Source organism: Tenrec ecaudatus, chromosome 16 (genome assembly GCF_050624435.1).
Source record: "Tenrec ecaudatus isolate mTenEca1 chromosome 16, mTenEca1.hap1, whole genome shotgun sequence".
NCBI lineage: Eukaryota > Metazoa > Chordata > Mammalia > Afrosoricida > Tenrecidae > Tenrec > Tenrec ecaudatus.
The window spans coordinates 86,063,227-86,292,103 of NC_134545.1; the positions used below are offsets into that span (position 1 = coordinate 86,063,227).

Below are 228,877 nucleotides of genomic sequence, written 5' to 3' on the forward strand. Positions count from 1 at the left end.
ATATGGACTAAGAAGATACTCTTTTGGAAAGATTTGGTCCAGAAATGGGTTTCTCACACTAAGCACTATTGGCATTTTGGGCCAGATAGTTCTGTGTTATGGTGGGCTGTCCTGTGACTCACAGGATGTCTGGCAGCATCCTTGAACTTATTCACTAGATGCCAGCACACACACACACACACACACCATTGTTACAAACAAAACTGTCTCTAGAAATTGCCAATATCCCCTAGGGCACAACATTCCCCTTGGTTGAGAACCACTGTAGAACAATATGAATCTAACAAAAGCTACTTTGGGTTTATTTGTTGTAATGAAGGAACCGTGGTCCTGTAGTGCTTACATGTTGGGCTGAAACCACCAGCCCCTCCTAGGGAGAAAGATGGGGCTTTCTATTCCTGCAAAGAGTTAGTCTTGTAAACTCACAGGGGCAGTTCTATCCTGTCTTGGGTAGACAGGGTCGCTGTGAATAGGCTTGATGGCCGTCCAAAGCCATATGATTCCAACATCCTTTAAACAGCAACTGTAGCTCTACACTGGACCTGCATTTGCACCTAGATTATTCTTCCTTTCTGTCACAGCAGGATAATGCCTTCCCACAGCCATAATCCCATGATAAACTTTTAACATTTTATTCTGTTTGGTGATTTTCTTGAGTTCCTTCTCTCCCCTACACACACACACACACACACACACACACACACACACACACACACACACGCTCCCCCTAAACTAGTGGAGGATTCGTTGCAGGCATCATCATATTCACACTCCCCCTAAACTAGTGGAGGATTCGTTGCAGGCATCATCATATTTTGCCCTAACTACTTCAACATATATTTCCCATGATCGAGGGCATTCTCTCGTTCTCACAATAAAAGTATTACACTCAGGAAATTTAAGCTGGCTATAATATGAGTGTAATAATCTACAGTCCATATTCAGTTCTTCCTTGATTGCTCCAATAATGCCTTTTACACTATCTTGAGGAGTGGCATATATCATTAAGCTCTTTGCGGCTAACCGAAAGGCTGGCAGGTCAAATGCACCTAGTAGCTGTTTGGGTCAAAGGCCCGGTGATCTACTTCCGTAAGATTGCAGCTAAACAAACCCTATGGGACAGCTCTGCTCTGTCACACAGGTTACTAGATGTCAAAGTCAACTGGATGCACCTTTATCATGTTGTACTAGGCGCCTTGGAATTGGCTGCAGCTCATAGGGACTGCGTGTACAACAGAAGAAAATACTGCCCGTGGACTCTGCCTTGAGAAGGCAGATCTTCCTCGATAATCTCTTCAATGCCTTCCAAACTAAGAGGCTCATCTTGTGACACTGTATCTGACCATGTTCTGCTGCTATTCATGAGATTTTCAGTGATCCCTCAGAAGTGGACAACCTATACCTCCTTTGTAGTCTGTTCTCAGTCTGGAAGCTCTGCTGAAACCTGTTCCTCTTGGGTGACCCTGCTGGTCTTGGAAATACTGGTGACATCACAGAAGCCACCACAACACGAAAAACCGACACGTAGTGGCTTATAAGATTAATGCATTAATAACAACATAGCTGTCTTCTGTGTGTGCATGCATGTGTATGCATGCATGTGTGTTGTTCCAGGGTTCAATTAGGGTTCATACATTGCACTTAGTGCTCAGCTACCTCAGTTTCCTAAAGAACTAAAGCTTCAACACTCACAGTTTCCCTGGAGCTCCAACTTCTACCTCTAACCAACTTCCTCTCCTCAACAGCTGCATGTTTTATAAGAGGAGACTCAGTAGTCTCCAATTCCCTACCTTCCAGGCCTTCAACCCCCTGCAGTCTGGCCTGTTTCCCACTCTCGCTGGGTTTTCCTCCTGCCTCTCGGGCCACTTCATGGGCTTCTAAGCAGCCCGTGTGCAATTCTTAATGTTCTTTAGGACTCTGCTTGAGACCTGTGGTTATTCCTACTGCATGTACCTTCCTGAGTGATTCTATCCTTTCCATGACTCCAGTGACCACCTGTCTGCTTCAGGGACCACCCATCTGCACCTCAAGTCTCTCTCTAGCTTCTCTAGTCCGAATGGTCTCTTCAGGGTCCACATCCATGTAAAAATCTCGTAGATGCTTCTACAGCAATTATGTTCACAAAAGAACCGGTTATCCTCTCTTCTACCATGTCCCCTGTCTTTTTAAAAAAGGCACTTCTCCATCATTCTGTTTCTCAAGCAGATACCTAGAAGTCATCTTTGACACATGCCTTTGATACCATCCATGACATTTCCAAACAATCACCAATCACTGATTCTAACTCAGGATTTCTGGAATCTATCCACTTGTTTCCGTTCTCACCCTCACTTCTGCCAGGTCACCATCGTCTCCTCCAGGAAGATTTTGGCAACTCATACTTTTTTTCCCCAACCTCTAGGTGTGCACCTTTCCAATGTACTCTCTGCCCAGGACATGGAGTGATTTTCAAAACACCAATCTGACCATGCTGCGGAGCTCTGCAGTCCTTTCCCACGGCCTTCAGGATAAAGTCCAAATTCCTTCACTTGGACCATAAACCAGGGTAAAAGTCAAAGGATTTTATAAACTGTAAGGCACAGGCCCCAACCATAGTTGAGAAAAGATGTCCTCTCTGTTCAGCACCCTGTGCTCCCGTCCTGTGTAGTCTTACCTGTGGCTGTTGTGATGTACCCGGCTCACATCGACCCCATGTGAGAGAAGATTTGTCCTATAGGGCTTGCTTGGTTGTCATCTTTACATAGGAAGATTGCCAGGTCATCCTCAGAGGGAGGACGGTAGTTAGTTGTTGTCTCAGAGACGGGGCGGGGAGGGGGGAGGAGGGGGAGAGGGAGGAGACATGATTCTACCCTGTCTTACAGGGTCATTTGAGACAATCAACTTGATGACAGGGTGGGGGTCCAAAATACTAGACTTTCTGTCAGCTACCAAGTGCTTAGTGATGCTCCACCTGGGTTGTTTACCAAGGGAAACTCCAATAAAGACACCTTGGCCCCTGTTGACCCATTGAAAGCGCAGTTGTAGTTCCCTGCAGCACTCTTCCTGTAAAGCCACCATCTCCCAACTCCATTCCAGGTGGGCAGGGGGCTGTGCTTTCCAGATCAAGATGATGTGGGGCAAAGACAATGGGAATGTCTGCTGGGGGATACTGATCTGAATCACAGTTCACTGTCAGGATTTTTCCACTTGGGCTCAAGATCACAGAGCCCCAAGAAGGTCAGGAACCTTTCAGAAGTCCTGGTAGAGAACTGACCATTTTCCAGGGTCAGGAAAATGACATTCTTTAACCTCCAGCTTGAATAATATCATTCCTACCAATTGAAATGCAAAAATACGTCCACAGCCTCAGCTATTCAAATAGTTTAAATCGGGTTGTTATCAGAGAGTCACTTTGCTTTCAGGCAAGCTTGAACTGTGATTGGCTGCCCTGGGAACATGGAAAGTTTCATTTGGTTTTGTTTTTGAGGGAAAGGGATTAATTACAGATTTTAGAAGGCAAATAGGTTTAAGGGGGTGCGGGTAGGGGGGACTCTGGGTAGCCAGAGATGAGAAGTGAAATGCTGAAGCAGTGGTCTCAAACCTAGTCACACATTAGAACCACCTGGGGAGATATACATACATACATACATATATATATATATATTACATATATAATTTGTGTGTGATGATATCTTTTTTTAAATACTTTTATTGGGGGCTCTTACATCTCTTATCACAATCGATACATTCACCCAGTGTGTCAAGCACATTTTCACATATGCTGCCATTTTCTTTCTCTCTTTATTTTGCCATCATCATTTTTAAAGCATTCTCTTCCCACTTGATACCCTGATATCAGCTCCCCATTTCTTCCCCCTCCCTCTCCCACCCACCCTCCCTTATGAACCTTTAAAAAGTTATAGATTATTATTTTCATATCATATATCATCTTCTGTTGCCCCTTACCCACTTTTCCATTTTTCGTCCCTCTGGGAGGGGGGTAAAGGTTGATCCTTGTGATTGATTCCCTCTTTCTCCCCCCACTCTCCCCAAATCCTTCTGGTGTTTCTACTCTCATTGTTGGCCCTGAGGGGTTTATCTGTTCTAGATTCCCTGTGTTGTGGGTTCTTATGTATAGCAGTGTGCATGTTCTGGTCTAATCTGACTTGTAAGATAGAATTGTATATTTTAAAATACCCATTGCACAGTCTTTACCACAAATCTATCAAATCAGATTATATGGGGAGTAGCGTTTGGACATCAACATGCTTTATAAAGTTCCTCAGGTGACTCTAATATACTGTCAAGGTTGAGAATCTCAAGGGGCAATGGGGATGAGGGCAGATGTCATGGAATAAGAAAGAGTGTACCACGTGTGGAATATTCCTGGCTCTAATCTGCTCTGTGTGAAACGCCAAGCATACACTCCATGAGGGGGGGTTAGAAGAGCAGACTGAAACTTAAAGGAGGGCATGATCATTACGGGTTGTATTTTAGGGTTCGAAAGAGACCACAATCTCAAACACAATTTAAGGAGAACATTTATTAAGTCTTAAGAGAGACAGATGACACAAAGACAGATACAACAGGATGAGTATGGCCATTAGCATGAGGGCAACATGGTGTCCAGGGACTCAAAGGTGGGGTGCTAGTTAAATAAGGCATGGAACTAAAGAAATTGTCATAAACTCATGATTGGTGGCAGGTCAGTACATCCGTTACACTTGGGACTACAGGAACAGGAATAGGACCAGGATTGGAAGACATACATTAGGTGAGGTAGAAGGGCCTACAAGATTGGTCCAAGGCCCTCTGACCAAGGCAGTCAGGATGAGACTGATAGGTCAGGACTCATGACTTTGCAACCCCTTGTATCCTCCCCAGTACAGTGACCTTTTTTAAGGACACATCCAGGCAAGCCACTAAGAGAGACTGCTTTCTCCCTGAGCTGGCTGGAGAGGGGTGGAGATAATATACTTTCCTAGGCACTCTGCCTGAGGCCAACAATGTCTACATCCTTGATTAATGATCTGAAAGAATTCAATGGACCCTGAATCAAGTGGGAACCCTGCAAATGGATTTTGGGTTGTCACTGCCACCATAGCCTTTTCTAAACTGGGCTGCTCAGAATTTAAACTCTAATACAGTTGTGTTCTGGGGGGTGGGGGGGGGCTCACTACCATTAGGTTGATTCCAACTTATAGTAACCCTATAGGACAGGGTAGAACCGCCTTATGGGTTTCTGGGATGGTAACTCTTTGTGGGTGCAGAAAACCTCATCTTTCTGGAGCAGAGTGGCAGGTGGTTTTGAACTGCTGACCTTGTGGTTAGTGGCCCAATGTGTAACCAACTATGCCATCAGGGGTCCTTCTAGGGGAAAAAGAAACCCCACATTTAAATGTTTTATAGCAACCCCTTTTGAATTTTAAAACAGGAAAAAGAGGAGACAAAGACGAATGATCTAGATGAGGGAAAAGATCAGCAAGAATGCATAGTGGTGTCCAAAGGTTTCACAGCCGCTTCGCTACTTAACTAGGGCACGTTAACAAAGGAAATTGTCACACAGTCGTGATGAGTGGCAGTCCGATTCATCACAGTTGTAGGTGGACTATAGAATTGGGTGTGGGGTGGGGTGGGAAGAGTGGGGACCCAACCATGAATGAGTTAGACCCACCAATACGTATTAGAAAAGTTTACAGAATTGGCTCTGAAGCCCTCTGACCATCTTTATCTGGATGTGACTCATCACCATGTGACCCTCGCCCCTCAATTTCCTCCAAGGGTGTGGCCCAGGCAAGTTCCTGAGGGTGGGACTCTCCCTCCCCACTGGAGGTCAATGGTCAGAAAGAATTCAGTGGAGGTGGAGGCTGAGTCTATGTGTGAATGGATTTAGGATTCCCATAGCCTTCTCCCAGGAGCCCTTGGGGCGCTATCAGGTAAGTGCTGGACTGCTAAACACAAGGACAACAGTTCAACCCTACAACCTGCTCGGAGGAGAAAGATAGGGGGGGCTTTTCTCCTCAGAAGTCCTATAAAGGGCCATTCTGAGTCAAAATTGATTCGATGGCAGTGGGTTTATAGCTTTCTGCAACCTAGGGCTTCATATACAGGTGTGGGCTGCCCAGCAAGCACCACATTGCCCGCCCGACTGGCAAAAATCCCCACCAAACAACAAGGGAAAGTGATAAGGCTAAGTGTGGTGGCGTAATGAAACCCTTATGCATTTTGTTGAAATGTAGAGACTGCTATGGTCTGTCTGTATTGCAAGCTGGCATTATTAAGGTGACCAGACGTCCCGAATTTTAACAATTTGTCCCCCGTCCCGCAGTGTTTTAAAAAAGTCCTGATTTTTGGAAAGAATGCACGACAAGCTAGCGAACGGTGGGAGAACGGGAAGGGAATCTACATAATACATAACGCCATTCAAATAGCTGCTGATTTGTTGCCCGTAGATGTGGAAAATATTGTTATTAAAATATATTCTTATTTCTATATATACACTGTGTACGTTGAAATGCTTAAAGAATTTTGTGAAACTGAGGAAGTTGAATATCAGAAAATACTTGGATACAGTAAAACATGCTGGTTAGCTCTTTTGCCAGCTGTTGAAAGAATTTTGAAACTATACGATCCTTTGAAATCCTACTTTCTATCACAGGATAAATGTCCTAGAATTTTAGAAGAGTTTTTTGAAAAACAATCTTCAAAAATTTGGCTAGCGTTTGTACACAATCAAGTAGCTCTTTTTCAAAATGCTATAAAACTTATTGAAGGTGACAAAATTTTGGTAATCGAAGTAGCAAATGAAGTTAATAATTTAAAATTTCAGTGTCAAGAGTGGTTAGAAATAATTTTCTTCTGTTAACTATCTGTAATAGTATAAGCCAGCTAGAAGAACAAGGTGCAATAAATTGTGCAGATATCATGAATCACGTAAAAAAGTTCTATAGTAACTGCATAGATTATTTAGAAGAGTGGATGATACATTAAAATACTATTGAACATTTTCATTGGGTTACATTACAACAAGAACTTAATTGGAATGATGTGCAAAAATCATTCGATCATATTACTCAAAATTTCCCATATAGTAATATTTCTGAAAATGATCTTTTTAATGAGGTATCATTATTAAAAATATTGATAAGGAAAAGGTTAAATCTTGGGCATCAGCAAAAATCACAATAGAGAACAAATGGTTAGAAATATTTCACCATTTTGAAACAAACCATGTTCCATACACTAAAAATTGTGGAATACGCGCTCTCCTTACCAGGAACTAATGCTACGACTGAATGCATTTTTTCTAAGGTAAATAAAGTGTAGACATCAGAAAAATCAAAATTAAGTATTGAGACTTTGAAAGTCATTTTATGTGTGAAATATAATTGAACAAATTCCTTTTTTTTCCAACTTTTTATTTTTATTATTTTTTATTTTTTTTTAAAAAATATGGAACGCTTCACGAATTTGCGTGTCATCCTTGCGCAGGGGCCATGCTAATCTTCTCTGTATCGTTCCAATTTTAGTATATGTGCTGCCGAAGCGAGCACTTTTTCCAACTTTTAAAAATCGTTTTATTAGGGGCTCATACAACTCTTATCACGATCCATACAGACATCAATTGTGTAAAGCACATCTGTACATTCATTGCCCTCATCATTCTCAAAACATTTGCTCTCCACTTAAGCCCTTGGAATCGGGTCCTCATTTTTTCCCTTCCCTCCCCTCTCCCCACTCAGTTTAACAAATTCTTGTGAAAAATTTCATGACCTTTTAAACAATGACAGCAATCTACTAAAAAAATTCACTCAAATGAGAAATATGCCAAATAAAAAATAATAATATACATAATTTTAATGTATTATATTTGTAAATTATACTTATGTTGAAATTAAAAAATATTACAATACTATTTTTGCATTCTATAAAAATATTTGTTGCTCCATATAGACCAAATTTTTAATCAAGAACACCCTCACCCCCTAACCCCCCACCCCTGGTCAATGGTGTCCCGCTTTACCAATGTTAACATCTGGTCACCTTACATTATATAGCTCAATCAAGTTTTTTTGATTGTCTAGAGAGAAGGCACTTTGGTGACATAGTGATTAAAGTGCTTGGCTGCTAACCACAATGTTGGTGGTTCAAACCTAACAGCTGTGCCACAAAAGAAATGTTTTCAGGAATGGGATAGTTCATTCCTTTGTCTTCATGGCTGTAAATAATAGAGGGAAATTAGAGATTATATCTATTTTTTTAGTGACTATGAATATTAGGGGCTATTGTCAAATGCCGAGTATAGTGCCTGACATAAAGAGCTAATAAAATGATAGCTGTTATTGTTGCTATCTCACCCAATGAGTCTAATATGCTCCATTGAGCCATGTACAAGTACCTACAGTGATATCGGTTGTGGAACTCAATTCATTCCAAATTCACGTTCAAGCATCGAAAAGTTTGAGAGCTGAACACATTTCCATAAGAAATAGTGGAAAACCAAATAATCGGTTCACTATGGAGGCTTGTAGCCTTCTCACATCTGTTGTCTCGGATACACTATTGCTGTCCACTTGTTTCTGATTTATCCAAATTGACAGTAACTTTTCAACCTCTTCCATGGTCCAGGTTCTTTGCTTCCTGGTTAATAATTTTGCACCGTTGGCGACATTCACTGCTTGAATCACATTTTCTTTTCAAAAATGTCAATAATGTCGATCTCCAAGTCCTATTCATCCACCAAATCAGGCAAGCAATCGGTCACCTGATTCAAATTCCCTATGATTCTTTTCTTTAACGCTGTCATGGTTCTCGGTTTTCCTCTTAGTTTTACTATTGGTATCACTTTCTTTGGCACCACGGTGATGATATTTTATCAAATAAAGCACGCGCGCACACAAAAAAAGAAAGACAATAATGAGTGTTTTAATGCACCAACACAAGCACTCTCTGTCCTCTGAGTGAGGACTGTGCTCAGACTGGAGCATCACTCCTGTGTGTTGGAGACAAGCGAGTGACTCACTCTTGTCCAGTAAAGGTGTTTTCAAATCAGATTTTGTGTTCAATGCTAAAGCCTAGGAAGGAACATTGAACAGATTCTTTTTGAACCTTGCTGCTTGAGTAGTGGAAAGAAGTTTGAGCTTAGAGACATTACATAAACAAGATCTCACTGGATCGAGGCCAATTGTCTTATTCTTTAAAAAAAAATCATTTTATTGGGGGCCCTTATTACTTTTTGTTTCTTCTTAAAACCATTTTATTGGGGGATAGCACAACTCTTATCACAATCCATACATACATTTGTTGTGTCAAGTACCCTTGTACATTCATTGCCCTCATTATTTTCAAAGCATTTGTTCTTCGCTGAAACCCTTGGCATTGGGTCCTCTTTTTTCCCCTCCCTCCTCGCTCCCCCCTCCCTCATGTGCCCTTGATAATTTATAAATTATTGTTTTGTCATATCTTTCCCTGTCTGACGTCTCCCTTCACCCGCTTTTCTGTTGTCTGTCCCCCAGGGAGGAGGCCACATGTAGATCCCTGTAATCGGTTCCCTCTTTCCAACCCACTCTCCCTCTACCATCCCAGTATCGCCACTCACACCCCTGGTCCTGAAGGTATCATCCGCCCTGGATTCCCTGTGCCTCTAGCTCCCATCTGTACCAGTGTACATCCTCTGGTCTAGCCAGACTTGCAAGGTAGAATTCAGATCATGATAGGGTGTGGGGGGGAGAGGAAACATTTAGGAACTGGAGGAAAGCTGTATTCTTCATCGGTGCTACATCACACCCTGACTGACACATCTCCTCCCCTAGACCCCTCTGCAAGGGGATCTCCAGTGGCTGACAAATGGACTTTGGGTCTCCACTCCTTACTTCCCTCTTCATTCACTATGGTAAGATTTTTTTGTTTTGATGATGCCTTATACCTGATCCCTTCAACACCTTGTGATCACACAGGCTGGTGTGCTTCTTCCATGTGGGCTTTGTTGCGTCTGAGTTAGATGGCTGCTTGATAACCTTCAAGCCTTTAAGACCCCAGATGCTATACCTTTTGATAGCAGGGCATCATCAGCTTCCTTCGCCACATTTGCTTATTCACTTGCTTTGTCTTCAGCGGTTGTGTTGGGAGGGTGAGCATCATAGAATGCCAATTTAATAGAAGAAAGTATTATTGCATTGAGGGAGTACTTGAGTGGAGGCCAAATGTACTTCTGCCACCTTACTACTAAACCTATAAATATAGGCAAATAGATCTATTTCCCCATCCTCATATATGTTTGCATATGTACATGTCTTTGTTTAGACCTCTATAAATGCCCCTTGCCTCCCAGCTCTTTCCTCTATTTCTCTTGACTTTCCTCACGTCCCACTATCATGCTCCATCCCTGCCTGGGTTTCAGCAATACCTCTTCATTACATTACCCTTGATCATGCCCTACCTGGCCCCCCACACCCACCTCACCACCAATTTGGATTACTTGTTGTTCCCTTGTCCCTGGGTTTGTTAACACCACTTCCTTATCCCCCAGCTCCCCCCATCCCATTTCCCCCCGGAAATGTTGGTCCTGTGTTTTTCCTTCAGCTTGTTCATCCAGCCTATCTTATTTAGACAGACCTGCGGAGATAATAACATGCACAAAAACAAGACAGAGTAAAACCAAGCAACAATATACAACAAAATAACAACAAACCACCGACAAAGAATAAAACAAAACACAACAAGAAAGAAAAGCTTGTAGTTAGTCCAAGGATTATTTGTTGGCCTTTAGGAGTGTTTTCCAGTCCAGTCTTAGTCCAAGGATCGTTGGTTGGCCTTTAGGAGTGTTTTCCAGTCCAGTCTGTTGGGGCACCGCGCCCTGGCTCTTATAAAAAACCATACATCAATTGTATCAAGCACATTTGAACATAGGTTGTCATCATCCTTTTCAAAACATTTTCTTTCTACTTGAGCTCTTGATATCAGCTCATTTTTTTACCTCTTTCCCCCACCCTCCCACTCTCATGAACCCCTGATAAATTATTTTCATGTCTTGTTATGCTTATATGTTATTATTTTAGACTAAGCATTCATCAGTATTTTCTCTCTGCTAACAGCTGACACACATCTGATAAGCAGACTCTCAACCTCCTTCAGGATCTGCTTCTGCACGAGAGAAAAGGAATGTGAAGTCCACATCAGGACAGGTACTCTAGATGTAGTCAGGGCACCTCAAAAGCAGAGCAAGCCATAAAGCTCTTTGGCTCAGATACTACCACTTCAAGCTACCTAGGACTTGAGATTTTTTGGCAATCTTATCACATTGCTTTTGACCCATGAAAATGCGCGGGTCTTTTAAAAAATTTTATCACATGCATTTTAAGACTTCATCATTTTATACTTGTGTAGAACCTTTTCTCCCTGCTCTCTTTTTTTAATAAATCATTTTATTGGGGCTCATACAACTCTTATCACAATCCATACATCAATTGAGTAAAGCACCCTAATACATTCGTTGCCCTCGTCATTCTCAAAATTCGCCTTCCACTTGGGTTCCTCTCTTTTCTTTTAAACGCAAGTGCAAAACTTTCTAGGAACTGAAAGCCTAGTGTGTATCAGATCGTGTGCGGAGTTCTAGGGACATGTGGATGGCTAGGAACAAGGCACCAACACATTAGAAAGCTAAGCTCCACAGGGACAGGGCCTGGATCTGTCGTGCTCACTCCTGAAGCCTTATTTCTTGGCAGTTAAATGTCACCGATGGTTAAATGTCAATTATTTGTGGAACAAATAACAGAATGGCATTGTTCTCAACGGACATTTTTATTATAAAAGGCATTTTCCAAATTCACTTATTTTTTACCAGACTGTCATAAGTTTATGATTACTTCTAAAACTAGAATCTTTCTTTCCTAGGTAATTCAATTGCCAAAAGAAAATTTAGTTGCTTCTTTTAAGGCTGAAGAGAATACACATTATATTTGCTGGTGGCCATTACACTTCACCTTTGAAGGTCTTGTAAGCAAGCACCTGTTTGACTTAATTTTTTTTTAATTTAAGAATTATTTATTTTTATGTGACATGAATAATGTGTTATTTAAAAAATACAATAAGCAAAAAGCAGAAAAACAAGAGCTCACACCACACAGAAATAAACACAGTTAAGTTTTTGATATATGTATGTACACACACAATTTGGGGATTTTAGCCTACATATGTGAGCTGATACTAAATATGCTGCTTTGTAACCTGTAATGTTTTACTTTACAATATGCACACCTTCTCATGCGTATGTGAAACTTCCCACCTGAAAAGTATTCCTGGGAAACATGTTAAAATACAAAATCCAATGAGATGCTGGTACCAAGGTAAACTACCTAAAACAAAATACCACCAGATCATTAAAAGTAAAAATGAAGGTCAAAGAGAACAGGCTAACAAAAAGAAAGCGGGGGCCGGATCTTAATATCAGGCAAAGACATCAAGGTCTAAAGCACACCGGGGAAGGAAGGCTGCACCAACGTCTGCTTCCAATGCATCCTCACAAACGTTTCTTACTCTTCTCCTCCTCTTATCATTTCTTCAGGGTCCAAGTGCTTAACAGGAATGTTCTCTGTAAACCTCTGGCCAGGCTGGGCCAGCCCCCTCTAAGGTTTCCTCTTGTTTCCTGGTTAACACACCTTCTCCGGAAGGTTGGGGCTCTCCTCCTGCCTCCAGAGGCAGCTCTTCTGAAGGGTGACCTTCCCCTGCCTTTGGCACGTTCTGTGGGTTTCCTTCATTTTCGTCTCTAGATGTTTGCATGTTGAGTGTTTTTCTATTAACTCCTTTTGGAATAAATTGCTCCTTCAAACAACCTGACGGCGGGATCCGAGATACTTCACTTCTCTGGCAATATGCAGCCTCACCTGTTTGACTCTAAGCATCACTTACACTGTAGGGTTAGCACTAGTAAGCAAAACTATGTCTCCCGAGGGCTAAAACCTGGAGAATATCCCGAGCTGGTATCGCCCTATCGTCCTGTGAGGGTAGAATAAGTTTCTTGGCGGAAGTGTGGAGAAGCTAGTGAAGGAGAATCTTGAAATTCTGCATTGGTCTGTGAGGTGTTGCCTCTTTAGAACACGAACTCTCGGCAAAAATTTGGGGATGATTAATTCCTGAAAACTACAGTTAAGGAGGGTCAAGGATCCCTAAGATCTCTTACAGTTTTTCCCAGTATTTGGGCGACAGGTGAGGTACTGGTCGCCATCTTGATATCAAATGGTAGACAAACTTCCACCGGCGTCGCAAGGTAACCACGGAGACAGCCTCGTTCCTCCCATTCCCCCTCGCCCTCCCAACCTCCCGAGGCCGTAAACTACAATTCCCATCAGTCGGTTTTCCCTACCTGACGGAGAGTGGTATAGACTCGCCTTGTCGGCAACCGTAACCCTGCCGCAGGGAACTGCGGGAGTCGCAGTTCGCGGGGTGGTCTCACTTTTAGCCGCCGGAAGCTCCAGAACTACAAATCCCGTGAGGCAGCGGTTTTGCGCACGCGCACGGAATGCCCATGCTTCTGAGGCCCCCTAGCAGGAGCCGGAGAGTGAGGAGAGGGCGGGGGAAAGGAAGAGGAGGCGGGATCCAGGCGCTGCGTTGGCTGCGGCCTGGCACCAAGGGGGCGGCTCCGGCAGAGACCAGACCCAGCGGCCCCGGGCGATTATGGACCCAGCCGAAGCGGTGCTGCAGGAGAAAGCGCTCAAGTTTATGGTGAGGGGAAGGTGCAGGCCAGGGAGCGCGGGAGAGGCGGTGGCGTTGGCGGCGTCTCTGAGGCTCCGTCTGGGCTGCCCCGTCCGCTGGGGGAGGGGACAGCGGGACCCCGGCGAGGCCAGCGGCGGGGGCGGCCGGAGGGACAGCCCTCGAGCTCCGGGGAGGCGGGCGGGGGTTGCGGAGAGAACCCGGGGGTGGGGGCAGCAGCTCCGCCATCTTGTGGATGCGAGGCCAAGTGACAGCTGGAGCTTAATCCGGGAGGGGGCTCTGGGTGGCGCGCGGGGCCGTGGAGGGAGAGGGGCGTGGGGACAGTTACTGGAGAGCCGAGGAAGCCGGGAGGATAGACGGCGGGAGGCCGCTGGCTGGGCCCTCTTGGTGTCAGGGTTACTGGTAGGTAAGCCCCGTGGAGGAGATGCATTCTGGAGTCGGGAAGGGGAGCGCGGGATAGTGGGAGGACATTTGGGGACCAGGAAGGAAACGGGCAGGGCTGGATGCAGTCGGAACTATGAGTGGCAGGGGGAAAGCCCGGGCTGGTAGGGGACTTGTAGTTTTGTAGAACGAAGAGGGAGATAGGCTGGACCCAACTAATGTTGACAAACTCTCGTAAGGAAGAGGCCTTACTTTGGAAGCTTAAGGACTGGGGATGGGGAGACATGGTGACAGTCTCTGGGAAAGAAGAGTGATATTGACTGTCAGCCAGAATTACAAATGTTAGGAAAAAGGATACATGCTGTACTTTGAAAGGAGAGGTGATAAAGAAAAACAACAAAAAAACCCCAAACGGCAGCTTGATAGGTCTCGAAAACACAGAGATTAGGGGTAAAATTACCCTATTAGGTAATAGGGTAAAACAAAAGACAATTTAGAGCTGACTTGGGCAGATAGTGAAGTGTATGGGCCAGTGCTGCATCACTTTCTGGGAAAGGAACCACTGAAGGTTGTAATTGCAGAGGCTTGTAAGAAATGGTGAGGTCAGAGGAGAAATTCAGGAGATAGAATGGTGGTAGTGGGGATTGGGAAGGAAGTCAACAGTGGTGATTCCCCATTAGTTTCAGGTGTGAGCATTGGATTTTGTAGGCATGCTTAATCCCTTGAGCCCATTTCTTTAATTTTGTTTCATGTTCTTGTGCTATGCTATGTTTGGCACACTTGTAGTATGGTATTTAATGCTTTTTAATCTGATGTTTCTTGTATATCCTACGTGTAAAACCAGATTTTGTGGTTACAACTAAAAAATGAGAGGATGCATAGACTTTTCTAGTTTAACAGGTGGCTTTTGGGGACATTGCTTTTATTTGCTTACTTTTTCAAAAGTAATTCTAACCTGTCACTCCAGAACCTTATTCCTTTGTTAGGTAGTTGTTATGTTGTGTCTTTTGTTTGAAATACCATGACAACGTCCACATAAATAAACCTGGATATTAACCTAATTGAAGAGGCTTTCAATGGCTTCTTTTACAAGAATGCTTTCCAGGAGAGTTTTTCAAATTTACTAAAACTTTATTTTGCATTAGTGCTTTCAAAAACACCTAAGTTGGACTGTTAGCAAAAGCTCCTCAAGCCTGAAGAAAGTTCTTGAATGCCTGCTTGATTTTCAAATCCTAAAATACCAAGTAGAGACCTTGAGGTTTTTTTTTTTTTTTTAAGCATTTAGGAAATTGGAGGAATTTTTCTCCCGTTCTATAGCTCGCTTCTCAATTTAGTTTAAATCAGGAAAGGGGCAGCTGCTTATTTTATTCTCTTAGAGAGTTGACTCCGAATCGGAGTCCTAACACGTGTGTCAGATTTATGGAACAATGTGATTTACAGTTCATAAAGAGACATTATGAGATCATCTTTACTCCTATTAATCCTCAGCCTGGGAACATTCTCAACTACTTGATCTCAGCTATATTACCAGTAAGTTATGTTTTGATAAGGGCCTCGTGGTTTAGTTAAGTTAGGCATGGAGATGGCCACATAGAAGTTTGCAGCTTTTGAGGGATATTACACATTATTAAATGTTGAATCTGTCTCCAAAGAGAGAAGCCAATTTTTTTCCCTTTTAATTTTAGTTGCTTTCATTTTTACCTGGTCTGCTCTTTGAGAAAAGGTCAATTGGAAGAGGGTTACCAAGAATGAGTTGGTAATCTTAACTGAGTTGGTATTTCCTTTCTATTCAATATCAGGCTTAGTATGAATCGGAGTAAGTCACAGCTTCCTTCTGGTCCTGTTTACCTCATTGTAACATGTCTGTTTATTCAGCGTGAACTTTGAGTTCGGATGATGTTTGATTTGCTCTTGCACCAAATAATTAGTGTGTAGTATGCAAAGAAGGGCTATCCTTTAATCGTTTTGAAATTTCATATGCTATTTGGCTTTGGCCTCCTTTTATTCTTTCCTTCACTTATGAACTGCTAATAGAAACTTTTGTACAGATGCCTTGATTTCCATAGTTTAGAAATGTTAACTTGTTGAAAATGCTAACATGAAATGGATACTTTCTTTACTAGTTTTATTTGTGGTGCTTTGATGAGGAACTTTACAATACAGTCTATTAATAAGACTGCTAGTTCACCTGACCATAATTCACACATTGTCTTTACTTACCCTTAGTTATTTGTGAACAATAGTTAAACAGCTTGAAAAACATTTCACTTCTAAAATCTAATCTATTATACTAAGTGGGTTATAGTAAATAGTGTATATACTAATGTCTATTCAGCTGTAGCAGACCCTGAGGGAACAGATTCATCAGTCACTCCCAAGGGAGACCAAACCAAAAATCAAACTTGCTGCCCTCCAGTCAATACTGACTGATAGCGACTTCCTATGGGTTTCTGAGACTTTACTGGAGTAGAAAGCCCAGTCTTCTCCCGAAGGACTGCTGCTGGTTTTGAACTGCCGACTATGCAGATTGCAGTCCGCTACACCTCCAGGGCTCCTTCCCAAGGGAGACGGATGAGGCTAAAGATTTACAAACTTAGTAGTAACTCTGTGCAGTAGTTGTACTTTGTTGTAGGGTTGCTTTGAGTTAGAATTGACTGGTAGGCCTTAACTACCTTTACCAGTATTTCTTTGATCAAAACAATCATAATACCTCAGAAAAGATAAGTCAGAACTGAAAATAGACCCGAGGAAAGAAAAAATGATTGGAGGGATGGAGGTATTGTTTCATTTGCAAGGAACCTGGTGGCCCAGCAGCTAACTGGAGGGTCAGTGGTTTGCATCTACCGGTGGCCTCTCCGGAGGAAGGATCTGGGGACCTGCTCCCATACAGATTACAGCCCCCCGAAACCCTCGGGCTGTTCTGACCTGTCCCATGGGATTGCTGTGTTAGAATAGATTTGATGGCACACATGGTGACCGACAGGGACTGTTTTGTGAGGATAGCTCTATATAGCTATCGATAGATACATATGCATGGATACAAGGAAGCTTCAAAACTCAAGGAAAATTAATTAATAGGTAGTGGGATTCTTCTGTGAACTCTGGGAAGCAAATGAATATGTAATGGAAAGACACGCTGAGAGAGAGTGCTCCATATGTTCTTTTCCAACCAGTCTCAGAATCGAAGAAGTGAGGCAACACTGGAAGCTTAGATGCAGTAACTTTCACATAAAAGAAAAGTCTCTGTAGAGTTCCTATAGTTGACCATATAAAAGCTAACTATTGCTGCCTTAACAAAACAAAACAGTTTTATGGGGACATAAGACTTGTATCATACAACTGAATAGTTTAATCATATCCAAATTTAGTATCTTAAAAAAGGTTTAATATTTCCTTTAATTCTGTGGATAATAACTGATTTTTCCAGTTGATGTTGGCTGGGGTACTGGCATAGCTGGAATACTTAAAATGGCCACACTCATTGCTGATCACTGCCTGAGTTCATTTGGGGTTAAAGACCTTCAGTTCTGATTTTATGTGAACTCTCTTCATGTGGCTGCCTAGGTTTTTTTTAAAAGCATGGCAGCTTGGTTCTAAAAAAAAAAAAAAAGGAGCTTTTCAGGAGTCAGGGAGTAGAAGCTGCCAGTCCTCTTCAATCTTGGGTTGGTCAAAACCAATCAAGGCCAGCCCAGAGTCAGAGGGATGGGACATAATCTCTATCTATTGTGCAGAGTTGCAAGCACTGTTGGGAGGGAGGAATTGCTGGAGGCCACCTTTAGGTAGCCTTTATGCTCAGGCAAAATACAAATGTGATTAACCAAGTTTGTGGTGATAACATTAGGAGGGCTTTGAGAAACTGCTCCAAGAATTAACACAATCTGCATGAAGTACCCTGATGTCACCCTCCAAAGGTGTTAACAGTAGATGTAATACTGAAGTTAAATAAATAATAAGATGCAGCGACTCATCCTATTTAAGAAACATGCATTTTAAAACAATAAGTTGTACTTAAAGATCCACATTCAGATTTAAAATTTTAAAATACTGTAATAGACTTTTCTTGAGATCAGTGAGATTTGAGATTATCACCTGGCTGGCTGGACATTTGAAACTGGTCCTTTATGTTGTCAAAACACTATATATCTCTCTCTTGTCTCCAGTTTAAATTAGCCTTTAAACTGTCTCTTCCGAATACTGTTATATAGGCTTTGAGGAATGCAATGACAGAAAGTGACACTTTGTGCTATTTTTTTAATTTATGTTTGTAATTGATTTGTATTATTAGAAATGAATTGCTACACAGAATGAGATTTCTCCTTTGAATCATCAGATATTTTCAATGGCTAAATTGGAAAATGAACTTTCAAAAGAGATTCCTTATTCTAGATTATTAGTATATTTAAATCCTAAATAAAGGAAGCAGATAGATTTGTTTTTCTCTCTTGCTAAAGAGAGTATATTATGTAAACTTTTGAGTAGAAGTGGATACAAATTGTACGGTAAATGACATGAACACAAGAAAAATAATAAAAATAAGAATCTTTGTTTTAAAAATCTGATTTATAGCACTATTTAAGCATGTGTATATTGTTTAATGTGTATAGCATGCTAAAATGTAAAACATGTATATAATGAGGATCCATTGAAGATGAAACAGAATATTTACTAACATTTTTAACAACTTGGTAATAACATGAAAATTGCATCTTTATTAAATTACTTCCAGTATCCCAAAATTAGAAGGGTTGGGGGAGATCTCTGCATGGGAAGGATTAACTGAATATTACAACTTGAACTACCCCACCCATTGCCACGAAGTCCATTGTGGCTCACGCCACCCCTATCTCGGATTTCCGAATCTGTACATCTTTACAGGGACAGTCTCGTCTTTCTCCTGTAGAGAGACTGGAGGATTTTAACTTACCCGACAGAGCCACCCGGGCTCCTTTACAACTTCATCTGGTAGTCTACTTTATTCACTTTGTACTTGTGCAATCTATGGGTAAGTGAAACAGAGATAGAACATTTTACAGAAGATCCATAGATAGCAAAAGCGAAATAGATACAGATTTGCCTTCATGTTTGGCCAGAGCTAGGAGAAAATTCCTACTTGCCCAAGGTGGATGTCTGTATTTACTTTTCTTGTCCCAAGGCTTGTGACCTATCCAAATAGGTCAATCTCAGGATAACCACTGTTAATGGTTTCCACCAATATAATCAAACAGGAATGGCTAACAGTTATCATTTAGTTTACTATGTTCTCTTATGTGCCCAGGTGGCACAGTGGTTAAAGTGCTCAGCTGCTAACCAAATGGTTGGTAGTTCGAATCCACTAGCTGTTCTGCAGGTAAAAGATCTGCCAGTCCATTTCTATAAAGATTTATATACTTGGAAACCCTATGGGGCAGTTCTACTCTGAGTCAGAAATCTATTGGATGTATTGTTCTAAGTACTTTTCATATATTGTTTCTTTTAATTCTTTCAATTATCCTGTGAGATACATTGTTTTATTAACCGGTTCTTTTTTTTTTTTAAACATTTTATTAGGGGCTCATACAACTCATCACAGTCCATACATATACATATATCAATTGTATAAAGCACATCTGTACATTCTTTGCCCTAATCATTTTTCTTTTTTTTTCCTTTTCTTTTTTTTACATTTTATTAGGGACTCATACAACTCTTAACACAATCCATACATATACATACATCAGTTGTATAAAGCATACCCGCACATTCCCTGCCTCAATCATTCTCAAAGCATTTGCTCTCCACTTAAGCCCTTTGCATCAGGTCCTCTTTTTTTTCCCCCTTCCCTCCCCGCTCCCCCATCCCTCATGTGCCCTTGGTAATTTATACATTGTTATTTTGTCAATTAACCGGTTCTTTAGATGAAAAAACTGTTTTCAGAGAGATTAAGTAGTCTGCACAAAGTCTCTCAGCTATCACTCGGTCTTAGCTCAAAACCAGGCAGTCTGATTCCAGAGCTTTCTTTACTTACACTACATTTTGTTCTTGGCGAGGAGGCAAGCAGTGGAGTATAATAGTGCATTTCCACAGGGAGTCAGGTGGCGTCCAGTGTGGAGGCATTACTGCCCAGGCTTAAATACAGATTTCTTGATCACTTGAATCACGGAGGAAATGCAGCAAGACTTTATAGTTGTCACAGGGTCATTGTATCAGGTATTGCTGTGGTATAAAGACCCCTGCAATATCAGTGGTATACGATGATATTTATTCTCATGAATTAGCGGGTTTGTTAGATACTAGCCGTCCAGTCTGGGCTTAGTTGGGTGACTTTGGGACCTAATTAGCTCACTTGGGATTGTTCCACGGATCTTTGGTCTGGATACTCCTATCTTTAGACTGGGGAGGCACTGACTTCCAGGCAGAGCTCGTCTTCTGGCCATGGCAGAGGCACAGGGGAGCAAGCCCGAATGGTCAAGTGCTTTTCAATCATTGGTTATAGCGTGTCTATAAATATTCCCTTGGCCCAAACAAGTTGCATGGTGAAGCCCCAGGATGAGGCAAGGAAATCTATGCTTTCGATAGAGGGGGCAAGAGAGGAAGTGACTATTTCTCAACAATAATTACAGAAAAGTCTCCTGTTGTGAACGTCTTGATTTATGGACAACTCTGATTTGTCCTTTACTCTTATGTAAATTTGCTCATTCTTAAGAAAAAAAAAACAACCCCCAAAACAACCTCAACATTTGCAGCTTTTGAATCATGGAAAAGATTTTGAGCTTTTCCTTGTCCTAAGTAAGGTTAAATAAGAACTTTATGATCAGGTCTGACTTAAACCTACAAATTCTTTTTTATTTAAAAGAAATTATTAAATACTTCTATTGGGGGCTCTTACATCTCATATCACAATCCATGCATTCATCCAGTGTGTCAAGCACATCCTCAAATATGCTGCCATCATCATTTTAAAAGCATTCTCTTTCCACTTGAGCCCCTGATACCAGCTCTCCATTTCTTCCCCGTCCCTCCCCCGCCTGCCCTCACGGACTCTTGATAAATGATAGACTATTATTTTCATATCTTACATTGTCCTCCGTTGCCCCTCGCCCACTTTTCCATTGTTCATCCCCCTGAGAGGGGTTATAGGTTGATCCTTATGATCGATTCCCCCTTTCTCCCCTCACGCTTCCTTAATCCTCCTAGTATCTCTACTCTCATTGTTGGCCCTGGGGGGTTTATCTGTCCTGAATTCCATGTGTTGTGGGCTCTTGTCTGTAGCAATGTACATATTCTGGTCTAATCCGATTTGTAAGGTAGAATTGAGGTCATGATAGTAGGGGGAAGGAAGTACCAAAGAACTATAGAAAAGTTGTGTGTTTCATCAGTGCTATACTGAACCCTGACCAGCTTGTTTCTTCCCTACGACCTCTCTGTAGACCAATTTTTTTACAGATGGGTCTCCACTCCATACCTCCCCTCCCATTTACCTTGGGTATGATTTTTTTCCTGAGTCTTAGATGCTTGGTATCTGATCCCATCGACACCTCATGATGTGGGCTTTGTTGCTTCTCAGCTAGATGGCCACTTGGTTATTTTCAAGTCTTTAAGACCCCAGATGCTATATCTTTCGATAGCTGGGCACCATCAGCTTTCTTCACCACATTTACTTATGTATCCATTTTGTCTTCAGCAGTCATGTCGGGTAGTTGAGCATCACAGCATGTCAGATTGTTAGAACAAAGTGTTCTTGTGTTGAGGGAGTACTTGAGCTGAGGCCCAATGTCCCTCTGCAACCTTAATTCTTAACGTATAGATAAGAATATATAGTTCTATTTCCCTCTTGTTATATATATTTACATATGTATATGCCTGTATTTAAACTCTATAAATGTCCTTTGCCTCCTAGTTCTTTTCTCTATTTCCTTTTACTTTTCTTTTGTTTCACTGTCATGTTAGGCCTTTATTCAGGTTTAGTAATTCCTCGTTGCTACATTGCCCTTGATTAAACTCCATTAGGCATCTGATGCTTTTCTCTCCATTGATTTTAGGTCACTTGTTGTTCCCTTTCCCCTGGGTTGGTTTCCCACCCCACCCCTTCCTTTTTCCCACCTCCCTTTCTCCCCTATCCCCCTGGAACCATTGGTCCCGTTCTTTTCATCTCCGAATTACTTATCTCACCTATCTTATCTAGATAGACATGCAGATAGATTAATAAGCACAAAAACCCAGCAAAGCCAAATAAAACAATAAAGGAAGTCAAGACCAACAGAACAATAACAACAACAAAACAACAAAAAGAAAGCCACTGACAAAAATGGAAAGGCCTATAAATAATGCAAGGTCTGTTTGTTGGCCTTTACGAGTATTTTCCAGTCGAGTCTGATGGGGTGCCACACTCTGTCTCCAAAGTCTAATTTTGGTATTCCCCGGTGATTTCATCACTTTCTTCCCCTGGCTGCTCTGTTGCATGCCCTTAGTGTTTCACTCAGTGTGATGGGGTCAGATTGTGCACCATTCCTGCACTGTGTCCTCAGTATTGAACCCTGCAGTGCTATGGTTTAGTGAGGGACGTTGTGTTTCATGGTGGGGCTGGCCCTATGGTCTTCTCTGTGCATTGTCTGCTCCAAGTGGGAATATCGTCCTCTGGGCTTGGTGGGCTAGGATGTCCTCCCCTCCCTCTCCATCCCTTTTTGTTTCTCCCGTGTACTCTAATCAGATGCGCTCCTCTCCCGCTACAAATTGTTAAAGACTGAATTAGGAACGAACCTCATTTGTGACCCAGAGAAATGACTGGCACCACATTCAGTTTATAGAAGAATGAATGCTAAGAGGCTTTCACTGACAGCTATTGTGCTTCCATTCTAATATTACTGACACCAACTTAAGAAGCACTTCTTCATATTGGCTATAAACAGTACCTGTTGGTTGGATACTTCCAGAATCACAATGTACTATGGAATATGCAATCTCTGTATTGTGTTATGTAGAAATAAGCCCATAGAGAAATAATCAGAATCTTTACTTTATTTCAGTGATACCTTGACAATTTCATCATTACATTGCTGTTCCATTATCACTTCAGTGGTATTTGTAATAGAAACTGAACCTTATGTGACTAAGATGGTACATCATGTCCTGGCAGCTCTTGTTAGCCAATTTCGATCATTTCAGTGCTTTCGTTATGCCCGAGCTTAAGCTTGCAGAGATCTGGTGCTGATATTTTTAGATGCCTGGGTAACTTGTAGGATCTCACTGTTAATACCATAAGTCATAGACAGACATGTCCAGGAATTGTAGCATATGAATAAATGTTTTTGCAGCAAAGATGCAAAATATTCTACGCTTAGGAAGTACAAGGAATCCCTTATTTACAATGCATTTTGAATTTTGAGTTATGACAACTGCACTTACAAGACTGTTTTTTTGGTGGTACATTTTGTTATTATGTACTATATACATTGTTGCAGTACATAATTTGCTGTTACCATTCTCAGGTGTTCACTCGCAGATGTTCAAAGATCGGATTTATAAAGATACTGATAATAAAAGACCATAATAATGAAAACTAAAAAACAAAGAGGTATTCAGCTTGCGTCAGAACCAACTCAGGACCGAGTCTCTGGTGAACCCCGTCGTAAGTCGGGGACAGCCTGTATTGGCATTCTGAGGATGTCCTGTTGTTCTGGATGCTGTTGAGTTGGTGTGCGACTCACAGTGACTATGACAGAGTAGAAGTGCATACAGGACTTTCTGGTCTAATCTTTACAGCAGCAGATCAATGAGTCTTTCCTCCATACAGCCGCTGGATGGGTTTGAACTGCCAGCTTTTTAGTTAGCAGCTGAGAGCTCAGAGCTGAGAGCACTACCATGGCCCTTCGGGAAGTCCTAGTAAACAAAAAAGAAAGCCTTACTTAGGAGACTTTACTTTTTTTTATATCCTCTGGTGTTTTTCAGATGTTAAACCGTGAATATGTATAATTTTAAATCAGAAAAATTTAAATTTAGTGCATTGAGCATATATTTGTAATGTAATTCCTTAAAGGAAGACCTGCACTTGATTTTGGGCTACAATGTAACAAGTATATTGACCAGTGGACTGATAATGACTTCTTGAACAGACTCTGACTGAACTTCAATTACATGATCTCTTGTTTTTTTGTCAGTTCTTTGTAAATTATAAATTGACATGTTAGTTTAATTATTGTTTGATTCAAGCCATAAATCCCTCTATGAGGAAATTTAAGACTAGGCTCCTAAATTGGGTTGGTGCACCTCATTTTTTGTTAGTGGCCTGGCAAATTATAAGTGGTGCCATGGTAGGTGGCACACAACTTGATTTGATAAATTGTTTTTGAGCATAATCAGAGTGTAAAATGTTACATGTTGGGAGGACTTGAGGGGAAGGACATAGCAAAGATAAAAGGTTGAATAAAACTTTATTATCTTCTAGAACAGTGGTTCTCAACCTTCCTAATGCCGCGACCCTTTAATACAGTTCCTTATGTTGTGGTGACCCCCAACCATAAAATTATTTTCGTTGCTACATAACTATAATTTTGCTACTGTTATGAATCGGGCTACCCCTGTCAAAGGGTCCTTCGACCCCTGAAGGGTCGAACCGCTGTTCTAGAGCTTCACAACTGAACGAGGAAATATAGACATTTATAAATATCTCACAAGACACACTTTGATAAGTGCTAAAATATAGGCACAAAGTGCTGTAGAAGTTACAGAAGGGGAAATTATTTCTACCCGGAGAGACCTAAGGAAGCTTTGTAGAGGTGGAAAGCTTTGTGCTGTATCTTGAAGCAAAGATAGATTTTGATAGATTGTATCTGAGGTGTTGTTCCAGGAAGAGAGTGTAGCTTTGATAAAGACCAGGAGATGGTCAGGCACAGGATGAGTTAAGGTGAGTAGATAAGTATGACTTGAATGTAAGGTCTACTTCAGACAAGAAGGTAAAGAGAGTGTTGGAGAATTTAGATTGAATTCCGTTTACTTTAAATATATTTTAGGAAGAATATTCTAGTGTATTTTGTGTGTGTCAGTGTAAGCTCATTATTGAAAGACAATGTATTATAGAGAAGTATTAAGTCATAGGTGTGCAGCTCAGTAAATTTTACCCAGGGCATGAAATAGAACATTACCAGCACCAGGAAAAGTTCCCTTTCATTCCCCTCTCCAATTACTCACTCCCTGCTCCCAATGGAAATCATCATTTTGACTTCTAATATCCAGACATTAGTTTAACTTTATTGATATTGAACGTCATGAAAATGGAATTCTTCCAGTATGCATTCTTTAGTGCCTGGCATTGTTTGTGTGTCACTGTTTGAGATATCCATCTAGGTTGTGCAAGCTGTAGCATATTCATTCTTGATGTTTAAATGAGTGTTTCACTGTGTGGAAGGATATACTTTAAATTACTTTGCCACTAAGTATTGGTGATGGGCATTTGGATTATTTCCAGATTTTTGCTTCTGTGAACAGTGTTTTAAAACATTTTCTCCTTCTGAATATATGTACACATTTCTGTTGGGCTTACACTGAGAAGTGAAATTTTGGGTCATAGAATATTGAGATGTTTTGCTTTAATAGTTACTATGAAACTTCCAGTGTACTTCAGTCAGCAGTGTATGAGAGTTGCAGTTGCTTTGGGTCTTTGGGACATTCAACTTCAGTGGCTTTTTGATGTTAGCCATTTTAGTGGGCAAATGCAGTGCACTGTTTAAATGTTCATTTCCCTAGTGACTACTGTAACAGTACTTTTTTTGTTGTTTATTAGATATTTGGGCATTTTATGAAATACATGTTCAAAACTTGGCAATTTGTTCCCTATTAGATTGCTCTTTCTTATTTCTTCTGTATATGTATTGAAATCTGTGAATCCCTCATCATATGTTGTCTTTGTCACAGAATTTGTTTTGCTTACAGACTTTAAGGGAAGAGTAAAAAATTAAAAAGTTTTGTGTTACTTATACAGGGTTCATAAGGTTAGCAAGTCTCTCCATAACCTCAAATATTTGAACAAGAATCTCTATGATTAGTACCATTATTTTATGATAACTTTAATGGCAACAAAGTAGAAGGAATATAACTTAAAAAATTGTTGTAGGCACAATAATGCCCCCGACCCCCACCCAAGATATCCTTGTCCTATTCCCCGGCACTTTAGGATATGCTCAACTACTTGGCAAGGGGAAGTCAGGTAACAGATGATTTAAGTTGCTAATCAGCTGGCTCTAAGCTCCAGAGGGTATACTGGATGATCTGGATTGGGTCAATGTAATCACAAAGGTTCTTAAATGTTCAAGGGAGGTTGAAGGAGGATGTCAGTGATGCCATGTGAGAACTTGATCCATGTTGCTGGCTTTGAAGATGAGAGGGCCTTGAGCCAAGCAAGGAATGTGCGCAACCTCTAAAAATTGGAAGGGGCAAACTAGAATCTTAAGAACAGAGTACAAACAACCCCATCCACACCTTGAGTTTAATGCAGTGAGTCCCATTGAGACTTCTGAACTACACAGCTATGAGTAATAAATGTGTGTTGCTTCAAGCCTAGCCAGAGCTATGTTGGAAGAAAGGCCTGACATTCTGCGTTCAAAAGGGCCCAGCCTGGAGAACGCCATGAAGCAACAGTTCTGCCCCACAGAGGGTCGCCATGAATTGTAGTTGACGCAACGGTTTGGGTTTGGGCTTTGGGTTAATAAATTTGTATTTTATTTGATGAGTTATAATTAAATGTTTTAATGCCAAAAATGTCCCCAATTTGCCGGTGGGGAGCTCTTTTAAGATGCTTCCTGTGTCTTTTTGATGTGTCCTTATCATTCATTAACATTTATTTTCTCATATAAACTATATTCTAGTTTTCTCTTGTACTTGTTTCTTTTTTCATCATATATGCATTTAAATTTACTATTTTAAATATATAGTATTTTAAAACATCTTTCAGAGTTAGACCTAAAGTTCACCTGGAATTAATTTTAAAAATTAAAATAATTTATTTTTTGCTTTTCATATACACAACAGAATATACACTAATTCAAAAATTCCCACATGTACAATTTAGTGACATGGATTACACCCTTTAAGATGTATAACTGTTGTCACCTCTTTTTCTGAATTGTTTTCCCTCTATTAACAAACTCATTTCCCCTTTGTCTTCTAAATTTCCCATCAAGTCTTTTGTTGCTGTTGTCCATGTTATCCCATGTGTAGATACATTTCCAAAAAGCATTAAAGCTCAAGACAAGTATTCTTTACTGTTGAACCTCTTCCTGTCAAGTCTGTTCTGACTCAGTGACCTGTAGGACAGAATAGAACGGTTCCATTGGGTTTCCAAAGCTGTAAATCTTTACGGTTGGCGCCTTCAAAGAACCAGCACTTTGTTCAGCAGCTGAGTGCTTAATGCTCTGCCACCTATGAGTTCAGCTAAATTATTGGTTAGCTTCAAGAAGATCTCAGGGGATATGTTTGGCTTAAGGTTGAAAGATATCAAGGCAATACTTTGAGGAGTTCATATGTCTCCCATAATTCCAAAAAGTCTGGATTCCAGAATAGCAAGAAATTCAGTTGTACATTTTCCCTGCTTTGATCAAGATTCTTCAGTAATGAACACATTCAATTGTTGATCAAAATATTCAGTAATGGTAGCCAGGCTCTCTCGAGTTTAGCTACACATTCCTTTTTCTCTGCTCCTGACTTCTACCTGTGTTTCTTCAGGTGAATAGAGACCACTTGTTACCCTAGCTGATTTCCCTGCAAGTTTTTAAGATCCAAAGTATTATACAGCTAACTAGGGGGTAGAACAGAAATAGTAAGCACACTACTGGCTAATTAATTGGGACATCCCATGTAATTATGATCCTAAGCTTCCAGAGGAACCAAATCTCATGAATTGTTGGGTTGTCCTACAAGAAACTTCAGTAGCTATTGTGTATAGGTTTTGTGTGAACATAAAGTTTCATTTTTATAGGGTAACTACCGAAGAGACATAAAACTGGATCATATAGTAAATGTTTGTTTAATTTGATAAGAAATTGCCAAACTGTTTACTAGGGTGATTGTACCATGCTGCATTTCTGCCAGCATTGTTTGAAAGTTCAATTGCTCTACCCCCTTAGAATATTCAGTATATTTAATTTGATAGGTGTACAGGTTTCCCCTGTTTGATTATGAAACCTTTCATAAGCTGAAATGGCATAAAACAACGAAACAAATGCCATTGTTTTATATGGGAAATTCTTTGAGTGTTTCCAGGCCTCCTCAAACAATATACTAAATTGTACCAAATAACTCATACAAATTAAAAGCATCAGCACACAGTGTTTACAGACATAGCTCAGACAAAGGTGGCTTGATGCTGAGATGCCAAGTCCAGCTACTGGGGAATGAACTTGATGACGCCATTCTTGCTTATTGGGTTATATAAAACAAAGGATGGATGGAAAGGAGTTGGGCAAAAGAGTTGGGCTCTTTTCTTTTTTCATAAAAGCAAAGATCCTCTTCATATTTATATTGCTTAGCAAAAACAGTAACAGATAGGTCTTTTTAAAAATGAAGTGGCATTAAAGCAAACTTGTGAAAAGTAGGGAAACTGTATAGTAATAGCTTATTCGGTTTTAATTTGTATTTCCCTAGTGCATGCCTCATTACTTGATGCTTTTATCCTTTGATTTCAGACATAAAAGATAAAACATGGATATCAGAAGAATGTATTTGATATGGCTACAGAGTTTCAAGTAAGCCTCTGACAGTGAAGATTAGTGTGACTAAAGGATTTTTTTTGGTCTGGTGACCTTTGCCCTGTTGTGAAACACTTGTAGCTTTTAATAAACCAAGGACATAGGCAAAGGAAAAAGAAAAATATCCAGTCATCCTATACTTTTTTAATAGAGGAAAATAAGCGAGAAGCATCCTGAGTTGAGGATCCATGACCCTGGCCGATGCTTACTAATCTCATTCCTGGTAGCACAGGTCAGTGTTAGGGTTTTGAATGACTTGTGTATTCAGGGAAAGAGTTTATGTAGAAGAAAGGCTTTCCCTAGAGTAATGCATGTATGTGGCTCCTTTTTACTCTTCTCCCTTTTAAAATAATTCCCAGGAATAGTCTGTATAGCAGAAGCACACAGTTGTTAATGAAATGTTCAGTGGGTTATTAGCTTGAGGTCAAATTTGTTTAATGAACGACTATGGAAGAATTATGTTTCTGACATTTTAAATGCATATTTGGTGATCATTGGTATATAACCCCCATTTTATGAACCTGGTAGAACCCGACTTCCTTATTTTAATGATGGTAGAGATTGTGGTAACTTAATCATTGTTTTGCTGCAGTTGGTCATAGCAGTGCTTTTTTTGATACCATGTTCTGAATTCGGAAATAAGCCTCCCAACTAGAACTTGTTTACATGGAAAACATGAAACATGGGAAAAGCCAGTCCACTGTGGCACCGTTTCTAGTATTCCATTGCTTCAGAAGTGAGTCTGGTTCAGTGTTCAGTTTATAAAAAGTAATATAAATAGAACAACAGTGGTCTATCTGTTTTTCAAAATGTAGTTAAGTAGAATGACAGTTTATAAGTTTGATTTCATTCTCAGAATATTGCCTGACTTCACAAATTTTACCGAATTTGATAATTTTAAAGTTAGTCAGATGAATTAATCAAAACTATCAAATCTCCCTCTAAAAGGTTTTTCATACCCTCCAACCATACTCATGTATGGCATTTTGAAAAATCAAAATGAATTGTTTTAGCTTTTACTAGAAAGTTTGTGACTGGAAACTCGAGGCATATTTGTGTTACTTTTGATTAGGTGATAGTGTTCTGAGCATGGCCCCTGTATGCCTAACACATACTGCATCGACAAGCAGTATTCAGACAGACCTCAGAGAGACGGATTTCAGATCCAGACCTCTGATTTTTTTTTTACTTCCTAGTATATATTAAGTTGTGTTTACACGATATGGTGTGTAATTGAATGATGAAAAGTTTGAAATATTAGAATTGCAAAATGTGGTGTACAAAGACATGAAGTGAGCAGATGCTGTTGGAAAAGTGACACAGATAGACTTGCTGAATGCAGCATTGTCACAAATCTTCAGTGTGTTAAAAAATATATCTGTGCAGTGCAGCAAAGTCAAGTCCAATAAAATGAAATGAGCCTATAATCCTTGTTGTAGTCATATATAAGAAAGTATTCTTAAAGTTTAAAAAGTGTGTTTTAACAGTATTTGTGGAAAATAATAATAAAAAAGTATTCATGTTAAAAGTGATTAGACATGATGTTTTCTGTATCAGTATATTTTCTTTCAATGTATCTTTAAAATGTATATACAGTACATAAGAATTCACCCTACAGCATCAACAGATTTTGACTTAAGTATAAATTATATTATGCAAGCCTGCATAAGAAGCTACATTTTTTTTTCTTAACAAAGTGTCTTCAAATGGTTCTGTTAAGTATAGGAATGTTCTGATGATTATCTTTTTAATTAAAATGAGAAATCTTTGTTTAAAGTGGCATTTGGTTTTTACGGCCTGTTACAGTCTCTGTAACAATCATTTCTTAAGTCTGAACGTTTTATTTCCAGGAATCCACTTATATAAAACTATGTTTAGACTTAATTAAGGAATGATTCTTACAAAGCTTGTAAATAGCCAGGGAAAAAGGGACCAAAAATAAAACTGACATTCACATTTAACAAAATGATTGTTACAAGGTATGTAATAAGCTATAAAAATACAATAAAGCCCTTTTTATAAGAGTTCATATTTTTTTATCCTTGTTTTCAAAGGTATTTAAGAAAAATATCAAAGCTTTGCATTGTGGCATCTGTTTTGCTGAATAGATAAGGGAGAAGAGTGAGAACTTCTTTTGCTTATAACTGACAACACAGGAGTTCTACTTGTCTTTTAGTATGTTTACTTTGAAATACCTTGCAATTAGTTTCGATTGGGATGTAAATTTTACACTGTGCTGTAGTGAAAACGACCTGTTCTCCCAGTGAACACTACTTTCTAAAGACTGTAAGACCTTGGGCAATTTGCTTACCTTCTGAGCTACTTTGCTACATCTGGAAAGCAGTTATAACTACCAATCTTCATACTTCAAAGTGCTGTTGTAGTGAAAATACTTTGGAAATTATAAAGAACTATAAGCATTCAAGTTATTTTACTCTTAAAAAGATGAACTAGAAATAATTACTACTTTCAATTAGCAAGCTTCCTTCTTGCCTACTTTCTCTTACACGCTTTGTTTGGCAGTGGCATTTGTTACAGTTACTTTTCCTTTTGCTTGTATAACTGCAAGTTGATTGAAGCAGCTGGACATACTGGAAATCATACAGGATTTGGACCCAGAGACCTGGTTTCAAATTCTGTCTTAAATATTTGCTAATCTCTGACTTTGGGTGGTGGTAGTCATAACAGCAACAATGATAAATTATAGTATATACCACGGTGGATTCTAGGCACTTGATATTAAACTCACTTGGTCTTTGAACCTTCTGAAGTATGTATTGTTAACCTCTATTTGCAAATGTGTAAGCACAGAGAAGTTACTTCCCCCAAATCATATACTTGGTTAAACAGTGAAAGCAAAGATTCCAGTTCAGTTCTTCTTAGTGAATTCTCTTACCCACTATGTTGTATTGCCCTCCCTGAGTTACCTTGTTCACATCGTCAGATATACCATAAATATAAATTATTATATGAAAACTTTAGAATTAATCTGCCCTTAGAGTAGCTGTCTTGTATGTTTTTGTGTCATTTATGTGAATTAACATTAAAAAATTTTAATTAAAAGATCATTTTATTGGGGATTCCTACGACTCTTATTACAATCCATACATTGATTGCATCAGGCATGTTTGTACATACATATGTTGCCTTCTTCCATTTCTAGACATTTACTTACTATTGAGCCTTGGTCTCAGTTCCTCACTCCAACCAATACCCTTTTGATTGATTATAAATTATTAATTATTTTCATACCTTACACTGACAGCTGTCTCCCTTCCCCCGTGTTTTCTGTTGTTCCCCCTGGAAAGGGATGTATCAGTCATTGCAATTGGTTTCCTTTCTCCCTTCCTCTCTCCCCCTTACCCCTACCCTTCTGGTATCACTGTACCTACTTCTGTTCCTGGATTCCATGTGTTGTGAGCCCCTATCTCTTTTCTATACCTGTGTACATGCTCCAGTCTAGTCTGAATTGAGAAGCAGCTCTAGAGTCTTGATAGTGGGGGGTGAGGAAGCCTCAAGGAACCAGAGGAATGTTATGTGTTTCATTGATGCTTTACTGCACTCTGGTTGACTCATCCTTTCCTTATGGCCCCTCTGTGGGGAACATTTTTCTTTTTTAGTGTGTGGTTTGGATGAAAGTTTGCAGAGCAAATTAGTTTCCCGCTTGACAATTTATACATATTTTGTTTTGTAACATTAATTGCAATTCCCTTAATGTCATACCACTTTTCCTACTTGCTCCTTGGATTTTCTGCTTCCATTTGGCTTTCTCCCTTCCCCTTTCTACTTTCGGAGTCTTGGGGGGCAAATGCTGCCCTTGTGGTCTGATATGGTTGATCATTCTGAAGAGTATTTGTTAGGTAGCGAGAAGTAGAGATGGTTAAGGGGCATGCTCCAAATTCAGGCCCTTGAGCCAGGGAGGCAGTACACCTGGGTGGGCCAAAATGCAGCCGACGGGGTCAGCCAGTACCACCAACCACGCCTCCCAGACCAAGGCCCTAAAGGCCAGAACCTGGAGACCACCGACTCTATTTTTCTTCCCCTTTGGCTGCAGTCTCTCTCTTTTTGACCTTAGGCCACCATGTGTGGGTGTGCAGTCCCAGGAGGTTGCTCGTGTTCTGTGACTGTATAATCTGAAACTACTTCTGTCCTTTATAAAAACCCACTTGGATCACAAACCAAGCTTCGTTGTGAATTCTTTCTGGTGCGAAGCCAATAACCAAGGTATTTCCCACCCATGAAACCTAACACATTATCTCACAGAAAAGCGATTTATCCCTGGGGATGGGCTTATTTCCAGGTTTGAAAGATGTCTAGGGCCACACTCGAGCCAGGGTTCTACCAGTCTCTGTCAGGACTAGTATGTGGGCTTTTTTATGATTTTAAGTTTTGGTTTACATTTTTCTCTCTTCTCTGGGACTCTCTGTGGTCCCCATCAGAGTGGTGGGTAGTGGCAGTTGCGTACCATCTGGATTGTAGTGAAGCTTGTGATTTGTATTGTCCATTGGAGCCCTGGTGGTGTAATGATTATGCATTAGGTTGTGATCCACTTGGTCTGCAGTTAGAAATCACAAGCACCTTCTCAGGAGAAAGCCTGGGGATTCTACTCCAGTAAACAGTCTCAGCAACCCACAGGGGTCACTGTGAGTCACCATTGATTCAGTGGCAGTGAGTTTCTTAGTCCTTTGGTCTGATAGGTTTGATAGTCCTTGATTTTCTTGAGAATTTCTTAACAATTGGATTCTAGATGATTGAATACAAGCCTTTAAGACTCCAGTATGAACCAACATCTTTAGACTTATTTTGGAGAAAAATGTTTTTGATGAGCCACTTTCACTCCCCCCCCCCAATATGCAGAAACACAGAAAAGCACAGATTACTTTTTTCATTTGCATTTTACTTTATTTTTGCTTTAGTAATGCATATTCACCAAAAAAAGTACAGAGGACAGGAGGCAGGAGTAGAAGTCGGGATTACTGTTATACCCATCACATGGATTAGCCCGTTGTTGACATTTTGCCACATTTACTTTTTCTCTATATACAGCATATTTTCTAAATCACTTAGAGTTGTAGACATCATGATCTTTCACCTCTAAATAACTTCAGCATATTTTTCCTAAGAACTAGGACCTTCTCTTTGAAACTTACAAACAAGCAAACCAAAACTTTATTGTGATTTGGGTGAAAATTTGCAGAGCATATTAGTTTTCCACTCAATTCATACACATTTTGTTTTATAATATTGATCGCAATCCTTACAATGTAATAGTACTCTTTACCACCTGGTCTTTGTGTCCTTTTCTACTCATTCTTTCCTATTCCTTCATGCCTTCTGAGCTTTATCCCTGGCCAGATGCTACCCTTTGATATAATGTGGTTAATTGTGCTAAAGAGTGTGCACTTTCTTGCGATTATTGTTTATCTTTTAGACTTGCCTATTGTTTGGTGAAATTGAGCAAGGGGGGGGGGAGTTCAATTCTAGCTTTGAAGGAAGTTCTTAAGGGCTATCGTCTCTAGCAGTTTCTCTCAGACCAGTAAGTGGGATTTTTGTTTTTTAAGTGTGGTCTTTTTATGGTTTGTAGATTTGTTGTACATTTTCTCCCACTGTGTCCAGGACCTCCATTTCAGAGGTGTACCAGGCCACCATCTTATTCTTCAGTTGCATAATCATAGAGACTGAGCTTCATCAGCCCATTAGTCCTTGGACTAATTATTCCCTTCCATCTTTGATTTTTTTCACCCTTTGCTCCAGATGGGGAGAAACTAATAGCTCCTTAGGTGGTCATTCATAAGCTTTTAAGAATCTGATTGGTTTTCACCTAAATAGGATGTAGAACATTATCTTTGTTTACTATATTATGCCCGTTGATCTTGACTGGTCCTGAACCTCTAGGCTTTGCAACTCAGGCTCTCAAGGTGTTTAGGTATGGCTAAGAAGTTTTCATAACTTTGCCCCTTATGTGTTATGCTGTGTTTGTGGATTAATTTATATACATGTCTAGACATGTAGCTTATGTTACAACTATATATATATGTGGGAAGACCATTCTCTTTCATAATCACTGTAAAAGATCTCAGGGAACTTAGCATAATGTTTTATTTAATATAGTCTATATTCATAGCTCTCCAGTTACCCTTTATAGCTTTTTTTTTAGCTTTTATTTTTAAATGAAGATTTTTAATAACTTTAAACATTTTAGAAGAGTTTTCTTTTCCTTTGAAAATGAATGAAATTGGTACTTTTTGATGTCTAGACTAGTTGTTTTACAGAATGTCCTTCATTTGAGTTTGTCTGATGGTTGCTCCTGGATCAAATTCACAGTAGAAGATTTTACAACAATGCATTATATCAGAAACTGCATGATCATTCCATAATTGGTGATACTAAGTGTTATCATTTTATTAAGGTTGTAGTCACAGAAAGGAATGAGCCATGGTAGTTTAGTGGTTAAGCATCAGGTGCTGATTGATGGATCAGTAGTTCTCACTCACCAGTCACTCTTGTGGAGAAAAATGCGACAATCTGCATCCAAAAAGATTTACAGTGTTGGAAATGCTTTGGATTCTTCTACCCTGTTCTGCAGGTTTGCTATGAGTCTGAGTCGATTCAACAACGGTTGATTTTGTTGGGTTTATTAATTAAATTTCTCCATTATTAACATATGTTGTAATTAATAGTGTTTAGTGGACTGAAACTTGGAGCTTGTGTGAACATCTTTTCTTCAACATTGATAAACTGACTAGTTGTAGCGTCCATCCATGATTCATGGTGAATCAGTTATAGTAGTTGCAAAATCAACGCATTTGTTTTTAGGCTATTCTAAATAAATTTTCCCCCCTCTTTGACTTTAAAATGGCGACTGCTATTTTGGGAATACATTTAAGTATAGAGTTTATCATCTTAATTTTGTTTTTGGATTTAAGCCAATTAAATTTTACTTTAAATTTATAATTTGCAAGTTTTATGCTTTATAGATTTTATCTTTAATAGGAAACACTATACAAGCTGCTTCAAGAATTGGGTTAGAATTTTAGGGGCATGTAGTAAAAAGAGTCCATAAAAATTACCTGGAGGGCTTGGTATAACACATTCTTGGGTTTCCTCCCCAAAATTATACCGGGAGGAAAGGGCTGAGTCTTGCATTTTAACTAATTTCCAGGTCATGCTGCTGGCTCTGGGGTCTACACTTTGACTCTTGGGCCATTTTTACCCTTATGTACTTTTTCTGAGAGACATGAGAATATATAATAGAATAAGTTGAAATTTGTGTTAGTGGATTTCAACTTATAAATGTTAGTTAGATAGTGACAATTGTTAAATTATTAAATACTGTCATTGAGTTGATTTTGTCTCATGGTGACCCTGTAGGACAGAGTAGAACTACTCAATAGGGTTTCTGAGACTGAATTAAAAAAAATCATTTTATTGGGGGTTCGTACAACTCTTTATCACAATTCATCCATCCATCCATTATGTCAAGCACATTTGTACATTTGTTGCCATCATCATTTTTTTATTTTTGCCATCATCATTTTCAAGACATTTTCTTTCTTTCTTTTTTAACATTTTATTAGGGGCTCATACAACTCTTATCACAATCCACACATATACATACATCAGTTGTATAAAGCACATCTGTACATTCTTTGTCCTAATCATTTTCAAAGCATTTGCTCTCCACTGAAGCCCTTTGCATCAGGTCCTCTTTTTTTCCCCCCTCCCTCCCCGCTCCCACCTCCTTCATGAGCCCTTGATAATTTATAGATTATTATTGTGTCATATCTTGCCCTATCCGGCTTCTCCCTTCACCCCCTTCTCTGTTGTCTGTCCCACAACATTTTCTTTCTACTTGAGCCCTTGTTATCAGCTTCTCACTTTTTACCCCTCCCTCCCTCATGAACCCTTGATAAATTTTAAATTGTTATTTTTTCATGTCTCACACTGACCAATGTCTCCCTTCACCCACTTTCTGTTCTTCATCCCCCTGGGAGGTGGTTATATGTGGATCATTGTGATCAGTTCCCCATCCCTCCCCCCACTTTTCCCTTATCCTTCTGGTATTGCTACTCTCATTATTGGTCCTGAGGGGTTTATCTGTCCTGGATTCTCTGTGTTTCCAGCTCTTATCTGTACCCATGTACATCTTCTGGTCTAGCCAGATTTGTAAGGTAGAATTTGGATCATGATAGTGGGGGGAAGGAAGCATTAAAGAACTAGAGGAAAGTTGTCTGTTTCATTGGTGCTATACTGCACCCTGACTGGCCTGTCTTTTCTCCGAGACCCTTCTGTAAGGGGATGTCCAGTTGCCTACAGATGGACTTTGGGACTCCACTCTGCACTCCCTCCCCCACCCCTGACCCCCATTCACAGTGATACGCTTTTTTGTTTTTGGTCTTTGATGCCTGATACCTGATCCTATCAACACCTCATGATCACACAGACTGGTATGCTTTTTCCATATGGGCTTTGTTATTTCTGAGCTAGATGGCCACTTGTTTACCTTCAAGCCTTTAAGACCCCAGGTGCTTTATCTTTTGACAGCTGGACACCATCAGCTTTCTTCACATTTGCTTATGCCACCTACTTTGTCTTCAGCAATTGTGTTGGGAAGGTGAGCATCATGTAATGCCAGTTTAATAGAACAAAGTGTTCTTGCATTGAGGGGGAGTTCTTGAGTAGAGGCTCAATGCCCATCTGCTACCTTAATACTAAACCTACAAATATATGTACATAGATCTGTTTCCCCATCATCATATATAAATATATTTACATGTGTCGGTCCTGTTGTTTATCGGAGCAGACAGTCTCATCTTTTTCTTGTGGAACTACTGGTGGGTTCGAACCAATGATTTTTCAGTTAGTAGCCTCATACTTAACCCACTGTGCTACCAGATTAACATAAATTAGGATCTCATTAATCTGATTAATTCAAAGTTAACTGTTATAATAATTAAAGCTTATTGTAGCATCCATAGGAAGGGACTTCAAAAAGTTGGTGGAAAATTCCACTATCTTTTAATTCCATTTATCCAAGAACTTTTATCCAGCGAAATTTGTTGGATTCTCTTCGTTCATTGAGACACTGATCCTTCAGTTTTAATGGAATTAGTTATGTTCACTGGCCAGTTTGAACTCTTAAGTATTAAAGTATCTCTGCAAACACTTTAGGATATTGGCTCCCTTAAGTCTGTGCTATTAGTAAAGCAAATGGAAAATTGATTATCATTGAGATATTTTTATTTCTGCAGAATTTGGCTACTCTATTCGCCCTTCATTTCCCCATTAGAAATAACTGTAAACATCAGAGAATAGGATGACCTTGATATTTGCTTCTCAGACTAAATCATAGCCTCAAAGCAGTTATTTCCTACTGAATAAAAAGTTTAATTTCACGCCCTGATTAGTACTAGTACGTGCAGGTGGGTATTTATTTTGTGCAGCTAAACTGATCTGCCTTTGCAAATTACTTGCCAGTCAGCAGAGCTATAATATCTTATGAGTAGTTGATGGTAAATTATAGTTCTCATTTTTATGTTGTGTGTGTTTTTGTTTTTAAGTGCATGCATTTTGAGGTGGAGTCTGGAATTAGTAAATTTTGGCCAGACTAAGATTTGACTTAATAGCTTTGGAAGGGTTCAAGGACTGATTGAGTTTGGACTAACAGCCCCAAACTAAGGAATTCTATAAAGCTTAGTACTGCAAACAGTGGTATGTAGTGAAAAAGACTTATTTTAACAGGAGAGTGTCTTATTGAGAAACAAAATATTAGTATGTTTAGAGAAACTTAAAAAGGTAGATAACTGAGGGCAAGACAGAGAAGATTTGAAATTTTATATATCACTTACAAAATCTGAAAATTTATATGACACTACAAAGCTTAATTAAAAAATTAATACTAAATAACTAGACTTTAAGAGTAATTATGGTGGGTAAGAAGGGAACAAAACCCTACTCTCTTGATAACTGGGTCAGTTATTTACCCTCTTATCTAAAATGTCACCAAATTTGAATGGGGACAGATATTATCCAATTCAAGGCTTCACAGATTTATAGTTCCAGAACAGCAGCCAGATGAATTGTTATCAACTGAGAGCAGTGGGTTTGGTTGCTTGGTTGATTAAGCCTTTTTATGATCTTGGACTTCAATGAAAATCTGTTGTACATCACAGAATCTTTTCCCCAGATAAAATATGTGTGTACGTATTTGATACACAATTTTTTCAGTTAGCTGCCAAGCACTTAACCTCTGCACCACCAGGGCTCCAGATACACACTTTTTTAAGACTAACATCCTGAATTGTATTCTTATACCACTTATCTAATCTTACTTTTGGCCATGTATTTTAATTAAATAGCCTTTGTTGATCATTTTCATTTCAAAATAACTAGTGACTTTTAATAAAGCTGTAACAAGTCTGAATTTCATCTTAAAATGTCTCTGAGAGGTTAGTGAAATGTTGATTGTGTTGTTTGATAGGAAGAAATGGCACAGAAATGACTTGGCTGGTGGTTCTAAAAAATCCTACAAGAATATCCTGTTCTAAATTTGAAAAAAATCATTGGGGGCTAGTACAACTTTTATCACAATCCATCCATCCATCCATCCATCCATCCATCCATCCATCCATCCATCCATCCATCCATGTAAAGTCCATTCATACATCTGTTGCCATCCTCATTCTCAAAACATTTGCTTTCTACATGAGCCCTTGGTATCAGCTCTTCATTTTTTCCCCTTCCTCTCCGCCCCCCCCGTGAACCCTTGATAATTTATAAGTTATAATTATTTTGTCATGTCTTAGACACTGTCCTATGTCTCCCTTCACCCATTTTTCTGTTGTCTGTCCCCCCAGGAAGGGGTTTTATGTAGATCCTTGTAATCGGTTTCCTCTTTCCAACACACTCTCCCTCCACCCTCCCAGTATCGCCACTCTCACCACTGGACCTGAGGGGTTGACTGTCCTGGATTCCCTGTGTTTCCAGTTCCTATCTGTACCAGTGTACATCCTCTGGTCTAGCCAGATTTGTAAGGTAGAATTGGTATCATGATAGTTTGGAGGGGGTGGGGAAGAATTAGAAGATCATGATAGTTGGGGGGGAGGGGAGAACTAGAGGACAGTTGTATGTTTCATCATTGCTACACTGCACCCTGACTGACTTGTCTCTGTCCCGAGACCCTTCTGTAAGGGGATGTCCAGTAGCCTGCAGATGGGCTTTGGGTCTCCACTCTGCACTCCCTCCTAACAACGCCTCATGATCACACAGACTGGTGTGCTTTTTCCATGTGGGCTTTGTTACTTCTCAGCTAGATGGCCGCTTGTTTATCTTCAGTCCTTTAAGACCCCAGACGCTATATCTTTTGATAGCTGGGCACCATCAGCTTTCTTCACAACATTTGCTTTATGCACCTCCTTTGTCTTCAGCGATCGTGTCAGGAAGGTGAGCATCATGGAATACTAGTTTAATAGAAAAAAGTGTTCTTGCAATGATGGAGTGCTTGAGTAGAGGCCCAACGTCCATCTGCTACCTTAATACTAAAGTTATAAATATATGCACATTGATCTATTTCCCCATCATCATATATAACTATATTTACATATGGACATGCCTGTATTTAGACTGCTATAAATGCCCTTTGCCTCCAAGTTGTTTCCTCGATTTCCTTTTACTTTCCTCTTGTCCTAATCTTATGTTCAACTTTCATTTGGGTTTCAATAATTCTTCTCAGTTACATTGCCCTTGATCAAGTCCTACCAGGCCTCCTGTACCCTCCTCGCCATTGATTTTGGATCACTTGTTGTTCCCTTTCCCCTGCCTCCCCCTCTCCCATGTCCCCCAGGAGCCATTGGTCCTGTTGTTTTCTCCTCCAGATTGTTTATCTCACCTTATCTAGAGAGACCTGCAGAGATAATAATCTGCACAAAAACAAAACAGCAGAACAAAGCAACAAAAGAAAACAAAACAACAAAGAAACCGATACCAAAAAAAAGAAAAAGCTGTAAGTAGTTCAAGGTGTGTTTATTGACCTTTAGGAGTGTTTCCTGGTGGAGTCTGATGTGGTGCCACACCCTGAACCCAAAGTCTATTTTTGGTATTCCCTGGGGACTTCGTTGCTCTGTTCCCCTTGGCTGTTCTGTTGCCTTAGTGTTTTGCCTTGGTGTGGTGGGGTCAGATTGGGCACAATTCCCACACTGTCTCTAGTGTTGTCCCCATAGGGCTATGGGTCAGTGAGGGATGTCATGCCTCATAGTAGGGCCGACCATGTGGACCTCTCTGTGCATTGGCTGCTCTGAGCAGGGATACCATTCTCAAGGCTCGGTGGGCCAGGATGTGCTCCACTTTCTTCCTCCTACTTCATTTGCTCCTGTGTGCTCTGATCAGACATGTCCCTCTCCCTGAGCTTTAGTGCTGTCCTCTACAGTAAATTCTTCTGGAGGGCTGTTCTTAATTTTTTTCATTCTCCTTGCCACTTAGAAGCATCTACAAGTTATTCTTATTGATAATGATGGAATTTTTCTTGTCAGGCATTTATGGATAGATACACATTATCATTTGATTGCTATCCTGTGATATTTTCAGGTCTTTTTACTTTTATCAGTATTATTAAAGAAATAGTGTGGCCAAGCAAATACCCAGCAAGGTCCATTTACCCCAGTAAGTATATGTTATATCTAGAAGCATTTAGAATAAACTCCTTTCTATTAACCTTAAATACTGTCAGTATATTCAGTCATTTATATTCTACAGTACTTCCTGGGACATCTGGGGAAACTTTATCTTCTCTGTATCTTCATCCTCTACTGATAATAATATCCATCTAGTTAGCTCAGTGGTTCTTGATTATTTGATACAGTGGTTCTTGATTATTTGAGGTCAGCAGTTGGCAGAAGACCTACTTCAGTTTTTACCCTCTATAACTAGCATAAGACAATTTGCATGAGATATCAATAAAAGTACCATGGTTCTGACTCCTTACTTTTAAAAACGAGTAGACAGAGATCCAAGGAGGTTATGTGACTTGTCCAAGATCATAGTTGATGACACCCTAAAGTAGAACGCACATTTCTCAAGTCTAAGCTTAGTTGGTACCCTTTCCATTTTTCCCTTTTTGTTTTGTTTCTGGTTGAGTTTTTTCTTGTTCTGGATGTGATTTTTTAAAATTTTAATACTTTTATTGGGGACTCTTAACAGCTCTTATAACATTCCATGCATCAATTGTATCAAACATAATTCTACATGTGTTGCCATCATTTTCAAAACATTTTCTACTTGAGCCCTTGGTATAAACTCCTCTTTTTTCCCCTCCCACCTTTGTGAATCCTTAATCTGTTATATATTGTGATTATTCTTTCGTATCTCACATTGGCTGCTATGTCCCTTCACCAACATTTCTGTTATTTGTCCCCTTTTGGCGGGGTAGGGAGGAGGCTGTAGATCCAACCTTGTGATGAGTTCCCTTTTCTCAAACCCCCCTGGATGTGATTTAAAAATTTTTTTAACTTTTATTTGAAGCTTAATTTACTCTTGAGTTATACATTTTGCTTCTTCAGTGTCTGGGATATCTTTTTCCTTTGTGTAACCTCTTCTGGTTTATGGCTACTCTGCTCTTTCTTTTCATTCACCAAAGTCCAGGCTTGTTATATTGGCATTTTGCCAGCTTCTTGCCCACAGTAAGGCTTCATTATTCACTGACCCTAGCATTGTGCTAGACTCCTTTTATCCTTGATTATCATTAAAAATATCACCTTCTTTCAGAGGATTTCCCAGTAAATCTTCCTCCTCCCAGCCCCATGAGAAATAAACTGCGCGAGGGTAAGTTTTGCTTATTTTGCCCTCTTGAATGTCCCAGCTCATGGTCATATCACAGCCAACAAAAACAACAACAATAAGATTGCAAAGTCATTCTCATCTTGTAAAAATGGCTAATGATTAGACCTGTCCATCTTACTTCCTGGAGTCAATTGTCAGGAGCAAGTAAAATAATATTGTTAATGTTTCACATGATAATTTTTCAAAAATTATTGTGAATTAGGTAGAGGCATATATTTTGTACTCAACAACTGAAAAATACTTATCAAACCTCCCAATAGTTTACCACCTTTCTGAGTTCTCTTCTCCCTTTTGTAGAATCGTGTATTCTCCTTCACCCTCTAACCTTTTGTTTCACTTTCTCTCCTCTTACCTCATGTGATCATTTTTTCCCCCACATTTTATTAGGGACTCACACAACTCTTATCACAATCCATATATATACATACATCAATTGTATAAAGCACATCCATACATTCCCCGCCCCAATCATTCTCAAAGCATTCGCTTTCCACTTAAGCCCTTTTTTCCACTTAGGTCCTCTTTTTTTTCCCCCTCCCTCCCCGCTCCCTCCTCCCAATGTGCCCTTGGTAATTTATACATCGTTATTTTGTCATATCTTGCCCTACAAGTGATCATTTTTGAAGTAGAAACTTTCTTTGTTTATTTTTTTAAAACACAGCAAATTGGAAAGGAGAAAAGCTCTGCCATCCTTGGCAAACCACGTTTTACTCGGCTTATTTTGTCAAAGAAACTTTTAAGGATTAAAATACTGTCTGATATTCTCTTCTTTTTCTTTTTGTAGCCCTATATACTTTCCAAATACTTTTTTTTGGGGGGGATATTAATTTGGAAATGTGACTTATATATTTTTGATGCTTGTATTTATTTGGATGCTTGTATTAAAAGATAGAATTACTTTTCTAACATTTTGAAATTTTCCTTGATAATGACACTTTTTAAAATAGAACTTTGCCTAAAGAACATTTCTTGAAACCAGACTCTGTGTAATAATTGGGATTTCTTAATATGTCATACAGTCTGATTTGTCTTGGAAAACAATTTGTAGAGTGAAGAGTTTACTATTTATCCTTCATGGTAACTACAGCTCCTGCTGTGATTCAAATATTGCAATCCTTGAGGAGTTGTATTAGGCTTGGAAAATAGTGTAATTTGAAGCCTTCAAAACATTTTTGCATTGGAAAATAAATTCTCAAAATATATACATTAAGTAGGAGAAGACAAACTACCTTTTTTGAAATTTATTACTTTGGAATATATAACTTTTGGTCATCTTTAGAACTAGAGACCTAATTTACTAGCAAATTGAGTTTATAATACTAAATGGTTATACTGTCTGCATATAAATTTATTTTATTTTGTTGTCTCCAAGTCATTGTTAAAATACCAGATAGAAGTTTGTCTTTCTTTGTTCCTTAGCTTGGTTTCAGTTTTCTTAGTTTAGACTTCACAAAGTGGTCATAATTATTCATCAGATATAAGTTGGAACTGATTCAGAAACTCTACAAAATTGTCAATATTGGTATATGCCTTAGTTTGTAAATTTATATAGTTATGTATTTTTAAATCACCTTATTGGGGGCTCATACAACTCTTACCACAATCCGTACATCCATCCATTGTATTCAGCACATTTGTACATTTGTTCCTATCATCATTCTCAAAACATTTGCTTTCTACTCATCCTTTGGTATCAGCTCCTCATTTTTTCCCGTTAAATTTATTTTTAGCATACAACCAAATAACTTGGCATGTTTTAAAATAAAACATTGGCATAGAACAATGGCCTCTAAACTCCATGAAATATCTCATAAAAAAAAGTAGATTAGTGTCCTCAAGTATTTTTACTTGTTAAATTACACATTGCAGATGTGTATTATAATTATTGGCAATATATCAAAACACAGAATATGCTTAGGGCAAGAGATATATATGTGTGTGTATATAACACATGCTGTGTGTATATATATATATACACAAATAATATATATTAATTAATATTAAATAGTCAACTTGATAATGTTTTCTTGTCAGTGCCATCAGTGCAGCCTGAACTGAATTGTATACTACCTCATGATGAAATGATTTACTGCTGATCAATTCCTTTTGGTACAGTGACTTCCATCCTATTTTTTTTCTTTTACTGGGGGCTCTTACAGATATTATAACAATCCATATATCAATTATAGTAAGCAAACTTGTACAGATGTTGCTATCATCATTTTCAAAATATTTTCCCTCTACCTTTGCCCTTTGATATCAGCTCCTTTTTATTCCCTCCCACCTACCACCCTTATGAACCCTTAATAAATTGTGTATTATTACTATTTTTCATATCTTATACCACCTGATGTATCCCTTCACCCAAATTTCTGTTATTAATCTTCCTTGATTAGTGTTCTACATTATCATTGCTATCAGTTCCCCATTACCTGTCCCCTCTTCCCATACCTCATGGAATTGTTATTCTCACTACTGTTTCTGATTGGTTTATCTCTCCTCAAATGCTCTAATCTGTACCAGTGTACATTCCCTGGTCTAGCAGGGTTTGTGACGTAGACCTGGTGCCATGATAGTGAGAGGAGGAAGCATTAGAGCAGTGGTTCTCAACCTTCCTAATGCTGGGACCCTTTCATACAGTTTCTCATGATGTAGTGACCCTCAACCATAAAATTATTTTAATTGCTACTTCATAACTATAATTTTGCTGCTGTTAGGAATCGGGCAACCCCTGTGAAAGGGTCATTTGAACTCCAAAGGGGTCGTGACTCACAGGTTGAGAACTGCTGCATTAGAGGAATGTTGTGTTCCTTTGGTGCTGTACCTGGATGCATCATCCTTTCTGAGTGTCCCTTCTGTGAGGGAATGCCCACTTATCAACAGGCGGGCTTAGGGTCTCCACTGTGATCCCTTCCCTTCACTGTGTTTGTTTTTTTTGGTCATCTGATACCTGATCCTATTGACACCTCATGTTCATACAGGTGATTCTTCCATGTGGGCTTTGTTGCTTCCCTGCTAGACGGCCGCGTCTTTAACTTCAAGCCTTTATTGTTTAATAGTCGGGCACCATCAGCTTTATTCACCACATTTGCACACGTAGTCATTTTGTCTTCTGTGATCTTGTTGGGAAAGTGAGTATCATACAATACATTATTAGAATAAAGTGTTCTTGTGTTGAGGGAAGACTTAAGTTGAGGCCCATAGCCCATCTAACTTAATACTATAACATTTAAATATATGTACATAGACTAATACCCCATCTTTATTAATATATTTACATATATGCATGTCTATGTTTATACCTCTTTATATAGTTTGTTTGCCCTTCATTGGTTTGCTCTCTCAGTAATTCCTCTCAGCTACATTACAATTGATCAAACACTACCGGGTACTCTATACCTTCCTTGCCATTGATTTTAGATCCCTTGTTGTTCCCCTGTCCCTGAGTTTGTTGGCTCACAACTCCCTTCCACCCGCCCCCCCCCCCACGTCCTCCTCTCATGCTGATATGATTGGCTGTCAATAAATTCATTTTTGTACAGTGACGTCCAACCTTTTTTAAAAAAACAACAAACCAGTTTTAGTGGGCCACACTCCACATATATAGTTCAATAATATCAAGTAGAGTTGTGTAGTCATTATAACACAATCCATTTTAGAACATTTTCTTCTTTCTATAGGACCCATTTCCCTTCAAACCCCCCACCATGCCTCCAAGAAACCATTGATCCAGTTGCAGTCTCTATAGATTTACCCATTCTGGATTTCATATACTGAAAAACATTAAAAAACAAAGAAACAGACAGCAATAATAAAAATAAAATAGAGTAAAACCTCAATAGAAAAGAAAGCAGAAAATATTAAAAACAAAAAAAACTTTAAAATAGGTCAAAAGTAAGATCAAAAGATAGGTGTTAAATTGTAACCTAACTATATCTGCCATAATCCACTTTCCAATACACACTGCAAGATACCAAGTCTATTCACATCCCTAGTCTAGGTTCAGAGGGAATTCACCAGAGGCATAATCCACATATATTCCATCTTCACTTTTTAAAAAAATTAAAACATTTTTTTTATTTTAAAATTTTCTTCACCAGTTTCATTGGCATATAATTCACATACAATTTGATGGTTCATTCACATCAAGAGTTGTACAATTATCACCACACTCAGTTTTAGAACATTTTTCATTTTTGTACTCATTGTTATTAACTGCTCATTTCTCCCCAACCTTCCCTGCCATACCCCAAAGAAACCATTAATCTAGTTACCGGTGATTTACACTAACAAAAATAACAAAGTAAAAAACACAAAAACGTAACTTGAAAAGAAAGTAGAAAATATTAAAAACTAGAATACATTTAAGTGGGTTATAAAGGAGATCAAATGATAGGGTACAAAATTTAAACTAACAGCATCTGCAGTAATACACTTTCCAGTATATTTTGCATGTTAGCAAATCTATTCACATCCTGGGTCCATGATCAGAGGGGATTCACCAGAGGTTTAATTCATGTGTGAACCCTATAAATAGATTTCGGGTGTCCATTGTCATCCATAGGTTTCTGCAAACTGAGTATTCACAATTTAAGCTCTGATGCCATTCCCTCCTTTAGATTTGGATCATATTATTTACAATCATTGTGGACTTTGTTGAGGCCTCACTTAAATGATGGCTGCTTATTTGAAAACAAGCCTTTAAGACCACAGACACTATGTTTTCACCACACTTTGCTAATAGCATCTATATCTTCAGCTATCTCTTCTTGAGGTTGAACATTAAGCAGGGCCATGTTATAAGAACTGATTGTTCTTAGAGTAGGGCTAGAATTAAGTGCAAGCCCAAAATCCATTCACGCCTCTGGTTTATGTTTCTGGTTCACCTTAGAGACATTGTCATTTTAGAGAACATTATCAAGCACCTCCCTTCCCCCATGGGCATTACTTCTAATGCCATCAAGTCAGTGCTGACTTTTAGTGACCCAAAGGGCCATTAACATTTTTTAAAAACTGAGACATCTTTTTAAATGGGTCTAAAGAGAGATCAAACAAGATACTGCATTTTAAGCTATGTCTACTATAATCATTTCTACAATGCCCTCTTTTAACAAGGCTAGTCACATTATTGACCATGGTCAGAGAATATTTCAGACACTTTGTGTGTGAACTCTGCAAATGGATTTTGGGCTTCCACTGTTAGCCATTCATCCATAGCCTTTTCTGTAAACCAGCCATTCACAATTTATGCCTCATTTCCTCCTTTGGATTTGCATTGTTAGTTACAACCCTTGGCTCACAGGCTGGTGTGCTTCCTCCATGTGGATTTAGTTGATACCTCACTTCCATCTTCTTTTTTAAAAAAAATCATTTTATTGGGGGCTTTTACAGCTTTTGTGACATTCCATACATAATTGTATCAACCATATACGTACATATGTTGCCGTCATCCTTTCCAAAACATTTTCTGCTTGCGCTCTTGGTATAAGCTCCTCTTCTTTCCCCACCCTCCTACCCTCATGAATTCTTGATCAATTATATATTGTTATTATTTTGTATCTCACCCACATTTCTGTTATTTGTCCCCTTTTGGGGTAGAGGGGCATATATCCAACCTTGTGAAGGGTTCCCTTTCCTCCCCTTCCCTCTCCCCAACCATCCTCCTATCCTCATATCACTACTCCCACTACTGTTCCTGAGGAGTTTATCTGTCCTGAATTCCATGCGTCAAGAGCTCTTATCTGTACCAGTGTGTGCTCTCCGGTCTAGCCAGATCTGTAAGGTAGAACTGGGTCATGGTAGTTGGGGGGAGGAAGCATTCAGGACCTAGAGGAATGATGTGTTTTGTCGGTGCTACACTGCACCTTGGTTGAATCATCCCTTCCTTATAATCCTCCTTTGGGGCGATATCCAATTGTCTACAGATGGGCTTTGGGTATCCTCACTTCATCTACTTTTGATACTTCCTGCATGCATGTTCAGGAGCCTTGGTGGAGCAGTAGCTTCGAGTTGGGCTGCTCATCATAAGATCAACAGTTCAAAACCACCGACTGCTCTGGAGTTAAAAGACAGGGCTTTCTACTCCCGTAAAGAATTACGGGAGTCAGAAGCTCACGGGCAATTCTATCCTGTCCTGTAGGGTTGCTGTAAGTCAGTATCAAGTCAGTGGCAGTAAGTTTGGTTTTGTTTTTTACATAGACATTCACATTTTTGCTCATCGAATCCTTCAATATTGAAACTTGAGACTATTTTCTTTACCGCTTTCTTCTTGAGGTATGCTGAACGTGTAATTCCCCTTTTGGCCTTTAAGTCCAAGTTTTTGTATATTTCATTATACTTTGTTGCCATCTTGAGCTCTCTTTGGAAATCTTTTGTTCTGCTTTTTGAACTTCATTTCTTCAACTTGCTTTAGCTACTTTATGCTCAGGAGCAAGTTTTAGAGTGTCTTCCGATGCCCACTTTGGTCTTTAATCTTTCTTTCTGGTAGTATTTTGTTGCTGTGGAGGTGGAGTCCTTTATGCCAGGGGTGTCGCACTGGCCGCCCTCGGGCTGCATGTGGCCCCGAGGTAATTTTTTGTGGCTTGCGATGCTCTGAAATAAAATGAAAATAGAAAAAATTGTTCTGAAGAAAATAGCGCTTATGGGCTATCGAGGCAATACCATACACATAATTCCCTTGCTCCATTTTATTTCAGAGCATCGTGGCCACAAAAAATTACCTCGGGGGCCGTATACGGTCTGCGGGCCGCCAGTTTGACACCCCTGCTTTATGCCATCCCACAACTCATTGTCTTGAGTCATTAGTGTTCAATGTAATTTTAGATAGGTTATACTGAAAGTCAGATTTTGATTTCCCTGGATGTGCTTGAGCTTGAATTTGCATATGAACAATTGATGGACTTTGTTTCCTATTTCCAGCCCTCCTCTTTCCTAACCCATGTTCTGACTGATGGATATAGAGCTTTCCCCACAGATTTGATTCTGTGTATTCCCTCTAGCAAAATCCATATGTACAGTCACTGTTTATGTTGCTGGACCAAAGTGTTTACAACGATGAAGCCATTGGTCTAGCAAAATCCTATTGCGACTTCTAGTATTGTCTCTATCAAGAGTATATTAACCTTTCATATTTATAACTATCACCTTCCTATCAGTAGCAATTATTGGTACATCCTGATTTTATATTTGATTCATTTCATATTTTAGAATTTTAAAAATCTTCAATTTCTTCGTCTTTGGTGTGGTTGGGAATAAAGTTGAATAATAGACTTATTAACTTATTTTCCTTGTAGGTATATTCATACTATCCAATTACTGACAATGTTGTACTTCAGATTATATCTTTTAAAAAGTTTTATTGTGAATTAGGTGAAGGCTTATAGTATAGATAGTTTTACATGTAATAGTTCAAACATATTTTGTCTCAACTCATCTCCCCTCAATGTACCATCACTTACCTCATTTCCTCCCTGTGTTTTCTGTTTCCCTCTCTCCTCTTTCTTAACCTTCTGGATCTTGTCCTTGGATAAATGCTGCCCTTTTAATGTAAACAGTTAATTATTCTAACATGGAGGTGGGTTCAGTTCCAGACATGAAGGATGACTAAGGGCCCTAGCCTTGGGACAGGTGGTGGTGGGATCTGTTTTATGATTTGGGGTTTTTGTACCATATATTTCTCTTTTCTGTCCAGGACCTTCCAAAGTGATGTTTTTCAGAGCAGTTGGTAGTGATAGTCAGGCACCATCTAGTTCTTCTGGTCTCATGTTCATGGAGGCTGATAATTGCACATCCCATTAGTCCTTTGAATGAGATTTTTTCATATGCCTTTCAATTTTTTTCTTTTTAATCGTTTTATTAGGGGCTCATACAACTCTTATCACAGTCTATACATACATCAATTGTGTAAAGCACATTTGTACATTCATTGCCCTCATCATTTTCAAAATATCTGCTCTGCACCCAAGCCCCTGGCACCAACTCCTCATTTTCCCTTCCTTCACCGCTCCACCCTCCCTCATGAACCCTTGATAATTTAGAAATTATTTTGTCATATCTTGCACTGTCCGGTGTTTCCCTTTACCCACTTTTCTGCTGTCCGCCCCTCAGGGAGCCTTTCAATTTTAAGAACTCTTTTTTCCTCTCCATGGGGGAAGACCAATAGTTGCACCTTAGATCTAGACTACTCGTGAGCTTTGAAGCCCTCAGTCGCTACCCATCAAAGTAGGATATAGAACATTGTCTTTATGAATTATGTTGTGCCAGTGGACCTTGATGTCTCTTGAGATTCAGAATGGACCTTAAAATGTTCTTATTGACAGTGAATATGATGCCATTCCACTTCAATTTGTCATTCTCAGTAGATAATGATTGTCTCATTCAAAATAGTCATATCAATGAATTTCATTTCATTAATGCCTAAGATATATGTTTCTTCAAGTGTTTTATTTTACTTTTTATATCTTTAATTGTAATTTTAATAAATTCATAATTTTCTTCATTTATACTTTATTTTATTGAGTAGTAATGGATATTTGCAGTTGTTTCTTCTCATAACTAGTTGTGAATAAAACAAAAACAAACTACTTCATAACGTAGGAACAAGGGAAAGGCTCTATCCCATAGAGGATAAGGATTACGTTTCTTACTATTCTAGACAGCATATAGGCAACTCTTGAGGAGGGCGGTGTAGGGGCTGATTATAGCAGCCTGCAAATCCCTATGGATCACATAACTAGATATGTCACATCAGGGCAGGAATGTCAGTTCCACTAGTGAGTTCCAGCAGATGTAATGGCACTAGCCGAGGTCTGAGTACATGTCCATTGACAACAGACTGCCTGGAAAGGGGGCCAGGGACTCTCTTTTATGGGGTAATCTGGATGAATCATAGCCCTTCTAAGAATACTAGACCACACATGCACCAATAACTAATTCTGCCAAGGGGTGTCACAAACAAAATCCTTGTTTTGATATTTAACAGTAAGAATACCTACACTTAGTTTATTGCAGTCTAGTAAAATTGTGTCATCTTGATTACAGCCTGGGACCTATCACCTTCAGTTAATTTCGAAGTCATTCTTATAGCCAAAGGAAAAAAAGCCTTGAAAAGTGACATGCTTGGGAAACTTTTGATCTCACAAAGGTGAATTTTTCTGGGGATCCCTACTAGTATAACTAGCCATGGAAAGAGCAACAGGGCTGGGAAAGGATGGGCTTTTATTTACCATTTTAACTCAGTCCTCCCCGCCCCCCCAGTTTTTGGTCTTACTCTAATGGGAGTGGGAGTCAAGCTAACCAGATTGTTTCGGATTGAAACCTATTTCTTACTAATTCCACCCCCCCCCCTTTTTTTTTCAGTATCCTTTGTGGTATTGTTCATTTTTGAAAGGATTCAATTATACTTTTTAATGTTGACAGACCTCCTCTTACTAATAAAAGCCTAACCTATTTCCATACCCATTGCTATTGAGTCAATTTTAATTCATAGTGACCCTATAGGACAGAATAGGACTGCTCCATAGGATTTCTTAGGCTATAAATCTTTTTTTTAAAACATTTTATTGAGGATTCTTACAGCTCTTGTAACAATCCATACATCACTTGTATCAAGCACATTTGTACATATGTTGCCATCATTGTTTTCTAGACATTTAAGTCCTTCCTGCCTCCCTCTACCCTTCCCCCTACCTCCACTACCCCCACTCTCGTGGCCCCTTGATAAATTATAAATTATTATTATTTCATATCTTACACCAACCACTGTCTCCCTTTCTCCACGGTTTCTGTTGTTCATCCTCTGGGGGGTTGGGGAGGTGCTGTGATGTGTCTCTCATAGTAGAGATCCGTTCCCCCTTTCTCCCCTCTTCATTGCCACATTTTTCCTCCAGAGTGACTGGTAGGTTCGAACTGCCAGCATCTTGGTTAGTAGCTTAGTGCTTTAGTCACTGTGACATTAGGGCTTCTTCTCCTCTAGCAGGTTTGTCTTTTTTTTATGGTTAAAATACTGATTATTACGTTTATTTTTTCAGAATTTGGAAGCATAATGGAATTTAAAAAATGAATTAGAAAACATCATGTTATGGAAGACCTTAAATTTTCTTTTGATCCTTAGGTTTGGGTAAATTAATTAATGCTTTTCAGTTCATTGCATACTACAAAAATTTATTAAATTATCTCAGCTGTGATTAAAAATAAAATGTGTCTTGTTACATTAATATGTGAAAATTAGTCATAGCTTATAAGAATATTACAGTATTATAAATAATCTTTTATGTGCCTGAAGGGAAATAATGGGAAATTTAGTAACATTTGCATATTTTTTCTCAAATACTAGTAATATTTCCATTTTGGGAAGTAAGTAATATGTGTGGGTGTATATATATATATTCGTGGGTATTTTAATCTGGGAGACTTTTTAATTATCATTTTATTGGGGGACTCTTACAAATCTTGTAACAGTCCATCATTCAATAGCATTAAGCACACTTGTACATATATTGCCATCAACATTTGCAAAACAATCGCTTTCCACTTGTACCCTTGGTAACAGCTCTTCTTTTTTTAACCCTCCATCCCCCACCCTCATGAATCCTTGATCTATTATATATTATTTTGTGCCTTACACTGTCCATGGTCTCCCTTTACCCACCCTCCTCTTATTCGCCCCCCTAGAGGCATCTATGTATCCAACCTTGTGATGGCTTCCCCCTTCCCTCCCCCACCCCTTTATCTCCCTACCCTCATGATATTTCCATCCCCACTACTTTCCTGGGGGTTTTATCTGTCCTGAATTCCATGTGTTGAGAGCGCTTGTCTGTACCAATGTGTATACTCTGGCCTAGCAGGATTTGTAAGGTAGAACTGGGTCATGGTAGTGGGGAGGAAGAAGCTATTCAGGAACTAGAGGGATGATGTATGTTTTGTCAGTGCTATACTGCTGGGCGAAGTTTTTAATGTGTATTCGTGAGTGGGTGAAAAGTCTAAAGACATAGTGATTTAAGCTAATAGAGCAAATAACAAAGGGTTGTAACAACATTTTTTGGATAAAATTATTTTCTATGCTTATATACCTCAACATGATGGAATAGTGTGTATGGTAATTGGTAGCCAAACTATTTTTATAATTTTTATCTTTCAGATTATTTTTATTTGTATACCTTATATACTCGAGAATAAGCTGACCTGAATATCAGCCGAGGCCCCTTATTTTACCACAGAAACTGCATAAAAAATGTGCTGAAAACTCTGCTTATACATGAGTATATATGGTAATCTGTATTATTGACCTGAAACAAAAAATGCTTTCCTTGGTGCTTTCACATTTTGGTGCATTTTGGCTACATTTCACCATAAGTGCTCTGTACATAGTAAGAGCAGAATAATCAGTCACCATAAATTTCTTCATATCTCTACTACCATAGAAAAATTGAGCTTAGTCAGTAGAAAGCCCTTTGCTCTGAACTGTGGTCGTCCTTACATGATTCTGGACTACCAGAACAAAGTATGTTGTATAAACTCTCTTCGTTCTTGATTGTTTTACTTGGGACTAATGTTAATGGGTACTTTGTTATAACCATGATAGGTTTACTATCTTTTTATTTCTTTTTTTAAAAAACATTTTATTAGGGGCTCATACAACTCTTACCACAATCCATACATATACATACATCAATTGTATAAAGCACATCCATACATTCTTTGCCCTAATCATTTTCAAAGCATTTGCTCTCCCCTTAAGCCTTTTGCATCAGGTCCTCTTTTTTTCCCCCTCCTTCCCTGCTCTCCCCCCCCCCCATGAGCCCTTGATAATTTATAGATTGTTATTTTGTCATATCTTGCCCTATCCGGAGTCTCCCTTCCCCCCCTTCTCTGCCGTCCATCTCCCAGGAAGGGGGTCACATGTGGATCCTTGTAATCAGTTCCCCCTTTCCAACCCACTCACCCTCCACTCTCCCAGCATCGCCCCTCACACCCCTGGTCCTGAAGGTATCATCCACCTTGTATTCCCTGTGCCTCCAGCTCCCATATACACCAGTGTACAACCTCTGCCCTATCCAGTCCTGCAAGGTAGAATTCGGATCATGGTAGTTGGGGGGAGGAAGCATCCAGGATCTGGGGGAAAGATGTGTTCTTCATTGGTACTACATCGCACCCTGACTGACCCATCTCCTCTCCTAAACCCCTCTGTGAGGGGATCTCCAGTGGCCGACAAATGGGCCTTGGGTCTCCACTCTGCACTTCCGCCTTAATTCACTATGGTGTGTGTGTGTATATATATATATTCTTTTTTTTTTTTGCATGATGCCTTATACCTGGTCCCTTTGGCACCTCGTGATCGCACAGGCTGGTGTGCTTCTTCCATGTGGGCTTTATTGCTTCTGAGCTAGATGGCTGCTTGTTCACCTTCAAGCCTTTAAGATCCCAGACACTATCTCTTTCAATAGCCGGGCACCATCAGCTTTCTTCGCCACATTTGCTTATGCACCCGTTTGTCTTTGGCAATCATATCATGGAGGTGTGCAGCCAATGATATGATTTTTTGTTCTTTGATGCCTGATAACTGATCCCTTCGGGACCACGTGATCACATAGGCTGGTGTGTTCTTCCATGTGGGCTTTGTTGCTTCTGAGCTAGATGGCCCCTTGTTTATCTTCAATCCTTTAAGACCCCAGACACTATCTCTTTTGATAGCCGAGCACCATCAGCTTTGTTCACCACATTTACTTGTTCACCTGCTTTGGCTTCAGCAGTTGTGTCAGGAGTGTGAGCATCATAAGAGTGCCAATTTAATAAAAGAAAGTATTAATGCATTGAGGGAGTGCTTGAGTAGAGGCCTAAGGTCTTTCCGCTACCTTAATACTAAACTTATAAATATAGATACATAGATCTATTTCCCCATCCTCATATATATAGTTGCATGTACATGTCTTTGTCTAGACCTCCATAAATGCCCCTTGACTCCTAGCTCTTTCCTCCATCTCCCTTGACTTTCCTCCTGTCCTACTACCATGCTCCGTCCCCACCTGGGCTACAGCTATACCTCTTCTCTACACAACCTTACTCTTGGTCATTCCCCACCAGGCCTGCCACTCCCCCCTCACTACCATTTTGGGTCCCATGTTGTTCCCTTGTCCCTGTGTTTGTTAACACCACTTCCTGACCCACCTACCTCCTCCCACCCCAAGTCCCCCCGGAACTGTAGGTCCCATTGTTTTTCCTCCAGATAGTTCATCCAGCCTGTCCTATTCAGACAGACCTGTGGAGACACTAACATGCACGAAAACAAGACAGAGGAAAACAAAGCAACAGTATACAACCAGACAACAAAACAACAAAAACAAACCACTGACAAAAAACAAAACACTTCACGAAAGAAAAGCTTGTAGTTCGTTCAAGGATCGATTGTTGACCCTTAGGAACGTTTTCCAGTGCGGTCTGTTGGGGCACCACGCCTTGGCCCCAAAGTCCACTTTCAGCATACCCTGGGGACCTTGCCGCTCCATTCCCTTGCTGTTCCGCTGCACTCCCCCAGTGCTTTGCCTCGGTGTGGTGGGATCAGGTCAGGTGCAATTCCCACACTGTGTCTCCGGTGCTGTCCCCTGTATTGCCCTTAGTCACTGAGGGGCATCATGTCTCATAGTGGGGCAGCCATGTTGTTCTCTCTGTGGACTGGCTGCTCTACTCAGGAACATCATCCTCACTATCTTTTTCTTTAATAAATCAATCTCTACTAATGGTAGACAGTCTTCAGATTTCAGGAAATAAGTCTTTATTTTTATATTATAAAGTCTGTATCAAAAGAACTCTTCCACCAAAAGATTTAAAAACTGGCTATTACACCTTGTTCCCACTTATTTTTTAATTTAAAAAACTTTATTTGGGGCTCTTACAGCTCTTTATCACAATCCATACATATATCCGTTCTGTCAAACACACCTGTACATATATCGTCATCATCTTTTTCAAAACATTTTCTTTCTACTTGAGCCCTTGGTATCAGCTCCTCGTTTTCCCCCTCCTTCCCTCCCCCACCCTCCTCCTTCCATGTCCCCTTGATAATTTATAAATTCTTCTTTCTTTTTTTTCCCCATGTCTTACACCAACTGCTGTCACCTTTCACCCACGGTTCTGCTGTCTGTCCCCCTGGGAGGGGGGCCAAAGTTGATTATTGTGATCGGTTCCTCTTTACTTCTCCCGCTTCCCTTTCCGTCCCTGGTATAGCTGCTCCCCTTACTGGTCTTGAGGGGTTTATCTGTTCTGGATGTTGGAATGTTCAGAGGTTTTGGGATCTTTTATCTGTACCAGTACACATGTTCTGGTCTAGCCAGATTTGTAAGATAGAATTGGGGTCGTGATGGTGGGAGGGAGAAGGAAGCATTAAAGAACTAGAGCAGTGGTTCTCAACCTGTGGGCCGTGACCCCTTTGGGAGTTGAACGACCCTTTTATAAGGGTCATCCAATTCATAACAGTAGCAAAATGAGTTGTGAAATACCAATGAAATAATTTTATGGTTGGGATCACCACATGAGGAACTGTGTTAAAGGGTCGCGGCATTAGGAAGGTTGAGAACCACTGAACTAGAAGAAGGTTGTTTGTTTTGTCGGCACTATTCTGCACCCTGACTGGCTTGTCTCTTCCTTGTGGCCCTTCTGACAGGGGGTGTCCAGTTGACTACTGATGGGCTTTGGGTCTCCACAGTTCTCACTTATTGATTGTTTTGTTATCTGACATTTTGTGTTTATAAAAAGTTTAAAAATCTGTATTTATGCACATTAATGATGTGCTTCTGGTAGTAAGGAACAACAAGATACCAGTTGAGTGTAACTCTGACTCTGAAGGTTAAAGTAATGTGTCAGCTTGGCTAGGTTGTGATTCTTGTGCTTTGGCTCTTGGTAGTGGCTACGCACTGGGCCTCTAGCCAAATGGTTGGCAGTCTGAAACCACCAGCAGTTCCTCGGGAGAAAGGTGGAGCTTCCTGTTCCTATAAACAGCTGTAGCCCCAGAAGCTCACTTGAGCAGTTGTACACTGTCCGATAGGGTTGCTATGAGTTACTATTGCCCCATTTGGCAGTGAGCAAGAGAGAGTAATGCTAATAGGTATTCTTCATTTGTGATCGGATGTTGGCATCCTCCTTTTTTGTATAAGTTGATTTTCATTTAACAACCTGGTCTTTGGGATCTAACCATGTCAGCAAGTGGTGTATATAATTATTCCAATACAAATTCTCTTACTTGTTTTCTTTAAAGGGAAATCCAATGTTCTTTTCTTTTTTGAAATCCAGTGTTCTTAAAATACACTCCTAAAATAAAGTTGTTACATATTGGTGAAGGGCAGAATGATTGTGTTGTTATGGCAACTCAAATGGGGAAAATGAAAACAGCACAGATAAGCTGCATCCTGTTGTCATAGCAACTATAGTTGTGAAAATGATTAAAGCTGATCTAGAAACGATGTATTGCAGCTTTAGACCATAGAAAGTGAACAGTGTAAGAAAAGACAAGGGGAATTGGTTTTCGACAAAAGTTAAATCCCCCTGGTATGACACAATTTGGTAATACCTTTGTGTATATAGACAGAGCTCTAATTATATTTCTAATTATATTTCAGCCCAAATTTATTGCCTCAGATCATAATGATGGCATGTAAGAAAGATAAATACAATTACTATCTGAAAGCATGTGAACAAAGGTGTTTTTTTTTGGTAGCAAATTTAGAAATAGGTTGAAGTTATAAATGTTAACCTAAAATGGTTTTAAAAAAATAACTTATTTTCCTTTCTCCCTTTTCCTTTTCTCTCTTCCTGGTCCTTGACCAATGTTTAATTTTCATTCTTTTCCAAACCTTCATCCTATATCATTTTAGTCTTAAATGTTGAATTGTAACACAAAAATCTAATGTCACAGCAATTTGTAAAGCGTCAGGTGCATTCTTAAGATTGCATGGGAACAGATGAATCTGAAGATAAATGATGCATGCTGTAGGTGTGAAGAAATTTATTTTGATTATATATTTCAAACTTTCTCTGTAATCAAAGCTTCTTAATTGTTATTTCAAATGCCATTATTTCTCCTCCAACTTCTATTTTTCCTAAGAGCAAAAATATTTCATTGCTCCCCCCTACCCCCACCCCTGGAGTAGAGGCATACTAGGAATAAACCTGATGAAAGCTGGGCTCTTTGTTCAGCATGTGGCTGCTTGCACAGGGTTTTTGGTAATGGAATCAGCATCTCTGTATTAGAGTATTGATCTGCTCCTTGGTAGGTGCTGTGTAAAAGAAGTATCCCAGTAACAATGTATTAAAAGGGTTTAAAAGCAGTTTATGTTACAAATGAGCTAGAGGGAGATGGAGTTCTGTAAAACTGGACCCTTGCTATGTATATATCCATAAAATTGAGAATTACCCTTAAAAACTGTGATGTGGAAATTCATGTATTTTCATCCTCATTTAATTGGAAATAGTTACCTGAGTGTGAATTACCTACGCTAAAGCTATTAACCCTTTCCCCTTTGGTAGAGATTTTAGTATGTAATACACTTATGTTTTAGTTGAAAGCTGTGATAGGAGTTTTGAGAGATAATATTGACTGATCACAATGTTTTAAAGTAATCCATTGAATATTTTTGGTCATAATCCAAATATTAATATTGATTTTTTCAACATGAATTTAGTTTTATAAAACGCCTCTTCACATTAAACATTATTCAGTTTTGTCTATCCGTATTATGCTCTTTCATATAGGCATTGGAAAGAAATGTCTTTTTAAAAAGCAGGAAAATGTGAGGGGGAGAAAGAATTGAGGTTATTTTATTATTATCCCACTCTGCTGTTTAGTTGATGCTAGTAGATCATATAAGGCTCATATGAGTTAAGTCAGACAACTATAGCTATTAAATGGTTCCCTGTAACTAACAAACAGTGTAGGGCTGTATTAACAAGATACTTAATATTTTGGAAAAGGGTTTGAAAATTAAAGCTTTAAGTCTCTGAATCCCATTGTGCTTAGATATTGTAGCACCAATGATATGTGACAATGCATAAATTATAAACTACCTTTTTAATAATTGGTCTTGAATAGATGTTTTAAAGCCTGTTTGCAAATTTAGGGAAAGGTTTAACACAGAAATCAGATGCACTGAGTTTTAGATTGTCTAAAAGTGTGGGCACTGTCATTAGGTCCTGTGTTTGAGATTTACTTGTTTGCATCTTGGCTTGTAATACATTGGATCAGAAGATCAGGCACTTTATATTCTCCTTTAAGAAGAAAATTACTTGGTATACTCATCGCTCCCTATTTCACAATTTCTTGTCACATTTCACTTGCTTCAGAGACATTCATTTTAGATCCTTCTTGTGACTATGACTCTTAATACTAATGTCCTGAGAGGAAGGAGAATTTCTTATCTAGCCTAAATAATAACCACACCATCACAGAAAATGTCCCCATAACATAGCAAGCAATCAAATAACCAATAAACCTATTCTCCTGCTAAATTCCATAAACTGGAGGAGAAGAAGGAGGAGGGTAGATAATGTTCATTTTTGTTTCTTACCAGTGAACATGACACTTGGTCTTTTGAAATGATTATTTATTTCATATATTGTAGCTGCCAATCAGTCAGTGATTTGCAAATAGTGAAGTGAACACAATGCTTGAAAACAATTTCTTCTCTCCGTTGGGGCCTAGGAAGTCATCTTGTAATACAGTACCATTCATATTGATGTATTTATTCTCTTTCTAATGAGCAAGTACTTTACTTTCACACAAAAATTTAAGTGCCCCAAATGGCTAGGCTTCTTGGTTTGCAGTTGGTGAACTACTGTTTGATATCAGGGGATTATCTCTTTAACAGAGCTTTCCTCTACTTGGAAGGAAGCTCTAGATAGCTCCATTTTGAATAAACACATCTGTAGAACAGAGGTTGATCCAGAAGTCTAGCTGTAAGGGTTTCTCTTTCTCCTGCCCCTAAAGGATTTTGCTCTGTGGCTTATTTTGATCTTTTTGCTTGAGAAGTGAGAGACAAGAACCTCTGATCTCACATATGGCAGCTAGCTTAGCCTTAATATGTGGATTATTAACATGACACCAGCCTCTGTTGAGTCATAGCAACTGCTATGAGGGAATGTGTAAATCCTTTGGGGGCCGGAGGTGGGGTTGGTAGGGGAAGTGTTACAAATGCCTTTTATCAAAATGGAAGACTGCTTCAACTTTTATTTATTCCTGTAGCTACAACCAAGCCTTTTTCTTTTTCTATTCTTTAAAAATTTTTTCTCAAAAATTTTTTTTCTCTTGTCCCTTCCCCTCTTTTGCTACCTATTCTTTACTTCTCCCTAAATTACCTGCTTTTCCCCCCCTTCCATCCTCTTTTCCTTTCTCTTCTCTCCTCAGAAATACATAAAGTATAATCCTCCAAACGAGCATTGTAGCTATTTGAAATTTGTGTATAGGCCAATCCTCCATTATCAAAAATGGTTGTGTAACTCAATGATTCCCAGGCTTAAGCCAGTGGCCTAGTTATTCCAAATAATATTTAATGCAATAAATTCCAGGGCAATAAAAAATTTGGACAGGCTCTTAGAGCTCATTGCTGTGGGATTCAACTTGAATTTAATACAGTGAAATTCCTGTACAGCCAAGTATTTATTTTTGTGTGTGATATGATTTGAAAAGACTTTAAGTATAAGGTATAGGAGACTGAGTTTGTGAAACCTAATCTGAGGTAATTACAGTTTTACTCTTTACAAATAAAAGAACACTTAAAGATTATAGGAATTGTTTTTCCTTACTACTTGGTTACTTTAAATAATGTGGCATAGAAAATATAAGTGAATATCCTTTTTGTTCTGCATGGGGAGAATGTACACCACCTGACTGTATGTATGAATATGTTTACTAAGTTCGCTTCCTATAAATGGATATTAAAAATGATTTTTTATACACAAAACATGTGGTATCCAGAAGTTATTATTATACCCTGTTGCCTGCTAATGTTGAATATTTTATGATTAAAAAATTGTTCTTATTTTATGCTCTCAAATTCCACTATCTTAGTAAAACCAGCCCTAGACCAAATATATCTCTATAATTTTTTATGGTGATGCAAATGAAAGAAAAATAGAACACAAGTATTTGATAATTAAGAAAACCAGACTTGATATTAGAAACATTTCCTTACTGTTTCATACTAAGGAGTTCTTATCTGAAGCCACTGACTTTCAAGAGCTTTTGTTTTCTGTAGCGAAGCAGAATAGTGGAAATGGTTTTATAGAAAGTTATGAAAAAACTCTATATTAATTTGCTTTGGGTCATTCTATTCTCCCTGGTAACTTCATAATTAGGAAGGCCTTTTTAAGACTATGGTATAGTCTCACAGGTATACAGCTATTCCATATCTGGTAAATCTAAATTCATATGTGAGGAGGTTATGTTTTTTTAAGGCATATTATTTACACAATTCATTGGAATGGCTCCTTTGGAAGTTGGGTGGCTCTCATGTAATTACGTACTTAGTAACCCTGCTCGTTCTAGCCAGCAATAGAAATTCAAGTAAGACTGATTTACTGCTTATGCATCACTATTAGCATTTTAAAACATTTGTTTGTTCAAATTTCTAGTTTATCAGAGTTATATTTGACTAATTGCATAATTAATAAATAGTAATTAATGAAATTTATTTGAGAAGGCAGCCAAGTTTGAATTTTAACAATTTTAAATAAGCATCAAGAGCTGGTTTTTCTTGCTTTTTGCTTAAAGAGATTTTTATCCCTTTAGTCCAAGTTTTGTGGTCAAATGAATAATTCCTATGACAAAATTGACATTAAAAGTATTGATTGATGGAATTAAATCATACAGTTATGGAATTCATTGCTGTAAGACACTGTTAATAATATGCCATTTACCACTGGAAAAGTTGAGGCTCATTGAAATTAAGTGAAATTGTTCAAAGCCATGCTGTTGGTGTGAGGCGTTCATTTCTGTTCATTCTTTACCTGGCTCTAAGAAAACACAAGCTTTCATTATTCTAGTCTTAGTGTGTTCTGTTTCAGCCCCACGTGTATGGAAGTCATCAAAACATTTTTAGGTATCTTTGTCTAGGTTTAATTTCATAAATATCATATACTCACTTATTTAGGTTTTCTATAATTTCACTGATGCGATGAAGTTCTCTGTGTAGTGCACTTGTATATCTTTTATTAGATTTATTCCTAAGTAAATTATGGTTTTTGGTGCTAAAGTAAATGACAATTGTTTTCTTATTTTATAGATTCTTTTGGGTTTTCTACATAAACAGCCATATAGTCTGATGATAATGATTTTCCCCTTTTCTTAATTCTATTTACATCCTTTATTTATTTTAATTGTTTAATCCACTGGATAGGATTGTCATTATAACAATAATGAATAAAATTGGTAATAGTGGATATTATTCCTTTTGTTAGATTGTTATAGTGGGCATTCTTGACCTACTCTTAAATAGTGTTAGGGAGAGTTTATTGTACATTAAAAAAATTGTATGTAATTTTAGTGACAATTTTCAGGGCATTTTAGATTTCCATTCGTTAATTTCCACTTAAGTTTTGTGACTCTGGTTACATTTTTCACAATGAGTGAATATTCTTTTTCTAGTCTGGTGTTTCCTTTTAAGATTTTTTTGTTTTCTAGGTGAATGACATCAAATTTAGCAGAGCCTTGGTGGTGCAGTGGTTAAACACTACTTTCAAAATCCATTAGGCAGCAGAGGGTTGGTGGGCATCAGATTAAGCAGCTCTGTGGTGTAGTCATAGGATCCCTGGTGGTATTGTGGTTACACACAGGCTGTTAAGGCCAGCATTTTGAAACCACCAGCCACTGTGGGAGAAAGACGAGACTTCCCCCTTCCATTAAGAGTTACATTTTTAGTATGTAACTGTTCATAGAGGCAGTTCTATCTTGTCCTGTAGGGTCACTATGAATCTGGGTTGACTCCATGGGAGAAAGATGTGGCAATGTACTTCCATGAAGATAGGTAGCCTTGTGAATTCTATATAGTAAGTTTTACTCTGTACATAGGGTCTCTAGCAACAGATTTAGTTTTTTTTGTTTTTGTTATAAGATTAAGGAAGTTTCTATTTGTAGTTTCTATTTCTAGTCGCAGGAATCCTCAAACCACGGCCCACTGAGGACATTTATACGGCCTGCCGGGTGTTTTTGCCCCGTTTGTTTTTTTACTTCAAAATAAGATAATGTGCCGTGTGCATAGGAATTTGTTCATAGTTTTTTAAAAAAAAAAATTAAACTATAGTCCTACTCTCCAATGGGTCTGAGGGAAAGTGAACTGGCCCCCTGTTTAAAAAGTTTGAGACCCCTGGCTAACAGTTTTTAGTATAAATGGGTTTGTTATTAAATTTTCAGTTTTTTCTGTAACTATGAAATAATTAATTTTCTCCTTTATTGTATTAAGATTATGAAGTAATTGATTATCTTTCAGAAGCTAAACCAACCTTGATTCCTACAGTAAATTCAACTAGGTCGTGATGCATTGTTACTACTATTTTTAGTGCGTTATTTTTTATGTATTGTAAAATTCAGTTGATCATTTTATAAACAGGTTTACTGAGGAAAAATTTACGTGTCATAAAACATACTTTTTTGAAGTGTACAGGTAGTATGTAGTTTATTCTTAGAGGACTATCTCACCCCATTGCTATTAGGTTGATTCTGACTCATACTGACCTTATATAGAGTTTCCAAGGCTGTAAATCTTTACAGAAGCAGACAACCCCATCTTTTTCTCTCAAAGAAGCTGGTGGGTTTGAATCCAGGACCTTTCAGAGAGCTGCCCAGTGCCTATCCACAGTACTACCAAGACTCCTATCTAATTTTAGAACATTCCTACCACTTTAACAAGAAACCCTGTACAGTGAACTTGCCTCAGAATAAAGCATAGAGAGTAGGGAGGAGCAGGAAGGACAGCTACATGGAAACAGAACCCAGGGTGGAAGCAGGAAGAGTGCTGCTGTTAGAGTAAGGGGATTACAACCATACCACGAAGCAAAATGCATCTAAAATGTTGAGTAGACAATAATTTGTTCCAAACTTTCACCCACACTACAATTTAAAACAACAAAAACAAAAAGGCATTCTTATTGTTGCTGTAGTCAATACTAATATAAATTTAGTCATGTATTTACTTTTTCTTGTGCCATTTCCTCACAGGAGCCCGGATAGTGCTATGGGTTAGTGCCGTGGTTCTCAGCCTGTGGGCCGCGACCCCTTGGAGGTCGAATGGCCTTTTCACAGGGGTAGCCTCAACCATCGGAAAACACATACTGGTATTTTCCTATGATCTTAAAAAGGAGACACTGCTCCACTATCTGCCTCCAGGTGGGTTCGCCCACATGCAGATGCTCCCCCATATGAGTACCCGCCTGAAGACTGTTAGCCATGCTACACCATGCTTCAAGACAAAATTTCATTTATTTGTAATTAGAAATATTTCACAATATATAATTACATTGTTTCATGATTAATCACTATGCTTTAATCATGTTCAATTTGTAACAATGAAAATACATCCTGCATATCAGATATTTACATGAAAATTCATAACAGTAGCAAAATGACAGTTATGAAGTAACAAAAATAATTTTATGGTTGGGGGGTCACCACAACACGAAGAACTGTATTACAGGGTCACAGCATTAGGAAGGTTGAGAACCACTGGGTTACAGTTTGGTCTGGTAACCCCAAGGTCAGCAATTTCAACTCACTCTGCTATACTAGAGAAAGAAGAATTTGTCTGTTCCTGTTAAGATTTAGTCTTGGAAACCCTAGACAGTGTCACTAGATTTCAAAATCAACTTGGTAGCAGTGGGTTTAGTTTGGTTTACTTGCTTCCTTCAGGTGTTAACCTGCTTCCATTTGGAATCATCTTTGTTTTCCCCCCCTTTTCAAAGACTAATCTGCTGATGCTGTACTGTCAATTTGCTTGTCTGAACTTGTTTATTCCCCTTGCCTTTAGTTTTGACGAATATTCTTGTAGCATATGGTATTCTAGCTTGGCAGGTATGTTCTTACAGAACTTTGAAGGTGTCACTCCATTCTGGTTATTATTGTTTCTAATGGAAAGTTGGCTTTATGCTCAAATTGTTGTTTCTTGAAAGTAATGTGTCTTTTTCCTTTTGCCTATATATTTAAGATTGTTATTTTAAAATTTTCAGCAGTTTCATACTAATAAAAAATTACTTTGAGAAACTTTTCTTTGACTTTATCCTGCTCGATAGTTGGAGGGCTTTTGAATTGTGGCTTGCTGATTGTCACTGGTTTTTGACAATTTTTAGGTACCCTTTGAAAGATTGCTTTAGCTGGTTTCTCAATCTTTCTCCTTTTGAGATTTCAATCTGCATATGTTCAGCCTTTTCATAGTATCATTTACATCTCATATTCTTTAATAATTTTTTTGCCTTTGCTTTTTAGTTCAGTGATTTCTATACTGATCTATCTTCCTGTACACTTATTCTCATTTGCATTCTAACCTGCTCTTAAACCAATTGATTGAATTATCAATTTCCGTTTTTATATTATTTTAGTTAAGGTCGTTCCACATTAATGTTACATTCCATCCTCACTTATTGATGTGGTGATTTTCCAAAGGTTAGGTAATTACGTGAAAATTGGCTCTATATGAGAATAGTGGTGGCGGCGGACCTTCTTTTCTTTTATTTATTTATTTATTTATTTATTTTTTTTGGCGGACCTTCTTATAACCCTTGCTCATCACCACAGAGCCTGGTGAGGTCAGTGTTGGGGTTCAGAGCTTCAGGGGCCCACCGTAATCTGGCCATCCTGACTTCTAAGAGGACTGCTGCTTCTCACCTTCTCCATCTTCCTGCTGCACAGGTTCAGGGCAGGCTTTTGTGGTACGTGGCTGCCATGTATGAGGGAAGAGGAGTCTGGGGAAGTGGTAGAAAGGCCTCTTAAGGAAAAGGATACCTGGCTTGTAGGTATCCTTGCAGCCCCGTGGCCTTCTCCTCCTGTATGCTACCATCCCCTTGCTCCCCATGCATTGGACCAACTTTTTCTGTCCAGTCTAGTTAATAACTAGCCACCAGCAGCTTTTGAGACCTCCTTGCCCTCACAAACTTCTCCTCTTTCCTCCTTAATAGATAGTAGATTTTATATTAATGCAAATGTCAAGGTAGTTGACAAGTGAGGAGTACATGTCTGTCTGTATATATGTGGTACAATTCTCTACTTTTCCATCTATTTTCCTAAATATGTTAAGCATAATTATTTTAAAGCTTGTGTCTGGTGACTAATACTTATTATTATTTATTTTTCTTTTTTCTGTTTATTTTGTCATTTATTTTCCTTCCCTTGAAAGCGTGATACGTTTTTTAATTGAATGCTAGACATTTTAAAAATGAAAATGATAGCAGCTCAGGATAATATGGATTTCTTCAGAGATTTACTATTCGTTTGATGGAGATATTCTTTTGATTGATTCAGATTCTCAGTTTCTGGTGTTCTTTCCATTCTAGTTCATGGAGCCCTTCCATGATGCCAACAGAAAGCCAGAATTTTTCACTAGAGCGCCTTGTCCTTGGTGGAGGCTGTACTCCAGGTTTTAGCCTCTCAGCACCATGAGGCTGCTGAAATGTTCTTTAAACTTGGTTTCTCAGCAGCTCACACAGCACATGTAAACCCAAGACTTAGCAAATGCCTCAAAGGGAAACTGGATGAACTGGCAAGTTAACCACAGTCCATTTCTGTCTTGCCCACGAGCGTGACTCTTAATGTCTTGGCAGGCTTACTTGTTCTTTAGTCCCTTCCAACAATTTAAAAAAAAATCGCTTTTGTAGTGTGTTTTCTGCATGAAATTAAACCAAGTTCCACAGTCTGATATTATTTGTCTTGGTTGTTTGTGCTACTGTAAGAAAGATCTAACACATTGGTTGCTTTGAGACACAGGAATTTGTTGTCTCGGTTTGTGAGACCAGAAGTTTGAAATCAGGGTGCCAATAGGGCTGTGCTCTGCCTGCTCTAGGAGAAGATTGGTCCTAGTCTCTCTTAGTTTCTTGCAACCTCTGACATTTCTTGACATTTTGTCTCTTGCTTTGTAGACAACCTCCTATGATCGTTTTGCTGTTGGTATGTGTTTGTGCGCTTCTTTTTTCCCCCTTTGTAAGGCACCAAAAGCCCCTCAAACTTACTGCCCTAAGTAGATTCTAACGTATAGCTACCCTTGGAGAAAGTGGTTTTGTACTGCCGACCATGTGGATCACAGCCCAATGCTTAACCACCACACCACCAGGACTCCATTGTAAACACCACTCAAAAGAAATTAGATTTAGGACCCACCGTACTTTGGTAGGACATTATTAATATAACAAAAATAACTATTTCTAAACAAGGTCACATATACAGATAACAGGGTTTTAGACTTCAACATACCCCTTTTGGGTATGTAACTTAAGCCACAATATCATCATATTGAAAAGAAAAAGCTCAGTTTGTATTTTCATTATATTTTTATATTTTATTCTTAAATATTCTCAAATTTAATTTAGCCAAGAAGGCAATGATTATGGAAGCTATAATCTTACCTAACGGGGTCAGAGAAATGACAAAGAAGCAATATTCTAGATTAGCCAGTATTTAATAGAAGGAGCTGGGGGCTTACACTGGGATTGAATACCATTAGGTGGAAATAGTTGAGAGGCATGGTAGATTTTACCTAACATAGTAAACCCATTATTATCATTTATTTATTTTGATGTTCATGTTATCTTGGATTTCATGTCAGAGTCTTTCATACTGGTCCTTGTGCCATTCTGACACATTTCTATCATTCTTTGAGCTTCTGAAATATTTCACGCTGTCCCCAAACTTTCCCTGTCCCAGCCCAGGGATCAACCATTTCACCAAGGAATACCGTTCCATTTAGTGTAGCGTGAGATATAGAATCACTAAATAGACTTACTGGTGTTGAGGTGTTACTGTTCTTAGGCCCTTTCAGTGTATAGAGCTAGGGAAAATATGTATATGTGTTTTTTGTTTGTTTGTTTTTTCTTTTTTTACATTTTATTAGGGGCTCATACAACTCTTATCACAATCCATACATATACATACATCAATTGTATAAAGCACATCTGCACATTCCCTGCCCCAATCATTCTCAAAGCATTTGCTCTCCACTCAAACCCTTTGCATCAGGTCCTCTTTCCCCCCCCCCCTCCCTCCTTGCTCTCCCCTCCCTCATGTGCCCTTGGTAATTTATACATTGTTATTTTGTCATATCTTGCCCTATCCGGAGTCTCCATTCCCCCCTTCTCTGTCGTCCATCTCCCAGGGAGGAGGTCACATGTGGATCCTTGTAATCAGTTCCCCCCTTCCAACCCACTCACCCTCCACTCTCCCAGCGTCGCCCCTCACACCCTTGGTCCTGAAGGTATCATCCACCATCATTCCCTGTGCCTCCAGCCCCCTTATGTACCAGTGTACAACCTCTGCCCTATCCAGCCCTGCAAGGTAGAATTCGGATCATGGTAGTTGGGGGGAGTGTGTGTTTGTTTTTGTGTACACATATATAAAGGTGAGTCCAAAAGTATTGCTATTAGCATTCCAGTTCATACATGTACTGTTTATTCCAAATGAAATATGTTCAAGCATATCTTTGTGGTCAGTTGGTGGTTGCAGACAAATTATCTCAATAATACACTTGTCTTAGTCTTGTTGGTGTGCCATTAAAGAAAAAGATAGGCTTGATAGATTTTCTTTTTGAAAAGTGGGTTTGATGATATAAAATTCACATATAATACACTTCCATAGTTAAGTTGCTTTTAAAAAGAGTTGTGCCCCCTCAGTTCCAGTGTTCCCTTCCCCAGTTCTGCTCTCCCCACCTATCCACACCCACTCCCATCCTTGATAAACCATGGCGCGTCAGTCATTGTCTCTATGCATCCACTCTTTTTGTGCTTCATAAACCTGGAGCCTAATGGAAACAATAAAAACCAAAGAACCAAAATAAAAAGGAAAAAATAGATAAAGATAAAAGTAGAGTAAGAACAAATAGACCACCAGCAATATTAAAAAGCCAGAGAAGAAGTTTTTGTTGTGGAACAAGCAAGAAATATTTAAGGTTAGAGCAAATTCAGGTTGGGTTAAGAGAGAGGTCAACTGACCAAGTATTCTATTATATTAATAGATTTTCTTGATGGACACAGGACCATTAGGCTTACTATGAAGTTTTAGAAATTTGTAAACTGTACTGGTGAAAAAAAGGCCAGAAAAGTTGTGCAATGGAATATTTTTCAATCTCAACAATGTATCTTCAAGGATAATATGGGCTGGCCTATAGAATTTGGTAGGGATACCTTTCCCCATCTACCCATACTACAGCCCTGATTAAAAATTTTTTTTTCTTTTTTAATGAAAAGATCATTTATTGGGGCTCTTATACCTCTTATCACCATCCATCCATCCATCCTTCCATCCGTCAAGCACATTTGTACATATGTTGCCATAATCATTTTCAAACATTTTCTTTCCTCTTGAGCCTTTGATGTCAGCTCCTTGAGGACTATGTTAACTAGTCAGAATATCTTGTTTTGATGATCATTTTAACCACTTACTAGGTACCCATCAGAAGTCCCTTGGTGGTGTAAATAATAAAAGATTGGTAACTCAAGTCACCCAGGGGTGTTGTAGAAGAAAAGTACATAATGTACATTTGAGAAAGACTACAGAAAACTCTACAGTTCTGACCTGGCACACCATGGGGTTACCATCAGTTAGAATTGACTCCTTGGCAATTGAATGTTAGTTTAAATAAATACCCATCAACTTTTGGTTTTTTAAATTCTGGACCTTATTTACCTTACTAGGTTATGAATGTAAAGAAAAGAATGAATTATTAAAGACCTTTTGCAAATATTAATAACTAATACTAATTATAACTCTTGACAAGATCAAGGTGCATATTGGAGGAGACTCTGAAACTTGCTATTGATAATAGAGTGAATAAAGCAAATGGAAGAAAGGATGAAGTCAAGGAGCTGAATAGAACATTTCAGAGGGCAGCTTGAGAGGACAAAGCTAAATATTATAATGACATGTCAAAGAACCTAGAGTTAGAAAACTAAAAGGGAAGAGCATGGTCAGCATATCTGAAACGGAAAGAACTAAAAAAAACCAAAACAAAACAAAAATCAAGCCTCGAATTGCAATGTTGAAAGACTTTATAGGCAAAATGTTGAATGATGCTGGAAGCATCCAGAGAAGATGGAGAGAATGTACAGCTCCTGTTCCAAAAGGAGCTCATGGACAACCCACCATTTCAGGCAGTAGCGTACGGATAGGAGCCAGTGCTGAGGGAAGCTGATCAGGACTCCGGGAACGGACAGAGTACCCATTGAAATGCTTCATAAAGCTGCCGGAGCAGTGGAAGTACTCCTCTAGGGCAGAAAATTAGGAAAACAGTTACCTGGCCAACTGACTGGAAGAGGTCCATATTTATGCCCATTCCAAAAAAAGGGGGTGACCTAACTACTTAAACTATACAACGATATCATTGATATAGCACACAAGTAAAATTTTGCTTAAGATCATCCAACAATGGTTACAGTAGTAAACTGAGGGAACTTCTAGAAGTTCAGGCCAGATTTAGAAGAACAAGGGATATCATTCCTGATGTCAGATTGATTTTGGCTCAAAGCAGAGAATACCAGAAAGATGTTTACTTGTGTTTCATTGACTATGCAAAGGTATTCGACTGTATGGGCCATAGTAAACTGTGGGTAACCTTGAGAACAATGGGAATTCCAGAACACTTCATTGTGCTCATGAGGTACTCATACATGAATCAAGAGGCAGTTCTGTGAACAGAAGCGGTTCTCAACCTGTGGGTCGCGACCCCTTCGGTGGTGGTGATGTCAAATGACCTTTTCACAGGGGTTGCCCAATTTGTAACAGTAATAAAATTACAGTTATGAAGTAGCAACAAAAATAATTTTATGGTTGGGGGCTGACCCCCAATATGAAGAACTGTATTAAAGTATTGCGGCATTAGGAAGGTTGAGACCCACTGGAATACTGCATGGTTTAAAGTCAGGAAAGGTGTGTGTCAGGATTGTGTGCTCTTGCCGTACTAGTTCAATCTGTATACCGAGCAAATCAGAGAAGTTGGATTATATGAAGAGTGAAGCTTCAGGATTGGAGGAAGGCTTATTAAAACCTGTGGTATGCAGATGACACAACCTGCTTGCTAAAAGTGAGGAGGAATTTAAGCACTTGTTGATGAAGATCAAGGATTGTAAACTTTAGTATAGATTACAAATCAATGTAAGAAAGACCAAAATCCTAACAATTGGACCAATAGGTAACATCATGATAAATGGAGAAAAGGTTGAAGTTGTTAAGGATTTTGTCGTACTTGGATCCACAATGGAAGCAGTAGTCAGGAGATCAAAAGATGTATTGCATTAGGCAAATCTGCTGCACAAGTCCTCTTTAGAGTATTAAAGAGAAGGATGTTACTTAGAGGACCAAGGTGTGCCTGACCTAAGTCGTGGTATTCTCCATTGTGAAAGTTGGACTTTGCATAAGGAAGGCCACAGAAGAATAGGTGCATTTGAATTGTACTGAAGAAAAGTACTAAAAGCACCATGGATTGCTAAAAGGACAAACCTACGTATGAAAGAAGTAAGGCCAGAGGCAAGGCTGTTAACACTTAGTCTTTGGAAATATTGTCCGGAGAGGCCAATCCCTGTAGAAGCACATCATATTTGGTAAAGTAGAGGGGTGGTGAAAAAGAGGAAGGCCCTCGACTAGATGGATTGACACAGTGGCCGAATCACTGGGCTCTGGCATGGGAACAATTGTGAGCATGGCAAAGGACTGGGCAATGTTTTGTTCTGTTGTGCTTAGGGTTGCTATGGGGTTGAGCTGATTCTATGGCACACAACAACAACAATTAGAATTATTTGTCAAGCTTTGTGCAATCCAATATGTATGTCTAGTCTAGGTGGATGAGTATCAGTAATGTAACCAGTGAGTATTATTTTTTCAGTTTTCTTACTATTCTGTGTTCCACTATTTACTTTCTTTCTCTTTGATATTAGTTTTTACTGTTCCGTAACCTTTAAGCACAAGCTTAATGAGCATCTATTATGATGCTGAAAATAAAAGATTAAGATATAGTTGATATAAAGTCTTGTATTGAACTTTTATAAACATTAGGAAATTTAACTAAGTTTATATGCAGGGTCTTCAAAAAGGCCCATGGAAAATGAATGAGAAGATAATGGAAGTTTTGAAACTCCTTGGTATATAGCACTGCCAAACCAAGCCAAACCAAATTCATTGCCATTGTACTCAGAGCCCCTCCTTGGGAGAAAGATGGGCTTTCTACTCCCATAAAGAGGGCTCAGGAAGGAGAGGGGGAGAAGAGGGAGTGGGGAAAATGAGGAGCTGATACCAAGGGCCCAAGTAGAAAGAAAATGTTTTGAAAATGATGATGACAACAAATGTAAAAATGTGCTTGACACAATAGATATAGGTATGGATTGTGATAAGAGCTGTAAAAGCCCTCAATAAAATGATTTAAAAAAAAAGTCACAGTTGAAACTCACAGGGGTGAATTTCTACCCTGCCCTGTATAGCATTACCAAAAAAAATCAAGACTCACATGGAGTCTATTCTGACTTAGAGTGACTCTATAGGAGAGAGTAGAACTTCCCATTTTGAATTTCCAAGACTATAACTGTTTATGGGAGTAGATAGCCCTGTCTTTCTCCTGCAGAGTGGCTGGTGGTTTCAAACTGCTGACCTTGTGGATCACAGCCCACCTCGTAAGCACTGTGCCACCAGGGCTCCTGTAGTATTCAGTTTAGTGCTTTATTATATTTGTCCTTGTGGTAACTATTTGTATTAGTTAATTATTTCCCTAAATAGAGTGTAAACTACTTGAAAGCATATCTCTAGATACTGGAGTAAAATGCTTAAGAACCCCATATCTAGAATTGCCATTTAGTCATTGTAGCATCTCTAAATTGAATTTACTCTTCTGTTAATGTGAAAATATGAATAACTCGTTGACAGGGTTATTATGATTAAATGAAATCATGTATTTAATGGATCTTCCATAGTGCCTGGCAAAGGATTTATGCCTAATAAATTTTAGTTCTTCTTTCCTTGTGCTCTACTGTGTCCATTCTGGTAATGAACAATAAATATTTGATTGATGGTTGAATTTATTGATTCCATGGTCTATAGTTCATAATGGTTTTCCAGAACATTTTAAAATGTGAGGTGCATTCATAAAAGTCTGTTCTTGGTAATGATGCCACTTTATTTTCCTACTGCCTCTTTCCCCAATAGCTGTCATCCCTCTCCCCCCAATTTCTGGTCCCACCATGTCATGTTTACTAGAACTACTCAGAGAAAGCCCCATCTTTCTCTCAAGGAATGACTGGTGGCTTCAAACTGCTAACCTTGCAGTCAGTTTATGTACGTAGACGAAGGTATTTTTGACTTTTGGAATACTGTAGTTTGCTTGTCCTGAGTTTAATAGTAGATAAAGTAGTGAAAAGGAAATCCTTCTATTTTTATGGATCAAATTGTGTTTCCCAAAGTGTTAGAAATCCTAACTTCCTTCTTTTTAATCGTCTTATTATGGGCTCATACAACTCTCATCACAATCCATACATATATCAATTGTGTAAAGCACATCTGTACATTCATTGCCCTCATCATTCTAAAAAAATTTGCTCTCCACTTAAGCCCTTGGCATCAGGCCTTCATTTTTCCCTTCCCTCCACGCTCACTCCTCCCTCATGAGCCCTTGATAATTTATAAATAATTATTTTGTCATATCTTTCCCTGTCTGACGTCTCCCTTCACCCACTTTTCCGTTGTCTGTCCCCCAGGGAGGAGGTCACATGTAGATCCTTGTAATAGGTTCCCGCAAATCCTAACTTCTATGCCTGTGATTAGGAGTCTGGTTGCCTAGCGGTTATGAGTTGGGCTGCTAACTGCAGCGTTGACCCACCAGTGCTCTGCTGGAGAAAGATGGGTCTTTGTACTGGATTAAGCAGTCTCAGAAACGCAAATGTTTGAGTGTCACTGTTGAGAATAATGTGCTGGGCTGCTCACCACAAAGTCAGCAGTTGGAACTGACTGGTTCTCTCTCTGGAAGAGAGAGAAGACTTTTTACTCAAGTAAAGATTTATAGTCTTAGAAACCCAAAGGGGATTACCCTGTTTTACTGGTTGCTGTGAGTCAGAATTGACTCTATGGTAATGAAGGTTGTTTTTTACCCCCTCATCTTTGTTATGTGAATGAGGTAAAATTAGTGTGGTGTGTTTTGAGTCTATTTCCTTTGCAATGTAAAAGTGATTAAACAAGATTAAATAGCTGCCAGGACTGGGGAGATCTCCCAGAAATTAGAGAACAGGTTGGAGAGGCTAACAGGCAAGAGCAAACCTTCCTTAGTGCTAGTGCTCTGAATTTGGACTTCTAGCCTCCTAAACTGTGAAAAAATGTATTTGCTTGGTAAAGCCATCTGCTTGTGACATTTTTCTGTTAGAGCGGCCAGCACTAGATAACTAAAACACATGACTTAGGGATACATGAACTCTCAAGGTGGCAATCTTTTTATTGTTGGTTATTATAGCTTCTATTACTCGTAGAAGTTGACCAACAGGGATCTGAGTTTAGGAGATTTTTATCATTCGGCTTTTATATAGTAAATGCTAAGACCAGTCCTTTGCCTGCAGGGCCCTATGTCTGAGAGAAGTGGATATGTGACATTACTCCAGGCAACCAGGTGGGAGGGAGGAATTGAGGCTCACAATGTTCTCTGTACAAGTTAATTCATGCTGTTGAATCTGATGGGCACTAGCTACTCCATTCTTCTTGAAGCACCAGAGGCTCTTTAGCAGTATTTCAGTCTCTTCCCCCACCCCCATTCCTCTTAAGTAGTAGAAAACCCATTTAGATTGTGTGTGTGTTCTATGTATCCTTTTTCAAAGCTAGTAAATTCTTTCAATTGGGTAACAAACGTCAGTCATAAATTATTATAGTCTCAGGTTTTCTTTCATTTTTTTCAGGGGAGAACCATTTGGGGTGAGATTAGTGGCAAAACATCAGCCTTTAAGGGATGGGAATTGATCTGAAGAAATGTGTTGTGCAGGGCTGGATTTGTATAGGTAGGTTAGAGGCATATCTGTTAATGAGACTTTGCCATAAACTGTTGATAGGATGTAAAAGAAGCATGGAAGGAATGGGTCATCTGCAAGTTCTGCAACAGTACAAGTCAAATATTTAAATGAATGAATGGAGTTGCTGAATTGCAACTATTTAATTTAAAATATTTTAAAAAACATTTTATTAGGGGCTCATACAACTCTGATCACAATCCAGGCATATACATACATCAGTTGTATAAAGCACATCCGTACATTCTTTGCCCTAATCACTCTCAAAGCATTTGCTCTCCACTTAAGCCCTCTGCATCAGGTCCTCTTTTTTTTCTCCCCTCCCTCCCTGGTCCCCCCTCCCTCTAAAATATTTTTTAATGTGGAAAGAAAATACTAGGAATCTAAACATAATTTTCAAAGAAAAATAACATGGGTAGGGTAAACTTTTTAAGTGGAAAACAGCTTGCTTCTCTGCTATTTTAAGGTAAATTTTGAAGTGTACTACTATTTGTAAAATGCAGAAGGACAGATAAAAACCTTATATAGCTCTGTCAGAAATAAACCAATCAAGAAGATCTTAAAAAAAATAAAGATCTTTAAGTATATGCAGTATATAAGAATAGGAATCAAATCGCCACTCTTTTCCTCTCTGTTACTTACTGCCCAAATTCCCTTTGATTTTACCCCTTCTCTTAGAAAATGCTCCTAAATGTGAAAATAGAAGGGAAGAGATTGAGTAAGAGTTAGCCTGTTCTATTTATCTTTTATTATATTTCCCCCCAATGTTTAAATGACATTTACTGGTATGGGTAAGATTAATTGTTATAATACAAACCAATTTGAAAATTAGTTTTTAAATCGAGCTATAATATGTAAAATCCTATGGTAATATGCAGAACTGACTAAATCCAATTGCAGTTTTCATACCCACACCGATTGTCTTGTAATAATCAAGAATGCATCCTCTGTGCAAGTTAAAGCTATTTTGGAAATCACACTGGTACATCTAGTTGCTTTCCTGGGTGTATGTGGCTCGTTATTGATTGTACTTTATTTTGGAATTTTGTAAGAGTAAGTAAGCCCTTTCAAACCCTTAGTTGTTATAAGTCTTAGTGGAAGAGATAAATGAATGAGGAAGAGGTTTAGAATGTTAGAATGAGTAACAAACAGTAAGGGAAGTCAATTCTTCAAGTAAAATTAACAGATTCTTATATACAATGGAGTAGACAAAGCATTCAGAAGAGGAATGTCTTAAAAATTTTTATCAAAGAAGATATTCACAAATAAAAATAAATGTAATTAAAAGAAGACCCAGCTTCGACTGTACAGCATATAAGTGGCTTTAAATATGACTAAAAATCATGTGAGTTACTTTTTCTGAAGGGGGAGAATTAACAAGCTATCTTGTAGTGTCTACAACATTTTCTTCCACTTTTTAAGTTTTTTCCCCTATGTTTTCATGCTTCCTTTTTACGTACTGTCGCTTCTTTTACCTCTACCCTATTTTTCTCAAATTTAACTCTTCCTTCAGAATGACTGTTTGAGACTTCTGCCCTGCATTCATAGAAAACTCACCAACAAGTTTCTTTCACTTTAGAGATTTTTAATATAGGGAACTTTTTAATATAGGAAATTATAAGGGTAGGAGAGTTCCACTAGACTGTAGGTTCCATTAGGACAGAATTATTGTCCCTTTTCATTTTTTTATCTGAAGTGCCTAGAACAGTGCTTATATCTGGAGGTGATAGATTAATAAGCACTTGTAGAATGATGATTAAAGCATAACAGTTGAACATTTTTAGCATCATTCACTTACGAAAATTGCTTTAGCAAAGCTTTTTTTTTGGTAATTGGGTTTTTAAAATCATTTTCTTGGAGCCTCATATAACTCTTATCACAATCCATATGTCCATCCACTGTGTCCAGCACATTTGTACATTTGTTGCCCTCATCATTCTTAAAATATTTGCTTTCTATTTGAGCCCTTGGTATCAGCTCATTTCCCCCTTCACTTCCTGCTCCCCCACCCCCAGTGAACCTAGCAAAAAGTTCTTCTTGATACTTCTTCCTATATACAGCAGCAGTATTGGTAAAATGATTCTGCAGGAGAAAGAAGTTTTTTGAAATTCGTATTCTAGTCTTTCCATTCCTTGCTCTTCCTAATATGAGAATTTCTACCACTGAGAATGACAGAGAGACCGGAAAGTAGTATAAGTAATTCTAATTCTAAGGAGCTAAAGAAGTAAATGGAAGATGTGGATTGGCAGGGAGAGAGGGTGAAGGGAATCGCAAGTTCAAAGACCTGGAAAGAAGTAAGATGGTATTTCAACAAAATATTAAATATTAAAGTAGTTAATTAGAGCACCAAGGCCAGTGAATATAGTGAGCTGATGTAGTTAAGTCAGTGGAGAAAGGTCACATTGATTGAGTACTTGGATTTCACACAATAGATACAGGGAACATTATGAATTATTGTAGAAAGTGAGCTGAAAGTAGAAAGTAAAAACTTGATGTGAAGAAACATTAGAAACAGTGGACAAAGAAAGTGTTCTATACTGAGGAGGTTAGCTCTAGGTCTGCTTGGCATGTTATTTAGTAATGTGTCCAACGATAAACACCCTCCTTTGAGGTCTCCATTTTATAACCCTAGGAGTGCAAGGACGCCAGGCAGAGTTCAGCACTAGGAAGCGATAGGCCAGGGGTCTTAAAAATCCAAACTTGGGAACCAATTACAAGGATCTACATATAACCTCCTACCTGGGGGATGGACAACAGAAAAGTGGGTGAAGGGAGACGCCAGTGTAAATTATGACAAAATAATAATGATTTATAAATTATCAAGGGTTCATGAGGGAGGGGGGAGCATGGAGGGAGGGGGAAAATGAGGAGCTAACATTAAGGGCTCAGTAGAAAGCAAATGTTTCGAGAATGATGATGGCAACAAATGTACAAATGTGCTTGACATTAATGGATGTATGTATGGATTGTGATAAGAGTTGTATGAGCCCCAATAAAATTATTTTTTTAATGTAAAACAGATGATTCCTGGACAATATTAATCAATGTCATTTTTTAAAAGAAAAGTAATTGGTGTGCATCATGAGTCATGATTATACATTTATGTAAACTGCCTTTGGCTAATAAACATGGAGGATAAAAATGAAAAAAAAAAATCCAAACAAATCCACTGCCATCAAGTCAATTCTAACCCATCACTTTCCTTTGGAGCAGCTCGTGGGTTTGAACCATAGACCAATGCCTAACCCACAACACAACCAGTGTACCTTCCCCACTTATTCTTGACATCAATTGCTTTAATTATAAAACAAGGATAATGAATGACTTTGAAAGCAGAGGTCTAGACCAGATCATCCTATAGAGTCCTTTGCAATATTACTATTCGTATAGCTAGTGTGAACAATGAGTACCGCATTTTATTTTCTAATATTAATTCCTGTAGTTGAGCGTTTTAAGAGGTCAAAAGTTTATGATGATATTAAATGTTTTAAAGCATACAATTAAAAGTTTGGTATTACATGAACTTAATGCTAGATTTCAAAATATACTTGCCCATTTTTATCTTATGATTTAGGCATAGTTGTTACTGGTCTGTAATAGCACTTGATAGAGAAAGTTCAGCTAGAGATACTCACTTTTATAAAAACATGAAACATACAACAAAAACCTGAAAAATGTAAAACCTTTTTCAAAGAAGATAATCTTTTACAAAGCCACAGGAACAATAACCTTGATGTTGTCTACTTAGCATCACTAGAACTCATAATTCCTACCTTTTTTCTTTTGACTACTGAATAAACAATAAAACCAAAACCCAAACTCACTGCCATTGGGTTGATTCTAACTCAGAGCCATCCTCTAGACTTATGTACATTTGTGTTCACACATGCTTTAATTTTGTCAAGAAGCTTTAATACCAGTGATTTTATATGGGTTTCTCACCCTATCTGTTTTTATTTTCCTTGGGTTGCTTTTTTGGCCCTCCCTGTTCCTTTTAATCCACCTGGGAAGATGGAGGGGCAGCTGCTATGGCAACCCTATATTTTGATTATTGAGCTGCAGTCTCACAAGATAGATAAAACTTAGGCAAACTCTGCAGAGTTGGTTGCTATTCAAATCATGGGGTTACAGTACTTTCTTTTCCTTCTGCCTTCTAATAAAACCTAATTTTCCAGTGGCATTTAAAAAAGTTATAATGTACAATATTGAAATGCTGCCATAAATATTTCCCTTTCTATCTAGTATGCATGATAGTTCATTTTGTGGCGGATATATGGGGGATGGCTTGAGGTGCATAGAGGAAAAAAATTTATAACTTGGGTTAAAATGGAAATTTCATTTATATACATATACAAGAGAAAATGAACGATTTTTTTTCTGTTAAATAGTTGACTTTTTGACTTGTTGATACCTTTTTTTCTTTTCTTGATATTGGGCCACTAGTGTCCCTTATTTCTTTCAGGGTTAGAACCAGTAAGTAGTATGTTTTTTGAAGGCGTTTCTTTCATAATGGCCAGCTACAACTGGGCTAATGCATTTCAACTAAGCTCTGAGAGTTCCTGTAATCTGTGCCATCCTGTCTCATACTGTCCCATCTCATAGTTGTCCTCTCTCTGCAGTGCTCTATGCCCAGGTCTCTGTGGCTGGGCTGCTCCAGCCTGGCGGACAGCATGCCTTCGCTGCGATGCCTGTATAACCCAGGGACTGGCGCATTCACAGCTTTCCAGGTACTTTCTCTGTCTCTGTGGGTTATTTGCGGGCATTAGTGTGTGTCTAATTCATTAGTGTGCGTCCCTCTACTTTCCCATGCTTCATGTATGCTCACTATTTCTTCTTCATATTGCCTGTATTTCACATGATTCAGTACCCTTTTAGTGACTGATTTTTAATGTAGATCCAGACAGATCCATTCTTAAGACGTTGATGTTATGATTGGTTTGCTAAAATTGATATAGCATAACCTGAATGTTGGTTTTCAGATCTATCAGAAATAGTAAGTTTTAAATTAGTCTTAATATGTGATACTTTCTCTGGAGCTACATAAAACCATTCACTGCAATTCATGAATTACAACCAGTTACTTGAATATCTTATGTTTTTCTTGTGATTATTGTTGTCACCATATCTTGTTTTGTAAGAGCGAAACTTTAATTTTTATCTTGGTTAATGGATCTCGTTTCAAATTGGAAAGGCTTGAAACAGTCCGTTGGTCTGGCATGGATCAACTGAAAGTTTCTGTCCACCTTTCTCATAAACCATTTGTCAGTCCAGGGTGTGAGAGTAACTAAGAAAGAGGAATGGGAAAGTTGTAGAAGAAATTGTAAGAAAGCCTGGTGCCTAGTGCTTTTGGACTCCATCTGAAGCATTTTCTGTCCATTTCAGGCATTTAAGATTTATGATTAGCATTTGAATGTATTACGCATTTTTTAAACCTGTGTATATTATCTTCTAGCTGGAAGAGTATCAGAGACAAGCTGAAAGCAATTGTTCGAATACTTATGATTAAGTTTTAGTTAAATGAAGGGATGTTCAGTATTCCCTGGGAGGTGCAAATAGTTAATGCTCTCAGTTTCGAACTGAAAGGTTAGAGTTTCATGTCTATTTGTAGTTGCCTCAAGGAAGAGACCAGGCAATCTACTTCCAGAAAGAGCAACCATTGAAAGCCCAGTGGAGTCAATTTCTACTCTGACACACATAAGGTTGGCGTAAGTCATAATCAACTTGACAGCAACTTTAAATTTTTTAGAAGAGTTCCATATTCCTGAATTGTGCTAATAGTTGCCAGACTTCAGCGATACTTTTTAGTGAATGGAGATTTACATTCGTCCTTTACAAATGTAATATGCTTTTTTTGCTTATACTATGAGCAACAATGTAGTAAAGTCGTTACATACAGGGTATACATGTTGAGCAAGTCATTTCACTTCTCTGATCCTCATTTTCCTTATCTATAGTTAAAGATTATAGTAAGGCCATGCAGTAAATTGCTACTGATTTTATTGTCATCATCATTAACATTATTGAGACTATTAGTAGTAGTAAATCTTGATCAATAGACTGATTATATTTTCAGAAGGGAAGTATCTTGTAGCATATATCATATTGGCACTCTGGTTGCCAACTTGTGGCAGCCCCACAGTTGTCAGAGGAGAGCTGTGCACTGTAATTGTGTCATGGCTGTGACTGCTCAGAAGCAAGTCATCTGATCTGGCCTTTCTTCGCTGATGCCTCAAGGGCGGCTTGAACTGCCAACCTTCTGGTTAGTAGCTCTATGCTTTATATCCAGGGATTCCTAGAGGAATTCATTGTCTAGCCTAATTTTTTTTTAACCTTTTAGGGGCATGAACTCCTTTGAGGGTATGAGAAGAACTATGAATCTTAGAATAATATACATATAAGTGAATTTTTATTATTTATTATATATGATTATTATATTTATACTTTTATTTTTTTAGACATTTAACGAGAAGAGAAATAAAATTCTAAGTAAAAATATATGTAGAAATACATGACCTTAGGAAAAAACTTTTATTCAATACTTTTTTGGGGGGCTCTTATAGCTCTTATCATAATTCATACATATATCCATTGTGTCAAGCACATTTGTACATATGTTGCCATCATCATTTTCAAAGCATTTTCTTAGCCCTTGCTATTAGCTCCTCATATTTCCTCTCCCTCCATGAACCCTTGATAAGTTATAAATTATTATTTTCATATCTTACATCATCCGCTGTCTCCCTTCACCCACTTTTCTGTTGTTTGTCCCCCTGGGAGGGGGTTATATGTCGATCCTTGTGATTGATTCTCCCTTTCTACCCACCCCCACCCCCACCCCCTCTTCCCCCCTCCCCTCTTGGTATCTCCTATTCTCATTATTGGTCCTGAGGGGGTTATTTGTCTTGGATTCCCTGTGTTGTGGGCTCTTATCTGTAGCAGTGTATATGTTCTGGTTTAGTCAAATGTGTAAGGTAGAATTGAGGTCATGATGTGGGGAGGAAGCATTAAAGATCTAGAGGAAGGTATATTTCATCAGTATGACCTTAGAAAATGAATGTGTCAAGAGTAGAGAGTAATTTTAGCGAAATCTTGAGCTAAGTTAGCCATATGATATTTTAAAATTAGCTAGAGGCCCCTGACAAATTTTGCTGGGGGCTGAATTCAGAATTGCTTGAAATTGCTTGAGATTGAATTCTATAGAAATAATGTATTATTTAAGAATGCCTACTAAATTTTACTACTTACTAAGCCATTGGTTCTTAATGCCACAACCCTTTAATACAGTTCCTCATGTTGTGGTGACCCCCAACTATAAAATTCTTTTCTTTTTTTAAAAAAACATTTTATTAGGGGCTCATACAACTCTTGTCACAATCGCCCCTCAATTATTTTCATTGCTACTTCATAACTATAGTTTTGCTACTTCATAACTATAGTTTTGCTACTGTTAAGAATTGGGCAACCCCTGTGAAAGGGTCTTTTGGCTCCCAAAGGGCTCTCAGCCCATAGGTTGAGAACCGCTGAAAAGCAAAATGTTAGATGAAACGAAAACAACAACAACAACAACAAAAAACCAACATTGCTACTAGGGTTCCCGTTCCTCTGTGCACAGGTTTATTTCCAACAGAAGTGCATTTAAATTTGCCTCTGCAGACAAGTTCTCTCAGTAATATACTTGATACAGTCTCGGTGAAAACCAAACCACTTGCCATTGAGTTGATTGTGCCTCATAGAGGCCCTATCAGACCAGTAGAACTGCTCCCTCGGGATTTTGAGGCTGCAAATCTTTGCGAGCACAAAAATGCCTGATTATTCTCCTGTGGAGTAGTTGGCAGGTTTGGACAGCTGATTTTGCACTCAACTCTTAATTTACTATGCCATCAGGGTTCCTTAGGTGCCTTAAAAAAAAATAGATGCACCATGCATAGGAAACAGCCAATTTTGAGGTCGGGGCTGATAGCAAAAATTTTAACAAAACGGACATCTTCCTAAATCATTGAAACATTGAAAAAAGTAAGTGAGAATGTCACCCATCCCACATAACACCATAAAACAACAGTTTGGTTTTATAAAATCATTTTATTGGGCAATCGTACAACTCATCACAATCCACACATACATCCTTTGTGTCAAGCACATTTGTATACTTGTTGCCTTCATCATTCTCAAAACATTTGCTTTCCACTTGAATCCTTGGTATCAACTCCTCATTTTTCCCTCCTTCCCCGCTCCCCTCTCCCACATGAGCCCTTGATAATTTATAAATTATTATTATTTTGTCATATCTTACACTGTCCGATGTCTCCCTTCGCCCAATTTTCTGTAAACAACAGCTTTTAAATGGGCTAAACATTTGAAGGATGCTCGGTAAGAATTCCGGTGAGACAAGAGAGGGCAGACCATCAATTTCGCTTATACGCATGTACACACATACACTTGAACAAATTTAGTTTGTGTTTCACTCTGACAATTTTTATTATAAAAGTATAGAGTCAAAAAATTTAATGTGGGAAATATAGAGAAATGAAAAGGAAAAAGCATCCCTTTAATAGTTCTATGTTGCATATTGCTACTTCACTGATAGTAGTACTTTTTGAATTATAAACTATGGCATTTTTGCTTAATTTCTACATGTCAACTGGTTTTTGAGGCGCTCTTATCTCAAGACTAGTTTGCCCACATGATTGTAAATTGAACCAAGTTTAATATTCTATTCCATTCTGCTGTCTTAAATTGAGGCACAGAACAAGCAAGGCGAGGCTCACCAAGCCATTTATCCCTCCGCCCTTCAGTTAATCATACTTGTGTTTATTGGCCAGGCTGGCACAATAAACTATTGCAATCCACCCCTTGCCAACCTGGCACCTGTATACAATTCTTTACCCATACATACTTATATAATTTCCAGATATTAATGAAATCACACTTATACTTATCATCTATCATACATATAAATGAAAACACACTGAGTCAAATTATATGTGATATATCATACTTGAACAAAGGAAATATATGCAATAATCACATACAAAGAAAATATATTGACAATTACAAGCCTCGCTTTTGCAATTGATCACTTGGTCGTAATTGATAGGTAGAACTACCTTCTACTGCTAACCATTCTGTATTACCTTTGCCCTCAGCAAGCATCTCAGCTGGCTGTGGTTTTTGGCCTGGTGGGGTGACCCAGACCCTTCATTCCTGAAGGGTCTGGGTCATTATAAGTCCTGTCAGGATTGGGTTGCTGTAACTTACCATTTACTTTAATAACAGGGCATGGTAACACTAAGAGTCGGCCTATGGGATCTCCTGGATTCCAGACATATTCTTCTTTACCTCCATTATGTAGTACCAGTCCAATTTCTCCTTGGTAATCAGGATCAATCACCCCACTTAGTACGGTGACACTCTTCCTGACCTGTTGATCCAAAGGCATGAGAAGTCCAGTTCAGTGTGGAATCTGTGCTGTGTTTCCAGGTGGGAGAGTTCCTTTCTTCGGGACCAGGACCTCCAGGCCTGAGGAACACAGGGTTGCTGGGACAGCAAGCAAAAATGCTGCAAGGGGATCACTAGGAGTATTAGTGAGTGGTGCCACTCCAGCTTCCACCCCTTGGTTCCTGGACCCATAAATTTTGGCTATTGGAGACAACAGCACCATATATTTATTGGCCGCTGGTTTAGAGCGTATACAGCTTCTTGGAGAACGTTGCCCCAGCCTCGCAAGTTGTTGCCACCTAGTTGGCGCCGTAATTGTGTCTTTAGGAGCCCATTCCATCGTTCTATCAAGCCGGCAGCTTCAGGATGATGAGGAACATAATACGACCAGTGGATTCCATGGGAATGGGCCCATTGCCGCACTGTATTTGCTGTGAAGTGAGTTCCTTGATCTGAAGCAATGCTGTGTGGGATGCCATGCCGGTGGATGAGGCATTCTGTAAGTCCACGAATAGTAGTTTTGGCAGAAGCATCACGTGCAGGGAAGGCAAATCCATATCCAGAGTAGGTGTCTATTCCAGTAAGAACAAAACGCTGTTCCCTCCATGATGGAAGTGGTCCTATGTAATCAACCTGCCACCAAGTTGCTGGTTGATCTCCCCGAGGAATGGTCCCATATCTTGGACTTAATGTTGGTTTCTGTTGCTGGCAAGTGGGACACTCAGCAGTGGCAGTGGCCAAGTCAGCCTTGGTGAGTGGAAGTCCATGTTGCTGTGCCCATGCATAACCTCCATCCCTGCCACCATGTCCACTTTGTTCATGTGCCCATTGGGCGATAACAGGAGTGGCAGAGGAAAGAGGAGGACCAGTCTCCACAGCGAGTGTCATCTTATCCACTTGATTATTAAAGTCGTCCTCTTCAGAGGTAATCCTTTGGTGAGTGTTCACGTGAGATACAATTAACTTTACTTTCTTGGCCCATTCAGAGAAGTCTATCCACATTACCTCTTCCCCACACCTCCTTTTCACCAATTTTCCAATCATGATCCTTCCAGTTCCCTGACCATCCAGCTAAGCCATTAGCCACAACCCATGAATCAGTATATAGTCTCACATCTGGCCAATTTTCCTCATATGCAAACTGAATGGCCAGGTGCACTGCTCAAAGTTCTGCCCATTGGGAAGATTTCCCTTCACCACTGTCCTTTAGGGAGATCCCAGAAAGGGGCTGTAGTGCTGCTGCTGTCCACTTACGAGTGACACCTGCATATCATGCAGAGCCATCCGTAAACCAAGCATGACGTTTTTGGTCTTCACTTAAAGTATGGTAAGGAACTCCCACGAGGCCATAGGTGCAGACTGAGAGAAAGGAGGCAATGTGACAGGAGTGGAGACTGCGGCATTTGGGCCACTTCTTCATGCAGCTTACTTGTTCCTTCAGGTCCTGCTTTGGCCCGATCTCGTATATACCACTTCCATTTAACAATGGAGTGTTGCTGCGCACGTCCAACTTTATGATTACGTGGGTCAGACGATATCCAGTTCATGATAGGTAATTCAGGCCTCATGGTGACTTCGTGGCCCATGGTGAGGCGTTCAGTCTCCACCAAGGCCCAGTAACAGGCCAACAGCTGTTTTTCAAAGGGGGAGTAGTTGTTTGCAGAGGATGGCAAGACTTTACTCCAAAATCCCAATGGTCTACGCTGTGATTCACCAATAGTGGTCTGCCAAAGACTCCACACTGCATCTTTCTCTAGCACCATTGGGTCAGCTGGATCATATGGTCCCAGTGGCAAAGCAGCTTGCATGGCAGCCTGAACTTGTTGAAGAGCCTTTTCTTGTTCTGGGCCCCACTCAGAAATGGAGGCTTTTCGTGTTACTTGATAAATAGGTCGAAGTAGAACACCCAAGTGAGGAATATGTTGCCTCCAAAATCCGAAGAGGCCCACTAGGCGTTGTGCCTCTTTTTTAGTCGTTGGGGGAGCTAAATGTAATAGCTTATCCTTCACTTTAGTAGGACTATCTCGACATGCCCCACACCACTGGACCCCTAGAAATTTTACTGATGTGGAGAAGGGTACCTGAATCTTTGTTGGGTTAATTTCCTAACCCCTTGTACGCAGATATTGTACCAATGAATCTAGTCTTTGATACATCCTCCTTAGTGGGTCCAATCAGCATAATGTCATCAATATAATGGACCAGTGTGACATTTTGTGGAATAGACAGGTGGTCAAGGTCCCTTTGGACTAAATTATGGCACAGGGCAGAAGAGTTGATGTACCCCTGGGGGAGAGTTGTGAAGTATATTGTTGCCCCTGCCAGGTGAAGGCAAACTGGTGGTCCTTTGAGATTGGTTTTGAGAAGAAGGCATTAGCCAGATCAATAGCTGCATACCATGTACCAGGAGAAGTATTAATTTTCTCAAGCAATGTAATCACATCTGGGACAGCAGCTGCAATTGGAGTCACCACCTGATTAAGTTTACGATAATCCACTGTCATTCTCCAGGATCCATCTGTCTTCTTTACAGGCCAAATTGGTGAATTAAATGGGGATGTAGTAGGAATCACCACCCCTGCATCTTTCAAGTCTTTGATGGTGGCACTGATCTCTGCAATCCCTCCAGGAATGCGGTATTGCTTTTGGTTTACTATTTTCCTAGGTAATGGAAATTCTAATGGTGTCCACTTGGCCTTTCCTACCATGATAGCCCTTATTCCACATTTTAGGGATCCGATATGGGGGTTCTGCCAGTTACTAAGTATGTCTATTCCAATGATGTATTCTGGAACTGGGGAAATAACCACAGGATGGGTCTGGGGACCCACTGTACCCAGAGTATTCTGCCTTGATTCTCCTCTTCTTTATATAATATCCAACTCAAATTTCTTTCACATTTAGGGGAAAAAAAAGCCTTCCATGAACAGTCTTTCCCCTCTCAAACTGCCCTGGTGTGTGTAGCGTAGCTGTGCCATGGCGCTTTGACGCACTCTGTCTTAGTGCTTGTGTTTGTTTCTCTTCCTTTCTAGATTAGGATTATGCTTTCTTTATTTTACACTCATGGTTTCAAATAAAGTGCTTGATAGAGTAGGTGATCTATAAATGTTTGCTGAGTAAATAGGTTCAGATAATTTAGAGAATCTTATCGAAAAGCACATACGGAATGAGAAGAGAAAAAAACATTGAGTTGCTGGTGGTTCCTTCATGTGAGCAAGCACCTACCTTATATTCAGGAAAAAAGGCATGTTAGAAAAGGTACCACTCTAGAAACTACAAATTTACATGGAAAAAGAAAAACATGTTGATTCTGATGTACAATCAGTTCTCAAGTTTTATACATTTGGCTTTCGTACAACTCACTGTTACAGTCCCCTCTGACTTGGAGTTTGTCTGCCTTATTTGAATTCTTGTTGATGAACAAATGTACATTTTAAGCCATTAAAATAATGACACTACAAACTAGGTAGCAGTTTAATTTCAATGATGTCAACATCTTTATCTTCACATCAGTTTAGTATGCTCTTTGACTTGTTTTATTGCATTTTAATTTTATTCTATAAATGAAGAAAAACTAGGAAAAAATTACAGACAAGCCATGATGTAGAGATGGAATTCATTAGAGGCACTGAAAGTGACTCTTTGTCCTTGATTGTCACAGAATTAAAACACATATACAAGATATTTGGACAAACAGCCTTGTCCTAAAAATAAAGTGTAATTAGGAATTTTTAAATAGTTTTGTATCACATTGAGATCTATTTAGCATCTACTTTCTCAGTTGTCTTACATATTTCCTTTAAGACAAGTAGAGACATCTTGAATTTATTACATGGTACTGTAATCTAGAAATGGTATTCCATGGAGAAATGATGTCATTTAGGATGATTTGTCTTTTCATTTACCTGCTTGGTTTTTTAAATACTCCAACTATTTCAAGTTCTATAATAAATTCCTCCATTGCTGAGCATTCTCACACATCTAAAACACAGCTAATATTCCTTCATTAGCCAATGTGCATTATTTTTAATGGTTACAGTAAATTTATTCATTGTGAGATGATCAGATTTCCTTTTTAAAAAATAGTAAATATTTTTATAAAATAAATTTGACATTTCATCCATCTTCTCATGTACACATAGTGACATTAATTATGTTCATAAGATTGTTCCACCATCATCCTTTTATCTGCTACCATATTATAACATCATACTAAACAGAAGTTCAGCGTCTCATAAAAATTTCATCCTCCTTTCTTCTTCTTGCCTGCCTTTGTAATTACTAAAAATCTTTGGTCCTTAATATAACTGAGATCAAATAGTATTTTTCCTTTTGTAACTAGTCAGTCACTGTTTCTTTCCACACAATGCTTTCCAGGGTCATCCATATTGCACCAAGACTTCATTATTCTTTATGGTTGAATAATATATCTGTTGCAGACATGCATAAAGGAGCCCAGGTGACATAGCGGTATGTGTTAGGCTGTTTAACCTAAAGGTCAGCAGTTCAAAACCATCACCTGCTGCATTGGGGAAAGATGAAACTATTCCTGTGAAGAGTGACAGTCTTGGAAACTCACAGGGGCAGTTCTACCCTGTCCTATGATTTGGAATCAACTTGTTGGCAGGGAGTTTGGTTTTCTTGTTGAGCTTTTAGTCTCTTTCTGCTTTGGGGCTACTGTGAATATTGCTGCAATGAATATTGGTTTACAGGTATTTTTGTGTTGTTATCTCTTAGTTCTTTAAGGTTTATGCCTAGAAGTAGAATTGCTTGATCATAGGTAATCCTATGCTTAACTTTTCTTGAGTAAGTAGCAACTATTTTCCAGTGTTAATATTTTTTAATCCCTTCAGCAATGAATGAAAGCCCCAGTTTGTCCACATGATCCCCACCACACCTGTTTTTTGTTTTTATTTTTAAATTAAAATTTTTTGTTTTGTTTTTAAATCATAGCCATTATGGTGGGTATGAAGTGGTATTGCATTGTGATTTTTTTTTTAAAAGATCGTTTGGGGGCTCTTACAGCTGTTATAACAATCCATATGTCAATTGTATCAAGCATATTTGAACATATGGTGCTATCATTATTTTCTAATCATTTACTTTCTATTTGAGCCCTTGGTATCAGCACCTCTTTTTCCCCTCTCTCCCCCTTTGTGACCCTTGATAAATTATAAATTATTATTTTCATATCTTACATCAACTGCTCTCCCCCCCCCCCATGATTTCTGTTGTTTATGCCCTCTGTAGGGGTTTGTTATGTGTCAATCATTGTCCTCGGTTCCCTGTTCCTCTTCTCTTCCCCACCTTCCCCTATCCTCCTGGTAACTCTACTTCCATTTCTGCACCTGAGGGGTTTATCTGACCTGGATTCTATGTGTCATGAGTTCTTATCTGTACCTGTATACATGCTCTAGTCTAGCCCACAGTGAAAGGCAGGACTGAGTTATGAGAGTTGGGCATAAAGAAGCCTCAAGGAACCAGAGGGATATTTTGTGTTTCATCGGTGCTCTACTGTGCCCTGGTTGACTCATCCCTTCCTGTGATCCTTCTGTGAGGGATGTCCCATTGTCTACAGATGGGTTTTGGGTCTCTGCTCCGACCCCCCTCATTCTCAACAATATGTTTTTGTTTGTTTGTATGTTTGTTTGTTTGTTTTGTGTCTTCTGAGGCTTGTTACCCTATCCTGTTGATACCTCATGATCACACAGGCTGGTGTGCTCCTTCCATGTGGGCTTGTTGCTTCTCTGCTAGTTGGCTGCTTATTTAATTTTAAGCCTTTAAGACCCTGGTCACTATATCTTTTGATGCCAGGCACCATCAGCTTTTTTCACCACATTTGCTTGTGTAATCATTTTATCTTTAGCAATCGTGCTGGGAAGGTGAGCATCACAGATTACCAGGTTGTTAGAGCAAAGTATTCTTGCATTGAGGGAGGGTTTGAGCAGAGGCCCAAAGTCCATCTCTACCTCAATATCTTGCCATATAAATATATGTACATATGCCAATATCTCTATTTTTATGAATTAATATATTTATATATATATATACTTCTGTTTATGTTTATACTTCTACCCATAGTTTTGCTTCCTAGTTCTTCCCTCTGTTTCCTTTTACCTTCCTCCTGCCCCACCATCACCCTTCTTCTGCATCTTAATAATTCCTCTCAGCTAGATTACTGTTGCTCCAACACCCCCAGCATCTCTACGCCTGCTTGGTTTTTGATTTTAATTCCCTAGTTGTTTCCCTGTCTATGGCGTTTTTTGCTCACTGTTCCCTTCCCCTGCCTCCTCCTCCAGAGCTGTCAGTCCCATTGCTTTCTCCTGTAGCTTGCTTCCCATGCATCTTAATTTTCTGGTCTAACTACAGGAGCGCTGAGTAGGTTATTCTACCTGGACACCATCTTGACTCCTCTTCAAGTCGCATTGTGATTTTGATTTACATTGCCTAATGACTAAGGCCAACTGACTGGAAGACATTCATATTTGTACCAAAGAAAGGTGACCCAACAGAATGTGCAAATCATAGAACAGTATAATTGATATCACATGCAAGTAAAATTTTGCTGAAGATGATCCAATAACAGTTGAAGCAGTACATTGACAAATTTCTGCCAGATGTTCTGGCTGGATTAAGAGGAGGATATGGTAAGAAGGGATATAATTATTTACATCAGGTGGATCTTGGCTGAAAAGCAGAGAATACCAGAAAGATGTTTACTTGTATTTCATTGACTGTGCAAAACTATTCAATTGTATAGAATAACTACAAACTCTGGATAGCCTTGAGAAGAATAGTAATTCCAGAACACGTAACTGAGTTCATGAATCAAGAGGTGGTGATAGAAACAGCATAAGGGAATATTTCATCATTTAGGAATGGTGTGCATCAGGAATGGTGTGCATCAGGGTTGTATTTGCAAGCTGTGTGCTAAGCAAATAATCAGAGAAGATGGATATATAAAGAATGCAGTATTAGAATTGGAGGAAAACTTATTAACCTGCAATATGCAGATGACACAACTTTGTTTGCTGAAAATGAGGAGGACTTGAAGCACTTGCTGATGAAGATTATGGACTTCAAGCTTCAGTGGATTACAACTTAATTTAAGGAAAACAAAAATTCTCCCAGTTGAATAGGTAACTTTGTAAAAAATGGAGGAAACATTGAAGTTGTCAAATGATTTGATCTTTCTTGGATCCACGGTCAATGCTCATGGAAGCAGCAGTCGAGATCAAAAGACGAGTTGCATTAGGTAAATCGATAAATTTGTTGCACAAGACCTCTTTGGAGTATTGAAAGCAAAGATGTTACCTTGAGGACTAAGGTGTGCCTGACCTAAGCCATGCTATTTCAATCACCTCATGTGCATGTTAAAGCTGGACATTGACTAAAGAGGACTGAAGAAAAATCGATGCGTTTGAATTGTGGTGCTGCAGAAGGATATTGGAAGTATGATGGACTGCTGCCACCAGGACAGATGGATGTATCTTAGAAGTATGGCCATGCGGTCCTCAGAGGCAAGCATAGTGAGACTTCAAATGACCTATTTGGACATGTCAGGAGTGCCCAGTGCCTGGAGCAGACCCTCATGTTTGGTAAAGTAGAGGGGCAGCAAAACAGAGGAAGGCCTCTGATGAGATGGACTCACAACAGTGGCTGCATCCTTGGATCTGGCATAGGAACAGTGGTGAGGATCGAGCAGGACCATGTAGTGTTTCATTCTGTTGTACATGGGGTCCCTAGGACTCAGAACTAACGTGATGGCGCCGAACAACAACAAGGTCGATGGATGTTGAACATCTTTAAGGGCTTGTTGCTCATTTGTGTATTATTCTCCTTGGCACACTGCTTAGTTAAATCCTTTGCCTGCTCTAATTTTATTTTTTACATTTTTCTTTTCTTGATCTGAAAATGAAAATAATCACAAAGAGGGTTTATTATTATTAATTTTATTTATGTTGAAGTGTTGTGTTTTCTCTGACTGTCCTAATTTCAAAGTACTCCTAGGGACAGATGGGAGAGTACAGGTAACTTAGGGCAGTGGTTCTCAACCTTCCTAATGCCATGACCTTTTAATACAGTTCCCCATGTTGTGGTGACCCCCCCCCCAGCCATAAACTTATTATTTAAAAATTTTTTTTAACGTTTTATTAGGGGCTCATACAACTCTTATCACAAGCCATACATACATCAGTTGTGTAAAACACATCTATACATTCATTGTCCTCATCATTTTCAAAGAATTTGCTCTCCACTTAAGCCCTTTGCATCAGGTCCTCTTTTTTACCCTCCCTCCCTGCTCCCCCCTCCCTCATGAGCCCTTGATAATTTGTAAATTATTATTTTGTCATATCTTGCCCTGTCCGACATCTCCCTTCACCCCCTTTTCTGTTGTCTATCCCCCAGCGAAGAGGTCACATGTAAATCCTTGTAATCGGTTCCCTCTTTCCAACCCACTCTCGCTCTACCCTCCCAGTATCGCCACTCATACCCCTGGTCCTGAAGGTATCATCCTCCCTGGATTCCCTGTGCCTCCAGCTTCTAACTGCACCAGTGTACATCCTCTGTTCTATCCAGACTTACAAGGTAGAATTCGGATCATGGTAGTGGGGGGAGGAAGCATTTAGGAACTGGAGGAAAGCTGTATTCTTCATCGCTGCTGCATCACACCCTGACTGACTCATCTCCTCCCCACCTCCTCTGCAAGCGGATCTCCCATAAAATTATTTTTGTTACTACTTCATCACTGTAATTTTGCTACTGTTATGAATCGGGTGACCCCTATGAAAGGGTCATTTGAACCCCAAAGGGGTTGCAGCCCACAGGTTGAGAACTGCTGCCTTAGGGGTCTGGAGTTGCACCTTTATGAGTAGCACAGACCAGAAGAATGAAATTATGTAAACTTTAGGAGAGTGATGGGTGCCTCTGGAAATGCACTGTCCTTACTGTGGTCAGTTAAGACTCACCTGTATTCTGTGGAGAAGCATAAAATACTTTCTTTAACTTCTGAAATTACTGTCTTGTTATTGCCATCTGTATTTACACTGAGTGGAGACCAGAGTTTCACAGGGATTCTTCCTGTGCTGTTCAAGAATTGGTGGTGGTGGTTTTGTGACTGCCATGGCCGCCTTTCACCACTGTTCTGCTTTATGGGGTAGTGTTTTATTGTTTGCTATCCTTCCTTGTGGTAAGATTGCATTTATGTGAACTGTCAAGATGTGGAATTATGGTAGATTGGCAGCATTTAGGAAATACTTTCCTTTATCAAATTACCCAGTTTATTTATAGCACTCTAATTGAAAAGAAAGTATTAATTTCTTGACTAGTTCAGCTGCATTGACCTATAAGAATTGTAACACCTAGGAGGTGATTCACATGAGGTTTGATTTTTTCCTAGAGAGTGATACTGAGTAGTTTTGAGTTCTTCTCTATTCTCTTGCCCAGTCCTCTATAGCCCAGGTCTATTATATTTTGAAGTAGTTATTTGGACCTGGGATGTAGTATATCAACATGAAACAGGGTGTCATGGTGTTCCTTCTGCTTGGTTATCTGTCAGCTGCCTTTTAAAGTCTCAAGGGTACTATTCACATCCCTGAGGCCTTGCTTACAAACCTAGTGCTGTCACTTTAAAAAAAACCCACTAAGCCCACAGCCATGGAGTCAAGTTGGACTCGTAGTGAGGCTGTCATTCTTGACTACAGATCTACTGGTTGGTTTGAACCACTAACCTTGCAGGAGCAAGCCAGTGCTTACCTAACAGCACCACCTGTACATACAGCAGTGTACTATTTAATAAACACAAACGCTTTATCTATGAAAATGAGACATTTCGTAATTAGAACTACACTTGTAGTTTTACTAAAATAAATTTGCTGTTTCTATACCTTACATGGCCCATTTTACTGGTTTCTTTACTGTTAATAGAGTAAGAAAATTTATCTAGAGTATATTCACATATTTTCCCTGATGTTTTTTAATTGGCAGGTCATTTATTTAATTTTTTAAAAATATTTCAATTGCAGCATAGTGTAGTCCTTTGGGGGGAATTGGTAAAATGAGGATAAAATGGGTGCAGGATTCCAACAACTTAAAAATAACACAGTGTTTGACCAAAATCTCTTTTGTATTCCCTACTCTGGTTCTATTCCAATAGTCCTGGAAATGTGCCTATGGACTATTTACAGTTAGATTATAAAACTGAATCATGATTTTGGTGAATAGAAGCCAGAGCATGTGGCTCCAGCACCCCAGCTGGCAGTAAGCTCTCCCTAGGTTTATGAATGTAGTTAGATGGCCCCCAACTGTTTACAAGACAGCAGAGGTGAGATCTTTGATTGACAAGTCAGAAATGCAGTAGATCATTCTCTCTGCCAGTCTCTGGTTCATGCTGTTAAAAATGTCAGCCTCCAAGTTTGAATGGCAGCCTGAGGGCCTTAGAAGCTTTTTGTTTTCTGAGATGGAAACACAAATTGGATGTGTGCCTGAGCGCTTCATCCTGGGCTGTAATTTCATCTTTTAGCTAAGAACCACAAGGTACACGAGCAAAGCACCCTGTAAACAATAATACTGTGGAAAAAAATAAACAAGGTCGTGTTTCTGGTACGTTGATCCGATGGTGTCCTGACCTCTATCACGTTGAACATCTCCACTCTGATTGCTGTTCCCTTTGGCATTACAATGAGAAAGAGAGAGTGACATAGGAGGGAAAGATTTAAAGTTGCAGTGTCGTTGCACATTCCTTGTATTGGCTATGAAATATTGAACTGTCAAAATGTGACTTTCAGTTTTTTAAGCAACCTTTCTTGTTTGAGGTGTTTGCAGTTCATTCCTTTCTTCCCCATTTGTCCGCTTTCCTTGATAGGGTTGGAAGTAGTTGCCTTAAATGCATGAAAAGGGACAATGCTAAAGAGAAGTGGTCCTGATGGAGTCAAATAAACTTAACACAGGAACATAAGTGCAGTTTATGAGAGGTGGGCAACAGAGATTAAAGTTGGGTTAGCCATCAGTATTGTGGTTATTCTAACACCCTAGTCGAAGAAGAACCAGTTTTGGACCTGGATCTATCTTTGTGGAGGTTGGAAGTTGGGAAGGCAGTAGAGGGTAAAGATAAGAGATATAGTAACATACAACCTGCTGTACATATTTTCAGTCAGATAAAAATGAACCCAGCTATTTTATTTATTGCTCTAATTAAACTTTTTTTCAAGAAGAATCGTTTTTGAACATTCAAAACTTACATTTTTATTTAAAAATAAATATGTGTTATTTTAATATAAATTAAAATTTATGTTATATATTTATAGTAGGAAGTTTGGTAAATAGTAATATGATAGTTATTATGACTCTCTTGATCCAGTTTACTAGCTCAGGAATAGAATTTTGTTGGAAGGGCTAAAACATTTCTTAGGAAATATTTTCTAGTAATACGATGAGCGTCCTTATCACTGTTTTTTTAAGTTGCAGTACACCTTAGAACAGCAAATAATTAATATTAAAAACATTTTTTCCTAAGAAAAATACCAGAATGTATGCCTTTACCCCAATCCATTGCTTTGGCATAAAACTTACAAGTAAAGTTTAGCTGCGAATGACCTTTTGGAGTTCTTCTGGAGTATGGAAAGGTAGGAGTTTGTGTGAAAGTACTTGAATTAACCTCAGTGGTTTTAAAGGACAACTATGTAGCTGCCCCTTCTCCTGTGAAAATGTGAAAAGCAGGAGCTGTCTCTATCATGAACACATGGAGAGATGCACTGGGAAATGGTGGTGACCATTCCTGACATTTCTTCATCCCCTGCTCTGAGGGCGTGCTGGAAGGAGAGGAGAAGGTTATTTGTAAAATAATGCCTTGCTTCCTTGTACCCAGAATTATATTCTCAATATTAAAATTCTGCTCCAAAAGTAAGAGCAAAGGGAAGAATGTTGAGAACCAGTGCCATCATTTTTGTTAAATATTGCATAAATAGCAATGTAGGCTTACATTTAGGCTATGAGAACCCACTGTCTTGCCTCAGTCGGGGAGTTTTCAAAAATCATTCTTCCATAAATTGATTTCTCATTAGCTGACTTTCAGAGGATGAGTAAAAACCATTCTTTTTAATCTTGGAGGAATGAAAATGTTTATGTATGAAAGAAAGACTAGAAGTAAGTATATTTAAGGACATTTCTATATCGAACGCACACAATGTACAAAACTTCTATCCCTTGGTGTATTGTTAATGCATCAATTACTCTGAAATGACCCACAGCCAATGGGCATCTAGCTTTATTTTTTAAGCTCCATGCTTGCCTCATGAGCACAAATGAGTGTATGCACAGAATTTTGGAATGTTAACATTGGCACGGGCCTGGGATAGGCTAGTCCTAGAGCTCTGTGAAAGACCTCTGGCAAAGGGTCATCGGATCTGTTGGGACAGTGCCAGTTAGTGCGTTTACAAGCTTACTTTTATAAGCAGTTTGTTTTCTTCTTCATTGTTCATTCTTTTAGAAAGTTTTCCCTTCAAGAGCCAAACTTTTTGTCCATCCACTGGTTCAAATTTTGTCTTTTGTAGCAATATGAAATAATTGTTTTATATTTATGTTTGAGGAGAGATAACCTGTTGCTTATATCTTCTGTTTCCTCTGGTTCTGTTAGGGTATTTTTAATGTCAATAATCAGTCTTACTAGTTTCATGACCTATATTGGGGGCGGGTGCAGTCATTTGTTTTCTCTTGTGAATGTACTCCGCCTTGACAGTGTCCTCGTCATATGGCATGCTCTTGTGAATGTACTCCGCCTTGACAGCGTCCTCGTCATATGGCATGCATAACTTGTGGCAGTGCTGCACACGTGCATCATGGTGAGGAATATGGTGCTGCATCTTGTTTAGAAGAATATGATTTTTTCATTACTGCAGTTGAACATTGCAAAGGTTTCTTTGTGGTAGACGATGGAGAAGTTTGCCTGGGTTTGTTTCCTCACCCTTTCTTTGAAGCTAAAAAAGTGTATGTAAGCACTTTGACAAATGACAAAATGTAGTGGCATATCTGAGTGGTACAGGTATTTTAAAAGTAGCTCTAGTTCTTGAAGATGGTGAACATCTGCTTAGAGGTATTGTAGAGCTCCACAATACACTAATTAAATTACTCTTTCCTAGAGTTGCCGACTGCACTAATTGAATTAGAATGTGTGTGTGCGTGTGTGTAACTGAAATAATTCCAACCTTAAAGGGAAGAGACTGGGAGACTGACGGATGGTGTGTACTGTGCTGCTATCTAATGGCAGCCTCTGGAACTACTACATGGTCTCCAGGGAAGAGAGAGTATCGTCATCTGGTCTAGTGTGCCCTCACCGTAACCCCGTGCAATTTAGTTCAAAAGGTCCCCGGATCTATTTTTGTAATTCTAAATCTAAGGAGAAAGAATATGATTAATTTCTCCATTAAAAATTAAGGTGTGTTTTATTAGGTATAAACTGGTGTGTCTATGAAGTACTAAAATTGCAAATAAAATATTCAGCTAAATTTAAAACTTCTCATTTAATTGGTGAAAAAAGTAAAATATACTAAGCCAACAGATCTAACTCTTTATCATTTTCTCTTATATAACAAATATTTTTAATAATCTTTTAAAATGTCTTAGCATCATTTAAAGGATGAATGATGCAGAGATTGTACTCTTCCAGTTTTCAGACTACTGAGGTCAATCAATTTAAGGGCATCACCAATTTTGCTATACATGATTATGCTTAAACAAAAGAAAAATTACTTATACAAGATATTTTAATTATAATAGTATCAGAATAAGTCTGTATATCCCTTTTGATCTAATTAATAGTTTAAAATTTAATTTTACCATAATTTGGTTAGTTTTGAAACATTTTGAAGTGAAGTGTAGGTAATTTTTCTAAATCTGCTAGTCACAATTTGTTTTAAAAAATGTTTCATGAAATATAATTCTATAATTTTATAAATAAATACGTAATCTATATAAATTCTGTAATCCTATAGACATTTAAAAAGCAAATGCACTGATAATTTGACAAAAGAAATACTCTTTTGATTCAATTTAACTCCAAGCATTCTCATTTGTAAAATATAATCCTTAATATAATTATATGCATACAATCATAGGTGTCTATAAAATACCACTTTAATAATAGTAAATTGCTGTTTGTTACCTTTCTGAGTTTTAAAATGATCTTTTTCAATTTTATCATATGAAACAAGTATAAAATTTGGGAAAATTTAAATGTCTTGTATGTATTCCTATTACAGTAAATAGGAACTCTGTATCTGCCAATATCTCATATGTTGTTTTTTTTAATGTAAAACTGAGCTACTTTGATTTCTTGTACAAATAGTTTTCATTAATAAGATAAATGATTGGGGGGAGCAGGGAAGGAGGGGGAGAAAAAAAAGAGGACCTGATGCAAAGGGCTTAAGTGGAGAGCAAATGCTTTGATAATGATTAGGGCAAAGAATATTACAGATGTGCTTTATACAATTGATGTATGTATATGTATGGATTGTGATAAGAGTTGTATGAGCCCCTAATACAATGTTTTAAAAAAATATCACAGCTAAAAAATAAGATAAATGATTATATAATACTTACATAGACTTTAAGGGCATTTGCTGATTTAGAAAATGCATTGGGCACTATGTAGATCTGCAGCTTTTTAAACTTAACAGTTATATTCAATTCATATATAGAGTACCTTCTATGTGCCAGATACTATGAACAAAGTATTGGCTATACATTAAGAACTAGATCTTTGTTTCTTATCTATTTATTTATTTTAAATGAATCATTTTATTGGAGGTTCTTACGAACCCTATAACAATCCATCATTCATTAAATAGTATTAAGCATACTTGTACATAAATTGCCATCAATATTTCCAAAGCAGTATCTTTCTACTTGAGTCCTTGGTATCAGCTCCTCTTTTTTTTCCCCTTCCCCCACCAAGAACCAGATTTTGGCCTCAAGGAGCTTAAGTTTATTTATATGATATTTACTGCAAAATTGCATACCAGGTACTGTGCATATAATTTTTTTTTTTTGCCTCAGGGAAGGGAGGGTTCAATTAGGAACCTTGGTGGTGAGATGGTTAAGTATTTGGCTGCTAACTGAAAAGTTGTTGGTTCTAATCCACTAGCTGTCCCATGGGAGAAAGACGCGGCAGTCTGCTTTTTAAAATACTATACCCCTGAAAACCCTATGGGGCAGTTGTACTCTGTAGTATAGGGTTGCTATGAGTCTGAGCTGACTTGATGGCAGTGTGCTGGGTTTGGTTATTACTGTTAATAACTATTAGTTTCATATATTTGTCTCACTCAGTGACCTGGAGGTCTGGCTTAATAACCATCCTAGGGAGGCAGCATACTTATGTTCATATCAGCCACAGCTTATCTTAGCAAAAGAAATGTTGAGTTGATATGTTTCAGACAAGCCTGCCTCTTAAATGTTTTTTCCTCTTGCTGTGATACATCTTATAAGGGAGCAGTGACGGGTTTTTTGTTTTTGTTTTTTGAAAGCTCTACATGTGGCTTAAAGAGAAATGAGTAACACTTGTTGTAGTGCCTCCTGCTGGTTTAACATAGCTTTTCCATCTTTATTACTTGCAGCACTGGTAGTGCCCACTGGTGGTTTAGTAGTTAGTTCAGGGCGTCTTCTAAGGCTTTAAATGGGAAAGAGCCCATTGCATACAAGGTATAAAGTGCTTCTTTAAACAGTCTTATTTCTAGACTCTAAATTGTCATGGGACCAGCTTTTGATATAAAAATTCATAGAAACCTGTTTTTCACAGAGTGTGGTAACTCCTTGCCATAGTGCTGTAGTGTTAAAATTCACATTGGCCAGGTTGTTCTGTAAATTAAACACTGACAGCTACCCTCAGGGGAACAGCCAATGTATTTATGATGATGTGCTGATTACACAAAATACACTGCAAGCAGAAAACAGCTGCAGAGAACAAACCTCTTAAAAAGAATACAATTACAAATAGCACCCTCAGTATTTCTAGTGGTGAGTGTAGAATACAGCATGCTAATGCAGGATTCTTCCTTAGTCTGCCTGAAAAGAAAACAAAACAAAACAAAAACCAGAAGGGGATAAGTTAAATTATGCTTGAATGCACATGTGGTGCCAACATAACAGTGAACTAATTTTGTTTCAGAAGAACGTGACTGTATGTGCACAAATTTCAGGTGTGGAGTACTCTTATCTCTCCCCCTCTCCTCCACCTTTGTGTTGTTAGGTTTTATTAGTGCTTTTCTCATATATAGTAGGGCATGGCCTTGAGGTGAGATGGATTCTGGACATTTGAAGGCTATTACACAATGAATTGGGCAGGGTAGTATCTAAGTTGTGTTTTAAAAATTGCAGTGGAAACTCAATATGTTAGGGTTTGGATAACATCATTTCACTTGAGGACACAGCTCTATGTTCAATTTTACTAATGGCTTTGAAGATGTTTGCCCTTGGAATTAATAGAAGGAGTCATGACTCTATATCTATGGTAAGGTATTTCTGATCTCTTAGATTCTGTCTCTCCCTTTTTTAAAAAGGAATATGATATTTTAGGACACAAGGATATCTGGTTATTTTCAAATAAATTAGCTCTCACATTTGTCTGTCTCTGCTACTGGCCACATGCAGGTGGTAAGATGAAGGGGAAGAATTTTTTTTTCTTTTGTTTGCCCTGTTTGATAGTCTCACTGTTAAGAGTTTTAGTGTCAGTTATCCATAAAAATGTATTTCAACGGCTGAGCATCCTAGCAACTGTTAAAATCAGTAGAAAATATGTTGATCTTCCAAGACATAAATTTACTCAAGCCAACTGTAAGGTATAGCAGGGGGGACATAGTGATTGGAAACAGTTCACTTCACCCGCCTGAAACTAAGAATCAACTCTTCACTACGTGGATCACTGGTATGTAATAATCGACTATTATTGGTCTGTCTGTTGGTCTCTTTTTAAATCAGTTTGGAACCTCCTGGAGTTATTTTCTTGGCTCTGCTGACATCAATCCCATGTGGCAGAGGAGTTGTGTTTAATCGCTTTGCTTTAATCAATAGAATAATTGATAAACCAGATAAGATTTAAACTGATTATGGCCCCAACAGAATTCCCCAGAGGCCTTGGACTCTCTTAATTTTGACATGTGTGTTGTGTACCCTGAGGATGAAGTGCAGTTTGAATTATCTGTTTTTATTTGCTTAATGATGGGGAGGGTGTTAAAGTCAAATGTTTAATTAACCCAGCAATGGGCTGCGTTGTCACTTACACACAGCTGATTGAGATATCTCATGGAGAATACTGAATAGGAATGATAATGTGGCACTGGGATGGAAGATTGCTTTTTCAATCCATTTGCTGGGTCACTGCTTTGAATGTCTTATTGGATGAAAGGCGTTCAGCCTGGAGAAAAAATTCAGCATTTAAGTACATTTTGTTTCTCCCCCCCCCCCCACTCGAACTCCCTCCCTGCCCAGAAGTTAACTAAAACAGATATGTTCTAGGTTTAATAAGCCATTCATGTACTAGTAAGAGATCAGGGTAGTTGGTAGCCTCAAGCTACATAATTTCCTGTGGAAAAGGAAAAGTCCTGCTAGCCTCCAAGGTATTTTAAATGTGAGCTCTTTTGTCCCTCACATCTCTTGTCCCTTGCTATTATTGTGGGGTTGTCTTTGGTTACTTGTCTCTTGCCGCCTTTTGTAGTGTTGCTAGATGTACAGCTACCTCTAGGGCCACAGGCAACCCTTTTCTCTTAAGGAAGCAGCAATTGCTAAGCATCGAGCTATTTTATGTAGTTGGCTTTTATTTGATTGTATCTCTGATCAAGTATTAGTAGTGAGATTTTTTAACTATTTAGAGAAATTAAAATTTGAGGCATACAGATTTTTGCCGCTGCTATTGTATAAATAATTGGTTCTGTGTCTATTTCATTTTGTTGAGAAGCTGTTTATTCAAAAAACAGACCAAGAAAGCGTTTCATAGCCCACCTCATCAAAAATGCAGCCCAGGTTATGGAACTATATGATATGTGAATTATATATATGTAATTAGATAAAACTTGAAAATTTAAAAAAAAAAGAATTTCTCATTTGGGGGTTAAAAAAATACAGCCCAGGTAATGGAGTTTTATGCCTTGGTGTACACACACACCCTAACTAGCTTTATAATCAAATAGAAAATTCTTTGGAGGTACATTAGGCCAAACCTAACTCATTTATTATTTTTTAAAATCAGGACTTTCCTTCTTTGTTGTTTCTAGGTTTCTTTCCTCTATCCTCCAAAGATCCAAACCAGGAATTTACTAATTTTTTTGTCTGCGTTAGTCATTTGTATTCCAGAGAGCACAATAAGGAGAAGGATGCGAGATTGATTTTTTTATGTGTCCTCTCGGAAGCAGAGTCTGGGGCATGACTACTTGGGGGCGCGAGGTGGATTTGCCAAGCAATAGAGACATGCAGCTAGTTTTCACACGCAGGTTGGACTTTTGCAGGTCAAGGCAGACCAGACGAGTAGCTTATCTTGAGGGACGCAAGTAATAGACCAAATATAGAGCAGCTATTTCAGGAATCATGTAGGTCATTTAATTATCCATTATGATTGAGTGGCTAATGCTCTTTTGGCAATTACATGACCTCTGTTATTCTTGAAACCTTTTCAGGCCCTCGTGGGTCAAATGACCCACCAGTCAGTGCTTGCAAACTTCATTCCACTCAGAAGGAAAGGAGATGTTGGGAAGCACTGGCATTTAGAAACGGCTGTTTTCTTTACCAACCACTACCCAGAATGTCCTTTGTACAGCAGTCAGTGATAGGCAACTGGTTTTGAAGTCACCTGCTCTTATCGTTTGCAGGATGAAGAGCGAGAGGTATATGGGTATCATTAAGAGGAACACACTGATGTCGACAAGAAGGAATTGCCCCAAACAAACCACAACACCAAAGTTGGTTGTTATGGTAGTTACAGGTTCTGTACTGTCAAATTCAACTTACTACCAGCTAGTCGATTTCTACTCCTAGCGACCCTATAAGACAGGGGCTTCCAGGCAGTAAATCTTTACAAGAACAGAAAAGCACATTTTCCTTCCCCAGAGTGGCTGGAGGGTTCAAACTGCTGATTTTGTAGTTAGCAGCCTAATATGCAGCCCACACTACAACCAGGGCTCCTCTCTATACTGTAGGAATGTAATACACAGTATTAAAAGTAATGCTTGATAGTTGTCAAATCAGTCATCTGCTACTAACCTCTGAAGTTAGTGATTTTTTCCATTTTATAACAGTAATGCTATTGATAGTGACCAATAATGTATTTTAAAAATCTCAATGCTAAAATGTTTATTTAATCACATTAAAATGGCACTTTAAAATTGAGATGCTGATCAGAGTAATTTCATAACACTTAGATTTATCTATTTCTTAGTTTTTTTCAAAGCAACAAATGATGATTACTATTTCCAAAGAAAATTCCTTACTTCTGCTGTGTCATAGTGAACACTTGATTTTTATAATTGTAATAACTTGTAGGCCAATTTGGACAAAAGAAAATAATGTAGGTTTCCTGTGACCCTTTGAATTTGAGGACAGTCCTGGTGTGGGATGTCAGAACATTATAACGAGAATTTGTCAGGAGCACACAAACAAAATGTCAGATTGGAGAGACACAAACATTCTATAGCATTCCAATCATTTTAAGACCCTAAGCTTAAGATAAATGATTTTGTTAAAATAACACATGTGCATACATATGTATGTGAACACACATTCTTTACGTAGAAACTATTGGCACAGAAAGAAGCAATCACCTTTACAAAAGGGCTTTAAAAAGTTTATGGAAAAATGGAATTAAAAGATAATGGAATTGTTCCCAAAACTTTTGGCGCTCCCTTGTACTGTAGGAAAGTAAGTCTTTATTAAATCTCTTACTAACACATTTTGCTCAGAAAAGAGCATTATTGGGAGGGGGAACCAGCCTACAACTTTGTTTTTCCCCCAGGCAAGGAAATAGCCATCTTCCCAAATGAATTCATTAACCTGCTCCTGGTAGAATTCTCAAGTTAATCTATTTTGGTTTTTATTTTGTTGTTGGTAATTTTAACAAATGGAAAATTGAACACATATGTTGGTGTTTTTAATCTTCAGACCTTCAGAATTAGATCTCTTACTTACATTTTAAATTCTTAGGCAAAGACTGAACTACCACGGTGTCTGTATATAGGGACCTGTGAGAATGTAGTCTGTGTAATTTATATTCGCTATTTCTGTTTGAAATAAAACAAAACCAACTTCCTTCATTTTAGTTTTTTGATTTCTAATTGACATGGTGGAAAATGAAAATAACATTTATAGTAAAAGCAAAAGTTATAGATTAAACCTCAAGGATCCTGACTAAGGGAATATCTAGGTCATGTGCTTGACATTCTTAGAGCAAAGGAGAAAGCAGAATGTAGTGTGGACTGTACTATTATGTGTTGCTCTTCTCTAAGGGATACTTCCAGGACCTGTGTTGAATGTTATTTTTCAGCCTTGAGAACCAGAAACTATAGAAATCAGTGAGAAATGGTTTTGTAATTTTGAAGACCTAAAAAGTCACCAAGTTTCTGTATAAGTAATGAGAAAGTTTACAGGATAATAAGAAAATAAAAGTGTGATTAAATTAGGGCTAATTCAAAATAGAAATAAATACCTAAACACAAATCATAACTGAGCCCACTCTGATTTTCAGAAATTTACCTGTTTTGTTGAGGTGATTTTATTTTCATTGCAAAATCTGTAAACATTTTGGGATAACATAGTTTATGAAGTTTAAAGGAATCTTAAGTTTCTTTTCAGGTATTGCTCACTCATAATTAAGTGGGATTTCCTAACCAGGGAAAATATTCAAGGTTATGAAATCGTCATTTAGCAGGAAAAAAAAATCAGAAATAGGGATGCCAGTAGTAATAATTCTGCAGAGAGAAAAAAGAATTTGGCTTATGTCCTAAGGGTTCTCTCGTTCTCAACCCTATTTTGAGAAATCAAAAAGATCTACATAATGCAGATGTCTTTGAGTTACAAAAATAACCAGATGTCCTTATTAGTAGAAGCAAATGTTTGCTTCTTAATTCACACAAAACGACATGCAGAGGATCATCAGATGAAGTGTGTGTGTGTGTGTGTGTGTGTGTGTGTGTAGAAAAGTATGGCATGTAAATATCAGTCCTAAACCTATAATCTTGGGTAAAATCTTGAGAAAAACAAAATTTTTGTATTATTCATGTGGATGTAAAGGTAAGAGAGGTAAGTAAGTACCTTGTGTTATTGGTCACATGATCATCCTGAGCATGACTCTTTATTATGTATGACTTTCTATTCCAAACCCCCTGGTGAATTTTTGCTCATTTTACCATGTTTATTTAGGTACTTTCTGCATTATAATTGTATTTCAAATTGTGTAAAACACATGTGTGAAACTCATTTTATTTTTTCCTGGCCTAATGGTGTTCTTAGTTTTGCCCAGAAAAACAACCAACCCATATAGTATAAAAATGCATCCTTCGCAGCCTGTTGGGATTTAAAAAGTAGAAAGCCACATTATTATACAGAAAGTCCCCCGACTACAAATGAGATGTACTCCTAATTTTGTCTTTAAATCAGATCTGTACATAATATGGAACAGGTACATGTGGTTAGTATCTAACGTCAATCAATCAAATGTTTGTCTCAGTATATAACATATAATGTATATACCTTTCTATGCATAAAAACATGAAAGAAACACTTCCAGATAAACTAAAGCATTTAACATAATACAACAGTAATAAGGTTTTGATGCATGTGGCAAAATGTGGTGCCTGCTTGTTATTGTATGACCCTCAAATTTTTACTACAGTCGATATTACTGGAGGTTGGTTCATAACTACAGCTGTATATATGTAAGTCAAGGCATCTGTAACGTGGGGACTGCCCACAAATAAATGTGATTTGGTACTTGCATTGGGGTGGTAAGCAGAATAAAAAATGTTAAATCTATTTGTAAAGGAAGGTTTGGGGAACCAAAAAAAAAACAAACTTTAGAGTTGAAATGGACAATTACTTCTGATGTGGAGCATATTAACATAATTACAAACTGTTTTATATACTCATAGTCATTGCTTAGTTGATGTTCAAACCTTTGATTAAGAAGTCACAAAGTTAAATGTGTTCAGACAGCTGTGTAATATCTCTGCTATTCACAAAACAAAGATAACTGTTTTAGCCTTTTTCTGTCCCCATAATTATTGCTACAAATTTGCCCTTCTATAGCTGTATTCTTAATGGTAAAATATCGAAATGTGGGATTGTGTTATATTGTGTAGCTGGAAAGTTAATAAAAGCAAGGCTGTCCCTTCATGCCCTTGCCTTGTCACTCGCTGGTGCAGCCTCTCTCTTCCAGCCTTCTTATCAGAGTATCAGAGCTAGGTTGAGCTTGTTTATCTTAAAAGAGCAGGAGGCAGGCTTTTTAGGGAGTAAGCTACATGTTCCAGTATAACAGGCACCAATGCTGTCTGACTTGAAAAACATTTGATCTTGTACATTAACAGCCCATGTCACTGTAATAGGGACTACAGCCGGGCTGTTGTTCAGTTTTCTATTATTTTAGCTTTGAAATAGCTGTTTAGTGCTGCTCCAAAATCTCCGTGTGTAAAATTTTATATTGGCCATCCCCCCAGGACTTGTAAGTAAACAAGGTGATATGCGTGACCAGGGGGAGCATATTTGTTAGCTTTGCTTTTAAATAAGAACCTTCCTTATCTAAAGATGCGTTTTGTGTAATTACTAATGCCATGAAACATGTTTGTGTAAAATTGCAGACTTAGTAATACCTTAAAGCATATTTTGTTTTTAATGTATGCTCAGTAACTTCATTATAAACTTTTGTTTTCCTCCAAGAATGAAGTATTTAGTTTTCTCATGAAGCTGAAAGTCAAAGATCCTCCATGAATTCCCTAAGTATAGCAGTTTATATAGCAATTGTTGAAAATGGGCAAGCAAAGGCTTAAGGGGTGTGTTTGTTAGACATAAATATTATTTTGCTTTATTTAAAATACTCACTTATTGGCACTTTCTGTGCCAAAAGTAGTCTGACAACTGGAATTTGGTAGCAGTGTTTAGAGATCAGAAAATATCTTGCTTTTGAAAGTACTTTTATTTACAATAATAGTAAAATTCCAGTTTATTTTAGCATTATTGAATAGTTTTAATCTGGCCCTCTATTTATATTTAAGAACTTAGTCTATTTCCTCATTCTAGTTCTTTTCTGGTAGGATAATACACTACCAGGGGCCACCCAGCCTCTTCTCTGAATTTAACCTAAAATACATACATCAGCCAGCACAAGCAGAATGGGTTGAAAGGCAGCCATCTATCTGGGGGTTCTTCTAAATACTGAATGTGTCATGTGCTTGGACATGATGCATCTGTAAAGTCTCTGAACACAGAAAGCACTTTCTCTGTATTAGCTGTAGTGTTAACACTGTAGTGTGTTTTAAGAATGTATGCTGTGCAAATTCTGGCTTGTGAGGAAATGACAAGTGTTTGCCTGCATAGACAATATATTTTTCCCCCTGAGGTCCCCACATACCTAGTTTCCCTCAAGCTCATCATCTCTGTCAGGTTAATCAATAGGCACCGTATGGCAGAGGGTCAGTAATCAGTGTCATCGTGCCTTTAAATCGTGTTGAAAATTTGCTTAAAGCCTGGGCCAATTAACATCGAGATGATGAATGGATGGGAAGATGGGAAGAGCCTGACGCTCAGGGGCTTTGTGAGGAGGAGATGCTCAGCTGTTGAGCAGCAGACACCAGCGAATAAAATCAGCCATTCATGTGAGCTCAGTCCACCCACTCTTAATGATAATGTCAATCTAGCAAAATATATACACATTGGAGTTGTCACGAGTTCATAAATCAAAGGAGTTTGTCAAAGGCATTCAGATTAACGAGGCAGCAGCAATAACAAGTCAAATTTGCATAGAGAATTGCTCGAATCTCAGTAAATTATGATCCTGTTTTTCATTTGATTATTTGCTAATGTCTCAAGAGGGAAAATGATTATATTAGCATGCAAAATCTACTCCAGAAGTAGAAATCTGAGGTATAGAAGACCAGCACACTATGACAATTAATCAGTTTCTGCATACTAGCATAAATGCGCAAGGCCCAGAAATGAACTTCTTTTTTATTATTATTTCTCCTTGCTACTGATCCAAATGGTTCAGCTTGACAGAGACTTTATATTGCTTTAACAGTGTTCTGAATTGTGCCTGCAGGCAAGACATAGTTATGCAGCTATAACCAACCTATCCATCTGCCAACCAGATTGGAATTCTCCTATCCAAGGCTTCCATTAACCCCCACTGACAGCTCCAAACAGGATTAAGAATTTGGAAGCATAAAAAATAGTTGTTCTTTGCAGATATACACAATCCCTTTGCATTTTGAGAATCCCTGCATCTGTAGTGTTTTATAATTAGTGTTGGACAGTATAGCAGGGGGAAAAAACCTACTTGGCAGTTTTTTGACTTCCACCACAGGGAGCAAGGCAGTGCTAATGTCTGTTTGGTGTCCCAGAGAGTGTTTTCCATTATATCTGGGTCCTAGCACTATGCTTGAATTGGGTGTATAACTAGAAAATACCACTTCTTGAAAGCTTTAACTGGAGGAGCTTGTTGAAGTTTAACAGTATAGGGAGGCTTTGATGTAGTTGTGGTTTAATAGAGTATGTCAAATGATAAACATGCTGGAGAAGCACTGTGCATGAACACATGCCAGACAATATTATATTATGAGGACACTTCATTTCTTCCCTAAAACTGGTCCTCAAATAGGATTCTTTAGTCAGCATTAGAACTTGGGTACCTTAAGTTATCTCTATTGTATCCTAGGAGGAATAATTAAAAACTATTTAAATACTCATACAGTGTTTTATTTATGTCACCTTCCATTGAAGAGTTTAAGTGATTTAAATTACCTTTTAACCTTGTAAAAGAATAGTTGTTTTTATTATTGTATGTTGCAAATCACATATATTTGGGGACTACAATTGGCTCTAAGTCTCATGAAATAAGGGAATGAGAAGAAATTATTAGTCCAGTTACTAATTTATTACTCAAGCCTATTATGTGAGGTTTGAGATTAGTTACTAGAAATCATTCTCAAGCTATGTTTCCCCAAGAGGGTTGTCATTTTATGTGGTGATGAACAAATGATATTTTTTTAATAAAAAAAGTTGAAAATAAGAGTTCTGATTTCGATGCTTTGTTAAAATGATGGGACTTTCCCAGTTGTCAATTCTTTTACATGCTCCAAAGAAAGAATGTGGGATAGCTGGGGAACTTTGGCTTTGGAGCTGTTTTTTATCGAGTGAGTTTATTCCACCAGGCCCAGACTCAGTTATACTGTCCATTCTTGTGCAAGATCCTTGCTCAGAGATTATTATATGTCATTATGAGTGGCTTGACTTTTAATCAGTGTATAAATTAGTTTTTCATTTGATTACATAATTAACTTTTAATTATCCATGTCATCAGAAGTTGTGTATTTGAATAGATAACTGAAAATAAGCCATTTACTATGTCATGGAAAATGTTGCTCCAGCTGTGAACTTAGAGAATTCTTCCATCAAAACCACCCCTGCTCCTTGGGTTTGACACCACAAAACCGAAAAGTTAGGGGTGCTGTGGTTAGCCACAGAAAAAAGTGCACCTCTTAATTGAGGATTAGCAAACTTTCCCTTTAATACAAGATTTTAGGTCTTGTTGGACGATATGATCAATGTCATGACTGCCCAACTCTGTCACTTTATCATAAAAATCTTTAGACAAAAGGCAAATGAGTGGGCATGCCTGTGTTCTAATAAAATTTTATTTTGCAAAGCATGCAGTAGGCCAGAGTTTGCCATCTCTTGCTTAAAATGATCATCCTGGCATAAGAAGTGGATGATAAGACTGGTTGGGGTTCTGTTTTGCAGCTTCTCTGCTGTGAGAGCCATGTTTAAGCTAACCATACGGATAGGCGGATAGTTTTCAGTTATTGATTCTCTATTACCTGTGCACTATGTAATAGTGGATAGAGTGTCCCCAAAATTTCACCAAACAGACCTTCAATCCTACAGAGCAGTTGAGTGTAATAATGCCCCCTCCCAAAAAAAAATTACTAAGTGCCCTCTGGTAAATATCAGTATAAAAATGTAGAAAGAAGTTCCAGCAGACTAAGATGGAATAGTTTTTGACTCTTTAGAGATGACAGTTGAATCTTATTTTTAAATGAGTAGGATCTGAATAGATTAAGTAATCTTGGCTTTATAATTGTGCAATGAGCTAGATTAGCATTAACTATCCTTACAGTCTGGAAATTTCAGAATTTTATCACACATTATGAAATTGTGAAGATACTTGCTTAATTAGAGCAGAACATTTATATGGAGGGAAATAACTTGCTACAAAGTGGCTGAAAATTTAGGGAGGCCCTGGAAATTAGATTTAGAACTTTATATATGATTTTTTTTTTTAGAAACAGAGCAACTAAAAGTTTTTGAGGAAAGGACCACCATGGCAGTAGTGATGTTTAACAAAGATTAACCTGGTCTTGTGTGTATTTCCACCAAAATAAAACTAAATATTTAAGATTTTAATCTGGCAGTAGTATTTAATCTAACAAATATTTTTAAAAAATTCACTCAATATTCTCAAACTGTGTGCTAAGCTACTGAAATACAAAAATTAAAAAAAAATCCTGGTCTGCCTTGAAGGAACCTATAATTTCTGGTGGTGATAGTGATGGAAGGCAGAAGACATGTTTGTAGCTATATATAGTATGAGGAGTAAGTGCTAAATTGGAAATATAAGTAAAGTGCTTCATTTCAGAATAATTCCAACTGGGACCTAGTAGGGTGAAACATAGTCATAGGCTTCTCAGAGAAAGTATCAGTTTAGTTGACTCTTTGAATCAGGATTTTCATAAATGAATCAGTAAAGAAGAATGCTTGACATTAAGGGATGTGGTGTTTTGTTGTTAGGTGCCAAGTCTGTTCTGACTCATAGAGACCCTATTTACAAAGGAACTGCCCAGTCCAGCTCTTAAAACAAGAGAGTTAACAAATACATAGGGATGAGAGAGTGCCTTTTTTACTTGGGGCAATGATACATAATGTCATATAAGTGATGCATAAACTTTGCTGGAAAGATAAAATGGCCAGATTGTGGGTGCTATAATAAGCTTAGACCTTTCTTTTTTTCTTTCATGATTGGTTGTTTTGAATATCAGTACATAAACATTGCACACACAAAAATCTAAAATGCTATTTAGTTTCAATTCTTCAAAAATGTTAATGACTCTCCAGCTTTAAATTAGGTAGGTATATTTTCCTTAAAAGGATACTAAGTGCCAATATCTTCCACTGTTGATTAACTGTTACAAAGTCCCCCTAGCTCTCAATTTTATATCACACAGTCCACATACTCAAATTTTCAACCTATCATAGTATCTAGCAAAGTCATTAGGAAAACTGGACTACTTAGACCAAAGATGTTACAGAATACACACGTTCTGACAAGAGAGCTATGAAGAGGGAATGGTCTTAACCAGGTCTACTAGAAACAACATGGAGACAATTTAAAATGGTCAAGTCACAAATCACATGATGATGACTTTAAATTGCCATTGTATGATGGACTATTATGGAATATGAAAACTAACCCCATGTTTAAGGACACTGACACTCAAAGTCTTCCACCATTCAACATTCCTTCTTAAAAACGTTCCAACAGCTACTAAAAAAACTTATATTTACAAAGTAATTGATTAAAATATTCCTGTGGGTTGTACATGAAGGAAAGTGTATGGTAGACAAATAATCAGCTTTGACACCTTTTACTCTCACTTCACAGACTCTCGTCATTTTCAGTTTTCCATTTTCAGCAGGCAAATCTTTAATTTGTTGGTTAGCCACCTAAGCCTGTTTTCTATTTTCCATTGTTTGACTTTTTTAAAAAAATCTATCTAGAGATATGCTTCCTAGAACAATTCCTATATGGTTGCTATGAGTCAGAAGTGGGAGCCCTGGTGGTGGAGTAACTGCACCCCAGTGGGATGGCTAACTGCAAGGTCATCAGTTGGAATCCATCAGCTAGCTGTTCCTTGGGAGAAGGAGGAGGCGTTCCTCTTCCCCTCAGAAGCCCACAGTGACAGTTCTACCCTGTCCTGTAGGGTTGCTGTGAGTTGGCATGGACTCGATGGCATTGAGTTTTATTTTTCTTCTTCTCATATAATGAGCCTTTTTAAAAGAAACATGGCTCTGACACAGGCTAGATGAGATATAGATAATAGGGGAGGATACTAGCAGGCTGTCACAGTAATAGGCACGAGGCATTGGAGAGCTGGCCTAGAGGCAGTAGAAATGCAAAAAGGGACCCAGATCTATTAAATATATGATTGGAAGGAAAATTTGAAAACTGAGATTGCCATGGAGTCCATTTTGATTCATAGTGCCTCTTATAGGACAGAGTAGAACTGTCCCTGTGGGCTTCCAAAAATGTGACTCTCTATAGGAGTAGAAAGCCTCATCTTTCTCCCATAGAGCGGCTGGTGGTTTTGGACAGTCTACCTTGCAGTTAACAGCCCAATGTGTAACCACTATGCCACTCAGGCACCTTCGGGCTAGATAATGGAAAAATAAAAAGAATGAGTCAAAATTAACTCTGAGTATTTAAGTATGGAAGAGAAAGGCTGGGAGGGAAATAGAATGGGTCCAAATAACCCTCGAGTTACTCTTGGGAACATATTGCCCAAAATACATCCCCAGATCCAGTGTCATGAGACCTACCAGTAATTTCATTTGCTTACTTTTACTATCCAAATTCATATATCAAACTTTAAAACAGTTTTTGTATTTTACACTATTCAAAATACAATTACAATGCAGAAAGTCACTAAATAAACATAGTAAAATAAGTAAAAATTCACCAGGGAGGGGGGGCCTTGGGATAGAAGGCCATATATAATAAAGAACAAGAGTAGTATAAAGAACTTATATGCTCTTTATGCAGATTCTCTAAATGTTAACATGTTAGCTATATTTGTTTTGTTTCTGTTTACATATAATTTTCCCTAAACTACTTTTAAAGTGAGGCATAGACATAATACCCCTGCCCTGATGCTTGGAATAACTGGCTCGGCATAAAAAGGAAAAGAACACCTGACCTGCGTGCCGACAAGGCTGAGTCCCAGACGCGGTAAGGAGGTGGGAGAAGGACTCAGCGGGAAAGGTAAAGTGATTGGGACAAAAATAGGCAAGTAATTGTCAGTAGGGTCAGGGCTGACCATAACAGACTGTACATTATGAGGGTGATTGATTGTTCTATATTTTGATTATGGTGGTCATTATACAATTGTATCCTTTTGCTAAAATTCATTACATCTATACTACAAAAAGACTGGTTTTCCCCCTCCAAATGTAAATTTGAAAAGTAAGCAAAATAAGGTACTCAAGAATGATACAGTGTTATTAGCTCATTTACAGACCACATTCAGATTCTGCCGGTTGTCTCAATAATGTCCTTTATGGGAAAAGAAAATCTGAGATCCCAAGTATTCCGTTTTCTAGCTTCATTTCATCAAAAAATAGTTCCTTGGTCTCTCTATGTATTTCATAATTTTGATATTTTAGTTAAATATAGGTTAGTAATTGTATAGAATGTTTCTCAGTTTAGGATAATCTGGTGTTTCTTTGGAGTAGGTTTAGGTTATGTGGTTTTGGCAAGAATGACACATCTAATGTATCACTTCAGGAGGCACACGATGTTAATACTGTATCTGCCAAATTGCTCCACTGCGAAGTTGCTGTTTTCCCTTTTGTGACTGTTAGGTTACATATGGAGAAACATTTTGAGATTACATAACTATCCCATTCTATCTCAAACTTTTCCCTACTAATTTTAGCATCCATGGATGACACTTGCCTGCTATCAATTACCCTTAAATAGAGTGTACTGGATATAATTTAAGTTGATGACCCAGCACCATTTAAGGTTGCAGTGTATTGGGATGCATCATAAGTAAAGGTGCAAGGAATAACTGTGCTGCTGAGCTCTCTTGAGTGGTGCTGGACACTACACAGACTTTAACAATTGATGTGTGACCACTTAAGTATACATGGCAATTTCATTATTCCTCTCCACTCTCAAGAAGCTGTTCATCTCTTACTCATTGGCCTGCTTGCTCTTCTCTTTACTATCATAGGGGTGTACACTCTGTGCTTCTGATCTCATGGCCTGTTTACGTGGGTGCATAAGCAAATGTGGTGAAGAAAGCTGATGGTGTCGGCTATCAAAAGATATAGTGTCTAGGGTCTTAAAGGCGAGAAGATAAACAAGCGGTCATCTAGCTGAGAGACAACAAAGTCCACATGGAAGAAGCACACCAGCTTGTGTGATAATGAGGTGTCAATGAGATCAGGTATCGGATATCAAAGACCCAGAGCAAAAAAAAAATCATAATGTGAATGAGGGGGGAAGTGCGGAGTGGAGGTCCAAAGCCAATCTGTAAGCAATTGGACATCATCTTAGAGAAGGGTTGTGGGGAGAAGACAGGCCAGTAAGGGTGTAGTGTAGCACCAGTGAAACATAAACTATCCTCTGATTCTTTATTGCTTCCTCCCCCTCCACTATCATGACCCTAATTCTACCATACAAATCTGGTTAGACCAGAGCATGTAAATGGGTACAGATAGGAGCTGAAAACACAGGTAATATAGAACAAATAAGCTCCTTGGGATCAATATTGAGAATAGCCATACCAAGAGAGTAAGGGGAAGGTGGGGAAGGAAGGGGGAACCAATCACAATGACCTATCTATAATCCCTTCCCAGGGTGATGGACGACAAGGTGGTGGGGGGGACACATCGGACAGTACAAGACATGAAAAAATTATAATGATTTGTAAATTATCAAGGGTTCATGAGGGAGGAAGGGGTGAGGGAGGGAGGGGAAAATGAGGAGCTGATACCAAGGACTCAAGTGGAGAGAAAATGCTTTGAAAACGATGATGGCAACATATGTACAAGTGTACTTGAGACAATGGATGTATGTATGGATTATGATAAGAGTTGTACGAGTCCCCAATAAAATGATATAAAAAACAAAAGTGTTTGTCCTGATGTGGTAGCTAGGTAAAAACACTCTTGCACAGCTTTGTGTTCTGTTCTCAGGTCACAAGGACTGAGCTCCTTTTCCCTTTTCCTACCTCAGACACTCGTATAGGACCCACTCAGTAGTTAGCCATCAAAATAGGATAAGGGAAAAGTACAAAACAAACAGTATCACGAGGAAGAAAATTATGGATATAGACTAGGGAGTTACCATTCATCCTGCTAGGTCCAGTTAAGCATCAGTTTTGTTTCAGCCAGAGCACCTGTAGAATGAAAATGCAATTTTGTAATTTATGTGCATAGGTTAACAAATTTCCTCCACAATATAATTACACTTCCATGTTTATTCTAAAGATATTTCAACAGAACTTAATTAATTTGAAATATAAGATCCTATGTGGAATGAACCAGATTTAGATCATCTGAAAGAATATTTTACTTAAAGGGGGATGACACTTCATGGCCTTAGATATATTACTTGCAAACTATAAGTTTATAATTGAATACTGGCCTAATTGATTATAGCTATAATTGACTACTGACTTAAGTTATTATTATATAAGTCATTTATTTTTGGCATTTAAAACATTGACTACATGTTTTTTTAAAACTTACTACAAATTGATTTTATGAATCTAATGTGACCTTTCCTCCTTTTTGTTTGATCCTCATATCAATGTATCACTAGTTTCTTCATTTAGAATGCTTTATAGTAATTAGCTCAATTATGTATCTCTCCCCTTTTCTAATAGTTTCCATTCTTTATTTTCAAAATGAGGAGAAAACATTCAGAACTCTAAACTCCCTAGCTTGATTTTTTTTTCTCTCGTAATTTTAGGGACCTTTGAAGTGATCATCACAAATGTAAAATATTGGAGAAATTAATTTCAAGTGAAACCTCACAAGAGATTTTTACCCAAAAGGAACACTTTGGGGCATTTGCCTCTCAACCAACGGAAGGTGATGTGCAAATCCTCCAATGTTAGCCACTAAGGTGCACAGGCCTTAGAATGATCCTATATACTTTTAGTCTTTGATAGTTCTTAAAATATAATATTTGATGCGTATAAAAAGCATCACTTAAGGAGGGTGCTTCAAAAGGTGGAAACATTTTATTATCTTTTATGGCTAGTTTTTCCCCACAAACCTTTTGAAGCTCCCTCTTGTGTGTGCATTTAAAGTGCAGTAATGATTCCTTTTGTACAATCTAAATTTTTAGATGAGGAGCCCTGGTAGAGTAGTAGGTTGCACATTGTGCTGCCAACCCCACAGTCAGCCATTAGAAACCACCAGCAGCTGATCCAGAAGAGAAAGATGAGGCTTTCTAATCCTATAAAAAGTTAAATCTTGGAAACCCACAGGAGCAGTTCTAGTCTGTCCTATATGGTTGCTATGAGTTAGACTCTGCTCAATGACAGGGAGAGTAAGAAAGTTTTTAAAGTAGAATAGACAGACTCGTGTGCAATAAATAATTCCTGGTTCTATTATAAACAAAATAATTCCAAAAATAAATGCTAACTATCAATAGAATATTCCTAAATGCTAATGTTATAAATGTAGCTCTGGAAATGAGAACTCAAATAATATGTAATTTGGATTTTCCTGGATTTTCTCTTTGAAATATTTATTTGAATGTATTGGCTATATAGCAAATTGGTAACACCTCTGAACTTCAATTTCATTGGTTTGTTTGAAATTCTCCACCCTCAAGTTCATAAAAATCCTATTCACATTTTGGGGTCTTCTAGTTAACTTTTTAAGGAACGAGCCCTGGTGGCATAGTGGCTTCATGCTTGGGTCACCAACTGAAAGGTTGGTGCTTTGAACTCACCATTGCCCCCGTGGGAGAAAAGAGTTGGCAATTGGCTCCTGTAACGATTGCCTGCTAGTGACTGGTAGAACCCCAGTACTATGGCTCTTAGATATCCTTCAAGTCAAGTACTAAACTAACCTCCATGGCTCAACTTTTAGCCAAATAATAGGCTCATAAGGTAAATCATAATATGAGACAGGTACAAAAATGTGTGAATTATTGATTGGAAAGCCAATCCTGTAAACTTTCTACAGATCACAATTTTTTTTTTTTTAAAGGCAACCTAGGAACCCTATGGGGCAATTACAGAATGGACTATAGGGTTTGCTGAGTCAGAATCTACTCAGCAGCACAGAACAAAAACAACAGTAGCAAGTTGCCCTTTGACATAATAGTGACAAAGCACTGTATCAATTAAAAGTTATTGTTGTAGGCTAAGCACCAGGCTATGAAGAAAATAAGATCTGAGTATTAAGAGAAATAAAGAAAGAGCTGGCTTTAAAGATCAGACTTGGAGTTTGGTACCAACCCCACCCCCCAACCACACTTCCACCATTAAAAAAAATGCCAAAGAGAAACAAACAACAACAAAACAAAACAAAAATCCCTCACAACTGAACCAATAAACAGCAGCACGATAAATGGAAAGAATAATGAAGTTGTTGAAGATTTTATTTTACTTGAATCGACAAGCAGCATCCATAGAAGCAGTAGTTCAAAAAGCAAAAAACTTAACAGCATTGGGCAAATCTGCTGCACAAGACCACTTTACAGTGCAAAAGAGCAATGTAAAGTAATTTGTGCCTGACCTGATGTGGTATTTTCATTCACCTCATATGCATGTGATAGCTGAACAACGAATAGGAAAACTGAAAAAGGATTCATGCTTTTGAATTATGTTGACAAAGAAAATTAAATATACCATAAGCTGCCAGAAGAATGAACAAATCTATCATGGAAGAAGAATAGCCAGAATACTCCTTATAAGCAAGGATGGTGAGATTTCATCTTAATGTTTTTTTTAATCATTTTATTGGGGCTCATACAATTATTATCACAATCCATACATACATCAATTGTGTCAAGCCCATTTGTACATTTGTTGCCATCATTATTCTGAAAACATTTGCTTTCTGCTTGAACCCTTGATATCAGCTCTTCATTTTCCCCACTCCTTCCCCGTTACCCCTTCCCTCATGAACCCTTGGTAATTTATAAATTATTATTTTTTCCATATCTTACACTGTCCGACATCTCCCTTTATTCACTTTTCTGTTGTCCCTCCCCCAGGGAGGAGGCCATATGTAGACCCTTGTGATTGGTTTCCCCTTTCTACCCCACCTTCCCTCTACCCTCCAGGTATTGCCACTCTCATCACTGGTCCTGAAGGGATCATCTGTACAGGATTCCCTGTGTTTCCAGTTTCTGTCTGTACCAATGTACATCCTCTGGTCTAGCCAGATTTTTAAGGTCGAATTGGGATCATGATAGTGGGAGGGAGGAAACATTTAAGAACTAGAGGAAAGTTGTATGTTTCATTGTGCCCTGACTGGCTCTTCTCCTCCCCATGACCCTTCTGTAAAGTGGTGTCCAGTTGCCTACAGATGGGTTTTGGGTCCCCACTCTGCACTCCCCTTCATTCACAATGATAAGATTTTTTGTTCTTTGATGCCTGATCCCTTTGACACCTCATGGTCACACAGGCTGATGTGCTTCTTCCATGTGGGCTTTGTTGCTTCTGATCTAGGTGGCTGCTTGTTTTCCTTTAAGACCCCAGACGCTATATCTTTTGATAACCGGGTACCATCAGCTTTCTTCACCACATTTGCTTATGCACACATTTGTCTCCAGCGATCATATCAGGAAGGTGGGCACCCACTGATATGACTTTTTGTTTTTTTGATGCCTGATACCTGGTCCCTTCTACACTTCGTGGTCACACAGACTGGTGTGCTTCTTCCATGTAGCCTTTGTTGCTTCATTTTACGTATTTTGTGCATGTTTACAAAAGGGACTAGACCCTGGAGAAAGCCATAATGCTTGGTGAAGTAGAGAGCTTGCAAAGAAAGAGGAAGACCCTTAATGAGGTGGATTGACACTGTGGCTGTAACACTCAGCTCAAGTGTACGAATTGTGAGAATGGCACAGGAAAGGGTTCTGTTGTCCTTAGGATCCCAGTTGGAGCCTAAAAACAACCATCCAGTCAAATATTTAATATAGTTAAAATGAATTATTTAAGAGTCAGAGAAGGTAACAATCATGTTGTCATTAGCTAAGCATGATTCGGTGCTGCCTTCTCTTTAATGTCAACCTGCATTTTTACAGGGCAATAAGCCAAACTCATAATGAGTATAATCTGCTGGGCAGTACTTACTTAAACATAGATGAAATACTTTCCATCCAGATACCTACATTCATCTATTTATATACATGGGCATATGTTGTTGGGTTTTTTTACATATGTGTATGTCTATATGTATATAAATCTTCAAATGAATAAACATAAATATACATGATGTTACAGCTTACAGAATTAGAACTGTAATTCAGTTTACTTCCACAGTATAAGATTGAAGATAATGAGAACTGAATTAAAGCTTACTTTCTTTCACAGAATCCCTCAGAGAGAGAAGACTGTAATAATGGCGAGCCCCCTAGGAAGATAATACCAGAGAAGAATTCACTTAGACAGGTATGAATTTAGTCTTACTTAAAATAAAAAGCTCCCAACAACAACAAAAAAAGACAGGCAACTTGTAATTTTCCATTCCTTAAGCATAAGGGCCCAAATGAAGAATACTCTGATGTTGGTCTGGCCACTGCCATCCATTTCAATCCGGTAACTGATTTCCCAATCATCTCAAAAACAACTCACATGGAAGAGTACAGGGCAGTCAGTATGCCTGTGAGTCATGAAGCCAAAATGAAAGAAAAGGTGTCCTGTCCAGGAGACATAGTTTGAAGTGTTTTTTAGGAGCAGGCAGTAGAATAGTTGACTTTCCCCTTAAGAGTCTTGAAAAAATGTTTTATGATGAATAATCAAAACTAATTTGTCCATAATAAAGCTAGGTTCTTTTCATTCTGAGAAGTATTTTATTTGCTTTTTTAAAAAAAAGACAAAGTCATTCTTAATGTTATTTTTTTTCCTTACCATTTTGGTACCCCCCCACCCCCCTAATAAAAAACATTTCTGAGAATTCAGGTCAGTTGCAGTGGGGGTTGGGAGGCAGGGAAAAATACTTTTCTTGCTGCTCATATTAAACATTTTTTGCCACCCACTATCAATCCAAATAAGTGATATAATATTGCCAGAAAATAGGCATATTACCTATTCATTTTTAATATAAAATTTGGTTACATAAGGAGCACCAACGGCAGTAGAAATAATTTCATGTAGTTGAATTTATGATAATGGTACAGAAAAAAGGAAAAGAGCTCTAGTATTTGTTGAGTGCCTACTAAGAACCTAGCATTTCTATCAAATGACCCTCATAATAACCCTGTAAAATAGATAAAACTTTACAATTTGTAAATGAGGAAAATGGAGGCTTGTAAAAATTAGACCCAGACCTCAGTGTGTAAGTGTTTCTATCTATCTATCTATCTATACCTTCTGGCTCCAGTTTCCTTTGGAGTTGATCGATAAAGAAAAATATGTGAATCCTTAGCATACTCAATTTAAAAACTACTGTGTGTTAAATCCTTTTTTGGATGGGCACTTTTTCTGCCAAAGCAAATATTTAGTAAATAGAATTGGTTCAATTCAGGGAAGTTTGTGAACAAGCAAATGATCACTAAGTGATGGTGAGACAATTACAATTCTAACTATTTGAAAATAAACACTAGATCTCTAAGTCTGAATAAGCAGAACAATATTGAATAAGGTAAATTTGGAGGTGGAAGTATGCTGTTCACTCTATAGAAACAAATGTTAGAAAACCATGACACAACAAAAAGTTTGGGCAACTTTATTTAAGCTAACAAACGAATTTTCACTCTGCAAAGTTATAAATTAATTTTAATAGGCTGATCCAGATGGTCCATTTGGAAAATGGATAGGCTGATCTGTTGAAAATTAAACTAAATTTATCTCTCTCATACTTCAAACTGAAGCGAGAGAGTGAATCGTGCCTATTAAGTCCAGCACATACAGATGGACCAGCAGGTCACACATGGGACTAATCTGATTCATTTTAAAAATAAATGCATACATTATTGAATCATTTTCTACTTGCAAGATCTGTTGTGTGCAGCATCTGAAAGAGATATAATGTTGTTGTTTTATTGCTGTTTTAGCAGGTTCTCTAAGTCCCTCTAATTCAACAATCATTTCCCCCCTCTTCCTAGTGCTCCAGAATGATTTTCTAATATCTGTCATTCAGTGTTGAGGTCCAAGCTCTAGAGATTAATTAGGTCAGGAGGCTTACCCCCCTCCCTTCTTTGTAAAGGGTTTTATCTCAATTCTCTTTGTGAAGAGCATGAACTCACTGTTCCTGGAAAGAGAAATGGCCTTTAGAAACAGGGAAGTAAGGAATCCTCCTGGGGCCCTCAGAGTCTTTTAGCTTCTGGGTGTTTTAACAGCCCCATGAATGCAGATTTGTAAATTTATTACAGTGCCATCTGGTTTTTTGCTCGAACCAGATTACTGTTGGCTTGTGTCTGTCTATTGTGGTGGTCACTCCCTAGGAGCTTGCCCTCGCAATCTTAGGAAAGAGTGATGAATCACAGAGGTCAATAGAAGCAGGTCACAGGGCAGCTGTCCGGGACTGCCCTGAACTTGATTACCCCATGGCTGATTTTTTTTTTAAGATAGGATATAATATATAAGCTGTTTAAACTCCTTCTTTTCTCTATTGCACATGACAATAATGAAGTGCCATTTGCTGTTGTTAGTGTCCCCCCCCTTTTCTGTATTTAAGTTCTATAGAACAAGTTATGTAGTCAAGTTCTCAGAGCTGCAGAATATTTATTGATGATGTAAGAATTTATATTACATAGGTCCTAAACTTGAGATTCATATGCAGATATTTGTAATACAAGTTCAGGAACTCTTTCACCATTGATTATAAAAACCAGTAATGTTCTAACCAGGTTAGTATTATCTGAAATTAATTTTGTAGTTTACATATATTATTCTAAAGTAGATTTTACCCATTGTTGATAGGACATGACAGCTACATCTTGACTTAGCTCTTTAAAACTTGGAGGAGCTCACAGCATTTCTTGCAGGCATTATAAGGGTTAGAATGTAATATTATGAACAATTTTATGCCAAAAATTTTATGGCTTAGTTGAAACTGGCAAATTCTTTGTAAATTGTAGTGTACCAAAACTAACACAGGCAAAACAGAGTCTACATAGCTTCACTGTCAGTGTGAAAACTCGACTTTGTTATCAAAGTCCTTATGTTTTCACTAGTGTATAACCAAATCTTTGATCTTGTACAGACTCATTCAGAAAATGCAGGTGGTAAAAAGACTTCCCTTGTATGAGGCTCAAATGACCATAAACCACGATTCCAAAATCTGATGAAATTCTCCAGAAAGCAAATATTTAAGAGAAATTGGGGAGTTAACTATTCCCAGTGTCATTAAGCCATTTCGTTTACCCGCTTTGCTATTTCATTTCCAAAATCAGAAGGAGTCCAAGTAGGGGAAAACAAGAAAAACAGTGAGTGTGTCCTTATAAAGAAAGTTAATTTCCTTTTCCTCCATTTTGTATTAAGTATGAACCTTTATTCAAAGGATGTACAAAATATCTGCATTCTGTACACCCCTAACTTTACTCCTAAAATGTGAAGCCAGAGAAATCACAGCCACTGCTTTCATAGCTTTTATATTCATATCTGCAAACAAGGGCAAAGGCCTGGGAGGATACAAGAAAGTACTCATTACTTTGTGAAAAAGTGGCCTAACAACGTGCAACTCCTTTGCTTCCCTTTGGTGCTAATAGGATCTGTCAGCCCTGCCTTTCTCTGTAATTGAGTAAATTGTGACTGCTGTCTAGCCCCCTCCCCCTTTTCCTTTGTGTATGTGTCCACTTACCATCCTGAGAATGTGGGCAGTGATAAATAAAGCATTGAGTAGCACTCTCTCAACTCTTTGAAAGCAGCATGATGCCAGCCCTCTGGTTATATTTCTTTAAGTGTTTACGTTTTTCTGTATTCTTTCTCTTGTGTAGCTGGAACCCTGGGGATGGAAAGCCACAAGAGAGGCCAAGAAGCTAACAAAGTAGCTGTCTCCCTTGTTAGCTTGTTCCTTTATTCTTTAAAAACAAGATAAAACCATCTGGCTCAGGGCATTACATTTTCCTCCCCCATGCACCTCTATAGAGGAGACTTCACCTGCAGTGGGGGTTTACATTGATTAGGGAGGGAGCAGTAACTCAAGCTTCCATCCTCTTCAAGGATACTTTGCAGTCTTTAAAGGTGCTGACCCACTGAGTGAAACTGTCAAGGGAGGATAAAAAAGTATCTCCATCCCAGGAGGTAACAGCTGCCAGGTTTTCAACACCTTGCACGCAGCTGGAAAAATGTCACAATTGTCAGCTGAAAGAAAAATGACTCTGTTGTCATTTTCTGTTAATGACTGGGCCTTATAAAAGGAACTATACAAGCCTTTTTGTAGGAATAAGTAGCTGTTTGCCTTATTCACCATACTCCCTATCTCCCCCCAAGCCAAAAATTCCTACCGTGTTCTAAACAGTGTTGCAATAGCTCCACAAAAAACACCAGTGAAGAGCTGAGCTAAAACTGCAGGGAAGTCTGATGGGCATAGCTCCTTTAAACAGTTGGATGCATAGGAGGAAAAACCACATCACCGACATAGAGAATGACATTATCGTGTGTATTAACAAAACAACAACAGTCATTCATAAGCCAGTGAACTGAGAGAAAACATACTGTATTTCTGCTCTTTGGAGGACAATTTGTTTTCAAGCAGCATCCAGATGGGTAAATACCACGACATTTCTTGTGTTGGTTGTTTTTTTTTTCTTCCAAGAGACACTTCTTCCTTTAAAAAAAAACAACACTGAATTTACTTCCTTTAATAGCTCTATAATGTTTGTTTGTGATGGCATTCCCTTCTTTCTGATTTGATTGATGAGGGGAAAGGTTTAATGAAGTCCCTGATATCAGGCAGGCAGGTTTTTTTTCTGTTTGTTTTAGGTTAGTCATTTTAATTGTATTGAGTAATTAGAAGGTACACACAGCCAAGGGAGCTTTGTTCTGATAATTGCTCAAGAAACCCTTGCTTTGTGTTAAGACACTTCTCCCTCTAGTGGCAATAGTAAGCATTTTGGCTTGGCAGTAGGCAAGGTGTAATTGCAATATGACAAACTGTGCTTAAGGGACTATCTTGTAAATACTTTAGTTTGGGTTTAGCATTATTTCATTATATGTGTATATTTTTCCCCCCTGTGAAACTCCCTACCTTTCTTCTTCTTCTTCTTCCTCCCTGAAGTGCTTTGGGCTTCGGATGAGAAAAAAAATTGCCTGAGAAGTTTATTAAAAAAAAAATTACAGTGCATCCTGGGTAATGTTTTGCAGCTTGACTTAATTTTAGTCATCTGTTTTAATTACCTATTTATAAAAATGCTTTTGCATTTGTAGACATTATTTAATACTTTGGAAGAAGCACCTCATTTGAAATAAATAAATAAATTGTACTTATTTTAAATAGTCCGTGTAAAAGACCTTAAAGGTAATTAATGTAGGTCTCTTAAGTAAGACAAAAGTGATCTTTCCAAGTCTGATGAAGTGATTTGTTTATATAACTCCCACTTCTGCTGAATCCTTCAGAGTCTAATAACTTTTTTTAACGTGGCTTAGCAATTTGTGCCTAGCTACAAAACCCTTCCTCAAAAAAGAAGCAATTTAATAACCAGCTTCTTAAAATTACTTGAGGAAGGAAGACTGCATAGGGGGTTGGTATTTTGTTTTATTTTTATTTCAGTGTAATCATTCTTTGATAAATTGTGTAATCACTGACATAGTAGAAAAAATATTATTGAACTCCTGGGTTGAAACAACCATAAAAAGTATATTTTCATATGGAGACTTAAGATAGTGTGAATAAATTATAAAGGAAACAGTTTCTCTGCTGGTCGAAGTCCATATGGGCCCAATTCATTTTGTGTTCAGTGCTTAATCTGGATGTGCCACTAACAAGAAAAAGAAGAAAGAAAAAGTCTATTGTGCCCAGCTGCATGAGTCCTTCAAAAATCTGCCCTAAGAACAACATGGTTGAGATCAGACCCGGCTTTGCAGCTATTGAATGAGATTCGGTAGCATCTGTGTGACATTTTTAAAGCCCAGTTCCAGTGTCCCTAGATGTCAACTTGTGAGTTTGCTTTTTCTGTACCATATTCTTGCTTAGGACATGATTTGATGTTACCATCTATCTGAGGGCCCCTGTCTCATGCCCTTCCCTGCCCCCCCCTCCCCCCCCCCAGTCACCAGCTCTTTTCATTATACGCTGTCTTGTTTGGCTGTAGGGCTGCTGAACAGATTTCGAAAGCAGCTTTTTGCAAGGTTAAAAGAATGCAGCCTGGTAACAAGTTTGTGTCATTTTAAATATATACCTTCTAGTAAATAAGGAGAAGTCTGGCAATCAATCCCTTTTAGTGTGTTATATGTTTCACCTGACAACTAAACCTTCTATTGATTAGCCATTACTTTGTTAGATAATCCTATGTCATTGAATCCATTGTAAAAAATTAAACTCTTGAAAATGTTTTACCCTAGCAGCAGTGTGAAAATTGAAAACTTGTTCAGAATTACAGCCTGCTTTCACAAAGAAGGTAGTTTTCAGGAAGGCATCTTACTGGTTTATGCTTATGTGCTTTATATGCAATATAAAAACGCATTAAAGTACTCCAACGCAAAACTCTGCCTCTGGTTCAGCAGTGAAGCTACCTTTGCAAATGTTGCCTGGGAATAGATCCTATCTTGCCCGTGGCTATGATATTCACTAGCTGGCTTTCAGCCTGGAAGGAGTATTAAAATATTACAATATTGAATGTAAACCATTGAATTTATTTGGTCTTGTTATTCTAGAATAGTCAAAGGCCTGTGACAAATTGTAGTCTGTTATATTGGACTTCCTTGGGAGAGAACAAGATTATGTGCCCATTTTACAGATGGAGTGTCTGGAAAGCAAAAGTGTATATGCAGGCTTGCTATAGAAGGCCGATACTACCTTGTAGGTCTCTAACATGTTTCCTGCATTTACCTAACGTTCCAGTGAGTGAGTGATGATACTAATTTTAGAGGTAGGGATTGAGGCAAAGAGTTACTTGGAGAGGAAAACAAAGTTAGCCTTCATGACTGATTTTTTACTTTCAGTAATTCATACATATTTTCTTTCATGTCACTGATTACTGTCTCCACAAGATTACATCATCTAACCCACTACTTACTTGTGTTTTCCGTTTTCATTTGTCTTTTCATAACTTTTCTGAACTTTGTCCTTAGGCAAATAATGCCTTTTTTATGTCACATAGTTGATTACTTTAACCTTTCTGGTGGTAACCCCAAGCCGAGGTTAAGGAATGTGTATCTCCCCAGTGTTTCCCTTACACACCTAACTATTTTTTGGCAGAAAATTGAGCCTTAGGGTGATTTCAGTCTAAGCTTGCTGGTGTTCCAGCAGCCTGGTCTTTTAAAATTGAATTTGAGTTTTGTTCTACATTTTTCTCTCACTCTGTCCAGAACCTTCTAATGTGATCCCTTTCAGAGCACTTGGTGTAGTGATAACCAGGCACCATCTAGTTAGTATCTTTTCGTTTAATGTTCACATTACTCCATATTAAGCTGAGGACCCCCACAGACTGGGTTCTGTGCCCCTTTGACATATTTCCATTATTCTCCAAATGTTTCCAGGTTCACTGTAATACTTTCTCTGGTCATTCCTAGTATCAGCCGTTTCTCTAGGGAGTTAAAGTCCCTTTTAATGCAGAATGGTATTTAAAAGACAAGATTTGACACTGAGTATATATACTGGCAGGAGAATGGTCAAATCAGTCTCGGAGGAAGTGTAGCCAGAATGCTCTTTAAAAGCAAGAATGGTGAGACTTTATCTCACTTATTTTAGACATATCTTGAAAAGAGACCAATTGCTGGAGAAAGATACCATGCTTGGTAAAGTTAAGAGGGTCAGCAAAGGAGACTGTCAGTGAGATTGCAGCTGCAACAAAGATGGCAGCTTCAACAATGAACTCCGACGTAGCAATGGTTGTGATGATGATACCAGAAGGGGCATTATTTTGGTCTCTTATACAGAAGGTCATTATGAGTTGAAAACAGATTTGAGGGCACCTGAAAACAACATAAGGCTTTTTTTCCAAGAATCAACTTCCATCCCATTTTCTGCCCCTTTCATATCACTCTCTAGAGTCTTTAATTTTTAAAAAAACATAATTTTAGTGGGGGCTCATACAACTCTTATCACAATCCATACATCATCCATTGTGTCAAGCACATTTGTACATAGGTTGCCATCACCATTCTCAAACATTTGCTTTCTGCTTGAGCCCTTGATATCAGCTCCTTATTTTCCCCCTCCCTCCCTGTTCCCCCTTTCCCCATGAACCCTTGATACTTTATAATTATTATTATTTTGTCATATCTTACACCATCCGACGTCTCCCTTCACCCACTTCTCCGCTGTCCATCCCCCGGCGGGGGGGGGGGTGTTAAATGTAGATCCTTATAATCTGTTCCCCCTTTCTCCCTCACTTTCCCTCCACCCTCCCAGTATCGCCACTCTCACCACTGGTCCTCAGGGGTTTCATCTGTCCTGGATTCTCTGTGTTTCCAGTTCCTATCTGTACCAGTGTATATCCTCTTGTCCAGTCAGATTTGTAAGGTAGAATTGGGATCATGATAGTGGGGAGAGGAAGCATTCAAGAACTAGGGCAAAATTGTATGTTTCTTCATTGCTACTCTGCACCCTGACTGGCTCTTGTCCTCCCCATGGCCCTTCTGCAAGGGGATGTCCAATTTCCCACAGATGGGCCCTGGGTCCCCACTCCGCACTCCCCCTCATTCACAATGCTGTGATTTTTTTTGGGGGGGGGGGTCTTTGATGCCCGATACCTGATCTCTTCGACACCTTGTGATCTCACAGGCTGGTGTGCTTCGTCCATGTGGGCTTTGTTGTTTCTCAGTTAGATGGTCGCCTGTTCATCTTCAAACCTTTAAGACCCCAGACATTGTATCTTTTGATATTTTTTCAAGTCTATAACTGTTGTATGCAAGAATGCTACTGCAATACTATTTACGTTATTAAACACTAACCAGTTTATAAACGCATTTAGAAAACATTTTTTGTTATTTGCCTTTGTGTATGCATATAGATGTCTTAGATAACGGTATTTGCAAAAGAAATCCTAAACCTTGAGACCAGACTATACATGGAACAATAATCCTTGACACTAATATCAAGTGCTCCAGTTACCGTATATATTTGTGTATAAGCCAAGTTTTTCAGCACTTTTTTAAAATCAGTTTATTGGGGGCTCATTACAACTCTTATCACAATCCATCCATCCATCCATTGTTTCAAGCACATTTGTACATTTGTTGCCATCATCATTCTCAAAACATTTTCTTTCTACTTGAGCCCTTGATATCAGCACCTCATTTTTCCCCTCCCTCTCTGCCCCCTCCCTCATGAATCTTTGATAGTTTATAAATTACTGTTTTGTCATGTTTTACTTTATCTGACATCTCCTTTCACCCACTTTTCTGTTGTCCATCCCCCAGGGAGGGGGTTATATATAGATCCTTGTGATCGGTTCCCCTTTTCTATCCCACCTACCCTCTACTCTCCTGGTATCGCCACTCTCACCACTGGTCCTCAGGGGGTTCATCTGTCCTGGATTCCCTGTGTTTCTAGTTCCTATCTGTACCAGTGTCCATCCTCTAGTCTAGCCATATCTGTAACGTAGAATTGGGATCATGATAGTGGGGGGTCAGGGAGAACGCATAAAAGAACTAGAGGAAAGTTGTAGGTTTCATCGGTGCTACACTGCATCCTGACTGGCTCATCTCCTCCCTGCGACCCTTCTGGAAGGAATGTCCAGTTGCTTACAGATGGGCTTTGGATCCCCACTCCACAATCCCCCCTCATTCACAATCATATGATTTTTCTTTCTGGGTCTTTGATACCACTGATTTTGGATCACTCGTTCCCTTGTCCCTGGGTTTATTAACATCACTTTTTTCACCCCCATCTCCCTCTCTCCCATGTCCCTCTAGAACTGTTGGTCCCATTGTTTTCTCCTCCAGATTGTTTATCCTGCCTCTTATCTAGATAGACCTTCAGAGATAATAACAAAAACAAGAAAGAACAAAGCAACAACAAAAAACAATGACAAAAAAAAGAAAAGCCTGTAAATAGTTCTAGGTCTGTTTGTTGACCTTTAGGAGTGTTTTCCCTCTAGTCTGATGGGGTGCCATGCCCTGACCCCAAAGTCTACTTTTGGTATTCCCTCAGGACATCCTTCCTCTGTGCCCTTGCTGTTCTGTTGCACGTGCTTAGTGTTTTGCCTCAGTGTGGTGGAGTCAGATCGGTGCAATTCCCACACTGTGTCTCCAGTAAGGCTATGGGTCAGTGAGGGGTCACATGTCTCATAGTGGGGCCAGCTATAAGGTCCTCTCACTGCCTTGTCAGCACATTTTTAATGTAGTTTTTGTGATAAAATTAGGTGCCGTGGCTGATATTTGGGTCAGGTCATACTTGAGTATATACAGTAGTCTAAAGTAATCTTTAAAAATAATTTTAACTTATATACAGAGTAAAAAATATATAAGTGGATATATTATTTAAAAGTTCAAGTTGGTCAGAAAAGTAATTTTATAACATTGATGGGGAAGTACTATATATTGATTTTACCCTCTTTTTTCTTTTTTACCCTATCAGTCCCCACTATTTTTTCTTAAATCCTAATTTTATTTGCCTAATTTCTTTCCAGAGAATGAAAGTTCGGCGAAGATGTGATTTAAAATAAGCACCTTAAGTGTACTTGTTGATATAAATAGAAAAATGATTAAATAAAGTGGGGGAGGAACCATAACTACTCTTTACAGAAGAATTCAAACTAATGAACATAGACTGTAAACAAAACACCCTTAGAACATTACATTAAAAATTACCATAGACAAAATTTACCAGTGGATGCTTCATACACAATTCTATGTACAAGTAGAATATTTTCATGGTCTCATTTTCTCCTCAACATATTTAGTCATTTCTAAAAGAAAAGAATGTTTATTTTGGAGAATCTTGTCAGTCCTGACCTTAATAAAGTAACCAAGGTAAACATCACAGAAGTACATATGTCCTGGTGTGATATGCATCACCTCTGTGCTCTCTATCCTTCCCAGCCATGCATAACCTCAATTTAGTTTGATAAAAAAAAAAAATCAGACAGACTAAAACTGGGGGCAGGGTGCCTTCTGTAGGTTCACTGGTCAGTACTTGTCAGAAGTAACAGTCACAAAAGACAAAACGAAACAGAAAGGTTGTCACAGATTAGAAGAGACTAAAGAGACTTGAGAACTAAATGCAGTTTGGAATCCTGGACTTGATCCTAGACAGAAAAAGAAAATATGCATTAGTGAGAAAACTTGCATAGGTATATGTTCTGTACTTTATAGTTAATGGTGCTCTGTTTATTTTTTCATTTTGATAAATGTTCTTTGCTTATATAAGAGTCAGCTGGGTGCAGGTTTATAAAGAACTCTTGACTATTTTTTCAACTTTTCTATAAACCTAAAATTTTTCCATTTAAAGTGGATTTTAGCCCCTAATAAAATGTAAAAAAAGAAAGGGAAAAAAAAGAAAATGATTAGAGCAAAGAATGTACAGATGTGCTTTATACAATTGATGTATGTATATGTATGGATTGTGATAAGAGTTGTATGAGCCCCTAATAAAATGTTTTTTAAAAAAAACTAGGACTGGAAAAATAAATAAATAAAGTGGATTTTATCCTTGGTGTTGAATTAAGAGATTATCCCAATTTTAAAATTTTTCCCCTTAATTCCAACACAAATATTTATACTAGTGGTTTTCAAATTGTGGTTCCTGAAGTAGTAACACGGTCATCAACTGTGAGTTGTTGAAAATGTAAATTCTCAGAAGCCCAGTGATCCCTATGATCCCACTTCACAGTAAGAGTGTGAAAACCATGATTTACATAACCAGTAAAAACTTCTAAGACTAAAAGGAAATAATTTTGTTTTTAGTAAATAATTGGCCAATTATTTTTTTGGCCAATTATTAATAATGAGTTTGTTTACCATAGAGTATTAATCAAGCATAACCGGTCTATTTCAATCCCTCTTCTACTCTTTGTTCTAAGGAGCCCTGGTGGTGTCCTGGGCTATACATTGAGCTGCTAATAACAAGGACAGTGGTTCGAACCTTCCAGTCACTCTTCAGGAGAAAGATTAGGCTGTCTATTTCCGTAAAGATTTAAAGTCTCAGCAACCCAAAGAGGCAGTTCCACTCTATCCTATAGGGTCACTATGGGTCAGAATCAACTCAAATGCAGTAAATGTTTGAATTTATGCTTCGTTCTACTTTCATCTGTGTAAATGTTGATTTATCTTCTCTTCATGTCCTGCTCTTAATTTTGGTTTATTCTTTTTCTTCTAAAAACAGACAAAAGTACTACATACACTTATCCTTGCACATAAAAAAGCATATCTTATTGCCACCTTCAGGTCTTGATTTTTTTAAAATCATTTTATTGGGAGCTAATACAGCTCGTATCACAATCCATATATACATGCATTGTATCAAGTAAATTTTTACATGTGTTGCCATCCTCATTTTCTTTTTTTTTTTTTTGCCTTCCTCATTTTCGTTCTACTTGAGTCCTTGGTATCAGCTCATTTTCCCCCTCCCCCAACTTCTCTCCCTCAGGAACCCTTGATCTCCCCCCCCCCCCATGTCTTACACACACCAATGTCTCCCTTCTGTTGTCCATCCCCCTGGGAGGGGGTTATAGTGGATCATTACAATCAGTTGATTTTTTTTTTAAGATTTAGAATGAAAAAGGCAAAAATACATTTTCTCAGAACAATAATATGTCTGTTTTAAACAGAACTGAGTTAATAAATTTTGCATTAAAAGAATCCCAATTATATAGCCAGTATCCCTACTGCTGTTCACACGCTTATTGGACTCCCCTTTTCTACCTTGACCTGAAGCCCTCACAAATCTGAGAATTTAGGTAGGGGTTATTTGTGTGTTGATTTTGAGAAATAGGACTGAATTTGAAAACTTAATGTGACAGTATTTCAATATTCAAACATCTTCCTCCCAAAATTTTCTTTGTAGACTTACAACAGTTGTGCAAGACTCTGCTTAAACCAAGAAGCAGTATGTCTAGCAAGTACTGCTATGAAGACTGAAAATTGCGTGGCCAAAGTAAGTAATATCACTCATTGATGTATTTTGTACCACATGGCAGCAATGCTTTATCTATAAATATATCAACTCAGCATTGCTATTAAAGCTATATAGGATTCTACATTTAAGAGCAGGAACCATTTTATCCAAAGAAAGTTACAAGTTTACTTCTCCAGCTCTTAATTGTAGTAGAATACTTTTATATGGTTTTATTGACATATGCTTTACGTAACATACAATTTAATCAAGCAGTCCTGTTAAGAAGAGTTGTTCAATCATTATCACAATCAATTTCAGACAATTTTTTTCTCCTACTCATTGCTAGCACCTATCTCCCCCAATCATCCCCCGCCATACCTTAGGTAATTATTAATTCAGTTACTGTATCTGTACAGATTTACCTATCCTGAATTTCACATATAGAAAATCATACAAAACACAAACAGGAAGCAAAAAAACTCAAACAAAAACCCAATAAGAATGACTTGACAAAATAATAATTTATAAATTATCAAAGGTTCATGAGGGAGGAAGGGAAAAAAATGAGGACCTGATGCCAGGGGCTTAGGTGGAGAGCAAATGTTTTGAGAATGATGAGGGCAATGAATATACAAATATGCTTTACACAGTTGATGTATGTATGGATTGAGCTAAGAGTTGTATGAGCCCCTAATAAAACAATTTTTTAAAAAAAGAATGACTAGACAAAACAGAAAAACCTCAAATTGAAAAGAAAACAGAAAATATTAAAAACTAAAAGAATTTTAAATGGGTTAAAGGGGGGATCAAAATGACAAGGTATTGCATTTTTATTTTAATCAAACTACATCCAGCACAATGAACTTAACAGCGCCCTCAGTCTGGTAGCAGTCGATTCACATCCCTGGATTAAATCTCTCAGCACCCTCTCCACCATTTGTTCTCTCTCCCTTTTGTTTGTTTTTTTTAACTGGGCTATTGTGGAGTAGAATCTTTTGATTATATGTTCTGGTCACATTTTAGACAAACTCACATTTGTTGCTTGACCCTAGTTAGGGGTTGTCACAAGTCACTAAGATTTGTATAAAATAATGGATAATTGTCTTTATAAGTTCATGGTTTTTAAATGTAACTCACCATTGTAATGATTGTGAAATATGCCCTAGAAAATCCAATTATCATATCATTGTTATTATTTATTAAATGACTATTGATAGAAATAATACTTTTGGTGATCTTGTGAGTGAACAAGTATGTTTAGTCCTATATGCCAGCTATGTCTTCCTTATATAGAATTCTGTGTGCCATTCTGGAGTCTAGCGACTAAGATAATCTAAAACATTAAGAGCTGAGGCATTTCATTGCAACTTAGACTATAAAGTTACGGCTTTTGTAACCACTCATAGATTTGATAGTGTTACAGCAATTTTAGCTATGTTAATCTATTGTATCATGCACCCAGCTACTACTGTTTTCTTATTTGAGCCAGGACAGGTAACAAACATGTAGTCTCCACCTTCTGGTGCTATCGGGATATTTTTATTTCATAAAGCATGTGTTAGTGGGGGAAAGTGTCTGTCTTTGGATCTAGTGTAGCAACTAAAAATATATCATACAAAGTTTAACTGTTAGCATGAAAGATCAGGACTTATTTTTAAATTTTATATATATAGTTAGTTAGTTAAAGCAGATCGGTTTCACAGGGTTGCACACAAGATGCTGATCAGCAAAGAAATTGCAGAGAGAAGAGGTTCGTTCATACAAGAACTCTGTAATTTGTGCACCATTTTCCTGAGAACCTAAAGCTACTCTATAAATAATCTATGTAAAAAAGAGTTTGTCCCATTGTCTTATAAATTAGAATGTATTGGTAATTTGCTATAACGTATGAGTATTATAAATTATATTTATTGCTTTCAGTTACAACTGTCAAGTGCTAGTTGACTGTTTTATACCTCGTAGCATTTGTGCATGGGAGAGAGGACCAATTATTTAGACCTTTAAAAATAATCTTTCTCCTTCGGAGCTTTGGTGTTCTCCGTTTCTACACAAGTGGGTGACTTCTGGCCTAAACAAGGTACAATCTTAGCATGAGCATCGATCCGAGGACAGGGTGACGATTTTAATGAGTTTCATTGAGAGCTGGCCAAGTGAGCATCTGTTCCTTTTGTTTGCTTCATACTTTGTAAGCCAGGATCTCTAAGCCACATAGTTATGTTGGTGTATGTCTTTATAGTGTGGTTTTCCCTCCTCCCACCCTGTACTTCAGTAGTGCAGGGATAGAAATCTTCTGGCATCTGGTACAATGGCATAATTTCTTTTATGCTCTTGGGTGAGGAAACAAGTTTGCTCATTGCTGCTCATCAGTCTGTTTCACGTGCTCCCAGATGGTGACCCTCTCATCCCATTCTTGCTTATTTTAACATTTTTTCTGATACCTATGTCCTTTCCTCATCCCTTTAAAAACTCTAACTTAATAATAATTTCTGCAATTTCTTACTGGAAACCACCTACTGACCTCTATCCTATATTCTGGTTCAGATTTGAGCCAACAAGCAATTGATCAGTGGCAAAAAAACCCAAACCCACAACATAGTGGGAAAAATTTGTTTCTTGCAACAGCCTCCAGTGAGGTACCAAGAACACAGGAATGGTGAAAGCATTTTCTCTTTCTATTTACATGCGCAATATGCTGTCCGTGATTTTGTTCTGTTTCCTCCAGCTTCATTTATTGCTTGACCTTTGAAAGGTAATGGCTTGCCTTTATATTTGTAGGTTGGCAAGCTTGTCCCTGTTTCTTGTTCTTCACCTTTAACCCTGAATGAATAGTTTCATCTGCTGCATTTGATAAGGCTGCAGGGCTTTCACTTGGTACAAACAGTTGCCTGTTGTTGATTCAGATCGGTCTTCAGTGTGGCCTTGAATGTCTTACCATCTCCATGTTAGAACGACTTATAGAACTATCAACTAGTTTTGCCTTTTGACTAGTTCAAAAGAACTAAATTCTGCTAAGAGTAACTTTGGTTTGAGTGGAGATACTGATTATATTCCAAAACCTCATCATTGAGCACTGTTTGTTTTAATCATTTTATTAGGGGATCATACAACTCTTATCACAATCCATACATACATCAATTGTGTCGAGCACATTTGTACATTCATTGCCTTCATCATTCTCAAAACATCTGCTCTCCACTTAAGCCCCTGGCATCAGCTCCTCATTTTTTACTCTCCCTTCCCCCATCCCCCTCCCTCATGAACCCTTGATAATTTATAAATTATTATTTTGTCTTATCTTATACTGTCTCCCTTCATCCACTTTTCTGTTGTCTATACCCCAGGGAGGAGGTTATATGTAAATCTTTGTAATCGGTTCCCCCTTTCCACTCCAACCTCCCTCCACCCTCCTGGTATCACCACTCTCACCACTGGTCCTGAAGGGATCATCTACCCTGGATTCCGTGTTTCCAGTTCCTATCTGTACCAGTGTATACCCTCTGGTCTAGCTAGATTTATAAGGTAGAATTCGGGTCATGATAGTGGGGGGGGGGCGGGGAGAGGAGGAAGCAGTTAGGAACTAGAGGAAAGTTGTATGTTTCATCAGTGCTAGAACTACATCTTAACTGGCTCATCTCCTCCCCGTGACCCTTCTGTAAGGGAATGTCCAGTTGCCCTCAGATGTGTTTTGGGTCCCCACTCTGCACTCCCCCTCATTCACAATGATAAGGTGTTTTTTGTTCTGGTGATGCCTAATACCTGATCCCTTTGACACCTCGTGATCACACAGACTGGTGTGCTTCTTCCATGTGGGCTTTGTTGCTTCTTAGCTAGATGGCTGCTTGTTTACTTTGAAGCCTTTTGGACCCCAGATGCTATATCTTTTGATAGCTGGCACCATCAATTTTCTTTGCCACATTTGCTTATGCACCCATTTGTTTGTCTTCAGCGATTGTATCAGGGAGGTAAGCACACAATGATAAGATTTTTTGTTCTTTTATGCCGGATAACTGATCCCTTCAACACCTTGTGATCACGCAGGCTGGTGTGCTTCTTCCATGTGGGCTTTCTTGCTTCTGAGCTAGATGACTTCTTGTTTACCTTCAAGCCTTTAAGACCCCAGAAGCTTTATCTTTTGATAGCCAGGCACTATCAGCTTTCTTCACCACATTTGCTTATGCATCCGCTTTGTCTTCAGCAATTGTGTCAGGAAGGTGATCTTCATGGAATGCCAGTTTAAAAAAACAAAGTATTTTGCATTGAGGGAGTACTTGAGTGGAGGCCCAATGTCCATCTGCTACCTTAATACTAAACTTACACATATATGCACATAGATCTATTTTCACATCCTCATAAATTTATTTACATATGTACATGGCCTTTATTTAGACCAATATAAATGCCCTTTGCCTCCAAGCGCTTCTATTTCCTTTGACTCTCCTCATATCCCACTATCATGTTCAGCCTTCATTTGGGTTTCAGTAATTTCTCTTGGTTACATTACCCTTGGTCACGCACTACCAGGCCTCCTACACCCTCCTCACCACCAATTTGGATCACTTGTATTCTCTCGTTCAAGGGGTCGTTAACACCACTTCCTTTCCCACCACCTCCCTCTCTCCCATGTCTCCCAAAACTGTCGGTCCCATTGTTTTCTCCTCCATATTGTTCATCCAGCCTATCTTATTTAGACAGACCTGCGGAGATAATAACATGCACAAAAACAAGACAGAGCAAAACCAAGCAACAAAATAAAACAAACCAACAACAAGCCAGTGACAAAAACAACACAACAAGAAACAAAAACTTGCAGTTAGTTCAAGTACTGTTTGTTGGCCTTTAGGGGTGTTTTCTGGGCGAGTCTGATGTGGCACCAAGCCCTGGCCCCAAAGTCTATTTTTCCTGGGGACTTTGTTGCTCTGTTCCCTTGCTGTTATGTTCCACGCCCCGGTGTGCTGGGATCAGATGGGATCACTGTTTTTATATATATATATATATATATATATATATATATATGAGTTTTAAAATACCAGAAATATAAAATAAAATCCCAGAAAACAAAGTTGTGAGACTTTAAAAGATAAATCTGTCTTGGAGGAAATTTAGCCAGAATGCTCCTTATAAGTAAGAATGGTGAAGTGTTGTCTCTCACACTTTGGGCTTGTTATCAAGAGAGACCAGTCTCTGGAAAAGGACATTATTCTTGATAAAGTAGAAGGTCAATGAAAAAGTAGAAGACCTTTGATGAAATAGATTGACATGGTTGCAACAATGGGGAAAAACACAACAGCAATTGTGAGGATGGCACAGGACCAGCAGAGTTTCATTCTGTTGTACATTGGGTTGCTATGAATGGGAAGCGACTTTACCCACCTTAACAACACCAGCCACCTCAACAACACCAGCCACCTCGGTTGACAATAATCTTCAAAATCTTTAACTTGAAGAATGAAGCCTTAGAAAAGATTTCAAAATAAAAATTGAGGAAGGGTCACTTTATTAGTATAATTTAATCCAAGTAATTTTTAGAGGCATTGAAATTCCTGTCTTCTTACTAATTATAACCCTGTAGTACATGAGATTTGTACTTGGAACATGATAAGCTGTGTATTTATTGTAGCTTTAAATGGACAGTCATTATTGACTGTCAACTTAGTCTTTAAAATCTATAATTATGTTTTGCCTAATTGTTAACCTTCATGATGCTTTTTAATTGGGTGAAGAAAATTAACTGGAAAACAGATGAACATTCATTTATTACGTTATTTTTAAAATTATTATCAACTTTAGTCAGTATTACTGAAATTTTTATTTTTAGACTTCAGGCTTTTCTCTCTTTAATACACACACGCACATGCACACGCACATCTTGTGCTCATACTTGCCTAAATCCTTATTCCAAATAGGAGATCTGCCTCTTGCTGACTGAGAGATAAACCCCTTCTACTCCTTTGCAGACCTTTTGTATCTTAGTTGTTGTTTGTTGTTATTATTCTTTACTTGAGACTAATAATTGTTTGCAACTGACTGAGACAGAAAAATGTGATGTTCCTTTCTACTCCAGATTTTGATAGAAGACTTGTTTTATTTATTTCTAAAATTATATCCGCAGGAAACAAGCTGTTTAAATTCAGATTATGCTGAAGCAAAATGGTCCTGGTATGAGAAGCAACGTGCTGTTTTACGAGCACAGAGTCCCTTTTCTCATAACTGATTGATAGTAAATATTTTCCTGAAGAATTATTGCCAACCATGAACAGTGCAACTGTTTCACTTTTTTTCCATGCTACTTGCTGTACCAGCCATTGTCGGTAATTAAGATCTACAATTCACAATGCAGACGTTTGCACTTCCTCTGGGTCTGTGCTATTTATAAGGCATTTCAGCTGTTCAGAGTTTCTTTTGAGTTTTAAACTACATGTTAACAGGCTTCTTTAATATACTGTTCCACAAGTAGCATGTCAGATGGTCTGTTCTTTGAACAGACTCCACGATCAGGTCTGACTGAACATTAGCTTTGTGGTGAACGTGTTCCAGTTTCACCAGATCATTAAGGTCAATGTGGTTGGGAAAAGTCTGGGTAACATGCTACACATTAGCTTTGTTGCTGTTTCCAAAAAAGCCAGAGTGAAGTTCAGAAATAACGTTTCTGTTTTCATTGTTAAAAGGTCCACAAGAATCTAATGAGTGTTAATGGGGGTTACAGAGAGGTCTTGCGAAATACATAGTAAAATGACTTTTCCAAGATCACTTTGAACGAATAGAAGTAAGGATCCTATTACAGATCAGAGTCTGTGCATCAGTCAAGTTAAGGATACACAAATATGTTCCTTTCTAGGTATGCATGATATTTGAAAATGCAGAGATGGGGCATCAAAATGGATCCACAGATTGACTACACATTTGTTGTATAATCAGCTTTAGAACCCTAAGTAGCATATACCACTGGTGAGGAAAATGTAAACAAGAATTCTGGTCTGTGTTAAAATGGGGAGAATTCAAAGATATTTCCAATCAAGAAGATGACCAATTAAAAAGGAAAAAACTATTCAGAGCCCAGCCGAGAATCTTCATAAACGATACCATAGAATCCGAGGAACTGCTTACACATGCTCCTTTGGCCAGCACTCTCTGTCACACAGAAGAAAACGAAGCCGAAAGCTGCCAACAAAATAGGCTTAAAACTTTGCTCTCGTGGAGATCAGACTGACCCTGCATGGATTGGACATGTTGGTTGTCAGCACCTTCCAGCAGAGCAGCTCTGCGGCCAAGGGCAGGGCTCAGATTTCCATGCTGACTTCTTGGTGGGCGTTACATATAGGCAGAGTTTTATAGATAGCAAAGACACTCCAAGGTAGTTTTTTTGGATAGGCCCTAAAGCTTTCCATAGTTCTTTTGAATGACACTGTTTCTGTATTCTTCCTTTTCTCAGTAAAGCTCTCTCTTTTTTTCTCAGTAAACTCTTTATGAACCTTTTTAAACATAGCACCAGCAGTCCAATTGTTGAGAACTACCGATCTATCTGATGGAGGCACTTCATTCACTTCAAGATGCTAGAACCTGTCCACATTTCTATTGAGCTAGGGAGCTAGCGAGATCAAGTTTGTCTTTGTGGTTTGATCCCGGTTAGCATGAGATGTGCCCAGTCAGTGTCTTTCTCCGTGGAAAGGGAAAGGTTAGGGGAAAGAGGGGTGAAGGAAGAAAGTTCTTCATCAAGAATTTACTGCAGTATTGCCTGCTGGTGCATGTCGGATCACCCGCACAGAGAGATCACATGGCTTCTCCAAAAGTCAAACGATCAATTCGCCTCGTTTTGGCTCTGTACTTAATGCACAAACAGTGCGATCTGCAGGGCTGTAATTGCATTGTTAGGGCCAAGGAACAAGCCTGTGCCTTTTCAGCAGACAGCTGGCAGGGAGAGAGGCATGTTGTTAGGAAAGAGAGAGGCAAGGCAAATAAAATTACTGCTAACGCTCAGAGATCGGCAGGAGTCCTACTTGCCTAATCTTACCGGTGGGAGCAGGCGGCTGTTGTAATCCAATTATAGCAGCATAAGCAATTTGTTAGACACTCCGCATAATGTAACCGTTTCCCAATAAACTCTGACTTGTAATAACGTCGGCAAGAGTCCGCATAAATCTGCCCGAATGGTGGGGGCAGGAGCGTTCGGCTGGGGGCTTGTAATTGGCGCCATCAGCACGTTTTGCCGAGTGCAGTATGGTGCAGTCTTTGAGTGCAGGAATTTTAAGGAGAAAAGCGTGGCACACGTTTCTTAGAAAAAGAAAAGTGGCCATTAAAAGGGGAGCGGCAAGAAGGGCATACTCTTGTTTCGCATTACCTAGGAATCTTCATACAGAAAAAGAACAGAGGAAGCCATGTTTCCTTCTCATACTAAGGTGGAGATGAGGTGGGGGTGGGGGCGAGGAAGGCAAGAGTGTGGATTAGTTAAATTCTTTGATTTAAGGACATTGGTTTCTGTACTCTATGCCCTCCTTCTTCATCTCCGCCCTCTTCCTTGCCCAGTGCTGTGAAGGCAGCAGTTACTAACGTTTTTACAGAATGTTCGTAAGTCAGGCAAGCCTGGAAATGCCAAGTTAAAATCCGTTTTCTTGTTCTGGAGTTTAGCCCTTTCTTTCACCACATGGAAATATGTTTTCTTCATATCCAGAACTAATCTTTTAAAGATGCAATATCAGGGCACATCAAACCTCTCTGCAGAGTTCTGCCTTCTGCTTTAAGACACCTTCACTTACTGATGGGCTCAGAACCCAGCCTGTCATCTGGCTTCCCCCTGCTGCTTATTTCCCAATTCGGAAATACATTGTGGGTATCTATGAAAATAGGTTTACTAATCTTTCCTGTTGAAACTTAACACCGTAGAAGAATGTGGCCGTTCCTGTTTAAAACTTTACCTGCTTAAGCATGATAGGAATAATTTTGATTCATCAAACTTAAAATTTCTGTTTTGGAAAAATGTTGTTACATAGAGCAAAATAAAACAGCTCATTTATTGGTTAGTATTTGTAGTCACAGATAGGGTCTGATGTTTGCATGCAGTATAGGAAGCGAAGAGTATGAATAGGTGAATAGGGTCTTCTTAGATGAATGGATCTTTATGCTGCCAAATACGCATCAGATGTTATCTACTTTCTTATGCCAACCCAGCCCTTTACTGCTGTCCATTTGTGTCAAAACCAAGCTTCTGAAATAAAACCAGAATTCTTGAAAGTAGCTTGTTGCAGTGGGTATTATTACAATAAATATTTTCTTTGAATATGAACATCTTCTACTGAAGCAAATGCTGCCTTGTTTGACTGAAGCTACATCAATAAACTGCAGTGCCTCTCTAATAAAGCCACTCAGTGTCTGGGTTTAACTAATGGCTGATGTTCATGGCTTTGACAGTGAGCTGTGTGCGTTATTTTCTCCTGATATTGTAAAAATAATGAGAGCAAATTAGAACAATCAGTTTACACAGATAGCTCCTGATTGGAGACGATGGGCAATATGGCAGCAGGTAATCCATCTTCGGCTTCCTGTCACATTAACTTCAGCAGTGTGAAAAGATCAGGTGGGGTAAGCAGGGATCCTGCCCAATCGGAACACAGAAATTAATGAGAAGCGCATTGTTCTGTGATCAACCTTTTAATTAGCAAGCCTGGAAACAGGAACTCGTGAAGTGCCGCACAGTGCCAGGCACAGTTTCCAGAGAGGGAAATGGGGGGAGAGAAATGGTGGGTTTCACATTCTCTTTTCCTCGCTGTATATAAGAATTATTAAACACAAAAAAGGGGGGGGGAAAGAATTATAACATTTTCTTTCTAGAGCTGATAATGCTGACATGGAGAAATATTGCCTACTTTTCAAACTAGTGCCTCCAATGTGGTGGACGTGTTAATAGTCTACATATCGTAAATGATTTTGAATACTAGGGAGCTTCCTTGAGCTTTGCATTCAAGGTTTAAAATTTTATATATATATATTTAATTTTTATATATTTTAAAATATCAGGTAATCAGAGGATTTAATTTGTAAAAGATGGTTTAAATTCAGAGTTCTCCTCTTGTAAGTAGCATGAGTGTTTTCTGGATAGGAGCACTCTGTCACTTGGAATTGTTACAAAGAGAAGCAAATCTAGGCAATAAGCAATGGCATATTTAAAATTGTTTTCCGATTCTGTTTCATAGGAAGTTCCAGGTTTATTCCTGTGCCATTGATGTCTCAGTGTTGGAACCTGTTCTATATCAATTTATATACTTGAGAATTGATTATCAATCAAGTATGATGCTTATCAGAAGAAAGGGTGGGGCATCTGTGTAGTAACTAAGACTAAAGACTTGTCATTTAAAACTTCTTTACACTAAAATTGTAACCTTGTTAATTACCCTGTAATATTGGAAAATACTGTCTAAGGCTGTGGAAGGCTGTACTGAGCTAAAGTTTCTGTATCAAATCAGCACCTGTTTTCTGGATCTTCCTTGGCAGGCCTTAACTTTGGATAGTATATAAGGAGGCCATCTGGATTTTCAGTATTTTTGTTTTTATGCCTTAAGCTCAGTGGCTCAATGTAACCTGTGGAAGCAAGTAATATAGGTTATGTAAATAAATTCAGACACCTTCCAAGTGTTAAGAGAAAAAGATTTTGTTCTTGGCATTAACAGTTAATTGAATTAAATGACATTTTGTGTATCAATGCCTAAAAGAAATTAGCTGGTATCCATCTGAGTTTTCATTATTAACACACTTCCTTTGATGTTCCATGAAGGTTTTAAGTTTTTTTTTTAATCTTTTTATTGGGGCTCATAAGGCTCTTATCACAATCTGTACATACATCAAATGAGCAAAGCACCGTTATACATTCGTTGCACTCGTCACTCTCATAATTCACCTTCCACTTGGGTTCCTGGAATCAGCTCGATTTGAAGGTTTTAAGTTTTTAATCAATTAACACAAAAGGATAAAATATTCAGGATAGGAAACTCATCATAAAATATTCAGGTTAGGAAACTCCTGTTAACTGGAGGTTTTTTTCATAATATCCATAACTAATAGCGATTGCAGTCAGTATCTCAGCTTATAACTTGGAGGCAATATATTTATAGAGACTAAGACTTAGACATTATGTCTTCTCAGGATAAAATTCATAAAACAAATCAGTTCATCCCCCCGGCACCTGTCCACCTTCTACTTCCTCAAAAATTAAAAATAACTTCCTTTCACCTAGTTTAGTTAAAGCAGAAATTTGATTTTTGTCTTTTTTACTTTTTAGATGAAGAGTGAACTTTTCCTGAAAATATGTCTTTAAACTTCTTTGTCTCTGTGTTTTAGAATGAGTGCCATAATACCACAGTGTCTACAATTCCCCGCAACCACACAACACACTCACTCACTCACTCACTCACTCACTCACTCACTCACTCACTCACTCACTAGAAGGAGCTGGTACAACTGTGCACATCAATGTCCTGAAGACCACTTGACAAAAATTTGAAAGATCGTTTTCTGCATTTCTTCACCTAGAAAATAAATATTTTTTTCTTACAACTCTTGCCACTATCTGACTGTTCATGGGTGTAAACATTCTCTTCTCTCCTAGTTTGACAGCTTCCGATACCTGGACTTATAAACTCTCCATGAATAAATATGTTCTTAGTCATCTGGTGTAAATATATCATTACAGAGCTTGTGAAATTTGATTCTTCCCCCCCTTTGAACCTCTCAGTAACCATGAGCTCAGGATCTGTACATGTAAAATTTTATTCTTGTTTCGTGACTTCAGCTTATAAGGCAAATGAGCTATGAACCTGGATGACTATTTCATTGTATACCAAGTTTCTGTACAAACAAAATAATATTTTCCCTACAATAATGAAATTCTATCTAGGATCTTGCCTAATACTTGTTCCTGTTAGAGTTCTTTTACAGTAAAATTTACTTCTTAGGAACATTGTTTTAAAGATGTCTCTTTTTTTAGGACATTGTTTGCTTATTTATATAGTAATTCCCAAGAAAGTCCTTTTAATTTCCTAACAGAGTTAGAGTTACCAAATCATCTTAAGGCTCTGTGATCCCAGAGTTCACCCAGTAAACCCTCTTAAAGTTGTTTGTGTACAACCAGTTGAATCTCTGGGACTTTATGGACCTTTCTTCATTTTCTTCTCTCTCTTGTGGATTTTTTTATTGTATTTTAGAAAATGTTCCCATAGGGAGAACTGAAGATGACTACCATATATACTCATGTATAAGCGAGTTTTCCCGCACATTTTTAATGCAGTTTTTGTGGTAAAATCAGGTGCCTCGGCTGATAATCTGGTCAGCTTATACGCAAGTATATATGGTATTTCCTTTTTCAAAATACCGTTAGGATGGAAGACCTTTAGTTATTTACTTCTAGGTTTGTACTATTCAGAATTTTGAAGAAGAGAGAATACATTAATACTTCCCTTCTGATTTGCTTCCTGTTGCAGATAAAAAATTCATAGTTAAATTTTTTAAATATAAATACAGCCCTTGAAAATACAGTTGAAATTAGCTTTATCTGATGATTTTTAATCCTGATGAAAACCTGTTAAAATGGGCACATTAATCCTAACTTGTAGTTAGGAATTTGCAATTTAGAGAAGTTAAGACATCCCAGAGTTTCACATCTTTTAAATCATAAAGCCAAGTTTTGAACTCAGACCTCTCTACCTTTAAGGTGTTGGCTCTACTATACCAGGTTACCCTTCAAGCAGTATTTGGAGACTGTATTTCTTACCAGGATAATTTAAACTACCACGTATACTTGAATATAAGCCCACCCGAGTATAAGCCAAGGTACCTAATTATTACCTGGGACACCAGAAAAACTAATTGAATCGAGTATAAGCCTAGGGTGGAAAATACAGAAGCTATTGGTTTCAATAATCAAAACAAATGAAAATAAAATTACTAAAAATTGAGACATCAGTGGGGTAATATATTTAAATATTTATTTTAAATAAAAAACAGAAATAAAAGGACAAGTCATTTAACATTAGTAAACCAGCACAGTAAGTGGAAAATAGGTTCAATAAAAACAATAAGGTATCAACAATGATACCTTAAGAGTACTATTCCCTGAGCTCAAATCAGCAACCAAGCTAAAATGTAAAGAGTTAAAATCCTTCAAAACTGGATTCCTCGTCATCATCTGTATCCCAATGCAGAGCTTCAGCTGGTATGAGGGCATCATAGACGCTGTCCTCACTGAGATCCCGTCATCACCATCACTGCTGTCATTTCATACAAAGCGTTGTCTTCACTGCCATCCATAGCATTACTAATACTACATTTCTGGAAGGCACGTCACACCATGCCTTCTGGAATGTCTTCCCATGTATCTCGAACCCACTTTGCTATGAACTCTATGTCAGTCTTCATGAGATTTCCTCCTTTTGTTAGTCGGGCTTGACCAGATGACATCCATTCATGCCGCATCCTTCGCACCCGGTCTTTAAAAGGCTTATTCAACGATACATGTCATAGGATGGCTCTGATTGGTTAGATGTGAGTAAACAAACATTCAAAGCCCTGCAGTGTCAGCGGGGCTTTGAATGAACAGTGGAGAAACAGCAATCACTGGCGAGATAACGGGCACTCGTCCCGTTAACCTGGGGGCGGGGCAAGAGGCACCGAGATGTTAAGCCTCTCAGGGGTACCACTGACCCATGTATAAGCCGAACCCGTTTTTCAGCACATTTTTTGTGCTGAAAAACTCAGCTTATACACGAATATATACAGTAGTTGCTATTCATATATCCATTTGATTTCTGTACCACTTTTTACATGTAGCAAATATTATTTCATCTTTTGTTATCTTCATTACTACTCTAAAATGTCTTCTTCAGGCTCAGCTGAACTAAGTACTATATCCAGAAAACTATCTTTATTTACATTACTTAGTCAATGATTCTAACATAAAATCTTAAATACTTAATAATAATCACTTATTTTGTCAGCATAGATTTTTGGAATCTTTGGATGGTGTAAACTTAATTTGCTGAGCACTAAATGAAAAGTTGAAGGTTCAAGTCTACCCAGAGGCATCTCAGAAAAAGAAAAAAAAAAGGCATGGAACTCTACATCTAAAAGTCAGCCATTGAAAACCTTATGGAACAAAGTTATATTCTCACATGGTATCTCTGTGAGTCAGAATGGACTCAGTGGCAACTGTTGTTTTGTGTGTGTATGAACACATATGTATTATATATGTATTAAGATATATGTAAGATTTAAAATCTCTAAGATGACCTCTTGGTTTCATGTTACATTGTATAGCACACACTAAATGGGGACAGTAATGGACATTAAGTTCTATGTGGTGACTCTTACCTTAATAATTATTTTAGAAATTGTTTTGGAATACAGATCTCATCTTGCCTGTATCAGGAATTACAGTGTAACATGTAATGGCAGTTCTTTCATACCAAAAATATGTTCCCAATTCATCTTGATAATAAATTTTGTCAATCAATTTTAAAAGTATCCATTAAGCCTTCAAAGCCCAGGCTCTGATTAATCTCCATATCCTCCCCCTCCCTCCCCACTCCCCAAAAAACTAAACCCACTGCCATCAAGTAAATGCTGACTCATAATGATTCTGAAAGACAGAGTAGAAGTCCTCTGCATTTCTGAGACTGTTAAGTCTCTATGGAGGTAGCTAACCCCATCTTCTCCTGTGGATGACTGGTGGTTCAAACCGCTCACCATGTGGTTAGCAACCCAACTCATAACCAACTGGCTGACTACACATGAGTGTAAATACTTTTATGCGTTGTATGCCTGTACTTGGTTTGATGATTAAGAAGACATCATCACGATGGGAGTGTTGGTATTTCAAGTCCTCTGTTTCAGAGAGGAGGATTGGGTCAGAGGTGAGTGCTTAAGAAGAAACAGATTTATCAAGAGTAAATAAATCAGTCAAACAAATCTCATCGTTACATCTGTATCTCCACTTTTATATTGCTACAGTCATGGATATGCCCTCATGAAAAGACTAAAAGTAATTGAAATAAATATCAGGGCCAGACTTTTCAAAGTATTTAAGGGCCATTTGCTCATATGTAACACTAAGACCATGATAAATATGAGTATTAAAATACTTCTGGAAGAGTGAATATTTGCCCAAACACAAAAGTGAGAAGTTAAAGAAAGAGGAGCAGGGAAAGCCAGACTGATGGAAAGGAAGGACCCACAGTGAAGGGGCAGGGCACTGATACATTGTGGAAATTGCAGCCAATGTCACAGAACAGTTTGTGCATGAATTATTGAATAGCAAAATAATTTGCTATGAATATTTTCACCTATAGCATGCCCCCCAATAAGAAATGAACATAAATTTAATTGTGCTTTGTACCTCAACAGCCATCACTTCTCTAATTTTGCCCACATTTTCTAGGATTACTTAAGCACATAAAAATTTTCAGTACAAAATTTTTCTTTAAACCTGGGAGCAAGCCAAAGGGAAACAGAGAGAGAAAACCATGTTTAAAAAGAAATGGTTCCTCTAGTGTTAACTATGGAGTCTGTAGCGTGACTCTGTAATGGAATATCATAGCAGGGGGTATAATACTGTAAATAAGATGAATATGCCACTTGTGGATTAATGGGCAACCTAAAGAGTGGCTTTATTTACATCTGTGTGTGAGGTTCATTTTCAGTTTGTATATTTTCTCTTAATCTTCTGTAGGTTGTGGATTAGAATTGGGGCACTTACAAACCTGCTAGTTTAATTAGGGAATTTATAACTTTAAAGGGATTAAAGAAGATTTCTTCTATAGCTTTTTCACTGGATAGTACTTAAGGAGAAGAGTCCATGAATTATAGTAAGTGCATGAATTATAGCTATTTTAATTTAAATTATGGACGGTAAAGAGTAGGCATGGAACGTACATGTATGTGGATTGCAGTAGATTCTATTTGCAGTTTCCTTATTTTATGAATGTTATGTACTTTTCAAAAAAGGTATGGGTATTGAGCCATATAAATATTGAATGTAAGTTAAAATTTTGGACATTATTAGGACCCTCTTATTTAAACATTACAATGAGAACATGCAGTAAGAGTAAGTACTGAGAGTTTTATACAGCTAATTTTTTAGCCAGCTGCTTTTAGGTTGTTATTGATTACCAATTCTATTATTTAGTGTTCTTGAAACATTCAGTTTTATATTTAGATCATTTATTCCCTACTTCCCCTCATATTAAAAATATATACTATAAATTACTTATAAAAGGCAAACTATACACAAAGATTAATGATTATTTGTGGAGTTTGCATAAGATTATTACTTGCACAAGATCTTCACATTGTGTTTGTTGAGTCTGATTTCTTTAAAAAAATATGAAATGATCTCCAAAGTATTAAAATTCAAAGATTATACCACCAAATTTGACAGCCTTTTTGCCACCACTATTTGTTAAATGTTTATAATGGCCAAACTGAGCAAAGAGTTTTCTATATGTTCTCTCTTAAGTCCCCACAAAAAGGCTTACTAACAGTAGATATCACTACCCAGCCTACATTTGAACCTGTCCTGTCTGGCCATACAGCCCCTACTATTTTCAACAACTGTGTTTTGTAAATTTCAAAATAGAGCTATTAGGGCAAATGTGTAGTACATGGAAAGGAGGAGGTAAAGGGTTACAATTATCAAAAAGAAGCTATTTGTTCCCCGTTAAATGTTAGGGATTTACCAAACAACTAACTAGCCAGGATTTGAAAACCATGGAAACATTGCAGATTGGTTGCACCTGTTTAAACTGCTGATGTAGTGATACTGTTTGGTTCTGTTCTTCTGGACTGTGTGTACAAGATAATAACAGCTAAAAGCACCTCGATTGGCAACCACACAAAGAGTGAAACTGTTCATTGAGCCTTGTAATCTCCTGTCTGTTAAGCTTGTCTTTTCAGACTTTCATTATGTGTAATAAAACTTGCTTAATTAATGCCAGGCTTCTGAAATCTTTGTGTGCCACAAAAGAGAGTGAAGTGGAGGCAGCATCAAATGGCTTTTCTGTCATGTTTAGATCTGTCATTCTCGTTCCAGATCATGATGAAACTCCCCCATAAGTACTAGGTAAATTGAAAGAGAAGCAGGAGTGAACCCTTGTAGGGAAATCACAACCCAGGATTGAGGCTCTCCATAGATTACGGAATAACCATTTTCACACATTTCACCTTAGTTTGAGCCTCCTTTGGAATGAGTGTGACCCTCTTCATGTGACCAGCAGACATAATGTAAAAGCCTACTGAGGCAGTGACTTGGCATCATAGCTTTGGGAGGGAGGTGTGCTGGAACAACCTAGGGCTGATGTCCATGGCAGACCCCAACAATGAAAAATGTGGCCACAGCATGGAAAGAAGTTACACTGTCTGGGCGAACCTTCATTTACAGTGGTGGGGGCAGGGGACATTTGTCCTTGATAATTGCTAAATTTTTCTTTAATTATGGGCAACTTTTTGAGGGAGCCACATACTAAAGAAAAAGATTGATAGGAAAGGTTATTGAGTGTTTCTGATTAAAAAACACAAAAGCTTAAAAAAATAATTTTTAGAATGCAGGATATTGACCCATAATGGTCTCTCCTAAAATTTTCTCTTTTTTCTTAAATCATTTTATTAGGGGCTTATATAACTTTTATCACAATCCGTATATAAATCAATTGTGTAAAGCACATTTATGTACATTCATTGCCCTCATCTTTCTCAAAACATTTGCTCTCCACCTAAGCCCCTGGCATCAGCTCCTCATTTTTCCCCTCCCTCCCCATAGCTCCCTCCCTCATAAACCCTTGATAATTTATAAATTATTATTATAATTTATAAATATTTATAAATTACGACTCCCCTCACCCAGTTTTCTGTTGCCCATCTCCCAGGGAAGAGGTTACATGTAGATCCTTGTAATTGGTTCCCCCTTTCCAACCCATCCTCACTCTACCCTCCCAGTATCACCACTCACACCACTGGGAATGGAGGGATCATTTGCCCAGGATTCCCTGTGTTTCCAATTCCTATCTGTACCAGTGTGTATCCTCTGGTCTAGCCAGATTTGTAAGATAGAATTGGGATCATGATAGTGGGGGAGGAGGAAGCATTTAGGAACTAGAGGAAAGTTGTATGCTCATCTCCTCCCCGAGACTCCTCTGCAAGGGGATATCCAGTGGCCTACATATGGGCTTTGGGTCTCCACTCTGCACTTCCCTTCTCATTCACTATGATATGATTTTTTGTTCTGATGATGCCTTATATCTGATCGCTTCAATGCCTCGTGATGACACTGGCTGGTGTGCTTCTTCCATGTGAGCTTTGTTGCTTCTAAACTAGATGGCCACTTGTTTACCTTCAAGCCTATAAGACCCCAGATGCTATATCTTTTGATAGCCGGCACCATCAGCTTTATTCACCACATTTTCTTATGCACCCATTTGTCTTCAGCGATCGTACCAGGGAGGTGAGCACACAATTCTATGATTTTTTTGTTCTTTGATGCTGGATAACTGATCCCTTCCACACCTCATGATCGCACAGGCTGGTGTGCTTCTTCCATGTGGGCTTTCTTGCTTCTGAGCTAGATGGCCGCTTGTTTCCCTTCATGCTTTTAAGACCCCAGATGCTATATCTTTTGATACCCAGGCACCATCAGCTTTCTTCACCACATTTACTTATTCACTCACTTTGTCTTGAGCAATTGGGTCGGGAAGGTGAGCATCAAAGAATGCCAATTTAATAGAATAAAGTATTCTTGCATTGAGGGAGTACTTGAGTGGAGGCCCAATGTCCTTCTGCTACCTTAATACTAAACCTATACATATATGCATATAGATCTATTTCCACATCCTCAAATATAAATATATTTGCATTTGTACATGCCTTTATTTAGACCTCTATAAATGCCCTTTGCCTCCTAGCTCTTTCCTCTATTTCCTTTGACTTTCCTCTTGTCCCACTATCATGCTCTGTCTTCATTTGGGTTTCAGTAATTCCTCTTGGTTATATTACCCTTGGTCACACCCTACCAGGCCTTCTATACCCTTCTCACCACCGATTTGGATCACTTGTTGTTCCCTTGTCCCTGGGTTTGTTAACACCACTACCTTTTCCCCCACTTCCCCCTCTCCCATGTCCCCCTGGAACTGTTGGTCTGGTTGTTTTCGCCTCTAGATTATTCATCTAGCCTATCTTATTTAGACAGACATGCTAAAATTTTCTTTTTAAAGGTGGTTTTTAATAGCTCTCTCATTTTTCTTTCTATCCTCCTGCTTCAAGTCAAAGAACTTGTTAGTTAGCTGCCTTTTATATTTGTATTCCTTTTAAGAAGAGTATTGAAAGCCGTGTTTATTTTAGGGGGGATAGAATTAGAATTCAACAATGAAAAATGAAACTCCTTTTGTTCCTGGCTGCATTCCCAGAATGGTTGTGTGTATTATAATTGTTGAACTCTTAGAACCCGCTCAAATTATGTCAGATAGGGTAAGATGACAACATTGCATTATACTTTCTGATAATATCCAAACTTGAAATAGACATTACAGGGAGAAGCATTAATATTATCATTACTTCCAGTGGTTGCAATGTCAGTGGTCACGGGGGCCTTAAAAACATCGGAAAAAAATACAGCCTTCTATTTAAATAGAATCCTATTGGCCAAGGGTATTTAATGCTGATAAATAGTTGTGCTACAATGGACTAGGTTAAGTGTTTATAGGCAAATCTTTACATTCTTCTCCACTGAAGATCAAGGTTCTCCTAACACTGACCTACTTTGCTCTTCCACAATACTTTAGGTGCAGTGGTTACGCAGCCATGAGGAATAAAATGGATGAAGACCAGGGAATTTTTAGTAGGAAGTGCTTGGTAGCATGTTTCTTTGTTGGTGAAACATAATGTTGCCACAAATCATGAATAAATATTTCAAATTATCTAATATTGTAGCAGTTATAACCATTTTTAAGCCTCCTTTCTATGTAGATATTTCTCTCCTGGCTTTCTGTACTGTGAACTCTACAAAACTGGCTTAGGCAGCCTATTAATTATTCATATTATAGCAACAATTAAAGCAAATTAAAAATAAAAATCACCATATTGCATTTAACTGTGGGCAGCACCAAACTGTATCAGCTCTGTAAGGGTCTGTGGTATTTCCTTAGTTAAAAGTGCTAGAGGGAGCTCTAACCTTGTTCAGAGGAGTGGCATATGGGAACAATTGTCCATATGTGTCTCAGGTGAAGAGAGAGACTAAGGCTCTTCTGTAACAAAACATTTAAATTTCTTTTTTATTTAAAGTCCTTATTTTTCTTATGTCAAGAAATAAGGATTTGGACTCTTTTATCTGTAACCAAACAGGACTTAATCCGTTTATTTCTTCCTAAATCAGTATTCAGAAGAACCACATACGTATGTATTTCCTAGCCCTAGATTGCTTGTTCCATGGAGGATTTTGTCCTCCATCTCCCATTGCTGGCATGGAAACTGTCTTCCTTAATGCCGCTTGTTTTGCTACTTACACCCCTTTCTCATTGTTTCCTCTGGCTGACTCCTTTAACATAAAATGTATTGAACCCTAACATATAGCTAGGAAAGTTCATGAATCAAAGTGTCTGGCTTAGTGAATTTTTACAAATTGAGCACACCTATAGAACCACCACCAGATTGAAGAAAAATGTAACCCTCCAGAATAGTACCAGGACCCCAGCATCCCGCTTCTGAAATCATAATCCACACACCACACAATTCAATAGCTTCTTCATGTCAAGGAGAGTTGTACAATCCTTACCAAAATCAACTTCAGATCATTTTCTTCTTTTGTGTACATATTAGCTATGCATCTCCCTCAAGTCTCTCCTGCCATACCTCCAATAAACCATTAATCCAGTCACTGTCTCTCTAGATTTACCTTTCCTAGATTTCATATTCAGAAAAACATACTAAAAACTACATATCAACAATAAGTAAAATGGAGAAAAACCTCAATCAAAAAGGAAGTAGAAACTACTAAAAACTTGAACAACTTTACGGTGTTGAATTTTAACTTAACATCTGCAATAATCTGCTCTCTAGTGCACTCAGCATGATAGCAAAGCTATTCATGCTCCTCCATTATGGCCAGGGGGATTCACTAGTGGATTTGGGGGCTCCTGTCAGCTATGGGTCAGAACCAACTCGGTGGCACTTAGCAACAAACAACCAACAATTGTCCTCCATATCCTTCTGCAAACCCGGTGTCCACAATTTAAGCTCGGATGCCTATTCCCTTTCTGATTTAGATTATATTATTGACAATCTTTGGGTCACGCAGCCTTGTGTGCTTCTTCCATGTGGACTTACTTAATACCTCACTTAGGTGGTTGCTTTTCAAAAAACTGTTTACTGTGATTTTTGGTTAATATACAGAGCAAATTTGTTTTCCATTTAACCATTCATGTTTTGTTTCATTGTATTAATTGCTATCCCCATAATGTAACAACACTCTTCCCACTTCTTCCCTGTGTTTGTTTCCATTTGTCCTTTTTTTCCTGTCCCTTCAGGACTTCTGAGCTTTATCCCTGAGTAAACACTGCTCTTTTTAACTCCTATGTTTGATTGATTATTTTAGCATGTGTGTACCTCCTTGGTGTTACTGTTTGCCATGTAGGCCTGTTTACTGTTTGACTTCCCACTGATCTGTAAGTTTGTCTTACTGTGGTTGGATGATGCTGGAAGCTATGCTAATGGTATTTCAAATACCAACAAAGTCACCCATGGTAAACTGATTGAAGCAGAGCTTCCAGACTGTGAAGAGACTAGAAAGGATAGGTGATTTGCTTTTGAGGGACTAGCCACTGAAAAGCATATAAGTAGCAGCAGAACATTTATACAGTGCCAAATGATGAGCCCATCAAGTTGGAAGACACTCAATGTTACTGGGGAAGAGCTACCTCCTCAAAGTAGAGGTGATCATAATGATGTGGATAAAGTAAAGTTTTTGAGATGTTGACTTGCTAATAGAGCATGACTCAAAATGAGAAAAAAACAGTTATAAATATCCATTAATAATTGTAACATGTGGGTCCATAAGCAAATGTGGTGAAGAAAGCTGATGGAGCCCGTCTATCAAAAGATACCACGTCTGGGGTCTTAAAGACTTGAAGGTAAACGAGTGGCCATCTAGCTGAGAAGCTACAAAGCCCACATGGAAGATGCACACCAGCCTGTGTGATCACAAGGTGTCAAAGGGATCAGTTATCAGGCATTAAAGAACCAAAAAGTCATATCATTGTGTGCTCACCTTCCTGATACAATCGCTGAACACAAATGGGTGCATAAGCATAATGGTAAAGAAAGCTGATGGTGCCCGTCTATCAAAAGATATAGCATCTGGAGTTTTATAGGCGTGAAGGTAAACAAGCGGCCATCTAGCTCAGAAGCAGCAAAACTCACATGGAAGAAGCACACCAGCCTGTGTGATCAGGAGGTGTTGATCAGATCAGGTATCAGGCTTCATTGTGAATGAGGGGAAGTGCAGATTGGGGATCCAAGATCCATCTGTAGGCAACTGGACATCCCCTTACAGAAGGGTCTCGAGGAGATGAGTCAATCGGGGTGCAGTGTAGCAAAAATGAAACATACAACTTTCCTCTAGTTCTTAAATGCTTCCTTCCCCCACCCCACCCCCACTATCATGATCCCAATTCTACCGTACAAATCTAGCTAGACCAGAGGATGTACACTGGTACAGATGGGAACTGGAAACACAGGGAATCCGGGACAGATTATCCCTTCAGGACCAGTGGTGAGAGTGACAATACCAAGAGGGTGGAGGGAAGGGGGAGTAGAAAGGGGGAACCAATTACAAGGATATACATATAACCTCCTCCCTGAGGGACGGACAACAGAGAAGTGGGTAAAGGGAGATATCGGACAGTGTAAGATATGACAATATAATAATAATTTATAAATTATTAAGGGTTCATGAGGGAGTAGATGGCGGGAGGGAGGGGGAAAATGAGCTGATACCAAGGGCTCAAGTGGAAAGCAAATATTTTGAGAATCATGATGGCAACAAATGGACAAATGTGCTTTACACAGTGGATGGATGTATGGATTATGATGAGTTGTACGAGCCCCCAATAAAATGATTAAATGAAAAAAAATAATAACTGGAGCATGTAATGTAAGAAGCATAAAAATAGGAACATAATAATATATAATAAGGGTTCTGCAGGGGGATTGCATAGAGGAGAACTGATTTTCAAAGAGTTCAAGAAGAAGAAAAAATCTTTTGAAAGTGATGGTTGCAAGAAAGAAAAAATATGGTGGCAGCAATTGTACAGTTGTGCTTGATATAATTGAATTATGGATTGTTATATCTGCAAGAGCTCCTAATACAATGATTTTTAAAAATGAAATGGAACACATAAAGATTTATGTCCTAGACATTAGTAAGCTTAGGCTGGTATTGGTCATTTTGAATTGGACAATCATGTGATTTATTGTCCTGGCAATTACAAATTCAGGACAAAAGACATTATGTTTATTATCAAAAAGAACTTTTCAAGATCTATCTTGAAGTAGTATGCTGATTGTGATTGGATAATACCTTTAGCACCTAGGAAGACAAGTCAGTACAACTATTATGCAAATTTATACACCAACCAGTAGAGCCGATCATAACATAATTTAATTTTACCAGCTCTTCAGTCTAAATTTGATCAGTCAGGATGAATTGATAATTACTAATGATTGGAATCCAAAAGTGATAAAAGAGGAGGTATCAGTGGTTGAAAAATATGGCCTGGTGACAGAAATGAAGCTGCAGACCATATGGTAGAATTTTGCAAAACCAGTGACTTCTTCATTGCAAATACTTTCTTTCAACAACTCTGTCCGTGAACCCTACCAAATGGCATACACACTAATAAAATTGGCTACATCTGCGGAAAGGGATGATAGAGAAGCTCAATATCATTAGACAAATCCAGGACAAGAGCCTACTGTGGAACAAGATCATCAATTGCTCATCTGTAAATTCAGGTTGAAGAGGAAGAAAATTAAAACATGTCCATGAGAGTCATAATACCACCTTGAATATATTCCACTTAAATTAGAGGCCATGTCAAGGACAGATGTGATTCATTGAACATGAGAAGCTAAAAAGTAGACAAATTATGGGGTGGCATCAGGAATACCATACATAAAGAAAACAAAAGATCACTTAAAAGGAGGAAAGACAGAACCAAAGTAGGTGTCATATTTCCTTCTAAGATTTTTGTTGTTTTACCTTTCATACTTATGTCTGCAATCTACTTGATTTTTGGTGTGAGGTACAAGTCAGAATCATGTTTCCCCCATGTGATATCCAATTGTCTCAGAATCGTTTATAGAACTGAGTATGAAGATAAGTCAAAAGTATTGCTCCAAAATAATAGAAATTTGTTTAATAAAATTATCAAAATGTGAAACTTGTGCTTCTCTCTAGGTCTGTACACTTCTGAAGATGGTGTTTCCATCTCTCTAACCTGTCCCCAAAGAATTCTTTGCTTTTCCGTTTACAGCAGCTAAAAATGACCATTTTGGCATCCTTAAGGAACTCAATTCATGTTCCTGGAGGAAGTCTGAAGGGCCATGATCAGGGCTTTAAGGTGCATGTCAGATAGTGCTTGCTAGCCTTGAAAAATGTAGACAGTGCATTGTTGTAACAGACAAAAATTTTGGCATGACTTTCCTGGACCAATGCAGTTTTCAGTTTTCTTCTAACTTTTTTGTGTTTAGTTTCTGTGATCATCTTGTGTACTTTGAGAACACTTGTTAAGATTATTTCTTTGGGATCCCCCAAAATAGCCACTATAACTTCTGAGCCGACTTCTCTCCCTTAAATTGAACTGGCTCAGAAGGTCCCGAGATGCCACTGTTTTTATTAGACTTTATTTTAGAAGGCGCTCCAACAGAACTTGGACAGCTGTGTTAGTGAAACCAGTGAGAATTTATCTACAATCATCTACTGGTTGCAGATGTATGTGTTCAACATGTTTTGTTTGAGAATTTGCCGTAGCAATTCTTTTTGACTTCTTGTATTTCCCATTGTATTGTTTCCTTGGCATAACTTATGTGAGTGAGTGAGTTAGTTTGTTTCTAGACTTTCTATTCTGTTTCCATTGTTTCAGTGTATCTATTTCCAGTGTATCTGTTTCCATTGTTTCAGTGTCGCTATCCTTGTGCCGATACCTCACTGTCTTACTTGCATCACTTTGCAAAATCATAACTTTATAGTAAATCCTTCAGTTTGTTGATTTTCTTCAAAATAACCATGATCATTTCCATCTCCATGTAAATTTCAAAATCAACTTGTCAATATTTCTGTACATTTGACATTTGTATTACCTAGGACTGCACTGGCACAGAAAATAACCCTCATAGGTTTGTATAAGTGAGATGACTGTATACACCCAGAGTCTGGCTCTTTGGAGCCACTGTGAAATCCTAATCCTATCTAAAATCTTTTTTTTTTTTCCCTCTAAGCTCTATTCCCTAATCATGTCAGCTTTGGTGGTTAAAAAAAATTTTTTTTTTTTTTAGTTCAGAGTTCTCTGTCCTGGGGAATTTGATATGAAGTTTCATTATTTAGATTAAAGTTTGGTATATAGGTTAACATTATGTGAGCAGTTCTTGGTATAGTCTAAATTCTTGAGCTAGATTTTTTAGATACTGTCAAACAGAATAGCTACCTTTTTGGAACTTTTTTTTGCTAGACCCTGTGCTAACCATTTTACATACATAATCTTATTTCTTGTAACAATCCTGAGAAATAAGTTGTATTATTCCCCTTCACAAGTGAAAAAGTTAAGGCTTATAGAAGTAACTAATCTTATCAGTTTTACATAGCAAGGGTTGAACCTGACACTAATACTGCCTCTGTGTACATTTATTTTATCTACTTCATAATTAACATTCAGGCTTCTGGATTTAATCCTTAAGAATATGTCCTCCAATATTCTTGATTTTTACCTTTCTCCTGCCTCTAATTCCCAACTTCAGTAGTTCAGGACCATTCTGCTATCACCCTACTTTTCTACCCTTAATTACATTGTAAATCTGCTAAATTGCTCAGTACTGAAAAGTACTATTTTCATGGAACATAATGCCACACATTCTGTTTGCATCTTCCAAAGAACTTAATCTCTCAAACACACTTTTTCCTCATATGTGTTTGTTTATTTTAATGAGTAATATGTCACCTTGACCTTGAAGGCATTGATGATCTTTAGAATCAGACAGGAAAAGATCTCTAAGATGCACTAGGCATGGGGCATAATGCTAAAAATTAAAACTGGACGAGAACAGCATCCATCTGACTGTCAGGATTTTGATAAAAGTATAAAAGGACCCAGACTCTTTATGTAGACCTACTACTTTACTTTGCCCTGAATGAGACAAGTTGTTCCATTAAATCAATATAAAGCTTGCCTTCATATGAAGTAAAAGAAAAGAGGCATACTAGGGGAAGAGTACTTCAGCAAGACAGTATCACTACTTTTTAAGAGTTTTATTGACATCTACTTCTCATGTCATCCAATTCAGTAGTTCCATCATATTAGGAGTTGTGCAATCATCACCACAGTCAATTTTAGAACATTTTCTTCTTTCTTATAATCATTGTTATTTGTTCCACATTTCCCCCTAAGAAACTATTAGTCATTTACTGTCATTATAAATTTACCTATCCTAGATTTTATATACAGAAAAATATATAAAACAAAAAAACCAACAATAACAAAATAAAACAAGAAAAACCTCAATATAAAAGAAAGCAGAAAATATTAAAAACTAGGAAAATTAGAGAATAATATATTAACTGTATATCTATCACTCAGACTGATTTATTTGCATTAAATGCAATTGTTTTAGAAAAGTGATTTATTTGTGGGATTTTGGAATATGTTGCTTGCTTAAATAATATCATGGAAAATATTTAAGATATATGTAAGATATATATCTATAAAACTTTTTAAAGAAAGAATTTTAGGTAAGATATGAAAATAATATATAATTTCTGAAGGGTTCACGAGGGTGGAAGGGTGCAGGAGGGTTGGGGAAAAAAGAGCTGATATCAAGGGCTTAAGTAGAAAGAAAATATTTTGAAAATGATCATGGCAACATGTGTAAGTGTGCTTGATACACTTGATGTGTGGATTGTTATAAGAGCTGTTAAAGTCCCCAGTAAAATTATTAAAAACAAAAGAAAACAAATGCTCAACCTCTATTTTTATTTACTGAGGTATATTTTAATTTACCATGGCATCAATCATAAAATGGAAACACAAGAGCTAAACTGAGTTTCATATTACCCAGTTTACTCACTCACTTTACAGATGAAGTACCAAGGCCACAGCCTTGTCACATAGCTAATCAGTGATAGGAGTGGCCTAAATCTAAATCCCTTTTATATCCTACTGCCTCACTTTTCATATGAAAGTGTGTGAGTATGTGTGCCAACTATTAAAAAAATCATTCATGAATGGTTTGGTTCTAAGTTACCTACTGGTTTTTTAATTAAAATAAAACAAGTAAATGGATTCTAACAAACAAAATACTTTCTCACAACTCAGGAGGCTAAAAGTCCACGTTCAGTGTTCCAGCTCACAAAGGAAAGCCTTCTTCTCTCTGCTCTGGAGGAAGGTCTTTGCCTGTGTGTGAGCTTCTAGCCTTGACAACCTTCATGTGACAAGGCGTGTCTCTCACCCTCATCTCTTGTTTAATCTCTTACATTTCAAAAGAGATTGCCTTAAATCACACACACCAACCCCAAAAAAGGAAAATTAACAAACCCATTGCCATCAAGTAGACCCTGACTCATTTTTTTGCCCCTCAGTGCCATGGCATCATTTCCAACTCATAGCAACCCTATAGATCCTAAAGCATGGGGTGAACTACCCCATAACGTTTCTGAGTCTGTACATCCTTGCAAATGCACAGAGGTGCCTCATTCCTTTCCAACTGCCAGTGAGTTAGAACTACATTTCAGTTAGCAGCTGAGTCCTTTACCCTCAGAGCCACTAGGGCTCCTTTGATTTAAGACACAGGGACAAGAATCCTGTCCAATTAAGATAACACAGCAAGCTCGTACCCAGATGATATGATAACCAAAAGCATAAATGAAAATGCTAAGCCCACCGCCTTCATTGTAATGCCAACTCAATGACACTGTCCATGGAGCAGACAGTAAGCCGCCCAAAGCTTATCCAACAACCCCCCGGGCATAGAGGTTAGGCTCAACCATGTACATTTTGGGGGGCACAATTCAATTCATAACAGTTTCCAAAGTCTCAAATTTCATTATGTATATTCCTTAAATAGAAAATAAAGATGGAGTAACTTCAGAATATTCAACACATAGAAACATTTTAGGCAAACCATTTTATCTTTGAGCTTCATATTTGTAGTGCTCCATATTCACTTAAGCTCCACATCCAGCTTAAAAAGGTAAGGCAGTGAAACAGAAAATGTCTTTAGAAACCATTTCATGCTTTAAAAAAAGGCAAGTTCTACAAAGGAAAAACACAATTCTTGTAAATCAAGTGTATAAGTAAGCGTTATGGAGGTATCTGTAGACTTGATTTTCATATTTCCATCCTACCTCCACTCCCCAAATACACATATACAAAATTTATGAAGAGGAGTTTGAACCATTCGAGGTGTTGGGCAGAGGATATGACTTGCAAAACCCAGTATCTCAATAACTGAAGACAAATATGTGCAAAGCAAATGTGGTAAAGAAAGCTGATGGTGCCCGGCTATCAAAAGATATAGCATCTGGGGTCTTAAAGGCTTGAAGGTAAACATCTAGCTCAGAAGCAACAAAGCCCAAATGGAAGAAGCACACCAGCCTGTCGGATCAGGTATCAGGCATCAAAGAAAAAAAATCATATCATAGTGAATGAGGGGGAGTGCAGATTGGGGACCCAAAGCCCATCTGTGGGCAACTGGACATTCCATTACAGAAGGGTCTCAAGGAGGAGACGAACCAATCAGGGTGCAGTGTAACAACGATGAAACATAAAACTTTACTCTAGTTCTTAAATGCTTCCTCCACCGCCTGCACGCCACCCCCACCACCACCAATATCACGATCGCAATTCTACCTTACAAATCCGGCTAGACCAGAGGATGTACACTGGTACAGATAGGAACTGGGAACAGGGAATCCAGGACAGATGATCCCTTCAGGACCAGTGATGAGAGTGGCAATGGAGGATGGAGAGAAGGTGAGGTAGAAAGAGGAAACCAATTACAAAGATCTACATATAACCTCCTCCCTGAGGGACGGACAACAGAAAAGTGAGTGGAGGGAGATGTCGGACAGTGTAAGACATGACAAATAATTTATAAATTATCAAGAGTTCATGAGGGAGTGGGTGGTGGGGAGGGAGGAGAAAATGAACTGATACCAAGGGCTCAAGTAGAAAGCAAATGTTTTGAGAATGATGATGGCAACAAATGTACAAATGTGCTTGACACAGTGGATGGATGGATTGTGATAAGAGTTGTACGAGCCCCCAATAAAATGATTTTTAAAAATTTAGTGTCTTTTCCCAGAAAGCTCAGAAATCTGTAATTTCTGAACCATGAAACACTAGAAAAGGGGTGCAGGGATGTAAATGATCTTCAGACAAAATTTAAGGCAATAAAAGTTCTTCTGTCAATTTTTAAGAGCAAGAGGTGCTGATGATAGCCAGAATCTTAGTCTGTTGTTAGCCTTAACACTGTCTGTGCTAATCAATACAACAAAATAGAAATCCAAGAGGAAGCAAAATGTGCTCAGCGGCCATAGTATGTTGGCTGTGATAAAACTAGAGTTTTTTTCAAGTTGTTTTTAAGGGAGTTTGTAAAGTTAGGGTAGTGTGCTGAGGGTTTTGTTGTCGTTCTGTAATTTGCCTAGCATTTTCCTTTTTGGGGGTTCAACTTTACTTTGATTTCTTACATTTTTTTGCATAGTGATATTACATAAAATGCATAAATTTAATTTTAGAAAACAATTTAAAGATTGCAAAATTAGAATACTCATGCACTTCAACATAGCAGTAGTAGTAGTAGCAGCAGCATTTTTCTTGGTGAGAGTTCCTTCAGCTGCCATTAAGTTAATTCTAGCTCATGATGACCCTATATGTCTTGCAAAATTGTACTCCATTAGATTTTCGTGGTGGTGACCTTTTAGAAGCAAATCATATCTCTGGATGAGGCTCAGCACCAACATTTTGTGTAGTAGTCAGTTGCTTAACTATTTGTGTTGACCCAGGGAGTCCTTTGGTGAGAGACCAAAACCCACTGACGTTCAGTCGATTCTAACTCTTACCTACTTCCATAGGACAGACGAGAACTGCTCCATAGAGTGTCTGAGGCTGTAAATCTTCACAGGAATCAGCTGCTGCTTTTGTACCGTGGAACAGCTGATGGGTTTGAACTGCTGACCTTGTGATTATAATGCTTAACTCACTGCACCAATATCAAATGCATAGGTTTACACCACAAGGCATGTACCCATTGTACTTCTAAGAGCAATATTTCCCCCTTATACTTGTTTAGATTAAAAGTTTAGTTTATCAGATATTTTTGAACTTCTATCTATATAGATACAGGCTTATGTTATAAACTGATCTACTGAGCTTAAAATCTTTGAAAGTTGAGGTTTCTGGACATAAAATTATGGTAAAGGCAAAAATTTTATTTAACAGAATATTAAACTTCGCACAATCAGGAACATAGGCCTTACAATCGTGTCTAGTTAAAATCATAATGAACTTATTAGTAGATGCCAGCTACTCTTAATGTCTTTGGATGCATTCTCTTATTTGAATCGTCCTGGTAAATCTTGCAGGGAAGTACTAGAAGTATGACCATTTCACAAATGAGAAAATGGAGGCACAGAATGATTAAAAGTAACTTAATCCTAGATCACACCCCAAGTAAATGGTAGAATCGATGTTAAAACATAATGGGTTTTTTATTTTTTTTTAATGATATTTTATTACATAAATCATAAACTATAAAGGCTCCATCAGGATGAAAAGTTTCTATAACTTGAATTGCATTTTGAAATTTAGTCAGGCCTACTAACATGTGAATCTGAGCAAATTATTTAGATCACCTCTGCTGAAAAACAGATGCTGCATCCAAACTAAGCTTTTCCTGGATAAATTAAGAAAACAATTACCCAAGTATTCCAGAGAGAAATGTCTTTAGTCCCTTGATGCGCCAAGGGTTATTAAAGTTTTACCTGCAGATAACCACGACTTCCAGAAGTTACAAGTCATTTACTTCATTCACTGCAGCTAGGAGAGGCCCGTGCTGCTGCCTCATAGGATTATTTCTTGCTGCATTTAACATGCATTAACAAGCATTTGGAAAGAGTTGAATCTCTTCTAGAAAGCTGAGTTAGCTTCTTGAGAGTCTATCAAAAAAAAAAAAAACCAAACCTCTTGTAGTTTCCTAATCCAGGATGTAGCTTTAGGAGCAAGTTTTACCAGGTCTGAGAGTTATAGGATACAAAAATGCGAGAATTAGTTAAGAGCACAAAGAGGGGGAGAGTTCGTTTTTTTTGTGTGTTTTTTTGCTGTTTGCTTGTTTGTTTTTCTCCTTTATTTAAAGCTTTCTTCCCCCCCCCATCCCCCCACCGTGTACTTTTTGAATTGTATTTTAAGTGTGTCTTTGTGGTTTTCCTCTGGCAGCCAATGGCACCATTCTTCCCTGTTATTTATGGTAGAGTTTAACTTTGATGCTCAATAAAGGGAGGAGATGAGGGGGAAGTTGGGAAGAAGATTCTTAAAATTTCGCCATCATAGATATTTTATTTTGGTAATATTAGCATCATTTAACATCCAGATGAGCAACCTTTATCTGAGGATGGTTTATAAAAAGAGCAACCAGATTTCAGGCAGTTAAACTTTATGACTCTTCCTAAAACATTAAGTAGTGGTTTAAGAAAATAATTTTTCATCTCCTCTCCCTCTTGATGTTTATTGTTTAGCAGTGTGGGAGAGTTCCTATTTGTCCAACAAGCACATTATTTTTTCTAGAACAGGTGAGCTAGCATTTGGTTATATTCCTCTCCCCCATTCCATCTCTATGCACCTTATCTCTTATCCAGGTACCCCATTGTTCCCCTGGCCACTCCCACCTCTTCTACAACCCTTCCTTCATCTCTCTCCCTTTCCACTTCTGTCCTTTTTCCTTTGCCCCAGCCTCATCACTTATTCTCCCTCTATCTCCTCTCCCATTCCCAGTCTCCTGATCTCTTCTCTCTTCAGCTCCTCCTTCATCTTCCTGGTTCCCTTTTTCCCACTGTTTTCCTCAACTCTTTTACCCCTTCTTCACCACTTCCCTCCCCTTCTATCCCTCACTTTTTCTTTCAAACAATCACAATAACCTGAAATTCTATACCCTGAAGAATCAAGTATTAACTTCTCTAAGGTGTTTAATAAAGGAGATTAATTTTATCTGCTTCGATTAATTTAATGATGTGGACAAATAATCCTTTAGATGATGTGGAATTATCCTATCCACACCTTCACACAGAATAATAGAAAGGGATTTTTAAGATATACCAGAAAGATATGTACTTACTGTCTTACTTGTCATGGAGTTCTGGTGGTATAATGGATTATACTTTGGGCTTATAACTGCAAGATCAGCAGTTCCAACCCAGCAGTCCCTCAATAAGAGAAAAATGAAGCTTTCTGCTCCTGTTGGAAACCGCAGGGAGCAATTTTACTCTTTTTAATAGGGTTGCTATGAGTCAGAATAATGACAGTGGATGAGTGTCCTAGTTATCTAGTGTTACTATAATAGAAATACTACAAGTTAGATAGCTTTGACAAAGAGGAATTTGTTCTCTCCCAGTGTGACTCAGAAAAAATGTTTGTCTTTCAATATCTGTGGGCTTGACATTCATTCCTTAGAGATAACCATGTCTTGACATCAATCTTTCCCTGGATCTAGGAGGTTCTCAGTGCAGGAACCCCAGGTCCAAAGGACACATTTCACTAATTTCTCTTCTTTCTTTGAAGATAGTAAGTCTCTGATTTTTCTAGTCTTTTCTCTCTTATAACATAAAAGATGGTGCAGGCCACACCCTAGGAAAACTCCCCTTCCATCAGATCAAAAGATGACCTGAGTGAGAGTGCTACATTCCACCCTTATCCCCTTACAGCTGATTTTCCGATCACATCGGATCACCTCATTGGGAATCATTGCACAATAGCCAAACCACTGGGAAACATGGCCCAGCCCAGTTAACATACATTTTGGGAGAATACAAATCAATCTATGACATTTGCTAGCATATTGAACAGTATATTTGTTGATGATGGAAATTGAAGGCATTTTTTATATTTTTGTGCTTTTGTAGTTTTCATATTTTCTAAATATATAATAATATATAGTACAAATGCTATTTATATTTTTAGTTCATAAATATTTTCATCAAAATTAATTGACATTCCAGGGGTAGGGGGAATAGGTAGGTATGTTTCCTATAGGTTAAAAAGTGTGATAGTTGAGCTTAGTGCCCATGTGGCTGGCCTGAGATTCTCAGTGGAGTGGGAAAATTTTTTTAATCATTTTATTAGGGGCTCATACATCTATCACAATCCATACATACATCAATTGTGTAAAGCACATATTTACATTCGTTGCCCTCATCATTCTCAAAACATTTGCTCTCCACCCATGCCCCTGGCATCAGGTCCTCTTTTTTTCCCCCTCCTTTCCCCTTCCCCCCTCCCTCATGAACCCTTGATAATTTATAAATTATTATTTTGTCATATCTTGCTCTGTCCCACGTCTCTCTTCCCCCACTTTTCTGTTGTATGTCCCCCAGGGAGGAGGTCACATGTAGATCCTTGAAATTGGTTCCCCCCTTTCCAACTCACCCTCCCTATGCTCTCCCAGTGTCACCACTCACACCACTGGTCCTGATCAAATCTTTCTTTGACTCCCAAGAGATCCTTATTTAATGAAAGTATAAACAATTAAAAATAGAAATAAATTTGATCCTCTTAGTGATTATGAATTTGGTTTGCTGTTTTTCTATTCAGTTTTTAAGTATTTTGAACTTAAAAAATGGTGGACCCTCAATCCCTGGCACGAAGCCTTCAGCTATCATTGTGGGTATTAAACAAAGACAGTGTCACTCTTTGGCTAATAACTCTAGCCCTATAAGACCTTTTCTTGACTTTGTATACTAAATATAGTCAGTCAGTTTCTTCCTGTTACCATTCTTGGAAACAGGAGTGGAGCTAGATATCAGCTATTGTATTATTGTTATACCTTTTCCATTGTCCTTGATGTCATTTATTATTAACAGTTGCCATTAATGAGTTCCAACTCTTGGTGACCATGTATTATATATAGGGTAGAACTTGCTCCATAGGTTCCTCTGATTTTTCAGAAATAAATCACCAGGCTTTTCTTCCAAAATACCTTTGGATGGACCTGAACCTCCAGCATTTCAATTTGCAGCCAAGCATGTTAATAATTTGTACTACTGCATATATTCTTACTTTGGTAAGCCGTGATACCAGTTCTAGTGCAGTTATGTGTTAAAATTCCAAGTAGGTAGGTATAAAAGCTATCATCAGACTCTATTTCCTTCTCAATTGTTAAGGTGTGGAAGACTGTAGGACTAGATGGAATATTCAAGACTTAATTTATGCATTTCCTAGTTTTAGTGAGCCCTTCGGTTCAGAAAGAGTTAAATGGTATAGTTAGTGAATGGTTTTCTAGCTGCAGGGGTTTTTGAAAAGAGATCTAGGAATTCTGCAGTTAACTGAATTCTTCAGGCTTAGACCCACTATCATTGAAAAAAAATTTGAATCTGCAAAATTCCCTTGCTTTGCTTCTTCTAGATATAGTTCATACAAGTATCTTACAAAGTCCAAAATTCTTACTACTTTAAAAGTAAGGGCATGCCTATTTATGCTGGTTGGACCATGATAACGGACATGTGAAAGCTTTTGCAACATTTACTTGATCCCTTCTCCCTATGTTTTTCTTCTTTCCTCCCTACCCCCCAAGTCTGCCTCACGGATGCTTTTCCCAGTCTTTCCCCCATCTTGTGAGAAAGTTTGAACAGTATGTGGAAAGTTAACTGCCTGGAGTCTTTTAAATATAAGTAACACGCAACCAGTAATAAGCTGTCGGTTGTTTTTTTGCTGCCTGCAAAGAAACATAAACACAGCGCTCATTTCTGGCAGGTTTTTACTGTCAGAGTTTCTCCTATTATATTTATCTTACAATTTGCCAGGGGGTGAAGTTATTAAGTTTTAGCAGCAGCCATCGATCAAGTTCACAAGTTAACACGATAAAGGCTCTGTGCCGCTCCGATCCGGGGAAATGATGATCCTCACTCGGTAATTAACTAAATGAGAAAGTTAAATCTTACTTGAGAGCTGGGAGAGATGAAAGAGAGGTGTTTGTCAGTTTCTCAGTGGAAATTAGAAGCCGTTTTCTGCAATTCCCTAAGCTGCTGCTCTGTCATATTTTACATAAGCACTGGGAAAACGTCTTGTAATTAGTGCTGTCATGGAGGATTTTTTTTTTGCTGAAGGATGTTGGAATAATTCATTAGATTATCAAGAAAGGCTTGTGTCCTGAAATGATTAGCACAGTGAAATTTAAACCATTAACGATAACAAGTTTAGAGCTTGCTGCAGTGCAGAGGCACCCGGGGTATGTCTGTGCCTATTTCAATCATTTCTTATAATTAAACATTATGTCCTTTTTTTTTCCTGCCCCCCCCCCTTCAGTAGGCCCCATCCAAAAATCCTTTTAAGGTGGCACTGTCTACATCAGTGGGTTTATCAGCCTTGGAGGTGTGTGTAGTTAGTAGCTATAATAACGCAGCAGTAAATTAAACTGCTGCAAGTTTCTTGGTTTAGAACAAAAGAACCTATCACCCTGGAAGCTATAAAGTTGCATCATGGAGCCCACTAAAAAAAAAAAAAGAAATAAAAAGAACAAGAGACTAGGCTTTGAAACCTAGAAGATGCTAAGTGACTCTCCTGCCCCCTTTAACTACCTCAAAAATCAGGATATTACCAAAAAGACTTTATTTTGATTTGGATGAATGTTACATATGGTTTTTCCTATAGTTAGTAAATAGAGGGGAAATCATTAGCAAGTGTGCAGCCTTTAAATTATCACTTACACTAGGACATTTGTAAATTCATTTCTTAGTGGGTTTTATTTAGCAGAATTGGAGTGATCTTGAGCTTTTTCTTGTTGGTTTATTAGAAATCAGTCAGATTCATAATATGAACTTTCCTTCTGCTGACAAATCTACCCCTTCCTGTCTTCCACATTCACTAATCAGATCTGACATATTTATGAGTTCACCTAATATGTAATCATGTTTAGTAGAAGTTGGTAAAATATTAATGCAATAATGCCACTGAGAAATGTGATGTTTACTTCTTTTGAAATGTATGTTCAATTCTTAATGTGTAGCCACTATTTTCTTATTTTCTTTCCACTTACCTCATAATCTCTGTGCCCGAAATAGTAAAAATATAATGGACTACTTCTTTGACCACTGATAGCTATATAACATTTTTAAGAACTAAAATTAGAATGTTAAAAGTTATTATCTTACTTTTGAGAATTTACTTTTGGCAAGATTATTTTAATTTTTCTTGAAATCTCCTTGTCAAAAAATGGGCTCAGTCCCGTTAGGATTCCTAATTCATTTTCTACCCTGGCTCTTTAGGAGTTCTAGAGCTGTTCTAGTCTCCTTACCAGCACCATCTCCATTCCGAGATGTTCTTATGGCTTGATCTAATCCTAGTCAGACAATAATTTACCAAATTTATTTGCCCTGTCCCTTCTTGGAAAAAAAATATTATTCAGCACCTCTGGCTATTCAAAACTTTGGTGACTATAACCCATAATCTAGGATAAAGTGTAGATGTCTGTTTTTGTAGCCCTCCTGGGTCCTCAGCCCAGCAACCCCCAGGGGATTATATTGCCCACTTTGGGAAACAGTGCTGTTGACCATTACAGTATCATTCTTCTTCTTAACTTCAGTTCTGTCTGGAGAAAATCACTTCTCCCCTCTCCCTTAAAAACAAACAACAAGCGAACAATGAAAACACAGACCAACCTTTTTACATCCAACTGGAAATTCTTAATAGTTTCACCACAATTCTGCAGGCCACAGGAGTAATTACCCTAGTTCCTTCCCCTTCCAGGATTACAATATAGCAGATTAATCATCCTTCAGGATCATCCTTACTAAAGAAGTAAATCATTACTTTGAAATAGTTATTATAACCTTGACATTGCATTCTCAAAGAAGCCCTTTCTCTTTGTACTTTTCTTAGGAAGGAAAAATGTATTTCTTCTAAGTTCTTCCTAAATGTACCTCTTCTAACCCTAGATCATTTAATCAGCTCTTGCCTTGATCATTTAATCAGCTTTTGGATTAATTGATCTTTCTTCTGCTTTTGCAGAGTATCCCCACCCCCCACTCCTCCACACTCTCTACTACCACTCCTGTTCATTCTTCATTTGGCAGCTAGGATACTCTTTTGCTTAGTTCTGGCACCCCCGTGTCCACTTTCCTCTTTCTATGTATTCGTTCCTTCCTAGTGGTAAAGCAGGGTTTGCGTGCAACCTGGAAACAATGGTTCATCGTCAAGTTCAGGCAGCCCATGCTATCTCTTCCAGCTTGTACGTAATGCAGTTAGCCAAGTCAGCAGTGGTGTGGATAGGCTAGCAGCTGTTGACGAGGCTTTCTTTTTCCTTCCTAGCTTCAAGGAAATAGCTGCAGTGTCAAATAAATGCATGGTAATGTGGAAAGTGGTACAAGTAATATGTTTTCAGGTGAAAATGTTAGCCCATAGCCTTTGAGGACTAATCTGGAAGACGGTCATATAAATACTTAGCTCCTTGTATTTTGTGTGCTTGTCACCTAACAGTTTCTTTTCCTTCTTCTTTATTCTGGGTAACTGCGTATTGTAAACAGAAAAGCAAAAGAGATGTGCAGGGGTGGCAGAAAGTTAGCATTGCCTTCAAACTGAGGCTGTTTGTCAGCTTTCTCAGACACTTGACTCATCAGGCTTTTGCTAGGCAAGCTAAATCAATTCTGCTGCTACTGCTAACCATTACTTTCTCTCTCATACTCTTCTAATATACAGTCTTCTAATATACAGTCTTTTGATTTTTTTTTTAAATAATTGAGCTTTTTCACGGTGCCCTTGTGGATGTTGAGAGTTCCTCAAATTGAGATTTGGGGGTTTTATTTTAACTGTAAACCAAAGCTTTTTGCTTTCTTTGCTTTAGACATCTGTAGGAAAACCCAGATGGGAGAATGATACAGGGAATAGACTTGGTAAACAAAGACCTTTACTTCCAGAGTGCTCTACGGATGCAATACTGTAGATCCAATGAAACAATTATAAGTGTGGCATTTATCGAAAGGTATACTCTATCCTTAGGAGCAAGGGACCATGGCAGTATAGTGGCTTCCAACCAGGTCAGCTACATAGGTCAGCTGTAACCCACCAGCTGTTCCACTGTAGAAAGATGGGCCTTTCTGCTCCCATAAAGAATTACAGGGTCAGAAACATACAGGGACAGTTTTACTCTGTCTAGAAGGTCACTATTATTCAGAACTGTCTTAATGAGAGTAACTTTTAAAGTTCATCTTTAGAAATTGTTCTTTTAAATCAACTTTATTAAGACCTAATTTGTATACAATCAGATATACCCATGTTAAGTTTATAATTGAGTGGATTCTGGCACACAACAGGCAAAATATAGAGAACATTTTCATTGTCCTTGACAGTTTCCTTGTGCTCTTACCAAGACATCCCACCCCCATATTCAGCCCCAGGGCAACCACTGATCTGTTTTCTATCTCTGCAGGTTGAATTTGCCTTCCCTAGAGTGGTATCTAAGTCGACTCATAAAATATATAATCTTTTGTGCCTAATTTAGTTCATGTTTTTAAAAGTCATCTTTGTCGCTTTGAGTAGCTATAATATGTTCTTTTTATTACTGAGTACAATGACGTTGTATAGGGTGCCCTGGTGGCATGGTGGTTACATATATGGGCTACGATCCTCAGGGTCTGCAGTTTGAAACCACCAACCACTCCAAGGGAGAAAGGCAGGGCTTTCTACCCCTGTAAAGACTTACAGTCTCAGAAACTTAGAGGAACAGTTATATCCTGTCCTATAGAGTTGCTATGAGTCAGCATCGACGGGATGGCAGTGAGAGAATGAGGTAGCAGTGACATAGTGGGTAGTAGGTTACAAGTTGGGCTTCTAACTGCAAGGTCTGCAGTTTGAACCCACCAGTTGCTCTCAGGGAAAAAGAATGGGCATAAGAAAACTGGCCTCATGAGGTTATTGTGCTACTTGGCCAACTGGCTGGAAGAGATCCATATTTGTCTCCATTCTAAAGAAAAAAAATGACCTAGCAGAATGCTCAACTATAAAATGGTATCATTGATATCGCATGTAAGCAAAACTTTGCTGAAGATTATCCAACAGTGATTGCTGTAGTGCATTGACGGAACTTCCAGAAGTTCAGACTGGATTCAGAAGAGGATATGGAACAAGGGATATCATTGCTGAGGTCAGATGGGTCTTGGCTCGAAGCAGAGAACACCAGAAAGATGTTTACCTGTGTTTTACTTACTGTGCAAAGGCATTTGACTGTGTGGACCATAGTAAACTATGGATGGGATTGCAGATCACTACAGAGTGCTCACGGGGAAGATGTACATCAGTCAAGAGGCACGTGTGGGAACAGAACAAGGGAATATTGCAGAGTTTAAATTCAGGAAAGGTGTACAACAGGATTGTATCTTCTTACCATACTTGTTCAATCTGTATGCTGAACATACCATAAAAGAAACTGGATGATATGAAGAAGAATGTGGCATAAAGATTGGGGGAAGGCTTATTAACAACCTGTGATATGCAGCAGACACACCCTTGCTTGCTGCAAGTGAGGAGGACTTGAAGCACTTGCTGATGAAACCAAGTATTGCACCATTTAGTATGGGTTATGGTTCAGTGTAAAGAAGACCAAAATCCTCTCAGGTAACATCATGATAAATGGACAAAAGTTCGAAGTTGTCAAGGATTTGTCTGCTTGGGTCCACAATCAGTGCTCATGAAGCAGCAGTCAAGAAATCAAAACATTGAGTTGTATGAGCCCCTAATAAAATGATTTAAAAAAAGAAAATTTTTAAAATGTGTTGTATTAGGTAAGTCTGTTGCATAAAACCTCTTTAGAATATTGAAAAGCAAGGGTGTTACTTTAAGGACTATCTTGCTCCTGACCCAAAGCCAAGGTAGTTTCCACTACACAATATGCATGTGAAAGCCGGACATTGAATAAAGAAAACTCAAGACCTGATGCATTTGAATATGGTATTGGAGAAAAAAGTTGAAATTACAATGGACTGCCAAAAAGACAAACTGATCTCCCCTGCCAGAGTACTCCTAGAGGCCAGATGGCAAGACTGTTCTGGAAATATTTCCATCATGCTTGGTAAAGTGAAGGGACCAACAAGAGGAAGGCCCGCGAGGAGTTAGATTGCGCAGGAACAGTTTCAAGGATGGCGATGGTGCAGGACTGTGCAGGGTTTCGTCTGTTTTGCATAGAGCTGCTATGGGTCAGAACAGCAACAACATGATGCTAAACAGTTTTCAGCAGAGCTTCCACACTAAGACGGACTAAGAAGAAAGACCTGGTGATTTGCTTCTAGAAAGTCAACTAGAAAAATCTCCGTGAATCACAAGTCCAATCCTGTAATGCTCAGGAGCATCATAAATCAAGGCAACAGTGTTTAACAGCAACAACTTGTCTTTGTTGAGGTGGCCATATCTTTGTGGCCGCCTTTTAAGTTTTCCTTTTGTTTAATTGAAATATAGTCAAAAACCAAACTCATTGCCGTCGAGGCATTTCCAACGCATAGCACCTCGACGGGACAGGCCTGTGGTAGAGCTCCCCCATGGTTTTCTATGACTGGTACTCTGTACCAGAGTAGAAAGCTTCTTTCTCCCATAGAGAAACTGGTGGCTTTTTATTTTTAATTAATTGGGGGCTCTTACACCTCTTATCACAATCCAAACATAAATCCATTGTGTCAAACACATCTGTACATATGCTGTCATCATCTTTAAAAAAAAAAAAACAAACATTTTCCGGGCTGGAGGAAAGCTGGGTAAAAAAAAAGAAAAACATTTTCTTTCTACTTGAGCTCTTGGTATCAGCTCCTCATTTTTTTCCCTTCCCCACTCTCCCTCCCCCAGATCTCCTTGATAATTTATAAATTATTCGTGAAACTGGTGTCTTTGAACCACTAAACTTGTAGTTAGCAGCCCAATAATTAGGCCACCATGATACCACATTTTTATAACTGAATAGTTTAATTACATATGATTAATTTAGAATAATTGTACTATATAAACTTTCTAGTATCCTCATTTTTTTAAACCTAATTCAGAGCAGAAAAGCTTCATGGCTGAGTGACTGTTACAAAGCCCACTATACAATTCATCACTCAGAGCTATCTATTTCATCTTATTTATAATTTTACAATAATTTCATTTTGTTATTGAGAAAGTATATGCAAAGATAAAGTTTATGTGTGTGTGTATATAGCATAACATATACCAATTCAACAATTTCTAAACATATATATTGATTAAATTCTTTGAGTTGCACACATCCATTCTAATTGGTTTTTTTTAATTGTTGAGTTTTAAGACTTCTTTGTGGATATAAGTCTTTGTTCTGATATATAGTGCCTTTGCTCCTTTGTCAAAGATCAGCTGACTCTATTTGTATGAATATATTGTTGGGTTTTCTTTTTTCATATATTTTTTAAAATTACTTTATTTGTAACATAGTAGGGACTACATCGGATATTTTTCTCAAGTGGCAAATGAGGCAAAAGATAACATTTCTCTATGATTCCTAATGAGAACCTCGAAATCATCTGTCTTTTGGAGGATTCAATTTCTTACGACGTCTGTGATACTGCCCATGAGGATACCAACGGTGCTTTGTGGTAAAGAACATTTTGCTAAGTTGTTCTATCATCGGTCCTTATTGAAGGGGCTGATCTTTCGCTTCTAATCTACTTTTCAGCACATGGTCATGTGTTTCTTCACTGTTATGTATAGGATCTGGCCGAGGAATAGGTTTTGTATGTTCCTATGGAATGTCCACAGAAGGGTGGTAGCATACTATTGTCCTGCCATCTGATGTCAAAGCAAGCTCGACCTTGCAATTATAGTCATCTGGTAGAGGCGGTGTAGATTTATGACAAACACTGTATAAAACTCCATTTTGAATTGATAAGAAATGTTTCAGGGCAGTTCTGTTTGACAGTGCCCATGTTACTGCTGCTACTGCCATGGTGGACCAAGATATGTGTATCAGACGGTATGGCAAAAGATGTTATGCAGAGAAACTGAAACATCTGCTTCCAGGCACATCTATTTTCATCCCTTGACGGGTCCTCATGGTGAAACCGCCATGTTGTCTCCCATCGGCTCCTCTGGGTTTTCTGATTTGTTCCCCTAATCTATTTGTTTATACCTTTGTCAGTCCCACACTGCTTTGATCACTGTAGTTTTATAATAAGTATTGAAATTCAGTAGTGTCAGTGCTCCAACTTTGTTATTGTGATAGTTAGGTTGATTGTGCCAACCTGACCATGTGCCAACCTGACCATGTGCCAACCTGACATGTGGGATTAATCAGGTTGCAGTTTGATCGGAGGGCAACGAGATAAATGGCTCTGCAAGTGCGTGCCCACCCACCCCCACCCCCCTTTGCTCTCTGGTGATCTGAGTGTGCTGAAGCATGCAGCTGCACTTTGCTAGTTCTCTGCCTCAACCTTTGAGCTACACTACCTGTGGGCCAAGCCAACCCATGGAATGTGTTGTTAGAGTTTGAAGCTCCTTCAAGACCTACTTCACCACACTGCTGGTACCTACATTGCTTGAGTGTGAGGTTGGTGGATCCTGTCACCTTGCATTACTTGTGTTCAATATCTCATCTGGGCCTGCTTATCTAAGCTCTCCAGTTATTGACTGTTGGTGAGCTACCTAGCTTTTTGCTGCCTGTGGACAGACTCTGCTTACTTTGCCCGAGGAAGGACTCCACTGTCTGCTTCCTTGACCTTGGACCCAGCAGCCCATGTGAATTGAAGGACTTTCTAGTGTATTAACTGTGGCATGGAAGTGAGTTGAACTGAACCTTCTGTACTGCCTGTGGACTAATTAGCTGCTATATTCCTTCTTGTTTTTCTAGAGAACCCTGCCTAATACAGTTATTATTCTTTAATAATATGTTGGTTATTCTCTATCTTTTGCCTTTGCATGTAAATTATAGAATCAGTTTGTGTATTTCCACAAAGTAACTTGCTAAGGTCTTTATTGGAGTTGCATTCAATCTATAGATCGCATCGGAAAGAGCTGGCAGCTTAACAGTACTGAGTCTTCCTGTCCGTACACATGGAAGAGTTGCCATTTTAGACATTTTCTAACTTTTAGCTCTTGTATGCAAATTCAAAACATCCAGCTAACTTTTTGTACCTTGTGTGAGGTACAGAATACTATTTATGCTTTTCCAAATGGGTATTCAGTTGTTTCAACACCATTTATTGAAAAGGCTATTCTTTCCACCACTGAATTAGTTTGGCATCTTTATAAAAACAGTCAAATGTAAGTATATTTCTGTACTCTATTTTGTTCCAGTCACCCACATGGTTGCACCCAAACCCATGGTCTTGATTACTCTTGCTTTCAAAGTTTTAGATTCGGTATATAATTCTTCTATCGTGTTTTTATTTGTCAAGTAAGTTTGGCCTTTAATTTAGGTCTTGTGTGTAACACAAGAGTTAAAAACACTGTAGCATTTTGTTAATAATAATGTATTGATATTGGTCTGTCAATTATACATCTCACTAATAAAAATGTTCATAAGGGAAACTTTTGCAGATGGCAGGGGACACATCAGAACTCTGTGCTCACTTTTTCTATAAATGTAAGAAATGTGTTAATGAAAAAATAAAATAACACTTCGGTCCTATACATTTCCTTAAATTTTCAGAATCACCATGTCAATTTTCCTTTTGCCATAGCATTAATGGCAGTTTGGAAAGAATGGACATCTTACAATATTGCGTCTACTTCATGAACATGATACTTTTTTTAACCATTTTATTGGGGGGCTCTTACAAATTCTATAACCATCCATCATTCAGTTGTACTAAGCACACTTGTACATCTGTTGCCATCAACATTTCCAAAACACTTTCTTTCTACTTCAGCTCTCTTTTTTCCCCTTCCTCTCCCACCCTCCCTGCCTCGTGAATTCTTGATTGATTATATATTATTATTGTTATTTCCTATCTTATACCATCCATTGTCTCCTTTCACCCACATTTCTGTTACTCGTTCCCCTCGGGGAATGGGGGTCTATATCCCCAATGTTGTGATTGGTTCCCCTTTTCTACCCATTCTCCCCTCCACTACTTTCCCCCTACCCTCATGATATTGCTACTCCCAATACTGTCCTAAAGTTCATGTGTCCAAAGCTCTTATCTGTACCAATGTTTGTACTCCAGTCTAGATGGATTTGTAAGAAAAAACTGGATCATGATAGTGGGGGCGAGGAACTAAAGGAATGTTGTTTGTGTCCTTGGTGCTGTACTGCACCCTGGTTGAATCGTCCTTGTAACCCTTCTGTGGGGGGATGTCCAATTGTCTACAGATGAACTTTGGGTCTCCACTCCAGTCCCCCTCATTCACATCAATATAATTGTTTTGGATCATTTGATACCTGATCCTGTTGACACTTCATGATCACATAGGCTGGTGTGCTTCTTCCATGTGAGCTTAGTTGTTTCTCTGCTAGATGGCCACTTGTTTACCCTCAAGCCTTTAAGACCTCTGACACTCTTATCCTTTTATAGCCAGACACCATCTACTTTCTTCACATATGCTTACGCACCCATTTTGTCTTCAGCGATCATATCAGGAATGTAAGTATCGAAGTGTGCCAGGTTATTAGAACAAAGTGTTCCTGTGTTCAGGTATGCCTTGAGTAGAGGCCCCAAGTCCATCTGCTATCTTAATACTTAACATTTAAATATATGTACATTGACCTCTATCCATAATATGATAGATCTCTTATGAAGCCTTATTTAGGTCTGCTTTAATTTCCCTCAGCAATGTTTTGTAGTTTTCAGTTCACAAGTTTTACACATAGGTTGTTAAATTTATTCCTAAGTGTTGTGTGTTCTTTTTTTTTTAATTAAAAGATTATTTTATTGGGGGCTCTTACAGCTCTTATAACAATCCATACTTCAAGCATATTTGTACAAATGTTGCCATCATTATTTTCTAAATATTTACTTTATATTTGAGCCCTTGGTATCAGCTCCCTTTTTCCCCTCCCTCCCCCCTCATGTTCTTTTTAATGCTGCTGTAAATTGTATAGGTAGAGTTTGAAACAGATGTTGAAGTTGGTATAGAGTTCCTATTGAAGTTGATACATTGCTTGCCCTTCAAGGGGACAGTGCCCTAAAGTAGGAAAGGGCACAAGGGGGCTTGTGAGGCTCAGAATGTTCTCTTTCTTGATCTGGTTATTTGTGACATGACTGTGTGCATCTTGTGAAAGCTACATTGCATATCAGGGGCTTCAAAAAAAAAGTTCATGGAGAATAGAATTGAAAGGTAATGGAATTTTTCCGTAGACTTTTTGAAGCCCCCAACATACTCTCAAATTTATGTACTTTTAGGTATATTTCATTGCAATGAAAACTTAACAAGAAATAGTGACAAAGAAGTCTTTGTCTTAAACAGTGAGTGGGAGTTCAGCTCCAAGAACATCATAACCTTATTAAACTAGTTTTTATAGCTATAATTTATTAAGCGCTGCTATATGCCAGGTGATATGCTAAACATACTTTTCATGATTTTATTTGTTCTTCCCTATTATTTGGTTTACAAATGAGGAACCAGAGCCTCGGAAAAACCTGTTTCATGTCACATAGCTGATTGATGAAGATTTGTAATATGCACAGTTTTAGAAGGTGGTGACTACAAGTCTGTACAGCCAAAACCATTTATACGTTATCTTTACCAGAAGAATAGTTGGTAAAATCATACACTTTGTTTGTATTTCATTCTTATACACTTTCTCATTTCATTTCTATTTGTCAACTGTTGCTAGGTCCCACTTATTTATGATTTGATCATAGAAAGCACAAAAGATAAATTTCAGTAAACTTTGGCTCTTACAATGTGACAACCAAACCTGTGAAATCCAAAGACAGTTTTAACTGTTAATAGTCTGATAGTCACTAATCATAGTATGGCACACACATTCCCTTGATTTTAACAACATCTGGTTTGTTTAAAGTATAAACAGAGTCATATCATGCACTTGCTGGTTGTTTTTTGTTTACTGGCATTTCTGGTCTTTACCTAGGAAATAATATTCTGGATAACACCCAACTCAAAGTCTATGTGCACCTTTTAAAAGACAAAGGGCCACTATATAAAAATTTATCGATAGAGTAGGAGGTTTGGTTTTGGACAGTGAGGGAGTGGCATTTGGTCAAATGTGTAAGCCCACCTATTTGCTGGCTTTTTAAATCTTGCTTTACACTTCATGACTTTTCTTTTCCTGAGATGCAAACAAATAACCTACACAAAAAAGCAGCCCAGAAGTCCCCCAAGGCCTGTGTCCAACAAGGTTCTTATTAATCATGTTCAGTCTATAGCACAGACAACACTGGCATTTATGCTAGAAAATGTCCACCTCTACACCAAGGGCTTGCTGTTTACAGGTGGCAGCTTTTTCTGTATAAAATATATTTTCAACTGCATACCAGGGACCATTTGTTAAGAAGCTTGAATATACTAGTAGAATTTAACTTTTAGAAATAAGGTAAGCCTATGCGTTAATAGCAGAAATGGATCGTCTAGATTTGGTACTGTTTTGATATGTTGCACATTCAGAATGTCTAGCAGAGATAAACTCTCTAGTAACAAGGATCTCCCAGTCAAATCAAATTTGCCAGAGATCCATCACATTTTCTTTGAAAGTACCGGGCATACTGCTTTGTGGTTATCCTCTACAGAAAACCTATACTTTCTTCACAGTAGCAAAACATTTCAGAATTTTTTTTTGTGAACTTCAGTTACATCTGCAACCTGTCAGAATTTACCCTCACATGCCATGCCTAATCAGTGAATTCACTTGACTCTGCCTTCAGATTATTGACTGAATCTCAATTGTTTTTTACCATCTCTGTAGCTAGCTCTCTAGTCCGAGAGGTTGTCACCACTTCCCTGGACCACTGAAGTAATCTTTTAAGTGTTCTTATATGTGGCCTCTTTTCTACACACCAGTGATCCTTTGAAAACTGAAGTCACATCATATCACACCAAGTTCCTAGGTGCTTGCTTCAGCATGTGATCTTTCTGTCTGCATAGCTTCTCATCTTCTAGGCCTCCTTTCTAGCAGACTTGCCTGCACTTATTATATGGCAACTCAAGACTCCAAGGAGGAATAGTCAGAAGCTGCCTGGACTCAGAAGTCTTAGAAGGTCTCTTTTTCCATATTTTGTTAGAAGTGCAAGCCCCCGTTCAAAGGATAGGCTGTGAATGCCACTGCTTGATGAGAGGGACAGCATATGTGTATTCGAGGACTGCAGTCATTTAGGCCAGGGGCCCAGTTCAGTGTCCCCCAGATCCGTTGGAAGACCGTACTATAGTTTAAAAAAAAAAAAAGAACAAATTCCTATGCACACTGCACATCTTATTTTGAAGTAAAAAAACAAATGGGGCAAAAACACCCGGCAGGCCGGATAAATGTCCTTGGCGGGCCGTAGTTTGAGGATCTCTGATTTAGGGTTACCTTTGTGGATTAGTTACCGTCATCAAAATGACTTAAGTGATCTGACACCAACCAATCTCTCCACACTGGTTTCTCTTTGATTAGCGCTATTGCAGTCACACTGGGCCTCTTGTTCTTTCAACATGACAGACACGTGTCAATTTAAGACCATTGGTCTAGAGATTTCTATTGCACAGACCACTCTATCCCCCAAATAACAACTTGGGTTCATTTCTACCTCATCCCTCATTTATTCTTTCATTTCGTTTGTCTCATTTCATATGTCATCTCTTCAGAGACGCCATCCCCTACCCCTCAAATAAAAACAATTATATTAAGTTTCTTAAATTTGTTTATGCTGCTTAACAAATTGCCCCAAGTTTAACAGCTTTAAAACAGCATCCATTTACTTAGCTCATGGTTTTTGTAGGTGAAAATCTGCTCCAGCACAGCTATGTCTTGGCTCAGGCTGGTTTCTTTTGTGCAGGGTCTTGGGGGTGGGTGGACGGTTTTCTTGTCAGAATTCACTTCCTTGCAGTTGTAGGGCTGAGCCCCTGTTTCCTTGCAGGCTGTCTGTTAGGAGGTACTCTCAGGTGACCGCATTCCTTAATCTCATGGCCTCCTACTTTGTCTGTACCAGTCAGAGAACTCTCATGATTAGGTCCGGCCTGCCTGGGTTATCTTTCTATCGTAAGTTCAACTGGTTTGTGAACTTAAGTTACATCTGCAAAATCTCTCACAGCAGTACCCACATTAATGTTTGTTCTAATAATAGAGAAAGTATGGGCCTGCAGTCTTGGGACCCTTTTAGAATTCTTCCTAACAGAGCTACACACTTATTTTTTGCCCTCGTATCTTACTTTATTTTCTTCATAAGACTATCTACATTATAATTTCTGTTTACGTGCTTAACTTGCGCTCACGCTAGATTTTAAATCCACAGTAACAATGACTATTATTTTGTTCACTGGTTTCCTAGCACTTAGAATATTGTTTGGCCCATTGTAGATGCTTGGTAAATGAATCAATCATTAAAAAAGACTTTTTAAGTGGGTGAAGGGAGACATCAGACAGTGTAAGACATGAAAGAATAATAAATCATTTATAAATCATCAAGGGTTCAGGAAGGAGGGAGGCAGGGTGGGGGAGGGAGGGGAAAACATGAGGAGCTGATACCAAGGGCTCAAGTAGAACGAAAACATTTTGAGAATGATGATGGCAACAAATGTACAAATGTGCTTTACACAATGGCTGGATGGTGGTAACAGTTGTATGAGCCCCCAATAAAAAGATTTTTTTAAAACCTTTAAACATATAACTTTTATATTCAGTAGAGATCAGCTATAGTGAGGTAGTTAAAAAGGGTAGATTGGTCATACATTTTATTAATGTTATTATTACTAAATACTTTTTTTGGGGACGCTCACATCTCTTATCATCATTTTCAAAGCATTTTCTTTCTACTTGAGCCCTTGATATCAGCTCCTCATGTTTCCTCCTCCCTCCTCCAGTCACGTTTCCTCCTTCCTCCTCCCTCCCCAGTCATACATGTTTTAACCTTTATTAACACAGTCTCAAAATATGCATTGGCCTTTCTTTGCTTAGAGGATTTCTTATTTAAAAATGAGTAGTGATCAAGTAATTGAATAAATATCCATTAACTAGTATATACAAGAAAAACCAAATGGTATTTTTGGCATTCGGTTTTCATTTCTGTATCGCCAAATAATAAGAATTTCTCCCTCCCTGTAAACTTTGCAAAGTGAATGCTTAGTCTCCTGGCAGTATGCCTGATTACCAACCTATTACAGCATTTCTGTGGTTTTTCCATGTACTTGCTGTTGACAACTTGCCAGTAGAGTAACATAGCGGGCGCTATCATTTAGGCATAGGTAGCATGCCAGGCCAGAAAAAAATGTGTATTTCCTTCTTTTTCAACACTTATTTCTTTTAATCCCTCTCTTCTACAGACAAAGCTTGCCAATGGCACCTCCAGTATGATTGTTCCCAAGCAGCGGAAGCTCTCAGCAAGCTATGAAAAGGAAAAGGAACTGTGTGTCAAGTATTTTGAACAGTGGTCGGAGTCCGATCAAGTAGAATTTGTTGAACATCTTATATCCCAAATGTGTCATTACCAACACGGCCACATAAACTCGTATCTTAAACCAATGTTGCAGAGGGATTTCATAACTGCTCTGCCAGGTATGTCTACAGGTATTTGTAAACCATTTACTTAGACGATTTCCTGGAACGGTAACTGTACTAGCTATGTATTACTCTTCTTAAACGTTTTTGTTGTTTTGATTTTTATAAACCGTTCCTGTCTTCTTTCTTGGTTAATCATCTCCCTATTTCATACTCTTCTCTTCACCGCTATTTTGCCCACTTATGGCCATTGCTTCTATTCTGACTCGATCGTGACCATGTAGGATAGAGTAGAGCTGCCTGTTTAGGGTTCTGAGACTACGTCCTTGTCTCAAAGAACATTGGTTGCTTTGCTGAATGGTGATCTAGGAGACAGCAGAGGCATTGATATTTAGGGGTAGTGCTGTCTTAGAAAAATATGAGATTCTCTTCTGTGTCAAAAGCTTCTTTTAAAAGAATTTATAATTCAGAGATAAATGAAATCTCAACTAAAATCTGTCTTTTTTTCTTTCCTGATTATATTAGTTACATGAAAGTACTGAAAACAGTACATTAAATTTACTCAGGACCTCATCATTCAGAAAATTTTGAGTATTATTGCCCTTTTTTGGTGTGGTGTGTTTCCTAGGTATAAATTGTTTTTCTTGATTGTAAGTGCTTATAATAAGTATGTATTCTTCAAAAACATTATTTTAAGTAAGAATTGACTCAATGGCAGTGAGTTCACTTTGGGTTTAGTATTCTTTTTTTTAATCATTTTATTGGGGGCTCATACAATTTTTATCACAATCCATTCATACATCCATTGTGTCAAGAACGTATGTACATTTGGGTTTAGTATTCTTTACTATAACTGAAACACATGGAAGGAAACTTCAGAAAGTTCTATTTTCAACTATGCTATGATGGGTAGTGTTTTACATTTATTGTTAGGGCATCCTGTGGGGGGGGGGAGGAATACTATAAGTGAAATGATTACATTATAGAATATGAACATTTTAAGACTACTAATGCACATTACCTTACTATTATAAGAAAAAAATATATATCAACTTGTATTCTCACAAAAATTTGTTTGCTCTTTGCCAGTCGTATCTTTAAGAATTGTATTTTTTTTAGAATTGTATTTTTTTAAACTTAGAACTTACATTTCCTTTGAAACAAAAGAAACATAGAAATTGCCATCATAAGCTGCTTGCGTACCTCTTTGTTCAGTTAAACAAATTTTGGCCCTCTTCACTTAGTGAATTTTGTGATAGCCATAGGCAAACACTTTTCTCTGTGTGGACAATCTGTGTGTATCTCATTACTCCTCTCTCCCCAATCGCTGAGACATACTGCTAGCTCAAGCCACACCACCTAGAATTGATCAGGAATTGATTAGGCTTATATATCATTTGCCTATCCTTTGCCTAATACTGATCCCTAGTCATACTGGAATGCCAAATCACCTGTGTATATTGCTGACCATCTTATAACTCATCAACCTAGTGTGTACGGCCATTTGAACTTACAAACTTATACCATCTGACTACATGTAATAAATACTTTTTTGAAAAAAGCTTTTAATTCCTTAACAAAATGGGTTTGGTTTTTTTTTTGGCATGTTAGGTAAAATTACTTCCAAATACTTATTACAGGTACACACTGACGAATCAGGAGCAAGTTGATGGTATCCATTAAAACGCATGAATGCCTTTTGGAAACTTTCCTGTTGGTACAGATAGTTTTAAGATAAAGATGCAAAAGTGTATCATCAATATACTTAGCATCACTATATTTAGCATAAATCAATCATTTCTATCTTTGGCTTATAGTCATGTTTCTTTAATTTAAAAAGTACTTGATGATGCATGCTTAAATATGAACATGTGGAACATGTGGTACCAGGCAAACAAAATCCATTTACTGCTTTACTTGGACACCATTAGTAACCATCCAAATGTCCTTAAACAAGTGTGTCCTTGAATCATCTAGGGGAACGGAAGGCATAGAATGAAATGTGGTGTCATCTTTCCTGTTGGTTAAGTTTGTGCCTAAGGGAGCCAGAGTGTGAAGGAATTCTTCTGAACCATTGAAGTCTTTAGAAAACCTTTGATAAGTACCTGCAAAGAGAAATAACTTTGAATGTTTCTGTCTCACTTGTGAATTAGAACAGCAGCCAAGAGGTGGTTTATTAGTGTGGCCATTCTGTTTTGTAAAACCTGTTCCTCAGAGGCCTCAGTCCAGACGTGGGTGGTGGTAATTTTCATTTGGAAGGCCATTCAGTCTGCACAGCCCAAGACCTATTCTCATTTTCCTTCATGGCATCTACACAGTCTTCTCTGAAATGCTAACCAAGTTAGTTAATGGTCGGGGTGGGGGAGGGTTGTTTGTTTTATTTTTCTTCCATTTTTGGTCAAAAGTCATTTAGGCTTTATAGCAGCAGCTATTCTCAAATATAATTTTTTGAACATTAGAAACTAAGCCCATCCTTGAACTTAAAATCCTCCCTGTCTTTCCTCTTGGGATGTTCTGATACCACTCTCTATCTCTTCCTTCTCTCTTTACTTCCTGCATGCCCCCAAATTCTCTAACCTAGCTCACTCTGACTTAGTGCTTGGAAACTGCAGCAGTAATAGAAACAGAATGAGAAATGGACCTAATATAGAGATTTGGGAGGGGGGAGAGGGTCTGAGTCACAGAGTTTGAGATGCCATCCATAGAACATCCCCTAGTGCTGAAATCCATATAGATAGATGTGAGTTGTTTTCTGGAATCCTTTTTATTTTTAATGTCTTGGGGGGTTTGCTGGTTGTTAGATTTAACTTCCTTATCTAAAGGAAGATGGAAAATATTGTTCATTTCTGTAACCTTATGGAAAAATTATTGACACTCATTTTACCCAAGTCTCTGTTTGAAAAAGAAACTGGACCACACTGGGGACAATGATGTGCCTTCACATAAGAACAAATGCTGTTTTGTTTTAAAGAACCTTTTGTAAAATTTCATTCACCACCCCCTCTGTTCTTTTCTTTGCCTGTGCCCCTCACCCCCTCTCCTGTTTGAAAGCTCGAGGGCTGGATCACATTGCTGAGAACATTCTATCATACCTGGACGCCAAATCACTGTGTGCTGCTGAACTTGTGTGTAAGGAATGGTACCGAGTGACATCTGATGGCATGCTATGGAAAAAGCTCATTGAGAGAATGGTCAGGACGGATTCTCTCTGGAGAGGCCTGGCAGAAAGAAGAGGGTGGTGAGCCTTTTAACTTCCTCCCTATTACAGAGTCTCAGGACCTGGCCACTCAGTCATTGGAATATTGTTGGGAACCAATGAGATGGCTTACCATGTGATAGAATGATTTTGCTGGTTTATAGAAAAAAGAAGAAGAAAACTAAAGAATAGTTTTTCATGTACTCCGCAGTTTTCCTTCTGACCAGTCACTCATAAAATGACAATGTTGTGTTAATCTTGCTTTGTTAAAAAAGGAAAACTGGCCTGCCCACCTCCTTAAAGTATTCTGTTCTCTGGCAGAAATTGGTATCTTGAAAAAGAGCTGATGAGCCATTTATAAGGCAAGTAGATGGCTGTGAATCATATGGAAACCATCAGATCCAGCCACCTCCTAAAATCATCCAGGACAAAGGATTCTTTTTTCCTTCAGAAAATGTCATGCCTTGAGCCTACTACCCCTCTGGTATTTTATCACCTTTGTAAGCAAAAAGTTATTTTTTTTTAATGTCCAACTAGCATGAGGGACTCTTAGCCATAAGAAAGAACAAAGATGGAATTTAGTAAAAACCATGGTTTCTTCTTAAGAATCCCATTTTTATACGATTTTATTGCTTAATTCTGAATGGTTGAAAGCATTAGCCGCCTGAGAGCCTTCACCGTTTTCTCTTGTTCTCTTAGCATAGTGGCACCATCTCATTAGCACTTCTGGAAGATGCCATCTAGAGATAATTGTCCTTCAGAAAATGTCTCCACTATCGGACAATCTGGGATGGAAAATAAAGGTGGCATACTCTTATAGGTGGTAGAAACAATAATCCAAGAAGCTGTAAGCTCTGTGATGTCCTCCCGGACTCCTTCCAAATTCCTCTTACCAGTTGTTTATCTTGGATCATAGGGAGATTAAAAAAAAAAAGGGTTGAATCCTTTTGAAATAGAGATACATCTAATGGATCCACAATTTTCATAAAAATATAGTCAGTACCCTTTGTGTGTGCGCGCGCTTTTGAAATTCATTACCACATAATAAATATAATGAACCCTTAATATTGCACTAACTTCTGTGGAGATATTAGCTATTAAGAAGGAACTCAGTAGGTAGTGTTCAGCTGCTAATGGAAAGGTCAGCAGTTTGAACCTAGCAGTTGGGGGAGAAAGATAATGACAATCTGCTTCTTTTCCTCTGAGGCGGTTCTACGTTGTCTGTCCTATAGGTCACTGGACTCCATGGCAAAGAACTTGGCTTGGTTTGGCCGTTAGGATGAAATTATATCTGAATTTTAATTAATCGGATCATGTACTACACTTCTTTGACTAAATTAAAAATTATATAAATAAAAGACCATGGTTGTTTCTATTCTGTTCCCAAATATGTTTTTTCTTATTCTATGATCAAAAACTATAGCTTGTTTTATATTTTCATAATTAAAAAGGCAAGTATATAATTTTATCACATTGAGAGTGCATACATTTTGCGAAGAATTCCAGGCCCAGTTTTAGAAATAAGAGCAAGCAGTTACTTACTTAGGAAAACTTCAGAGCAATTGGGAATATACCTCTACTCTTCAAAAAGATAGTTATTAAAAAGTAAAAAAAATGTCCTCCAAATAACTTCTGACCTGAAATTTCACTTAAAGAAATTTATTTCTAACCCCCATCAACATAAAGGCTTTGCTCCCTGTTAAAAGGCATGTTGTTTCTATTTGGTCTGTAAGTGAGACTAAATCCTTATTAGATACTGGGAATGGGCCCAGAGCAGTTGGGGGGAAAACAAGAAGTAAATGGGCTGTTTTTCATGGATGGGGTGAATGTAGGGTCCACCATTTTGCTTTGGATTGGCACTAAGCTACACAGCAAGAGCTGTCATTTAGCTACAAAGAAAATAGAAGATCATTGAAAAGATTATTTGGGGGGCCTTTTAAAAGATGTATAAAGTTGAAGCTGAGAAATAATCTGTATCTAGCGCAAATTAACTATTCTTCCACCTATCTCTTCAAACACAGAAACCAATTTCTTTACTTTCAAATATCCTTCAGAGTTCTGACTATATTCTCCTTTCTTAAGTTATCCTCTTAATTATCCTGAAGAGTAACCCCATGAAATTGTAAATAGTGGTCCAGCCCGTGAAGCCCGTCTCTAGAACCCTCTTGTCACAGCTTTTATTTGTACGTGTTGCCTTCTTGGGTTGACTTCCCGTGTTTAAATGCTAACCTCCGAGGATGAGTTTCTCCTTTCACGTTGTCTTCAGAAACCTAATACAACCTTTGTGTGTTAGCTTCCCCATATGCTCTCTTTGAAAATTCCCTTCACTTCCTCCAACCAAAAATAACTAAGTCAGTATGGTTTTCTAATAAAGCTTTGCGTGTACGGTTTCACTTCTACTTTGCTGTTGTACTGTATATCTAGGTGGATTTGATTGTATGCCCATAGGACTTGAACTCTGTCATTTTCTTTCTTGAATAATGCAGAACAGATACTCTCTGTGCTCACCAATGGTAACTCTTAAAAGTATAATAAAAGTCCATTTTCTTAATCAGCAGATCCCATTTTATGATAACATTCTGAGTTTAATGTTGAGCATCTTTATCATGTTACCCATACTCCCATAGGCACCAGGCATTTCATATAGAAGTGGTCCCTGCAGTCAGAAAGCTTCCGTTTGAACAGGTTTTGACTTACAGCATCAAGACAGGCCGGGGAGCCAGGTTTTAACACCACACTGTCCTTTAATGTAGCACTTTGGATTTGAAGACCTTCCAGTACTTGATTGAGGCATGGTAAATGTCCAAATGCCATCAAGTCAGTGCCGCACTGAGTCAGAGCATGCCTTGTGGATTTCCAAGACTGTAACTCCCTGGGAATAGAAAGCCCAGTCTTTCTCCCATAAGCTGCTGGTGGTTTTGAACTGCTGACCATGTAGATCACAGCCCAATACGTAACCGCTGCATCACTAGGGTTCCTATGGTAAATGTAGTGGGAGTTTTTTTTAATCCATTCATATCAGTCCTCCTGGGAAGACAGAGGTACATGGAGAAAGGCACGGCGTATTTGTGCCGGAGATAAAAAGGAGCACAGCAGTCCTTGAGGCATGTGTGCGATGGGAGACAATGGGGTGGCTAAGAATGGGGTCTAAGAGCCAGATCTAGATTCAAATCCCAGGCCAGCTACGTATTGGCTATGTGACATTGGGCAGGTTAACTTAACCACACTGACATTTGATTTTTGTGTGTATAAAATGCCTATAGTGATTTCTAACCCATTAAAGCATTTTTGGGTTGAAATTATTAAATTATCCACCAAATTCCCCATCTTTTCTTTTAAGATATATGTGGATACTTGTTTGTCCACAGATATTAATATTATAAGAATATACCTTTAAGCCAGAATCATTCCCTAAATGAGTCCCATCCCCACTTTTCTTTATGTTGATAAATTATTTCTCTTGCTCCTGTTAGTCTCCCTAAAAAAAAAAAAACCCAAAAAACCTTCATATTTTAGTTTCTTTTTCTGTAGGTTTCCCTTTCTGTATTAACACAGAAATCCACGCCATCTACTTTCCTTATAGGAAATGTTCTCAACTAATTTTCAAGGTGTATAATAGGGAAAGGGCAAGGGAGAAGCGCTCCTGGAGACACCAAGCAATTAATTACATTGTAATGGAGCTATAGAGGGAGGAGTGGATGACTGGCCCAGAGAAAACATGATTTCTCTGGTGCCAGGATTACACTCAGAGGCATTTCTGTCTATCTCCGCTTTGCAAGGCACCGTGCCAGTGAGAACAGCAGTTAGTACACCCATAGTGGGGTTTACTAGCTTCCACACCGTGTTTGGTGGGTTCTTAACTTCAGAATGAGGAATTAAATTTTTTACCCAGCAGGATGCGATTGCCATTTGCTGGAATTTTTTGTAGCAAAGATGTAGCTTGGGATATGAGTATTCCAGAGATGTGCTGTCATAAGATTGGGGGAGGCTAACAAATGCTGCTCACTGAAATCAAGGAACGCCAAGAAAATACAAGTGCGTGCCTGCATAGCCAGGAACACACCTGTGAAAGCCAATTGCTTGCCTTCGCCTTGACAGCAAGAGTGCTCTTAGGCATTTCTTTTCAACTTCTGTCATACCGCCACTGGATGCTCCCGTGTCCCTCTGAGGGTTTATTGTTGTTGTTAAACCGTCTGATGCCTTTTAAAGCTTTGCTACACTGGTCACCAGCAGCCTCACTACCTGAGCAACCAATCTACCTCACTCCCACAAGTAAAGACCTAGAAAACATGAGCTCCACAACCGGGGAACTTCTGCTAATATCCATTGTCCTGGCCCGGCCTTCACTCAGGGAGGACAAGGCAGTAGTTACTGATAACAGGATTTCCAACCAGATCATACAAGGTGAGCAACCCCAGGCAGGTGCACACTTCTTAGAGCAAATCGCTCATTTGAGATCAAAAAGGGAAAACTGAGAAGGCAGGAAAGGATAGGAAATGAGGAGAGAGAATAGGAAGGATGCTGCTACATCGTGGGGATTGCAGTCAGTGTCACAAAACAAGATCCAATTTCTTCTGTACACTTTCACTTAAACTACAATAAATTTTTTCTAAAAATAGCACACAGTTGGTAGATAATGTGCATAGGAAACTAATGTGAGGAATCGAGCAATTTGCAAAGACCATGGAGCAGCACACCTAATTTTTGTAAAAATACAGTATCTGACTCAGATTATACAGCTTGTCTATTGATTTTATATTTTCTAAGGCCTGATGCTCTTTTTTCTGGATTCAAAAAAAAACCTCCTGATCCTAAAAAACAAATTACAAGTAGTTCAGTTATCTTGATGCCCTGTCACTGGGAATCACCAGGGTTTTGTTTTGGGTTTTGATTTTTGTCATTTTATTGGGAGCTCTTACAGATATAGCAATCCATAATTCAATTAGATCAAGCATAGTTATACAATTGCTGCCACCGTCATTTTCAAAGCATTTTCTTTCTTCTTGAACTCTTTTATATCTGCTCTCCTTTGTCTTCTCCCTGCCCCTCACCAGGTTTTTATAAAAAGGAGAATGTTGGATAAATTCCTTAACGAATGCCGAATAATTCCTTGACAGGAGACTCCTGAGATCAGGCTCACTTTCCCACTTCTCCAGGCATAGTTAATGGAGATTTCATTGGGCTATTTACTGTGAAAACACTTTGAAGACATTCCTTATAAATGTGTAATAATATTATTTTCACTGGGAAATATTTGTTGTTTTTTAGGGGACAGTATTTATTCAAAAACAAACCTCCTGATGGGACTGCTCCTCCCAACTCCTTTTATAGAGCACTTTATCCTAAAATTATACAAGACATTGAGGTAAGAATCTGTGTATATTTGGGTATTTGCCAAATGCAAGGGAATTATTAGCATTCTTCAGTAGCAGTATTGTCACACTGAATCAATTAAAGCTTATTAACATGAGTTTGATATCTACTTATTGGTGTGGATTCAAAAGTAAATGGGGTAGAAACTTGCCAGATAAATTGTTAACAGATAACATTTTTTAAAATTATATACTGGTAGATTAACAGATGAGAGAGAAAGAACCTGTGACGTCTCCATGAAATACCAGTGAGACTGTTAAAGTACATTTATAAGCTGATCTTCCGTGGCTTCTGCTCTGTATGGAAATTCACTGGCCACCCTCTTGGAGAAGAGCACTGAGCACATAACTTCATGGTTCACAGCTTGCCTTCTGTTGCTGAACAATCTGCTATTTCTTTAATAGTTTATACAGGAACGTTTTAGAAGCTATGTTTTAAATCCTATCACAAATGGAAATGGGTTTTAAATCTTAGCTAGTGGCGTTATAAAAACTGTATTTTCTGTTCGCCTAATTCCTATATATCCCATAGCATGAAACATTAAACCTATGTCCTTGGCTGCCATGAAAGATCTTAGAACAGCCGGTTCAGGTCCTTTCTTATTGACTGTCTCTTGACCATCCTTCTCCTCAGACAATAGAATCTAATTGGAGATGTGGAAGACATAGTTTACAGAGAATCCATTGCCGAAGTGAAACAAGCAAAGGAGTTTACTGTTTACAGTACGATGATCAGAAGATCGTGAGCGGCCTTCGAGACAATACAATTAAGGTAAGGTGGCTTTGATTGGGACCGGAGCTGAGGGCTGAATCTGCTGCACTAGACTGCTTCATAGTGTTGAAAAGTGAGGATATTACTTTGATGGCTAAGGTATGCCTGACCCAAGCCAGGGTATTTTCGATCACCTCAAATGCACGTGAAAGTTGAACATTAAATAAGGAAAAATCAGTGCATCTGAATTATGGCGCTGGTGAAGAATATTGAAAGTACCATGGACTGCCGAAAGGACAGACATCTATTTTGGAGGAAGTACATCCAGGGTGCTCCTTCGAGGCAAAGATAGAGAGATCGGTCCCTGAAAAAGGACACCATGCTTATTAAAGTGGAGGGCAGTGAACAACAGGAAGGTCCTCGACAAGATGGGCTGACGCAGTGGCTGCAACAAAGGGCTCAGACGGCAGACCAGTTGGGAGGCTGGCCCAGGATGAGGCAGTGTTTCGTTTTGTTGAATATGGGGTCGTTGAGAGTTGGAACCAATTTGACAGACCCTAACAGCAACAATAACATCTGAGAATGCAAGGGTGACTACATTCAAAAAGCAATCCAAACTGTAAGCTCAGAGCATTATTTCTGAAAGTAAGTGTTGATTTTAGCCATTTCCAGACCCAAATCATTTCCTTAAAGAACAGATAGCTGCTTCCCTCAGAACATGCAGCTGGTTGGTCCTAGGATGAAATTCCCTTCTTGAAGTGTTCTCAATGGACTGCTCCTCCTTTGACCCTCACGTAATTATAGGCTACCCTGTTCCATAATGAAAAGGATAAAGTTTACATTAGTTCTCCAGCCACATATATATAGGTCCTTAAGCTTTACCTATAGAAAAGCATACATTCCACCCTACTCTGGGCTTTGATTCTTTGGAGGATCAAACGTATTACAGACCAACAAGTCTCCGCAGTACCCCCATTCTCACCGTAATCTCCTTGTTTGCCATCCTAGATCTGGGATAAAAGCACACTGGAATGCAAGCGAATTCTCACAGGCCACACAGGTTCTGTCCTGTGTCTCCAGTATGACGAGAGGGTGATCATAACAGGATCATCGGATTCCACCGTCAGGTAGAAACTTCAAATTAGCTTTGAACTCTAAAACATGAGACCTACTCTGTTGTTATTCGTAGATAATAATTTGTATGCTATAGTTCAGAACGACCTAATTAAAGAGCCTAATCCATCTGCTCCCCTCACCACTTGTGACCATCTAGAACTGGAAAACTTGATTTAGTAATGATTAAAGAAAATTTACATTTTTTGTATACTTCAGGAATATGGTGCATTCTGTTTTGATTTGGGCATTATAATCATCCGTTATAAAAACTTTTCTTGTCTCTGTGGTAAACTTTGCATTCCTTACAAAACCCCCCTCACAGAGGAATGACTTGAAGGAAATGGAGCTTGCCTTTCAGGTGGTTATAACTGAAGTGCAGGTTTGCATTATCTCCTTTAAAACGTGTATAGGTGAGCAATGCTCTCTCTCCGCCAGCCCCTCCTCTGCCGTCCCTGCAGTTTTTAATTGCAAGCTTCACTCAGGGAGGGGGCCCTCAATTTCCAGAGGCATAAGTGATTTGATGACACAGCCATTGTGCTGTTGGAGTCCAGGGTAGCTTGAGTTCTGGGCACAGGCAGCACTGCTGGAAACCTCTGTTAGGAATTTTGCCTAAAGCTAAAGGACTTAGCAAACATAATGCATCAAAAGTAACTTCTTTAAAAAACACTAAACAAAATAAAAAACAGGGAACTGCATCGTTAGGTTCTCTGAAGTTAAATATTTACCATTCCATGTTGTCCTTTTTGAATAGAGAAAGCAGCATAACCAACCCAGGTCTCATCGTTCTCAACACTTTGAATTGATTGGTCTTTGTGGAATACATCAAGGAAGCTGAAATCTTCTTGGGGGTGGGGGCACTAGCATCCTTCATAGGCTAAAGGAAACATGGTTTTCTGAAAAAGAAGGTTAAACTGGAAAATAAAGAAAAATGTATTACGACAGTCAAAATAAATATACAAAAATGTACTATGATGTATATCATTACCCAAAATTTATTTTATTTTTAATTTATTTTGTTAACACACAAAATTCTTGAGCTAGCCAAGGGTCCCCACACTCTGCTTTGAAGCCCAGATTCACAATGAGATGGCTGTTCTTGGTCCCTACCCCCATACAAAGGACAGGGATGAACGCTTAGAAGTCAATACTCATGAGCCCTAAACGAGGCTCCTGAGTCCCAGATCCCATAGTCAGTCAGTCTGTTACAGAGCATCTTGTGGGGCCTGAGGACTGTCAGTGAGGCATCAATACTACTGGGATAAAGCAGTTTCCCAGTTTAAAATGTATCTCTTTAGTGGTATCAGATTAGATGTCAGAAATTTTATAATCATGAACGAGTAAGGGATGGCCATCATATACTGGCCACGGATTGTAGTGCCATCTTAATCTCAGGTAACCTTCTTAAATGTTGTTTGCTCCAGAGTATGGGATGTAAATACAGGTGAAATGCTAAACACCTTGATCCACCATTGTGAAGCAGTTCTGCACTTGCGTTTCAATAATGGCATGATGGTGACCTGTTCCAAAGACCGTTCTATTGCCGTATGGGATATGGCCTCCCCAACTGACATCACCCTCCGGAGGGTGCTGGTTGGACATCGAGCTGCTGTCAATGTGGTAGACTTTGATGATAAGTACATCGTTTCTGCATCTGGGGATCGGACTATAAAAGTAAGTACCCAGAAATCTCTTAAATTGAACACTAGCCAAGTTCCAATAAATGTTCAATCTGTGTGGCATTTGTATCAAGGACAAATTCATATTTAAACATAACTTAATATTTCATTCAGAGGCTAGTTTCTGTAAAAGGCTAATGAGCAAGAGAGGTTATGCAGCGACTTGGGCTAAGCATTTTATTCCTAAGGGGTAAATGTGGTTCAAGAAAATGTATCTGCAGAACCTGACCTCATTTTTGAAAAAAGATGAGCCCATGAGAGAAAATCATTTTTGAAAGCTTCTCATGTGGCAGCAGGCAGATACAAAGTAGCCCTCTATTGTCATCAGTTGAACTTGTCACATGTTTTGTTGACTTCTCCAAGTGATTCTACTTCTACTTCCCCAAGACTCCGGCTGTCACAGATTCTACCAATAATTGTACCAAATTGTTTGGCCATGCTTTTTCTGTGGCAGGTATGGAACACAAGTACTTGTGAATTTGTCAGGACCTTAAATGGACACAAACGTGGCATCGCCTGTTTGCAGTACAGGGACAGGCTGGTAGTGAGTGGCTCGTCTGACAATACCATCAGGTGAGCAGCAAGTGCCCTTTCCCAGGGGGGATCAGATCCTGCCATTCATTGTTGACAAACCAGTCATGTAGATAACCAACAGATGTGTTTGTAGTAGAATCGTTTTCCTCTCTGTAGCTCCTTACAGGTCAAAAGTTTACCCCGCAGAGACAGCCTTTTTGTTGGTGTGTTTCCTTCCCGTAATAGTTTTATCACCAGATAGACCTATTTGAAAGGTACGAGGAGGAAGTGAGCGAGAATGACAGGGAAGATGGAGATTGAGGGCCTTTCTCTTTAACCTCCCCTGTATAGTGTTGGAAAGAATTAATAAATACCAAAAAGCCTCCTCTCTTTGCCACAGATTTGAAAGATTTGTTTCCTACTAGAAATGTTCATTTTCTTAGTATTGCCTACATTGCATACTTGGCCAGGGGGTTATCTGCATTGGAAATTATTGAAATATTGCAGTGTTCTTTGGTTCTCTGCCCCGCCCCATGCCCTCCAAGAGGAGTAGCACAGACGATTAAAATTTGGAAAATGTTTCTATTCTTTCCCTTTCTTCAAGTGTGAACCCATTGCAAGGAGCTGGCAGGGGAGTGGAGCTATTGTGCTTTGTGTAGCTGAGGAATGATCCTTGCTAGAAATCACTCAGCTTGGTCTAAGTCATGGAGTTGTAGAAATTAGTATGCAAATTTTTAGTATGCACATGCTTTTGAGACTTTGACTTCCTTTATATAAGAAGGACTGTGCTGTGCTCTGTGCGAGGCAGGAAAGCAGTGCCCTCAGTGACTGAGTGGAGATTCTTTGTAAAACATCTCATTCTTACTGACCATTTATTTCAGGAAAAATTTCCTTCTTATAAATGTATGCATGTTTTTATACCTAGAGAACCTAGTCACAGAACTATATAAAGCATTGTGCATTGAAATGCATGCTTTGTTTGAGCTGCAGATTTTAAAATAAATTCTTCCTGACTTACATGGCAGAAAGGAAATTACATAAAAAATAATACATTTTATATGGATATTTATTCTTTAAAAATATACAAAGAAAAACACTTTTAACATTCTAGGCTCAGAAAAGAATGCACAAATATCTGCATGACTCAGTTTTCTCTTCCAGATTATGGGACATAGAATGCGGAGCATGTTTACGAGTATTAGAAGGCCATGAGGAATTGGTGCGTTGTATTCGTTTTGATAACAAGAGGATAGTCAGTGGGGCCTATGATGGGTGAGTTGCTAAATAGGCTTTTTAGAACATCTACATCTTTTGTCCCTCTTGCCTTCCAATGATAGATACAGTTTCTCCTTATCTGCATAAGCTTACAGAAAGATTTTACCGAAAGGATTTGACAACATATTTCTTTTGTCTAATCTATTTATGCACCTCCTCTGTTTACTCTTTCCTAAAATATCCTTCCAAATTATTCTAATTATACATGTTTGTCATTAATAACCAGAGGAGTTTTTTGGCCTTATAGAGCAAAGAACTGGACAAACCCAGCGTAATGGACGGGATAAACCAAAAAGCAAACCACACCTACTGCCATCTAGTTAATTCCAGGTCATCGTGACCCTCTATGGAAAGGCTGTTCACCTTTACGTGAGCAGAACGCCTCATCGTTCTCAAACTGCTGGCCTTACATTTCGCTGCCCAATGTACAGCCCCCCACAATGCCACACTGGATGGAAGACAGTGGTCTTGCCACTTCGTATGGTCGTCCTGGATTCTGTCCTCATTAAAGTGATCCCCAAAAGCACAGCTCTCTCCATCGCTTTCCTAGCATTTCAGTTACTAGGAGTTTAATAACCTTTATTTTCTTCAGTCTCATTTTCATTGGTTGTAGAATCCCTTTATGTTGTAAATGCACCCTATATCTTTCTATCAAAACCATCAGCACCCAGCGTATAAGAAATATATCCACTTATAAAGCCCTCACTGTCATTCCTTTTTGTTGTCAAGGTGCCTGATTTTGATTGGAAAGCTTCAAGGTCAGACAGTATTGGACGCCCCTGTTTTGGTAGTGGGAGCGAGTTTACATATCTGAGTTGCTGTTGTACTGTGGCTGTGTGGACACATCACGCAGGGGAGAGCGCAGCAGGTGCTTGCTCTCTGCTCTAAGTTAGCCATCACTGTCATGCCCTGGGGAAATTGTTCCGGGTGTGATAACACTTTCCGGCTAGGTCCAAAGTTACATTTTCTCACTGCCTTGCTTTGATCTGCATCCACCTTCCTTGGGTTTTGTCTGTTCTTTGCTTTGAGGAAGTCAAGAACTGAGTTTATATTCCTGTGGGCTGAGCTTACCCTATAAACGATACTCTTCATACATACATATCGCTCTGACTGTTTGCTCGCTTCCCTGTGTTCCTTTAATTTTGCTTTTACCTAAAATTTTTCTGTTCCCTTTTTGATCTTTAGAAAAATAAAAGTGTGGGACCTTGTGGCTGCTCTGGATCCCCGTGCTCCTGCAGGGACTCTCTGTCTCCGGACCCTTGTGGTAAGAGCCTGGCTGTTGAGAGGGGCTTGGGGAGCAGGAGGAGGAAGAAATGAAATGTTGATGGGCTGTGGGATATAGACAGATCTGGATTTGATAGAACTTCACAAAACCTACGACTAAGTGAAAAGGCAACCAGTACATGACAATAAAGTATGTTTATATAGCACCTTTCATCCCAAAGTGCTTTAGAGACTATCTATGGAGAGGAGTGTGGCAGCTGTTTAACAGCGGCACAGCAACTCCACACAGGGGCTTAGTACAGGAAGTGAATAAGAATTCTGCATCCACCAGAAACAGCAGGCGTACTTAGGGAAAGAGAATATAATTATCCAAGTTGGAACCTGTCCAGGATCTGAGGACTTGCACACCTGTACCTGCAAAAAGTGCCGTGGGAATCTGCAGGAGTCCCTGGCTAGCCCCTTGGTTCTGCAGCCTATTCAAGGGATGATGCCTCCAGCAACATGTATCACATCTTTTTTATCCCTTCTACCTGCCTTGTCTGAACATCTTGACACTTGGAGAAGGGAGTGACTCAAAAGCACTGAATTCTCCATCGTGTTTGCTCACCAAAGGCGTGGATTGGAAAATGGCCTAAGATTAAAAGCTGCTTCCATCAGATGATGACATTTGGGTGGGTGGGGCACTGGGGAGGACAGGCTCTTTTGCAGAAGTCAAGAAAAAGATGAGAGCAAGCACTAAGCTCGGCGTGCTGAGCCCGACTCTGAATATTCAGGCAGGATCTTGTCTGGAGAAGAGAATAGGATGGTTTTTATTTTTTGTTTTATCATCTTGGTTGAATTTAAAGCTAATGCTTTGAGTACTAGGCATGCTTTGCTTATGCCTTTTAAAATGTGAACTTTCGTTTATTTACAATTTGTTTTAAGGTGTAATTTACATAATGGCAGGATTCACTCTTTTAAAATATACTTGTATGAATTTTGCAATCATTTCCACCACCCATAAGAATTCTTTTGGACCCCTGTAAATGAGTCCCATACTTCTGAACTCTAGCCATTTGATTTCTATTCCTATGAGCTTGCCGTTTTTCTTTCTTTCTTTGTTAATATTTCATCTTCTTAGAGAAGTCATAAATTAAATTAGTCCATATCTAGCCATTTGCATTTGGCTCTGTTTCACTTCATTTGAGATTCATCTATGCTGCATCAGTTAATATTTTCTTCCCTTTTATTGTAGAGTTGTATTCTACTATGTGGATCAAACACTATGTTCATTCACTGTGTTGCAGACATTTAGAATGGTTTCAGTCTTTTGTGATCCTGAATAAAGTCACTGAAAACATTTCTGCACCGGTTTTTTGGTGTTTTTTACTTTTTAAAAAATCTTTTTATTATGATTTAGGTATCCCATCTAGACTTTTGTATGTATTTATGATTTTCATCTGCGATTTCTGGGTCCCATGGTAAGTAAGTGTATGTTAAATTGAAAAGAGACGGCCAAGCTGTGCCATTTTGCATTCCCAGCCGTGTGTCTTCTGTTTTTTCCCCACATCCTTGTGAGCTCTTAATATTATCAGTTTCCTTAAAGATACAGCCATTCTGTAAGCATTTGTATACAACCCTTGCCATGGACATAGGCCTCCCTTTCTCTGGAGTAAATGCGGTGGTAGCAGAATAGCTGGGTCAAAGGTAGATAACAGGTCCAGTAGTTTTAGAAACAGCCAGGTGTTTTTTCCAAAGGAGTTGTACCAATTAACGTGACAGTGCAGATAGGTATGCTTGTGTAGAATTTTAAATGACTCACCTCTTTACTAACACTTTATATAGCCTTTCAAATTATTTGTATTGGTATTAGTAGTGCCTCATAGTGATTCTTGAGCGTTTTCCCATGTGCTGATTTGCCATGATACTTTTGGCGAAATGTCAGGATTTCTTGTCCATTTTTTAATTGAGCAGTTTGTGTTCTTATTATTGAATCTAGATCAGTTTAGAGAATATTGGCTTCTTGAAAATATTGAATCTTCTGTAAATAAAAAAATATATATTGAATCTTCTAATCTATGTACATAGTATACCTCTTCACTTATTTAGGTCTTTTAAAATTACCCTCTGCAGTGTTTGTCTGTGTGTGTGTGTGTGTGTGTGTGTGTGTGTGTTTAATTTTATTGGGGGCTCATACAATTTATCACAATCCATACATCCATCCATTGTGTCAAGCACATTTGTACATTTGTTGCCACCATCCTCAAAACACTAGCTTTCTGCTTCAGCCCTTGGTATCAGCTCCTCATTTTCCCCTCCCTCCCCGCACTCCCATCCCTCAAGAATCCTTGATAATTTATAAATTACTGTTATTTTGCCATATATTTTTTCATTCTTTTTAGGTTACGGTTAGGGCCATGGTTAGGGTTAGGGATAGGGTCAGAGTTAGTGTCAGAGTCAAGGTTAGGGTTAGCGTTAAGGTAGGGGTAGGATAGGGTTAGGGTTAGGATCAGGGCCAGGTATAGGGTTAGTCAATTTTGTTATATCTTACACTGTCCGATGTCTCCCTTCACCCACTTTTCTTTTGCCCATTCTCAACAGTGTTTTATAGCTTTTGGTTTAAAGGTTTTGTACATCTTCTATCAGATTTTATATATTTAAAGTTCTTCTGAATGTTACATTTTTTTTATTGAAAGTCCATAAAAATAGTTTTACTTCTTTTACAATATAGACATTTTCTTTCTTGTTTCAATGCATTGATACAATGTTTTAAAAACTGGTAAAATCAGACATTTATTTCTTGTTCATCATGTTAAGAGAAACTATCTAACCTTTCACCATTTTGTTTATACACCTTTCATTTATACAAATATAAATATATACTTTTCTTTTTATTATAAATATTTGAAGCTATAAATTTACCACTACTTACTTAGCTATGTGCAAAACTTTTTGATAGGTTGTATTTTTACTTATTTCAAGGTACATTTTTATTTCCCTTGTGATTTCTTATTTGAATTATTTAGAAGGATGTTTAGTTTTCAAATAATTAGGGGTTCCCAGATACCATTCTGTATTTGATTTTAATTCATATCCCTTGTGACGAAGCAACATACTTAGTACCGTTTGAGTCCTTTTAAAGGTATAGGGACTTGTTTTGTTACCTCGCATATGATTTTCTTGATTGTTTGGTGTATACTTGAAACATGTGGGTGTTCTGCTGTCATCTGGAAGAGTGTTCTATAAGTATTAGTCAAGTTGGTTTATAATATTATTCAGGTCTTCTATATGCTTAAGTAATTTTTTATTTACCAATTATTGAGAGAGGAATATTGAAGTTACCCACTGCGATTCTGCATTAGTCTTTTTGTCCTTTCAACTCTAGAATGTTTGCTTCACATCTTGGTAAGCTCCATACGTATTATTGGTGCGAAACACACCTACGTTAGTTAGTGATGTCTTAGTGGTGAATTTTAATTGATCTTTTTAACATTGTGAAATGTGCCTCTTTTGGGATATTCTTTGTTTTTAAGAATACTTTGATATTAATATATAGATTCTTTTTTCTCATGATTAATGTTTACCTGGTAAATCATATTACTTTCTTTGATTTTAATGTAGCTCTGTATTTTCATTTAAAAATTATTTCTTTTTTTTCAAACTTTTTATTGTGAATTAGTGTGATATATCAGATATCGTTTTTGCACTTAACAGCTTAAACAACTTGAGCTTTCTAGGCTTCCCTGTGTTCTTCTCACCCCTTTTTTCCCATCTCCCTCTTGTAGTGTGCTGTCTGTCCTCTAGTCTGTTGCTCCCTCCCCCCCTCTCCTGCCCCTGGCCATCCTGGCAACCATTAGAGTCTGTTTCTTTTGGTGTAAGAGCATGTTCTTAATTAATTTTATATGTGTGTGTGTATACACATACATACATACGTACATACATACAACAGTGGTCTCATACAATGTTTGTCCTTATGTGTTTGACTAACTTCACTCAGCATAATGTCCTCTAAATCCATCCACCTGAAGTGTATCACAGTTTTCCATTATTTAATGATACGTATATACCAAAGTTTATTTACTCATTCTTCCACTGATAGGCATCTAGCTAGGTTGTTTCCATCTTCTTGCCATTGTAAAGAGTGCTGCAGTGAACATGGGTGTGTGTGTATCTATTCATGTTATGTTCTTTATTTCTGTGAGATGTGCCAAGTAGTACTGTTGCCGGATCATCTGCTCTTGCGACTCCCAGGTGCTGGAGGAAGCAACATGCTGGTGTCCCAAGAGCGCGGGGTAGGCGTGTCCTTGTCTCTCCCAGGCTCCTTGTATTGCCTCCTTTTCCTTTGATAAGTGTGTCCGTGGTTTATCGATTTTTGTTCATCCTTTCAAAGAACCAGCTTCTCGTCTTCTTGATTCTTTCTATTGCTTTTCTGCTTTTTAAAAAATTCATTTTAAATTACTTTCTTATATTCAACGTATATAAACCTTACTCTTGTATCCAGTCTACTCAATCTGCCTTTGTTGTTGATTTATGACTTAGGAGACCCATGTGTTACAGAGTAGAACTGGCCCGTACGATTTTCTTGGCGCTTTACCGCAGCAGATGGATAACCAGGTCTGTTTCTTCTGCAGTGCTGCTGAATAGGTTCAGATAACCAGCCCAGCACAAACCATTTGTGCCACCTTCGGGACCTTCCATCTCTGCCTTTAATTGGAGTGCGTAAACCACTTACACGTAATGTAATTATTAAATATACTATCTCACCATTTTTTATGCTTCTATTTTGTTTTCCCCCCACTGGTTCTCCAGCTTTATTTTCAATTACGTAATTTGTTTTTAGGAATTCCTGTCATCTCTCTTATTGTGTCATTAGTTATAGCACTCGTATTTTTTGAAAGATTAATTTGGGATTTACAAGTGTTTGTCTTCCTAGAGTTGAGTGTCAAATGATATTACACCACTTCATGTATAATTAAGGCAGTGTACTTATTAACCTATGTGTTTACTATTTCCCCTGCTCTCCATCCCTTGGTTTCCATCAATACCATTTTCCTTCCACTTAAAGAACTTCTTTTAGTGTTGGATAAGATAAGCTAACAATAAATTCTCTCAACTTTGGTTATCTAAAACGTCTTTATTTATCTTCATGTTTGAAAGTATATTTACTGACTAAAATATCCTAGGTTGACTACTTCTTTCAACATTTTGATGACATCATTCCATTTTCTCCTGGCTTAAATTTGGACAAGAAATCTGAGCCATTTATCTTCACTCCTTTGTATGTATTGTCTTTTTTGACTCAGGATTTTCTTTTTATCACTCATTTGCAACAATTTTATCCTGATGTATGTTGGTGTGTTTTTCTTTGTATTTTTCCTGCTTGAGATTTTTTTTAGTTTATATGATCTGTAAATTTTTTACAGTTTTCATCATATTTGGAGATTTTTAGCCATTCTTATGTTCTCTCCTCCCACTCTCCTGAGACTGTAGTTACACATATTTGATAATTTGATCATCTGATGCCAGGAGGCTTGATAGATTTTTTACATATACAACTCTGTGTGTGTGTGTGTGTGTGTGTGTGTGTGTGTATGCGCTCGTGTGTGTGTAAAACCCATTGCCATTGAGTCACTACTGACTGTTAGTGACTCTATAGGATAGAATAGAACTGCTCCGTAGGGTTCTGTAGACACACGTTTATGGGAGTAAGACAGACTCAACACTTACACTAGTGCATCCTGCTGTAATTCCATCCATTGAATTTTTCATATTGTATTTTGTATTCTTTGGTTAGCTGTTGTCGTCAATTCTCGGGTCATTACATTCCAGTTTTCCTTTAAATGTAGGGACTTAGACTGTGTTGATGTTTAATCTTCTAACTTCATCTCTGTCATTTCTGGGTCTGTTTCTATTGTTTGATTTTTTCTGAATTATAGGACACTAGGTGGTGGACAATGTGAATGTTACATCATTGAGTGTTGGCCTCTAAATTTTGTAGTCCTTGTTGAAAGAATATTGGGCTTGGGTTTGTTTGGCAGTTACTTTCAATTGAGGTTGATATATTCAAGGCTTTATTTGTTATGCTCTGTTACGGCAGAAATGTAATAGTCCATCAGGATCATTTGGCCCCACCTCTGTGTCATCATCCTTGGAATGTCCACTGAGTTACCTAAGTAATCCATGAGAACTTTCCCTCTTGTCTTTTTTTTTTCAGTCATTTTATTGGGGGCTCGTCCAACTCTTACCATAATCCATCCATCCATCCATCCATCCATCCATCCATCCATTGTGTCATGCACATTTGTACATTTGTTGCCATCATCATTTTCTTTCTACTTGAGCCCTTGGTATCAGCTTCTTATTTTTCCCCTCCCTCCCTCATGAACCCTTGATAATTTATAAATTATTATTATTTTTTCATTTCTTACACTGACCGATGTCTCCCTTCACCCACTTTTCTGTTGTCTGTCCCCCTGGGAGGGGGTTATATGTAGATCATTGTGATCGGTTCCCCTTTCCTCCTGGTATCAATCACTGCTCTTATTATTGGTCCTGAGGGGTTTATCTGTCCTGGGGTCCCTGTTTTTCCAGCTCTTATCTGTACCCATTTACATACTTTGGTCTAGCTCAGTGGTTCTCAACCTGAGGGGATCGAATGACCCTTTCACAGAGGTTGCCCGATTCATAACAGTAGCAAATTTATAGTTAAGAAGTAGCAGTGAAAATAATTTTATGGTTAGGGGTCACCACAAAAACATGAGGAACTGTATGAAATGGTTGTGGCATTAGGAAGGTTGAGAATGACTGGTTTAGCCAGATGTGTAAGGTAGAACTGGGAAGAACTAGAGGAAAGTTTTATGTTTCAACATACTATACTGTGCCTTGACTGACTCATCTCCTCCCCGCGACCCTACTATAAGGGGATGTCCATTTGTCTACAGATGGGCTTTGGGTCTCCACGCTGTACTCCTGCTCATTCACAATGATATGATTTTTTGTTCTTTGATGCCTGATACCTGATCCTATCTACACCTCATGAACACACAGGCTGGTGTGCTTCTTCCACGTGGACTTTGCTGCTTCTTAGCTAGATGGCTGCTTTTTTATCTTCAAGCCTTTAAGAACCCAGATGCTATATCTTTTGGTAGCCAGACACCATCAGCTTTCTTCACCACATTTGCTTATGCACCCACTTTGTTTCAGCGATCGTGTCAGGAAGGCGAGCATCATAGAATGCCAAGTTATTAGAACAAAATGTTCTTGAATTGAGAGAGCACTTGAGTAGAGACCCAATGTCCATCTGCTACCTTAATACTAAACCTAAGAATATATGTATTTCCCTATCGTTATGTATAAATTTACATATGCACATGCCTTTATTGAGACTTCTATAAATGCCCTTTGCCTCCTAGTTCTTTCTTCTATTTCCTTTTACTTTCCTCTTGTCCCACTATCATGTTCAGCCTTCACTCAGGTTTCACTAATTCCTCTCGGTTACATTGCCCTAAGGCCTAGCAAGCATCCTACACCCTCCTCGCCATCGATTTTAGATCAGTTGTTGTTCCCTTGTCTCTGGGTTTGTTAACACCCACTTCCTTTCCCCTGCCTCCTCTTCCCTGTCTCCCACCCAGTACTGTTGGTCCCTCTGGATTGTTTATCCCACCTATCTTATCTAGATAGATACCCAGAGACAATAATATACACAAAAACAAGACAGAGCAAAATAAAGCAACAAAAGAAAACAAAACAATGACAGAAAAGCCTACAAATAGTTCAAGGTCTGTTTGTTGACCTTTAGGAGTATTTTCTGTCGACCTTTAGGAGTGTCGAATCCACACCCTGGCCTCAATGTCTATTTTTGGTATTCCCCAGGGACTTCATTGCTTTGCTCCTCTTGCTGTTCTGATGCATGCCCATAGTGCTTCACCCCAGTGTGGTGGGTAATGTAACTAAGAGGAATTGCTGAAACTCTGATGGGGACTGAGCATGCGAGTGGGACAGGAGGGAAGTCAAAGGAAATAGAGGAAAGAGCTGGGAGGCAGAGGACATTTATAGAGGTCTAGATAAAGACATTTACATATACAAATATAGTTACACATGAGGATGGGGAAATAGATCTATGTGCATATATTTATAAGGTTAGTATTAAGGTAGCAGAACATTGGACCTTCACTCAAGTACTCCCTCAATGCAAGAATACTTTCATCTATTAAATTGGTATTCTGCGATGCTCACAACCGCTGAAGACAAAGTGGGGAAGAAATCTGATGGTGCCTGGCTATCAAAAGAGATAGTGTCTGGGTTCTTAAAGGCTTGAAGGTAAACAAGCGACCATCTGGCTCAGAAGCAATAAAGCCCACATGGAAGAAGCACACCAGTCTGTGTGACCATGAGGTGCTCCAGTGAATCAATTATCAGGCATCAAAGAACAAAAAAATCATATAATTTTGTGCTCACCTCCCTGATGTGTGCATTTAGTTTTCTCGACCTAACCACCATAACCTACCTAATCATAATCCCTTACCTTTAGATATTGGAGAGACTAACCGAAATAACTTGTTAATGATAATAACTGGCCTGTGCTCGCTTCGCCAGAGCAGATACTAAAAATAATAATAGCTGGCCTGTTGAGCACGTAGTATAATGCAGACATCTGCTGAATGCCTAGCATACACTACCTTATTCGTGACAAATGTGTGAGTTAGATGCTATTATGATCACATTTTACAGCGCATCTATTCATTCCATAAATAGGTATGGCAAGTCTCCTCTGTACCACACTCTACTAGATTGAGCAGCTAGCCAAGTAACAAAAACAGACAAAGCTCTCTATGTAGTTTCCAATGAAATTTTTGTTATTCTTACAGGGTTTTATCTAGGGATCTTTTAAAAATAGTTATTGGTAGTATATGTAATATATATGAGATCATCCAAAAGTTCATGGACAAATAAAGGTTAATGGATCTATTTTCCTTAAATGTTTGAATCTCTCTTGTCTGTATATGTATATTTGTGTGTGTATTTATCACAAATTAGGGGCAAAACATTTGGTAACTGGCATGAAAGGGGAAATTGATTTGTAAAATACAGACTCCTGCCAACACCAGGTGAGATGGTAACTCTTGCCTTTCCAGAGGCCAACCATGCATAATTTAAACTGTAAACTGGGAGTGCGGAGTGGAGACCCAAAGCCCATTTGTAGGCCACTGGAGATCCCCTTGAAGAGGGGTCTCGGGGAGGAGACAAGACAGACAGGGTGCAATGTAGCAACGATGAAAAATACAACTTTTCTCTAGTTCCTAAATGCTTCCTCCACCCCCCACTATCACAATCCGAATTCTACCTTGCAAGTCTGGCTAGACCAGAGGGTGCACACTGGTACAGATAGGAACTGGAAACACAGGGAATCCAGGGCGGATGATCCCTTCAGGACCAGTGGTGTGAGTGGTGATACTGGGACCGTAGAGGGAGGGTGGGTTGGAAAGGAGAAACCAATTAAAAGGATCTACATGTGACCTCCTCCCTGGGGGATGGACAACAGAAAAGTGGGTGAAGGGAGATGTCCGACAGGGCAAGATATGACAAAATAATAAGGTATAAATTATCAAGGGCTCATGAGGGAGGTGGGACAGGGAAGGCGGAGCAAAAAGAGGACCTGATGCCAGGGGCTTAGGTGGAGAGCAAATGTTTTGAGAACGATGAGGGCAATGAATGTCCAAATGTGCTTCACACAATTGATGTATGTATGGACTGTGATACAAGTTGTGTGAGCCCCTAATAAAGCGATTAAGAAGAGAGAGAGAGAGAAGGACTAATAAAGGAAATATAAAATGATAACAATCGGAGAACCTGAGTGAAGGTTCTGCAGTCCTTCTCACTCTGTGTAACTTTTCTGTAAGTTTGAATAATAAAATAAAAGTTAGTGTGTCAAGGTAGTAAGTTCTACAAAGAAACATTGGGTCTACAGGCCTGGAGAGCGGGGGGATGCTCTATTCATATAATGCAGTCAGAAGGGGTGTCTGGAGGATGATGTCTGAGCAGATGATAACCAAGCCATTCAGTTCTCTGAAGGAAGCATGCTTTGTGCCCGAGAGGACACATTTCAGGGGTGAGGTTAGAGCTCCCGGCAGTGTGAGCACAGGGTAGGCCACTGAAGACTAGGGTAAAGCTGTGGGTGTTGCCCAAGTGAGGTGGCCTCACCTTGGACATTTTAAAGCAGTCCCATGAACTGTTTTACATTTAGAAAGAATGAAACGTGTAGAAGTATAAATTAACAGACTTTTATAAAAATAATGACAATGAAAACATGAACGAAAGATTTGAGCGAGCTATGGATCATAAATATCGAGTCAATGGTGACTCGTAGCAACCCCCTGTGTGGGTTTCCGAAACTCACTATTTACAGGCGTCGAAAGTTTAGTCTTTCTCCCTCAGAGCCGCTGGTGGTTTCCAGCTGCCGGCCATGCCGATCACAGCCCAACGTGTAGCCACCAGGCCTCCTTATGGTAAATAAGCATATGAAAAGATGTGCAACATCCCTGATCATTACCCAAAGGACGCTACTTTTAGAATGACAGAACGTTTGTCAACTGGAAATTCAGCTAGACCGTTCACATCCATCGAGGTAAGAAGACCAAAGCAGTTCAACCACTACAGAAGATAGTCGGGAGTCTCTTGGAAGATTAAAGAGACATTTGCCTATGAGCCAGCCATTGCACTCCTAGGGTTTTGATGTTGTTGTTTGTTTGATTTTTTGTTGTTGTTGGAGTCCCACTCGTAGGAATAAAAACCTGGGTCAAAGACCAGTGAAAACTGTTACAGCCACTCTGTTCACAATTGCTAGAAACTGTAAAGAATGCAAATGTCCACTCACTAGTGAATGGAGTAAACAACAATGGTAAACCCATACAATTGAATACTACTCGGTGATCAAAAGTACACGTGACATAGGGACATCTCAGATATGTTACGCCACATGAAAACACCCAACTTAGTTCATTCTCAGCACACAGAGATTCCTTTTGCATTTAAGCAGTTCGAATTCCTCCCCTCTTTGGGCATTTTGCTTCTTGCTACCAATATGGACTCGATCAAGTAGTAGCTTGCTAAAAAGATGAGCCCTGCTTTCTTATAAGGACAGGCCAGTGGAGAGCAAATGCTTTGAGAATAATTGGGGCAGGGAATGTATGGATGTGCTTTATACAATCGATGTATGTATATGTATGGATTGTGATAAGAGTTCTATGAGTCCCTAATAAAATGTAAAAAAAAGAAAGAAAAAAAAGGACAGGCCTAGGCTCCTGAGGAAAGGTCTTGCAAGCAGGTGTCAGTATGTGAAATTTTGTGTCTGCTTCTTTAGGAGCATTCTGGAAGAGTTTTCCGACTCCAGTTTGATGAGTTCCAGATTGTCAGTAGTTCCCACGATGATACAATCCTTATCTGGGACTTCCTAAACGATCCAGCTGCCCAGGCGGAACCCCCTCGTTCCCCTTCTCGAACGTACACCTACATCTCCAGATAAATAATCATCCACTGACCTCATACTTGCCCAGGTATGAAAAAGATGTGTGTATACCGCACTGCAGGTGGGAGGTGGGCCATTGGTTGTGAGGTGCTTCTGATTCCGGGAGCCCTTGCAGGCTCATTGCCTCAGCAAATCCAGAGGAGGGAGCAGGGCAGCACGAAGACACTGGGGATGCCCTTTCATCAAGGGAGCCATTCTCCATCCCTGAGGACTCTGGGTTCCTCATGTCGAACGGAACTAGTAATACCTGCTTTGGCTAATAAGAGTTGTTAGAAAAAGAAAAAAAAGAGTTGTTAGAAAAATAACATGAGATAATCTCTTGGTGAAAGATCATACCGATAGTGTGCAGTCTGCCTTTTTGGTATCATTTAATTATAAAAGCTAGCTTTTTTATTCTCCCGCTCCCTACCCCATTCTAAAAGGGAAACCCTAATTTTTTTGCCCTTAGAAGTGAAAGCCTCTGAAAGTTGGTGAGAACTCTGTGCCTCTCGTCCTCAGCTCTGCAGCCAGGCTGGGCCATTTCATCCTATCTTGTAGTCTACTCAGACTGTCCTTGGTGTCAGGCCTCACCAGCTTGAGAAAACTGCACCACGGTTGGTGACATGCCTCTCAAGGCAGGTGGCGAAGTTCACATTCACTGCTCATTTATGCACTTACTTTTACAGTGCCTCTTTTGTTCCCAGCCAGACTCTCATCAGTGCACAACATGCTAGCAAAGAGGGAGGAAGTGACCTAATCAGACAGGCCCAGGGGAGAAGCCGAGGTGTGTGATGTTGGGCAAGGAACTTCCCAAAGCCTTTGGTTCCTGATTAGTATAATGAGGGTCACAGTACTTAACTCAGAGCATCCAGATAACAGACGTCAAGTCCCTAGCACTCCACACAGTAGCCTGCCCATAACCTGCCCTCAGTAAAAAGTGGTCACTGTTATTAATGATATTGTCATGCACCTGTCCCCTCTTCCGTAGCCTTCTGAGGTATTTTTACCATTTTAAAATATTCTTCCTGGTTAGCTGTTGTTTAAGTCCCTTCTCCCCCAAAACATAGCTCCTAGTTGTCTGTGGTGGTTTATTTCTTCCTTGTGGGGCTTCTTAGCCACTTTCAAGGATTCCAGATTTATGTCTCCAGTACTGCCCTCTCTTCAGGCACCAAGCTGCATCTCCAGCCTCCATCTCCACAGCAGCCTGTGAGGCTCCAGGAGAGCTGATACTGCAGCATAGCCACAGTCAGACCTGCCCCAATCCACATATGGGTGCCCCTGGCTAGCCAGGCCCACCTCACTTCCTTCCCCATGCCTGTGGGTGGTCCACTGAGAGCCAGCACCTCTGCCCCCCTCCCCTGGCCTCCATTGTTGGGAGCCTGTACAAGCTTGCAGGCATGGCAGTGTTCCTCTCCAGACCACAGGTCCACTCTGCTCGAGCCCCAGGACCCTGAGTTCCTGGGGAGGCCAGCCTTCTGCAGGAGTCCCCCAACACAGGTATCCTTTGGCAAAAACTTCCGAGTGGCATGGGCAGCACTCTGAGTCTTCCTCACGGGACAGCTACGTCCCTGCCCTCCTCCTCTTAGAGCAAGTAAACACAGGGGCTGATGGCTGTTTGCGCTGTTTCCACCCAGGACTCATGAAAGTTGCAGTATTTGATGTATCTGCCAGTGCCCAGATGAGCACCAACTATCAAACTCCGACCCAGCTTTCCCGGACTAGCCGAGGAGCCAGGTTCGGAGTCTCCTGTTGGGACACAGTTGGTCTGCAGTCGGCCCCGGATGTCTACTCCACACAGCTGACTGCATCCGTGCTGCTATCAGAAGTTGGCTTCATCTTTTGTGAATGATTGGACCTTTTCAACCTCGCCTCCCGCTCCTCCTCTCCCCTCTGCACCTGTTTTGTTTTTGTTTTTCCCTCATTTGGTTCCAGACAAAGATGACCTATAAATATATTTAGTGTTTTGCCAGAATCTCTCTTGCTTTGCTAGTAAGCAGAAGACTCGTTTCCTCATATAGCCTACTAGGAGAGGCCCACTTCTCCAGGAAGGAGACAGAAGTGGGGAGAAAGAAACGGGGGAATACAGCTTCAAGCCAGCCATTCCCCAGTGTCACCTTGTCAACTGCAGGAGTGTTCAGCACCTGACAAGATCAGCCCAACCCTGCCCAGCCTAGCCTCGCCACACTTAGGAGACAGAGCTTGCTCCGTCTTGGCTTCGGGGCAAGAGAGAAAGCGAGAAAACCAGAATGGGCACACTGAAGACCCGGGCTGATTTCCTGTTTCTCCGTATCCTCCTCTGCTCCTCTTCTCCCTCCCTCCCCCTTCCTCCATCCTGCTGCTCTGCTCCACTCGAGTGTGTGACAAGAATGTCCCAGGTTAGCATGACACGGACCAGCTAGAACATGCAACACCTGGAAGAGTTCAACGCTGTTGTCTCAAGTTTTCAAGTCCGGCCACAGTGGATCCTTGGACATGTATTCTCATCTTCGTAACTCTTTTCTCTTCTAAACCAGCACCACCATCACTCCCCCCACCCCCCCTCCCCGTTTCGGAGGGGCCAGAAATGTGCTGGGCTCCATCGGTGGCAGTGTCTTTTCTGGACTCAGCAGTCTACTGGGTTCCATGTAGAGTGGGGAAAGGAGCTGCTGATTGCATTTCCTCTCATTAACAATTAGATGTGTAATAAAAAGCATTGTACTTCATCTTAAATCATGGGTGAGGCTCAGCCTACAGAGAGGTTTGAGCTGGCCAGGCCGTTCCCTCGGTGCGTTTTGCATAATGGGCTTGACTCTGAGTTCCTCATCAGGGCCTGTGAGCAGCCAAGCGCCAGCATGGTCGCAAGTAAAAGCTGGTGGTTTTCACTTAGGTGAGAAATTAGCATCTCTCAAAAATCCATCTAGCCATCGCCACCTTGCTCTGCAAAGCCTTCCTTCTGTTTTTTTCCCAGACCCGGTCTTTACAAAAGTGCGAAGGTGCCAGAGAGAGGATCAGGGCGAGGCTTGGTACACAGGGTTTATCAAGGGGCAGAAACTGCTTCTCTTTCCTTCTCTCCCTCATCCTGGCCTTATTTTTGGTCCCCACCCCCACTGATAACACTATCTCTGCATTTGGTGGACATCATCAACAAGTGAAACTCGGCCCTGGCCAAGAAGGCATGACCACTTAGAAGGCAGCAGGCTTCATGTACAGGGCACATTTGCCCTCTTTCCCACCCACCCTCTACCCCACCCTCCGACCTGTGTGCCCAGGGTAGTCTCTTGGCAGGGGACCACCTTGTTTCCCAGGGCATGTAGGGGCCTCCAAGAGCTATTTTCTGTGGCCTGGCCCCGCCCATCTGAGGCCCCCAGGCCACAGCGCAGTCCCATGTAGCCCTCAGAAGAGGTAGCCAAGCCCACCAATTCCATTCCTAATTGAAGCAGTTGAGTAAATGGAACCCCTGTTTAATCAGCTGCTGTGAAAACCACAGAATGGGAGCCACTTGCAGGCGGCCACAAAGTCAGGTCACCTTAATTAGGCAGAGGGAAGGGAGGGGAAAGGTATCGTCACTCTGCCGGCTGATGTGCACAAAGGTTTTCTCTTTGTACCAGTCTCAATGTTGTGACTACAGAGAGAGCAGATGTGATATGTGTGTTCTTCCTTTCCTGCTGAGTATTTTGTAGCTTTTTGTTCCAGGTTATATTCATCAAATATTTCCCCAAGTAATGACATGTTTGCCTGGGAAATGCTTTCTGAATAGAACTGCCCAAATGCTATGGCCACTATCAGGGTTCCTTATCAACTGAGTTGACTACTAATGGCTCTTTAATTCATTAAAGATGCTGGTGCCGATGGTGGCAAGGGGCTGTCAGCCCTGAGAAGCGCAGAGATCTAACATGACAGAGGCATGGATTTATAGCTGGTTTCAAAATTTTGTCCAATAGTCATAACTCTACTGGCCCTTCAGTGACACCTGCTGCTATTTGCCCGTGGGGGCTGTCGGGTTCTCACTGGCGCCTGGGGAGTGGTCCTCTCATCTCCCTCCAGCCGAAGGTGTGTTCTGTCTCACACTGAGTTGGAAGGTGGCCCTGGCAGATCCGGAGCCACTCGCTCAGTTGAGGATATTCTACAAGTTGCCTTCCCTGCTGCTGATGGAGCTGGGGATGAAGTTAAGTGGTCTGAAAAACTTGAATTGTTCGCGTGTCTCAGCTCGGAGGGTCATTTACCAGTTCATTGTAGAAGAAATAATCAGGTAAGTAGAAAAGTTCATTTCCAGAGAAGGAAAACCCCACTTAACAGCTCTGCATGATTTCAGTGGGAATTGATTATCACTAATCCCCAACTGGGCTAGAATAAATGTAAAGTTTGACCTTTTTAAAAAGAAAAGAGAAACAAAGAGAGTCCCGACTCATCTAAAGGAGTGGTGGGGAGCCAAATGTGTCCTTGGCTCCACGATGAGCAGTCACCATCGTAGGTTCTTCGTGCTCACTGAAGTCTGCTGCCCCGTGTAGGGCCAAGAACCCCACCTCCCCCCAGGAAGGTGGCATGCATGCACCTGTCCACCTCACGGCCATACCGGAGCTGCTCAGACAAAACTAGACGAGGAGGCTTTTCTGCATGTGCTGCTCTGCACTACTAAGAACATCCTCCTGCTTCCTGAGATGCAATTGGAAAGTGGATGGGAACAGTGAACAGGGAGCCATCTGCATTTGTTCCTTGGCAAAATTCCTCTGGTGACTCCAAACCTTGGAGATGGGGCCGCTCAAGGCTGGATATTGTAACTCAAGTGAACCTGTTTCTGAACTGGAAAAGGGCCCAAGACTGGCAGTCATTGTAGGGTTTTGCTAGGTTTTGTTTTGCTCTGCCTGAGGAAGAAAAGCCCTCTTCATTTTCTTTTGCACAATCAAAAGCTAAAGAGGAGAAGTGCCGTGGTGCTCGCGTCCTGCTGGCTCTAGGTGCCTAGTGTCTGCACTGCTGTGCTTGGGCACTCGTGTTTAGCACGTGACTGTGCACAGGCACAAAAGGGCCCAGGAGGAAGGCAGGTCAGGACTACTGGAAATGATGACTTTGCCCTTTGCTAGAATTAGGTGGGGCACGTTGGAATTTCAGCCTTCTTTAGCATCTTCATTTGCCCTAGATGGCAACACGTTGCTTGCCCCCACTGGGAGACATTCAAACCTGAGCAGTGAGGGCCTGCAGGGATAGGTGGAGGCCGCAGGCTTGGTTTGAAAGGAGTCCAAGGTGCTTCTAGGTGAACAGTGGCTCCCCTGTGACCACCATCTTCTCTGATCATTGGCCATTCCGTTTGAGTTCAGCAGACTGTGCAGAAGATGAAGAGCATTAAAAGGGGCCCTTGCTTCTCCTCGCCTTCGTCTCTCCCCACCTAGGATAATTCTCACCCCTAACAAGTCCACACTGAGATCCTGAGCTCCTCCCACACCACTGGTCACTGTTTCCAGGGCCCCTTGGTTTCCTCACAGCACAGTCTCACAGTAATCAATGCTGGACAGACAGCCAGCGTTTAGAGTGTGCTGTCTGTTACCTTTACCTGCAGTGGGTTGTGACTTGAGAATCCTTGAAGTAGAGAAAAGAAACCAAAAAAATAAAAGAAGTGACTGTGACTACCTGATTCAAGGTGAAGCTTAAAACAGTGATTGTTAGAAACCCCTTGTGTTGGAAGTTGAGCACCTAAAAGTGCTGGAGGCAGGTGACACCTGAAATACACTTTCCAACCAATCCAATGGGCTGTCTTAGCTCATGCGTGTGTGTATGTGTATGAGTGTGCGCGCGTACGCATGTGTGGAGGATCGGTCCAGTAAGTGGCATTATAAAACATTGGCTCCCTTTCTACTCTTTCCTTTTGGGGGGCGCTGGAGAAAAAGACCTGCTACAGGGATTAGACCCCTGGGTATGGATACTGGAAACGGACACCTTTCCGAATCAGTGCTGGCCCAAGCCCCAGGCCGACTGCTACAGGAGTTGCTCCCTTGAGTCCAGCCAGGGGACGGGCCAGCAGCAGAGGGGAGCTTCCCAGAGGGTTTCTGGTTTGTTCAGTTCTTTGTTCTCTAGACCCTTACGTACTGACTGCTTTGACTTTTGTGATTCTGTTATGTGATGTGTAGTCAATGTACCAATGTGTTCACAGCCTAGAATCATGGTAATATAGTGGTTTTGGTTTTTTATTTTTAATTTCAGAAAAACGAAGAGTAACTTAAATTACAAATAGAAGATTAAACTGAATTCTCTAAGTGTCTTGCCTCTTTGCCCGACCTCACAGGGAAGAACGGGTGTTGTGGGCACCTACCCGGGAGGGAGTGCGCAGCAGTTATCCGCCAGAGGAAGGCCCGGCGGGCGGGTGGTCGGTGTGCTCTGGGTAAGGAGACAGGCTTGGAAGTCTGGTTCTGCAGGGCATGGCCGCTGTGCAGCAGGAGCAGATCCAATGCTTCCCGGGTACATTGACATGGCGATGTCACTGTGAAAGAAGGCCAGGTAGGAAGGTCTGAAGACGAGCAGGGTCCCAGCACACTTAGGGCTGAAGCCAAAATAAGGTCTGACTTGGGAAGTGGTCATCGCATGGCCTCAGCTCCCACTCTGAGCTTCTATCTCAGTGGGTGGGAAGACTTAGGTTTCCCAACATCCCACCTGACCTGTTTATAAACAGGTGCACTCACATTTGGGGGCCATGTCCACGTATTCCACCATCAGGTCTGTTCTCAAGTGCATCTCCCCACCCCATCCTTAGTCCAAACCCACCAAGCTGAGGGACAAGGTATAGGTAATGAGAATGCCATCTTCCCCTTTGTCCCCTCCCAGTGTGTCAAAGTTAACCCCATCCTCAGCCTGGGCAGACCCGCTCACTGAAGGGAGACCCCAGGGCATCAGCTTGCCCAATACTGAACTGGGGATCTAGAACCAGAAGGAAGAATGTCTGAGCATAGTGTGCCCTCAGTATTTTCCAAAAGGAAACAGAAGCAAGAGCAGGGGCCCACATTGCCCAAGACCATGCTGAAGTACATTCCTTTACAACAAAGGGTGGGCCACACCCGAGGGAGAGGAGACTGGTACAGCCACCTGCCAGGCTCCCAAGGCAGAACTGAGCAGAGACTGAGAGTCTAGGCATTTGGGAATCACCTCATCCAATGCTGAGCCCTTTGCCCAGCAAGGGTGATACCCAAGGGCACACTCACCCTGAAGTCAACTTTCTCCTCCCAGGCTGGGCCTGGGATCCCGATCCCATTAAACCTATAGCTGTGCCACCATCAGCAATGACTAAGGGGAGGAGACCCCTCTTCTTCCTGATTGGTTCTTGCCAATTAAGAGCATTTTATTAGGATGCTAATTAAAGGCACTTCGTTAGCAGCAGGAGAGGCCGGGTGGGTGTCTGGTGAGATGGAGCTGAAGCCAGGAGAAATTGTTTTCCTCCCCCCTCAGAAGCAGAGCCTCTCAGGGAACCCTCCCCCTCCCCCAGCTTCTCCCGCTGCGCCTACCACACCCCTTGCTTTCAATTAGCAGCTCTGAGGGGAGTTAGGTCATTACTGAGCCCAGGTGGAGTGCCCTCCCCAGCTTCGGGTGGCATGAGCACAACCCCCAGGAGCTACCCAGATCTCTGCACCTTTGGGGTCTGGGCCCTGGAGGGGAAGGGTTGTGATGGGCTGAAGGGGTTCTGTCCCCCCCTGGGGAATGTCCAGTTTCCCTCCAAGCATCTGGTATAAATGTCCCCAGCACCTAAGCCATCTCTCACAGTCACCTAGCAAATCCGATGACAGCCACTTGGTCACATGGTCGGAATCACCATGCCCCTTCCTCAACAAAGATTCAAGATGCTACCTAGTGAATGTAAACTTTCTACCAGTCACAGACTGCCCCCAATCCCTGCGGGAAGGACTCCTCAGGAACTCGGGGTGCTTCCGGGGAGCGGGGGGGCTTCCTGAGGCCAACCTGGGGAACTGCAGAGAGACTCAGACCCTTGGAGCACCCCGCCCCCCTGGGGGAAATAAGCCCCAGGCAAGTCCCCTTCCCCAGCCAGAAAGGAGAGCTGGGTCACCCATCCAGCCCTCACTTAACTGCAGAGTTAGCACCAGCCCAGCCTGGGAGGGCAGATGGATGGCTGGGCTGGCCTCTCTCCATTTAACCCGAGGCCGGCCCAGGCTCCAGACACTAAATTAGATTTTTGACAATTAGAGAGACTAATGGGCACACAGCCATCCCCAGAGCCAGATATCCAGCAAGGCCGCCCTTTAATATCCACCACTGGCCGACCGGCCCCTCCCCCCAACGCCCTTCTCACGCTCCCCCATGGGTGCCCTCCACCTTGGCGGCTCATGCATTCCTGTACTTTGTTGGTCTAACCTTCCTCCCTCCATGCTCTCCTTCCAGCCCCCTGCCCAGTGCCAACCAGCCTCTGGGTCTCTGCCCCTCAGCACTGGCCAGGTTGGTCATCAGCCCTCTGGCCCTCAGTCCTCTATCGCTGCCTTCCCAGCCGCCCATCATCTTGTCGGCTGACCCAGCAGACTGCAAGCCCCTTGAGGGCAGGGCCTGTGTCCTCTTCGTGGATCCTGAGCACCCAGCAGGAGCTTCGTCCCATGTGGTGTGTGGTCTCCCTGCTTCCCATCCCTCTGAGCTTCTGGGTCCCTCATGTCCTCCCACTCTGACCTCCTGGCTCAGGCCCTCCAGCCCGGCACTGTGCTGCTACTGCTACGAGTGGGCTGGGTCCCCTTCCCTGCAGTCCCTGCTTGGGCTGGTCCTGGGCTGGGTGGTAATGAGATTGCAGTGAGGGGGGGTGGGGAGGAGCCGCTCACATTCACTCAGGCAGACTCATAGCTCTGTCAGGCTGATTGGTCCTGAGTGGAGGCACAAATGGCCCCCCACGGACACGCTGAGATTGGTTATAAAATTACAAGCATTTGTTCTGCTGTCAGTGTCTGCCCCTCTCCCCCTCGGCCTGCCTGCCCAAGCTCCTTGTGGTCCCCCACCCAGCTCTCTCCTGGGGTCAAGCCACACACACCCCACCCAGAAGGACAGGGGCCACTATAGCAGGTGGGACCAAGAGACTGAGGCCACTAAGCACAAGGGCCTTGGTGCATTCCCCCCCGCCCCCCTCCCCCTAGGATGGCAGCACTCAGACTGGCCTCTGAGCAACCCTGGCTCTGAGCTCAGGGCTCCCTCTTCCCAGTGTGGGGGCATACAGGCTGAGACATCCAAGTGCTAGATTCCCAGGGAATCTTGGGGAAAGGTACCTGGTGTCCTAGGCCTCCTTGGGGACAACCATGCCTTCACCATGTGTGGCAGGGTGTGTGGTGCCTGCTAAAGGGGGATACAGAATCCTGACTAATCACCCCCTCCCTGTGGCCAGTCCCTGAAGCCTGGGCCAGACCCACAAGCCAATATGGCCTCTCACAGAACTTTGGGGGATTGAATCATCTCAGCCTGGCCCCAGGAACCACCCCGCAGAGCAGTGGCCTTCTCCCAAGCACTGCTTCCTGACCTGACTTCCCATTCTGAAACCTCCATCTTGCCCCAGCACTCTGCCTTCCTCCACATCATCACAAGGCCCAGCCCAGGCTCCAGCCTCAGCCATTGACTTCCTCTCTGGAGGTACTAGGGCACTGGTAAGCAGCTGGGGGCCGGCGGTGTTGGGGAGGAAGGTTTCTAGCTTAGAGGGGGGGCTTTAGGGACCAGTATGTCCTGGCTGCTGGTGACAAGGTGCCTTCCTGCCATTTGTCATTCATTCTCAGCCCAGGAAATATTTGCTGTAATTACATCTTTAATTAGATGGTGACGGCTCATTGTTCACCAACAATGATGGATGGATCCTCCCGCGGTCCATCCTCCCACGGTCCAGCACCTCTGGGTCAGTGCCCCTAGCACTGGACCTGCTCTTTTCCCCCACCACCCCTACCTGTAAGCCCAAAGCAGCATCTGCCTTACCCCCCAGGACGAGTATGTCCTGCTAGACCCCAGGGAGCCCCCAAAGGGCTGGTTACACCCCCAGGCTCCTTTCCAAAAGACTGTAAACCTCTTGGTAACCACCAGAGGTCTACTTGGTCCAAACGAGCCGGTCTAGGAATGGCACCACATTGTCCCCAGCCCCCATCCCTCCCCGCCTCCCCCTCCCCCCCCCCTCCCGGTCATAGGTCAGCATTATCAGCCCAGGCCTGCCTCTGGGATCCATACCCCTCAGCCACGGGAGCCTCACAACTCGGGTTCAAGTGTAGGTGGCCCCATCTCCATACATTCTACTGTCCAAGATGGGGGTGTCCATCCCCACACACCTGCGTTCACCCTCACCCTCTGCATGTGGTGGTGGGTAGGATGGCAGTCTCCTCAGTGGAACCAAGCGGTCAGCAGATCAGTGAAGATCCAGGAACCCTGAGGAGGGTAGGAGGAGGGGTAGGGGCCAAGAGGAGGTCGGACACAAACCCAAATATGGTTTGAAATCCCAGGATGGCAATCAACTGCAGGATGCTGGGTGTTTCCTCACCTATGAAATGGGGCTACTCAGACCCCTGCCTCAGAGGAGTCGCTGAAACACTGAGCCAAGTACCCAGGTGAAGCCGATGGAGGCTGAGGGTGAGAGGGGGCTGAGCAGCTGGGGGGAGAGGGGCTCAGCTTGACTGGGCCCTCGGCACTGCCGCCCCACAGTGATGAGCACCACGGGGCTGGGACAAGGTGGGGTAGGGTCAGTGTTGCCCAGGGTAGGCCTGCCGGTCCTGTGGGCTGTCTTTCTGGCTGTAGGTCCTCTTCCCCAGCCGGGACTACAGAGGGAGGAGCCTTAGAGGCCCCAGGCCTTCCGGGAGAGAGCAGGGTTGGGCTTCAGGTAGGGCCAAAGGTGGGTGAGGAGGCAGCTGAGGAAGGCCACCTTCTGTCTTTGCTACCCTCCAGCTTTAAAATTTGGTGACTCCCTTCCCTCTGGGCTCCTCTGTCATTTCCCACAGAGCTCCTAGATCCCAGGGACCCCTCCCCAGGGTGACTGGGAGGCCTAGGCCTGGCAGGATGAGCCATACCTAGCGGTAAGTATGCGCAACATTACATATGTATATTGGAGAGTAAATAACCCCAAAAAGCGCCTTGTAAATAGACTCCGAGTTTATCCTTTATTAATGAGGCACCGAGTGCCCCGCTGTTTTAGAGCAGCGAGACTTTTATAATATCAAAACCTAAATTACACTTGCGTCTCTCATCCCAGGGACAAGCATCTTTCGGCTCCGTGGGCAGAGTGAGTAAGCCAGGATCCCTCCCCCGTGCTTGGCATTTGTTGGCACTTCTCCTGGTTGGAGCAAGGTGAAGGGGGTGCCCGTACACACACACACATACACACACACACACACACACACCATCCCCCCAAAGAAAGCTCCTGGTGTGCACTGGACCCAGCAGGTGAGGCTGCCCACCAACGTGCTGGCCAGTGTGTGGAGTACAGGATGGGGGTTTAGCTGAGGGGCAGGGAGCGTTTATTTCCATCTGGGGCAGTGGGCACTTACAGGCTCTGTGACCCCCATCCATCCTCTCTGCCTGGCTGTTTCCGTCTCCCCTCAAAAGGAGTGAGTGGCAGAGGGGCTGGGGACATAGTAGGCCCTCCATAAACAGGAGACACGAGGGGGTGGTGACAATGACCATGACAACTAGCTCCCCTCTTGGGAAAGGGTCCCCAGCGTCTTCTGGAGGAGATGACATGAGGTCAGGGAGCTCCAGCTGTGTCCTGACCCTGGGGGGCTGTGCCAAAATGGGTACACTGTTCCCCCAACCCCCATGTCCAGATCTGACCCTGAGTGCCCCTCACCTCTGAGTACAGTGGGACAAGTAGTTCTAATTCTCTGGTCCCCTGGGTCTAAGACCCTGTCAGCCCCTTGGGGACTGCCCATCTGCCCCAGGTCCCGTTTAGTCTGGGCTGGGCAGGCAGGTGGGCAGCGAGCGTGTGTGGCAGGATTTATAGCCTGGCCGGCCAGTCTCCTGGTGCTCTGGTGGGTGTTGTGTCGAATCTCTCCCATTATATGGACAGTTGAGTTTAATAGTCATTGTGTGCTCGCTCAGAGCCAAGCAAACATCGCGGGGCGACACCCCCTCCACTCGAGCCGCCCGCTCCCCAGCCACATGGCCCATCCGTACAGTAAATTAAAAATATGAATCACTTCTCCCCACTGCCTCCCCAAACGCTCATCTTGTCAGCCTCTATGTAGCCTTCATTTGTATTACCTTAATTTAATGTTAATTATGGTCTTCATTTACAAGGAACAAGCGAGCCCTACTCTGCCAGGGGACCTTCCCCCACCTCTTTTCATCAGCCCAGGAGGGAAAGGCTAGGGAAGAAGGGGAATTTGGGGGCCTGGAGGAGAGAGGAGGGGGAGCTAGAGGGAGGACATAAGATGACTTCTGGACCCTCAATGACCGGTGGCCATTCTAAAAGGGACTAGAAAGATCCCCACAAGCCCTGTCTTCAATTCAGTCAATAGATTTATCGAGCACCTAATATATATCCAACAGAAACCAATGATGGGGGCCGGTGGGGAGGCCTCTCCCTAATAAGGGCTAGTGGAGCCCCATATCATCCACCCCCTGGCTCAGCCGAGAAGGCATAGGGACACAGACATGGGATTGTCTGTCCCTTCTAGGCTTCCCCCTTAAGCTACCAACAGCATCCCTGCTCCAAATTGTCCCACATTTCCTCTAGGCAGGAAGTTCTTTCCAGAGCCTTTCTAGAATTATTCTTGCTGCAAATCAACTTCTGCTTAGAGCAGGAGTGGGACCCGGAGTAAACTGGTGAGCCCCCTCAGGTTACACCCTGGAGGGCAGGGAGGAAAGCCTTGGAGCTTCACACTCTGTGTTCTGCTCTCCTTGGGGAAGATTCACCCTTCTAGTACTGAAATCTAACTTTAGGCTTTGCTGGCTCACAACCTGGAGGTTACAGGGAAAGACAAAATCGAAGATGAACATCTGAGAGCCCACGGAAGGTTTACTGTGTGCGGGGCACTGGGCTTGGCCTTTCCATCCTTGAGTTTCATCCCCACCAGAGCAAGCTTGGCCTACTAAGCCTCAGGACGATGGTGCTGGCCGGCAATGCTTTGTTCTGTTACACAGAAGGTCGCTGTGAGTCAGAACCGACTCAGCCACACCCGAGAGCCGGTCCTCGGTAAACGGAAGCACCGTGAGATCTGTGTTGATTTTGTCACATTCACTGCTCTCCCGGGTACCAAGAACCGTGCCGGGGACACAGTGAGGTTTTCACAAATATGCGTAGAATAAATCAATGAAGCATCTATTCCAAGTAGATATTTAAGTCAGTTTTGTAGAGATAGAACGCCTCGCTCAGAAAGGGAAGTAGAGAAGCTAGGATTCAAACTCTGAGGCCAGTGGGCCAGAATGCCACCCATCTTCCACCACGCCAGGATGCAGCTTCCCTTCCACCACCACCTCCACCACCACACACCTCAGTCACCCACCTCCACCATACACCGCCTCAGTCACCCACCACCACCATACACCTCCTCAGTCACCCACCACCACCACCTCCACCATACACCTCCTCGGTCACCCAACACCACCATACACCTCCACCACCATATACCTCCTCAGTCACCCACCACCACCATACACCTCCTCAGTCACCCACCACCACCATACACCTCCTCAGTCACCCACCACCACCATACACCTCCTCAGTCACCCACCACCACCTCCACCACACACCTCTTCAGTCACCCACCACCTATCATCCACCACCCATCATCTCACCAGAGTCCCAGACTTAGCCGCAGCCCTTGTTCTGGGAGGCCTCCGAGTGACCACATACATGTCTGTCTCTCTGCTGCCACGCTTGCTCTGCCAGTGGGACAGGCCTGCAGAGCCTCAGAAAGGGGTGCCCAACATGTGGGTGGTGGATGTCACGTGTGCACACAGGGAGCTGGCAAAGGGCCACCTGCCCTAGAGCTGCCACTAATCACAACCCCACACACACATACACACCTCTCTCTCTCTCTCTCTCTCTCTCTCTCTCTCTCTCTCTCTCTCTCTCTCTCTCTGTCTTTTCTCCCTCCCTCCCTCCCTCCCTCCCTCCCTCTCTCCCTCCCACTCGGGTGGGAAGCTCCAGCCTACTTGACAGATGACTTGCTCTGAGTTCTGAGGGTGTACCTCTCCAAGGACCTTGAGCCACGCGCCTAGGGACAGGTGTCCCCCAGCTTCAGTGCCCACCCCCACTCCCAGGTCCGTGTGAGTGCGCGTGTGTCCGGCAGGCCATGAACTGTGCGCGCGCCTGGGCTCGTGCACGCGACACCTCGCCCCCGCCCCGCCCCCGCGCCTGTCAGCTGCGCTGATGACATTGGCGCAGAGGAAAGTGATGACAAATGCCCGTTATCAGCGAACGAGGCTGATGACAAATGGGCGGGCGCCCGAGCAGCCCCATTACGCTGTAATAACAGAAGATGGATGGCCTGGCGGCCTCCCCCCCCCCCCGCCTGCCCCCCCCCCCCTGCCCCGGTAACGGGAGGCGACTCCGCCCGCCCGGGAGGGAGCCAAGTGGCTTCAGCCGCCGCCGCCACCGGCGGGCCGCCAATCACTGCGGGTCGGCGCGGCCCAGGCGGAGGAGCCGAGAGACCACGCGGCCGCCAGCCCGGGGCGCAGGAACAAAGCGGCGCGCTTGGCGGGCACAGGGGGCGCACCGGGCGGCCGGCCTGCCGGTGGCCAGGACCCGCAGCTGTGCACACACATGCTCTGCACCCGCGCCAGCCGTCTGGGTCCAGCGCACCTGCAGCTCCTGTCCAGGCACAGCCCGGACCGCATGGGACCCGGCGCACATGCTTTGGTGTCCATGCGTGCACACACATCTGCCACTGCGATCTGGGTACATGCTCGCCAACACGAGGCCGTTCGCACGGTGCGGGTCCACGCACCTGCGAGCCATGCACGCGCCCACAGAAACCACCACGTAGGTCCAGGAGCTCTTGTACTCTGAACGTGCCGGCACTCACACGTGTGTACGGACACTTGGACGCAGAAGTAGCCAATGTTTGCTGGAACACAAACCCTTCCACACGCGATTTGGGTCGTGCAAAAGACCCCCACAGCTGGCCAAGCAAACATTAACTGAGCCCCTCCCTTCCCACGTGTGAACTAGACGCTGTGGGGGTGACAATGATGAATATGACATCATCCGTGTCGTCCAGACTCTACTGGAGGAGGGCAGACAAATGGTAGTGACTGCAGGTGATTCATACTTTGGAGCCAAGTACATACAGTAGTTTATGATGTGAGATTTCCAACAGTTAAAATTGGCACAGGCTTCCTGGAGGCAGTGACTAAAGGAAGGGTACATTGTCAAGGGGACTTGAATTCTGGGTAAATGGTATAGAAATAGAAACTCATAGCGATTGTTTGGGGCAAAGAATCCATGCCTCCAGGAGACCAGCTGATGGTGTTGGGAATCAGGTGGGAATGACTTTGCCAATAGGCTGGGGCCTGGAGGCCAAGGACCAGGCAGAGGCCAGAGGCTAGCAGGCCAGTGGGGAAGGCCGGGCTGGTCCAGTGAGATAGCCAGCAGGCATGAGCCTCGCTGGACATGGACAAGAAGAGCCTGCCCCACGTGGCAGCCTCCGGAAGTCTGTGCAGGAGAAGCAAGAACAGAGGGTGGAGCTCAGAGGTACTACACCTGTGCAGTCCCAGGAGGCCCTGGGCTTGGTTGAATGCTTGGCGGTCTCCATTTGGGGAGTGTTAATAAGGGGCCCCATGTTTTCATCTTGCCAGGGACCTCCAACCTGATGTGGTCAGCCTTGGAGTTAGGGCTTCCCAGGCCAGTTTGAGAGAGAAGGTGGCCAGGCTGGTTTGGGGCAGAGGTTGCTGGACAGGCTGGGCGCAGATTGCAGAGTTGGCGGGAATGGATAAAGGTTTGGGGGTCCCAATCCCACAGTGCGCAGTTGATGCCTCTGTTCATGTTCGTTTCTATTCTGTGGGGAGTTCACACACCCTGAGACAAACGCTTGCTTGAACATAAGCTCCCCAGCGTCAGTATCACCCCTCCATCCCCAGGATAGGAACTAGAACCCATTTGTTGGCAGAATGAAGGGTGGCATTAATAAAAGGCACACACACCCCCACACACACACCATCCAGTGTCACCTCCATGAGGGGACATACAGAGCCTGATATGTTCCCAGCCACCATATCTACTTGGTCCTGGGTTGTTCTGCCAGCCCCATGTCTACCTGGACGAAGAATGCCCTCCCGTCAGTGACCCTATCACTGGGGGCCCTCTCTGCCCACACAGCTAGGCTGGAGAGAGGGGAGCACTCGGAGGGAGAGGGCCAGGGCAGCCTGGGCCGGCAGGATCAGGAACAGATATGATTTGGAGCTAGGAGATCTGAATTCAAGCCTCAGCACCTCCATCTCCTCTCCGCACCACAGCCCCATTTACGCTGGACCCTAACTGCTGGGACCATTCCTATGCAGAGATTGGGGCAACCTGGAGCGTTGAAATGAGACTGGGGGGCCTGAAACTAATGGTAGTGCTGATTGTACGACTCATCTCGATGGGACTCAACTATGGAATTGTATGATCTGTGAATGAATGATATGCCAATAAAACTGGTCTTCAAAAAAGAAAATAGACTGGGGGCCTAGAGGGTCAGCCATGTGACCTCAAAAAGCGAGAGGGGAGCTGTCAGGAGGAGGCTCCGAGAGGAGCTGGGGGAATCTAGGGGTGCAGGCTCAAGCCACTGCCTTCACAGCCACGGGCAGGCAAGGCCTCAGGGGAGGAGGCTCGGTGGATCAGGAGAGGAGGGGGAGGCGCTCTGGTTCTCCCTTGTCTCCCCAAGGTTGTCCTGCTTTCTGCCCGACAAGGACTCCACCTTCCTAAATAGGGCTTTCTCCTGTCTCCAGTAACGGGGACCCCCCCCACACACACACACACCTGCCTCCCTCACCCTCCTGTGACCACCACCCCCAATCCTCCCGGTATCCTCTGGTCCTGCCTCTCTCATCCCAGATTTCAGCTGAGACCAGGGAAGCCCCCGCCCCCGGGACAGCGGGGCAAGGGCCCAGATCCGAGGGGGAGAAGCCTATGGCCCGGCCCCTCCCCCGTCCCTAGTTCACTTTTTCCGTAGCGTTATTGACCCGTCATTAGTTATCCATCCAAGGTCGCCGGGCCTGGCCGAGTCATCAATCATGGCAGCTGGAGCGGGGCTACGGACAGCGAAGGCGCCGGGGACTGGGCGAGAGCTCTCCCCGCCCAGTTCCCGACGACCCCACCCTCGGAGCTTCCCCCGGGGGGGGCCGAGCCCCGCCGACTCCTCCCCCCACCCGCTTCCCGCCGGGCCGCTCACGCTCCAGCCTCGCTCCCCCTGCATTTCTCCCCTCGCTTGCTCGCTCCCACCCGCCGCTCTGACTTCCAGAAGTCGCCCAGGTGGACGGACGGGACCAGGCTGGGGAATGCGCCCGGTTCCCGCTCGACTTCCAGCGCCGAGCCTTCAGGAGCCAGCACAGAACTCTCCGGGAGGAAACTGAGGCAGAGTCCATCCCAAAGGCGAGTCTGGAGAAGGGGGGCGGTGTCCCCGTCCGGTCCTGGATCCGCAGCTCTGCGCCCCTACAGAGTGATGGGCCGATCTACCCACCCACGGCTGGGACGCAGGGCCGGGGTCCCCCTCGGGTTACTCTCCTCGCGTAGTAACGGGACCACGCGGAGCCGCGCAGTCCGGGTCCTCCTTTCAGTTCCAGCTCGCAGAGAAGCTCCCCACGGTGGTCCCCGCCCGCCTCCCACCTCCCCCCGCCGCCCCTAACCACGCCCCCTCCTCGGGCCGGCCCGCGCGGCCGCGCTCTTCGCCGGTCGTCGTGCGCCCTCTGCCGACGATTTCCGGGAGCGCGCGGGCCCATCCCGAGGCCCAGTTACAGCGCGGTGGCATCGCCTCTGGCCCGGAGGACCCTCTAGGGACCACTTCCACGCCTCGGAGCAGACCCCCGTCCGTGCGTTCCCACGCGCATGTGTGGTGCTGGCTATGTCTTCAGAGGACTGCAGCTCCCCGGGACCCACCCCCTTCCTCTTTCGCGGGGGTGGGGGGGTGGGGGGGTGGGGTGTGTGTGCGGGGTGTGGGGGGAGCAGCAGCTTCCACAGGCAACTGAGTGGGGGGAGGGCAAGAGGCCCTCAAGGTAGGTAGGCTTGGGTCCTCAGGTAGGAGCTGCAGTCCCTGGTTCCCTCCCCTGGGCCCAGACACTGAGGGTCGTGGACTTCATCGGGTACCTTAAGAAGCAGGGCCACTGGGCAGGAGTGTCTGTTCTAGAATCTAGGAGGCGTGTAGGGGTGGCCTGACCAGAGACATTGGGGGCCCACACAGCAAGGAATCCAAGGGCTTGGTGAAGAGAGCAGAGCCTTCAGGGGGAGCCAAAAGATGAGGAGAGGGGACGTCTCAGCCAGGCTTTGCCTCCATCAGTCCCATGTGAGGTCCCTGTGGGGATAAGAACCAGCATCCTGTCTCCAGGAGCCTGGGGGTGTCCAAGCCTCCAAGACCACAATTCCCTAAAGGGGCCAGGGGCCAGGGGAGAAGGTTTCGTCTCAGGGAAAGGTGGACATTTGCTGATTCACGACCCCAGACTTCAGGGCCAGAAGCTGTACCCTGTAACCTCCGGGTCCCGACCCCTCCACAGACCAGAAACACAGGGCTGCTGTGCT

At 39.8% G+C, this 228,877-nt stretch overlaps 1 protein-coding gene, 1 non-coding gene and 1 pseudogene across 9 annotated transcripts; 1 reads left to right on the forward strand and 2 right to left on the reverse strand.

The window, feature by feature from the left end:
• Nucleotides 1–7,425: 7,425 nt before the first annotated feature.
• LOC142429977 (U6 spliceosomal RNA) lies at nucleotides 7,426–7,532 on the reverse strand. Its single transcript, XR_012780472.1, has one exon. It is a non-coding gene; the product is annotated as a U6 spliceosomal RNA (small nuclear RNA).
• A 6,023-nt stretch (nucleotides 7,533–13,555) lies between these two features.
• Nucleotides 13,556–213,462, forward strand: BTRC (beta-transducin repeat containing E3 ubiquitin protein ligase). Of its 8 annotated transcripts, none has more exons than XM_075535030.1 (15): nucleotides 13,556–13,698; nucleotides 80,429–80,536; nucleotides 120,830–120,907; nucleotides 133,569–133,658; nucleotides 183,515–183,746; nucleotides 186,741–186,927; nucleotides 192,154–192,250; nucleotides 192,892–193,029; nucleotides 193,978–194,096; nucleotides 195,507–195,756; nucleotides 196,216–196,334; nucleotides 197,436–197,546; nucleotides 198,735–198,813; nucleotides 210,112–210,304; nucleotides 211,890–213,462. In XM_075535030.1, exons 1-14 carry the CDS (start codon nucleotides 13,651–13,653, stop codon nucleotides 210,271–210,273), a joined length of 1,818 nt encoding a protein of 605 aa, XP_075391145.1. In that variant the 5' UTR covers nucleotides 13,556–13,650; the 3' UTR covers nucleotides 210,274–210,304; nucleotides 211,890–213,462. The 8 variants fall into 8 exon arrangements, with proteins under 8 accessions (XP_075391145.1, XP_075391148.1, XP_075391147.1 ...); XM_075535031.1 differs by lacking the exon at nucleotides 13,556–13,698 and adding an exon at nucleotides 14,002–14,088; XM_075535033.1 differs by lacking the exon at nucleotides 133,569–133,658.
• Nucleotides 175,528–176,181, reverse strand: LOC142429251 (large ribosomal subunit protein mL42 pseudogene; annotated as a pseudogene).
• Nucleotides 213,463–228,877: the final 15,415 nt, after the last annotated feature.

Excerpts from the sequence above, each read along its gene's own strand:
- BTRC (XM_075535030.1), top strand. The coding sequence starts at position 13,651 with ATGGACCCAGCCGAAGCGGTGCTGCAGGAGAAAGCGCTCAAGTTTATG. Across the intron at positions 133,659-183,514 it reads CTGAAAATTGCGTGGCCAAA|ACAAAGCTTGCCAATGGCAC; the intron begins GTAAGTAATATC and ends TCTCTTCTACAG. Across the intron at positions 194,097-195,506 it reads TCATCGGATTCCACCGTCAG|AGTATGGGATGTAAATACAG; the intron begins GTAGAAACTTCA and ends TGTTTGCTCCAG.